We start from the raw sequence: 260,643 nt of genomic DNA, 5'->3' as shown, positions 1-260,643 counted from the left end.
AGCCCTATCTCTGCTTTAGGAGAAAATCATACGTTAAGAAAAAAATTGAACATTGAACATGGGGCTGGCTCTCAAGCCATTTCCATTTTTAGAATTAACTCTATGGTCTCCTAAAATTAAAAGAATATCAGTGTTCTGAATCTATAGCTGAGAGGTTTTGATTGATATTTCTATGTAAAACATATGGTTTTATGGAGGAAAGACAGGTCTTTAACTTAAGTGTATTTAGATTTCTGCCTCTTTTTACGGTACCTGTAATACCAATCACCACTCCACTTTTTTCAGGGTCTGCCCTGAATCTATTGAAAATCCATGTAACTGGAGAAGACAACACTATATTAATCTTTGTGCATCCATTCATTCATCTGATATCCAACAAGCATTTATTAAGCATCTACTACGTCCCAAGTTACATGTTGTTAGGACTGTAAGGATGCAAGAGATCCAGGGCCCTATCTTGGGGAGACTATAATACAACAGCACACACACACATACACTAAATGAGGATGGAATCAGTAAAAGAAGAAGAAATATAGAAGACACCACAACATGTTCACATCAGGATTAGCTAACTAGTTTAAAATTGTAAAATCAAATCCAGTAACATTTCCAAATGTAGACGTGTTCTCTGTTGAGTAGCTCAGAGGCGTATTGACTACTCAACCCGAGGAGTTGAGAGGCTTGGAGAGAATCACAGTCACACAAACCACAGCCAGACGAGCCAAACAATGGTGATCAGACGAGAAAAGGAAACAACATGTCTCTTTAAGCAAAAGATTTCGCAGGTGGCAATGAAAAGCAAACAAAAGAACAAAGATATAGAATAGCATTCCCTTTCATAAACACTGTTTACTATAATCTTACGAATTAATATAAACTCCATATGTACTTCTTGTACTAAGAAAATGCCCTGCTTTCATGGAACAAAAAGAGCAATTCCCTTTAGAGAAAGGGAATTGTTGTCACATAAAACCTATTGCCTAGCAACAAAACAGCAACTCATCACACCTTTCTCCCAGCCATAGACACACACATTTGTAAGTCATGCCCCCTGACTTAGAAATACAGGATTCTTTTAATAGGATCTGTGGTTACGGTAAATGGGTTTTAAGGTTCTAGGTTAAAACGCAAATCAGTGTGAAGTCCTGCCAATTGCTAAGAAGTTAGTCATATAGTCAGAGCCTCGGAAAAAGCCATGATATAATAAAACTGGGTTCCTTTGGGCTGGGTTCTCTTTCTTTTTCTTTTGCTATACTGAAATTTTCTCAGAAGTGTCTCTCTCTCTCTCTCTCTCTCTCTCTTGCCCCTTAGCCAGGGGCACTGGGATGGTCCTTCGTCTCTGGCTCTCACGCTCAGTGTGAAAATGGAATCATGCAACACAGCAGCTCTCTTCAGGGTCTAAATCTATTGCTGAAAACCCAAGCCCATTTCAATGTCAGATTTGTTTCATTGCCTGATGCTAAGTCAAAATGAGCAGCTCATCTCACTTTCAAATGTTGTGTATAACAGAACCAGTGGACTCGATGTTTGGGAGTGAGTTGCTTACCAACATTCTGTAGAATAGAGTGTATTCAGTGATATGACTCACAGATAAATTACTTCACCCTCATGGACCTCAAACTGGGTGTGCCGTTTGCTATAGATTGACTCAGTGCTTAACCCTTCCAGGTATGGGGAAATTCCACTCACCTTCTTTCTCCCAAAGTCTCAGATGTTTCTGAGTGGTGGCAAGGGCGTCCGTGGGAGGCACAAACTGCTGGCTTGGGAAGATGGTGGCCCTCGGGGGCCACCTCACCTGAGAGCTGGATTCATTGTTTCTATGTTCCAGCTATCAACCCGGGCATTAATTACAGGAAAACGCAAATCTCAGCAGTTTGGCAAGTAGGGGTAAACACTGGAATACCTTTCATCTCTAGCTGTGTAGGCAGTTTTACATTCAGGAAAAGTTCAATATTCCATGAGATGAAGCATGTTATCCCATCCCATTGACTGCCTTTTTGAAATAGACATTTAAAGTGTGTGTTTCTTGTCAGCATTCCAAGGTCCTAAACCTCTAATGCTAGCTGAAGGCGTGAATAGGAGGGAGGAGTCTGTATACCTGCTCTGTGTGTGCCCCATCTAAATGTTTATAAATGTTTTCTTGTGCAAATAAACGGGGACATTGCTGTGACACCAATAGGCATACATTCAGCTTCAGTCATCAGGGACTTTGTGATCTGATGATTTGTCATTTTCTTCCAATCTTTTTTCTGCTTAAGATCAGTTACAGTAGGAGTCCAATGACTTGTGATAACAACAAAGGCAAAATATTTAATCTGAGCTCTGAAATGTTGCGATAGTCTTATTACTGCTAATAGAGGGCTGATGATTTCTGCAAGAGTTTAGAAGAATCTAGAGTGACAAGCTGAAACAAGAGACTGAGAAAGAAGTTTTTTTTTTTTTTAAAGACATTCATTTTTTAGAGCAGTTTTAGATTCACAGCAAAATTGAGGGGAAAGTACAGAGATTTCCCATATGCCCCCTCACCCCCCTCACAGACTCCCCCATTGTCAACATCCCTCACCACAGTGGTACATTTGTTACAGCTGATGGACCTGCATGAACACATCACCGTTACCCAAAGTCCATAGTTTGCATTAGGGTTCATTCTTGCTGTTGTACATTTTATGGGTTTGGACAAATATATAATAACATGCATCTGCTATTATAGTATCATACAAAGTAGTTTCACTGCCCTGAAAATCCTCTGGACTCCACTTATTCATCCCTCCCTCACCCCAGTCCCTGGCAACCACTGATCTTTTTACTGTCTCCTTGGTTTGCTTTTTCCACAGTGCCGTATAGTTGAAATCATACAGCCTTTTCAGGTCGGCTTCTTTCACTTAGTAATATGCATTTAAGTTTCTTCCACATCTTTTCATGGTTTGATGGCTCATTGCTTTTTAGTGCTGAATAATATTCCACTGTCTGAATGTACCACACTTTGTCCACCACCTAGTAAAGAACATCTTGTTTGCTTCCAAGTTTTGGCAATTATGAATAAAGCTGCTATAAACGTTCATGTACAGGGCTTTGCGTGACATAAAGTTTCAACTCATTTGGGTGAATACCAAGGAGTGTGATTGCTGGATTGTATGGTAAGAGTATATTTACTTTTGTAAGAAACCACCAAACCGTCTTCCAAAGTGGTTGTATCAAAGTGAGGAATGAGCGTTCCTGTCGCTCCACACCCTTACCAGTATTTGGTGTTGTCAGTGTTTTAGATTTTGGCTATTCTAATAGGCGTGCAGTGGTATCTTCTTGTTGTTCTAATTTGCATTTTCCTGATGACAAATGATGTGGAACATCTTTTCATATGCTTATTTGCCATCTGTATATCCTCTTTTTTTTTTTTTTTACTTTTTGGAGTTTATTGAGTTTTTTTTTTTAACATCTTTATTGGAGTATAATTGCTTTACAATGGTGTGTTAGTTTCTGCTTTATAACAAAGTGAATCAGCTATACAAATACTTATATCCCCATATCTCTTCCCTCTTGCATCTCCCTCCCTCCCACCCTCCTTATCCCACCCCTCTAGGTGGTCACAAAGCACCGAGCTGATCTCCCCGTGCTATGCGGATGCTTCCCACTAGCGATGTATTTTACGTTTGGTAGTGTATATATGTCCATGCCACTCTCTCACTTTGTCCCAGCAGGTTTGGGCTGAATTTTTATTCAGGTTCTTTGTTTTCTTATTCTTGAAAGAAAGTAGTTGTAAGGAGTGAGTTAGTCTCTTCATCACCTAAACACCCAGATATGTCGCTGTGCCTCTGGACCCCATGGTGCAGTAACATTCCACCTTCCAGAACAGCCCTCATGCTGCCACAAAGGGGACTCAGAGGCTAAGGGGACAGCCTTGGAGACCCCGACTCTGTACCCTTCCTACTAGATGACCTTAGGCAAGTTAATTCACATCTCTTACACTTAGGTTTCTTTTCCATAAAAATTAAGATCATAACAGCCCTTATGTCCAGGAGTTTGTACAGACTAAATAACATTGACAGTGGTCTAGCACAGTACCCGACACGTAAGGTAAGGGCTCAGGAAATATTACCTGTTATTAATAAGAAGTGAACCATGGTATGGAATTATTAAGTGAAACTGGGCTTTAAGAATAGGAGTATTGGGCTTCCCTGGTGGCACAGTGGTTAAGAATCCACCTGCTAATGCCGGGGACACGGGTTCGAGCCCTGGTCTGGGAAGATCCCACGTGCCGTGGAACAACTAAGCCCACGAGCCACAACTACTGAGCCCACGTGCCGCATCTACTGAAGCCCATGCGCTCTAGAGCCCATGCTCCACAACAAGAGAAGCCACTACAATGAGAAGTCCGCACACCGCAACAAAGTGTAGCTCCCGTTCGCCACAACTAGAGAAAGCCCACGCGCAGCAACAAAGACTCAACACAGCCAAAAATAAAAATAAATAAATAATAAAGCAAGCTATAGTATTTGAAAAATAGTAAAGTATCAGTGAATATGGGCAAAGTCAGTACAAATTTGAGTATTATTGTGGAAATAAACTTTTTGCAAAGTTGTTTAATGTTAAGAAGCTCTTCTTATCTCTGAAAATTAATTTCCTCCTATTACACTTGGAATAGATTTCCTGTATATTTACTAAATATTCTATTTACTAAAAAATCTCTCATACATGTTTAGAGAATTTCTTTTGCAGTACGCGGGCCTCTCACTGTTGCGGCCCCTCCCGTTGCAGAGCACAGGCTCTGGATGCGCAGGCTTAGCGGCCAAGGCTCACGGGCCCAGCCGCTCCGCGGCATGTGGGATCTTCCTGGACCGGGGCACGAACCCGTGTCCCCTTCATCGGCAGGTGGACTCTCAATCACTGTGCCACCAGGGAAGCCCATGACTTGTACCCTTTTTTAAAAGTTTCTCCTACTGCTCAGTCATTGCTCAGAGAATTCAAACTGATTGAAATCTGAGCCCAGTTATAAATTAGGAAGCTTATTTGCTAAGAGAAAAAGAAATAATCATGATGAAAACCAAAGGACATCACAGATGATCTTAGGCTTTGGACTATACATACATTTAAATAATATGTGTGAAGTATGTAAAGAAGTTAGTTCAAAGTACCACGCAAATTTAGGTTTATTTTTATTGTTGCTTAGTAAATTTAAGGTCTAGAATATTTTTTAAGGGATGGGCTGGCTTTTATCCTTCAAATACCCTAGCAATGGAAGGAATATTGGCAAAATAGGATTCTTTTAAAATTAGTAATTTATTTTTCTAAGTGCTTTTCTTTCAATAAAAGCACTGATATGCATTCTAAGTATTCTTTCATAGAACCTATCAGATGTATTACTTACATATCACAGTTTAGAATTTTTAAAAGAGGGCTACAAAATGCTCTGTATGTCCTGATGATGTTTCAATGGTTGCATTATAATCCAAATTTACATTCAGGTTGATATCAGTCACAGTGATCTATAATTAGTTGAATTTTAAAGGCATTGTACTGCTCCGGATTTTTGGTGGTGATTGACAAAATACCCAACTCAAAAAGGCATAAGAAACAGAAGGGAATTTCTTAGTTCACTTAACTGAAAGATTCAGGGGGATTGGCAGAGTTGGTCCCAGGAGCTCAAACAATGTCATCCAGACCCAACCTTTCTTTCTTCTCTTAGTTGTGGTTTCTTCTGGTTTTACTTAATATTCGGCTATGCCAATGTCATAACCTAATAGTAGGAAGTCCATTTCTAAGTCTCCCAATAGTTAAAAATATAAAATAAAATAACATAACCCAGAATCGAGTCCCATTGGAGGAATTAAGGATCACATGACAGGGGACTGTGACACTGTGGACAGGGGACTCTCACCTTCTTATTGGTCATGTTTGTGTCACATGCCCAAACTTGGAGCTAAGGTTTGAGTCAGCTCACCAAACCACATGGACCAAGAATGGGGAGTGAACAGATATCCAAGGCAAGTATTGATTCTGTTACTGGAAGAAGGGGGAAAGAATGTTGGGTAGCTAAAATCAAGAAATGTCTGTGATTGGCTCAAAGAGCACTTTGTGTATCCAAGACCTCTAATTGTACTGTTTTATCATTTTCTTCTCTATTCCCTATTAGATTGTAAACTCCTTAAAAGAAGGGAACATGATTATTTGATTATGGCCACCTTTTCCCCTTTGCTCTCTACTTTGGACAATGCCTAACATTTAGCTGGTACTCATCAAGTGATTTTTGAATGAATGAATGAATGAATGAATGAATGAATAGCAATTGATACCAGCAAGAAGCATTTAAATTATTACAGCAAGTGACAGTGAGATTAGTGCTATTAAAAGGTTTACTTATTTTCAATTCATACCACTTACTGGTTCTCTTTAAGGCAAGTCTGAGCATCTTAAGTGTAGTCTGAAATTATCTAACAGTTATAAGTTATATGATTCCTTTATAGGTTGTGTACACTTAATATTCCCCAAACATAGGACAGAATTAAAGGTTGTTTTCATTATTCAGGGTCCTTTGAGATTCCATATGAATTTTAGGATTGTTTTCTATTTCTGCAAAAAATGCCACTGGTATTTTGACAGGGATTGCATTGAATCTGTAGATCACTTTGGGTAGAATGGACATTTTCACAACATTAATTCTTCTAATCCATTAACACAGAATGCCTTTTCATTTATTTGTGTCTTCTTTAAATTTTATTTTCACAATCTTTTGTAGTGTTAAGTGTACAAGTCTTTCACTTCCTTGGTTAAGTTTATTCCTAAGTATTTTATTCTTTTTGATATTATTGTAAATGGAATTGTTTTCTTAACTTCCTCTTTCAGGTTGTTCATAGTTGGTATACGAATGAAACTGATTTTTGTGTGTTGATTTTATATCTTGCAACTTTGTTGAATTTTTAAATTAGTCCTAACAGTTTTGGGGAAGGGAAATCTTTAGGGTTTTCTACATATAAGATAATGTCATCCGCAAACAGAGATAATTTTACTTCTTCATTTTTGATTTGCATGACTTTTATTTCTTTTTCTTGCCAAACTGCTCTGATTAGAACTTCCAGTACTGTGTTGAATACAAGTGGCAAGAGTGGTCATCCTTGCCTTGTTCCTGATCTTAGTGGAAAGCTTTCAGTTTTTCACTGTTGTATATACTGTTAGTTGTGAACTTTTCATATATGGCCTTTATTACAGTGAGGTGGTTTCCTTCTATTTGTAGTTTGTTGAGTATTTTTATCATGAAAGGATGTTGAATTTTGTCAAATGCTTTTTCTGCATCAATTGAGATTATCATGTAGGTTTTTTCTTCATTCTATTAATGTGATGTATTACATTAATTGATTTTGTTATGTTGAACCATTCTTGCATTCCAGGAATGAATCTCACTTGGTCATGATGTACAGTCCTTTTAATGTGCTGTTGAATTTGGTTGATAGTATTTTGTTGAGTATTTTTGCATCAATATTCATCAGGTATATGGGTCTGCAGTTTTCTTTACTTGAAGTATCTTTGTTGGGTTTTGGACTTCAGGGTAATGCTGCCCTCATAAAGTCAGGTTGAAGGTGTTCCCTCCTCTTTAATTTTTTGGAAGCGTTTGAAAAAGATTATTGTTAATTCTTCTTTAAATGTTTGATAGGATTCTTCAGGGAAGCCATCTGCTCCTGGACTTTCCTTTCTTTTTTAAATAAATTTATTTTATTTTATTTATTTTTGGCTGCATTGGGTCTTCACTGCTGCACGTGGGCTTTCTCTAGTTGCGGTGAGGAGGGGCTACTCTTCGTTGTGGTGTGCGAGCTTCTCATTGTGGTGGCTTCTCTTTGTTGCAGGGCATGAGCTCTAGGTGCGCGGGCTTCAATAGTTGTGGCGTGCGGGCTCAGCAGTTCTGGCTCGCGGGCTCTAGAGCACAGGCTCAGTAGTTGTGGCGCATGGGCTTAGTTGCTCTGCGGCATGTGGGATCTTCCTGGACCAGGGATCAAACCTGTGTCCCCTGCATTGGCAGGCGGATTCTTAACCACTGCACCAGCAGGGAAGTCCCCTGGACTTTTCTTTGTTGGAAGTGTTTTGATTACTGTTTCACCTCCGTATTAGTCACAGATCTGCTCATATTTTTAATTTCTTCATGATTCAGTCTTATTGTTTGTTTCTAGGAATGTATTTACTTATCTAAGTAGATAATCTAGCTTATCTAATTTGTTGGCATATAATTGTTCATATTAGTCTGTTATGATCCTTTTTCTTTTTGTGGCTTCAGTTATAATGTCTCCTCTTTCATTTATGATTTTTGTTATTTGAATCTTACCTTTATTTTCTTAATTAGTCTAGCTAAACTTTTTTCAATTTTGTTTGTCTTTTCAAAAACCAATTCTTAGTTGTAATTTTTTCTATTGTTTTTCCATTCTCTGTTTTGCTTATTTCTGCTAATCTTTGTTATTTCCTTCCTATTGCTAAATTTGGGTTTGGTTTGTTCTTTCTGTAGTTCCTTAAGGTGTAAAGTTAGGTTGTTGATTTGAGATCTTTCTTGTTTTTCTAATATAGGTATTTACCACTATAAACTTCCCTCTAGTATTGCTTTTGCTGCATCCCATAAGTTTTAGTATGTTGTATTTTCATTTTCAGTTCTCTCAAGATACTTTCTAACTTCCCTTGTGATTTCTTCATTGACCCATTGGATGTTCAAAAATGTGTTATTTAATTTCCACATATTTTTGAATTTTCCAGTTTTCCTTTTGCTATTGATATCTAGTTTTGTTTCATGTCAGAGGAGATACTTGGTGTGATTTGAATCTTCTTAAATTTGTTAAGATTTGTTTTGTGGCCTAGCATGTGATCTATAGTGGAGGATGTTACTTGTGCACTTGAGAAGAATGTGTATTCTGCTTCTGTTAGGTGGAGTATTCTGTCCTAACAGAATGGTGGAGTGTCTGTCTGTTAGGTCCAGTTGGTCTATAATGTTGTTCAAGTCCTCTGTTTCCTTATTGATCTTCTGTCTGGACGTTCTACCCTTTACTGAAAGTGGGATATTGAAATCTCCTACTATTATTGTGTTACTGTTTATTTCTCCCTTCAATTCTGTCAAAAATTCTGTTTGCTTCATATATTTGGGTGCTCTGATATTAGATCCTTATATGTTTATAATTTTTATATCTTCCTAGTGAATTGATCCTTTTATCCTTCTATAATGTCCTATGTACCTTGTGACAATTTTTACCTTAAATTCTACCTCTGCCCTCTTGGTTACCATTTATCTGGAATACTTTTTCCATCCTTTCATTTTCAGCCTATGTATGTCCTAAAAGCTTCAGTGAGTTTCTTATAGACAGCATAAACTTGGATCTTGTGTTTTGTTTTGTTTTGTTTTAATTTATTCAGCCACTCTGTGTCCTTTGATTGGGAAATTTAATCCATTTACATTTAAAGTAATTACTGAAAGGAATGAACTTACTATTGACATTTTATTCATTGTTTTCTGTGTGTTTTTTAAGTTATTTTGCCCCTCTTTTCTTTATTGATGCCTTATTTTGTGTTTTGTTGATTTTTTCAAGTGACATGCTTTGATTCCTTTCTCATTTTCTTTTGTGTATCTCCTAGATATTTTCTTTGTGATTAATGGAGATTACATAAAACATCTTATTGTTATAACAATCTATTTTAAACTGATAAAACTTAATCTGAATCACATACAATAATTCTACTCTTTTACATCTCTCCCCCCAATTTATTGATGTCACAAATTACATCTTTTTATATTTTGTATCCATAACATAGTTTTATAGAGTTTTTATGCTTTTATTTTTAAATTCTACAGTAGAATTAAATTGATTTATGTATCACCATTACAGTATTATATGATTTTGTATTTGTCTATGTATTTACCTTTACCAGAGAGCTTTATATTTTTATATTTTCATATGTTTTCATGTGCTGTACAAGTCATTCACTTTAAGAGGAAAGTTGTGTGTGTGTGTGTGTGTGTGTGTGTGTGTGTATTTTTTTTTAATTGGCAGTACTCAAAGTCCTGGTACTTTAGTACCTCAAGGTTTGTTTTTGTTCTTTCTTATTGCTATTGTCTTTTTAAAAAAAGTATTATGATCTTTTCCTTTAAGCCTGAATCACTTTCAAGGTGCTTTCAGTCTCTTGCTGGATTTTTTCCAGCACTTCAAGTAACTCAAACCTAGTCTCTGAACTTAGCAGAGCTAAATCCCCATCCTCATGTCTTAAGAAGACCTAACAATTAAGGGTCTCAAAGAAGTTGTTCTCTCTCCAGCCTATTTCTCTCTTTGATTGTTCAGCCCAGAATCCCATCAAAATGTAACATCTTCCAAAATCCATTTATAGTGAGCACTTGGCTGGATCATGCCTGGCGTGGTTCTCTGCAGTGGTGTGTCCTGTCTCTAAGAGCAGAGGTCCTGGAACCCTGGAGATTTTCTGCAGGGGAGCTTTATGACCTCACTTCCTAGAGTGATCCCAGACTGGACAGTCCCTCATTTAATGCACCTTGTGGAACTCAAATGGGAAACCCAACTTTCTCAAAGCTTCAAAGCAATTACATTATGCAGTTAGTGAAAGATTTACACAGTTTGAGTTACTTTTTAGTCTACTTCAGATCACAAAGTCATAAATAACAAACATAAAGGTTCAATGCTGAAAATATATTGAAATAAGTTTCTAAAAGGTGTTGTCATGCTTACCTAAAATATCACTGTAGTATCATCATTTTTTAGGTTTGAGGACCTGCCAACAGTAGTGTCCATTTTCTGGCTGCCATAAAGTTTTAGGTACTTTTTACTGCAAATTAAATGCTCTCCAGTAGTTTCTGATTAGTCGTGTGGTTTACTGGTGAAATTATTGGGCAGCTTTTGCTAATAATTATCTAGGCTTCTGAACTTAGAATTCAGCACTTTTACGACATTCTGTTACGGTTGCATAGCTCACTAGACAAGATAATTGCATGCCCTGTATTGCAGACTGCCTTACCTGGGTAAATGCAAATACAATAAATAAATAGAGAATCAGAATAGAAACTGAATGTGGCAATCAACATACAAATTAGGATCCAAGCCATGTTAGTTAGTGCTTGATTTTCTACCTCGGATCACCTGCTTACTGAAGTTTTCTCCCTTCTCTTTATCCGGCCCTGATCTCTCACACATTGGAAAAAGGACATCAGGTCCTTTTCTTATTGCCCTCAAAGGGTGTGAGCTCTTTATTCTTTGACCTCATCACATTCTGTACCTCTCACAGAGGTCCCCTGCACCTGTGCTGTGCCTTGGTTATCTGTGCGTTTCTTATTCTTGCCCTCACCAGCTATGCTGGAAGATGTAAATTTAATAATAAAACTACCCATGTTTTGCAGTGTCTCTCAGTGTTTATCACCACACAGGTCACCTGGTGCAATGATGTCTGACTCTTAGACGTGTGGTGCCTGGATGAAATCCCACCATTTTCTTCTTTCCTAAAAATCTACAACTCACTTTGGTATATCTCCTTGAAACAATTTCCTCATAAACTTCAAGGAGTTGGTGATTAGTTTTTATGGTGGAAGTATTTGTCTTGTTTAAAGTCTAAGGGAGCCATATGCCAGGTCAGGGTTTGTTCTTAAGAAAAGGAAGCCCCTTTAAACAGACGCATACAACCTCAGGTGTTAATGAAATACGGAGAGGAGAAGGGATGCTAAGTTTGATCCTGTGGCAGAGGGATGTGTCCGAGCCTTAGACATATTCTCTTTTTTTCTTATAGTAATTAATAAATTTTTCACTTTTTGTTGTAAAAATGAAAATCAAAACAAAGCAAAGCTGTGGCAGTGCTTTGTAAATGCTGATGTTACCCTGGAAATGTATCTTCAAGGGCTGGCAACAGTGGGACATAAATACTCGTGGCTGGCCTTTGAATCCTGTTCCCATTCGATAGGGCAGATTTTATCAGCCCCACTTGATAGAAGAGAAAACTGCGTTCACTGAGGTCACCCCAGCCACTCCGAGGTCTATTTCTATTTCCGACGCAGGTCTCTGATTCCCTTCTCCTTGGCTGTGCCCACTACCCACCATCTTTCTGGAGGAGAATCTCGTCTTCACAGAAATCAGGAAGGTCCCCAGAGCTGGTGGTTATGCTCTGGCTGCCATCTTTCATTCCAGCCTGAATATATGCTTTCAGAAAGATGCTTGGCTCCCCTGTCCCGTCTCCCAGGCGCTCCCCCAGTGCGAGTACACACACACACACACACACACACACACACACGGACTAGAGGATGAAGAGCAGGGTTCCCACAGAGCCAGCCAGGATTCCGTGCCATGGGGCTGGGGGCCAGAATCTCCCTGCCCTCCAAGCAGGCATGGGCCGCTGCCACATCGTCACCTCAGCAGTTCCCATGATGCCAGGAGACGGAATAGTCTCCAGGGCTTGTTGGCCACTGCTTCTCCTGCCCTCTGGAACAAATTGTCAGGTCTGCAGTCCTGCCACTTTCGTAAATAGTTATTAGAGGAAATGGTGACTAACATTTATTAATTGATCATCCGCTCTGTTCAACACACAATATTAATAATAATAATTACAATTTCCTGGGCACTCACTATATATGTGAACTGACTCTAACAAATATCACGATCACTCTAGGTATTATGGTTATTTTACAGATGAGAGAAGACAGATAGCTTAAGTATGTTGCTCAGCTTACACCAGAGGGTGAGTGACAAACCCAGGTCTGTTTCACTCCAAAACCACCAGCTGTAGGCAAGGCGCTTGGGATATTGTAAAGAATGTTGGCCTGTGTACATTTAACTACCATACCAGGTGTGATGGGTTGAATTGTTTTCCCCCAAAAGATATGTTGAAGTCCTCATCCCCAGTACCTCAGATTATAACCTTATTTGGAGATGAGGTCATTATAGATATAATCAAGGTAAGACAAGGTCAGGTTGAAGCAGAGTGAACCCTTAATCCAATATGACTGATGCTCTTTTTTTTTCAAATTTTCAATTTGTTTCAAAGTTAAACCCAAGACACACTGACTTCATAGGAAATCCACTGAGAAATGTTTTTCTAGGCTGAATGTCTGTTCCCCCTCAGTCTCCCCCAACAGAGCACGTATTGTTAATTACTTTCATTTTACAATCACTGCAGTCCCACCACTATACCAAGATCACCTAAACTGTGTGTGTGGTATTCTCAATGTTCTTAGTTATACCCTAAGTTCACTAACTGCAAAAGATTTTCTGGGATAAACTGTCACTTGAATTCTTTGGCTACTTTTGACGATGAAGTCCAAGTAACTCTTAAATGATTCTCCTTTGCAGAGGGCTGTTACTTTATAGGCATTAACAACTAGCACCTGGGGCTGTGCTGATCCCATCTGGCATCACTGGGAGACCACTTGTAGAACCAAAGAATCATCTGGTGCAAGAGCCAACTAAGTGACTCAAAACTGAAGGTTAAATTTAAAGAAAAAACTAATTTAGAGGAAAAAAAAAGGCACTCCTAGAGGAACTCATTCTAAGCAATCTATCGTTAGGCGTGTGTGTGTGTGTGTGTGTGTGTGTGTGGAAGGCACAACCAGATCAATTCAGTGCAGGCTGGTGGGTCCCAGATGACTCTCCTTTTTGGGAGACAGCGCTCTGAGGGAGCAGAATCTGGCAAATGGCCAGTAAAGAGCAACCATGGGGTTTCCCTGGTGGCGCAGTGGTTGAGAGTCCGCCTGCCGATGCAGGGGACACGGGTTCGTGCCCCGGTCCGGGAAGATTCCACATGCCGCGGAGCGGTTGGGCCCGTGAGCCATGGCCACTGAGCCTGCACGTCCGGAGCCTGTGCTCCGCAACGGGAGAGGCCACAGCAGTGAGAGGCCCGGGAACTGCAAAAAAAAAGAGCAGCCATGAAGTACTGGGGACATTGATGCTCACCCCCCCTCTGGAGTCAAACCTACAGGTTCACTTGGGTCCCACAGAGCAATGGCTGATGTTCTTATGAGAGGAAAAGAGACAGAGAAAGAAGGCAGCCACGTGTTGACGAGGCAGAGACTACAGTGAGGCAGCCACAATCCAAAGAATGCCCGGGGCCACCAGAAGCTGAAAGAAGCAAGGTAGGATGCTAGCCTACAGGTTTCTGAGGGACCACGGCCCTGCTGACACCTTGATTTCAGGCTTCTGGCCTCCAGAACAGTGAGACAATAAATTTCTGTTGTTTTAGGCCACCAAGTTTGTGACACTTTGTTATGGCAGCCCCAGGAAACCAATATACTATGCAAAATGAGGAGTGTTTTAATAGGGGTGTATAGCAAGTATTATAGGAATTTGTCTGTTCTATAGGAAAACTGACTGGGAAGGCCTGGGAAAGGAAAAAGAAAAGCTTGCTGTCTTTGCACCTGCTCTTAAAGGAGAAGTAGTCTTCAGGAAGAGAAAGTGGAGGATGGAGGGGCTGAAGAGCACGCCTGGCCAGTGGAAAGGTACAAACTCAGACCCAGAGGAAGGCACGTCTCGGATGGGCCTGTGAGAGGGAGTGAAGCAGGGGAGTGGGGATGGACGAGTGGGGTGATGCAAAGGGTTTACAGCCAGAGGGGGAGTGATGGTCAGGCTGTGTCTGCCCCCCAGCATCTGCCCAGCAGCCCTCCTCAATGAGGGGCCCAGGTTGTCCCCTCTGGGCCCAGGACCCATCTTTCCGTGAAGCACGCGTTCCTCTGCTGGACGTGACACCAAGCTAGCCTTGGTCCACCCCCCTTTCTGCCTGTTTTTATAACGGCACTGCCCTGGCCCCCAGTCTCCATCTTGCCGCACTGTCCAGCAGCTGGGTGTTCTGGGGCAGGGCCCTCCATTCATTTGCTGGTCCCCTCACAGGGACTCAAGTCCTTCCTCTGACCTGGCGAATGGGCCCTGCACCTTTCTTCAGTCTGGTTGGCTCCAGCCTGGACCTGCATCCTCCCACACTCGCAATCACCCCCCTCTGAGCCTCCGGGACACCAGCCCGCCTGGCTGTGCCCTCTGCCCTGCCGGGCCCTGCCCCTCTGGCCCCATGGATGGCCTGGTTCCAGGTGCCAGCACTTCCTGGCCGCTCCAGCGGGCTCTGCCCTGAGTGAGCCCCAAAGTTCTGTGAGCCTGACATGGTCCAAGCTGGAGCTCTGTCTGCTCTGTCAATGCTGAGCTGAAAAATCCATCATGTGGAAGCTGTCAGACAGGAGCGGGCTGCCTGATGAATGTTTGTTTTGTAAATGGACAGATAAAGGGGAAAGAATGTGAGGATTATAGTGATTGTCGGGAGAGAAGCGCTGAGCACCTCTGTGCGGCCTCGTCCCGCTTCAGGTACAGATGGCAGCAGGACAGGGGTCGAGGTGGGGCCAGGGGTCTGTGATGCGGAGGGAGAGCGAGGGCTTTGCTGCTCAACAGTCTGGCTTCGGTCCTGGCTCTGCTGGCTTCTGGCCTCTGAGCCTCAAATTCTTCCCCACGGCATCCACCTCGCAGAGGAACAGGAACAGGTGATTTGTAACGTTTGTGCTGATCTGCATCCAGGAAACGGATAGACAGGTGGTAGGATCCTCACCCCAAATTCCAGTTCCTTGGAAGTGGAATCAAACAAATAAGGCATCGTCCAGGTTCTCAAAGGGTCTGGAACACCTGGAAAAGGGGGTTACCTGGCAGGCACACAGGCTCAGGAAATAAAACAAGGCTCCAGTAATCAGGACCGGTCTAGTGTCTTGCACTAGACTGGCACTTACTAAATAAAGATGGAAACGATAGAATATCAGGACTTTCATATGATTGCATCCAACAGTTCTCAAAGTGGGGTGCCGGGACCCATAGAGGTCTCCATGACCCTTTCAGTGGGTCTGTGAAGTCAAAACTATTTTCATAGTAACAGTAAGGTCCAATTTGGCTTCTACTCTCATTCTTTTTTTTTTTTTGGCGGTACGCAGGCCTCTCACTGCTGTGGCCTCTCCCGTTGCGGAGCACAGGCTCCGGACGTGCAGGCTCAGCGGCCATGGCTCACGGGCCCAGCCGCTCCGTGGCATGTGGGATCTTCCCGAACCGGGGCACGAACCCGCGTCCCCTGCATCGGCAGGCGGACTCCCAACCACTGCGCCACCAGGGAAGCCCTACACTCTCATTCTTGCATGAGCATGCAGAGGACTTTTCCATGAGGCAACCTGACATATAATGTTGAAACGGATTGGCTGGGGCTCCTGAAATGATTGTCAGATGATGAAAAAGCACGTGCAAACTTTATTCTATTGAATCTATTCGACTGAATGCAAAGGCAGAGATGAGAACCCAGCTGTCCTCTGCCCAGCTAGCCATTAAAGAAAGTTGAAAAAAAAAAAAGAATTTTTTGGGTAATTCTATCATTCCCTTGCATATTAATAAAATGGATTATTATCAAGGAATTTAAAAAAAGATGCTTGAGAAAATAAGATCAGTTACATGAGTGACCAGATCTGGGGTGCAACATGAGAACAAGATGTAGAAGCCCAAGGCCAGCTGGACTGCTCGGACGTGTGTCGTGGTGCCCAGTCCCAAGGTGCTGGGTCCACACTGACCCTTGGGGTCACAGGGCTAGTGTGGACCAAGTGGCTCTAGCTGGGGGAGCAAAGGGCTGTAAAGGCTGGAAACTGGGCTGTGAAAATAGCAGTGGGTGTTGGGCTGGAACAGAAGAGATGTGTAAGGGTGGAATTGTCAGGGATTAGACCAGAGGTTGTGGGTGGGAAGGAGGAAAGAATGATTCAGACATTTATAACCAGTATGAGTGCCAAGCAGGCACTGAGTGCCCTCAGGGGTAACCCGACTTGTGGCCTGCCAGGCAGAGGTCTTGGAGGGGGAGCAAGGATTCTCGTACCATTCCCAGAGTGACTGGGGGCGCAGAGGCTAGGCTGCACCCCCATTTATCCACACGATGGGCAAGCCAGGCCCAGTCCTGGTCCCTTAGCAGCAAAGGTGCCCTCCTCAGGTGACACAGCTACATTCACCTTTTTAGAGGTTTGTGCTAAAAACGTTCACAACAATTGTAACTGAGTAGAAATGAAACAGCACTCTGAATTCTATAACAAAAACTTAAAATTTGTAAAGAATCCTTCACATTTAATGATCAAACAAAGACCATGATAGTAAGAGAACAAGGTTAAGATAAAATATCTAAATGGAGCAGCTCCACCTATTCTGGACGTATTCCAGCGGAGATCTTTATGAGATTCATTTGTTTATCATGGGATCTCATGAAGAGCTTTGTTGATAATGAGGGGAAATTTGCCCTATGGGCTATTAAGATACACTTACTACAAAGCCATCCTGCAGTAGGATGCAAGCACGCACAGACAGATGGAGCAGAACAGAGAACCTGTAGACCCAGGAACACAGGGGAACGTCACATGCGGTAAAGCTGACACCACAAATCAAGGGAAAAGGAAGGATGGTGAACTGAATGAGCTGGGAAAACTGCTTCTCTGTATGGAGAAAAATAAAACTGCATCCCTATTAATTCCACGAAAGGGTGGACCACACTTCCAGGGAGATTAAACACCTACATATGGAAGGTAAAACTAAAAAGCTAATAGAAGAAAATGAAGGAGAATGTTTTTCTGAAATTGGGGAAAGAAAGTGCTTCTAAAACTGAATGTTAAGAACACAAAACTATAAAGGCAAGAAAACTGATGAGTTTGGGCTTCCCTGGTGGCGCAGTGGTTGAGAGTCCGCCTGCCTGCAGGGGACACGGGTTCATGCCCGGGTCCAGGAAGATCCCACATGCCGCAGAGCGGCTGGGCCCGTGAGCCACGGCCGCTGAGCCTGCACGTCTGGAACCTGTGCTCCGCAACGTGAGAGGCCGCAACAGTGAGAGGCCCGCGTACCGCAAAAAAAAAAAAAAAAAAAGGAAAAGAAAACTGATGAGTTTGGTTAGAAAGAACACCATGGACAAAATTAATTCAGCTGATGGAGAGCATATTCGCAATGTCTAAAACTGATAGGGGATTAATAACCAGAAAACATAGGAAACTCTCGCAAACAACAAGAAACCCCAACAAAAGTAGGCAAAGGAAAGGAACAGTTTCCAAATAAGGAAATCCGAAAGGCCAGCAAACACATAGAGACGTCAGACATGTTGGTGATCAGAGGAATGCAGATTTCAACAGTACTGAGACATTTTATAGCTATCGTCATGGCACCAAATAAGTGTAGTGGGACGTGGAGATGTGAACCCCCCTGCCCTGCTGGGGGAGTGCAGGTGTGGCAATCATTCTGGGAGGTCCTTGTTCCATTTACACGTACTCAGACCTTTTGACTAGAGTGAGCATGCACCTCGGTTTGCCTGAGAGTCACGGTTTAGGCTTCTTGTCCCCATGTGATCATTAATAGTGCTGCCTTTCATTCTTCTAGACTGTCCTTGTCTGGATGATAAGTTATAAGACCATCTTCCTGGGATCCAACAAGTCCTCTTAGACATATGTGCCAGTGAAATTCTCAGGTCCATAGGGATCTGTATGCAATATTTGTGGCATCTGTGGAGGTAATTTGAATGTCCAATCTGGGAGGGGGGACAGGTGACATGCGGTGGATACACACACAAAGGATTGTGCAGGTGCAAGGAGCAAGGGTTTAGATGAACCCGCAGCAAGCTGGGTGGGTAATAAAAGCAGTGCTGAGTGGGGAAAAGTGAAGCAGAAGGAGATACACAACTTTGTATCATTTATATAAATTAAAAGTATGTGTACACAGAACAATATACATTGTGCAGAAAACACATATAAACAAAGAGATATGCATTAAACGCATAAGGATGGTGAGGAAATGGAAAATGGGAATAAAAAAGTGTAATTACAACCTAAAGACCTGGATTCCATTTTAATACGTAGAATGTTCTGTGAAAGGTCTCTGGGAGAAATATTCAGTGAGTCACCCATTGCAACATCCTGGTTGCTGCTACTTGCTAAGAACTCTTAGTGCTATGGGGAGTTGCAAAAGAAAACATCCTGGTCCATTCAATAACACTGATGGGAGAAAAATGTAGGTACCAGGCAATAAGGACAAATGTCTTCAAGTTGCCATAACCCAGTTCCTGCCTCAAATTGAAACACTTTTACTAATGGAAAGCTCCCTTTGATGTAACTAGCCGCAACATAAATATTTGGACCAAGTAAGTCTCAGCTCAAATATTTTGAGAGTTGGTACAGTATTTAGAGAGAACGGAGTCCAACTCATTATTCAGGGGCAGCTTGAGTCCTGAGTGGTGTTTTAAAAGAAGTTGCTGAAGATGCGTGTCCCTGATGGAGAAAGTGACAGAAGCAAAGAGAGAATGGAGGTGTTTTCAGGGGCAGTGGGGAAATGGGAGGGAAGGGTGCGAGGCGTGCGTGGATAGAACGGAGCCCAGGCTCTCACTCAGATATTGCGGAGATGAAAAGCATTCAGATAAAAAGCCTTGCTGTCTGACAGCACCTTGAAGTCTTTAATAAAAGGGCATTTTCATTTGTTTCAGGAGGCATAAAGAGAACAGGAGCAGGAAATTTATGGCACTGAAATGACACTTGAGGGATGATCGTTCTTTTCAACTTGCATGGAACAGACTGGGGGAGAGAGATTAGAGGCCCGTGTTGCAGCCTGAAGGCGCCCAGTAAACTGGCTCCTCTCCCCATCCCAGTTCTGAAAACCCGAGAGCTTTATTGATGATAAAGCCACTACCAGGGAATGTGGCCCAGATCTGTGAGCGAGCGGCCATTCTAAAACCAAACCACAGGATTAAACAAATGTGCCCCCTCACAGGGAGCCCTGAACCTCACAGCCCTCCCAGACAGGCCAGGCCCTGTCACATGCATGGCTTAAAGGGGCAGAGCAGTCCTCTTTGCAGGCAGGCAGACTGGACACACACACACATACACACACACACGCACACACAGAGCCAGGCTGCACGTGACCAGGTTCTTCCCTCCAAACACACCAGTCAGATCACGTGAGGCCTTCTCCATCAGAGTTACAGGGGAGCCCTACATGTCCCCCTCGTCCCTCAGAGGCAAGGAGATAGTCTGTCTTCCATGTGAAAGCAGGAAGGGGTTCCTTAGTTAAGGGGTCTTCTCGGTTGCAAGTTCTAGAAGACTACGGGCCAGGCATTGGGACAAGAGGAAGAGAACAGAGGACACCAGAGTCCTGAGCTTCAGGAGCTCAGCAGTCCTATCAGCTTCACCCCTACCCACCAGTTAGCGTGTGCCCCAATCCTAGGAAATCCAGGATGTCAACCCTGGCAAATTCCGCCCTGAGACTTAAAGTAGCTTTCTGATTGTGGGTGGACTGCCTTGCTTTTTCTTTCTTAAAAATCGTTTCAAAATGAAAGCAAGTCTCGGGAAACACGTGCCTAACGTCCCAGGCTTGCTGTTGGTGGGCCCGGGGAGAGAAACGTGTTCTAAGATGGTCAGGTGTCTTTAGAAGAAGAAAGGGGCGTGCGGTGGTGGTGACTCTGCCCTCAGCACCCACTAGGTGTTGTTCTAGGTCGTCTTTCAGAACAGGTTTCACAGCGACAGCGGTGAGCGGCCAGAGGAGTCGGCCAGTCCCGAGGGTGTGGGGCATTGCTAGTCTAGATGCAAAACACAGCCGTCTGACAAGGAAATGTGCAGAAACTGGAAGCCCCTCTCTCTTGCCCAGCGAGTGTGTGGGAGGGAGAATGGGAGGGCGGGGCTGGGCGTGCTGCTCAGGACCGTCCCCGGGAGGCAGCAGGGAGGACGGGCCTCGGCCAGGCATTCAGGGGGTTGTGTCCACCACAAACAAGGGGAACTTTTTCTCCAACATCCCTTAAGTGTACAGCCTTGAGCTGCCAGCTGTGACAATTCTCAGCACGGAAAGCGTGACCCCGAGAACTGACTCTGTGTGTGTGCGCGGGATGGAAACGTTGTGCGCCAGGGCCTGGGGCCGGCCTGTGCGTTTTCTAGAGCACACAGACACACAGAGAGCATTCCCACAAGCAGCGTCGCCGCCATGCAGGAGCTGCGTGCCTGCGGTGCCAGCGCTTTGGAGCTGAGTGGGGTATCACGGCCCCGCGTGGAACCCCTGTGAACACAGACGACAAAGCCGGCCTAGAGAGCGCAGGGGACGCACACACCCAGCCTGCAGATGTGTTTCGTCTGGCTTGCATAGTGTTTTGAAAAAAAATTTAACTCATTGCCAACATTTAAAAGTTGGGAAATTTCATATGAAAATCAGGATTTCAAGCTTTTCTTGAAAGCTAGACGTGTGACAGGGCAGGGCCCACGCTCCAGCATGGCAACAGCCGGGAGCAAACGCTGAGGGGCAGCCGGCGCACCCTGCCTGCAGCGACCACCTTCCTCCAGTCCAGCGGCTTCCCTCCTGCAGCTGAGCTGCCTGCCCTGCTGGCCTTGTGTCTGCGGCGTGGTCCGAAGCCATGTGCCACCAGTCACAGTTAATGGCAGAGTTGGCACCAGCTCCAGACTGAACAGTTGTCTTTGGACTCCACCGCCCTGCCGTCCATGCATTCCTGAATCAAATTGTTGGGGTCACTTGAGGACCCAGTCTGAAGAAGTAGCTTGGAACTGCAGATTACCCAAGTGGCACTGCCAAGTTCATAGAAATTCATGGAGAATCTGGTAAATTCCAAACAGCCAAAGGTCAAGTTTAATTAAGTGTAAGCTTCAGGGGTTTGTTTCATCTGTTTTGCTCCCCCTATAGCTAATTGCCTGACAAGGGGTAGGAGCTCAATAAATATTTGTCAAATGAAGCATGTGGTCCCTGTTTCAGCCTAAAGCATTCCTCGAGATGTTATAAAGATGAGTTCATTCCGGAGTGAGTCTCTTGCTAGTCAGTAGGATCCAGCCGGGTCAGGTAACATCTATCGTCTGCTACAGAAATTTACCCTGTTAGCAAACAGCTTTATGTTTTTTAAGTGCCAGTTTTCCAGGTTACATGTCAAATCTCTAGGATTCAGACCTCTAATACTCAGTGAGATATTGTAATCACTACAGAGAACACCCAGGGCGCCTCTGTGTTCGAGTCAGTGCAATAAATATTTACTGAGCTCCTGCTACGTGCAAAGCTCTCTTCTAGGTGCTCGAGGTACCGAGAAAGCAGAGAACGGCCCAACCTCCGAGGAGCTCCTGGCGTGAGTGGACGGCGGTGCAGACGCCCGTGGAAAAGTCTGTATCGCGCCGGGCATTCCCAGCACATTAACTGCTTTATTAAGTTAGCTTTTGACAATCAAAGAAAAGAAGAAGAAGGAAGGAGAGAAGGGAGGAAAGAAAGAGGGAAGGAAGAAGGAAGAAAAATTCATGGTGATTTTTAAATGTTTATTGTTTATATTCTGCAACCAAACACCAAAATTAAAAAATCTAATTTATTTGGGAGCTAATTTGTTTCACATAAGTGGATTTTTTTCGTATAAAACATTGAACCACGCGTAAAGGAGATATAGCAACTTCAGAAGGAGGCCTCCTCCTCTGGAGGGCTTAGTGGGTTTTAGTGTTTTTTCTTTTTAAAAAAATCTGAAAATAATGAGATAAAATATTACCAATTGTTAAATCTGGATAGTTGGTACATAGTTGTCTATTGAATTATTTTATGATGATTTACACCGATTTAAAAAATTACAAAATAATATGCTTCCCGATAGCATAGACCAGACATAAATAGACCCCTTTCCTGAGAAAACTACCCATATGAATATCAGTCAGTGGCCTGGGCTCTACTTTGTGCCCTCGGGACTCCTGAGGAATGTAAAGCTGTCTCTGGGCTACATGACCCCAGCTGGCTGTATTCTGAGTTACTGTCTGTTTTGTGTAGTTTTTCTGCCTCTTTGCTGTCAGGGTGTCTGCTTGTCCCTTGCACCCTCCCTTCTAATCTGCCGTGCCCAGAAAAGAGCTAATCAAACCTGTTAGAATCCCAACTAAAATTGGAATGAATAAACTTTAAGAGAAACCTAGAAAGTTTCTAAATAGATGGACTCTTTTTTCTAATATTTTTCCCCCCCTTCGTCTGGCTTTCAATGGTGTTTTGGACAGTTGGAATCTAGGTAAGTAAACCACTTCCATGGTTAGCAGTCCGGGAGACAGCAGTATGGTATGTTGGAAAGGAAACTAATCTGAGTAACCTGGCTTTGGTACTAACTAGCAGTGTTCATTCCTTCATTTATTTATTCAGCAAATACTTATTGAACAATTATTAGGTGCTTGTTTTAGCTGCTGAGGGCATAGCAGTGAACAAGAGAGCCAGGAGCTTCAATTCTTGTGCCAGAGACAGGAAAAAAGACACAAACAAGCAAGTCTGTAGCAGAGTGCTAAGTGCTCTCAACACAGCAGATCAGGTGAAGTGGCAGGGAATGATCTCTAAGGCAGCACTTCACACGGGGAGCTGGAAGTACTCTCAGAGGAAGTGGTGTTTGGGCAAAAAACTGGAACACTGGAAAAGGCCAGGCTGGCAGAGATGGGGGAAGAGCATTCCAGGCAGAGGGAACCTCAAGTATGAGACCCCTGAGGCAGGCACCTAGAGCGGCTGGAACACGGGGAGGATGGGACACGGAACTGGGGAAGCAGGAAGGGGCCGGGGCACACGGGGTGGTGGGTGGGGAACAAGGAAGGGGTTGGCGTTTTATTCTAAAACCCACCGGCAGGGGAGAGACTCCATCTGACGTACTCTTAAACAGGGATGTTAGGTCTGCTGGATTGGATGCACAACGGGTGGAGGATGGAGTGCGGTCAAGGGAAAGAGAGGAATTCAGGTTGACCTTTAGGGTTAGGGCCAAGGGGAAGGTTGGAAGGGGGGCAGTTTTCAAAAACTCCAGAGTACTGGAGATACCGAGTACACAGTTGTTGCTCTAGGGAAAGGTCGGGGCTGGAGATGTTATTTAAGCCTTGGAGCAGATGAGATGACCTAGGAAGGGAGTGTGCATAGATACGTGCCCAGGAATGAGCTGGGAGCCGAGTCCACAGGGAGACGGCGGCGGAGGAGGAACCGGAGAGGAGAGCCAGCTTCAGAGGGGGAACCAGGAGAAGCGGGGGAGGAGAAAACAGAAACGCTAAAAACAGAATGTTCCCAGGGAGTCCTACATGTGTCCAAGGCTGCTTAGGAGAAGGGTAAGGTGAGGCAGAGAAGCCCGGCCCCTTGATTTAGCAAGATGTAGGTCGCTGGCTATCTTGACAAGAGAAGTTTGGGTGCAGGAGTACAGACAATTTAATCTCTGTGGGGCTCTTTCCTCTGTTAAATGTGGGTATCTGAATAGGGGATGTTCAAGGTCCTGTCCACTATGTTATCATACAACATGGCTGTAAAATTTTTTTTTTAATCTCATAAGTTGATCAGAGATAAGAAAAATAATAATAAAAGAAGCTACAATCGTTGGGAGTTTATTAGTCAAACAAGTGTTGTCATTAGTACTCTTTTACATAAAAACTATTAAGGTTATTTATGCCAAATTTTTAAAAAGCCAAAGAAACAATTAAAATAGAACACCTTGTGGCCAGAGTTATTCTTAGTGGACTCAAACTATATAAGCCATACCATCAATATAGTGCCAAGAGTCTCCTAGATTCCTGTCCTGTAAAGCCTTAGAAATGATCTCTAGGCACAATGCAGAGTGGCCCCATCTCAGGCCGTCTGAGTCCTTACTCATTCTCGTGCTCTTGCACCCACTGTCCTGAATTTTCACCCAGGTTACTGAGTCCTGCAAGATAACACAAATCATCGTTTTGCCAAGGGTACTCTATTTCCCTGTTGCCTACTGACTGTTCTTTACAAGTGATGGAGGCTAGAGACTGTCGTGCTATTTGTGAGCTTTTCCTTGAGATTGGGCTGCCACCAGCATGGAGATAGGCTCCAAAGTGACCTGACAGAGGCAACCTGCAATCAGAGGGCGTGGACGCTCCGTGCAGACAGTTCTCGTCCTTGTCTGCGTCTAAAGCTTCTGAGAGGGCTGCCTTAACTCGATTTCGTGTAACCTTGCCTGAAGAACTCCAAGCAACATACCAACAAACAGCCTTTCACCTGGGCTCGTGGGTAGACGTTTGATTTCCCTCCTCTGGCTGAAAAACCAAAACCCTGAAATGAGGCACAAGTGGTTCAAGGTCAATAGCTAGTCGAAACGAGAGCAGGGAATGGTATCTAAGACTCCCGGCTCCAGGTTTCTTCACTTCCTGCCAGGGCACTGATGATCATACGTGAACAAAACCATGACTTACAAAATGGGGGAATAACTTCACCAAAGAAGGGTGAAGGGTGAGGCCAGGTAAGTAACATTTGTCAAGATCCTGCCACACCTATGTCAGTGGTTCTCCAATCTTTGGGTACATCAGGCTCACCTGGAGACTTGTTAAAAACAAGATCCCAGGGTTTCCTAGAGGGGGAATCCATGAGTGATTCTAATGCACACCTGATTCGGTATCACCGCCCTAAGCAACTTGCATAGATTCCTTGGAGTTCAGTCTTGTGTGTGTGTTGGGCGGAACGGGGTGGGGGGCAGCGGTTGCGAAGGGGCTTAGGTTCTTCTACCATCGGGTGAAAATAAATTACCCTTGAAAAATCCTTTTAAAACATTCATAAGTTTGACAGTATAAATTTTTTGTTTTTGTGGGGAGATAAAAACCTGTACAGTAGCATGTAGTATAAGATTTAATGCTTTCAGTACTGTAAGACATGAGAAATGCATATGCAAAATATGGCTGTACTATTTTATTTTTATTAGTTAATTAAGTTTATTAATATAATTTTCCAATTTCTGTAGTGACCATTCTCTTTTGTAATCATTCCTTGCCTCTCTGTATATTCTTTTTTTTATTGAAGTATAGTTGATTTACAGTATTGTGTTAGTTTCAGGTGGACAGCACAGTGATTCAGTTGCATATATATATATACCTCCTAATTTATCCCTCCCCCCACCTCCCTTTCCCCTTTGGTAACCATAAGTTTGTTTTCTATGTCTGTGAGTCTCTTTCTGTTTTAGAAATAAGTTCATTTGCATCTTTTTTTTTTAAGATTCCACATATAATATGATATTTGTCTTTCTCTGTCTGACTTACTTCACTTAGTATGATCATCTCTAGGTCCATCCATGTTGCTGCAAATGGCATTATTTCATTCTTTATGGCTTAGTAATATGCCATTATATATATATGGAATATATAGTAATATGTAGTAATATATATATATATATATATATGGCACATTTTCTTTATCCATTCATCTGTCGATGGACATTTAGGTTGCTTCCACGTCTTGGCTATTGTAAATAGTGCTACAATGAACACGGGGGTGCATGTATCTTTTAGAATTACAGTTTTCTCTGGATATATGCCCAGGAGTGGGATTGCTGGGTCATATGGTAGTTCTATTTTTAGTTTTTTAAGGAACCTCCATACTGTCCTCCATAGTGGTTGTACCAATGTACATTCCCACCAACAGTGTAGGAGGGTTCCTTTTTCTCCACACCCTCTCCAGCATTTATTATTTGTAGACTTTTTAAAAAATTGAAATATAGTTGATTTACAATGTACTATTTTAACTTATGCAGGAAAGTTATACCTAGAAGTTGCATTTGAGTTAGTTGAATGCTCACATTATACAATTCAGTGGCAGAAGAACACCATGAAATATACATTATTATCTCCAGTCTATAGATGAAGAGGTGGGAGTTCAGTCAGGTTAAGAGACTTTCCCAAAGTGACCAGCTTGTAAGTGCTGGAACCAGGACGCAAACTTAGGTCTGTATGCTTCTGAAACCTGTGATCTTTTCGTTTTTATGACACTGCCACAGGCCAGTTCATCTTTTAGCATTCCCCTGAAGGGTAAAAGTGCAGAAATGCTCCAGAAGGTCTTGGGCTACTGTTATTTCAAACATCCAGTTAAAACAATATACTATAAACTGGGTGAGATAAAAAATTAGATTACAGTCATATCCTATCAGTAGAGTTGGGGACCAAAAACAGCTAACAAGGCTCCAGGCAATGATAAGAGGTGGAGATAGAGTGTGCTAGGAATGACATATCCAACCTGAGCCTTTATCACTGTAGTTTAAATATCTTTCATAGTTTCCTTCCTCATGCAGTTCCCTTTACATTTTCACTTTAAAATAGAAAGTCAGTTTTCCAGAGGGAACAGACTTGCCCAAATAGAGAACCAAATCTCAAAAAAGGCCTCCCTACTCACCTGGACTTCTGAAATACTCCCTACTCACCTGCAGCTAGGAGGGGGTCACAGGAGACAAGGATTACCCCAGAAGTAGTCCGTCCCAATGACAGGTTAGGCATTACTAAGAGGCCAGAACGGTGCTAAACACTCTGCATACATTGTCTTATTTACTCCCTTCAAGCCCATGTAGTGGGTGCTACTAGTATCTCTATTCGACAAAGAGGGAAACTGAGTCCTAGAGTTTGGTGCTTTGCCCAAAGTCACTAGTTGCTCTCAGCACCAGGATAGAGTTGAGTGCTTACTGTGTGCCAGGCGCTGTTCTAGGCATCTTAAATGTAGTGACTCCTTAAATCCTCATAACAACCCTATGAAAAGGTGCCATAGTTATGCCACTTTACAGACGTGAAAGTGGTACATAACTCTTAACTCACCAAGGAGTTAAATAACTCACTCAACTCAGACAGGGAGTTAGTGCTGAGTCCAGGAAAGGAATTCAGGAAACTCTCTGGTCTCAACCCTTAGCCTTTCACCTTTCGGACTGCTGGGCCCCAGCCCTAGAGTTTCTGATTCCGTAGGTTTCCGGGCAGTACCTGTGAATTTCCATTTCTGCAAGTTACCAGGTGATGTTGTTACTGCTGGTCTGGGAAGCATGCTTTGAGAACCACTGCTCTAGAGCTAGCTCTCTTAATCACTGCACAACAAATCCCACTGGCCACCAAAGTCCGTGTGTGTGTGTGTGTGTGTGTGTGTGTGTGTAATTCCTCTTGAGAAGCATTTACAAAAATATATATATATATTTAAAATAATTCCTAGAATTTCTCCCTATGGAGATTTCTTTTTCAATAAGCTTTGTGCTAGTGAAACTCAGAAGAGTACACAAGTGTGTCCTTTAACCAAGAGCGTTCGGCGATGGAGCGCCTTCTAATGCTTGTGTCCTCCACCGAATCCGAGCGCGGAGGCGGCCACGTGCACGGAAACACAGCGGCCAGGTCCCAGCTTCTCAGAAGCCCGTCTCGGTCCCAGGGCAAGGACAACAAAATGACCCGACCACGGGACAGGCCGACCCCAAACGGCCCAGCACCTCCTCGGTGGCCGCCGGCCGGCTCCTCCAAGCTTATTTACATTTTCTTGCTCTTCCTCTGTCCACTACGGAACAATCTCACACTTTACATCTACCGTCGGGAGCTGAGTCGAACTCGGCGAAGTTCTTCTCCAAGGGCAAGGGGAAGGGCAGCGAAGCGGGAGAGGTCTTTACGAAAGTGGGGTGTGTGGGGGGAGGAGCGGGGGGAGGCGGAGGGCGCCCCTCCCCGGGTCTCCGCGGCCCTCGGGGGCGCCGGGCGGGCGGGTCCCGGGAAGGAGGGGAGTGCCCCCAGGCGCGGAGGCCGGCCGCAGCCATCTTGCCCGCGAGCCGCACCTCGCAGGTCAGGCGGACGGGCAAGCGAGCGAGCGGGCGGGGCGGTTAGGGGCGCCGCCCCGGGGCCCCGCCCCGCCGGCGACTCTCGGGAGCGCGGGCTGCGGGCGCACTGCACCGACAGCGGGGAGCGAAGCCGTCTTGTGCGGGAGTCGCGGGTGAGCCAGCCGCGCGGTCCGGGGTCGACGGGCTGAGGGGCCGGGCCGGGGGGTTCGCGCCGCGCGCTCCGCGGAGGGGACAGTGGCCGGAACTCGACGACAGGTGCGGCGGGGGCGGCCGGCGCGCGAGCCCAGGACCGGTGGTCCCGACGGGAGCCGGGCTCGCTCCGCCGCCGGCTCCTGGGGTCTTGGGCCGGTGGAGTCCCGACCACGCGGTTCTCCCTGCGGCCCAAACACACGGCAGGTGAAGCTGAACCTGCCCGCGTGGCCGCCCCGGTTGCTCCGCCACCTTCCTCTTTCTGCTCTGTCCCCTCGGGTCCCTCTCCCAAATGCTAGCGAAGCCCGGTCTGCTTGGGTGCGCCCCCTCCCTCCTCGCCCGGCCGGGCGGCCCTCGCCGCTCCCGGGCGGGGAGTTTTTTAAAAGTGTTTCTCAAAGGTTTGACGGTTGCGGTTTCAACCCTGGGGCAAACGGTTGCTTCACAAAGTGAAACTTGCAGTCTTACGGGCTCCAGTCTGGTTTCCCGAAAGCCCCGAGGAATACCTCGGGCGCCCCCCGCCCCGGCGCCCCCCGCCCCAGCGCCCCCCGCCCCGGTCCCCTCCCGGTCCAGCGGCCCCGTGCCCCTTCGCCGCCGGCTTCCCCGCCTGCCTGCGCGCCCTGCGCCGAAGTCCCCTCCCCCGCCGCCCAGGCTCCGCGCTCCCCGCCCCGCCCGCCCGGCCCCCTCCCCGCCCGCCCGGCCCCCTCCCCGCCCACCCGGCCCCCTCCCCGCCCACCCGGCCCCCTCCCCGCCGGGTGCCCGCCCCTCGCCCCGCGGTCCCCCGCAGCCCCTCCGCGCAGGTCCCGCCCGCCCGCCCGGCCCGCCGTAATTGCAGGTTGGGCGGTGACTCATCCCGGCGCCCGCCCGGCCGGTTCTTAAGCAGCAGCGCGGGGTGGGCGCCGAGTCTTGGGGCGGCGGCGGGAGCCGGAGGAGGGCTGCTGGGCGCTCTAAAGGGGTTTCCTCTGCCTCTAGGTCGGGAAAACCGTTTCAGCTGCTGCTGGAGAGTGTGTTTCCAGGAGACTGAGAAAGACCCATCAGGAACCGAAAATGCCGAAACCAGTAAGTAACCCAGTTTCTGGGCGGGGTCGGATGCTTCGGGCATTATTTTCAAGTGGAGTTACCTGGGCGAGGTGTTGGGGCAGTTTTTTTTGTAGAATAGAGCTCTTTTCTAAACGGACGAGAGGACAAGAGTAGTCAATTGTCTCCTCTCTTTGTTATTAGTTGGTCCTTTGTGGAACTCCTGGAGAAAACAAGATTATGATGCTTTTCTCTCTACAGTCTTGTTTGCGAGCCCCCGCCCCGCCCCGCCCCCAGTGGTTTGGGTCTTTTATAAAAATTAGAATCCCCATTTACGCGGTTTCGGTCTGTTTAAAATCTGTATTCTAATGCAACTTGGAAGTTTCCTAAAAAGAAAAGTCTAAATCGCAGGGAGAGTCAGGTGGCTTCCGACGGAGCACGCCAACTCCCTTCGAGGGTCTGGAGCCAGCTGCACCCCAGCTCTTCCTTTGGCGCTTTAAAGGGCATCCGGCAGAGAAGACGCTGTCCTTCTGGGGGCAGCTTCGTTCCAGTCCATTTTACGACAGGCCCGTGAAGCTGTGCTCTGTTAACCCGGGAATGTGCTGGTGGCAGCAGGATTCCTATCTGAAAGAGGTTTAGTAATGAATTTGAATTGCAGATGAAGGAAGGTAGCCCTGGAGTTTGATTAGGAGGCTCCTGGGCCCTCTAGTCCTGCACTGCCGCTGCACATCGTAAACGTCAGCTGACTGGAGCGCTGCTGTGCCCCCATCTCTGTCCCCCTGCATCTGATTATGTTGCCATCTCGGGTAGATTGTGGCCAGGCTGGGCTTTTATATAAGGCTTTCATTTAAGTTGTGGGAACGAGGCAGGTTCTTTGTGACCAGCGTTTCTTTTAGAGTTGTATCTGTCCTACCAGCTTTAACACAGGTGAACTGGTGGCTAGATAATTGGGGAGAAGATTTTGGAGTTTTGAATCACGGTGGAGAGAATATCTGGATTCATGAAAAATTGCAATAAAATACATGTGGGATTTATTTCTTGTTTTTCAAACGAGTTGGTTCTGTAGTCAGTGCTTATGTGTTTTTTCTACTGTTAAATTTTAGATTCTCTAAAAGGAGTTCTTTATTAATAAAGTTTTACTTTACTGTTAGGTTAAATAAATTACTATGTTAATATGCTAAAAGATTCAGAAGCCAATAGAGCTTTTGCCTAGGTTACATCATCAAGATGATTTATTCGTGATGCAGAAATTTTTTTTCCTACACAGAATTCTTCTTTTCATTTACAGTTTGCGATTGGCATGTGACGTTCAGGGTTTACAATTCCTGTGATATAAAACACCCAAGCACAACATCTTACTCAGGGCACAGTCCTGTGCTGTGTTACACAGAGCAGTGATCAGGAGATTACCTTTCCTGGTGTAGTTTTCTTTATTTCATTAAAAGAAAAGATGCAGAGTTCAGCTTTTAAAATATCACTCAGAAAAAAAGTCAGTAAACCTGTTTCCTGTCACTATTTTTCTTTCTCATAAGGATCTGTAATTTTTTCTATTCTTTTTCTGTCTTCTTTTATTTTGGTAGTAAAATTTACATTAACATACAGTTTACCATCTTAATTATTTTTAAGTTATGGTCCAGTGGCATTAAGTACATTCACATTGTTGTGCACCCATCACCACCATCCATCCCCAGAACCTTTTCATCTTTCCAAAGAGAAACTCTGTACACATTAAACACTAACTTCCCATCTCCCCCTCCCTCCAGCCCCTGGCAGCCACCCCTCTACTTTCTGTCTTTGTGAGTTGAGTCGCCTAGGTGCCTCATATAAGTGAGACTACACAGCATTTGTCCTCTTGTGGCTGGCTCATTTCACTTAGCATGATGTCCTCAAGATTCATCCATGTTGTGATGTGTGTCAGAATGCCCTTCCTTTTTAAGGCTCTCTTTTTATTTCTTAGGGCAGGTGTGTTTTCATTTGGCTTTGAAGTTCCTTTATGATGGATCAGAAACTTGGAAAATGTTCTTCCGACAAAGTGAAGATAGTTGCTGAACTGTTAAGGAAGGATGGTAGCCATCCTTAACTTGTAACATCTTTGTATGTTAGGGCCCCAATAACCAGAGTAAGATTTTGAAAGACTGTATTTTGTATAATATTTTCAATTATTTCCAGGTGGTATTGTGAGGTCCCCTTTTACGTGAGTCACAGCTGTTTTCCATAGGAAATTTCTACCTGCCTCTTTTTTGGTGGGGGAGGGTCTTGCAGATTTTGCCTTGTAAAATGAATACACTTAAGTCTTTCTCCAGGTGAATCCTATGAGGGCCACTCCAGAGATCACTAAGAGCTTACTGGCTGATAGGCACTTCTAAGGCTGTTATAGAGTATCTGGTTTTTGTTACTGTTGTTTTTTTGCTCCCTCGTAGATGTTAAAGCTGAAGCATCCAATAACAAGCTCTACAGATGTGTCCTTTGAACAAATGGTTATTGATTCCTATTAAGCCCAGATTAAGAATTTTGTTAGGTGGCTTCCCATGATGATTTTTAACAGGGTTGAAGGCAGACCATAAAGATGGCTGCGTCTGCATAGTCCCGGTTGAGTCTCCTCCAGGCCTCTTGAATTCGTCAAAGTATTGTTGATTGGTGTGTCTGAACAGAGTCAGTGGATGACTCTATTTGTAAAACAGTTATATAAATGAAATAATATTTACTTGCTGCGTTTTCTCTTAATACTGCTTCTGCGATCACCACTCGTTAAAGACATTGCACATCCACACGTTCAGTGAGCATCTGTCGCCCCGGCGCCAGGCACAGGGTATCGCACAGACGGTTGCAACAGATCTTGTCTTTGGGGAGCTTGCAGTCTGGGACCCAAGCCCAGACACAGGCAAACACTGGAATGGGAGCTGGAAAACCCGCTGGGAGCCATCCAGGAAGGAAAGAGGCTTAGGTAAAGTGTGACACAGCTGAGAGGAAAGCCACCGGTGCAGAGATGGGCAGGCAGACTGAGAGGTCTTGCTCCATCCCCCGGGGCGGCCCCCCGCCGGCACTCCAGGGCTGTGGTCCATTGCTTTTCCCAGCGGCTCTGGGCTCTACTCTTGTGTGATGAGTAGACTTTGAAGGAGGATGGTTTGAGGTCCAGAGGCACCACGCCCTCTGCCCAGCTGGCCGGTTTGGCCTGGTGTGTCCCTGTCATCTGGGGAGGGGCACGGGCTTGGTGCCCAGGGCTCTGGCTCAGGAAGCAGCCCTCCTGCCCACGGTTCGGCTGAGGGTGACCAGCGGGCTCCTTTCCCCTTCCTTCTTCCTTTCCCCCATACTCGCTTTCTTCATTGTGACAGAGAGGAGACGTGGGGTATCAGGAAGGAAAACCACTGCCGTCAAGCTTGGGAATAAAAAGGGTGTTGTGCTCAAGGCCAAGCTCTCTTAAAGCTGTTTTCTGAGAAGTTTAGCCTGAACTGCCTTTAAGTGGCACCCGTGGATGCCTTAGCTGTTCATTCCTAAACTGTCGATATGGAAACTTCTAATGTAAAAGTAAGTTTTCTCCCTTCAGTAGGAAAACTCTGAAAGTGTGTTCAAAATTCTGCCCTATGCCAAAATCTTAAGGTAGTTTCTGAGATGACCTTGTCTCTTGAGAATACGTAGCCTCTTCCACTAAATATTTTAACATGGTCAGAATTCACTGAATATCCTAATACATCCCCCCGCCCCATTGAGGAGCACACATGGGATCTGTTTTCCCCGTGCCCCTCCTTCACCGCACGCAGATGGTGAGTTAGGCAGCTAAGGTTTTCCCATGTGGCGGTAAGGAGCGCTGCCTGGGCTTAGTCATTTGTCGTCACGCTGGAAGGCACAGCGAGCGTGTCTGTACGTTCACGCGTTCATTCAGCAGACGTTTACTGCGGCTGGATGTTGAGGCTGCCGAGGTGAGCAGACACAGAAACAGTCCCTGTCGTCATGGATTTACAGTCTGGTGAGAGGAACAGACTGTAGTCGTAGAATAACTTGAATGTGTGCGATGGCGTGTGCATATGGGGAGTGCTCATCGGGGGTCAGGAACGCACCCCGACGCACGTCGTGACTGTGCTGAGCGATGTGAAGAGTGAAGGGGCGTCCTCCAGGTGAAGGAGGGAGACAGGGGACATACCCTGCAGCGAGGCAGGAAACAGCTACATGGGGGCTTAACTCGGGGAAGCGCTGAAGGGTTTTGACTGGAAGGAGGTGACCTGATCAGATCAGCCTTTTGGAAGGTCACTGCAGCTGCCGTACCCGAATCAGCAGGAGGTGCTGGGCTGTGGGAGGTGGTGGCAGCCTGGACCAGGGCCGGGCTGCGGGTGGAGAGAAGCACATGTGTCTGGGAGGTGAACTTGATAGGACTCGGTGATAGATCACCGTGCAGGGGCAGAGCGCGGTGTCGAGGCTGCCTTCTGGTGTCTGGCTTGCATAAGTGTTTGGATGGTGGTGCCATTCACTGAGATAAGGAACCTGGAAAAGGATCGGGTGTGGGAGGGGAGGTTGAGGGTTTGGTTTGTACATGTTGTTAATAAATTTGTGACTGTGATTGATGAAAGAACTCCTCACCTTCTTTCATTATTGTAACCGCTGCCCCCTGCCAGAATATATACAAATACCAGACTTATTAAACGGTAGTATTTTTAAATCCACATAGACTAAAAATGATCCAGCAGCTTTCTTATGTTCCTCCTGAGTGTACGTACACACTGTAGACACACGTAGTTCAAAGTTAGCATTAATTTACTACAGGGTTCCCACATTCGGTTACACGATTATCTGAAGACGTTAAGCTTCCTGATCCCTCACAGGACTGCTGAATCCCCATCTCTAGGGCTGGGAGGACTGGATGTCTGTGCTTTAGGTCCCCAGACGGTTCTGATGATTTCATAGGAAAAGGACAGTTTTTATATATTCCTCTCTCTCGGTGGGGTTGATGCTGGTGGTCGTGCGTGGGCAGCGAAGCCCAGTGCGGTTCCGGAGCCTCAGTCCAGGCGAAGGCTCTCATGCTCTCATGAAGGCGGGTACGCGGTCCCAGCTCCTAGCGCCACGGGTGCCCTCATTGGTGTTTGGAACGCGGCCGAGGTGGGAAAAAGGAGATGGGGCTCAGGCTCCAGAAAGACAGGACCAGCTGCGGTGCAGGAGAGGATCTCTCAGATTTGAGCTTCTGTCTGCAGGTGTCCAGCTGCTGAGTTTAATTTGGCAGTGACCAGCGAGCTGTCAAATTTTGGCTCTCTTTGTTTCTAAAGGGGAAAAAGAGGCCAACATTTCCTATTAAATGGTAGGGAACAAAGAGACCCCATTCCTTTGTCTTCTTTTCTTTCTTCTCTTAGCCTTCCGTGCCGGCCTCTCCTTTTAGTTACCATCCTAAATAATATTGTGATTTCTAACAACATTTTGAATAATTTTATTCGTACTTGCAGTTTGGGAAAGGAAAGCACCATCACTATTCTTAGTGAATTATCGTAGTTCTTTAATTTTTTTTTTAACTTAAACTTTTGTGAATCTGACCATTTGGAGATTCTTTGGATGATTCAATATGCCTCTTTCTTACAGTATTTAGACATTTCGACTCTAATCTGAAGTAGTAGAATTCAGTCTTTTTTCAAAATCAGTGAATGCATTTTGAATTATCCTCTATATTTTATTTAATTTCAGTAGTAACTACACTTGGGATTCTTCAACCACTCCAATCAGTTTTTAATTTAAACACTATACAACACTGTAAAACAATTATACTCCAATAAAGATGTTAAAATATATATATACTTATATAATTTAAACACTGTGTGTCTGCCACTATTAATTAAATATGGAATACTTACTGAAGAGACCAGAAGGTTGACATTATTTTCCTTCTAACATGCTTAGTATCTATGGCTTTTGATGTAAAGAATAAAGATTTTATTCCAGACTTCTGTAGTTTTTTTTTAAGAAAGAAAGAAAAATAAACATTGTGATGTGAGTTAGAGACTTCTGACTATAAAGTGAAGTACTTAATATATAATTAATATACATAATTTTTCTAAGTAAAAATGCAAAGAGCTGTAAAAAGAATAGTTTCATAATTAATTTATTATATTTACCTGTACTTTGGCAAGCCATTTAGTTTCTGTGAACCTCAGTTTCGTCATTTGTAAAATGGAAGTAAAAAAACAAAGTTTTTAAGTGAAAAGAACGTGAGATAAACTGAGATAGAGCTTATACCTATGAAATCCAAACAATTTATATTCAGATGCTGTAAGCTTTATTTCCTGTGTGCTCTTTTCCCCTGAAACATATTTTACAAACGTTTCAGTGCAACCTGTAGCTAAAGCTAAGGGCTTTAGTTCCTGAGTTGCTATAAACCAGGTAAAGTTTGTCAATAGATCTTCCAAGGGAAACAGCAACGTGAAACATTTGAGTTATTTAGTAAAAAGGAACACTTTATCTCCTTCTCATCCTCTATGTCTTCTGTGTCTTCTAGTTGTCAGTATTCCCTTGTAGGTCACATGGGTTCCTTCCTCATTTATTGAAGCCCTATTATATGCACTAGGTGCCAGGTCTATAAAAATAAATAGGATAGGTTTTTGCCTTGAAGGGATTCTCAGTCTAATAGGGGAGTCAGATATGTAAACAAAGAATTGCAGTGCAGTATAGTAAGTGTGGTAATAGAGATACAGAATATTGTGTACCCTAGAGAGCCAGGGAATGCCTCCCAGCTGGGTGAGATTCTTCAGGTGGGTGTTGAGGGGTGCATAGGAGTTACCCTTCTGCCTTTGGGCACTGGTGAATTCAGGCAGCAGCAGTGGTCAGTTCTGTTTTCCTTGGATTATGATTCACATTGCATTCTCCAAGACCTTTTAAACACCTATAGATAAACAGTAACGCTGTTTCAAAGGAAATGTGCATTAACATAATAATTATCTTTTTAACCTAATATACTTGAGAAAACAAACCTTAAAAGCAAAATGAAAATTTTCTGACCTTGATCCGACTTTTATTGATAAAGGATGAAACTGTAATAAACAGTGTGAGACTTTGCTTTCCATTCTGTTAAATTTGAAGTCACTTTCCACAACCTAATTTTCTTTTCTGTTTTTGCCTGAGAGATGATCAGTTTGAAACTGTCAAGACCAAAAAAATTGTCATATCAGATACTGTAAATAATTGTTTTTACTTCAGGATGGGGTAGGTAAAGGCCACATCTGGCTGTGGCCTGTTTTTGCGTGGGCCACCTGGCTAGGATTGGTTTTTTACAATTTAAAGGGATTTTTCAAAGCAACAAGAACATGCAGCCGGTGCCAAATACGGCCCCCAAAGCCTAAAATACTTACTGTCCGGCCCATTACCGGAAAGATTTGCCAACCCCTGCTTTAGGATAAAAGTAATTGTTGTTAAGCCTTTGTTACAACCTTGTATATATTTAATGACTAAGCTAATAATATTTGGAAGCGGATCCACCCCATTGGTTCCAATTTTTAAAAATTTTTTGCTAAAGTACAAAGAACCTGTTCTGTTCGTCTGCGTCCAGTGCGTCACAGGCCTGAGCCTGGACGTGTATTGTGAGTGCTGTCACCAAGGAGCAGGCATGGCTGGGGCTGAGGTCATGTTTTAAACAAGGCTGCTGTTCCGCGCGCGGGTCTTGTTTCTATGGAGAAGGTGGTAGTGTCTTGTGTCCCAGCTATTGTGTGATGACAGGTTTCTGGCGTATGCTAAAAGAAAGCAATTTGTACCTGGTGTTTGAGTTGGAAAGAGAATGTTAGATGAATGAGTTGTGTTTTTATCACTGATCGTTTAAAATTAACTATTGTCTGTGTCTGAAAGTTTGAGTGTAGATAGTTTTATAATTTGATCCCCGATTGGAAGAGCCCCTCACTGTCTACCCCTTGCTGCTTTATGTACTTCAACTTATTTCTACCCTTAACAGTGATAGATACTTGTTTCTTCGCTTTCTATCTTTCCTGGCCACAGAGTGAGAAGCCAGGTGGTTTGGGGGAGGAGAAAGCATCGTTATCTGCTTCTAGAACAAACTTTAAATGCTTTGCCTTATTGGCAGATAAATACGGGGAAGGAGGATGGGCGAGCAGGTGAACAGGCCTGCCTCTGAGTGCGCGACCTCGGGCGAGCATCCCAACCTCCCTGAGCCCTGCTTCCTCATCTGGGAGGCAGGATCCGAGGACCTGCCTGGCACAGAGGACAGAGTAAAAAGGTGGCCGACTCCACTTGTAACTACTGAATTCTAATCCGATTAAAAGCTTTCATACCTCATGATGGGCATTTTCTTTTTTCTGACTTAGACTAATGATGCAGTAGATTGGGCCTCCCCTTTCTCCTGCTCCCACATCCCTCCATAAAATTCCTTTGTCCATTCAACAAGTAGAGTACCTACTGTGCGCCAGGTTTTTTAGGCCCTGGGGATACATTAGTGCACAAAAGGGGAGCAGTACCTGCTTTCAAGACGCCCGCACTGTAGTGGAGAAGACAAATACCTGCTGTCAGGGAGTGGTGGGAGCTGAGGTCAGTTCTCATCCCGGCTTTGCCAAGAGGTACAGGTAGTTTTGTTCTTTCCACTGACTCCTGTTGCGTGAAGAGTTAAAGCCGTTGGGCAGAGTGATTTAGGAATGGGCAGAGCGACTTAGGAAGGGGCAGAGCGTGACATATTTTTGTTTGTTTTTTGGTAAATCACTCGACATTGCACCACGAGCCAAGGTGATATTTCTCCAAGGACCTGTTTTCACCTAGGTTTGGTGATAAGTATATCGTCGTTTGCCATACCTGCTTGGATTCTTCCATCATTTCTCAAGCATGTGGTTTGGTGAAATTTATACTTTTTGAATAATATTTTGCCTGTTGTACCATTATTGCATCTATAGGGTTTTTTTTTTAATAAAATAAGTCTTAGAAGGATATCCAGTCTTATTCCTTACTTTTTTTTTTGCGGTATGCGGGCCTCTCACTGTGTGGCCTCTCCTGTTGCCCTTATTCCTTACATTTTTAAAGAGAAAATTGAATCACAGATCACTTGAAAAAGCTTAGGACAAATTTTAAATTGAAACCACTTCTTTATTTGTGAAAATGTAATATGTATGTTAGCCTAGTATCCTTGTTGAGATGTTTCATTGCCTTGGTTACATAATTATGGATGTTGTTTCTTGGGCGTTCAAGTATCTGCTTACATAATACATTGCTATTTGGGCGAGACACTTAAGTGGGACTTAGATGGGGAGATAAGGTGGGGAAAACTTGATGTCTATTAAGAAACTGGCCAAACAGGGCAGTTTGGAAATATAATGGGATGACAAAGCTCCAAAGGGCATTATATGATTTGAACAAATCAACTGTAAAAAGAGAGTTTTGAGGCAATGGGGAACAGTTGAATATTGACTAAACTTTAAATATTAAGGAATAGTTTTTAATTATGTTGGCTATGATAGTGGTGTGGTGGTTTTATATATGTGTATGCTTATATATATATGTGTGTAAGCTTAAAATATATTCATATTTAAAGTCCATTAGGGCTACATACCAAAGTGTTTACAAGTGAAATGATACACAATGGTCTTAAAATGTGCCAGCAAAAAAAAAAAAAAAAAAAATGTGTTTTAAGTGGTAGAAAGAGTAACTGAGTCAAGAATGCTGGAAGAGAAGTAGCCGTGTCATAGGTGGGTGCAGAGCACGCTGCAGCTCATCGCACTGTTCTCTCTGCTTTTGTGAATGTTTCGAATTTTTCAAAATAAAAAGGTGGGGGTTTTTTTGTTTTTTTTTTTTGCGGTACGCGGGCCTCTCACTGTTTTGGCCCCTCCCGTTGTGGAGCACAGGCTCCGGATGCGCAGGCTCAGCGGCCATGGCTCACGGGCCCAGCCGCTCCGCGGCGGCATGTGGGATCTTCCCAGACCGGGGCACGAACCCGTGTCCCCTGCATCGGCAGGCTGACTCTCAACCACTGCGCCACCAGGGAAGCCCCCAAAGGTGGTTTTTTAAAAGCACATTATAGGGGTGGAAGGGAAAGATGCTGTCACTTTTCAAATCACCAAATCCATGAGTCCCTAGAGAGAGAAAGCGGGAAGGGACGCTCCTTCCCCTGGGGTCTGGGTTCCCAGGGAGCCTGCCCTGCCTGCTGCTGGGTCCCAGGGAGCAGTTCTCCATGGATCCCCGGAGCAGAACCGCAGTTCTTAGACCTTTGGTGTTCTGATCAGATGAGGGACTGATTTAATCCCACCTGGGCCCTCTCGCCCTCCACACACCTTTTATTAAAGGAGAGCTCTAGTCAGAATTGCAGTCGACTTGGAAACGCACAGAACTGTTTTTTCCCGGCTAGTTCCAATACGGCTCTGTATTCCCACGATTTTTTTTTTGATGGGGGAGGGGGTGACCCAGCTAGAAATAGGTCATTGTCTCAATAGCAGCATTCTCAAAGCTGAAAATTGGAAGTGAGCACACTCAAGTGTGGGGCATTACTTAGTGGAATTGGATGCAGCCGTTTTAAGAGATGAGTATGCAGTCTGTGCTGGGACTGGGGATGGGGGCAGGCTGTGAGGGGCTGAGACCCTGAGTAAATGCAGCAGCCCATGAGCTGCAGGGGCGAGGTGGGCGAGAGGATTACTCCCAATCAAGGAATTAGGTGCATAATTCTAATCCCACTCGGGATGTAGCATACTTGATTGGGACAGAGTACAAATTGAAGAGGTCTTTTTTTCTTTTAAACTTCATATAATTTCAGAGAGTGGTTTAAAAAAGCATATATTCAGTTGAAGTGGCTTATTCGAGCAGATTTTGTTAGCTGGCTGATTTAGCTTGGACTTTTAAAAAATAAAACTATTGGGGTCTTACTCTCTATTTTTGATAGATAGCAAAAGTAAAGACTTTTTGGTCAAGTTCAAATATATCTTATCTAAGCTCCTTATAGGAGAAATGTTCTTTAATACTGCGAAATATTACGGCACATGTGATCTTAACTAGGGGCAAAGATTTATTTCAGAAATGACGCAGGTTTAAGTATGGCTTATTTTATATGCCCTTCCCTAAAACAGCAGGTTAGCAAAGGAATTATGTTGTTTTGACACTTTCATTCTTCCATAGGCTTTCCTCCCACCAGATTAGAAAACTCTTCAGAGACTTCTAAATTTACAAAGAAAACAGTCCACTCCAGGTGGAATGAGGTTTAGTCTGTAGGCCTTTAATTTCCTATGTTTTACGAGCCTGGAATTAAAATCCATCGTACCGTGTGATAGCCCTCTTGGCCCTGTCCCTTACTTTGCATCTTTTATGGGATCCTAAGTTTGTGGATATAATTAACCTCACTTTTCAGTGAACTAAATCGGTGCTGAAATATGTATGACACACCTAGTAAAACTGAAATGACATACTACAGAATCAAGACTTCAGAAGCTTATTAGATAAAGTGACCTTGAACGATAATTTATTTTGCCTCCCTTGGGGCGGGAAGAGGAGAGAGGGATAATGATTATTTGTGTTTCTAGAAAGGAACAGTTTCTTTAGCAGAATGTAACATTCTCTGATTATGTATTTACCCCTTCCTGTGGAAAGTGGTGTCCAAGTGTCCTAGTTTAAATTTACACACAGAGTGTATGTCATTCCCCTGTGTGTAGAAGAAATCAGTTCCTACTTACAGACACTCCCCAAAAAAGATCTTAAAAATCGACAGCCAATAGGTATTAGGAATATTATTTTTACATGCCATTAGCAGGTAAGGAAATCCCCACCAGTGTTGCCCCGCAGCCCGGATTTGGAACTTGGGTGAGAATGACAGTCCTTTCATTTTGTCAGATGCTTGGAAAGCAGTTTCTTACTGCCTTCCATTTCCTCCTTCCAAAATTAGTGCCTTAGCCTGGTGAACAGTGGGGAGGGCTTAGCACAAGCTGTTTCCCAAACCCCGGTTTTACAGTAGAGGAGGGAACTGTGACCCTCTTTTTAGTGGGACTGTTCAGAAAGTTCCCTTCCAGCTCTAAGGTCATGATTTTTCTCTAGTTATATTGAGCACAGACAGGACTGGTTTGTTCACTTTTTGTATTGCTAAGCAGGCTTGGCTGACAGGAAGTGGGTCTGGGGGCAGGAAGTGGCTTACTTTCAGAGGCAAAAGGAGCTGTTTAGAAAGACTTGGGAGTTCATTTCATGTTCTCGAAATTATGCGATAGATATTAGTGGATCTGAGCTCTTCCTATCTATATCTGTCTGTATATATACTTCACATAATTTTCACCCTGGAATTTGAAAATACAAACTTTTCAATTCAAAAGTTTAAAGTCATTGACTTACATTGAAAGATACAACTTTAGGACTAACATGTAAGAGCTATACAAACATAAACAGTTTTAGTAGGTAAGGAAATCGCATGAGCCTTTCTAGGCCGCAGTTTCTCAGCCTTTAAAAGAAGGTAGTCAGACTAGGATAACTTTTTACCTCTCACCAAGCAATACCCATTTAGAGTCACCCTACGAAACAGTTACCCCGCCTCCCTTTTTAAATTATTCTGCCTAGAACATATACATGTATATAACATGAAAACAGGGTATACAGTATAACATAATGTAGATACCCGAAACAAAAGTTGTTGGGAAATTCCAAGGCCCAGCTTTCATGTCTCACTCTGCCCTGTTATTGTCCACAGCATATTAAGGACTTAGCTTTTACACTGTAAGCTTAGCCTAATGGTGGCGGAGGAGAGAGCAGCTTGGAAAAGGAGATGAGGGGTATGTAGTGTTGGTTTTCATGGTTACCTTTAAGTTATCCTCAGTACTCCTTAAAGTGGTACTGAATTCTCTGTAAAATGAAGTAAGTGCCTACCCTAGGGCGTTGCGATTCTCGGAAGACGTGAGCTAAGAAACTGCTTACAGCTATGTGGTTCATAATAGAGTCAGGTTGGCTCGTTTGACACTGAACTCTGTAGTTATGACCTTACTTTTCATTAGCGATTAGCAGCTGGGCGGACACTGATCCATGGCTGCTTTTTCACACCTGGTGGAGAAGGAGTGGGCGGGGAGGGCAGGATTGTTGGACTCCCAAAGGTCCACGACCTCGCCTGAGGCACTCGGTTGTGGTAGGTTAATTCACGTTCTTGATAGATAGCACCTACCGGGAATTTGGAGTTATTCTCATCAGCTGTGAGCCTCAGTCCACACGGCGCAGAGCTTGAATTTTCCTGCTGGGGGAGCGACCACAGCCACAGGGGCTGGAGTATCTGGAGCTCTGAGATGGACAGCGGGAGGGAGGCTGGGAGCGGCTGACACAGGCACCCCCGCTCCTTCTCGGTGACTTTCCGGACACCGTAGCCCCGGGAATAGCACCGGTCCGTGACTCCTGGGAAGTGCGGATAACAGGAACTGCGGGCCAGCACTTCGACCTCCTTAGGAGTTGTCTCGAGTGGACTCTTGTCAGCCCTAACATTCGATGGTTTTATCGTTCCTGTTACTAGGCAATAAAAGGCTGGTGTATTTATTATCCTGGTATCGTACAATTATATGAATACTTGATTAGAATATGAGTTTGTGTCTGTGCTGCCCATCTGTCTTGGTTGGCTGTGCTACAGACAGAATGATGGTGCGCGGAATTCTTACTGCACCGCCTGGCACTTTGTGTTCTGATTAATTCCGTAGACTTTTTGCAAGATTTGTGGAGCTAGATGGCCAGTTTTCTTTGGCATTTGATAATTTTTCCTAAGCCTAACAAGCCATTTTCTTCACCTTCACTCAGTTTCTTCTTTAACCTCAAAAAAGAAGACTAGGGCTTCCCTGGTGGCGCAGTGGTTGAGAGTCCGCCTGCCGATGCAGGGGACGCGGGTTCGTGCCCCGGTCCGGGAAGATCCCACATGCCGCGGAGCGGCTGGGCCCGTCAGCCGTGGCCGCTGAGCCTGCGCGTCCGGAGCCTGTGCTCCGCAACGGGAGAGGCCACAACAGTGAGAGGCCCGTGTACTGCAAAAAAAAAAAAAAAAAAAAAAAAAAAAGACTAATTTTAAAAAGTTATTATCCATTGGCGGTCGGGTTTGCCATAGCGTTATTAGTAAGATATACTGTTATTCACGCCTTCTGTAAAGGTCAGTAAACCTCAAGAAGCCTGGTGTTAAGAGCTCGAGCTTACGCATGTACCCCTGAAGTTTCTAACTTTGAGGCCAGCTTGCCTTCAGGCACCTGGTGACATGTGGATACTGCTGTTGTTGGCAGCATTTTAGAGAGACCAATGCCTCCTTCCTGACAGCAGAGTTGACGTCTGCCAGTACAGTCAGTATCAGGTTACTACGGACTTGACTCCAGTTAATGAAAGGTTGTGTTTTAAGAACCACATTTCTATTTTACTTGTCTTCTCTCTGTACAGTGTTTTAATATTTTGACATTGGTTTTTCTTTTGACCTCTCCATGCTTAAAGGAATGGTGCACAACAGGGTGTTTTCTCAGCTGCCTTTCTTGAATAGAAAGGACACTTTAAAGTGGACACACTAAAGTGTCCACTTTAGAAGTTGGACACTTCTAAAGAACTGCGTGCTTATTAGAAACTATAACGATGTAAACTATGGTCATTGGATTTTTAATGGCAACTACTTTTATAGAATTTTGTTGTTTATATAAACAGTGTTACTGGGAGCAGTGTTGCACATTTAACTAAGACGAACATTCATTTTATTTAATAGATAGAAACAAACTTATCTCTATTAGCCATTACCGTGACAGCCTGTAAAGGGTTAGTGATATGGACAGAGAAGAGCTAAAAATCAAAAATTCCATTGCCTTTGGGGCTTTCCAACTTTGCCTTCTAAATTGGCTAAATTCACAGGTCTGCATTTCTACATTAAGCTGATTAAGGTTTGCTGAGTTACTGGTAATGTTTTACGGAGGGTGGTTATTATTTGTAAATGACCACTGTGTGTCATCGCTAATGCTGTGATTTATTGAGTTGCAGTATGTTCATGAGACTGATTTTTATCTTAAAGATAAGGAGATCAGGATCCAAAGAGAGTACAAAAATTGGCATCCCTCTGTAGAGATACAGTTTCATTAAGAAAAACCTGCCTCTGCGAGTTTAGGTCTAGTACTGAACGAAAGTCTAGTAAAGGTATTTTCACATAATGGAGTATAAATAGTAGCAGTGCAGACGTTAATCTTGCCAGAAGGAGTTGTGGCCGTTTGCTTGTTCAGGATCCTAGCCTAGCCTCTTTCCCTGAGGGCAGGGTCTGTGTGGGTGTGGCCTTGCTTATGAGATGGGAGGAGCTGGAGATGGATGGGCCCATCCCAACCTCCTGAGTCAGAATCTCTGGGCCTGGGGCCCAGGAAGCTGTTTCAACAAGCTCTCCAGGTAATTCTTTTGTGTGTTCAAGTTTGAGGAGCACTGAGGGCCTGGGGAGAGTAGCATATGAGATGTGGCTGGCCATGCTTCCTGTGCACTTGCTAACAGACACCAGCCTTCATGAAGCCTGTCTGGTATTGCCGCAGTGAGCAGGGCTCTGGAGGGGTTAATGTTCATCCAAGAAAGCAAAATTCAAAGATAGTGTTCCGTTAAAAAATTTTTTTTCTGGTACTTTAATTGGGTGCTGGGCGATGACGAGTTCGGCACCAATTGGAGTTAAATGTGAAACAAGACTCAGTTTGCTGCTCAAAATTTACAAGAGCCTGGGCTCTCCCCTCTCCCCCGAGCGGGCTCCTGGTTTAAGGGAAGGGGCTGACTACAGTTCCTGCGGCTGGAATGACTGCTGGCCTCAGGGGAGCGCGAGTGTGCACCTGGAGGAGACGTGTTTCCTGCTGTGGTCACAGCGGTTTGTTTAGCAGCTGTGGCACCTTCCTGAGAACGTAGCGTATTTTTACTCACAACTTAAATGAAACAGTGAACTGAAGTTGAATTTTAGTTTTAAAAAATTAATTTTCTTTCATCTTTGTTTGCCCCTAAAATTGTTTTCTTATCAATTTGAATACCAAATTGACCATAGTCTAGTTCAAATGACTTGTTTTCTAGCTGTTTCATATTTATAATCACTAAAGTAACAGAGAAAACAGTAAGATCCTCAACCCAAATGTCCATCAGCAATGAATGTATATAGAGACAAAAGTGAGATATCCAGATAGTGGAATATAACTTGGCAGTAAAAAAAAAAAAAAAAAAAGGAATGAAGTGCTGATACGTGCTACAACCTGGATAAATCTTGAAAACATGTTAAGTGACAGGAGCAAGTCACCAAAGACCACATAGTGTATGATTCTGTTTCTATGAAATGTCCAAAATAGGGAAATCTGTGGAGACACAAAGTAGATTCTTGGTTGCCAGGGTTGGGGGGAAGGAGTTACGGGAGTGAGTGCCAGCAGGCGTGGGGTTTCTTTTTGCGGTGATGAAATGTGCTAAAATTAGATAGTGGGATTGGTTGCATAACTCTGAAGTTGCTAAAGGCCACTCAGTTGCATATTCTAAATGGGTGCATTTTATGGGATGTAAGTTACATTTCAACAAAGCTCTTGTAAAGAGTAATGACTCAATGATGAAAATCAAAATACAATGTCGTCTCAGTAATTATTCAATGAAGTGAACCAAGGTAGGAAGAAGGTTTTATAATTCATTTCAGTTGTGAGAATTTTTCCTCATCATACTCCCCTGCGTTTCTTCCCCCATTTGTGGGAGAAAGTTTACCATACTACTTCCTGTCAGAGCCTTTTGAAGTATTTGAAAGGTCTTACCCAGATATTTGAAAGCTGTAGAAGTTGCTGAAGTGGCACCTCCAGAAGAGGGCGGGAATGTTGGAAAACAGCACGGCCACTTTAAATGACCGTGAAAGGTCAAGCTCTCAGTGTAATCCTGGCAGTGCTTAGAGAGTTCTACTCAGACTAATTTTTGAGTAAATGCAGGTGTGATAATACAGGGATTAATCTGTTATCACTGAATCCACTGCCTGCAATTCAAACATTCAGATGTTACTCTTTGAATTTCCCTTTCGTGGTTTTCCTGATTCCGCGTACATAGGAAAATCACTGCAAACTTTTATTTCCCCTGCAGTGTCCTGGCTACTAAAATTACCTAAACCTGGTTAGTCTAAGAAGATGTAAAACAGCTGCTTGTCTGTAAAGTGTGTGGAAGAACTGGTCTTGAACTTTTCCCTCCTGTCTTGGTCTTTAGTATGGTGTGAATTTATTCTGTAAAAAGTGTGATGGGGGCGGGAGGTTTTCTTACACGAAGTTTAAAGTAGTTCAGGAGGAAGTAGACATTTCTCAAAGGAAAAATTGCAGGACTAGGTTTATTTACCAAAATGAGGAAAATAAGGAGTGAGATAATTTGACAGCCAAAAATTCAGCAATCGTACGTGGGTTAGAAGTAAAATACAGTATTTTATTGTCAACTCGGTATCTTTTCTACATCTCTCGGACGTTTAGAAGGCGTTTTAGACACCATTTTGAAAAAATTAAACCGAGAAGACTCAAAAATCATGTTCTTCCTAAGAGCACCGTGAAAGATACTCTGGTCCTTTGGGACATTCCATGGGGGCCTGTAGGCAGAAGAACCTGGGAGACCTAGACTGAGGCACCACCTGGGAATTTCACAACTTGCATTAATACGGCAAAGACTCTCAAAGCCTTTCAGTTAAAGAAAGAAAGAAAGAAAAAGAAATAGAGAACCTTAACCTGTGTGACCTGAAAATACTGCCTTCCCACCCCCCATGCTTTGTCCCTCTCTCTTTAAATTCAGATAATTTTGCAGAAACTACACAGCCACTGATTTGGTTGGTGTCCGAAGCCACTCCTATAATTAAGCTACAGAATGTTAGAAGATCCCTTACAGATAGAGTCATTTCCATTTTATAAAGGAGCTGGGAGTGCCTCCTTCAGACTGGGGCTAGGCCCGGAGGCGATCCTGCCCACCGCCTGCTGTCAGGCCTGTGTCCCGTGATTGCCCAGCAAAGCGGGGACGGTGGATTTATTTGATTTTAACAGGGCGAATTGTTATTGAACTTATATTTTTAAAAAAACAGCTTGGGGTTTAACACCTTTAATTCCCTTTTTTATTGGAAAAAGAGCTGTCCGTTGCATTGGAGCAATAAAACCTGTACTATCGTGTGTCTGGTTAGAGAGTTACATCCTCGTCCTTGGAAATGTGAAAACAGGTGTGAGCTTTTCCTTTGTCCATGCAAACAGCCTCCCAGCCGGCTCGTAATAGTGGCACGTAGTTACTTATTTTCTTACGAACCTTCCCATTCCCTCTGCACGTGCACAGCTCTAGCTCCGATTGCATCTCACCTTGGGCCTTTGGACTTTAGACCGAGCATTTCAGAGCTGGAAAGGACTCAGGTCATCTAACCCAGACCCTCTCTTTGCAGATCAGGGGGCTGAGGCCCCAGGGAGGAAGGCCTTCGCAGGTCACCGTGCCATGGGGCCTCAGGGCTCCCAGGCTCTCGCCCACTGTTCCAGGGATCAGTGAATCTGGCTGGTCCTCAAAATCACTTGAGTGGCTTTTAAAAAATACAGGTTCTTGGGTTGAGGCCCAGAAACTCAGGTGTTTGAGAAGCTGCTCTGGGGATTCTAATGCTTAGTCCTGAAGGACTGGGGTGTGTGACATCTATTTGAGGGCCACCTATTTAAGTCATAAGCGGCAGCGGCCCCCCCCCCCCGCCCCCCGCCAGGAGGCACTGATTGGTGCCTCGAAGGCATGCACGGTGCCGACCTGCTGGAGTGCGCTGGGAGCAGAAGGTGAAAGCTATTATGGTTCATCAGCCTGTTGATGGTAGTTTTGAGCTGAGCTAACCCATAATGAGAATAGCAAATAGAATTTTTAAAAGAGTAGATTATTAAGCAGAAGGAGATTAGGGAGTATTACAATTAGGTATTCGTCATCTTCATTAACTAAGGCAAAGGTAAGTAGGTTTATGTGTTGAATCCTGATATCAAACGAGATACGCGTTATATAGTTAAGTGGTCTGGTGCGAATACCTGTGAAACACCAGTCATTATATTCATGAAAAAAAAATGCCTGGTGTTTTGCTTAAATTTAAGAAGCTTTACTGGCTAGTTTCATTAGTTCTTGTTTTAGAAATAAAACGAAATTCATTGCTATTTTTGTTCTTAGGCATTTGTCTCTTGCATATACTGATATTTCAGTAATAGATCAGAAACCTACCTCTCTTATTGAAATGAAAACTCCTACTAAGCGGGCTACTATCAGAGGCAAAAAAGATTTTTCTGCTGAATATGGTCAGTGTGAAAAACACACAAATACTCATTAAAAACCTCATTTTCCTCAAGGGGTTCAGACACCTTCAATACCAAGTTTTGTGTCTAGGATACATTATCTTACTCTAAAATGCTGACCCAGTATATAGCTGTTTAAAGAAAAACCTTGTTATTTTAAATCCGTAGAGTGCTATGTAACTCTCATACTGAAACTTACGAATTTCCATTATAAATAGTGGAGTACGATTATGTCTGGTCCCTTTTAGATTCTAACATTTTGGAAACTCTAACTACAGCTTTGTGCCATAGCTTCAAAAGGAGTAGCATTTGGAGGAGAGACATGAATTACTAAATTATCATCTACACCAACCACATGGTTCTCTGTGTGTACGTAATGGATTGGGGTACGTGGGCAGAATTAAACTTTTATCACCACTGCCCCCACCAAACAGAGCAGAACGTTAGAAAGGGTTTCAGTATTTTGACCAGCCTGGCATAAACATTGCCCTTTTGGTGGGTAGATTTTAAATGGCTAACTGCATACTGTACACACCTGTACCGCACATTACTATGTGATTTTGCTGCCTTCAGAGAATATTGCCTTTGAGAAAAGTGTGTGATCTAGGGGGAAATACGAAGACAATAAAAATTGCAAACCATGTGCTTTTCTCCAGCCTTTGCACGTGGTTTGGGTTTGTGTGGTGATACGTTTTACCCTGGACCTCCAGCTTTTCGTGGGACCACTCTCACATTTATCATGCATAACCATATCATCCCACTTTATTTCTGTGGCACCACTGCAAACACGAGTGCTAGCTTTTTCCAAGTACACACTGAGTTCCCTAAAAACAATTGAGGGGCTTCCCTGGTGGCGCAGTGGTTGAGAATCTGCCTGCCAATGCAGGGGACACGGGTTCGAGCCCTGGTCTGGGAGGCTCCCACATGCTGCGGAGCAACTAGGCCCGTGAGCCACAACTGCTGAGCCTGCGCATCTGGAGGCTGTGCTCTGCAACAAGAGAGGCCGCGATAGTGAGAGGCCCGCGCGCCGCGATGAAGAGTGGCTCCCGCTTGCCGCAACTAGAGAAAGCCCTCGCACAGAAACGAAGACCCAACACAGCAAAAATAAATAAATAATACCACATATTGTAAAAAAAAACAAAACAGAACAAAACAAAAAAACCCAGTTGATTACCAAGGAAACCTAACAGGATAATAAAAAGGAGAGTTGGGATTTAGGTATGTTTCCTTAATATCGCCAAAGCCTGATTTCTTCTAAAGCCCCTGGATAAGTGGACCAAAACATGAATATAAACGGTCCTGTCGTCTGAGTAAATGTTCCATCTTAAACGTTGATGGAAGTTTATGCTGTATCTCAGTACATTATTACAGATCTATAAAGTTTAAAAGAATCTTAATAGTCTTTCTAAACATGGACCAGCTTAACATGCTGCTGATTTAGGCAGTGCCGTGCTGCGATCCTCAGGGTAGGAGCATCCCCTGTATCCAGAGGGCATTTTGGGGTGCGTGTGTGTGTTGGGGGGTACTTTTAGAGGACTGGGGATGCCTGGTGTTTAGTGGGTGGGCTCGGGGATGCTAAACATCCTGCAGTCCTTGAGGTAGTCTCGCAGAAGGAACACTCGTGCTGGCCCGGAACAGCATTTCACCCCCGACCCCATGAGAGACACGAGTAGGGTGACGACTAGCCAAGGGACACGCGCCTAGTCCTTCAGGGCAGCTTGGCTGGAGATCATTAACCTGCTGTTCATTCGAGTGTTTAGCTTTCACGAGTTCTCCCGTCTCATCCTTGGTCTCAAGATTGTAGACCATGCGCTGTAAATGAAATACACATATATTGATTAAAATTACCTTGCTTTTGTAATTTGAGGGGGTGTCTGAAAATGAACATTTTGGTGCCTCCCCAGATCAGAGCTGGGCGTTGCTCTTTCCCACGGGGCTGGTGGGCATAGCGGAGGGGAAGGCTGTCTGCCTCCCGGCACTGGTCCCAGCCGTGCCTGTGACTGCAGCCCCTGATCGCTGGCTTGCTTTTGTTTGCGGCCATACACCAGACTGCAGGATTGCCTGGGTGTTGCAGCTCAGGGAAGGGAGTCCCTGGAAAGACCAGAGCAAGTGAAGCTTGGCGGAATGTCTCACTGGAGCTGCTGATGGTCATTTTTTTTTTTTTTTTTTTTTTGTTTATTTTTGGCTGTGTTGGGTCTTTGTTGCTGCACGCGGGCTTTTCTGTAGTTGCGGCGAGCGAGGGCTACTCTTCGTTGCGGTGCGTGGCCTTTTTTCATTGCGGTGGCTTCTCATTGCGGAGCACGGGCTTCGGTAGTTGGCGGCACGTGGGCTCAGTAGTTGTGGCTCTCAGACTCTAGAGCGCAGGCTCAGTAGTTGTGGCACATGGGCTTAGTTGCTCCATGGCATATGGGATCTTCCCGGACCAGGGCTCTAACCTGTGTCCCCTGCATTGGCAGGCGGATTCTTAACCAATGCGCCACCAGGGAAGCCCTGATGGTCATTTTAAGTGCCTGTGATGGGAGGTGCAGTTTTTGTGGGTTGCGCAGACCTTCCCAATCCACTTAATTTTTAAGAAAGTTCACTTTCTACATACTACTGGCTTGTTACATCTAATCTCAGCAAAAGTATTCATTTTGCGGGTTCTTTGCTTTTTCAAAGAGTTGTGTGAACTTTGAGTCAAATATGAACCAGCTCAGAACCTTAAAATAGTTTTTTTCTAAATTCCTGTTAACGAGTTTGCAAAATGGTTAAAAATAGTGTGACGATCACTTTTTTATGTTAATTATTAGCATTGGTTTCCAGAGGTGACGTTTTTTTCTTGGTCCTCAAATTTAGAGGTGATTGAGATGTAGGAGTTAGAGTCTGAAATCTCCTACGCGTGAACCTCTGGTCTCTTATATGCATCTTAACCAGGGTAGTGGCATTCGGTACACACTGTTCGGTGGTTCAGTTTCTGAATCAGTAGGTAACAGAGAAAGAAGAGCGTATCTGAGGCCCAGCATTTGTCAGCCCCACGTCCCTCCACTTCAGTTTCGAGTGTGACATTCATTGTGGGCTTATGAGTGTAATTTAATTTGGAGCTGCGTTTGTTACAGAACATTTGACTTTGGGGCTGCTTTCACATCCCTCTCATGTGCCCTTGGAACCGTAATTGAGAGAGACTTGCTTTGTGACAGCCGTTTTGTGATTTCTTTAAATTATCGCTGGCAGGAAAAGGAAGAAACTTAGGTTTTTATATTTTAATAAACTTGAAGAATCCAAAATGTGCCTAGTCTTCTCAGTAAACTTCAGTTCTTTAATTTGTAGACTTGTGATTGGAGAGGAAACGTTTATTAAAATCTGGAAAATCATGCCTGACTTCTCTATATGTTATATCAGTCAGAAAACCTTGAAGGCAGGCTGTATGTGTGTCAAAGTATCTCTCAATCATCACAGTCTTGAGTGTTAGGGGAAAAATGATTTGTAAAGACTAATTTTTGTTCAACTTAGACAGAGTCTTAAGTATCCAGCCAAGGCATGACACACATTCGGAACTCACCACTTTTTAGTTCTTATATCAGGAAGCTAAATAATACATTTAGGGGACGTCCCTGGTGGTCCAGTGGTTAAGAATATGCCTTCCAATGTAGGGGACACGGGTTCAATCCCTGGTTGGGGAACTAAGATCCCACATGCTGCGGGGCAACTAAGCCCACGTGCCACAGCTGCTGAGCACGCGAGCCACAACTAGAGAGAGAAGCCCGCACGCCGCAACAAAAGATCCTGCATGCTGCAAGGAAGATCCTGTGTGGCCGCAGCTAAGACCCGACGCAGCCAAAAATTAACTAATTAAATAAATAAATATTTTTTAAAAATAATAAATACAGTCAGTCAGTCTGTGTCCTCGTTACATTTCTGTCCGTGTTAGGACGAATTTGGAATATATGTCTATCCAGCTATTTATATATTTCACGTGAAAAATGGTGAGAAGCAAGCATTTCTTAATGTTGAGCATTATAGTTGCTGTGTTATTTTCCTTTGGGACCGTGATATAAGGTAGCTAGATTTGCATGTTTTTCATATGCTAGCAAATTCTGGGTTTTTTCAAGCGATAAATTGGAAAATGACCTTGAAATAAATTGCCTTAAACCACAGTATGGCACTATTAGGGACATTTTTTCAGGCCTTCCCATCACTACCACCTTGTGACCTTACTATTGCTAGTAATGCTTCCATGTTCCCACTGTCTTCATAATTACCTTTTCAAATTACTACATAGTATTCTGTCCTCCCCGATGTGCCTGTGACCATTTCGCCGTTTCTCTCTTCACTGTCGAGGTGGTTTCTGAAGTTGCTGGCAGCATTCTGGTGCACAGACCCTCCTCTGTCCTCTCCTGTCACTTACAGACTTGGTGTGAATGCCCAGAGGCGGCTTCACTTAGCTGTCATAGGGCCAAAATGTGAGACGGTGTATGGAAAATATGTTGACAGTTATCAAAGTATTTTGTAGAAAAACAGCTTAGACCGAAGCGTGAAGGTGCTTTATTAAAGCCACGAGGGCACACATTTGGATCCAGACTGCATGCGTAGGCACAGAGCTGGGGGGTGGGTGTGGTGTGTGTTTTGGGGTTGGGGGTGTGTGTCTGTGTGTGGTGACAGGTATGAGAATGGGTGTGGAGGAGGGACATACTCTCACCACGTTGCTCAGGACCGTTGAGTTCAGGTGGGACACTCGGAGATTATTAAAAACACCCGGTTAAGTGTAATGTGTTCCATTCTGTTTTCTAGATCAACGTCCGAGTTACCACCATGGACGCGGAGCTGGAGTTCGCCATCCAGCCAAATACAACAGGAAAACAGCTTTTCGATCAGGTTGGTTTCTGTGAACTTGAGAGAGCGGGTTCCCAGGTAGAAAAAAGTGTCTGCCGCATCGGAATCACTTTGCCGAGCATATTTACTACCTTGGTTGGCTGCTAGCTTCTCGCTGTGGAGTAGACCGTTTTTTTACCCCCTGCCAGCGGGGTTCAGCCGTCGTAAACACTGTCCCCGGGCTGGCCCCTGTTCGCAGTCCCGAGGAGAAGGGGCGCTGTGCAGTCTTCACGAGCCGGAGCCTCACCCGAGAGCTCTGGCTGCCGCCTCTCCCGCTGGGGTCTCCACGGTCCCCCTGGCCGTTTCTTGCCATCTGGTTCGCGGCCGGGGTGCAGTGGAGGACAGCGTGGGGCCAGGCGGCCTCTCCCCAGCACCCCCTGCAGCCGCAGAGTCCTGAGCCCCTCGGGGGTCAGCACACACCCTTCCCTCCAGCCAGGTAACAGCCCAGCCGCGCTCCTGCCCCTCTCTTCGTGAAAGCTGAAGGGGACGCAGAGTTTTAATAAGCGCGGTGCACCACCATGAGGGCCGTGATAAGCCTTCCATGAAACGGTTCCAAGCTTTAGACAGAGCGAGAGCTACCTTTCTGGGCTTTGTGAATCCTGCTCTGGGACTGAGGACCCAGTAGGGCGCCGGGGCAGGGTGTGCGTTCACAGGCACCTGCACCGTCGGCGGCCTCCCTGAGAGGCCCCGCCGGTCGGCCAAGCCATGCTCTGCATCCCAGCACCAAACTGGAAACAGGAGCGGAGTCCTGGCAAGTGTAGAAAGTATAGGTGACTCACCCTGGGCCTGATGGGATCTCCCTTTCATCCCCAAAGTCAGCACCCAGCAGGTTAATTTCTCCAAGCCAGTGAGCAGGGCCTGGGGGCTCACACCTCCAGGGGGAGGGGTCGAATGCAGCCTCCGCTCTCCCTGTGCTGTGATTTTGAGGCCATTCCCTGGCCGTGCCTCACGGATGACGATAAAGACATTTAACTGCCTGGGGCGGGACTGGACTTGGGGTGGAAATCTAAGGGTTTCTCCTGAAAGAAAATCCTGGGCACCGTATGGGGGCAGCGGTGAGAGCACGGACGGGGAGGAAGCCAGGGGCTCGGGTCAGCCCTGCCTGCAGCTAGCGCGTCCCTCAGTCACCAGAGTTAGTGTTGGAACTTTTTTCAGTATTGTGTGTTCCTGTTGTGAAATACTGTGTAATCTGAGGACTTGAGGCTGGAGCGGACCCGTGGAACCGCTCACGGAACCGCTTGTGGGTCAGCGGAACATGACTCGGTCTGTGTTAGAACTGTGGACGCAGAGGCCTGGCAGGAAAGGCCGTCTCCACAGCCTTGCACCTCGCCCAGTTGCACCTCGCTCTTTGAATATCCACTTGTTTATCCCTCCGACGTGGTACGGTGAGGCGGGGATGCTCAGGCCTCATCGGCACAGGTGGGCCGGGCGCCCCTCCTCCCCTCCGCCACGCTGGGCGTGTTTCCTCCTGAACGAACATCCAGGAGGGGCTGCGGGCTGCACGGGGCTCTGCGTCCTTTCTCTGCTGCTCCACCTGATGCGCTTCTAGGTCTCGGAAGCTCATTCACGGGCCCAGCTGCCAGTCACTGAAATGTGGTCCTCAACTGGCATCGGTTGAAGGAGACTTGGAAGGTAGTTAGTCTGTCCGATTCCCTCCCACCCCCTCTGTCACTTGAGCCTCCTCAGCAGTAACTGTCCCCCAGCCCCTGTCCCAGTGCTGTTGCTTCGTCTGTGACTAGATTCTAGCCCAGGGCTCCGAGGTGATGGAGGCCCTCACAGAGACCATCGTGGAGGCCTGGCAGGGCCATGGTGCTTTCCCACTACTGCAGCTGCCGACGTGCTGAGAAAGGAGTTCCTGCCACGCGACTCTCTGCTCACTGTTTTCGTCACCAGAAAGTATCAGTAGTAGTTTCCAGCTGTCGCTTGAGACTGAGTTAAGTAGACACATCCCTGCCTTTTCCTTTCCCAAAACGTGCCATTTAAAACACCACAGAGGGACTGCCCTGGTGGCACAGTGGTTAAGAATCCAGCTGCCAATGCAGGGGACACAAGTTCAAGCCCTGGTCAGGGAAGGTCCCACATGCCACAGAGCAGCTAAGCCCGTGCTCCACAACTACTGAGCCTGCGCTCTAGAGCCCGCGAGCCGCAACTACTGAGCCCACGTGCCACAACCACTGAAGCATGTGTGCCACAACTACTGAGCCTGCGCTCTAGAGCCCGCGAGCCGCAACTACGGAGCCCGAGTGCCACAGGTACTGAAGTCCGCGCGCCTAGAGCCCGTGCTCCACAACAAGAGAAGCCACCGCAGTGAGAAGCCCGCACAGCGCCACGAAGAGCAGCCCCCACTCGCCGCAACTAGAGAAAGCCCGTGCGCAGCAACGAAGACCCAACGCAGCCAAAAATTTAAATACATAAATAAATAAATAAAATAATAAAAATAAAACACCACAGTGGCATAGATAAAGGAATGGACCCCACACCCGTTCAGATTTGGCTTGCGTGCTGTGTATCGGCTTTAGGTTAAGGTAGGGACATTGGAGAGAACAGTGATTGTGTTTTTCTAGGAATGCTGGGTTTCCCTCGCAGAGAGGACCGACAGGTCAGTTTTTAGAATGGACTGCAGAAAGGAAGGTTGTTTACTTCTGTTTTGTTGTTTTGGGGGAGCCGTAGGGAGAGAAGTAGGGCTTTGAAACACGCTGAGGACAGTTGTCCTGGAAGTAGACGGAAGAGTCATACGTAAAGATGGGTGGCAGATCAGGGAACCCAGGGACAGGCTTCCACCGAGAGAGTGAGGGACCCGGGTCAGGTCCATGGCTCCAGAGTCTGATCGGCTCCGTGAAGGGGGACCGGCCACATCGGAGCAGATGGAGAAGAGGAGTCTGAAGATCAGCGAGGGTCTGACAGGCACGGGGCAGGGAAGTCAAGTGGACAGGAAATGGTTTCACGCTGGTCAGACCCAGGCTAAGGCTGCAGCTGGGTGGATGGAGTGGAAGGAGAGGTAGAGTGGCTTCTGTACATGGGGCTTTCTTGTGCCGCTTTGGACAGCCCGCAGAGGAAGGCGAGGCAGGTTTCGTATCCAGATGTTGAGATGGAGGTTTAGGAAACTAGCAGGATTGGGTATAGAAAACCTGGTCTTTCAGTCAGCTTCCTCTGTACTTGGCTACCACGAAAAGCAGAACTGGGGCTTCACCAGACTTGCGGGGAGAGCGCTGGTAAGAGTCAAAACTGCCCTCCTGTCGCTTCGTGATGAGGACTCTCGGGTCTAGTCCCTCCTCGCCTTTTTTGGGTGAGCGAAGGGAGTGAATGAGCAGGTCATTCCCTGGCCTGTAGTAAACGGAGACTCGGGGGCTCCGCGAGCATCTGGCCCCGCAGCCGCGGCCAGTGCAGAAACAGGCTCAAGGCAGACTTCGGTGTTTCAGTTTTTATTGTAAGTGCTCCAGATACCTGATTTTCATTTCTAGTGTGTACATCCCTCTTTCCCTTTAAATATGATAGAAGCCATATATTTGAAGAATAGTAACCTTTTTTTAAAAGGCTTAACATTATATGTCATGGAATTTAAAACTATGCGGCCAAGTTTTGACAGTATTCAACAAGTGTCCACGGCAAGTTGCTTTTTGACTTCAAGACACAAGAGTAACCATCGTGGGGCTGTCAGTGTAATGGACCACAGGAGACTTTTGTCCTAGTACTGGAGAGAATTTTAAAAACGTGAAACGCACTGTGACCTAGGGCTGAATTCCACCTTCCTGTATCAGAATTTCACGTTTATGGTGGTTGAAAGTGCTCGTCGCCCCTTGGCATGCGTGAAGCTGAGCACTCCCCCTCTTCCCTGGAAGCTTGTTGCCCGCTGCCTCCTATGCCTTTCCGGGACCGCTGCTGCCCTGATCCCACTGAGCGGAGGCCTGGCCAGCTGCCGAGGAGCAGAGACGGGCAGCCAGGGGAGGCTCTGCTTCACATTGGTGTCTTTCAGCCCCTTTTTCATGTGGGCTCCCCGACAGGTACAGTCACACCTGTGACACACACACACTTTTACCGGTGGGTGTACCTGGGTTACAGCCCATTCCCTGTGGCCCGCCTAGCTGTCTTTACTCAGAAACGCATAATGGAGGACAGAGGAGTAGGGGTGACATTTTTTAAGATTTAAAGTTAACCCTAAATCTGCTCAAATTTATATTAAAAGTAAATGGTTCAGGGACTTCCCTGGCGGTCCAGTGGTTAGGACTTGGTGCTTTCACTGCAGGGGGCCTGGGTTCAGTCCCTGGTCAGGGAGCTAAGATTCCACAAGCTGCACAGTGGGGCCAAAAAAAAAGAAAAGTAAATGGTTCATGTCTGTTAGTAACAGACAGTGTAGCGGAGGCCTGCCCGTGGTGTCTAAGCTGGCGCCTCGCTCTCCTGGCAGCTCTGCTGCACCATGTAATGGTGGCAGCCCAGGGCCACTGCCATCCGGAGAGCTCCTCATGACTGTTTTCCACCCCCCCCCCCGTCTCTTTCACACAGGTGGTTAAGACCATCGGCCTTCGGGAAGTGTGGTACTTTGGCCTCCAGTATGTAGATAATAAAGGATTTCCTACCTGGTTGAAACTTGATAAAAAAGTAAGTCATGTTAACTATTTACAGGCTGTTAATTGGGTTTGGTCTACTCTGTTGACATTGAAACTCTGTCTTTTGTTTTGTGTTCCTTTCTATTTGTGTAAAAGTTTTTAAAGACAGAGAGGTTGCAGGTTTCCAGTAAATGGAGGTAGTTGCTGGAAATGAGATCCTGGCATTTCTCCTTAATGCTCCTTTATTGGAGTGTGTGATGCTTAATTGCTCAGCTTTTAGTTGACCTTAGCTTTTGTTGTTTTTTTTTTTTTCCAATGAGATTGTTAATCTTATAAACCATGAATCATCCAGTGTTTTGTAAGAATCTGTTATTGCTCTGTTTGAACCTGTGATAAGGGTTTCAACTCCAAAGACTGGATAATTCCATTAACAATTACAAAGAAAAGCAGTAAGCTAAATGTGTTTTCTCCAGACAGTTTCTCTCTTTTCTCCAACTCCTGCTTTCCCTCCCATATTACCGGACCCATCAGGAGGGTGATTGGAGGCATGGAAGGGGGTAGGGGGGCGTGAGGAATTACTGGGCGTGAGCTTATGGTCCAGGGCTGGCCTGGCCATGTGGACAGAGGCCAGATTCGCGGGTCACTCAGGCAGTCCCCTGGAGTTGATAGCATCGCCCCCAGAAAACCAAGGCTGGGGCTGGGGCTAGTGTGAGGGTGTAACAGGACTCTCACTGGCCTTCTGTCTTCCATGCTAAAAAGGTGACTTTCAGAACAAACATTATCTTCTGAAAACTGGCCTGAAGGACGCTTTTGAGTCAGTGGTTAAAACCTGTGTTGGGAAGGCAGGTCTTTGTCTTTCGAACTTGCAGTGAGGGTTTGGCCTCTGCCGCCCAGGTGTCCGCCCAGGAGGTCAGAAAGGAGAACCCTCTGCAGTTCAAGTTCCGGGCCAAGTTCTACCCCGAAGACGTGTCCGAGGAGCTCATCCAGGACATCACCCAGAAGCTTTTCTTCCTGCAAGTGAAGGAGGGGATTCTCAGCGATGAGATTTACTGCCCGCCCGAGACGGCGGTGCTCCTGGGCTCCTACGCTGTGCAGGCCAAGTTCGGGGACTACGGCAAGGAGCTGCACAAGTCCGGGTACCTTGGCTCCGAGCGGCTGATCCCCCAAAGGTGAGCCGGCGGGGGCCGGGCCCGCGTGCGAGCATCGTGTCAGGAGGGTCGGGAGGCAGAAGGGCTTTGTGGAGGGCGAGTGTTCTGCAGGCTGGGGACTCTGTCTGCAGTCACGGGCCGGCCTTCCGCAGGCCCTGCCACCCCTCGGTGGACCCTGGAGTGGCCTCTGCGACAGAGGGACTCAGCAGGGGAGGGGGCCCTCCTCACAGGAGCCGCAGGTGCCAGAGCGGAACCGTCTTAGCTCTCCCTGGTGTATATGGTAAACCGGCCCCTGTTCAATCTTTTTATGTACTGGCGGTCACATAAATTACCTCTTTTGGAAGGAGAGGCCACTTAAAATAAAACACCTTTTAAAAGTGTTTCCAGCAAGACTGGGTTTGTCTCATTCCAGGCTCTAAATCGTCCAGGCTGTTAATTGTCGTAAATAGAAATGCCGCATCTTAGGAAGTAGATGGTTTTATTAGAAAGAACAGTCAGGGTCTGTGTGAGGGTGCTCAGTGGCCGGTCGCACGCTGCTCCCAGCCCTCTGGGGTGACGGCTCTGTGCCCTCTTCCTTTGCGATCCAGAGTCATGGACCAGCACAAGCTCACCAGGGACCAGTGGGAGGACCGGATCCAGGTGTGGCACACCGAGCACCGCGGGATGCTCAAGTGAGTGCTGGGCTGGGAGCCGGTCTTCTTTGCAGGGGACTCGCTCGGAGCCGTGCCTAGAGGGGCAGGGAAGGTAAGGGGCTGCCGGTGGGGCTTCTTCCCAAACGAAGCCAGCTGTTCCTCCCCACCACCACCAGGGCGGAAGTGGTTTAGTTTACACCTTCAGTCCCTCCAGCCTTCTCCCCTCCTTGTTTCAGAGGAAAGAAAAGCTTGTGTCTGAAACTCTTCATTTTAGTCAAGGGGGCCGGAGCATTGCTCGCAGCCCACCAGGCATTTTCTTTTCCCTGTCACAGAGGTGCTGATTCGTTCATCGTCCATAAGGTGGTTGCCTTCAAAAGGTTGTAAATGTAAAAAAAAAAAAGATCCCAAGTGAGAAACACTTGCTAATAAAGAAGCACCAGCGAGGTGTGGAGAGGGCCGGAGTGGGACATGCGGCTGGTGAGAACGAAGCTGTCCTAGAATCCTCCTCTCGGGCACTGGCAGCAGCTCTCGGCATGATGTCCCATCCTCAGAAGTTCATTTGCAGTTTGGGCCTCAGAGACTTTGTGTCCTTAGAGTTTCCTGCCTGACCCGAGCATCTTCTGTGGAGGGAAATAACTCAAAACCCAAGCAGTGGCCCCAAGTGAGGCAGACGGTGGGCTCCCTGAAGCACCGTGTGGGCCACAGAGAGAGAGAGAGGTCGTGCCCGGTGATAGAATTTCCAAGGGAAGCCCTCTGTGTCCAGAGTGGGCAGCACGAGCCAGTTTGGTTCTTTCCTGACACGTGACGTACGCCCGTGGTCAGTGTCCAGGATGGCTGGGCGCCCACTTGGGGCACAGGCCGGCAGAGGGACAGCGACGGAGGCACCTGGCTGTCAGCCCGTCCTCCGTGATGCACTACGTTTCAGATCCTGGTGGCAGTGTAACTGTCGAGCGCGGGGCGCACGCTAACGACGATGCCAATGTTTGTTCTCCCCACCCAGAGACAGTGCTATGTTGGAGTATCTGAAGATTGCCCAGGACCTGGAAATGTATGGGATCAACTATTTTGAGATAAAAAATAAGAAAGGAACAGACCTTTGGCTTGGAGTTGATGCCCTTGGACTAAATATTTATGAGAAAGATGATAAGTGAGTTGAACTTTATATTTTCTTTAGTTGGTGGGGTATCAGGCCTGGAAACCATGGAGAAAATGGCAAATGTGCATATGGGTTCTTTTCAGAGTATTTATCTAGCAACTTACTGGCCCAGTGTCTGACGCTTAAGAGCTTTGCGACTGTGACGTAGCCATGTCGGAGGTCGGTTCAGAGGTGTGCGTTATTTCTCTCTTAGCCTGTTCATTATTAGCACGTGTAGCACGTGCCGAGGGGCCCAGCAGTGGGACCACACCGGTCCGTGACCTCATGGACTTTGGAGCTTGTGAAAGAACAAGAGCTGCAGGAAGCCATCTCCCGCCCCTTCCTGTGAGGCCGCCCCAGCTGCCTGTAGGTACCAGCACGCCCATAGCCACCAGCCAGCAGTGCTGGGCGGCTTGAGGTGTGTGCTGATCCGACCCAGAATATTTATGGTGCTATCAGGGACCTTGAGACTCTGCACACAGTAGGCTTTCTGTGTGGACAGTCTAGCTAAATCCTCTGAACTTGCAGGAGGTACCCGATTGCCTCAGTGTGTTAGTTGGTGGAGTGGGCCCTGCTGCAGTTCAGTGCAGGCAGGCTGGCCTCCCCCCCGGCTTCCTTTGCCCATTCCTGTGGTTACCAGTTCTGCGCAGATGCCTTTTTCCTGCCAAGGGGCTAGACACACACACACACACACACACACACACACACAAATCATTCTGATTCGGCGAGGACAAGTTTTCCGCGGCGGTTCCCTGTTCCTTGGGCTTGGAGTGGCAGCTCACCTGTCTCACCTGCTCTCGGCTCCCCCAGGCCCCAGGTTCCCACCCCTACCCTGACGTTCTTGAGGGCAGCAGCGCCGCTTCTGACACACGATAACCTGTACAGGGTCCACCATAATCCCGGCCACAGGCGCGCTGGCCAGGACCCACAGTCCAGACCCATTTCCCCTGGGGTGGGGACCGGTGCCTGGCGTTCCAGCCCCTCCACCGCGTGCCCAGAGTGGGTGGAGGAGAGCGTCTCCGCCGGGAGGCGCGGTGCCAGTCGGACGAATCCAGTTACACTTAGGACGTGGCGTGCTTAGCAGAGGGTCGCAGGGACTCGCCTGAGGACCCCGAGGTGAGTTACTGGGGACTCTTGGTTTGCTCCTTCCCCGGTGTGCTAGATCCAGTGCTGTGGACAGGCAGAAACAGTCTGCATAAGTCAGGGACTCGGGAAACCAGCCCTAGTTCTTGTGGAAGCCCCTGAGCTGGAGGGCGGGAGCTGGTCAGCAGGGAGCACCGCGGCCTCGTGGGAATATACATGGGAAACCGCCTTCCTGAATGAGCAGATCTTGTGACGTAGGCCAAGGCCAGGGCTTCCGAACAGGTTTTTCAAGCTGCCAGATAGAGCCAGAGGCAGGGACCTGCTATCGACTTGTGACTTCCCTCACCCACGCAAATCCCGTTTCCTCCGAGTGAAACTCTGAGCAGCTTGGCTCTTCCAGTCCTGCCTCCGCTCTCCTCCCATCCCCCAGCTTAGCTGAGAAACGGGCAACCTCTCAAAAGGGTCTTCTCCCCAAAGAAAAAAGTCTCTTGGGGTCCCTTTTTCATTGTATGTATAACAGTCAAGTTGGGAGCATGTAGGACACGAAGGATTTGTCTTCCTTTCTGTAAACCCTTAGATCTGAAGAGGAGAGAACATCGAGAGGGAGGAATTAGGCAGCTTCCCCGCACACTGCTGTCAGCGTGGGACAGAAAAAGTTGAGATTAGCTGTGTTATAACCCTACCCGGCATCCTCAGGCCACAACAAAAACTAGAGGAGCTGATCCTGCCCCAAATTCTTCAGTGCTTTGCAAGCACACTTCTCCCCCAGCTTCGTCCCTCCCAGGGCTCACTCCCCTAGTCCTTCCGTCCATAGGAGTTTCTGAATGTGCCACGGGCCCAGGGCTCCAGCAGGGAGGATTCTGGGAAAGGGCTGTAGACCAGGAGGGGGCGAAATGAAGGCCAAGTGTCTTTTCCCTTACATTCCTTACCCGGGGTTGTAAATCATGCATTCTGATTTACATTTCTATTTTATTGGCATTAGACATGATGTTTCAACCATTTAAGTACATTATTTTTTTCCAGTTTCTAAAATTATGCTCACAGGCAGATTTCTTTGGCGGGCGCAGGGGGAGGTTACGTCTTTGTGCCTTACCGTCAGTGGCTTACCTGTATCACAAAGGAGAGCAGAAAGCGATTCTCTGGATCTGTGTGTGCTTTAACAAATATGTCGGATCACAGCTGTCAGACCATCCTCTCCTTTCTGTCTTTGGTACCCTAACTTGAACGCGGAACAGACAGAATTTTTGAATAACTTAGTTTCTTACAGAAGTTTGCCGCTGCGAGGACTCCGGTTAGACCACCTCTGGGGGAAGTTTAGAAGCCCAGCTCAGACTGGCCGAGAAGAGAGGCTGGACACGTGCAGGGAGGGCCTGAGGAGAAGCCATGGTGGCTTCTAAGTGTGGCTGGGTGGGCGGCAGGAAGGGCGGCTGTGGGGAGAGTTTTCTGACGGGCCTGCCCTGCAGAGGGTGGGAGCGGGAGCGGAGGCCCAGGACCCCCCCCCCCCCTTAAGCGCCTTTTCTTCCATGTGGAAGTGTGGGAAGAGCTTCAGCCGCTGTTGTTTATCTCCGTTATCGCTGCCGCTGCCTGGGGTGGGGGGGCGCCTGGCAGCTGTTCTCTGTTCTTCCCCCTCCGTGAGGCGCGCCGTGATCTGCAGCCCATCCCCCCACCCCAGACCTTTCTAAACTCTTCAGTGAAAACTTTCAAAACACTGCAAAATGAAAAGCATTTCACAGTGAAGCCCACGGCCACGAGCAGCCTCCCATTAGCATGTCGCCACGGGCCTTGTCACGCCCCTCCCCGTCCTCATTTCACGACCCTCCGCCCCGCCGGCTGCCCCCACGTTGCAGGCATCGGTATACTTCCCCCAAAATGCATACTGTTCGCTAGAGCTCAGTATGTTTTGATTTTCTTTTGATGTAAAATTTAATTATAACGAAATGCACAATTCTGAGTGTTCCTTTGCTGACGTTAGACACACGCCTGTGAAATCCAGACTCCTATCGAGAGGTGGAGCATCGTCCTCACTCTGCCGCGCATTTTGAATGTAAATGTTTTAACCCTTCGTTTTCAAATCATTTCAGACTTTAAAAAGTTTCCAAAAATAGTAGGTACAAAGAATTCCCATGTGCCCTTCAGCAGCTTCCCCAGATGTCAACACCTTAACATAAACACAGTCCAGGTAGCAGAGTCAGGATGGCCACCTTGATACGTGATGCCGTTAACGGTCTTATCAGTTGTCCACCAGTGTCCCTTTCCTGCCCCAGGATCTGCCTGGAATCCCACCTACATTTAGTTGTCACACTCCCCAGTCTCCTCCCATCTGGGACAGTCCCAAAGTCTGTCTGTCTGTCTAGCACAGCCTTGACACTTGTGAAGAGCACTGACCATTGACTCTTTAGAAAATCCCTCACCTTGGATCAGTCTCATACCTTCCCATGATAAGATCTGAGGTTGTGCTTTGGGCGTGAATCTGACAGAAGTGCTGTCGCACCCTTGCAGGCAGCGTGTGGTGTCGGAATATCCTGCTTCTGGTGTTGACTGATCTCGGGTCAAGGTGGCATTGGCCAGGCTTCTCTGCAAAGTTACTCACCTCCCCTTCGTAATTGACAAGTGTATTTAGGGGAGAGTCTTTGAAACTATGTGAATATCCTGTTTCTTAAACTTTCATCTATTAATTCTGCATCCATTGATGAGACTTGCATGAAACAGTTATTGTAATATTTGAGAAATGGTGATTTTTAAAAAAAAATCATTCTATTTACACATATTAATGGAATTCTACTATAAGGAACCAATTTCTCCATTTATTGTTTAGTTACTTATGTTAATATGTGTTTTCTTCTATGGGCCATAATCTATACTGTTATTTTGTAGCTAACATCGTTTGAGATTTGCTTTGCGGAGCCCCTTTGAGTTGGCTCCTGGGCCCTCCTGACCCCATTATTTTCAAGGCACTTCTTACATACTGGTACCTCCAGATGCTCCAGCCCTGGAATCAGCTGTTTCTCCAAAGAGCTCTGGTCCCCAATCTTTCGAGAATTACACTTTTAAAATTTGTGACTTATAAATCCTTTAGAAATCTTCTCTGTGGGTCCTTCTCTGTTTGTGTCCTCTAAGTGAACTCAAAAAAAAAAAAAGAGAGAAAGAAATCCTTGTAAGACTTTAATCTTCCAACTGTGGTCAAGAATAAAAGGAGGTTCTTTAACTTAGGGGTGAGTCATAATTTTCATGTTTAGTCCTCATCTTTTGATACTGCAGTCCTGCTTATGGGGCTATAAATTGTTATACGACGTTTCAGAGTCTTAAAAAAAGACAAACTTTGCAGGTACAGCAGAAAGAAGAAGCTGGAAGCTGTGGTGACAGGATGCCCAACCCTTGAGAGAAAGATGTCTGTCTAGCCTGAAGGTCCAAGTTTTCTGGGTTAGAAACTATTTTGAGAGACTCGTATAAAACTAGGAGACAGAGAACAGATCGTTGCGTTGGAAGCCCGGCCCACAGTGCTGACTGCATGGCTGAGAGCTGGGCAGCTGCTGGTTCCTGGCTCTTCTGCTCTTCCCAGCACGTTGGCCTTGTGTTTTGGAGGAAAGTGTTCTGAAGCAACAAGTGCCTACCCGATGTCTCTCTTTTACGGCCTTTCCACGTAAGGATAGAGGTTACGTCCATGGCAGGACCAGGTGACATCCTGAGTTCCTTTCCAGTGCTCAGACACCTATATACAAAATTACTTCTTCGAACGATATATATGTGTGTGTGTGTGTATACATATATATATCTCCCATATACAGTGGGAGATAAAATAACTGAACAAACTCCCTGCATGCTTTTTTGAGTGCTGTGAAGCATGTTAACCAGACGTATTTCAACGGGCATTGGTGATCCTATAGGACAAAACTAAAAAAAGGATGTGTATCAAAAAGATTGGACACTTAGAACCACAGCCTGGCCAGTGCCCTGACTGTTGGGTCCCAGAAGCCTGTCGGGCTTAGGTGCCCACTCCCGGCCTTCAGAGGCCACGCCCACTGCCTTGACCTGGCTTGTGTTGTCGTAACAGGACCTACATTGCCCATCAGTTTTTATTTAAACCTGTCGGTAGGCAGTAGAGTCCTTCCCACTCCTGCTGTTTTCTAAATGGGAAGTTTCTATGGCTCATGGCAAGGACCGTTTTTCATGGCAGCATCTCTGAAAGGTTGCTTGAGGATCTGTCATTCCTTCTGGAATGGCATCCATGGTAAATGTGTTGAAAGAATAGGGTGGAGGAGATGAAGAAGAGGGTGGAAATTATGAGGTAAGTAGAGCAATGTGGTCTTGAAGTCATCCCATAAGCTTTCCCAGAAATGCTAATTAAAAATCCGGAGTTTCGGCCAGTAGTGGACGAGTAGTGATTAAGTAGGGCAGTAGTGGGGCTACTGTTAGGGTGTGTGATCTGAGAGCTCTCTTGGAACTTGGAGGATGACATGGGAAGGTGTCTGACCAGCCAGGAGAGCATGCATCACCAAGATGAGAACTAGAGGGGCAGAATCCGTATACCAAGCCCTCAGCTCATCAAGAAGATACAACAATTGTGAATATACGTGCACCCAACATTAGAGCACCTAATATATTAAGCAAATGCTAACAGTTTTCTGAAGGGAGAAACAGACAACAATACGGTAAGGAAACCTTGCACTTGAACCATACCCAGCCCTTTCCTTTTCCACTGGTGAATAGCTGCCCTGGGTATAGCATGTATAGGAAACATAAGGTGTGGTCTTTGCCATGAGACTGCTCACCTGCCTGGTTTTCAAAGAGCTAAATAATAACGCAGTAATTTAAATAACACAGGAATCGTTTGTGTAGCATAAGGGACTGCACGTTGGTTGAGAGCGGAAAGGCGGCTGAAAGGGAGAGTGAGCTGCCCTGATGGTGCACGTCTGGGAGTGGTGGGGGAGGGAGGAGGGAGGCCCTTCCATGCGAGGGGCGGCAGTGAACCCTGTGTTGAAAGGGTGGGCTGAACCAGGCAGCTGGGTCTAGGTTAGAAGGCTGTTGGATGCGAAGTTAAGGACTGTGGATTTCATCCTGTAGAAACCAGGGGTGGGGTATTGGGGCGGCAGTGTTGACATTTTTCAGGAGGGGAATGGATTGACCGAAAGGGGCATTAATCAGACAAGCAGACTGGAAGTAGGGTTCTGTAGGCAACAGAAGGAACTCGGTTGGTTAGGCTGCTGGCATGTGAGAGGCGGGATTAGGGTGGTGATGTGGGAATGAATTGCAAAAGATGGTCATGAGAGATACTTCAAACGAAGGATGAAAGGATGTGCCTGGTTAGGAATCAAAGTTGACCTCAAGATTACAAGCCGGGGTGACTGGACGTAGTAACTGAGAAAGACGAATGCCAATGGGAGCATATCAAGGCTTCCTAGAGCTTGACCCTCACTGACACCCACCTGTCAGCTAACCTAGCACAGGTAGCAACTATTCAGTTATGATGTACACTACATAATATGATTCTTGGGCTAGCTTTGTACTTTTTAAAATTAAACCAAAAGAAATTAAGAGATTTACAAACCTTTCTTAGCCAATCCAAGTACACATCTAACTCTCCCACCTTTTTTTTTTAACCTTAGGTTGACCCCAAAGATTGGCTTCCCATGGAGTGAAATCAGGAACATCTCTTTCAATGACAAAAAGTTTGTCATTAAGCCCATCGACAAGAAGGCTCCTGTAAGTTCATAACAGTTACAGGTTACTGTTTTTCATCTTGCAGCCAAATAACGTTTCCAAGATAAAGGTCAGATTTCTCTGTGTGACAAGGAGCCAGTGATACTCAGAATTACCTGTGTGTGTGTGGGCGGGGGGAAGAAGTCCCAGTAGGTTACATGGAGGGTTAAGGTCCCCTTGGGCCCTGCCACTGGGCATTGCAGTAGGAGGTTATGGTGGAACCCAGCGGTCCGTCAGAAGCCAGCTGACTCTTGTCATCTAAGTTTCCAAATGGTCTTCATTCCTTATGAAGAAAAGGGCAGTTCTGAGTCATCGACCTTTGCTAAATGATAAGCATTTCACAAAGCGCTGCATTTCTGGGCTTGTGAAATGTTCATATTCGTGTGGAAAACCAGCCTGCCTCCAGGCAGTGGGCCTGGGGTGGGGTGCTCACGGCAGCATTGCCCTGGTACCCCCTGGAGCACGCACTGTGATGGTCAAGCCTCGGGGCCGGGCTTTGACTTGGTGAGCTGTCCTTGCAACTTACCCACGTTAGGATACGTCAGACTTGCTGGCCCCCGCGTCCCCCCCACCTCCTGGTACGGACTGTGCCTTGTTTTTCTCTGACTGCCCTGTGCCCCCGCAGGTGGTCTTCACACTGGCACCTTCACATCGGTGCTGATGTGGGAAACGGCCCCTCACAAAGAAGAGCCTGTTGGGCAGTCATCCTGGGAGGACTTAGCTAGAAAAGGAACGTCATATCCTAGAATTTGAATACCGATTGTTAACTAATAGCTGTAAAGACCCCGGTACATTGTGGAAATTATGTAAACTTTCAGCTGAGTTTGCTCAAAAGATTAAGACAATACATAAGGTAGAGTGGTGGAATGGGTGAGGAGTTTGTTTTTTGGTTTTTTTTGAGAAGACATGGAGGAATTTTTTTTTTAATTAATTTTGGCTGCGCTGGGTCTTCATTGCTGCACACAGGCTTCCTCTAGTTGTGGTGAGCGGGGGCTACTCTTCTTTGCGGTGCACAGTCTTCTCACTGCGGTGGCTTCTCTTGTTGAGGAGCACGGGCTCTAGGCGCGTGGGCTTCAGTAGTTGTGGCTCGCGGGCTCTATAGAGCGCAGGCTCAGTAGTTGTGGCGCACGGGCTTAGTTGCTCCGCAGCATGTGGGATCTTCCCGGACCAGGGCTCGAACCCGTGTCCCCTGCATCGGCAGGCGAATTCTTAACCACTGCGCCACCAGGGAAGCCCAGGAATTTGTTTTCTAATTGGAAATCTGTTCTTTAAAAAACTGCCACTTGAAGAAATTCTCTTATGCTTCTTGGAGCCTGTCGTGAATTTTACCAGAATTACAGTTCGGAAGGAACTTGGTGTCTCATGTAATTTGGTTCCTTAGTTACAGTGTTCGGCTCAGAGAGGCACGTCTGGGAGCCCTCCAGGGCTTGGGCACCGCATGGTGACGGTTAACGCTCAGCTCAGGGGACAGCGTGTGGCATTGCTGTCCAGCTGCTCCTCCCACGAGGGGTTAGTCCCGAGTAAGGGAAAACCAGAGGTCTGGACGCTGTGTGTAGAAGTATTGTCTTCACTGAAAGACACTTTCCCTGTTCCTGCTGTTCGCAAACTCATGACTCCTGCTCCATGGGCAGTTGCACAGCTCTTTTAAATTAACAAGCGTTTAATACAGGCTCTCGGGCTCCATGGTAACAGGTCACATTAGCATGCAGCACCGTGAACCGAGGGTCGTGGTGTTTGTTGCCAGTGTTACGTGGCAGTGAGATGGGGCAGTCAGAGCGAGAAGAGCCTGCGATCCTATGTAGGCTACTGTCTGTTCACGAGACGTTACTGATCGTTCAGAACATTTTTTGAGAAGTGACAGAAGCAGGAATTCTGGGTAGACTGTTTAAGAGTTAAGTTGTATGGTTTTTTCAAATTTGGTTTAAGTTTAGCTTCCGAAAAGCTGGAGAATATTGTACAATCACAAGCTCCCAGGCAAAGGCAGTTGCGATACATCTGGTTGAAGTAGCCGAGTATACTTTTGCTATAATCTGGTTTTATGTGAAGCCATCACTTGAAAGGCGAAAAAGGGAGAGAGAAACATTTGCTGGTCACATGCCGCGTGTCAGGCGCGATACTAGGATGGTGTGCACGGAGCAGGACAGGTCCCGCCCCGTGAGGTGTACACGCCAGTGAAGAGATGGGTGAAGACAAACAAAACGAGTAACGTGCTTTCTGGCAGAGAATTTAACAGTGCAGCTGTACCGAGTGACAGATCGGGGGACGCAGATGAGAGGTGGAGTGGGCGATGGCTTCAGGTGGGTGGGTCTGGGGGGCCTCACGGAGGAGGCGTCCTCTGCTTGGGTGCCTTATGGTGGGGGCTGGCTGGGGGGACGGGTCCCTTGGGGCCCCCACACCTCCCAGGGCTGTTCTGCGCAGCCGCAGGCAGGCTTAGCGCCTGGGGCGGTAGAACACCGCATGTCCAAGTTCACGCCTTTACGTAGAAGACAGAAAAGGAGACCCGAAAGGTCGCGTCACCACTCCGGCGGAGGGATTCCTGAGCTTGCGTGGAGGGCGGTCCCCTGGGCAAAGCCCCCGGCTGAGCGCAGGCCCCGCTCCTCAGCCAGGCAGCTTCCGCCCCCGGCCACGCGGGTGCCGCGGTTCGGGGCCGTGATTTTGACTCTTGTGCTGTTCAGTGCCTGCCTGGCTGGCTCACGGGGCCGAGACAGCTGGCTCCCCTTGAGAATGGGCCTTTTGTTCCTGCCCCACGGGAGAGGCGGAAGGATGGAGACCTGCACGTGACAGCAGCGGGCCCTGCCCAGCCTGCGCAGAGGGCAGCCCCGAGGCTCCCGTGTTCACCCGACAGCTCGCCAGGGCTTCCCTGCTTCCTCCTCCGTGTCCCTGGGGACTTGGGTTCACTTTCCTCATGCCTGGTTTCAGTTTTTAGGACGTCGTTCTCTGCCAGCTAAGATGGCCTCCTGCCCCAGGTCTCATCAGGAGGCCTGGGCTGGAGACGTGGATTTAGAAATCTCTAAATAAAAGTTTCTAGTTTTTGTTTTTAACTTGAAGTCAGGAACTGGCCTTCTTCAAAGGCGGCATGCGAGGGATCCTCCACCTCCCGCGAAGCCATGGATGCTCTCACCGTCTCTGGTGTTCACAGGCCCTGTCTTCGGGCAACCGGATGCTGGGGGGAGTGTCACCTGCAGTTCTGACCCTTGATATTTTTTAAGTGACATTTTTCTGAAGAGGAGTTCGTGCTAATTAGAGTTTCTTTACAAATACTTAGGAACCACAGTCAAGACCCATTTGGGTAGCATGGCTGTGCAGCCGTAACAAGAGATTATTTTCTCTTTGTGTAATAGGAGACAGGTGGGTAATAAAAATACCCGCTTCTCCCAGCTCCGCAGACACCTCCTTGGGAAACCCGATGACTTAATAACAAGTGTGTGAAACCCCAAGGAGAGCCCCCCTCCGCCCAGGAGGTCCGTGGGCTCTCAGGCTTGACATTACTCTCTCCCTAGCATTTTTGGACAGGTGTGCCAGACTGAGGCACTAAGCAGGCCCTTCCTGGGCCTGTTGCTCAGCTCGCCCGGCGTGTTCCTGTAGGTTTTGGAAGTCGCTCTGGGACACGCGGCACCGCTTCTTGGCCTCAGCCACCCTCTCCCTGTTGTAGTGGTCGGCATCTGGATGCTGAGGGCCCTGTGCCTCAGAAGAGAAGGGAAAGTAGGAAGAGGAAGCAGATGCGCCTTTTCCAATATTTTTTTTTTTTTTTTGGCCGTACGCGGGCCTCTCACTGTTGTGGCCTCTCCCGTTGCGGAGCACAGGCCCCGGACGCGCAGGCTCAGCGGCCACGGCTCACGGGCCCAGCCGCTCCGCGGCATGTGGTATCTTCCCGGACCGGGGCACGAACCCGCGTCCCCTGCATCGGCAGGTGGACTCTCAACCACTGCGCCACCAGGGAAGCCCTCCAGTAGCTTTTAGCAAGAGTTTCTAAACTATACTGCCCCTCTGTCGCCTCTGTTAATTACAGGGGTAATCAGGAGCTAGGAAACAAGACCCTGTGTCATCCGTGTCCCGGACTCGTGTGGTCACAAGTCATGAAGCTCTTGGACGCTGTGATTTTGTTCTTGTTTTTAAGAAGGCTTTCCAGGGCTTCCCTGGTGGCGCAGTGGTTGAGAGTCCGCCTGCCGATGCAGGGGACGCGGGTTCGTGCCCCGGTCCGGGAGGATCCCACATGCCGCGGAGCGGCTGGGCCCGTGAGCCGTGGCCGCTGAGCCTGCGCGTCCGAAGCCTGTGCCCCGCAGCAGGAGAGGCCACAGCAGTGAGAGGCCCGCGTACCGCCAAAAAAAAAAAAAAAAAAAAGGCATCTTTCCAGTAGCGGTTTTGTGAGGCGGCTTTCGTTGTGCCGGACGCCTTTCTAGGTCCTTGTGAGCGGTTTCCGCTTTAATCCTCGCAAGACCGTTGTCGTGCAGCTGACGGTGCCGAGGCTCAGGGTGATGGAGCAACTTGCCAGTACCGTGGGGTCAGAGGCCACAGTGCTGCTTGAACTGTCAGTCACCAGCAGATACTTGTTCCCTGGGCACACTGGTCTGGTCCTGGGAACGTAGAGATGAATGAACGTGGCCCAGCTCTCCAGGGAGCTGACCATCTAGTGGGGGGAGAGAGAGCGGAACAAGCCAGCGGGGTAAGGCTCCAGCAGCACCGTGGCTGACCTGTCCATCAGGTGCAGGGGGCACAGAAGTGACAGCCATGGAGGAGGAGAGATCTCGTGGAAGTGCTCTGGCCTCGGGTGTGTGGGATTGGACGTGACATGCCAAGTAGGAGGGACTGTGTGCGGACGTGCTCACGGTGTGAAAGAGTGCAGTTTAGGTGAACAAGGGGTGGGTCAGGGCCGGAAGGCCTTCACTTGCGCCAGGCCAGGGCGTTTGCGCCTGGTCCTGGAGCTGACGGGTTGGCATCAAAGTTCCGCCGGTGACCCTAGCGGTGCGCTGGTAGCAGCGTGGGAGGCGAAAGGTTGAGACGGAGGAGACGGAAGCTCAGTGAAGTAGGAGAGGCTGTGCTGTGCGGGCAGGAATCGGGGACGGACAGGGCTGTGGGGCTGGAGAGGCCAGACGAGGATGTTAGCCTGAAGGCCAGGGGGAGCTGGGCCCGGAGCAGCTTTGTGGTCCAGCCGTGGGGTTCAGCGCGCACACCCCCTCTGCTTGTCCTGCGGGACGTGCGCCCCGCGGCACCAGGAACATCTCTCTGTCATTCGGGGTCAGTGGCTTTACCTTGAACCCCCTTTCTGGCCCCTACTCTCTGCTACGTTTGTCCTTTTCGAAGAGGCATCCAGAAGTGGGTGAAGTCGGGTTTGGAAGAAGAAAGCCAAAGGAAGGCGTTCCCCTTGTCGCAGTCTGCCCTGTTCCCTTCTGCAGGACTTCGTGTTCTATGCCCCCCGCCTGCGAATTAACAAGCGGATCCTGCAGCTGTGCATGGGGAACCACGAGCTGTACATGCGCCGCAGGAAGCCCGACACCATCGAGGTGCAGCAGATGAAGGCCCAGGCCCGGGAGGAGAAGCAGCAGAAGCAGCTGGAGCGGTGAGCAGGGGCGGGCGGTGGCAGGAGGGCCGGTCGGGGCGTGTTCTCCCGGGCACGGGGACTGGCAGCCGTGTCTGCGCTGCTCCCCACAGAAGGGCCGGCGGATCACAGTCTGCAGGGCCGCGGCTCAGCCCTCAGAGCTGCCTCGCTGTGGGCAGGGCAGAGCCCGAGCCCGAGGTGGAGAGCAGTCAGGGCACCTGGGGTCAGTGCTGTCACCAGCGTCCTCTGCTGGACGGAGGGGCCCGGGGCCTGGACTAGGCGCTGGGGACAGCCGGTAACCGAGACGCAGCTGCCCCTCACGTGCCTGGGCTGGGATGACCAGGCCGCTGTGCGGAGTCTGAGCCTCCTGTGCCGCCGCTGATTCCCCTCCCGGAAACAGGCAGCAGCTGGAAACCGAGAAGAAAAGGAGAGAAACCGTGGAGAGAGAGAAAGAGCAGATGGTGCGTGAGAAGGAAGAGCTGATGCTCAGGCTCCAGGACTACGCGGAGAAGACCAGGAAAGCGGAGAAAGGTGGGCGGGGCCTCCGCCCCGGTGGGCTGGGACGGTCGGTCGGCACACACCAACCGCACACACCAACCGGGAGGGAACCCCGTCCCAAGGATACACATCCCGGTTAAGCACATACCCGAAGTAGAGACTTGCAGGAGAGACGTGATAAAACGGTCGTTTGGATTAGGAAATAATTCTGTATTTTATTAACACCTGTGTGGGTTCTGTGCTGAATGCTTTATGCACAGTAATCCTTTGAATTGCCCCCAGGCCTGTGAGGGGAGGGCTGAATTATCCCCCGTTTCTGACGAGGATGTTAAGGTTCCGTGAGATAGAACGCTTGGCCCGCGGTCACGGAGCTGTGCTGCATCTCCCCCGCTGTAACGCTTGGCCCGCGGTCACGGAGCTGTGCTGCCCCTCCCCCGCTATAAGCTGGCAAGCGGTGCAGATGCCGAGTTTCTGGGGAGAGCAGCGCAACGCGAGGGTGCGGCCAGGGCCTGGCCGGGGGAGGGCAGTTTTCCCACTGTGAGCGTTCCCTTCAGTGTCCCGGGGAGAAGCGGTCCCGGCACCGTGTAACTCGGTCCACCGCTTTGCAGCGTTGGTGTGTTCACGCTCGTGTCCCACCCGGTCCCTTCTGGGTGGGAATTCGGGGCAAGACTGCAGGGTCCCTGGCAGGAGCCTTGAGCAGCTCTGGTTCTGCGCTGTGTCTAGAGCTCTCGGACCAGATCCAGCGAGCCCTGAAGCTGGAGGAGGAGAGGAAGCGGGCGCAGGAGGAGTCCGAGCGCCTGGAGGCCGAGCGCCTGGCCGCGCTGCACGCCAAGGACGAGCTGGAGAGGCAGGCGGCGGATCAGATCAAGAGCCAGGAGCAGCTGGTAGGGGGCGCGGCCTCACGGTGCTCAGTTACAGAGAGGCCGCCTCTGGGGATTGAAAAAGTGACACCCGCCTTATAATAATTGGTATTGGGGCTGTAAGGTGACCTGCCTGAGGGTGTAGGGTGGCCCGTGGGGAGGGGCCCTGCGGTGGTTGGCCCTCGGGCAGCGGGTGGAAACCGCTGGACGGGGATGCGGCGCCATGTACCAAACTCCGTGACCCCCCGCTCGCGAGTGGCGCCTGCCGAGCGCGTCCCGGAAGTCACCTCGGCCCCGGCTCCGTCCCCAGGCCACGGAACTCGCCGAGTACACTGCCAAGATCGCCCTCCTGGAGGAGGCGCGGCGGCGCAAGGAGGACGAGGTGGAGGAGTGGCAGCTCCGGGTGAGCGCTGGCGAGGACGCGGTGGGGGGGGGGGCAGCAGGGGAACGAGAGCCACTTGCTCATCGTGCTCTGGCAGCCCCCTGTGTGGGATTACGCGGGTGCCCCCAGCCGCCGGGCCGTGGTCGCTGCGCGGAGCCCTCCTGCCGCTCCCAGCGCCGGTCCACGCGTGGGAAGACCTGGATCCTGGGGGTCTCCAGGCTCTGCCGGGCCGGCGGCCTCGCCTCTGAGGCTCGGTTTCCTTGCAGATCGGGACGAGCAATACCCGACTCGTAAGGACCCCCAGGGGTTTAGTCAGTTTTCGCTGTCATAGTGAGAACCGCGTTGGTTTCGGCGTCAGGGGCGCCTGTCTCCATCTGGGAGCCCCCTTGCGTACCGGGATCGTGCTGTGGGTCGGGTTCAGAGTGTAGACCACGGCCAGGCCGTGGGGCTCCTCTCCCTTCCCCAGCTCTTTCCAACGCTTCCCCCTCCACGGTGGTCCCTTCTGGGGGATGGCCGGCACCTCCCCCTCATGGGTCTGTGTCACCCCCGCCCCATCCCCCTACTCCAGCTGTGTGCAGAACACTTCAGTCCTTAGGTTTTCGGAGAAAGTTGCTCCTTATAAAGTGTTAAATGAGGAACCGGTTACAAAACGGGTACAAGCTAAGCGCGTCTCGGGGTCAGGATGGTGACGAGGTGGGTGGGGTTGAGTGTGCGGACCCCCAGGAGTTGCTGGAAGGACTACTGGGTGGCAGGTAAGAAGGGCTTGAGCTGGGGGCTGGCAGGCCGGGAGGGGCTTGATAGCAGCGCCCGTGCAGGGGAAGAACAAACGGAACACCAGCGTGCTGGAGTGCTCCTCAGTGGCTGGAGGGTTTTGCTTCTTTAACAGTTGTTTCAAAAGTATATGCAGTGAACATATACAAGGACTACAGACATAGAGAAGTTTTAGTACTCAGAAAAATGTCAAGACCTGGTGTGACAGTTTCTCTTGGTGCCGTGGGCACAGTTGATAACCTGCTCAGGGGATCCGGGTCCGCAGACCTGGAGGAGGCTGCACAGACCAGGGCCACCTGCTCAGCCACATTCCTGGCGCCTCAGCTCTGTGCTGCTTCAGGCCACGCCACGCGCATCTCCAGCCCCCAGGAGAAGGGAGTGGGGGGAGGGAGCGGAATCCTTCTTCTCTTAGCACGGACGGTGGCCACCTTGTAGAGCAAAGGCGGCTCTTAAGAAAATGGTCCAAACACGAGGTTCCCCGTGAAAGGTTCGCAGCTGTCCCTTAATCTGCTTTCAAAGGCCAAAGAAGCCCAGGATGACCTGGTAAAGACCAAGGAGGAGCTGCACCTGGTGATGACCGCGCCCCCGCCGCCTCCGCCCCCAGTGTACGAGCCCGTTAACTACCATGTCCAGGAGAACCCGCAGGAGGAGGGCACGGAGTACCCCGGCTACAGCGCCGAGCTGTCCAGTGAGGGCATCCTGGACGACCGCAACGAGGAGAAGCGCGTTACCGAGGCCGAGAAGAACGAGCGCGTGCAGCGGCAGCTGCGGGTGAGCGGGATGCGGGCCGGGCCCACTCTCCCCACGGAGGGCGGGGGGGCGCTCTGTGTGGGGCCTCGGGCTGACCGAGGCTGCTTCGCGTTGCAGACTCTGACCAGCGAGCTGTCCCAGGCCAGAGACGAGAACAAGCGGACCCACAATGACATCATCCACAACGAGAACATGAGGCAAGGCCGGGACAAGTACAAGACGCTGCGTCAGATCCGCCAGGGCAACACCAAGCAGCGCATCGACGAGTTCGAGGCCATGTGAGGGGCGCCGCCGCCCGGGCTCGGCGGAGCGAGGGCCGCCGGCCGACTCTAGCGCGTACTTGTACTGATCGTTCTCCAGACCTACAGCCCTCGTCGTCCTCCGGGCCCTTTAAAAAGAGAGTAGTTACGGGAATGTTCTAGGGCTGGGAGTTTATTTTTCCCCAACTGTATCATAGTGCCAAACAGGCCTGATTTTTATTTTTATTATTATCATTGAATCACTTCCTGTTTTATGCTTGGAGCAGGGCTGAATCAGTTAAGATGCCTGTAATGTCTGAATAACTAACTCCGTGCTGGCATGTGTGATGCGAGATTCCATGTAATTCAGGCCACATCGTGGCTTATATTCTGTGCCATACTCTTTTCTATTTGAAATTAGCTGACATTGATCTTCTCGATTTCTATGAAGGACGCATCTTTGTATATTTGGTTTTTGAAGGATGAACTTTTTGAAGAGTCTGAAGTACTCTCTCTCACACACACTCGCACACACGCTTTCCTTCCTCCAGGCCTTCAGTTCAGTTGATGAAATCCTGTGATCACTCGATCACTCAGGATAAACAATGCAGGAGACTGTATTCTTGGATCATTTTTTTTTCTTTTTTTTTTGCTTAACAGCTAGAGGGCTACGTTGTTGGACTTACACACCTAAATAATCAGCTGTAGAGTGCAGTATTTATATGTAAGTGATGAGATGGGTTCGTAACATTAGTTTAAAAAAGGGAAAGTTTCATTCTGTATATTTTGTTACCTTTTACAGAATAAAAATTACGTATTAAAAACCATGTAACCATAGCACTTAATCTGACGTGGCCTGAGGGCAGCAGTGAGGCTCATTAACCGTTGTAGTCTCATCGGGGAACACGGCTTTTTACTTTTAAGCGTTGCTTGTGCATGTAATCGACTGCGCGCAATTTGAATTTTCTATCAGAGCTGCTTGTTTGGAAAATGACTCGCAGGCTGTTCTGATAATTCGGACTCCAGCCGTGAGGGCCCTTCTGACCCGGTCAGCATCTCGGTCCCTCCACAAGCACAACCTGTTCCGACCTCCTTCCCCTCCCGACCACGTCCTTGAAAAGGCGGCAGGTGTCCGCACTCGCTCGGTGCCGCTTCTGCTCACTCGCATCCTGCCTTTCCACGCTCTGCTCGGTCCTCTTCCTTTCAGGTGTCCTGAACCCAAAGGCCTGCGGGATGCGGCGGCAGGCGTCTCTGGGCAGGTGCTGCCGGAGCAGCCCTTCTCGGACTCAGCGCCCGCGCAGCCTGGCAGCCGCGCTGTGTGGGGCTGGGCAGCCCTCGGGTGACCTTAGCGCCGACCCACCGGAAACGGGCATCCCTCAGCACCCTGTGGGGACGGCTGACCTCCTCCAGAAACGGTTTTCCACGGCAGAATGGTAGGAATTGACTACCCACCACGTTCTTCTTTTCCCTTTGAAACGCACATAACAAGGTCATAATTTTTGCTATTTGATAAGCACACAGGGAGACCAGGGTAACTGTTGAACATTTATTGAAATCGGGTCATTTTCCACATCTCTCAAAGCACAGATAACCAACCTGAGACCTAACTAATGTAGCATCGATAATGGTTCCGACTAAATACACACAGGAATGTGGAAGAACGTCTCAGCGGCAGGACGGCTGTAGACGGGGAGAGCTCACACTCCCCAAGGGCCCTTCGCCACCCTCCACCCCCGTACCCGCGCGCCCAGCCCCGCAGCCGACCATCAGGCCCCGGCACCTGAAACCCCGCTGCGCCCGGAGTCTCCGGTCAGTGCAGGGTGAGGGTCATGTCTGTCCACAGGTTGGGGCTGGAGAGCACTTTCTGCCACTGGAGCTTTGATCGTGAGCACGAGTCTGCTCCGCCCGCTGGCTCTTCCTCTGTGTGAGCGGAGGGACAGATTAGTGATGGCGGCCAGGGGACACTCACCGTCCTTTCGCAGTTTTAAAAAGGACCAGCAGCAGAGTATACAGTAACTTTTCACCAGAACTTAAGACCATATTAAAATGTGCCCCGCCAGTAAGGAGAGGAGTTCCTTAGAGGAAAGGGTGTTCTTTGGACAGTGTTCCTTTTTAAACAAATTGTAATTTAACAGCCACTCTCGTTTCTCTTCAGTGGCCTCGGAGGCTCTGGGAATGTGTGCGGGTGTTTTGGTTGTGACAGTGTTTGGGGGGCCCTGCTCCCCCCCCCATGAAAAGCCAGCAGCACTTCTGCTGAGCGACACTGAAAAGCGTCACCCTCTAGTCCCTCTATTAATGAAATACTTTTCTGAATTGCCAGTTGTTTGGGTTAAGAAGATATTCTCCTTAAGAAAATAATCCTTTTATGATTGACTGCCAAAAACAAAAGCAAATACTGTACCCAGCCCATTTTGAGACCTTGAATTTTTGTTTCTTTAGCAGAGCTAAATCTCATTTAAATCGTTGAAATGCTTTGCTGTATTACCCCTCAGTTGTAAAGTAAAAGCTAGAACTAAGTAATTTCCATTTATGATGGGTTAGGCAGTTTCACAGCCAGTAAAGTCACCTGCCATCATGGAAACACTTTTTCTTTTAATGGTATCCATGTAGGTAGGACAGTGACTAAGGATCACCGATGCAGCTTGGGCCTTATAAATATCTCAGACTTACTGGAACCAAGCCTGGCGCCTCCCAGCAAGCGGTCTTTCACGCCGAAGGTGGCCTGGTCCCAAACGGTTAATTCCAGGGTGGATTGCCTCAGCTGAGAAGGGGTGACCCCTTTGAAAACGAAGGAGTACTTCCACTGGGGACAGGCTTGCTTCTTCAGGACGGGGGACTTCAGTCTCAACCTCTGCTGGTCTGGCAGAGTGAGACAGCTGCACGAGGAAATAGATTCAAACCCTGTAAGCTCCGCCCACCACACGGCCCCCTCTCTCTGTTGGCACCTGCTCATCAGTGAGCCTAAGTGCTCAGAGAAGCGCTAAACCCACTGCAGGACAAAAGTTGTGAGCAAGGAACAAGAAGGAATTTTGAGATTTGGCTACGTGACCTCTCACACTAGGATGTTCCAAATTCCTCTTAGAGCTGAATTCTGTCCCGAGTACTCTGTTAAGGGGACTTCGGGACTCGAGGCCACGTGGCCCTTGTCTTAATCCGCCTCCTTGGTGTGACGACCACCAGGCCACAGCGAGGCTCGTTAGACCTGCTACCCAGGGACCAGGGCTCTGCACACACGTTATCTCCTTTAACCCTGCTCTCAGGAAAATAAATGCAGAAGGGCTAAGGCACTTGCTCAAGGCCGTACAGATAAGTGGAAGGAAGGCTTAGGATATGAACTCAGTTCTGTGTGGATGAGGTAAGCCATCATTTTTCCATTATTGTCACTGACTGGGGATTTAGCAATTCTATATACTTATTAATGGTGTTTGCTTTACTTTTGGAGACACCATTACACCCGAAGTGAATAAGAATGAAGCACGCAGAGTCATCCGTCTTACTGTTAATCCAAGAGGAGATGTTAAGCTAAAGAAATATTTAGCAACCACACTGCTTTCCGCTTGCTCTCCACTCAGTCCCTAGGGCTGATTTACTGATGTCACAAGGACTGACAAGATTTGGGTTTAGTTTACAATGTGGTATTCCAAGCCAGCCTCAGCACTCCCAAGTCCCACGAATTCTTGGAAACTTGTCTTTAACACGCATTATGTCAGATTTTCACAGGAAAGCTAAAGTAAGTTTAAAATGGCTGACACGTTTTGGTGTTCCCTTACAGAGACTATGCCATATGTGTGATAGATCATCAATAAATCATATTTGATTAAATGTAATACTTACCCCTTAACAAATGAGTTTAAGGTACCATCTGAGCGCACAGGTAAATTCTTGGCTCCCAGCACTACCACACAGAGCTGACCGTTACGTGATGGCTCATCTCCCGTCCCTGGAAGGAAAGCTGGCATTCACCGTCAGCACTACTTCTGCGGCCCGTGATGGCACCACCCCAGACTGGCAGCTTAACCAGAGGGTGGGTTGCAGCCCTCAGATCCCGAGAGCTCGCGGGCAGAGGAGCACGTGCACCACTGCACGGGCAGCATGGCGGCAGCGGGGAAGGACTTAAAATCCAGGGAACCGGAAGCTGCCGAGAGTAACGAGGGACCAAGGAGAGGAGGCGGCAGGGGCGTGAGCCAGCTGTGGCCAGCGGGTTGGGGAAGAGACCTCTGCTAACGGGCTGCCGCAGACCACGGGGTGTGTGCTGCTGGCCTGCTGGGGCCCTGTGAGCCCGGCAGCAGAACCCCCTCTTCTGGCAGACAGGAAGTCATGAGTCACTTCGTGGAACTGCCCCTCCCCCCGTCTTCACTCTCCACCCTCGTCTTTTCCACGTGCCCCACGTTATGAGTCGGTGACATCTCCTGAAGCTCCTTGAGGACCCTGATCCTGCCATGCAGCCGCTGCTCACGTGGCCCAGGAGCAGGAAGCCAGTCACTCGGAGCCTTGCAGGCGCCTGAACCTGGAGTTGGGGACGAACTCCCGGCCGTCACGCAGGCGGTCAGTCTGCGAGGGGGGCCCCAGCGGGACTGTTGGCCCAGGCAGGCCAGGCGAGCCGGCCCCCTGGGAGGAAAGCCTCGGGGCAGGTGTCCTAGGAGCCCGTAAAGCAGGAACCGCGGGCCTGGCTTTGGTCACTCCTTTCCCTTCCGAGCTGAGGCTTCCAGAGAACCCGCCTCCCGGGCTGGGCTTCGCGGGTTGGGTGGGAGTTATTGGAGCACGTGGGATCGGGGGCGACGGGAGGAAACGCTGGGAAACTGCCCAGGCTCTGAGGACAGTGACAGACAAACGTTTGTGGGGCTGGAGGCCACCCACCTTGAGCCTCCTGGAGCTTTCCTGGCCCTGCAGGGAGGGCCAGTTTGGCCCGGACCACAAGTTCTCCGTTATTCGTGGGGACGCTGTCTTCGTCTTTCTCTGCCTGTGGGAAGAGAGGATTCCCCAGAGCCAGAATCTCCTGGGCTTCTCTCACTGCCTCAGTTCTGTCCACGAGCGTCCCCTTCCAACCTCCCCCTGCCAAGCCTCTGCGGGCCTGGGGGAGCCCCAGGTGGTGTGGGCACACCTGTGGCAGGGCTGAGCTTCTTTCCGTTTGGGGGCGTTTCACTCCTACCCTCACCAACCCCAGCTCTGCCACCCCGGCAGACGCAGCCCACCAGAGGCAAATGAGCCGAGGAAGCAGGGGGGCCCCGAGGCCCTGGCACGTCCCCATGGGATTGGCCTTAAGGAAGCCTGAGCACAACCCGAAGCTGAACAAGTCAAACAAGCCCACATCGACTCCACCCAGGTTAGTAAAGGTTCGAGCTACCCGTCCGTGCCAGGGACTGCGGCAGACACGGGAAACCACGGGGTCCGGGGCTCGGTGCCCCCGGCGAGGGGCTCCCCCGGCTGCTGAGTCGGCCCCGCCCACCCCAGAACCCACACTGAGGACGCAGGTGGCTTCTCTGGTCGCAAGCGATTTCTGCCAGAAAGTGAGCGAAGGAAGGGCTTGGAGAGGGTGACTGTGACCCCATCAACATTTCACCTAGCGGGGTGAGGGTGGGACGCTGGGAAGCGTCTAGATTCGTCCGGTCCCACCGGCAGGGAGCAGCAGGCTCCCCCCTCAGCATCCCCATGGTTCCCTCCTGTCAGGGCCGAAGGGGCAGGCCCGTGAGTGGACCCCCCGCCCCGATCCGGCGTGGGCTGTCACTAACTATTAGCTGGGATTAGGAGGGACACCTTTCAGTCTGGTGATTTCTGTTCCTCGCCTGCTTATCCAAAGGTGACCAGCCTTGGTGGCAGCCTGCCTCGACCCGAGTAAGGGATCCTGTGGGGAGAAGGCGGGAAGGGCCCCTCGAGTACAGGGGAGACCACATCTGGCACGGAAAATCAGGAAAGCCTTCATGGAGGAGGTGGGATTTAAGGACCCTTGGGCAGACCTTAGACCTGCAGAAAGAATATCCAAGCGGATATTCCCAAGTGGAGTTCTGAAGACGGACTCGGGTTATGAGAAGAGGAAGCGCAGGGCACCGGAGAGGGTGTGTGCGGGCTCACAGACCCCACCGAGAAAAGAGACAGGAGGCCCCGGGCTTAACCCTGTAGAAATCGGAGATGCTTCTCAGGAGGGGCATCGTGAATCAGAGCCTGCCTGGCTTGGGAGAGGAAAACAGGTAAGATGGCACCGGGGACCCTCGTAAAGACTCAGCCTCGCTGCCAGGCTTTCACTGGTGGAACTGCACATCCTACTGCCATTTCTAAGAAGCAGGTGGCAGAGCCCACATTTTCTCCCCCTTCACAATCTCACATCTTGGATCTTGGCACAGAAATGCATAAAGCAAAAAAAAAAAAAAAAAAAAAAAGAAATGCACAAAGCAGCCGCCCCAAGAAGCGCTACCCTTTCCCCCCTGTCTCTCCCTCTCACCTGCGTGGCCACCAGCCAGCTCTGCTCTCCCAGCCTATCCGACACGGAACCCCTGGCCCTGCCTTCCTGAGGGCACTGGGTCCAGTCATTCTCACCCGTTACCGTTTGGGGGACGCTGCTTGGTTGGGAGTGAAGATACAATACACGAGAGCCTGCAGTCTGAGGCGGGTCCCACCAGCTGGCCCCAGGTGTAGACTTTGGCCCAAGAAGGTCAAGACCTCCCCAGCTGGCAGTAAGTGACCCTGAATGCTGGGAAGCGCGTGGACCCACCAGGCCGGGTCCCCGCTGATGTCGGGGCCACACTGAGGGTGGGACTATTTGGGACCTTGAACAAACCTGAGCAGGTAAGAGTCCCTCAGCCCAACCCACCCCCCCCCCCCCGCCCCAGCTGTGAGCCTCTGCTGCCCGGAAGCTCCTACTGCAGAGCCACAGGCTGGCAGGTGTGCACTGGGTCCTGGGTCCCAGGCTCCCCAGGTGGGTTTTCTCTCCTTGGATCCCCTTTGAAAAGTGGGTTTGGTTCTCGTGGTGGGATGGGGGTAGGGGCTGCCCAGACATCACCCAAAGCAGATATCACCTTGGCCTGGAGCGGATACCAGCGGGCAGACTGGGTCGTGCGGTCCTCAAAGTCCCACGTGGCCAGAGGGATGATCACTTCTCCAAGAAACACCCTCCGGGCGAGTGTGCCCAGGTGCCACACAGACACCTGCAGCTGCCGGGTCGCCAGCTGGGAAGGCTCCACCTGGTACTGCGGAGGGGGAACAGAGATGGTCAACCTGGGCACCTGAGCCACAGCTCCCAGGCCCACAGCTCCCAGGCTCACAGCACCCAGGCCACAGCTCCCAGACGATTTTTAGTCTCTCCCCCTAAATTCCATGCCCATTTCCAACTCTGCCCCTTGTTCCATACTCTATCTTTAAACTCTAAATTAATCTAGTTATTTCCTTCATGGCTACATGCCCCATTAGTCAAGTCCAGGCCGACAGTGCACCGTGCTGTCTGCTCCCTCTCAGAACGAGCTACTTTGCGGAGGAAAGTTGACCGTCCCTGCAGGTCTGCCCTCCTTGGGGCAGCTGCGTGGTCTCTGCACGCTGGGCAGCCCTCCTCAACTCCCTTGGAAACACAGGCCTACTTCTCTTTGGGTCCTGACTACTTCCTTTGGTTGACTGAATCTGCGTTTTAAAATTAGACCTAGAGGCTTCCCTGGTGGTGCAGTGGTTAAGAACCCTCCTGCCAATGCAGGCGACATGGGTTTGAGCCCTGGGTCAGGAAGATCCCACATGCCGTGGCGCAGCTAAACCTGTGCCCCACAACTACTGAGCTTGCGCTCTAGAGCCCGCAAGCCACAACTACTGAGCCCACGTGCCACAACTACTGAGCCCGTGTGCCACAACTACTGAAGCCCATGCGCCTAGAGCTCGTGCTCCGCAGCAAGAGAAGCCACCGCAACGAGAAGCCCATGCACTGCAATGAAGAGTAGCCCCTGCTCGCTGCAACTAGAGAAAGCCCGCGCACAGCAACAAAGACCTAATGCAGCCAAAAATAATAAAATTAATTTAAAAAAATGTAAAAATACCATAAAATAAGACCTATTTTCCATTGCCTGTTAGGTCCACAAGGCCGTGCCAGCAGACCCTGGATTGCTAGCTTCCACGGGGTACCAAGTGTAACCAATGCCAGAGAACAAGGATAAGGCGACGGCCAGCGTCACCCAGACCTGGTGTCTTGTTTCATCCTTCCCAGGCCCCCCACTGAGTGGTCTTCAGGGGGAGTGCCAGCACCCCTTGGAGTGCAGAAAGTCTCCCCCCAGGAGTGTTCTACTTAGAAAACTTGGAGGATCAATTTCTAGATCCTCAACTTTCACATGCACTTTTCTCAAAACTGGTGAAGACAGTTCTCACACCTGGTATCTTACTCCTGTGCCCTGCCCCAGGGGTGCAGCCTCAGGGGGAGTTCTGTTAATGATTGCTCAGCTTCTTCATCTTCCCATCTTTTCCATCTTACACATACTTCTATGAAGGCTAAGCCTGGGTCTGTGTTGAGATGTTCTACATTTAGAATGAAGACACTGATTCTTTTCAATGCATCTGGAAAGTTCTTCACGATATTCACAATATACTAGATAAAACCGATGGATAACAAATTATAGGTGATTCCTTTGAGATTCTGGGTGCATTTTAAATAAGGTAGTTAAAACTTTAAAAATCAAAGTATATAATGAAGTATTTAAAATAGTCAATCCTCATCTTTGTCTCGTTTCATAAAATAGGAAGTATTTGTCTGCCTCTGTTTAGTATGAAACACCTTAAACCTGTGATGAGTAATTTTATATATCAGCTTACACCTTTGAGGGGGTACAGAGCTTTTCAAAACTCTGTCAGCAGGTACATGAGCAAAACCACATGAAGACTAGTGTCCAGTAATTCACTACCAGAGTGTCCCAGACAAGCAGCGCCTTAGGCCCTGCCCACACTTGCTGAGTCACAATCTGCTTTACATAGAAAATCCCTTGAGGAGTCCTTGTGAACGTCAATTTTGTGAAGGAGTGCTAGCCCATCGTGGGTCACAGCTGTACTTTTAAGTACTCTCTAAGCCTCAGTTTCCCTACTGCTAAGTGAGGATTCTAACACCTGGCTCAGAGGGTATATAAAGTACTTGGCCACAGCAGGCGCATGGAGAACAATGGCTATTTTCATGTCTCGAACAGGACTCTTGGGGCAGCCACCCGGACGGCCCCTGGTTGGGAGTTCACAAATGCTATCTGCCAAGGAAGGCAAACAAAAGTCCTCTCCTTCCTCAGGCTTGACACATGGGATCCCCGGGCTACCCAGCTGTGCCTCTGGACTATTCTTCCACCTCCCACACCCACCTGCCATCTGCACTCGCCAGACATCACCTCCAATTTTCCATCCTGAATCCCAGCAGGAGGCACTGCCTCCCTGATCTCTGCCCTAAACCACAAGTCACATTTCTTAGCACCAAAGAAAATGAAAACCCAAACAATTCCTCTAGGCTTTTTTTTTCATAAAATGACTAGTTTTTCATAAAATAAGAAATCTAGGTATACCAGACGTTATCTTCATAAAAGTACTTCTTCATCATAATAACTCAGCAGTTTCACTTACGGGGTCCCTTACTCGATACCTCTCTGATAGTCATAAAAATTCAACAGGACAAACCAATTTTAGAAATTGAGAGGCAGGCAGTTTCTTTTCTACCATTTTCTCGCAAATCATTAATCAAAGGCCATTCTCAAGTCCAGCAGACTCCGCAGTTTCTCTGTACAAAGGCTGATATCTTCTATCTTCTACCACTTGCCACTGACTGACAGGGCCCTGCAGAAACGTTTAAGTGTCTGCACTTACATTTAACTGACTCGAGAGTTTAGAAGAACCATCCGCTGGACTCTGGCCCCAGGGGCCCATCCCGGGATGGGGAGACTCAGCACATGAATATTTGTCCAGCAAGTACCTTCAAGGTCTCCTGAAAGGTCGGCTCCACCGTGTTCTTTTGGACTCCAGTCTTGCGTTTTCCCTGGGAGGATCTTTCGGGCAGCAGATAGGTCTTTACATACCTAGTGGCCAAACACAGACAGGACAGGGTGAAAAGCTCAGCGTCAGGGGCGGACAAAGGGTTCAGGAGGAGAATCACACGTCAGCGTTTTCTTTACCCTGCTTCCCGCTGCATTTGGGGTTGACAGAAAGGGCTTAGTGGCCGCCACTCAGTGAACAATGACAGTGCTGGGTGCACAGCCCCTGGCTTACACAGTCTCTGGCTGTGGTCCTCGGGAATGTTCCTGGGGGTGTGAAGCTCCCTGCTTTCCTCATGCCCTACTCCTGGAATCCATCACCTGTCACTGGGTAACCACCAGGGAACCAGAGGCTCCCAGGGCTCTGTGGGTGGCAGATGTCTAACCTACCTGGATGCCGAGGCTGTGTGCCAGCTTATCCTCCCTCCACGTACCTCCCCAACCCTCAAGAAAAAAAAGTTGAAATGGAAAGTGTATGTCTCACACTTTGGTTTTCCTTGTGTGGCCTCAGACACTGCGTCCTGCCTGCTGAGGACCGGTGTTCCCGAGCCCTGTCCCTGGGTCTGGAGACCACGCCAGCAGAGGAAGCCTGACCAAGGCCAGCGCCGCACTGCCCCCTGCCCACTCCATGAAGCTCCGTCCCAGGCCGGTCCCTCCACTCAGGTCCCAAGACTGCCCTTCCTGGCTCTTCCAGCAGCTTTACTGATGCAGTGACACCACTTGCCCAGGTCCTGTACCCACAGGCTAGAAACAGGCTCAACTTTCTCAAAGCAATAAAGAGCAGGAACCCTCCCTCGACCTGGGTTCCCCCTGGAGCCCCAGTCTCAGGCCTCTTCCCCGCTTTCAGCAAACTTCTTGGAAAAGTACTCCAGGCTCATGGTCACCAATACCTCACTGTTCGTTGACTCTTAAATTGTTGATCATTACGAGACCCCTCACACACGTTAAACAGGAGATATAAAATATACCTGTATAGCTTAAAGCATTACAATAAAATACACACCCATGTATCTAGTCCTTAAGTCCTCTATTTCCTTTCTTATCCTCTGTCTGGATGTCCTATCCGTTACTGAGAGCGGAGTATTGACATTTCCAACTATTACTGTAGAACTATTTCTCCCTTCAATTCCGTCAGGTGTTGCTTCTTGTCTCTTGATGGTCTGTCATTAGGTACACAGACATTTGTAATTGTTACATCATCTTGCTGTACTGAACCTATTAATACAGAATGCCTTTATCTTTTCTAAGCTTGTCTGACTTAAAGCCGATTTTGCCTGATACTGGTACAGCCACCTTGCTCACTCTTGGTTACCATCTGCATGGAATATCTTCCACTTGTGTCTTTGGACCTCAAGTGAGTCTCTTGTAGATGGCGTATAGTTGGATCTCATGTTTTTAGCCATTCTGCCAATTTCTGTCTTTTGACTGGAGAGTCAAGTTCATTTGTATTTAAATTACTGATAAGAAGTACTTCTGTCATTTGCTGTTTCTTTTGCCTTATAGCTTTTCTGTCCCTCACTTTCTGCCTTACTTTTTTTTTTTTTTTTTGCAGTACGCAGGCCTCTCACTGTTGTGGCCTCTCCCGTTGCGGAGCACAGGCTCCAGACGCACAGGCTCAGCGGCCATGGCTCACGGGCCCAGCCGCTCTGCGGCATGTGGGATCTTCCCGGACCGGGGCACGAACCCGCATCCCCTGCATTGGCAGGCGGACTCTCGACCACTGCGCCACCAGGGAAGCCCTTATACTGTATTCTTTTGTGTTTAGTTGATTTTCTGTGGTGAAGTGTTTAAATTCCTTTCTCATTTCTTTTGTTTTGGTTTTTGTTCTATAGCTGTTTTCTCTGTGGTTACCAAGGGGATTACATTTAATATCCTAAAGTTATAACACTCTAATTTGAATTTATACCAACTTAACCTCAGTAACATACAAGAGCTCTACTCCTTCTCAGCTCCATCCTCACCTCTTTCCACTGCTGATGTCACAAAAATACATCTGTATACATGTGTGACCAAAAACACAAAGTAAGAATTCTTTTAAATGCATTAGTCTCTTAAATTATCTCGAAAACAAAGCGTGGAGTTACAAACCAAAATGACAATAAGAGACCAATAACCTTTTAAAATGTCCGAAGTCATATAAAAAACAAAAAGTGGAATTACTTACCACTGTTACAATAATACTTGCTTTTATAATTGCTAGTAATATTTGCTTTTATTGAGATCTTTATCTTTTCATATGTCTTAAGTTACCATCTAGTGTCATTTCATGCACTCTCTCACCTTTTGTTTAGCTGAGGATGTTGTAATTTCTCCCTCACTTTTGAAGAACAGTTGTGCTGTGTTTGTTTTTCCTTTTAGCACCTTGAATATATTGACCCACTGCCTTCTGGCCTCTAAAGTTTCTGATGGGAATCTGCTGATAATCTTATTGAGGATCCCTAGTACATGACGATTCACTTTCTTGCTGCTTTCAAGATTCTTTGTCTTTGTCTTTCAAATGTTGGTTTATGATGTGTCTCAGTGTGGGTGTCTTTGAGTTCATCATACTTGGAGTTCAAAGAGCTTCTTTGATGTTTATATTCATGTCTTTCAGCAAATTGGGGTAGTTTTCAGCCATTATTCCTTCGAGTATTCTCTCTGCCCCTTGCTGTCTCTCTTCTCCTTCTGGGACATATGTTGCTTATGTTGGTCCACTTAATGGTGTCCAGAAGGTCCTTTAGGTTCTGTTTGCTTTTCTTTAATCTTTTTTCTTTCTGTTCCTCAGACTCAGTAATTTCCTTCATCCTATCTTCAAGTTCACCTATTCTTTTGTTTTTAAATTAATTTATTTTTGGCTGTGTTGGTCTTCGTTGCTGCGCATGGGCTTTTCTCTAGTTGTGGTGAGTGGGGGCTACTCTTCATTGCAGTGTGAGGGCTTCTCATCACGGTGGCTTCTCTTGTTGCAGAGCACAGGCTCTAGGCGCACAGGCCTCAGTAGTTGTGGCACACAGGCTTAGTTGCTCCACGGCATGTGGGATCTTCCCGGACCAGGGCTCGAACCCGTGTCCCCTGCATTGGCAGGTGGATTCTTAACCACTGCACCACCAGGGAAGCCCACCTATTCTTTCTTTTACCTGCTCATACCTACCTTTGAATCCCTCTAGTAAATATTTTGTTGTTTAAGGTTTTCAATCTCTTTATTGATATTTCTGTTTTGTTCATACATCATTTTCTTGATTTTCTCCACATCTTTCATTAGTTCTTTGAGCATCCTTAAAACAGTTGTTTTCAAGTCTTTGTCTATTAAACCTACCATCAGATCTCTTTCAGGGACAGTTTCTGTTGATTTATTTTTTCCCTTTGAATGAACCATACTTTCCTGTTTCTTTATATGCCTTGTGATTTTTTTTTGTTGAACGCTGGACAACAGTGTCTAATAATATGTTAACTCTGGAAATCAGATTCTCCCCCTTCCCCAGGGTTTGCTGTTTTTTGTTATTGGTTTTTAAATTGGGTTTTTCAATTGGGTTTTTCATAAATTTATTGATGCAGACTGTCTCTGTGCCAAGGATCAGCCTGAAGTGTAAAATTAAGATCTTCTCAGATCTTTTCTGAACCTGAACCTTTCCCTGGGCATGTGTGGTCACTTTAAAATTTTCCTTGTATATACAGTTACTCTTGAATGTCCTGGTCTTTAGTATCCAGTTCCCAAGAAGGGGAAAAAGAGAAAAATGCAGAAGGGAGACAAATAAGGGCACTGGCCCTTTAAATACTTTGTAAATCACTTCAGCCCAAGCAGGAGGGGATTGCAACAATGGGGGGAGGTGAAACAACAATGGCTGCCTGCCGGTTTTTTTTCTACCTCTGCAATAAGAACCAGCAATCAGAGAACAGGTCCCTGATATTTGGAAGACAGGATCCTTTGCCCATCTGGCTCCTACAAGCTGTGTTCAAGCTGGTCTAGGAACATATGCACAGCTGTCCGCCAAGGGGTTGGGCATAGGGGGGATGGGTAGTTAACACTGCGCTAAGAGCTGGAATTGACTGACATTAATCTCAATTTACCATCCAACACTTCCCCTAGGAAGCTGAAAGCCTTCAAAAGACTCCAGAATTCCAAAACAGTTCCATCAGACAGATTCTGCCAGTGCAGCTGTCTACAGGGGCAGATGGATTCCTGAGGCCTCCTACTCTGCCATCTTTCAGAATCCTCTCTTGACCATGTGTTTCCTTTACAAAGTATTGAGTTTTGTTCTAGCAGGCATTTCACTTACTGGAAACTCAGTTTGATCCTAACAAGGATTGATTTTGCTTAGTTAGGGTGGGTTAGAGAAGCCCTAATACTAAGCTTTTCTTTCCTGGGGTCCACTCAATGCCCCACTCCACTTTGACTGGTCAGAACGCCAATCTTGGGACTTCTCTGGTGGCACAGTGGTTAAGAATCCACCTGCCAATGCAGGGGACATGGGTTCGACCCCTGGTCTGGGAAGATCCCACATGTCACGGAGCAACTAAGCCCGTGCACCACAACTACTGAGCCCTCATGCTACAACTACTGAAGCCCGCGTGCCTAGAGCCCATAGTCCACAACAAGAGAAGCCACTGCAGTGAGAAGCCCATACACCACGAAGAGTAGCCCCACTCGCCCCAACTAGAGAAAGCCTGCATGCAGCAATGAAGACCCAACACAGCCAAAAATAAAATTAAAAAAAAAAAAAAAAACACACCAATCTTTCCCAGCACCGTGCAACTCCCAGATTTTTCATTCCACTTACCACCCTCCAGTAGCTCCCCTCTGACAGACCTCATGAAATCTTGTCCTGTATCTGAACAGCTTAGTATTTGGCCAAAGCCTCAAGGGATCCCTATGTGGATTTTAGGTCTACTTCTCTATGCACTTCCCACCTCACCTGCTTAAGAATAATATTTGTTGAATGTTTATTACGTTCTCAACACTGTTCTGAAGACTTACTGCAGGCTAGTTCAGGGAAACACCACAACAATGCTTTGAAGGAGGTGATAACATAACCTCCATGTTACAGTGAGGACGTCAAGATATGGAGAGGTTGAATAACTTATCAGAGGTCAAACCCTGTAGAGAATTATGGGAGAGACCCAACATGCTTGGAAGGTCAAGGATTGAATAAATGGAGCTGATGGGATTGGAAATGAGTCTGAAGAATGGACAGGATTGCAATTTCCACTTATGGGAGTAGCACAGGAGAAACAGTCTCAGAACAAACATGAGAAAAGCCTCGTATTTGGTAAAAGTCAGGGGATCGTTTTGGAACAGTGACTATTCCAATTTCTCCAGAGCAGAAGGTACAGATAGGGGAATAAAAGACGACTAGAAATATAGGAGGAATCTGTTATGGAGAGCCATAGGTGCTATAGTGATGCACCTAATTTGTCTGGCACTGAGGAGCTACTGAAGATTGCAGAGCAGAGGAGAGTTTGATTGGACCAACAATCCATTCCTTTCGCCTACCTGGTCCTGAAAACAGTGTGCTAAAAACGTTCCATGGTGGGGGAAAAAAAGAAAAAAAAGGCCAAAATGTGGTCTGTACCTTAAACCATGCACAGAAAATCAATTCCAGCTCTAATATGAAAGGATCTAAGTGGGAAAAAACTCTAATAGAAGAAAACAGAGAAGAATGTATTTATAACCTTCAGGTGGAATTCTCCTACAGGCTCAAACAGCAGACATTTTAAAGGAAAAGAAGGATCAATTGGACATTAAATTCTTTATAAGAAAAGTCATCATAAACAATGTCAGAAAACAAGTAAAGCTAAGAGAAGACATGTGCAATATGTAGAACCAATGGAGAACTGTCTTGAAAATGGATTTTTAAAAAGCCAAACTCCTGGGCTTCCCTGGTGGCGCAGTGGTTGAGAGTCCGCCTGCTGATGCAGGGGACACGGGTTCGTGCCCCGGTCCGGGAGGGTCCCACATGCCGTGGATGAGCCATGGCCGCTGAGCCTGCACGTCCGGAGGCTGTGCTCCGCGATGGGAGAGGCCACAACAGTGAGAGGCCCGCGTACCGCAAAAAAAAAAAAAAAAGCCAAACTCCTGTAAATAAATTCTTAAATGACAAACAATTCGATAGAAAATTGGATAAAAGATATGAAATGGGGAGTTCATAGAAGGGGAGTGTATCTTAAGTGATTAATTCATATACATAAGGTTGCTCATCTTTGTTATTAATCAGTGAGATGCGTGTTAAAATAATGAGACATTTCATATCTACCGACTGGAAAAAAATTAATCTCTTTATGGATTGTGTGAGACAGGATTTTATTTTTCCTACACAGAAAATCAAATTTCCCAGCACCATTTATTGAAGTCCACCTTTTCTGCATTGATTATTAGTAGCCTCTCAATCATTTAAGTTCCCATGTATGCTAAGATCTGTATTTGGACTTTTGATTCTGCTCTACTGACCTCCTTGTCTATCCTTGCATCCATAACACGTTGTTGGAATTACTAAGCTTTTTTCTTTTTTAAAATTTTATTTATTTATTTATTTTTGGCTGTGTTGGGTCTTCCCTGCCACGCGTGGGCTTTCTCTAGTTGCGGTGACTGGGGGCTACTCTTCGTTGTGGTGCGTGGGCTTCTCATTGCAGTGGCTTCTCTCATTGTGGAGCACAGGCTCTAGGCGTGCGGGCTTCAGTAGTTGTGGCACGCAGGCTCAGTAGTTGTGGCTCACGGGCTCTAGAGCACAGGCTCAGTAGTTGTGGCGCACGGGCTTAGTTGCTCCGCGGCATGTGGGATCTTCCCGGGCCAGGGATCAAACCCATGTCCCCTGCATTGGCAGGTGGATTCTCAACCACTGTGCCACTGGGGAAACCCTGAATTACTAAGCTTTATGATAATTCTTAACATGTCCTTTTGTTTTTATTTATATATATTTTTACAATTACCTTGGTTATTCTTGGACTTTCATTTTTCCATATGAACTTTAGAATCAATATGTCTATTATTATATGCCAAAACTTAGACAAAGAAACTTACGGATTGCACTTTTTCTTCTTTTCCTCCCCATAGGCAAGGTTCTTACAGGCCTTGATGCATATTTCTAAAGAACGAGTTCTGAAGCAGTAGCGAATGGCAAGTTCTATCTCTCCAGTGACATTTGCGTTGTCAAAATTGCCCATCTCTGTACAAGTGCTGTTAATGCTAATTAAACTTCCCTGAAATCAAGAATGACAGATATAATGTTACTTCACAGTTAATCAATTTTTTTGCAGTTCTGGTTTCAAGATAGCAAATAAATCAAAATTTATACAGAGCATGCGTCCTGACTCATGGTAAGTTAATAACACACCAGCCAGCTTGTACTTTGCAAAGTAAGTTGCCACATACTCTGTCTTAAGGAGACGAGGAGTCCTCAGAAGGGCCTGTCTTGCCCAGATGTGGTGTTTGCCTAGCAGTACGGGTTGCGCAGTCTCATTCTTGAACACAGACCACTTGGGAAGCAGCGGACTGTCTCCCGTGCAGTTCTGCAAAGCTAAATCTCCAAGGGCGGATAATAACCCCACGGCAGGAGGAGCCCTGGGGAGAGCAGCGCGGTGCCGGGGGCCGAATGACCGGGATCAGAGGCTGCTGGACTCAGAGTCCAAGTGGGAAAATCAGTCCTGTTCTCACTGGGTTATGGTGAGGCGTACATGGACGAGAGTACGTACAATATGCAAAGACAACAATAGATTGTGTTTAAATTTTTAATGGGTCCCCAGAATGACCAACAGAACTACCACCGTAAGTTAGGGCACCCTAAGCTGAGGTGATGTGGAGAAGTAGCGCAAGTGACAGAACCAACCACCTCATCACTGTTAAATTTGCTTAGGAATTTGCCACCCTGTGCATGCAACCAATCTCAGTGACGACTCCATAGACAGAGGGAACCCCATGTGATTCCCACCTTCCCAACTGGTTCCTCGACACCGTAAAACATCCTGGAAACAAGCTAAGAAGAAAGCCGCGAGTCTCTCTCACTAGAGAGAGATCAAAACAAAACCAACAACTTAGAGGGCCCTGAACCTGAACTAGCTCATGCCAAGAACCCAACCACTTTCACCACACCCAGTCACTGGCCCTGAAAAATGTTATCCACCAACAACACCCATGCAACTGTTGGGAGGGGAAACAGTTTTTAAGTTTCACACACCCGGAAAGGCGTGGGGTGGTGAGATCGCACGAAAAGAGTGCAGACAGAAGGTGATGGGGAGGGAGGCTTGGCAAGAGGTGTGAGCTGCTTAAGAAAAGCTGAAGGTAGGTGTTAAAAGTTCTGATAAGTAACCTGCACTCATCACGGGACTCCACCCCAGGCTACGTCAGACTAAACGGTACTACGCCAACTCTTCTGCCAAGAACAAGTAGAAAACTGAATTGAACGACAAGCAGTTTGAAGGCACTGTAGAGCTACCGGGACAGCCAGGGTGCCAGGGTCCACAATACTAAAGAGGCGTGCAGTCAGGTGAGCCTGACATCCTGGCTGTGTTTCCCTCTGAGGCATCTGTTGGTAGGTTAGCAGTACAGGCGGAAAGGCTGTGAGGCTCCGGAGCTGGGCACAGTGACCAACCCAAGTGCTGGGGGCTGTGAAGAAGTACAGAACTTGAGGAGAAAAGGGAGACACACTAGGTGAGAGTGATGCTCAAGGCTGCTTTTCCCCCTCAAGGTCTTTGCTGAGTTGGAAGCCGATGCTAAGAGGCTGAGTAGTTTAAAAACACCTTCGGAAGTTTCACCTTACTAGAGAGAAGAAACTGGAGTTCAGGCCCACCACAGAGGAGGGGCCTGGTAAATGTCCAGACCCTCGGCTGGGACCCCTCAAAGGCTTTCCTCCTGGGAGTCCGAGTGCCCTGGAAGCAGACCAGTCCTCCTAGAGGCTGAAACTCAGCTCTGAATGAGCTCAGTACCGGATGGGCAAAGACTCCTGGCCTCCATCCTGGTGGTGCGCTGGAGCAAAAGCAAGTATCCCTGAAGGACGGTCACATCCATCTCTCCCATTCGGCTGGAGCTCGAGGACAGCAGGGACCCTGCACGTTTCTGCCCTCTATCAAATCTCCAGCGCCAGCTCAGGGCCTGGCTCATGGTAAATCCTGAAGAAACATTTATGAAATGAATAAAGAAAGCGCATGAAGTATTTTCATTTAAAAAGTTGTCTCTGGGGCTTCCCTGGTGGCGCAGGGGTTGAGAGTCCGCCTGCCGATGCAGGAGACACAGGTTAGTGCCCCGGTCCGGGAAGATCCCACATGCCGCAGAGCGGCTGGGCCCGTGAGCCATGGCCGCTGAGCCTGCACGTCCGGAGCCTGTGCTCCGCAACGGGAGAGGCCACGGCAGTGAGAGGCCCGCGTACCACAAAAAAAAAAAAGAAAAAAAATTGTCTCTGTAAATATTATGGCATGATGTGTTGTGTCCTTGTCCTGAAGGAGCAGTAGACTTGAGGTAAGAAGACTCGGGTGATAGTCCTGACCCTGGATGACTTTAGTTACATCCCTTAACTGCAGATTCCAAAGGGAAAATATTTTAAAATAAAACTACATGGGGACATCCCTGGTGGTCCAGTGGTTAAGACTCCGCACTGCCAATGCAGGGGATCCGGGTTAGACCCCTGGTCTGGGAACTAAGTCCCACATGCTGTGTGGCTCAGCCTAAAGATTTTTAAAAAAACAAAAACAAAAAAAGCAAAAAAACCTATATGTAGGCACATCATAATAAAATTGCTGAGAATCCAGGACAAAGAGAGAAAGCTTAAAAGCAAAGGCAAAAAAGCTATGTTAACTTCCATGGAAGAAACAGTAAGTGCAGGAGAGGGTGGGGTGCAAGCATTGCTGGGGAGACCGGCATCTTCTGTTTGGGTGGGGAAGGAGAGTCGTGTGGGTGCAGACTCGAAGAGGTTAATTTCGGTATCAGGAGGATTAGGGAATTCCAGGCTTGCTCTTTTTTTTTTTTTTTTTAAGAAGTGGGAAGGGAGGTTTATTTGTTAAGAATGAGGAAGAAAGGTGGGGAGAAGTTTTGAAAAGAGGTTTAAAACGACCGAAGAAGGTGTGAAAATGATTGTTTTGAGAGCAGAAACCTGAGTCGCCCAAAGAAACACATCAGGATGGCTGGCACTGTGCGTGCATTTGGAGCTGGTGACACAACAGGGCAGACCTAATCCCATGCACTCATACTGGGCATTAGGTCTGCCCTACTGTGTGCACAGCTGTTCAGGTGCAGGCACAGAGAAGGTGCACAGCTGGCTCATCTAGCTTGGCGTCCAGAATTAGAAAGCATCCAGGAAGCACTAAAAGTACTCATCCTTCATTTTATAAGATAAGCAGAGGTCAAGACAGGTTGAGAACACATTCATAGTAGGGGACATTAACACCCCACTTTCACCAATGGACAGATCATCCAAAATGAAAATAAATAAACACAAGCTTTAAATGATACATTAAACATGATGGACTTAACTGATATTTATAGGACATTCCATCCAAAAACAACAGAATACATGTTCTTCTCAAGTGCTCATGGAACATTCTCCAGGATAGAGCATATCTTGGGTCACAAATCAAGCCTTAGTAAATTTAAGAAAATTGAAATCGTATCAAGTATCTTTTCCAACCACAATGCTATGAGACTAGATATCAATTACAGGAAAAAAATTGTAAAAAATACAAATACATGGAGGCTAAACAATACACTACTTAATAACCAAGAGATCACTGAAGAAATGAAAGAGGAAATGAAAAAATACCTAGAAACAAATGACAATGAAAACATGACGACCCAAAACCTATGGGATGCAGTAAAAGCAGTTCTAAGAGGGAGGTTTACAGCAATACAATCCTACCTCAAGAAACAAGAAACATCTCAAATAAACAACCTAACCTTACACACCTAAAGCAATTAGAGAAAGAAGAACAAAAAACCCAAAGTTAGCAGAAGGAAAGAAATCATAAAGATCAGATCAGAAATAAAAGAAATGAAGGAAACAATAGCAAAGATCAATAAAACTAAAAGCTGGTTCTTTGAGAAGATAAACAAAATTGATAAACTATTAGCCAGACTCATCAGGTAAAAAAGGGAGAAGACTCAGATCAACAGGACTAGAAATGAAAAACGAGAAGTAACAACTGACATTGCAGACATACAAAGGATCACTGGAGATTACTAGAAGCAACTCTATGCCAATAAAATGGGACAACCTGGAAGAAATGGACACATTCTTTGAAAAGCACAACGTTCTGAGACTGAACCGGGAAGAAACAGAAAATATAAACAGACCAATCACAAGCACTTAAATGGGGACTGTGATTAAAAATCTTCCAACAAACAAAAGCCCAGGACCAGATGGCTTCACAGGCGAATTCTATCAAACATTTTGAGAAGAGCTAACACCTATCCTTCTCAAACTCTTCCAAAATATAGCAGAGGGAGGAACACTCCCAAACTCATTCTACGAGGCCACCATCACCCTGATACCAAAACCACACAAAGATGTCACAAAGAAATATCAGGCCAATATCACTGATGAACATAGAAGCAAAACCCCTCAACAAAATACTAGCAAACTGAATGAACCAGCACATTAAAAGGATCATACACCCTGATCAAGTGGGGTTTATCCCAGGAATGCAAGGATTCTTCAATATACACAAATCAATCAATGTGATACACCATATTAACAAACTGAAGGGGAAAAACCATATGATCATCTCAATAGATGCAGAAAAGGCTTTTGACAAAATTCAACACCCATTTATGATAAAAACCCTCCAGAAAGTAGGCATAGAGGGAACTTAACATAATAAAGGCCATATATGACAAACCCACAGCCAACACTGTTCTCAATGGTGAAAAACTGAAACCATTTCCACTAAGATCAGGAACAAGACAAGGTTGCCCACTCTCACCACTATTATTCAACATAGTTTTGGAAGTTTTAGCCACAGCAATCAGAGAAAAAAAAGAAATAAAAGGAATCCAAATTGGAAAAGAAGTAAAGCTGTCACTGTTTGCAGATGACATGATACTATACACAGAGAATCCTAAAGATGCCACCAGAAAACTACTAGAGCTAATCAATGAATTTGGTAAAGTAGCAGGATACAAAATTAATACACAGAAATCTCTTGCATTCCTATACACTAATGATGAAAAATCTGAAAGAGAAATTAAGGAAACACTCCCATTTACCATTGTAACAAAAAGAATAAAATACCTAGGAATAAACCTTCCTAAGGAGACAAAAGAGCTGTATGCAGAAAATTATAAGACACTGATGAAAGAAATTAAAGATGATACAAACAGATGGAGAGATATACAATGTTCTTGGATTGGAAGAATCAACACTGTGAAAATGACTATACTACCCAAAGCAATCTACACATTCAGTGCAATCCCTATCAAACTACCAATGGCATTTTTCACAGAACTAAAACAAAAAAATTTCACAATTTGTATGGAAACACAAAAGACTCTGAATAGCCAAAGCAATTTTGAGAAAGAAAAACGGAGCTGGAGGAATCAGGCTCCCAGGCTTCAGACTGTACTGCAAAGCTACAGTAATCAAGACAGTATAGTATTGGCATAAAAACAGAAATATAGATCAATGGAACAGGACAGAAAGCCCAGAGATAAACCCACACACATATGGTCACCCTATTTTTGATAAAGGAGGCAGAATATACAATGGAGAAAAGACAGCCTCTTCAATAAGTGGTGCTGGGAAAACTGGAGAGCTACATGTAAAAGAATGAAATTAGAACAGTCCCCAACACCACACACAAAAAAATAAACTCAAAATGGATTAAAGACCTAAATGTAAGGCCAGACACTATCAAACTCTTAGAGGAAAACATAGGCAGAACACTCTATGACATAAATCACAGCAAGATCCTTTTGGACCCACCCCCTAGAGAAATGGAAATAAAAACAAAAATAAACAAATGGGACCTAATGAAACTTAAAAGCTTTTGCACAGCATGGAAACCATAAACAAGACAAAAAGACAACCCTCAGAATGGGAGAAAATATTTGCAAATGAAGCAACTGACAAAGGACTAATCTCCAAAATTTACAAGCAGCTCATGCAGCTCAATATCAAAAAAAAAAAAAAACCCAATCCAAAAATGGGCAGAAGACCTAAACAGACATTTCTCCAAAGAAGATATACAGACTGCCAACAAACACATGAAAGAATGCTCAACATCACTAATCATTAGAGAAATTCAAATCAAAACTACAATGAGGCATCACCTCACACCAGTCAGAATGGCCATCATTTAAAAATCTACAAACAATAAATGCTGGAGAGGGTGTGGAGAAAAGGGAGCCCTCTTGCACTGTTGGTGGGAATGTAAATTGATACAGCCACTATGGAGAACAGTATGGAGGTTCCTTAAAAAACTAAAAATAGAACTACCATATGACCCAGCAATCCCACTACTGGGCATATACCTGAGAAAACCATAATTCAAAGAGTCATGTACCACAACGTTCACTGCAGCTCTACTTACAACAGCCAGCACATGGAAGCAACCTAAGCGTCCATCGACAGATGAATGGATAAAGAAGATGTGGCACATATATACAATGGAATATTACTCAGCTATAAAAAGAAATGAAATTGAGTTATTTGTAGTGAGGTGGATGGACCGAGAGTCTGTCATACAGAGTGAAGTAAGTCCGAAAGAGAAAAACAAATACCGTATGTTAACACATATATATGGAATAAAAAAAAAAAAAAAAAAAAAGGCTATGAAGAACCTAGGGGCAGGACAGGATAATGACACAGATGTAGAGAATGGACTTGAGGACACGGGGAGGGGGAAGGGTAAGCTGTAATAAAGTGAGAGAGTAGCATCGATTAATATATACTACCAAATGTAAAATAGATAGCTAGTGGGAAGCAGCCTCATAGCACAGGGAGATCAGCTCGGTGCTTTGTGACCACCTAGAGGGATGGGATAGGGAGGGCGGGAGGGAGACGCAAGAGCGAGGAGATATGGGGATATATGTATATGTGTAGCTGATTCACTCTGTTATAAAGCAGAAACTAACACACCATTGTAAAGCAATTAGACTCCAATAAAGATGTTTAAAAAAAAAACAAAAAACGTTGAGACCCACCCAAAAACTGCAGGGCAAATCAGAAGTAGAGCTGGAAGTGGGCCTTTGTTCTTATCCCTTGGGCCATCAACTAATGGTAGTGTCTCCGAGTAATTCAACTGAGTATCTGCTTGGCCAGGGAAAGTGCAGCCTCAGATAATGAGAGGACTGCAGAGCACGTCCTTTGGTCTACCGCATTCCCTCAGAGATAAGTTAGGACTTCACCACCACTGCCCTGGGACGGTTTTTTCTGCTTCTATTTTCCCTGTAGACAGAGCAGAATCTTCAAGCAAGCTGAACCTTTGAGCAGCAAATGGGGTTAATCAAGAGGTCCCAGCCCAGGAGAACAACTAAGAACTCAGCCTGACTTTTATTAGAGCCATGGGCTCTGTCTGGTTGTGAAAGAAAAGTAAATCTGAGCAAAAGCGAAGGAGAACTACTTTAGTCAGGCAGGGAGCATTCAGTGACTTTCTCTGAAGGTCACGAGTTATCTATTATAACCGTAAGCAAGGCCTGATGCCCTTTGATTTTACACAAGCAGAAATCAAGGAAAGTCAACTGAAACCACAGCTATACTAAAAATACATAAATAAATCTTGATCCACAAGAGCACGCGGAGAGCATTACTGCAGGGAGGTCAGATGGCCGCTGTTTATCAACGTTTACGCACAATACATAAATGTTTTTGAAACCTCAAAGTTCTTTGATAATTGCAATATTGTTTTCAAACAAACATGGTCGAACCTTAAATATTACAGCATTCAGATGATGTTTTCGAGAGATAGACCTCTAAGAGGTCACTTCAATATAACTGTCTATTATTTACTCTGGTTTTCGTTAATAAAAAATAGATTAATATGAGTATATAGCTAAATACAATACTCTTTTTTAAAAAGTCACCACAACCAGAGATGTTCAGAAATACTAAAGGAAAGTGGAAGTTTCCAAAACCCCAATGAGTGCTGTGAGCAGGGGCAGTGAACGCTTTGAGCCGCTCCCCACTTAGTAGTGACCCAAATGCCGTATCTCAAATCGATGTTTAAGAGAAACAACTAGGGAGTTGGATTGTTACTTCAAAGATTAAAAACCCTTCCATCATCCAAGCTCCTGCCCATCCACGTGCAAGGAACTCCGATGTGTATGCCCGGCATGTGATCACTTCACCAGTCACCGTGTCTTCACTGCCAGGGAAAATGCCAACTGCATGGAAACATGGATATAAATGCATTCCTTTTTAGATTTTTTAAAACACAGAAGTGAAGGCAAAATGGAAACTCAGACAGGAACTCTAATGATTCTTCCCCCCCCAGGGAATTGCTAAAAATTTACCACTCTACCAAGTTCTAGCTCCTAATGACTGGAGGGTTTTTTTTTGTTTTTTTGTATGTCTTTTTTTTAAAAAAACACGAATTGGGGTTTTTCTTCTCATAAACATTACATGTTTATGGAGAAGATACAGAAAATACAGATAAGACCAAAAAATATTTAATAAAAAAGCATAAGCCCACCATTCTCAACCTCTTGGTGTAATCCTTTCAGTTGTTTTACCGTGTCTACAGTATAATCATTTTGTTTTTATAAATATGGGCTACTATATACTATTTTGTAACTTGATATCTTTGTTTATCAATTTCCACATTAATATTCTTTAACCACGTATTTTTAATAGTTGCAAGGTATTCCTCTGAATAAATGTACCATAATCTATTTAACCATTGCCCTATTTTAGACATTTTTGGCTATTTTCAATGTTTCAAAATTTAAGAAGATTATAAACAATGCTGTCTTTGACATCCACATATACACAGTTCTGGCAACGTTCATGATGATTCTTAAAGAATATTTCCTGTAACTAAAATATCTGGATTAAAGAGAACATGCATTTTAAAGCCTTTGATGTACATCGCTGGTTGCCCTCCAGTTCACCCCAGCAGTTCACATGAACACCTGCCTCTCCCACGTGCTGCCCAGCAGTAAGCTGTGCCACTTTTTTTGTCTTAAGATTTTTTTTTTTTTGACGTGGGCCATTTTTTTTTTTAAGTCTTTATTGAATTTGTTATAGTATTTCTTCTGTTTTCTGTTTTGGTTTTTTGGCCATGGGGCATGTGGGATCTTAGTTTCCCGACCAGGGATCGAACCTGCACCCCCTGCATTGGAAGGCGAAGTCTTAACCACTGGACCGCCAAGGAAGTTCCTGTGTCACTTTTTAAATTTGCTAAAATGGTCCCCAAATAGCACTTGCTTTCATTTCGTACTGATTTAACTACTCAGGAAGTTGAGTGTTTCCCCTATTTATTGCCCATCTGTATTCCTACTTTTGTAATAAGCAGAGACTTAATAAGCTTTTTCTAGCCTCAACTTCCTGTTTCTCAGAGAATATAAGTGTCTCTCAGAAGAGAAGGCAACATCTCTGGGCAAGAAACAAAACCTATTTGCTTTGTGGGAGTTTAGTTTCCTTAAACAAACACTGCTTCAGACTAAGGGGAACAGGTTCGGATTGAATATGTAATAATTCAATCTCATGGTGATAAATGTTCAGGGCACAAATCAGAGAAGAGTTTAGAAGAAAGGGAGTTGAGAGAGCCGGGTTGAATTTGCACTGTAGTTTGGAGGTACTTCCCTAAGAAACAGTCTGAGTAAGATGCATACACTCGCCACATCCTCTTACCCGAGCATCCTTCCCGACGACTCTGAAAGATCTTCTAGGTGTGGATCAGCCCCAAGTGAGCAGAGCTGAACCAGGGTGTGGGGGGCAGTTTAAGAGTTCAACAACTCCCCTGGGATAAGACAGAAGACCTGGGCTTTGACTCACAGTCAGAGTTCTGCAGTGACTGCGTGACCTTAGCAAGTTACGTAGCCTCCATGAGCCTCAGTTTTCCCGTTTGCAAAATGAGATAATAGCATTTATTATTATCCCATTTCCATGGACAAGATCGTTGTGAGAATGATCGGGAGGCGAAGCTCCTAGCTCTGCAGTTAGCACACAGTAGGCTTTCAATAATAGCTGTGATAGGAATGAATCCAACCATGTCACAAATATTTATTGAGTGCCACTGAAGTGTCAGGCACCGCGCTGGGCACCTGGGTATTACAACAAATGATAAACCACAGGTAAGCTAATTATATAGCTGTAGAAGGTGATAAGAATGAACAGAGAGCAGGTGAAGGCAAGGCGGGCAGGGCAGGGGGTAGACCTCCTGAGAAGGTGACTTTGGAGCAAAGACTTGAAGGGAGGGAGCTTGGTGCCTGGGAGAGGGAACCACCCCAGGAATGCCCGGGGCAGGCATGAGTCTGGCTGTTCTAGGACCAGTGCCGCTGAGCGGAATGAGCAAGGGGGCAGGTGTGGACGGTGTGCAGCTCGTGCAGGGCCCCGTGGAGCACCGTGGGGCGGATCCTAGCCCATGTCCCTGCCGCTGCATTGGTTTCTGGGCCTTGAAGGAGCTTAGAGGCCAGTCTAGCGGACTGTGGACAGTTTGGGCTCCCTGGGAAGGAGGGTTTAGCCTCATCCTCCCGGATCAGCCTTATAAAGGCTCAAGCTAGCTGGAGTCTTTGGAGCCCGTATGTTACCTGGGGTGGAAGCAAACCTTTCCATGGATCTCAGAGAGGCTCCCAGAGGCCACTCCTATGCTTCGCCTGTCTGTACCCACCACGGGGTTCAACCCTAGGACAGAATGTTCTGGAGCCGCCCTTGCTTACTCCCCCCTCGGGGAAGCATTTCCTCAGTGCTTTCACCTTTCTCAACTATTCTCCACTATAAACACCGAGGAAGGTGCTGAGTCATCCTCCAACACCAGCGCTCCGAGACACCACCCCAGACTCTCATGACCTCAGGGCATCCAAGAAGCGGAGGGTAACTCCGTCTGGCTCTGCTAGGACCGCTGTGCTGTGCGACCAGGACAGGAGGCTGCCCTCAGCACGAGTTGGGAAGGGCTCACAAGAGGGGCTGTGTGAACTGAACAGCTACTGCCTTGGACAGCACAGTCCTAGGCTGTTCAAGAATCCTTAACGAACACCATACTCTACTCGGGTTTGAAATTGCCAGGGCTCAACCTGTGTGTTTCTGAAACCTCACCGTGCATATGAATCTCCTAGGGCTCTTGTTAAATTGTAGGTTCGGACTCCAGCAGGCCGGGGGTAAGGCTGGAGATCCGGGTTTCTGACAAGCGCCCGGGTGGCGCCAGCGCTGCTGGGTCGCACATTGTGGGTAGTGAGTGTGCAGAGCAGGGGTCTTCACGGAGGCAGGACCACCCACAGGAGACAGGGGCTGGAGCCCGCAGATGGGCTGGAGCTGCTGGCATTTAGTGGATTGAATCAAGGATGTCAGCTATTCTTCAAGGTCTAGCCTGCTTCTGCCGTGACTTCTGAATACCCGACCGGACACTCGTGGAGATTGGGGAAGTCTGTCTGATGTGCACACCATGTTCCACTAAAACGCAACAACCCCAAGGAACAGAAAGGTTAAAGTACTAGCTCTGGACCACACTCCTTGCCACTAAAGGAGCTGCAAGGTGAACCAAGACGTTGGTCTCTAGAAGCTGAGTTCTTAACCACTGTATTTCGCCACGGAATATGAGCATCGTTTGATTCCCAAGGCAATGCAGTGAGATGAACAACTCTTCAGACTTCCCTGGCGGTCCAGGGGTTAAGGCTCCGTGCTTCTGATGCAGGGGGCGCCGGTTCGATCCCTGGTTGGGGAACTAAGACCCCACATGCTGTGCGGTATTGCCAAAAAAAAAAAGAACAACTTTGATACCATCTCCTTGATGAGGACTCTGAGGTCTAGGGAGTCTTTATGATTGTTTAAGATCACTGAATAAGTCAAAGACCCATGACTGTAACTGAAGCCACACGGCCCCTCACCCAAGGCTCCATCTAACATATCAAGCACATATCACATGTTTAGGCACAGAGTAAACATTCATTCAATGTTTCTGAATAATGAATAAAGTAATAAAAAGGCCTGCCTATGAACAGACACTACATTTAAAACACCACAAAGCAATCTGAAAAAAAAGAGGAAGCAAAGTTGGAGGAGTTTACTCAACTTCAAGACTTCCTACAAAGCAACAGTAATCATGTCAGTGTGGCCTTGGCATAAGGACAAAGAGATCATTGGAGCACGATAGAGAACCTAGGAAAACATCCACATTTATATGGTCATTTGATTTTTAACAAAGACACCAAAGTCAATGGAAAAATGAGTCTTTTTTTTTTTTTTTAAATGGTGCTGGAGGGGACTTGCCCGGTGGTCCAGTGGTTAAGATTCTGCACTTCCACTGCAGGGGGGTGCAGGTTCGATCCCTGGTTGGGGAACTAAGATCCCACATGCCACGAGACGTGGCCAAAATAAATAATAAATGGTGCTGGAATAACTGTGTATTCATATGGGGAAAAATGAACCTCAGTCTGTACCTTACACCTTTCACAAAAAGGAATGAGCTGGAGCACGGACCACACATAAAAGCTAAGCTTTTATAAAGCTTCTAGAAGAAAACATAGGAGAATATATCTCCATGACTTATGGGTAGATAAGACAGAGAAGTAACCATGAAAGAAAAATCTGACGAATCAGACTTCATCAAAACTAAACACTTCTCATCCAAAGACACCACCACTTATTATTAATTACTCTCTGTATGAATGAAAACGTTCACAATAAGATGTAAAAAAGAAAACCACCATCAGAGTACAGCAAGGCTTTTCCCAGCTCTCAAGCTAAATAAAATATCACCTCTGTGCTCTATGTTACGCTCCAGTTTATCCCACAAGACAACACGGCACTCGTGTCGCCTAACAATCCAAGTTGACGTCATGGCAACAACCACACATCGCGTGTCAAGGATATCAGACAAGACTCACGTGTCTCAAGCCTCCTGAGAATAAAGTGTTGGGCGCTGGACTGAATGAGATACCCTCTTGCTTCAAAACAGGGCTAGTAGGGCATTTGGGACTCTCTTGATTAAGAGGATTCAAAATATCCGGTGCGCTGACCTTCTGAAAAAGAAAACAGAATTAGCATAGTACAGCCTGCATCCCAGTTTGAGTTCGTTCAAATGTGATGACTTCAGCGAGCACGGCCTGCATGTCACTAATATGCAAACTTCCGGGTGCTGAGTAAGAGGCCACACTTCCGTTTGGATAAATGCCTACACACACGGGGCCCCAAGACAGACATCACCAAGCTTTGGGACATTCATGAACAGTGATGGGTGGGTTACTTATGGATTAGTACAAGTCTTAAAGAAACTGATGTCCACATTTGACCTTATTAATGATGCAGGCATTTAATCACATGAAATATAGTATTCAGCCTGACAGCCTCTAATGTGCTCATAAAAAAAAGGAAAAAAATCAAAATACGTCTCTAAATTTTATAAAAATTTTTTTTAATAGTTGGTACTTACATAACACGTACATCTTGTGCTTTCTGATATGGTAGCCACTAGCCACATGGGGCTATTTAAATTCCAATCAGTTAAAATCAAATAAAATAAATTCAACTCCTTGGTTACAATAGACACATTTCAAGTGCTCAGTAACCACATGTGGCAGTGGCAGGAAAGTTCTGTCGGACAGTGCTAGTACAGAGCAGGGAGGTAAACCTCGTCCTGGTCGAAAAGACAAAGTTTCCAAATCAAGACTTTAGGTTTTGACACTGGGTTGGAAGTAGAACTTGGAAATAAAAACAGCTGCACTATGGTCATAATTTTCAGGAATAAAAAGCTAAGACTATTACAGAACAAATGAAAGACATGATTACCTCTAGATTATTTTCATGCTCTCGATTCCCAGAACTCAACTCAATTCTATTAGACATTTGTTAAGCAACACTCTATTCAATGTGCCGCTGCTCTACATCCTGGGAGTGGGAAGAAGCTGGCGGGGGGGCGGGAGGGAGGAGAAGATGCCTCTCTGCCCTCCACAGGCTCACTAGTCATCAGAAATACACACCATTAAAATGGAAGTATGAGCCACGTCAACGGGAAAGAGTGGGAGGCCTTATGCAGAAGAGGCACCTGGGATGGTCTTCAGTGGGAGTGTGACCTGAGTGGGTGTCAAGGGCTGGCTGGGGAAAGACCCAAAGGTAAGGCATCCCGAGTGGAGGGGCTGTCATGATGGTCAGGTATGGAGCATGTTCCTAGACCTGCTAGAGGCCAAAGCAACTGCAGAGACGCAAGAGGCCTGGCAGAGACTCGGACGCGAGATCACACACGCACAGTGATGCGTGATGTCGTCCAGAGGACAGGTAGCTCGGGGACACTAAAGCGTGGGCACAGGGGAGGAGACATAGGGCTGGAGGAGCCGGAGATCCAAAGGGAGGATTTCAGAAATGAAGGTGTTAGAAAAGGTTTTTCGTATAGTTCAAAAGCCCGTGCGCTACACCTACTGAAGTCTGCGCACCTAGAGCCCGTGCTCCGCAACAAGAGAAGCCACCGCAATGAGAAGCCTGTGCACCACCACAAACAGTGTCCCCCGCTCGCTGCAACTAGAGAAAGCCCGTGCCCAGCAACGAAGACCCAACACAGCCAAACATAAATACATTTAAAAAGTATTAAAAAAAAAAAAAAAAGATGTACTCTTCATACTCCAACCCTATAATTATTTAGCATTTACAGATCATGCCATGATTACTGAGTACGTTATAAACATTTGGCTAAATTTCTCTTTGAAACAGCCATATCCTCAAGTGGGGAGAAAGAATGGCTACAAAGTCATGAGCATGTCCTGCCAAGAGTGTAGTGGTGAAGTGGACACACACTGGACAGAGGGTCTACACAGTGGAGGCTCTCTAGCCACGGCCCCCCCAGTTCGTCCTCACTTCTACCCTTGAGCACCACCAGCCCTTCAGAGAACCCTGCACTCGTCTGGCAGGCCCGGGAGGGTGATACCACAGATGCCCCGTTACGTCAGCTCCAGAGCGGCAGGAGCTACGCCTACAGGTACTTGGAATGCCCCAGCGTGTGGCACATGACGCCAGAAGTGGGAACCGTGCCAGTTTGCAAACGTTGCTGGCATCTCCTGGCAGGCATTACAGGAATGGTCCCTGGAGCAGGCTCCACCTGGCCCTGCCACCCTGACCACGTTCCCTCTGGGTCATCTCTCGGCCCCAGAATCCTCATCTTTAATGGGACAGTAACAGCACAGACCTCACAGGGTTCTTTAAGGATTAAAAAAGTTAATTTTTTCTCCTATGTGGGGCGTATAATGAAGAGGTTAAGAGTTTAGAATCGTACAAACCTGGGTTCTGTTCCTAGCTCCACCTTTTACAAGCTATTGCTACGAGACAAGGTGGGTAACCTCTCACTAAAACTCAGGTTCTAGATCTTTACCGTGGGAGTAACAATATCTTTCTCAGGAATTTTGTAAGTATGAAACGTAATAAAGTAGGTGACAAACGCTCCATCGTGCCCAGAACACGGTGCCGCCTAAACGCACACTGACCCTCTCCTCCATCCATTGATTCAGGGACAGCAGGTAGGGCGGTGGAGACGACAGGAACTCACACTTGTCTGCACCTAAGGGTGTCAAAGACCTTCCGTATACACATCACGCACTCTCCAAGCCCTGCTCTTACAGTGAGGTCCGAGGACCGCGGCGGCACTGCCTGCTCACCGGCGAGTGCCTTAGAAACACACCTGAGATCCTGCATCTCACGCCCATCCCAGATCCACCGACTCGGAATCTGTATTTCCACAAGATCCCCAAGTGACTCACATACGCGTTAAAGTGGAGAATCTCTGCTCCAGAGTTCCCCCTCCAAACTAAGACTGCCCACCATTTCTGGTTATGTCACCAGGTCCATGTGACAATCTCCTTAAGCCTCAGTAAGTGTAAACAGGGTCGCGTTCACTACCCACCCTCGAGGGGTGCTGTGAGGGTAAAAAGAGAGCCCAGGTAAAGCTTTTAGCAAGAGCCTGGCACATAGTAACAAGTGCTGGTAATTTAGGTTTATATTTAGATAACTTAGGTAGCAGTTTAGCTGCTATGTTATCTCAGGGCATCTTTACAAGATCACTGTGCTGCTCTGGGCAGAACAGGTATTATCACCTGCATTCCCTGGGGGGAGGGGGTATTCGGAGGCTCAGGGAGTTGAAGTGATGTGATGGGGATGGAGGCTGGATTTAGCATCTTGAGAGCATGTGGAAGTCCCAGCAGGAGAGTAAGGCTGTGCTCACCCGCTTGCCTACATAACAGTCTGTCTGGGGACATCCTGAATAGAGCCCACTGCTGCAGAGAAGGGCACTTGTCCTGTCCAGCTAACCAAAGCTGTCACATCAACCCTGAAAACAGCCAGGTGGTGGCACCTGCCACAGCCAGGTCACCTCAGCCGGACTAGAACCCAGGTTTTCTGACCCTAAAGTCCGCTTCCCCTCACACTCCAGTGCATCTGCCTCTGGCTCGGTCAATCCTGGTGGAAAGAGTAATCCTTTCCCTAAAGGCCTTTATTAGGTGAGATCTCTTACAGTTTAGGTACGTGGAGAGTCTCCCTCACGATCACACCTGAACGTGCAGCGTTTATGGTTTCAATATCAATCAGAGATCGGGACAGATTTTAACCAGAGGTTATTGGAAGCAGGACATAGGACAGAACGAGTGTATCCACAGACCAGGAATAACTGGGCACACTGCAGGCCTGCCTTTGCCTTTCGTGTGGCCTTGCAGCCAGCAGGGAGCTTCGGGGGTCACATGGAAGCCCCGGGGGCTTGGAAAGAGATGGAAGCCTTTCCCTGTTCTGAACCACTTTCCAAATTCAATGAAACTGAATTGTAACCCTCATTTGGCCTGTACCCGCACCCCAGCCAATGGACGGGTTTATAAGTACGTTTTTCAGACTGCTCGCTGGTTAACTACGAAGTAAAAGGATGAAGAAACCTATGGAGAAAACGGGCAGAAGGGTGATCTTGGGGCGGCCGGAGGCCTGGGATACCCTGGTGGTGACGTTGACCGCGGTGTCGGACTGGCTTCTCCTCTCCGACCGGCCCTCACACCGCCTGGGACCCACAGCTGGGCGTTGCTTGTCAGAGGTCATGTCGTTCTGCGACTTGGAGAGTTCTAGAAAATCAATACAAGGATGACAGGTGGGAGCACGCAGCTTTGCCAGGACCTGTGGGAACCCTCCTCTGGGATTCCTGCACCCCGAGCTCTGGGGCCAGGAGGAGAGTCCCCAACACCGCGCTGGACCCGGGGCACCTGCACAGGACTGAGGGGCTGGATCCTGAACGTGGGTGACTGTGTGTCCCCACATCTCTGCAGGCGGAGCCACCATCAGGGTGGGGTTCACGGGCGACCTCCCGACCCAGGTTACTCTGCATTCAGGGCACACGTCCCGAGTGTCCGGCTGTCCAAATGCAAAGAAGGCAGCCGAACAAACGAGCTGTTTTTTTTTTTTTTTACAAAGATTGTATAACTAGATACCACATCTTGAGATGAAAGCAAGACTTGGGGTATCCTTATAACCATTTCGGGAAGCAAACCCTGAAAAGATGACTTAAAATTTATTTTTTGCAGTATAATAGTCTAGAATAAAGATGAGTGAAGGGAAGAGGAAGGACCCACACACAGTGAGAGCCTCTCAAAGGTGAATGCGTCCTTTAAAAAGAGCTTCCTTTTCCCATGAGATCCTTGTCTCTATCTTGAAACTACCTTTAGAGTAGCGCCGTCCAACAGGGAGATAATACAGCTCACATATGTCATTTTAAATATTCTAGTAACCTCACTTTAAAAACTAAAAAGAAACAGGTAAAATTAATTTTAATACTATATTTCATTTAATGCAAAATATCCAATGTATTGTGAAAATATATAATCGATAGTAAAATTATTAATGAAAAATTTCACTCTTTTTTCGATACTAAGTTTCCGGAATTCAATGTGTATTTCACTCCGGCCCCATTTCAAGAGCCACGTGTGGTTAGAGGTTACCATATAGGAGAGTGCAACTCCAGAGCACGCCTCTGTCTTCTGATCCACCATGAATCCTCAGGCTTTGCTATTTATTAGGTATCTCCTGCATGCACTGAGCAGGGGTAAGGCTGTGGATCATCTCTTTTCTCTAGAGGAGATCCTGCACATGCCCCGCCAAAGCGCCCGGGTATTCACCTTTTCCCCCAAGATGTGTCAGAGCCCCTCCTCTCCGAGAGCAGTGCCAACCACACTGTTCTCAAGTCTACTGTCTGGAATCTTTGGGGCATCCTTCTACACCAGGCAGCTAGAAAGGTCCCAACACACACCAGCCCCTCAGAGCTGTCGCTGATGCAAATACAGGTGGAGAGGAGGAGGGGCGAAGGGCCCAGGGCTGTGGCTTTCCCCAGGAGCCAGAGACAGAGAGTGGTCCTTCCCCAGCCAAGGTCACCGGCCAGGCCTTGGCCAGTGGGAATGGCTGGCCTGGACGGTGGTAGAAGAACCCCTGGAGAAGCATCCACTTACTTTTCATGTGGGTGGTGACAGACAGAAACAAATTTTCCACAGACTTATTAAATCCTTTAAACTGACCAAGTTCCTGGAACTAAAAGAGAGACAGAAGGAGAGAGAATGAGAGTTATGTCTGATGACCTGTCTCCCCTGGCAGCCTCCAGGCCGCCAACCCCCAAACCCAGGCACGTGTGGGCGAGGGTGGGTGTGCGTTCTCGGGTTGTGTGCGGACGTGCGTGTGTGTCTGGGGCAGAGGGCACTGTCCTCTCTTTACTCAGCTTCTCTCCTCTGAGTTTTGACACCTGCATTAAAGGCAGGGGCATCACCGTGGGGTTGTTGACAAGACAGCAACTACCTCATAGAAATAACAGCTGACACTTCATGGGCTCGAAGACTGTACCACGTAAATTCCTGCTTCTTTAGCCTCCTCCTCTTAGGACCCCACCCCAGCTCTGCACAGAAGGGACGCCAATACAGGCAGTATGCACGTGACACAAGGGCTGAGGGTGGTACCAGGGACAAGGTAAGCAGACTGGAGCCAATGGTTAGCTCCACCTCCCACAACAGAAGAGAGAAGCAAAAGGAAGAGAAACAACATAAATGGGATCCCTCCCCTGTACGAGTCTCATCCACCCACCCACCCACCCACCCACCCATCCACCCACCCACCCATCCACCCACCCATCCACCCACCCATCCACCCACCCACCCATCCATCCACCCATCCATCCACCCACCCACCCCAGGAATATGTCTTGAGCACATCTGTGCTTGAGTAACTTCAGAGCACTTAAAATCTCTCTCTAGGAGAAAGTAGAGCAGAATTTTGAAGGTCACTCCGGGGTCTCAGTTTGAATTTGAAAAAAGAATATATATTCTCTCTCTCTCACCAGCAGACAGGTATATCCTCCTTTGTTCAGATATAGTTACTCCCCTTAATACACAGAGTAATAACAATGAAAATAATCAAGACCATGTGTTTCTATGGCACTTTACAGTTTCCAAGTACCAGCAGAGACGTTATTTTGTTAATTTCTCACACCACCCACGGGGGGTGAACCAGACGAGAAGAATTATTTCCACCTCCCAGGTGGAAGCCCAGGTAAGTCCCCCATGATCACACAGCTAACTTCCTTGGACGGAAACAGTCCTGGTCTTCTTTATGTTAGCGCCTACAAACCCTCAAAGACACACACGCACATTTCCACAGATACTCCCAGGCCTGCGAATCACACACCTGTGCATCAACCTGTATTTCCCTTTCTGCCCCCAGAGACCCCTGACCCGTGGCAGCCCATCCAGAACCCCACGCTCAAGGGCACAGTTAGGGGAGAGGACCAACAAAATGACAAGAGTAAAAAGATGGGGATGCAGGGTGCAGGCGAGGACATGGGGTACAGGCAGCACATGCGTCCACTGACAGTGCGGGGGACGGGGGGATGGTCCCATGGCCCCCAGAGCGTGATGGAAGCGCAGACACCAGGCAGGGCCCAGCACTCCCCAGCCTCCGATCGGGGCCCCCATTCTCTCGCCTTATGACCCACTCCAGCCATGGCTGGATCCCTTTGCCGTGAGGCTCAAGCTTGCAGGTTCCCCCTCTCCTCCTCTACTTCTCTCGCATTTCCCCTTCCCAGGAGGCACACAGAACAGGCACGTTACCCTGCCAGGGCCGCCGCCGCACTGGCTTTCACTGAGAGGGGGTGGAGAAGAAGGAACCACGGAAATTTTGCTGCCGAGGAAAAATACAAGGGTAAGAAAGGAGATGTGAGTCTTAAAATACTAGTCTTAGAAATACACAACATTTGTATTTATCCTATAATTCAAGTTCTCTGCCTTTTTTTTTTTTAAACACTGCCTCACTTTTCAGAAGAGGGGTCAGCAGCCTGCCTGGATCTGCTCTGCACAGGGCCTGATTCCCTGGGGGCTGGAATGTGGGAAATGGGCATCATGTGGTCTAAGGTCTGGGCGTTGCACTCCATCTGTGTGTTGCAAAATAGCTGGGGTGCTCGGGACCGGCTCTGTGGCCTGTGGCTGCTCTGGAATCCGGGCTCCACACGTGTGTGCCGTGTGGACTTGAGCGTCCTCTCAGTGGACACCATGCAGCAGAATGCCCCAAATGTCACGGATGTAAAAACTGACCATAAGAGCAATTAGAAGTTTGTGCTAGAAGTTTGTGCTAAAAGAAGTGGGGGTGGGGGTGGGGGGATGGAGTAAAAAAATGAAAAAGTCCTGAGATTGGAAAATCTCACCATGAGCAAGAAAAAAGCTGCTGGTGGAGAGCTTCCAGTAATACTTTAATAAATTCAGCACAGTCAGGTGTGTGAATTACTGCTATAGCTTCAGGATGGCTGGGCGTTCAGTAAAGTTACTGTGTCTCAGGCCAATATTCAAATCCACCAATGTTTATTCCACAAATGTCTCCAAGGTGTCAAGCACTGGGCAAGATGTTGGCAACATGAATGATTCATAAAGGCAAATGCTTGGTTTAGAATCTCACTGGACGTGCCATCAAAAACGATATTTAGTTTGCTTACAAGATTTCAGAATTCAAGAAACAAAATGTTTTGTGAGAAAATCCTACGCTAGCTCCTTCTAGCTTTTCATAAGAATCTGGAAACATCTCTGAATCTTTCTCAGGCACTTTATCATCTTTTTAAAAAAAGTTACATTCCAAAGCAGTGACATGTGAAAGTCAAGAGATCTGTAAGTTCTTTCAGCACGTCCTTAGTGCTCTAGCCCGAGGGCCCAGGACGGCCTGTCCTTTGACAACACTCACCTCAGCTTCTGATAAGATTTCAAGAGCTTTGCTCCAGCTGTCTCGTGCTTGCCTGGAAGAGATAACAATAAAGGTCATTTATTACTAAGAATATAACTTAGATGATGCAGATACAGGACGCAATAAATTAAAATTATTTTTCTAATATCACATCTTGTGATTAAAAAGTAAGACACCATTTTGGGGTGACAGAGATGCTCTAAAATCAGACTGTAGTGATGCATAACTCCATACTCCATAACTTTCATCAAAAATCATGAAATTGTACATTCAAATAGGTGAATTTTGTGTTATATAAATTATGTTCCACTAAAGCTGCTGTTATATACACACACACACACACACACACACACAGAGTAAGAGACCATACTTGCTGGAAATGACCGCTTTTATTGAAAGTTGATGCTGGATTAGATTTTTAAATTCTGGATAATTTGAAAACCAGTTCATGCTTCTAAGCTTCCATTTGTCCTTCGGAAACATTTCATAACGGAATGACTACATTCCTTTAAACATTCTTTGTTATGGAGATTAATTCAATCTTTTAAAAAATGTAATCTACTTATTTCTAGTTATAGAGGCTAATAAGTTCCTAAATAAGACTCCATCTGATAATAGTACTCTTTTTGTTTCAAGGAAAGGGGATTTTATGATGTATTAAGACCCCCAAAATAGAATTCTCCAAGTCCGCAGTTCTGTGAACACAATGTTTCCTGGCCCAATGCAAGGGAAGAGGTCAGCCCACTGCCACCCCGACCCCAGCTGGAGGCCAGAAGTGGATTCTGCTGCTCTGGGAAGTTCCCTAGAGGCTCCACAATGCCCAACACAGCTGAGGACCGCCAGACCTGCCATCCTAGGAGGTCAGTGGAGCTCCCGTCTTGTGTGTTCGGAAGGCTTTAATCCATCCCAAAGAAAGACAGGTATTCATGTCTTCTCCATAAGATAGGAGGAAGGGCGGGGATAATAAGACAATCAGGAATTACAGGGAGGCCTTTGGGAGGAGGGCATATGGCTCTGATATCAAGTGGAAAACCTTAAAGCTGGGGACAGCTAACCCCTCAGCTGACCTTGAGCTGACCGCCACCCCGTCAGGGGTCCTAAATTAGGGGGCTCAGGGAGCACATCGGCCCTGAAATCCTATCTCAGATTTTGAGTCCACCTGCCCGTGTGCATTTTTCTGGGGTTCACAATGGTGGTCACCAAATTCTAACAGGAGTCTCTGAGCCATGTCCCTGCCCCACCACAAAATAATTCTTTAAGAACAAAAAAGGCCTCACCCAAAGGCTGAGTGCTCAGCTAGCAGAACCAGCTAGTAATGGGTGAAATCCCATATCTGCGGGACCCACAGGAAAGAAGAGAGCCAGGCCAGAAGCAAAAAGACAGCCACCCTAAGTGCACTGGAGTTTCGAAAGCAGAGAAAAACAAGGCAAAGAGAAAGGAGAGAGAGAGAGACGCCGTTCGTCCAGCCTGTCCTGGGTGAAAATGCAGAATCCAGGGGACGGGGCACTGGCCAGCGGTGGGCTGTGTCACAGCTCAGGTGCTGCCGGCCCCTCCCCACTGCCCTGCCACCTCAGCCCCTCGTCCTCTCGACCCTGGACTGTTGTGGTCGCTTCCCAGAGGCACAGCCACCAGCTACAGCCCCTCCCTCCAAGCTGATGCTCTCTCCTCCGCTTACAGTCCCCCAGTGGCTCCCTACTGCCTTCGCGGAGGTCCCAGCCCCACTGGCATCCCTGGGCCTCCAGCCCGTTCTCCACTTACCCCGCCCCACCTCCCCAGGCTAATTGCCCTTCTACCTCAGGCCCGTACCTCCCTCCTAAACCCCAGCTTAGGCCCTGTCGCATTTCTAAATACCCGTCCTGAGCCCCAGGAGGCCCGGCCCACGCGCAGGTCTCTGCTGCCCCCTGCTGGCTGCACCGGGCCGCACCGCCAGATGGCAAACATTCTAGGCTCTATACCTTCTCTGTCCCATGCCCTCAACGTTGCACTTGGGACAGCAGCCACAGACAATGTTAAAGAGTGGGGGCGTGTCTGTGTTCTGATAGTGGACATAGAAATTTGAATTTCCTGTGTTTTGTGTGTCACAAATATTATTCTTTTGACCATTAAAAAATGTAAAACCCGTTCTTAGCTCATGGAAAGTACGAAAACAGGCAGAAGGATAGGTTTGGGCCGTGGGACCTAGTTTGCCCCACGTCCTTGCTGCTCCACGTGTGGATGGCAGCCCTCGGCAGGGCACCGGCGGGGAGCTTGTGAGCAATGCAGAGTCCCAGGCCAACCCTAGCCCTGCAGGGTGGGCCTCTGCTCGCGGAAGGTTGAGGAGTGCCACCCTGTGGCTCTGTCCCTGTTTATTGCCATTTTGATTTTTTTCCCCCTTCTGTTCCTCAGCCATTTCTTACCAGAGGCTTCCTTAAAAAGCACTAAATATTTACTTAACATTTTTTTTTAATGCATGTAACTACTATGAGGAAATGCTCGTGGAAAGACGCCCCCCCTTCCCCCAAGGTCTCCTGACAGGCAGGCTGGGGCCCTGCTCTGGCTGCCTCGTTAGGCCTCACAGGGAGCAGCTGTGGGTCAGGGCCCCCAGGATCCTAGGCTTTGGGGCACGTTCAGGGAGGCGCAGTGGCATTTATTAGAAGCTAACTGTCCGCCAGGGGCTGTGCGGGGCACTCTGCATGCATTTGCTCCGTGGTTCGTCACCAGGTGTCATCCCAATTCTGTAAGTGAAAACCGAGGCTCGCAGGTATTGTGCAACGGGTCCTGGGCTCAGCTCTCCCTGCTGCCACCCACCCTCCGGAGCACACACGACGTCCTGTCCTCTGCTAGCAACTCACAGCCCAAGTGGCTACAAAAGAAACTTTGACCGGCATAAGAAAGCTGCTTAGGGTTGAGCTGTGTCCTCTATGAAAAGATATGTTGAAGCCCTACCCACAGGCAACTGTGAATGTGACCTTATTTCGAGACAGAGCCTTTGCAGATCAAGTGCAGGTGAGGACATTAGGGCAGGTCCTGAGCCAATAGGACTGGTGTCCTTGTAAAAAGGGAAAATTTGGACACAGAGGCAGACAGGCACAGAGGAAAGGTAAGGAGGCGATGGCGGTGTCACGACAGAGACAGAGACTGGAGTGGTGTCCACAAGCCAAGGAACACCAAGGGTCGCTGGGAACCGACAGGAGCTGGAAGAGGCAGCGAGAGATTCTCCCCGAGGGCCCGCAGAGGAAGCATGGTCCCTCTGACAACTTGACTTTGGACTTCCAGCCTCCAGAACTGTGAGACAATACGTCTCTGCTGTTCAAAGCCACCCAGTTTGCACTTTGTTACAGCAGCCGGGGAAAACTACTACAGAGGTCCCCGTGTGATTCGGTCCCTACCGACCTGCCCAGTGCCACCTGCTGCCACCCCCGTCCCATTTGCAGGTCCAGCTGAAGCTGCACTTTCCTGATGCCCCACACCCACGAGACTGCACCTCTTCCACACCACTTGCTCTGTCCTTCTAGTGGTTTATTCTCCAGATTCTGGGCCTGTCCTCACCAGGCTGGCCTCCTCATGGGTGCCACGCACACTTGCTTTGAAATTCCTCTGACCGCACTGCAATCACTGGCATATGTCTGTCTCCCCCACTAGATGGTGACAACTTTGAGGACACGGGCCTTGTCGTATGTATCTCAGTGTCCCCAGCACCCAGCAGAGGGCTTGCCATGCAGAGGTGGTTACAATAAATGACAACAATAGAAACCAACGCTATTTTAACAATAAGCGTGACATCATTTAATAAGCCGTACCAAATATGTATGAAACAAGGTCATCATTTTTTCACCACTTGGCCTAATTTCATCCATTTGTTCACATTAATTGCATGTAATACACATGGGCTCTTTACAGAGTTAAGGATAACGGGACACAACCTCTGCTCATAAGCAGGAGCTTATGATGCTGTAAGCAACCCCATGAACCGCAGGACGGAGCAGAGGCTTCTCGATCAAAAACCAACCTGCAACTGCCACAAGCACATCCGTGGCATCATTATACATCTAAGTATTACTGTACATACTGTATCTACTTCTCCATCTAAAAACAGTAGGGATAAGGCAACATACTTCAGGTGTTCATAAAAAGTCCTCTAGAATGGATGCCCATCTTGAGCCAGGCTCCAGTGTGACACTGGCCGAGAACTCCAGTTGCCTACCAGCCAGCACCCTGGGCCTCAGGTCCTGCCACAGATGCCATGCCCTGTCACCCCGACACTTCTCTCTGGGGTGACGTGGCTCCCAGGAAAGAGGGCACAGGGCAGACTCCCTGGAATGCTCCAGTGCAACTCTGTCAACCAGCCACATCACGTGGTCATAGGTGACTGCGGGATCTCACATCCTGAAGCGTGGGATCTGTGTAGCTTAGTCTTTTTCCAAGACATGGTCGTTAACTTCCCCTCCTACACTGTAAGGCCCCACAGAAGCCCTTCACCACGTAAAGTCACGGACACCCAGAGAGCCATGTCAGACAGCTGTGGAGCAAACAGACAGGGCCAACAAACGGAAGGGTGGCCTGGCCCAGAGCCGCCTCTCTGCTGGGGCCCATGGAGCGGGAGAGAAGCATCCTTCATAAGAAACCATACCGTGCAGTTCCAGGTGTGACCCAAAGCAAAGCGCAGGTAGGTCTACCCACACAGAGCCTCCCTGGGAACTATACAAATACACTCCTTCATCAAAGATGCTTTGTCCACCCCTAAGAGTTGGTTGTAATATATGGGTTTTGTTAGAACAACACATTTTGCTGCATCTTCCAGGAACAATCATCACAGCAAACACACAAACCTAGGATGTCTATGATGCGAACAGTAGCCCCTCAGATGTGGCTCCCTTGTACAGTGCCCAACCTGTCCAACTGTATACGACAGTCCTGAGGGTTGGCCCACACTGGAGCTTAAGTACCCTCCAAATGCTAGAAAAAGGTGACTAAAACCAGAGGTTCGGTGTGTGTGTTGGCGGAGGGGGGGGCGGTATTGGACAATTATCTGTTTCAGGACTTTTTTCTTTCATAGGAAAGAAAAGGTCTCTAGGACAATAAAGTTTTAAACCAACCTTTGGCTCACTTACGCAAAGTGGAAAAATCTCTCCAAAAAATTGACCTAAAAAATCCCTCAGAATGTGAAGAATCTTGATATCCTGTCATAAATGGTTTCAGAGCTGGATTCCAGAGCCTTTTTAGGTATATTTTAGCCCTTATGGAAGTTTCAGCTTAAATAGCACTGGGGCCAAGACACCATTCCAGGATGAAAGGAGATACAGTGCACAACTGTGAGTCAGCCACCAACGCCTTCCAGAAGAACTGAAATTATTAATAGATTTATAATCCTGTTGGCAGAAAGTGTATCTCATCCAGTGCCCTTCTGCCACTAGACATTACTCTTCTGCTTAGCTGCAAGAAAGAAAAATAATTTTTTCCTTTAATTAAGCTCCCTGTATTCTATCAGCAGAAATTCTGGATGGCTTCTGTGTTAATAATCATCCTCAAGATATGGGCAGTATCTCTTCCACAAAGAGACACTTAAGGTTGAAGGTAACTGGCCCAGGCATGGTGTGAACCTGTGGATAACTGGGTATAAACTGCTTTTCCATGGCCTTTAATTTTCTCTAAAGATTGAACGTGGGTTTTAAGAGTTCTCTATCCTAAAGATTCTAGATATTAATCCCTTATCAGATATGCAATTTCCAAATATTTTCTCCCATTTCATGGGTTGACTTTTTCTGTTGATAATATCCTTTGATGCACAAAAGTTTTTCATTTTGATGAAGTCTAGTTTATCTATTTCTTTTTTCTGTTGCCTGTGCCTTTCGTATCATATCTGAGAAATCACTGTCCTTTCAGACTTCAGACAATACTACAAAGCTACAGTAGTCAAAACAGCATGAAATTAGCACAAAAACAGACATATGGATCAATGGAACAGAATAGAGAGCCTGGAAATAAACCCACACACCTACAGTCAATTAATCTTTGATAAAGGTGGCAAGAATATACAATGGAGAAAAGACAGTCTCTTCAGCAAGTGGTGTTGGGAAAGTTGGACAGTCACATGTGAATCAACAAAGTTAGAACACTCCCTCACACCATACACAAAAATAAACTCAAAATGGCTTAAAAAGACTTACATATAAGACATGACACACAACAGAATTCCTAGAAGAGAACATAGGTAAATATTCTGACATAAGTCATAGCAATGTTTTCTTAGGTCAGTCTCCTAAGGCAATAGAAATAAAAGCAAAAATAAGCAAATGGGACCTTGTCAAACTTGGTTTTTGCACAGCAAGGGAAGCCATAAAGAAAAGACAACCTACAAACTGGGAGAAAATATTCACAAATGATGAGACTGACAAGGGCTTAGTTTCCAAAATATATCAACAGTTCATACAACAATATCAAAAAAAACAATCCAATGAAAAAATGGGCAGAAGACCTAAACAGACGTTTTTCCAAAGAAGATACATAAATGGGCAATAGGCATGTGAAAAAGTGCTCAACATCACTAATTATTAGAGAAATATAAATCAAAACTACAATGAGGTACCACATCACACTGGTCAGAATGGCCATCATCAAAAAGTCTACAAATAATAAATGCTGGAAAGGGTGTGGAGAAAAGGGAACCCTCTTGCACTGTTGGTGGGAATGTAAATTGATACAGCCACTATGGAGAACAGTATGGAGCTTCCTTAAAAAACTAAAAATAGAATTACCATATGACCCAGCAATCCCACTACTGGGCATATATCCAGAAAAAACGCTAATTCAAAAAGATACATGCATCCCAATGTTCATAGCAGCACTATTCACAATAGCCAAGACGTGGAAACAACCTAAGCGTCCATCAGCAGACAAACAGGTAAAGAAGATGCGGTACATGTATACAATGGAGTATTACTCAGCCATTAAAAAAGAATGAAATAATGTCATTTGTAGCAATGTGGATGGACCTAGAGATTATCATACTAAGCGAAGTAAGTCAGACAGAGAAAATGAATAACATATGTTATCACCTATACGTGGAATCTTTTTTCTCAATTACAAATGACCTTATTGTCAAAACAGAAACAGATTCACAGACATAGAAAACGTATGGTTACCAAAGGGGAAAGGGGGGTAGGGAGGGATAAACTAGGAGTTTGGGATTAACAGATACACACTACTATATATAAAATAGATAAACAACAAGGACCTACTGTACAGCACAAGTATATTCAATATCTTATGATAACCTATAATGGAAAATAATTTGAAAAGAATTATATATATGAATATATATGAAACTGAATCACTTTGCTGTACACCTGAAACTAACACAACATTGTAAATCAACTATACTTCAATTAAGAAAAAAAAATCATTGTCAAACCAATGTCTTCTTCCCCCGTTTTAAGAGTTTTACAGTTTTAGGTCTTATTTTTAGGTCTTTGATCCTTTGAGTTAACTTCTGTTTACGGTGTTAGGTAAGAGTCTAACTTCATTCTTTTACACATACACATCCAGTTTTCCCAGCACCCTTTATTGAAAAGGCTGTCCTTTCCCCATTGAATGACATTGGCACCCTTGTCAAAAATCACGTGACTATACAACACAGGGAATATAGCCAACATTTTATAATAACTATAAATGGAGTATAACCTTTGAAAATTGTCAATCACTATGTTGTACACCTGTAACTTATATAATATTGTACATCAACTATACTTCGATTAAAAAAAAAGTCAACCGTATGCACAAGAGTTTTGTTCTGGGATCTCTATTCTATTCCACTGGTCTACATGTCTGCCCTTAAGCCAGGGCCTCACTCTTTGGATTACTGTGGCTTTGTAGTAAGTTCTGAAATCAGGAAGTATGAGTCTTCCAGCTTTCTTCTTCTTTTTCAAGAAACAAACAAAACAACCCAATTCAAATATGGGCAAAGACTTGAAGATACATTTCTCCAAAGAAGACACAGAAATGGCCCAATAAGCAGACGAAAAGATATTAAACATCACTAATCATTAGGGAAATGTAAATCAAAACCACAATGATATAGCCACTATGGAAAAACAGTATGGAGGTTCCTCAGTTTATTTCTTTAAAAACTGAACTACTACATGATCCAGCAATCCCACTTCTGGGTACATATCCAAAGGAGATGAAATTACTACTTTAAGGAGACATCTGCAGTCCCATGTTCATTGCAGCATTATTCACAATAGCCAAGACATGGAAACAGTCTAAGTAACCATCAACAGATAAATGAATAAAGAAAATGTGGCATACACACAAACACACACACACAGGATGAAATATTATTCAGCCATAAAAAAGGAAATCCTGATATTTGCAACAACATGGAAAGACCCTGATAGCACTAAGCTAAGTGAAATAAGTCAGAGAAAGACAAGTATCACATGATGTCAATTATATGTGGAATCTAAAATCACTGAACTTGTAGAAACGGAGGAGAATGGTGGTTGCCAAGAGCTGAGGGTTGGGGGAAATGGGGAGATGTTGGTCAAAGGCTACCAACTTTCACTTATAAGATGAGTTCTGGGGATCTAATGTATAGTGACCATGGTGACTATAGTTAACAATACTACGTGTACACTTGAAAGGTGCTTTGAGTAGAGCATTAATGTTCTCACCATGACAACAACAAAATGGTACTTATGTGAAGTGAAGGATGTGTTAACAAACTTTATGGTGGTAAACATTTGAGATATATACATATATATACATATATATACACACACACACATATATATATATATATACATAAATCATCAAGAAATGAAAAGAATCCATACACAGAACTGAATAAATGTCAGGCTTGCAGATACCCAATAAAGGCAGACTGAATGCCTAAAACAACCACCACAATTAGATATCACCTCATACCCATTACAATGGCTCTTAAACAACAACAACAATAAAAAAGAGAAAACAAGTGTTAGCACAGATATGGAGAAATTGGAACCCTTGTGAATTTCTAGTAGGAACATAAAATGGGGCAGCCACTATGGAAAAACAAAATGGCAGTTCCTCAGAAAATTAAACACAGAATTACCATTTGATCCAGCAATTCCAATTCTGGGTAAAAACACAAAAGAAGTGAAAGCAGGGACTTGAACAGATATTTCAATGTTCATAGAAGCATTATTCATAATAGCCAAAAGGTAGAAGCAACCCAAGTGTCCACTGATACATGAATGGATAAACAAAATGTGGGATATACACCCAATGAAATATCATTCAGTCTTGCAAAGGAATAAAATCCTGATATATGCTAGAACATGGATAAAACCTGAAGACATGCTAAGTGAAATAAGGACAAATATATTATGATTCCACTTATATGAGCTACTTAGAGTAATCAAAATCATAGAGACAGAAAGTAGAAGGGTGGTTGTCAGAGGCTGCAAGAGGGGGGCAGAAGGGATGGAGGAGTTGTTTAATGGGTACAGAGGTGCAGTTTTGCAAGACGAAAACGTTCTAGAGATAGATGGTGGTAGTGGTTAAAAAACAATGAAAAGTTACTAATGCTACTGAACTGTACACTTAGAAATAGTTAAAATCATAAATTTTATATTATGTATATTTTACAACAATAAAAAAATGAACCTGGAGTTCTTCAATTTAAAATGATGTCTTGGATAGCCTCATCCACCAGAGGGCAGACAGCAGAAGCAAGAAGAACTACAATCGTGCAGCCTGTGGAACAAAAACCACATTCACAGAAAGATAGACAAAATGAAAAGGCAGAGGGCTATGTACCAGATGAAGGAACAAGATAAAACCCCAGAAAAACAACTTAATGAAGTGGAGATAGGCAACCTTCCAGAAAAAGAATTCAGAATGATGATAGTGAAGATGATCCAGGACCTCGGAAAAAGAATGGAGGCAAAGATAAAGACGATGCAAGAAATGTTTAACAAAGACCTAGAAGAATTAAAGAACAAACAAACAGAGATGAAAAATATAATAACTGAAATGAAAACTACACTAGAAGGAATCAATAGCAGAATAACTGAGGCAGAAGAATGGATAAGTGACCTGGAAGACAGAATGGTGGTATTCACTGCTGCGGAACAGAATAAAGAAAAAAGAATGAAAAGAAATGAAGACAGCCTAAGAGACGTCTGGGACAACATTAGACGCAACAACATTCACATTATAGGGGTCCCAGAAGGACAAGAGAGAGAGAAAGGACCAAAGAAAATATTTGAAGAGATTATAGTCGAAAACTTCCCTAACACGGGAAAAGAAATAGCCACCCAAGTCCAGGAAGCACAGAGAGTCCCATACAGGATAAACCCAAAGGAGAAACATGCCGAGACACATAGTAATCAAACTGGCAGAAATTAAAGACAAAGAAAAATTATTGAAAGCAGCAAGGGAAAAACAACAAATAACATACAAGGGAACTCCCATAAGGTTAACAGCTGATTTCTCAGCAGAAACTCTACAAGCCAGAAGGGAGTGGCATGATATACTTAAAGTGATGAAAGGGAAAAACCTACAACCAAGATTACTCTACCTGGCAAGGATCTCATTCAGATTCAATGAAGAAATCAAAAGCTTTACAGACAAGCAAAAGCTAAGAGAAGTCAGCACCACCAAACCAGCTCTACAACAAATGCTAAAGGAACTTCTCTAAGTGGGAAACACAAGAGAAGAAAAGGACCTACAAAAACAAACCCAAAACAGGGAACTTCCCTGGTGGCGCAGTTGATAAGACTCCACGCTCCCAATGCAGGGGGCCCAGGTTCAATCCCTGGTCAGGGAACTAGATCCCACATGCATGCCGCAACTAAGAGTTCACATGCTGCAACTAAGGAGACCTGGAGCCGCAACTAAGGAGCCTGCCTGCTGCAGCTAAGACCTGGCGCAACCAAATAAATAATTAAATAAATATTTTAAAAACCAAAACAATTAAGAAAATGGTCACAGGAACATACATACCAATAATTACCTTAAACATGAATGGATTAAATGTTCCAACCAAAAGACATAGGCTTGCAGAATGGATATAAAAACAAGACCCACATATATGCTGTCTACAAGAGACCCAATTCGGACCTAGGGACACATAGAGACAAAGTAAGGGGATGGACCATGCAAATGGAAATCAAAAGAAAGCTGGAGTAGCAATACTCGTATCAGATAGACTAGACTCTAAAGAATGTTATAAGAGACAAGGAAGGACACTACATAATGATTAAGGGATCAATCAAAGAAGAAGATATAACAATTTTAAATATATATGCACCCAACATAGGAGCACCTCAATACATAAGGCAACTGCTAACAGGTTTAAAAGAGGAAATCGACAGTAACACAATAATAGGGGGGCACTTTAACACCTCACGTGTCACCAATGGACAGATCATCCAAAATGAAAATAAATAAGGAAACAGAAGCTTTAAATGACACAATAGACCAGATAGATTTAATTGACATTTATAGGACATTCCATCCAAAAACAGCAGATTACACTTTCTTCTCAAGTGCGCACGGAACATTCTCCAGGATGGATCACATCTTGGGTCACAAATCAAGCCTCAGTAAATTTAAGAAAGCTGAAATCATATCAAGCATCTTTTCTGACCACAACACTATGAGATTAGAAATGAATTACAGGGGAAAAAACGTAAAAAACACAAACACATGGAGGCTAAACAATACATTACTAAATAACCAAGAGATCACTGAAGAAATCAAAGAGGAAATAAAAAAATACCTAGAGACAAGTGACAATGAAAACACGATGATCCAAAACCTATGGGATGCAGCAAAAGCAGTTCTAAGAGGGAAGTTTATAGCTACACAAGCCTACCTCAAGAAACAAGAAAAATCTCAGATAAACAACCTAATGCTACACCTAAAGGAACTAGAGAAAGAAGAACAAACAAAACCCAAAGTTAGCAGGAGGAAAGAAATCATAAAGATCAGACCAGAAATAACTGAAATAGAAACAAAGAATAGCAAAGATCAATAAAACTAAAAGCTGGTTCTTTGAGAAGATAAAACAAAATTGATAAACCATTAGCCAGACTCATCAAGAGGGAGAGGACTCAAATCAATAAAATTAGAAATGAAAAGGGAGGAATTACAACAGACACCGCAGAAATACAAAACATCCTAAGACACTACTACAAGCAACTGTATGCCAATAAAATGGACAACCTGGAAGAAATGGACAAATTCTTAGAAAGGTATAACCTTCCAAGACTGAAGCAGGAAGAAACAGAAAACATGAACAGACCAATCACAAGTAATGAAACTGAAACTGTGATTAAAAATCTTCCAACAAACAAAAGTCCAGGACCAGATGGTTTCACAGGTGAATTCTATCAAACATTTAGAGAAGAGCTAACAGCCATCCTTCTCAAACTCTTCCAAAAAATTGCAGAAGAAGGAACACTCCCAAACTCATTCTATGAGGCCACCATCACCCTGATACCAAAACCAGACAAAGATACTACAAAAAAAGAAAATTACAGACTAATATCACTGATGAATATAGATGCAAAAACCCTCAACAAAATACTAGCAAACAGAATCCAACAACACATTAAAGGGATCATATACCATGATCAAGTGGGGTTTATTTCACTGACACAAGGATTCTTCAATATATGCAAATCGGTCAATGTGATACACCATATTAACAAATTGAAGAATAAAACCCATATGATCATCTCAATAGATGCAGAGAAAGCTTTTGACAAAATTCAACACCCATTTATGATCAAAACTCTCCAGAAAGTGGGCATAGAGGGAACCTACCTCAACATAATAAAGGCCATATATGACAAACCCACAGCAAACATCATTCTCAATGGTGAAAAGCTGTAAGCATTTCCTCTAAGATCAAGGACAAGACAAGGATGTCCACTCTCACCACTATTATTCAACATAGTTTTGGAAGTTCTAGCCACAGCAATCAGAGAAGAAAAAGAAATAAAAGGAATACAAATTGGAAAAGAAGAAGTAAAACTGTCATTCTTTGCAGATGACATGATACTATATATAGAGAATCCTAAAGATGCCACCACAAAACTACTAGAGCTAATCAATGAATTTGGTAAAGTAGCAGGATACAAAATTAATGCACAGAAATCTCTTGCATTCCTATACACTAATGGTGAAAAATCTGAAAGAGAAATTAAGGAAACACTCCCATTTACCACTGCAACAAAAAGAATAAAATACCTAGGAATAAACCTACCTAGGGAGACAAAAGACCTGTATGCAGAAAACTATAAGACACTGATGAAACAAATTAAAGATGATACCAAAAGATGGGGAGATAAACCATGTTCTTGGATTGGAAGAATATTGTGAAAATGACTACACTACCCAAAGCAATCTACAAATTCAATGCAATCCCTATCAAATTACCAACGGCATTTTTTACAGAACTAGAACAAAAAATCTTAAAATTTGTATGGAGACACAAAAGACCCCGAATAGCCAAAGCAGTCTTGAGGGAAAAAAACAGAGCTGGAGGAATCAGACTCCCTGACTTCAGACTATACTACAAAGCTACAGTAATCAAGACAATATGGTACTGGCACAAAAACAGAAACATAGATCAATGGAGTAAGATAGAAACCCCAGAGATAAACCCACGCACCTATGGTCAACTAATCTATGACAAAGGAGGCAAGGACACACAATGGAGAAAAGACAGTCTCTTCAATAAGTGGTGCTGGGAAAACTGGACAGCTACATGTAAAGAATGAAATTAGAACACTCCCTAACACCATACACAAAAATAAACTCAAAATGGATTCGAGACCTAAACATAAGACCAGACACTATAAAACTCTTAGAGGAAAACATAGGAAGAACACTCTTTGACATAAATCACAGCAAGATCTTTTTTGATCCACCTACTAGAGTAATGGAAATAAAAACAAAAATAAACAAATGGGACCTAAGGAAATTTAAAAGCTTTTGCACAGCAAAGGAAACCATAAACAAGACGAAAAGACAACCCTCAGAATGGGAGAAAATATTTGCAAATCAATCAACGGACAAAGGATTAATCTCCAAAATATATAAACAGCTCATGCAGCTCAATATTAAGAAAACAAATAACCCCATCCAAAACTGGGCAGAATATCTAAACAGACATTTCTCCAAAGACGACATGCAGATGGCCAAGAAGCACATGAAAAGCTGCTCAACATCACTAATCATTAGAGAAATGCAAATCAAAACTACAATGAGGTACCACCTCACACCGGTTAGAATGGGCATCATCAGAAAATCTACAGACAACAAATGCTGGAGAGGGTGTGGAGAAAAGGGAACCCTCTGGCACTGTTGGTGGGAATGTAAACTGATACAGCCACTATGGAGAACAGTATGGAGGTTCCTTAAAAAACTAAAAATAGAATTACCATATGACCCAGCAATCCCACTACTAGGCATATACCCAGAGAAAACCGTAATTCAAAAAGACACATGCACCCCAATGTTCACTGCAGCACTATTTACAATAGCCAGGTCATGGAAGCAACCTAAATGCCCATCGACAGACGAACGGATAAAGAAGATGTGGTACATATATACAATGGAATATTACTCAGCCATAAAAAGGAACGAAATTGGGTCATTTGTTGAGACGTGGATGGATCTAGAGACTGTCATACAGAGTGAAGTAAGTCAGAAAGAGAAAAACAAATATCATATATTAACGCATATATGTGGAACCTAGAAAAATGGTACAGATGAACCGGTTTGCAGGGCAGAAATTGAGACACAGATGTAGAGAAGAAACGTATGGACACCAAGGAGGTAAAGCCACGGCGGGGTGGTGGTGGTGGTGTGATGAATTGGGCGATTGGGATTGACATGTATACACTGATGTGTATAAAATTGATGACTAATAAGAACCTGCTGTATAAAAAAATTAAAAAAAACCGTTGTCTATCAGCTTCAGAATAAAGACTAAATACCTAAAAAAAATAAAATAAAATGATTTCTTGTTTAAGTGTATGTGTGTCTGGTCTTTTAAAAAATGTATTCATATAAATAGTTTACTGTCCAATTGTCAAGATACTCCCTGGGAACTACCCTAGTCAGTATTTTAGTCTAAACATGTAAGCATATGAATTCTGAATTCAGAAATCGTATTCAACTATTTCACCTTGGTTTCCCATTCTGTTCATTTAACTAGGAAAAGTGACGGAGAGCAAGTTGGTCTTGACAATTCAAGACCAAAGACGTGGGCTGCCTAGACGGTCTCATTATCAAGGGGTAGTGGACAGAGCATGGGGGATGGCGGGAGGGGCAGAGACAGAGAAATGCTCCTGGTAGGAGCACTGCGGCTCAGAAGGCAGCAGGGAAGCCCTAGTCTCCTGGCAAATATTTGAAATACAAAAAATATGTATCTGGGGTGAATCGATAGTTTCCAAGAAACTTGGACAGTCTAAACAATTCAACTTTTGAGTTGCTGCTATGGACAAAGTCAAAGGCATCACGAGACCAAAGATGACCAAACTCAAGAACCTGCCTCCAGAAGATTATCACCTAGAAACACTGGTTGAAAATAAAGTTCGAAGGTCAAGGTCTTACTTCACTGCATTAACCATAATCTGACTTGATAGTTTCTGTTCTAACCAGTTTAAATGGTCCAGTCTAAACATCCATCAGGGACGTGACAAGCAATCCAATCAGCTGGGAAAATCGCTTCTTCTGAAAATCATTTCACCACGCTCTCTTCTGGGTACCTATTTTGTCTTTTCCTCCTAAAGAGAGTAGTGAGAAGAAAATATTCAACCGAGTAAGACGCCACATTTTCTTTAAAATAAGACAAAAGCATATGCAAAATTTTATACCTGGAAATAAACATGATTTCATAAAGACACCCTCTCATGCACGTAAGCACTAGCACTGCATTTGTAACTTACAGAAAGCTTGTGCCTGAATCATTTTTGTAGAATCCTCTAAATTGCGGGGGAAGTGCTTTTCTGAGCCAATAAGTAGAGACGCGATAAAGGCAGAGCCTTGTGATAGAGTCGCTACATACATACTGGTGCCCACTTCTTTTAATTCACAAACCTGAGTGTTTCAGGCACACACAGCCAGTCAGATGCCGTCATGATGGCCCTGCGGTCAGATGGACTATATCCAAGAATAAAACTCTGAAAAGTCACACGAAGAACTGAATCACATTCACCACTGAGAAGGGGAGAGAAAAGTTATTTCCCTTCATAATTATTAGGCATAGTATCATCCTGGTTAGTTATATAGTAGGTCCCCAAGACCATTAACAGAGGCTCTGTCTAAAGTGAAGCCTTCCTACATGATTTCCCCAGTTATCGACAAGAGCAAAAACCACAATATATTGTTTATATATCACATTTGATCATTTTTAAACTTGAAAAGTACTAGTATTAAAAGTATTAGTGCCATGACCTTTCTGCTTTTAAACTCAAATATCAAGTCATAAGATGCCACGGTTGTAAAAATGTCTCTTTTTAAAGAATAAAGTAAACACATGTACCTGTACAGCAAGGAGCCGGAAGAGGGCACTCTCTTTATATGCTTAGCAGATGCCAAAAGAGGAAGTAAAGATGGGTTTCAGTCTGTTTTCTAGTTATTAGTGATATCGAAAAGTTCCATCACAATTGTTCATTAAATTTGCTACTTTACCAGCACCTCTCAAACTTAAAGAGCATAAGAAGAATTACCTGGGGACTTGTTAAATATAGTCGGACCCTGTGTCCACGGGATCTACATCTGTATTCAACCAACCTCGGTGGAAAACTTTCAAAAAACAAAAATTGCAGAAAGCTCCAAAAAGCAAAACTTGAATTTGTGGCACACTGGAGACTATTTACATAGTATTTACAGCTATTTACATCGTATTTACATTGTATTAGGTATTATAAGGAATCTAAAGATGCTTTAAAGTATACGGGAGGATGTAGACAGGTTATATGAAAATACTACACCATTGCATATAAGGGACTTGAGCATCCTCAGATTTTGGTACCCAAGGGGTACTGGACCCAAACCACGTGGATATCAAGGGATGTCTGAACATACTCTTGGGTCCCACCTGGTCCCACTGAATCACAACTTTGAATTTAATATGAAAGAGCCCTCAGCTGATCCTCGAGCAGGGGCCTCAGAAGCGGCAGTAAAACCCTCTGCAGGGAGATTCCCAAATGCCTGAGAGTGGAGGGGGAGGTAACAGTACCAGAAGGGCAGGGAGCTGCCTAAAGACGCCCTGGATGCCCTTGAAAATCTGTGCATTTTGATCACTCTGATATACCACAGATGAAATGCAGCTATGGCATAGAAGGAGTTAAGACAACAAAACTAAATATTAAATTACAAGATCTTAGAGGGAAAAAAAAGCCAGTCTATAATCAGAAAAAAAAATTTTAAGGAGAGCAAAATATTTAAATACTTTTCATATCATCTCCCTGCAAAAATGGAGAACTGGGGCTCATTGTTTGGTTTTAAATCTTTTTAATGGTTGGAAGATTAGCAAAACAAACTACCACAATTAATACCTATTCTTCTTCACTGGATTATTACTTACACCTTATCTATTTTCGAGGGAAATTTGGGGAGCATTTATCTTAAATGGCACATATCCAATAGGACCATTAAAAGAGATAAGTAGAAGCATAAAAGGAGGAAATTGGGTGACAGAGGGCATACTGATTCCTGGAATTACTTCAACTGGACATTAAATTTAGCTGTAGGTTTCTGGATGCCCAAAAGGAAAAGAACTCTAAGTTTTCGTTCTTAGGCGCCTAGTCAGTGCCACCACTGGCAATGGGTACTACTACATATAGCAACACCTTTTATCTCTGAACAGCTCTATCCTTGCTTCATTCATTCACTTACTCATTTGCTCATAGCCTCAAAGAATTCAAAATCTGGGTGTGTCATCCATGTGGTCAACCCCGCCACCCCGCCAGAGCTCAGGGCTGGGGTACAAGGTGAGCGGTACCTTGAAGCTGTGCAAATCAATGGCCCTGAGTTACAAGCCAATGGGGAAGGGACTGATTATAGAACAAATTGTACTGAGAAAACTGATGCTTGGGAGAATAAAGTAAAATTAGATCCGGCCTCCTGATGCATTGTGAAGAGTTGAACGTAAATAAAACATAGAAATTAGAAGTAAATATGGATATCCAACCGATGGCAGGATAAGGAAGGAGTCTTTAAGCATAAAAGAAAGAAATTATACAGGAAAAGGTAGATGTGACTATCAACAAGGGAAAAAAAAACTCTGTCAGAAAACATAAAGGTACATATTCAACTTACAAGACCAAAGAGGGCAAACACCCTTAATATGAAGAACTACAGAAGGTCAAAAAGGTGGAAAATATTCAACCCCATTAGTCATGGCAAGAATTTAAACAGCAAGCAACTATTCTGGATGACAAATGTGGTTTTACCAGACGACAAAGATGCTGTTGTTTATTTTTAAGGATAGTTCCTACTGGTGAGAAGAAGGGTACACCCTTCCTGGAGGCAATGTGCCAAACCTTTCATCTTGTCCTTCTGCTTCTGGAAGTATTCAGAGACATGACAAGGATTTATCTACCAGCATGTTCACTGCACTTTTATTTATTATTTTAATAATATTATAAGCTCCCAAAAATGTAACAACAAAACGTGAAATTCCAACTTTACAACAATAGCAATTTGGTTACATAAATGCTGTCACATTCCAACGATGGAATGAGATGCAGTCACCAGAAATCATATAGTAAATGACATTTAAGGATATGAAGAAAATGTTCTTTGTAAATTACTAGATGAAGAAATATCAGTATAAAAGTCTATGTACCATTTGATCCCAATTTTGTAAACACATTAGCTCAACTCATGAAATTGCCTCTATTCAATTTTTTTTTACCTAAAAATATCAATTCCTTACGGCTTAGTCTAAATGCTTTTTTAAATGTGTGTGTAGAGTCATCCATATACATATATGGATACATATATTCACCAAATAACAGAAATGACATGCCCCAACTATAAACAGTTCTCAGGGTGACGTCACCATATTTTCAATATGCTTATGCTTTTCTTCAGTTTTTTTTTAAATGAATGTATATTAGGTTTACATTCAGAACAGAATCACAAATATAACTTGAAATCATGTTCAAGAAGACAGGATGTAATGGGGGCCAGAGTGTGGTGAGGGGGCCGCTCTCGGACCCGAGCCTGCCAGTGTCGGGTGAATGAGCGCACATTTCCCCGAGGGGAGTCTGGCAAAACACGTCAAGCCTCTCAAGTTTTCACATGTCTGACCACTCATTCTCCTAAGAATCTGTCCAAAGGAAATGAACAGAGATGCCAAGATACCTGTACAGGCTGTTCACTGCAGAATTATCTACAGTATGATAATTTGAATACAGCGATACACTCACAGACAAGAGGGAACAAGTTAATAAACGGTAGTACATCCATCTGATACATGTTATGTAGTCATGAATGTATGTTGGAAGGTCTTAATAGCATGAGGACATGTTTATGCTAAGCTGAATTTTAAAAGCAAGACAAAAACCTATATATACTCTGATCACAAACACACTTTAAAAATTGCTAAGTCTGGGGACTTCCCTGGTGGCGCAGTGGTTAAGAATCTGCCTGCCAATGCAGGGGACACGGGTTCAATCCCTGGTCCGGGAAGATCCCACGTGCCGCAGAGCAACTAAGCCCGTGCACCACAACTACTGAGCCTGCACTCTAGAACCCACGAGCCACAACTACTGAGCCCTTGTACCACAACTACTGAAGCCCGTGCACCTACAGCCCGTCCTCTGCAACGAGAAAGCATCGCAATGAGAAGCCTGCACACCGCAACAAAGAGTAGCCCCCACTTGCCGCAACTAGAGACAGCCCGTGCGCAGCAACGAAGAACCAACACAGCCAAAAATAAATAATTTTTTTTTAAAAATTGCTAAGTCTCTATGTGCACCCACATGGACAGGATCACCTAGAAAGAGGGCCAGGGGAGTGTGTGTGTGTGGTGCACGTGTGTGCAATTAACAGTGGTTTTGTTTGGGGTTTTTTTTTTGTCTGTGCGCGTGACGTGTGGGATCTTAGTTCCCCCACCAGGGATCAAACCCACGTCCCCTGCAGTGGAAGCGTGGAGTCATAACTACTGGACCTCCAGGGAGGTCCCTAACTAACAGTAGTTTTAACCAGCGGTGGGATTTTTATTGCCTGTCTATTGTTCTGCATTTCCCAAATATTCTGCAATGAATAGGCATTACTTCTATAATCAGAAAATAACTTATTTTAAAAGAGAAAAGAAATCTCCCCCCTCACAGAGGATGGAGTATGGGGAAGCAGGTGGAGTCATGGAGATGAGCCAGGGGCTACAGCACTGAAGTGGGAATGAAGGGCCAGAGGAAGATTGAAGGGACGGGGGCAGGACAAATGGCAGCATCTGCTGACTCACTGGACGTGGCCTGGGGAGGAAGAAGGAGGAGTGAAGAAGGATTCCGAGGTCCCAGGCTCGGGATAGGGAATACAGGATGCGGCAGCCAGCCTCCTCAAGGGCCCCAGTGAGTCCTCCCTCCTGATATCCACACCCTTGTGAATAGAGCTGACCTACAGGATACAGCAGAAGTGACAGGGTGTGACTTCTGATGCTAGGCCATAAGGACACTACCGATGGAGACAGAAAATAGAAAGTAGGATCGTGGTTACAAGGGGCTTTGCAAGGGGAGACCGTGGGATGATAAATTCTGAAGATGGACAGTAGTGATGGTTGCAGAACAAGTGCATGTACTTAACACCATTGAACTATAGTTAAAAACGGTTAAAATAGTAAATTTCATATCACGTATAAATTTCACAATAAAAAAATTTTTTAATATGAAGATGGATCGCAGAGCTCTGCCTTGGTCTGTCTTCGGTCACTTGCCCTGCGGGAAGCCAGTCGCCATGTCGTGAGGGCCCTCAAACTGCCCCGTGGAGAGGTCTAGGCGTGGAGGAAACGAAGCCCCCTGCTAACAGCAGCATTAACTAGCCAGGTACACGCGTCCTGAGCCCCCAGAAGGCAGATCCCCCAACCCCAGGCAAGCCTTCAGCCGGGGACAGAAACCATATAAAATGATAATGTTAACTGTTTTAAGCCACTAAGTTGGGGAGGAATTTTTAACCCAGCAATAGGTAACTAATGCCTAGAAAGAGGCACAAATCTGAGCTGTCTCGTCCCCTTTCCTGGTTTAAGCCACCATCGCATTTTCCTAGCTTCCACTTAGGAGGCAGAAGGCTGGAAAGAGCCGTGTTCACACCATTACGACGAACACACTAGGGAATACGCAGAATCACACTTTTTCTCAAACACATCAGAGCACGAGGTGGCAGCTGGCTGCCTATTAGGGCCCAGCAGGGAGTGGGAAAGGGAGCCGGGGGTCAGGGAGTGGGGAGGGGCCTGACCCTTCCTCTTCACCAGCGGCCCTGGCGGTGTACTGCTGCCTGCAGTCACCATCTCTGTGCTCCCTCGCTGGTCTCCTTTTGTCTTTCCAGTCCTCCAACAATACCTGTTGAACCTATTCCCTAAACTAAATTCCGTTTCTTCCAATCTGCGTGGTTTCTGTTTTCCTACCTGGCCCTCAACTTGATAGAGCACCCAAACTCAGTTCAATCTCTTTTGGGGACAGAGATAAGTGTGACAGAGTTTCCGCCTGTCCAGGTAAACCTGCAGCGTCCTAGCCTGGACCACCTCTGCTGACTCATCTCCTCCCCACCTCCCCCCACCTGCGGTCTGGTGCACAGTCCTACTTGTGACCCCCAACATGGCACTTTTCTTCATCTCGCCACGCCTTCCGAGCCCAACTCTACTAAAATCGGACAATAGGAAAACGAGGCACCTCAGCATTTGAGGAAGCATTGAAGAGAAGGAAGGAGTCGTTTTTCTTTGGTTTGTTTTATACCTTGGGAATAGACAACAAAAATTTAAAAGGATGATTTATGCTTAAGCTGACTTTCATTCCTCTAATTTTTTTCCTCACTGATGTTTTCACTCTGGTGGAAAGTCACTGGACAAGAACGAGAAACCCGGGAAGTCAGTCTCATTTTTTTCCTCCTCCCCTTCCTGTCACCAGGATAACCTACTTCTTCCTCTCACTCAGAAGAGGAAGAGTGCTGGACACACGCACGTGCACACACGTATTCTGGCCTGCAAATCAATTTCCCATCTGAAGTAATGATACCGAAACTTACAATGTATTAAAAAAATTCTGGGATGTCTTCAGTGAGGTGGTTTGAGAGATAACAGAAACTTCACTTCCTACAGACTTTTTATGAACTAGGACTAGATGTAAAAAATGAGAATCTATCTACCGCCTGAAGAAAACCCTAGCCTCCCAACTGAAAAGTATTTTCAAGAATCAAAACAATAAAAGGTATAGGAAGACTCCAGACTGCCACGGCTTGCTTAGGTGATGCAATGGATATAGGCTGATGGCCCCAAGGGAGCAAACACTGCTCGGAAGATGAAAAAAATCTTAGATATCTCAATGGTTTGTGCTCTGCTCCAAAAGGCCTCCATACATAAATATATAGCTATAGTTATGCAGTATACCTGGGATATGAAACTTTCATGGACTGGTAATATTTAGGGAAAAAAAGTGTTAACAAGGCTGTTTGGGAACTAGAGAGAGAACACTAGAGAAAAAAGGATTGAGAAACACAGGTCTAGATAAAAGTCATACACGCTGCAGTTTTTTTTCTGGGCTTGAGCACTCCCATCAGTATTATATATTCCTCCAGATTTCTAATCAACTCTGCAGAATCATCACTTTTTCTTGAGTAAGAAGAGTCAGGAATGTAATCCAGGGGAGAATTTACCGCCGACTAAATCTCGGTGCACAGTGCTTTTATGAAAGCTGATTGTCAACACCCAGATGAATGGCTTCCTTTACGTGCCAACACACACTTTGGTTGAGGCTAAATAGCTTATTTCTCCACCTCAAACTGTTACTATTCCCCCCCACCAGAAAAAAAAAGTGTTTCCAGGGCTTCCCTGGTGGCGCAGTGGTTGGGAGTCCGTCTGCCGGTGCAGGGGACACGGGTTCGTGTCCCAGTCCGGGAGGATCCCACGTGCCGCGGAGCGGCTGGGCCCGTGAGCCATGGCCTCTGGGCCTGTGTGCGTCCGGAGCCTGTGCTCCGCGACGGGAGGGGCCACAACAGTGAGAGGTCCAGGCTCCCCTGTGTGCAGTCCCCACGGTGACACATCAGAGACGGGTGCCACCTGTGTTACCACCGTGGACAGATGGGGTGTACAGAGCCATGCTGCCTCTGCTCTATTCTGATGACACGTGTGTGCGCCTTTGCCTGATAAGTTACCCTCTTATCTGCACAGCTCACTTGCTGTGACGTGACACTTCAGTAACCAAAGCGTGACCCGTTTTCTCCATGGCCTTGAGTCCCAGTTACTAATCACACCATTACGTCAACTTTGCAAGTACTTTACAAGACATCCGGGTACACGAACCAAATACACACCTCCACTCACATAATCACATGTGCTCACTTCATGGTCACCGATATCTGCTAAATTCTAACGCAGTCCACTCACTGTGGCCTTCAGTTATTCATTCAATCATTTTGATCAAGGTTTGGGGCTAATAAGATTTTAAAAGCAGTTTCTGCTTGTGGAGAGAAAGAGAAGCGCACAAATAATGATATAATATGAGGCATTTCAACAATGATGGAAGAGATGTATTTACAAACTGGTGTTTCGGAAGAGGGAGACATCACCCCCAGAAGCAGAAGTCAGGGAAACTTCATGGAAAACAGGTGGATTTCAGCAGGGTTAGGGGTGGGGTAAGTGCGGGGACAGAGGGAAACCCCACAAGCGAAGGTGGTAAACCGCATGCGCTGAGGGGCAGAGGCAGGAAAGTTTAGACAAAAGGAACAGGAGGGCTGACCGGACAGAAGCCCATACACCACGTCTTGTTAAGTTTTTCATGTTCAAAATCTTAACAGCAAATGTTTTTAAACTGGGAATACGTCATTTTTCTTTAGTAAACGTTTTGAGAGCATTTACCTTCAGTTGGAAATTTCTTGGCTCGTTCCTCAAAGAACCATTCTCCAGTTTTTATTTTCACGTTTCTGAAAAGCAAGCAGAAAGGAAGCCTCAGAAGGAGATGTGGGTGGTGCCGTATTTGGCTCATACAAGATAGGGAGGTATCATCATAACACTAGTCTGGCAAAGGACCTGAGTTCAAATTCCTGGCCCAGATCCCTAACTATACAGATTTCCCATAGAGATTAAGTGATCTGACTAGAAAGCGCAAATCTGAAAAAGAATATATATAATACATTATATATACATAAACTGAATCACTTTGCTGTACACCTGAAATGAATACAACATTGTAAATCAACTATACTTCAATGAGAAATAAAAGTAAAATAAAAAGATAAATTTTTTTAAAAAGCAGCAAAGCTGGAGTATCAACTTGGGTACATTTTACCCTGCATGTCAATGTAATGTAACAATAAACATACAAGGAGAAACAAAGCTGCCATCAAAATGATCAATTTATCATGTTCATGGTGGGGAGTAACGGCATGAAGGAAAACCAACAAAGAAATTCGGTGCTGTCTATCTAGCTAAGAAAGAGATCATCCTTAGTTAGGCTAAGCTGAGGTTCGTTTGAGCTAACTACAACATTTACCAAGAACCAACAGAGCAGATTCACCTGAGAAGTTTCCTGGGAGCACCTGAAATCTGGGATATGGGATCAAAGGGCTTCACTGGAGATTTGGGGACCACTTGAGAGACAGGGGCCGTGACCTCTCGTTGGGAAGCCGGTCTGACAGCGGCTCCCTGGGCATCTCTACATCCCCTCCCATCCTCCTCATAGGCACAGCCGCATGGGAGCACCTTGTACGGTCACCGGTTGAAACTCAAGCCCCAAAGCCTGTTTTACTCTTGATGGTTTCCAAGTTTCTAAAGAAACCACCCTCAACCTCAAAGAGCCTCAGAAAGGTAGAATTGTCAATAGCCTTATCAGGACATAAAAAGTTAAACACACAGATACTATAAATTATTCACACCATTAACATAATGTGCCATAAAGCTTGTCAATCCCTAGGTCCTGCAAATTTAAGAAAAATGAAAACTTCAAATTCTCTTCTGTAAGTACTTACTGAAATACACTCTCCCTTAGGTTCTTTCAGGCTATGTACGATCTCAAATGGATTTTAAGTTAATGCTTACAAATGCAGTAAATTCACAAATACACTGCAATCTACTTTGTACCCTATCTTTCTCTCTGGAGCTTTAGTTGTCAGAAGACATCAACCAAGCCCCTCCCCTTCATCCTGTTAACTATCCCCAATGCTTAGTGACCAGAACAAGGAAAACATACGCAGAGCATTTACAGATTTTGGCAACACAAGTTTGATAATCAGTCACTATCATTAAGAGCCAAAGATGTATCACAGCTGCGTGTTTTATATATCATGAGAGAGACGGGAAACTTTTCATCTGTAAAATCAGAAACTCAGGTATCTAATGCACTAAATCGACACAAAACCCATGAAGGAGAACTCAGCATCTCAACGGAAGTTTTCCCCTCTGGTACTTGAAGACAAGCAGAGGATCAAAACCCAGGGAAAGTTCACAGAGATTAAAGGGGGGCGGGGGGTGCGTTCACGCTCCTTTGAATTGCCATACCCACAACTGCTCTATTTCTGAGGACGCTTCCTCCATCCTTATACAGCGGGACAAAGTCTAAGGGGACCGTAGGGGAGGAAAATCAAATGTGGAAACAAGGAGGCCTCCAGCTGATAAACAAACGTCACTTCCTGATGTTTATTTTCCTGGGGGTGGTGACCCTTCCAGCTCATCTACTCTCTCACACTCTCCAGCCCATTACCTGTGACCAAAAGCATTTACGTATGAGACAGGTGCTGGGGGCAGGGCGTGGCCTCAGACTGGACCCGAGAGAGATCAGAACTAAGAGTTAAGCAGCAAATCAAACCATGAACTTACAGTCAGCTGAGCTATAGCCAGACACAGGCCACCACTGAGGAGTAATCACACCTGTAGATGCACAATCACGAAAAAGGAAGAGCAGGTAAGGGGACAGAGGAGAGGAAGGTGAGAACGCCCGAATAAACATTTTATTTTTATTACATTTTACAACATTTTATTACAAAGTCCTCTTCTAGCCCTGGTCTCAGACCTATATGAGAAGCAGATAAAGTAGATTATTAGTATCTCCTAGGGCTAGTCATCTAACGTTACCATCTAATCATCTAACTGAACCTCAACGGATTACTTGTGAAATTCAAGCAGAACCTTCCTCGGCGGGGACAGATTTGAACACAAACCCACAGGTCTCTTAGGCTTACCTGTGACTACAGAATGGAAGGATAAGAGTACCACAGGCCTGAACCATACGACGACAAGTACTTCTTGCATTTGAGGCTGTTTCCTTTGAGAACTAGATTGGAGCTGGATCTCCATAAACACTTCTGCAGAATCAGCTGTTTCATAAGCATTTATTCCCTAACGGTTTTCATAAGGGCTCCCAGTCCACACACATCCCAAGTGTTATAAGAAGGACCATTTATGACTGTTACCGTCTAAGACAGAGGTGAGCAGATCTTGCAGTGTCTCTGTCCTCATTAGGGCCAGCACAGGGTAGCATGACTCACAGTAACCAAAGGAAACATTGATTATTTCTCTCCCCCGCCCCACCGATGACTCAAGCAGAATTTGGCTATGAAAGCTTCTTGGAACATTTTCTGAACCCAGCAACAGGTTAATGGTTTTATATTTCTCCCACAGAATCATGACTTGTTTCTTCAAAACTTTTTCAGTCAATTGATAAATCCATCTCAGAAAGCAAAATCCAAGGATGGTGAAGGGAGCAAGAGATCTAGAGTTCCATGTCTGACTTTCCATGAACTCTGCGTGAGGAAAACGGTAACTAGAAACGCCAAGCACACGGAACACCGACAGCTCCTGAGAAACGGCTGGAGGCTCCAGCATCCATTTTCATAGCCTTGAACTCGGCTAATGCTGTCATTTCATTAGCAAAAGGGAAATAACTGTTGAAAAGCACTTCGCAAATTCTAGCACGCAAACGTTCAATGATACGATGAATGGAGGACCCTAATAGAAAGATCTTCAAGAGTCTGACCCCATTTCTATCGCAAGCAGTTGAGCCAAAGAGGCCTGCTGGAATGCACTTTTACTCTGCATTCAAATTACCAGCATCTGCAGGTGGGTAAGCTGTCACGTCCAAAGCACCTGCTTTATGCTCCGAGAAGAGCCAGCGTCATGTCCCTAGAATTCCTTAATGTATTTCTGCCACTCAATGCACAAGAGGTAGCACATCTGTCCGCATGTCAGGACTCTCTGAATGCCTTAAAGACACACATCTCCCAGGCAGATCTGTGCTCTAACCAGTGCCCTGATGGCAAGGAAGCCTCAAGAAAACCCTTGGTGGCTTATCAGACAAGCTATAAAAACACCAAAAGAAGTGGCCAAATATTGTAAAACTAAGATCAACCTGATTTCTTTGCACCGGCTTGTCCAACCGCTTGGTAATTCCCAGCTAAAGTGGTCCTATGCACCCATACAGTTGAAAATTTTTTTTACTTCAAATAATCTTATGCCTAAGGCGGTTTTTAGTTACAAAGCAAAATAATGAGGTTTTTTTTTCCCTCCATCAGCTAGCTCAGTTGATCTGATTTCAATGTTCTTACAGGAAAAAAGACTGATCATTGTGATTAAACCCTGGGTAACCAGGAGTCAGAATCAAGATGAAGATAAACGATTTTAACCAAGCAGCTACCATCACTTCTTGCAAAACATGAATAACTCTACTTAACTGCAGAGAGAAGGCAGGTTCCCCACCCCCACCCCCGCGTCATATTCAGTGCTGTATCCACAGCCACGAGCACAGCCAAGGGACACGGTGGGGCTGGTGACTACATGTGGGTTGACGAATGAATATCCCCACCTCTGACGAATGAATATCCCCACCTCTGAGAATTGAAGGGATAAGGTGGGACCGACATAGGTGGAGCCCTGGTGGTACCGAGGCATGATGTGCATCACGCCCTCTCAACGTGTAGGGGCAGGAATCACAAACTCAGGCACCAAGAAGGCGCTCTAAATGAAGAGAGTGGCTAAGGGATGAAACGAGAGAGAGGGGTGGGCACTGTCGTGAGCTGCAGAACCCATGCCCCGTTTTAAGGCATTACAATGATAAATACAGACATGGGGCAGGCCAACACAACAAGGCCTGTGGGCTGCCTGCAGCCTGTTGGCCATGAGTTTGTGATTCCTGGTTTGTTACATCAGATAATTAGTCAATGAAAGAAATACCAATTCTACTGCAGCTGGACGGAGCTGCACTTGTTAAAGCCTCAAACAGAAATCGAGTTAGACGTTGTGCATCACCCCGTCCTCCCCACAGATCTAAGAAGGGACTCCACCACCACCGACAGGTCACGAGACCAGAGACAAGGAGCGTGTACCCTGCTGGCAAACCCTGAACCTGGATGTCTGAAGACAACGCAGAGCCTCTGACAAAAGGCCACGGGCAGGAGAAACAGAGTCCTGCAGACCAGGAGCGGCTACTCAAGGTGCATCACTGCAGGAACCAGGGAAAGTTTCAGAAAGCAGTTGTCTTCAAAAGCATTTAAAAACCGCCTCCATGAAGGGCTTCCCTGATGGCGCAGTGGTTGAGAGTCCGCCTGCCAATGCAGGGGACACGGGTTCGTGCCCCGGTCCGGGAAGATCCCACATGCCGCAGAGCGGCTGGGCCCGTGAGCCATGGCCACTGAGCCTGCGCGTCCGGAGCCTGTGCTCTGCAACGGGAGAGGCCACAATAGTGAGAGGCCCGCGTACCACAAAAAAAAAAAAAAAAAAAAAGAAAGAAAAAATAACCGCCTCCATGAAAAGGAAAGAAAGACATAAGTAAAACCCAGGCTGAAATGAAGAGACAACAGACTAAAAGAAGAGTTACAAAACGAACAATGCAAACGCAGAACAAGCTGTTTTACCAACAGGAAAGAGCAGAATGGAGAGTCTGGAAAGTTGAATCAGTTATGCTTTCACAGAACATGAGAGAAAAAGATATTAAATATTGAAGGAGAAAATAATACAAATGTAGGATAGAGAACAAGGCCAACCTAAGTTATTCCCGAAGAAGCCAGGGCAAGTGGCATAGAAGAATAATTAGACCGGACTGAAGAAAATGTTACTGAGTCAAAAAGTAAGCAAACTCCCACCTCACACCCATTAGCGGCTACCATTAAAACAAACAAACAAACAAACAGAAAATAACAAGTGTTGACAAGGATGTGAAGAAACTGGAACCCTTGTGCACTGTTGGTGAGAATGTAAAATGGCACAGCTGCTGTGGGAAACAACACGGCGGATCTGAGAAAATTAAACATAGAAATACTATGTGAGCCAGCAATTCCACTTCTGGGTATGTATCTGAAAGAACAGAAAGCAGGGTCTCAAAGAGATGTTTGTACACCCATGTTCACAGCAGCATTATTCACAGAGCCAAAGGGTAGAAGCAACCCAAGCACCCATCAGCAGATGAAACGGGCCAACAAAATGGGATACATACATGCCAAGAAATGTGATGCAGCCTTAAAAAGGGAGGAATATCTGCAAGACGCTACAGCACGAATGAACCTGGAAAGCAGGATACTTAGTGAAATGAGCCACTCACAGAAAGACAAACACTGTATGATTCCACCTATGTGGGGGACCTAGAGTAGCCAAATTCACAGAGACAGAAAGTAGGATGGGGGCTGCAGGGGCTTGGGGGGGGAAGGGAGAAATAGGGAGAAATGTTTAACGGTTACAGAGTTTCAGTCTTGCAAGATGAAAAAGCCTGGAAACGGATGGCGTGTTACCTAGCCGAGTTGGTTTGCCCGTCGCGCAGCAAGCCGAAACGCCGGGACGCTGAGGTTGGCAGCAAACAGCGCAGACACAGGGAACAGACCTCAGATCCACCTCCTGGAAGGCAAGGGGCTCGAGGCATTTATGGGATGAAGTAACTAAGAAGCAGGGCGGTCTGAGCGTGGGGAGCGTGGGGAAAGGTGATTGGAAAAAGGTGGGTCATTGCCCTTCTGCGCAGTAACTAGGCTACAGGTCTATGCACGTGGGAAGATGGAGGAGCTCAGCACGACCTGAGGGTGGAGTTTTCTGCCCTCTGACTTCAAAAGGTCACTGCCCGGACGCTTGCGCATGCCCAGTTGGAGGGTTGGGCCAGTCTTAACCAGTTCAGCTCAAACGAGGCGCAGCTGACTCCAAGTTCCTGGAAAACAACTCTGGCAAACATCTCACTGTTTAGGACAATAACGGAGGGCATGTGAGTCTCGTAGATGACCCTGATGAGTGGAGGCCGGTGAAATGGATTTGACTAACGATTACCCATGGTTTCAAATGTATTTAATGCCACTAAACTGCACACTTGCAATGGCTAAGATGCTGAATTTTAGGTTATGTGTATTTTGCCACAGTAAAAGGTAATTTTTAAAAAAACAAAACAAGCAAATCCAAGAGACAGGCAGCTCAAAGGAACTTTCCTTATTCCATAAAAATCAGTGTGGAGAGACTCAGACCCAGGCATGTACTGGAAACTGTTTTCAATTACAAGGATCCAGCAAAAAACCAATATGCTTCTAGTACATAAAATCCAGGTGATCAATAAAGAAATAAAAATAAAGCTAGTCTCCAACGTCTCTGTCACATTATATTCCAAAAGACAACGATTTTGAGATGAAAAGTTGGGACTTGAGCTTTAAAAGCCAGTGAAGTCCTCACTCATGAGAAAAGGCTACCGAAGGCATCCTCAGATAGGTTTAGGACACATGCCACCCACGTGCTCTTCTAGGAAGAAAAAATCTTTGAAGAGACACTTCAGTTCACTGAAAATGAATCAGAATAAAGGACCTGCAAATTGGGGAATCATGGTCTCAAACATACCTGCATTCATGAAACAGTGCAGCAGTGGAATCATCTAAAATCGGTAAATCCACCCATGACTTCTATTCGGCACTAGAATGCGCTCTTGGTCTGATCTATGGGCATGGGTCTGTTATTGTAGAAATTCCTGTGAACACATGACTGGAAAGGACGTACAAGCCTGTCTGGTATCCCTACGTCCCCAGTATCCTTAACTCTCGCCGACATTTCAGCCCAGAGTTTTAACCAAGGCAGCACATCACCACCACGCTGAGTGCCAGACTGAGAAAATGGCCTCCTGGCACTGACCTTCCTGCAGGGCGAAAAGTTTCAGCTGAACTGAGTGAGCTGACAACTTTGAGTATGAACTCAAGGGTATGGAAAGCTTACTCATCTCAAAAAGGCTTTAAAAGCAAGACCTGCCATGACTAATCAAGTGCTGACCACAGAAGAAATTTCAACTTCAACACCAACAATAAAAATGATACTCAAACTACTGTGTAAACATTCCCTTCAGTAAGCACAAAATAAGCTTTTCAAAAATAAACTTTTACAAAAAGTATCCCCCAGGACTTCCCTGGTGGCGCAGTGGTTGGGAGTCCGCCTGCCGATGCAGGGGACGCGGGTTCGTGCCCCGGTCCGGGAGGATCCCACATGCCGCGGAGCGGCTGGGCCCGTGAGCCATGGCCGCTGAGCCTGCGCGTCCGGAGCCTGTGCTCCGCAACGGGAGAGGCCGCAACAGTGAGAGGCCCGCGTACCGCAAAAAAAAAAAGTATCCCATAAATTTCCATTTTTAACTATATGTTTGGTAACATAAGGCTTCAAAGGCTGTTATGTAATCCTTACTCTCATTTGGCCAACGGATGAGAAGAATATCACGATCCTTTACGTAATCAGCTGTCCCGTTCCCACGGAAAGCAGTGCAGCTACACCACGCGAAGCGACCAAGCTTCTCGTGAGAACTAAAACAGATGCCATCTCCAAATCAGAACGAAGAAGAAAAAACTGTATTTCAAACAAAAAAAGGCTTCTTCTCTGTGAAATTAATCTTAGTGGCTAACCTTTTGAAAATTTATGGCTAACCTCTTGAAAATTTAGAAATGTACAGCTATGTGAAATATTTTACTCAGTATATTTAACTTGTCCATGTACTCTTTCATGTGAAACAAATTAACACAGTTCCTATCGACAGTGCTAAAAATCAGATTAGAAAAAAGAAGAAATCAAGTTTTGAAACAAAGAGAAGCAGTAGAAAAATGTCCCTTTAACCTTGGCACCAAGCTAAAATCCTTCCTTGGCCAAATCTGTTAAACCATACCTGGCATTCAATTTCTTTTCAGTCTTTTATAGAGTTATACCTTTTCCTCCTCACTTGAAGGGCAGAAGGATTTACAATCATGATTTGGAATTATTCCATTCTCATACATTAGTTATTTGCCTTGTGGATATAAAGTGGTGATTCGGTGTTTTACCGAAACATGGGATTATGAAAATACTGGGAGCATCAGTCTGAAATTTGAAAGATTACATTTTCCAAATTCTAGGAATCTGACTCTGTCTTCTTTCCTCCCAAATCACGCCTCTTTTGATGGCTCCTGCTAAGGATAACACACGGCCCCCATCACTGGAAGCAACTTTCAACCAACCTTCCCTTCTAAGTCCTTTCCGACTTGCCTTTGTTTACCTAGTTCTTTCTGTTGCTTCTCTTTTACTCTCTATTTCCTTTGGTTCTTCCAGTTAAGCCTGAAGAGCTATCAGTTTTGCTAGTCCACAGAACTGTTTTTCAATTTTCCCTCTTTCATCCCCTATGACCAAGTTCAATCACCCCTTTGTTGAACTCTCCCTCACATTCCCCATCTCTGTTGCCGCCTGCCTCATCCCTTCACACCTCGTTCACTGAAAAGACTTTCACCTGCTTCATTCACCTTCATCTTCCCCTCCTGAGTCTGTCCTGCAGAATGCAGGCAGACTTTCACCTGGCTTTCTTCTGGCAAAGTGCGTATGCTCACACCCCATTTCCTGCAGCCTCCAATCCGAACTCTTCCGAGTGGCTTTTAAGACCCCGTTCCTCCGGGCGAGTCTCCCAGAAGGCAGAAGAGAGAGGAGATCAAGAAGGGATGGGATAGATTAGGAGTTTGGGATTAACAGATATACACTACGATATATCAAAGAGATAAAACAACAAGGACCTTAGAAATTTAAAAAGAGAGAGAAAGAATCATTTCTTTGATATATATTCTTCCAGATAATTTTGTTTATGTATCTTTTTTAAAATGAAAGAAAAGTGTACCACAAGGTTTGATAAGCTGCTCTTGAAATTCACAACAGCTGGTATGCATCTCTGTTAACAGAGCATCACATTGTTAATGACTGTAATATTCTACTTGATTGTATGTGTTCATTTTTACCATTAAAAATAATTTTGGATCACTCACAGTGATTTAAATTTAAAACAAAAAGAAGAGACGGGACTCTGGAGACCTGGTTCTAGGCTTACTGACCGCATGGCCTTGGGCTCCCTTGTGTCTCTAAGCCTCCGTTTCTTCCCCTATAAAATTGGGATAATGGTGGTAGCTGTCACGTAAGATTGTTTGAAGATTTAAATAAAACATTTGGTGTCAAGAAATGCTTAACACAGCCTCCCACACGGTGAGTGGTCCACACTCATGCCCACGACGTTCCCTCTCCCGGACAATGTCTGTCTCCCTCTCTAATCCCGACCCGCTTGCAGAAATGCTCCCACCTGGGTGCTCTGGGAAGTCACCTTGAGCCAGTTCAGCCCTCCCTCGCCTCTCCCTCCTCTGAGCTCCTGGGGTCCTCAGCAGAAAACCTGCTCAGAAGGCAGAAACCTCAGGTGTCTCCTGGACCCTCAACACAAGCCCAAGGCCAGCACTGGTCACAGGACTTTGGCACTGACTGCAGCAATCTGTACATTGGTTTTGCTTTTTTAAATTGCTACCCTAGAGCTTCTTCTTTCTTGATTTTAAAACCTATTTTCTCTCCTGTTCCCACAGCAAGTCCACTTCTTGAGGAATGGGTCTCAGGCTGAGGAAGAAGCAGGGAGAGGAAAATGATAGGGTCAAAAACCTGTCCAGGACCCAGTTCAGTTGTGACTATCGTCTACCCTCAAGTTTTCCCAAGGCTTTTCTTTGGTTTGGCCCCAGGATTGGAAGGCAGCCCAGCGTGGACAAAACTAGAGAGAGAGAGAGCAGAGAGCTTCGAAGAAAGTAGGCGGGGAGGGGGGGAGTTGGGTTATAAATTACTTAGCTCTCTCCCCAAGCGATTTCCTATGTCAGTTCACTCAGAGCAACGCAGTCATCTTGGATATTTTGACAAACATCCTTATTTCAACATAAGGAAGCTGGGGTTTCAGAAATCACGCTTCATGAGCTTAGAGCGGTAAAGTTACAATGCCCCGGGCATGGTGCCCTCCAGGGCAGAGACTTCAGCAGGGCCAGCTTCCTGGGAGGTTGCCTCAGCCCCTGTCCTATAACCCTGTGGCTTATAGTTAACCACTAGATGAAGAAAAAGTGCTGAAGAATTTAATACCTTACGACACAGTGTTTATCCTTAGTGTTTATCGACCAAATATATATGGTTGACTGGAGGTCTTAGGACCTTTCCTCCTCTCTCAAGAGCCCAGACCTGCTTGAGCCCAAGTGCAGGCCAGGCGGCTCACAGGAAATCTTGGTCTTTCCCTCTCAAGCTGAGAAAAGCCTGCAGGGCATCGGCTTCACAAACTGAGGAAACGGGAGATGTGTGGAGATAACTCTGACCACGTGGGAGTGACCTGGTGTGCTGCGTCAGAGCGGGGGAGCTTAGGAACAAGGAAATCTGGTTGAACAACCTGCCTTCGAATGACTGACTGAAATACATTAAGCCTTGCAAAGGGATGGGAAATTTAAGGAGATTAATATCAGGATATGCCCATAGACACAATCCTTCCGATTTAGGGGGAGAGAAAACCCAGCTGCTGTGCCTACACTGTGTAAGCACCTCTCACAGTCTTAGCCCCCGGGGCACTCACGCGTCTACAGCAATATTTACAAGTTGTTTTCAAATCTCAGTCTCTGATTCCTCTCCTAGATTCACACCAGACGAACATATCTACCTCTCATAAGTTCTGTGATGTCCTTGTGCACGCTACCCCACGAGAGGCAGAAACACTCCCCGTGTTTCCAAGGGATTGGCGACCAGCCTGCTCGTGCTTCGAACGGTGTGAGATCAAGCCACAAATATTCTTTATCATTTTCAAAAATGCCAATTCCATGTTTAAAATATTTTAAAACCTCACAACATCAAAAGATTAGAATGTAGATTCCCGCTATCACTAATAGAAAGCGTACCCATTTCTTTAGTAGAGCATCCAATACAGGTCAGCTTGCCTCCTTCAAAAAGGCCTTAATAAAGCTGCACAGGACACTCTAATATTCTCTGTGTTACAATTCACTCCACTTTTCCTCAAAGAGATAAATTAAGCTCTAAGAAAACTAACAAAATGAACGTTAAGAAATTGAAAGGAATCTTAGCTCCTACGTTAACTGATCCCCAGCCATTACAAACAAACTTCTGTAAATTAAAAAAAAAAACAAAAAAACTTTTTTCATATAACAAAACGCACTTTTGAATTACAATAGCTTCCACTTCTAGAAAGGCAGCTCCATATTAAGCACTCGGCAAACATTTCCCGATTAAGTTTGAGGAGCGACAGCCGTCTTTGTCAACAGTTTGTCCTGGACCATCTCTGAGGCTCCCCGACCCATCCTCACCTGTCCTCAAAGCACACGGTGCACTTCCAGGCGCGGGTCATCCTCAGGAACACTCGGCACTTGGCACACACGCGGTGGCTGCAGCCCTGGCACACGGCCCCCCGGTTCAGCAGGAGCCCCAGGGCCTGCCGGCAGCGGGCACAGGACTTCTCTTTGTACTCCTGGCTCCCGCTCTTCGAGCCTTTCCACCTGAGATGCTGCAAGTGTGTCTTCAGTTTCCTGTGGTCCAGAGAGTTAAATGATAAGAAGCGATTGAGTGGAAGGACAGATGCCAGCCAAATTCCTACATGGCAAGGGCCCCAACAGCACCACCCATGGCGAGAAAGAAGGGGCTTTGGCATCCAGCACCCCCGGGTTCCAACACGGCTGTGTGAACCGGGATCTCTTGCGACGTCTCGGAGCAGAGGCTCAGAGGTTTTCTCGGCTGTGCAAGCCTTACCTCCCAGGGTTGCTGTGAGGATTAAATGGCAAAGCATAAACACTATGGCTGGCTAGGTTCATCCCTCTGTGCCCAAAGGGCATTATAACAGCAAGCAAGGACAGTTGAAAGAAGAGGAAAAATGCAGAAAATGGCATCAATTCTAAAATGCAAGGCAGGGAATGACCTATAAATATACAGTATACATGCCTGGTATTGTCTTAAGTTCCCCAATAAAGTTATTTAGCTGATGCTATGCTTTTTTTTAATGGAATAAATTTTTAAAAAAATTTTATTGGAGTAAAATTCCTTTACAATGTTGTGTTTAGTTTCTGCTGTACAATGAAGTGAATAAGCTATTTGTGTACCTATATCCCCCTCCCTCTTGAACCTCCCGCCCTGCCTTTCTCCCGCATCTAGGTCATCACAGAGCACCAAGCTGAGCTCCCTCGATGCTATGCTTTTGCTACTGTTTTTTATGGGTGGTCAGTTACTTTCAGTCCCTATTTCCCCAGGACAATAGCCCTAGTACAAAGGGACATTACATTGGACCCCAGAAGGTATCATTAGCCAGAATACTCTTCTATGAAATGTCTCTGTTACTTACTTTTATTATTTTTTTTAATTTTTTATTTATTTATTTTTATTTTTTATTTTTTTTGGCGGTACTCTGGCCTCTCACTGTTGTGGCCTCTACCGTTCCGGAGCACAGGCTCCGGACGCACAGGCTCAGCAGCCATGGCTCACGGGCCTAGCCGCTCCGCGGCATGTGGGATCCTCCCAGACCAGGGCACGAACCCGTGTCCCCTGCATTGGCAGGCGGACTCTCAACCACTGCGCCACCAGGGAAGCCCTACTTTTATTATTTTTTAAATTTTTATTGGAGTATAGTTGATTTACTGTTACTTACTTTTTTTTTTTAATGCTTGCTCTCATGTCCTTTCTTTTTTTTAAAATCTATTTGTTTATTTTTTGGCTGCGTTGGGTCTTCGTTGCTGTGCGCAGGCTTTCTCTAGTTGTGGCGAGCGGGGCCTACTCTTCGCAGTGCGCAGGCTTCTCATTGCGGTGGCTTCTCTTGTTGTGGAGCACAGGCTCTAGGCACATGGGCTTCAGTAGTTGTGGCTCGTGGGCTCTAGAGCACAGGCTCAGTCGTTGTGGTGCACGGGCTTAGTTGCTCCGCGGCATGTGGGATCTTCCCGGACCAGGGATTGAACCCATGTCCCCTGCGTTGGCAGGCAGATTCTTAACTGTGCCACCAGGGAAGCCCTACTGTTACTTACTTTTAGAAAAGAGAAGCTAACCCCAAGAAACAAGCTTACATCCAACTTTCAGGATTTGCTCTAGAATCAGTACCCTTTGTAACAAACCTTTTACCACAGTATCCATGTTACTTTGTTGATATTCAGAACGATGCTTCTAAATCACCGTAGGATCTTGAATCATCAAAGAAAAATCTATTTTGTCCAGTGTATGTTTTTAGTGGAATAAAGTATAAGTACACTTAGAGAGCTTTGGGATAACAGAGGAGGGTAGAAAAAGAGCATTGTACCTTCTAGTTAACCAGAAATTTTCTCTCCTTCCTCAGACATTTGGTGGTCCAAAGTTTTATTTTATATGTTTATTTTTCCTGGCAGACTCTGAAGGAGTTCTGCCATTAAAAACAAAGCAAAACCAAAAAGCCTATCCCATTTACTTATCCTCTAGACCTCACACTCTCCATAGACATCGATCGATAAACAAAGCATCACCATATTAAAGATGGATCTTGACAGCTAACCACGGACACCGCCCAGCCCTGCTTTGTTAAGTGTTAAACTAATGTCCAACAGCCCGCGGAGCTCAGAGAGAGGAAAGAGGCTCTCTGTTGACAGATCAGTCGGAGAGCAGGCTGGGCAGGTTTCCCCTTCCCTCAAAGCCGGCTGGGAAGCAAAAGAGAGCAAAGAAAAGGACAGGAATGGATTCCAGCAGCTTTGCTGTTTCTATGCTGCTTTCTTTGTGCCTTCGGTTACCACCAAAAATAATTTAGGAAAACCCTTAGCCGGAGGTCTTTCCCTTGAAGAGCGTATGAGAAGCCTGAAAGCTTCCCTTGAATTATTCCTGCCAAGTAGGCAAATGGACAAGCTGACAGACAGCAAACTTATCACAAAAAAAGGCATTATTTTAAAGGAAAAACAAAAGGCATTCTTTCCCTTACCATCCCCGAAGCTTAGTGACACAGCAAAGGTTACCTCCCCCTATAGCCCTTCATTCCGACTCTTGTCAGACAAGAAGCTGAGTAGGCAGCAAGCAGCAATACGCCAGGTAGAAGCAGCTTCCAAGCAGAAAAAGCCAAAAAAACGAAAGAATCCCACCCACTAAATGACAGCATACCGTATCCTTTCCTCCTCGATGTTTCGAACCTCCCGGTCCCGGTACAGGACCTGGAGGATCACCTCGCGTTCTGATTCCCAGAGGGACTTCAGGCTGACTTCTTGGGCCATTTCTGTCTCTTCTTAGACCCACGCTGAGGTTCTACTCCATGGCCTTGCGCTCCTGTCCCGTGGATGAGCTCAGAGAGTCCAGTGAGAGCCCCACGTGCTTTTGAAAGCAATCCCTCTCCTATTTCATTGGCAGCTGTGTTGCTTGTGGCTCTTTTTTTTCTTTCTTTTTAACTGTGTCACACTCCTCAGGAGAAGGAAGTTCCAAGGGGCCGTCCCTCGGTTGGGATGGTCGCTCCCAGAGCCTCATGCCACCTGGGGAGCCTTTTCCCTGGGTCCTGCCGCAGCCTCTGATATCCGACTAAGTCAAAAGCATATCTTTTTTTCTGAGGTTTTGCCAGAGATTGTTATAAATTATGCAGGGCCCCCTGCAGATAATTTCTGCAAAGCAGAAGTAATCCCCAATCTGAGGGAATTTACGAAGAGCAGTGAGAAGCGTATCAACGACTTACAGAAGTCAACCTTCCCCTTCATATGTTTACAGGTAGCAGTAATGATGGTTAAAAGCCCAGCCAGTTCAATACCTGTAGAAAAGACAATAAAAATGGCATCATTTTTCCTGGCTGATGTACCTATACTGCAGCATGAGTCCAGAAGAGACAAAATGCTCTACACAGACAGATCTTTGCATTTTCTGCCATGATGATAACGTAAGATTTTAAATTTTATTAAATTGGCCTTCTCGTGTTTCTAAAAGCCTCAAACTTACACACTTGAATTTTTCTAATATGAATTCTGTATCTTGAGTGATTAGAGGCATATAGGTCAATCTTTAACGTACATCATCCTAATTGAAAGTACATTAGAACAACCACGTTCTCAACTGCTAACTGTAATTTTTACAGTTAACTTCAAGACTCAAAAAAAAACTGTTTAATCAACTAAGGATGTATAAAGGGATATCACCACAACCTCAATCTACCCATTATCTATGGTCTTTAATGGTCTTCAGTGGCTGCCTTATGCCCGGGGTCTTGTTTCTGGTTAATGCTAGTTGCCAGGTTCTGCATACATTCCTCCTACTTTCTTTTGCCATCAGTGACATTGGACACACATCACCTTCAATCTGTTCTTCCCCCCAACCAAGAGGATGGCATTGAATTGATAAAGCACTGGAGAGAGGCATGTCAGTGAAAAGCAGAAAATGCAGCTCTAATTGATGCACTTTCTAGAATGCCATTTTGTTATCAAATCTACATGAATTCCTTAGTAATAAGACTTCCTTTCAATTCTTTAGAAGCTAAACTCCCTTTGTTCGGCTGCAACAGAAATGCACATTATATTAATTTATGATTCATAGCAAATCAATGAAAGAGAAGTTAATAGAACCCTAAGGAATCATTTCTTTAAGCACAGATTCTTAATCTTTGGTCATCTGGTGAAGCTTCTGTATTTAAGTGCATAAAATAAAATACATTATTACAAAGGAAATCGATGATACTGAAATTTTTAAAGATTATAACATAGCAATAGATGAGTCCATTGATGCATGAAATCTAGCAGTGCTCTAACAGCTAATTTCAGAGTAGTGATGATTGTAAACAATGTTTTCAGATATCTGCAACATACAATGTGGCATAAAAATATCTGTGATTTCTATTTGTGGCAGTCACCAGTCCTGCTAGTTCTACTGTGGTTCAGTGCCTATACTCATAATTGCAGGAAATGCTAAATTTTAGTTACGGGTTAATGAAAACAATGATGTAAAATTTTTTCATGTCCAAGGTCATGGACCTACAGGCTAAGGACCCCTGGCTTAAGGGATTCTCTATCTGTCAGTTTCTCTATTGTAGGATAAAGTTAAAATATGTGGCCCACCCAAATTGCAGAGGTTGCATGAGAAGTAGGAAAGCCCAGGGCTGCCAGGAGACGCTCCTGGCCTCTGGTCTCCAGCCAAGCAGTCCCAAGTGCCTGCTCCCAAAAGGTGTCCTATGTAGACGGTGGGAAAATGACAGGGACAGACAGGGACAAGGACTTGGGGCTCCAGCCCCACCAGAGTCAAAGCCACATCCCTCCTTGGGCCCGCGTTTCCAGATGAATAGACGGAGCTCCCCAAGGCTCTGAGTCTCTGGGAAAGAGGAAAGTGCTGGGGCTTCCCTGGTGGCGCAGTGGTTGAGAGTCCGCCTGCCGATGCAGGGGACACGGGTTCGTGCCCCGGTCTGGGAAGATCCCACATGCCATGGGGCGGCTGGGCCCGTGAGCCATGGCCACTGAGCCTGCGCATCCAGTGCCTGTGCTCCGCAACGGGAGAGGCCACAACAGTGAGAGGCCCGCGTACCACACAAAAAAAGAGGAGAGTGCTGGGAAACAGCGTGTAATCAAGTGCTAAGTGGTAAAGTGCAAACTAGCCACCGTGTCACCAACGTCATGAGCCTATTTCTTCTAAACACGCCCTCGGTTCTTCCTGCTTTTTTCTTATTTTAACCTATTAACCATACTACTAGGCCAAGTACTATCCTGTTTGTCTGATTCTCAAGTGTTTTAAATGAAGATTTTTGCAGTTGTTTCAAAACATGTGATCTGTGCACTGAGCTTTCTCTCCATGTGGCCTTTGGACTCTGCTGTCCAGCAGAAGCAGCGCAGCCCTGGGCTGGAAGAGAGTGCTCCTGCAGTACTCAGTGTTCACTCCTTCAGGGGGAAAGGCCCTACCCATTCCAGAAATGCAGGATTCGGTTACTTAAAAACACTACTGCTCTCTACCAAACGTATGCCTGTGGCTTCAGAGAGCCATCTGCAGGGAGGAGTGGGCGCTCTTCCTCCCCCTAGTGGCCATCCACTGCTATTTACAGAAAAGTGAAATTGAGTTCGTTTCCAGCATCCAGCCATCATCCATTCATTAAATGTTGATAAAGCACCCACGTGCCAGGCACTGTTCAGGTGCTTAGGATACAGGACTTAATGACTGGTAATTTATACTCTATCCTACTCTTCACAAGAAGATGATGTAGCTCACAATAAAAGCACAGAGAGGACGATTAAAGTCAGAGAAACAGCAACCAGAGCGAAAAGGGGCCGACAATTTCTACCAGGAACCTGCAGTGGAACAGTCACTGTACTTGAGCATTAGCTGTATCTCTGACCTTCCTAGCAACCAAGGCAAAACAAAACAGAACGAAACAAAACCCCAAATCAAAGTGGTGTACATAGTTCTGATAAATCGAAAGAAAACAAGGGCATTCTTGAGGTGTAAAGGGCATGGACCAAAAAGGCAATCAATTATCTGAGCAGTGGTTTGGCAGAAGATGCAAAACTGTGCTTCACGTATCATCATTATATTGATTTCAGATTAACTAAGGATAGAGCACCAGATTATAGTTCATTGAAAGCCTTTCAAATACACAGCAAAACATGGTGCTTTCTGGTGTTCCAAGTTGATACAGGGATAAAGCTTAGACGAAGCATCACCCCAGGATCATTCATTTCAAGATTTAACAGAAAGCCTAGGAGGGTGTTTTCTCCTAGGTCTGGGTGTGCCGTGTTTCTCTCTCTGAGTTTTTATTCTCGACTTTGAGAGATTTTGACTCTGGTTTCTATAAACCTTCAGTCATCCAAGCACGTGGTTGATAACTACCATGAGTAAATCCTTCTTTTTTTTTTTTAGGTTTTTAAATTTTAATTAATTTTTGGCTGTGTTGGGTCTTTGTTGCTGCGTGCAGGCTTTCTCTAGCTGCGGTGAGCAGGGGTTAATCTTGGGGGCCGTGCGCGGGCTTCTCATTGCACAGGCTTCTCTTGTTGCAGAGCGCCGGCTCTAGGCGCGCGGACTTCAGTAGTTGCGGCACATGGGTTCAGTAGTTGTGGCTCGTGGGCTCTAGAGCGCAGGCTCAGTAGTTGTGGCGCACGGGCATAGTTGCTCCGCAGCATGTGGGATCGTCCCAGACCAGGGATCAAACCCGTGTCCCCTGCATTGGCAGGCGGATTCTTAACCACTGCGCCACCAGGGAAGTCCCTATTATTGTTTTGAAATGTACTTTTTTCCTTTAACTTGGAGGACCTGTGTCCAGATCCTCTCTACACAAGGGTGACTTTTTGAACTGATGCAATCAGTACCGCATAGAGCATCACCCCAGGATCATTCATTTCAAGTTTTAACAGAAACTTAGGAGGATGTTTTCTCTTTGGTTACCAGGGTCCTCCTAGTATCCCAACTGGCTTGGTGGCTTAGACATTTCACACGTTTGAGCCACAGGTGCTTCATCTTATTTGGATTTGTTCAGGCTTTTTCAGTAGGGGCAGTACCATGCTTCCCTCTAGATATTTGTGGGGTGCTTTTGGTTGTCACAGTGACAAAGAGTTACCTTGCATTCCCATACAAATGTTGGCTATCTTACCAGATAATTCAACTAGGAAAGAAGTATAATTTTCTGATAATAGAATTTAACTCATAGAAACACAAAGTATATTTTGCAGAGTTTTCACATACTCTGAGTTTTCCAGAATGCAACTATTGTGTAAATTGAAGAAAGACTGTACTTGGTTGCATTTAGAACTTTAACAAAAATTGTTTATCATTTCAGAGAGTTGCATCGCCAAGGGCAGCATGGCTTGTAGCATTTGAATCACTAATGCCTTAATACTGGTAATGGTCTGCATTTGTAGATGTTCTAGTCAATGTGATTCTATGTATGCGAACATTTGACAACTTCACTGTGTCTTCTAATGTAGTTTACATATATGAGTACATATTATATTCTTATAATTTACTGCCCCTTTATTTCTCCTTTTATAACAGTAATGATGCATTATTGTTGTTGTTGTTATTGGTGTAGGTAAATTATATTGTACATGAATTCCAATTCCAGATAGCAAAAGGTGAACTACAAAATATTTCCTATAAAGGGTGAGCATTGGGTCCTTGGGGTTTAAGAACCACTGAACTAGAGAATCCAATGATTTCTCAGGTCACTTACAAATTAAACTGTGTATATCATTCTCTTGTTCATTTTTCAACATATTTTTGGGTTTTAGGAGAATGGGGTGGGGAAATTAGAGGACTGGTCAGTTGTTTTTATTGTTTTAAGCTGTGTTGGGGTTTTAGTTTGATTGTAAATTTGCTTATGCAATTCCAGGTCTGATTTCCAGGTTCTGAGAGCTCAGAGTTTCTCTTTCAACAGCAATCATCCAAGTTATTTCAACGGCATCTTTTCAGTCCTCTTGAACAGAATCTGGAGTTCTTTCTGCACTTTATCCCTGGTAGGCTGGCATTTGAATTCCTCTAAGTTTTACATCAACAGCCAAATTGGAGATTTTACTCTGTAATCCACCTGTCAAATCACTCAAACCCAATTCACTAAAACTAATCTTCGCCTATAGTCTATTTATCCAAGACAAGGTGCCCCAGACTTATGGCAATGATTTACTTATTTTTTTAAAACTATTTATTTATTTATTTTTAGTGAACTTTTTCCTAGTCAAGAGAGGTTTCTAGGGTGGCAGATGGAGCTAATTAGCCAGCAGCATGCACCCATGGTAAATACCAAGAAAGTAACAGAGAAGTCCATCCACCTGGCGGCCTTAGCAAGCTAAGGTCCATCTTTACAGATTCCATTTCTGGTCACCGACGCTAGTAGGAAACTAGAAGCCACCCTGGATTCTTTTTCATATTCTTCAAAACATGGATAAAACAAATAGACTTCTCTGTTGGATGCTTTGATCTCTCTGATGTTTTTGAGTCAAAAAATGGAGATTGTAAAAGAATTCTATGAGATCTATTAAAATCAGTTGGCGTGTTCCTTGCCTTATGCTGGGATGAGGGAGCAAGGTGTGAGCATGGCATCTGTAACACAAAGTGGGTAACAGGAGCAACTGATGGGGTCCAGAACTGGCTGTGTCCATTAGCCTGCAGCCGACCAGTGGGAACAGGAGTGACAGCACTGAATGGATGGTGAGTAAGAAGGAGACTGGTGACCGGAGAGGACAGGAAAATCTTCATGGCTGAGCCCGGGAGAAGAAAAGGAGCTGGTCTGAGGAAGGAGAGGAACATCTCTAGGGTGAGGGACAGTCCACTGAGCAAGGATGAGGTGGGAATATGTCACTCCTCCCCCAGGAAAGGAGCTGAGGGTCTCCACCGCCTACACGTGAGTTCTAAACTACGAAACGGCCTTTCTCACCCTCGCTGATCTGGCCTCCTCCCTACTCCTCCATCCTTAATTCCCACAGAATGCTGCAATGCTCCCAAATTAGACACATCTGAGACTGCTCCCTGAACACATCATGCGCTTTTCTTTTTCCATGCGTTCACTCCTGCTCTTGCCTCTCCCTACCAAAATCTAATTTCCTCGGAGGCGGTGAGGGGAACAGTCCACAAAGCAGGATTTGGAGCCTCACTGGGCGAGTGAGTAGCTCTGCTCTGCCCCTTACTGACTGCTGAGATGCTGGGCAAGTTACCTAAGCCCCTTGGGATTTAATTTCCTTGCCCATAAAGTAGAGAGAATGACAACACCCACTTCCTAGAGTTGCTCTGAGGATTAAATGTGCTGTTACCCGTAAAGTACTTAGATCACAGTGGTGAGCATATAATAAGCCGTTGACAAATGTTAACTGTGGTAGTAGTAATAGTACCATCATCGTCATTATTATTATTAATCTTTCAAGGTCCAGATTAATTGCTAACTAATTCAGGAACTTTCTCCTTATTTACAAGCACAGTAAATTGCTTCTTCATTATGACCCCGTTTTCCTTTGTGTATTTCTCTATCATGACTCGGACTTCTTTCTGTCTGATTCAAGTGTCCTTCTAGTGGTCCCATTGGTTTTTAGTGACCCCTCATCACCCAGCAAATAGGTCCTTAATGTTTCGCTGGGGTTGAGAAACCCAGTGAATATTGTAACATGCGGGTTTACTTGCCAAAGCAGGAAGCACGAATTCGAGTAGAGCAGGAAGGAAGGACAGTCAGGTGAGCAAACAACACTCATCTCAGAAAGCTCCAGGCTTCAGACATCTGGAAAGCATCGGGAAATCTGAGTCATTTCAAATCTGAGAAGCACACTAAAAGGTATTTTAGTTTAATGATCTCATGCAGAAATTTACAATCTCATAGCTTGAATAATGAAATCTCCCAGATCCGGTTTTTCTATGATAATATTTAGTCACTCTCTCACGCACCCAACAAATTCTTAAATTGTGTTTTTGTCCCAAGAACTGGAATCAGGCTCTGTCCTCACCCACATGGAGCCGAGTCTAGCCCCCAACCTCCTTTCTCAATTGCATTTTTGTACATTTGAAACGGTGGCTGCCTTTTGTTTTACAGTATCCCATCTACCAGTCTAATTTTATCTAACAATTAAAAAATAAATAAAACCTACACCAAAGCACCACTTTGAAGGAAAAAGTCTCCCAGAGCCACCTGGAGAAGCACTTCACAGCAAACCATCCCATCTCAGCATAGGTTTGGGTGTCAGACAACATGGGATCAAACCCCAATTCTGGAATCATCTGGGTACAGCCCTAGAGCAACAGCTGGAACAAAGCAAGCAGCACTCAGAACTCGTCCTCTCTGCTCCCCCTCTGCCCCTTCAGGAAGGCCCCAAAGCAGGACTCAAGCCATTTCTCTGGGACCGATAGGGACTGAGACAGCAGGGACCCCTCCTAAACCCAGCACAGTGTTTCAGTCCGCGTATTTCCGTCTTGCCGGTAGCCGGTCGTGCTGTGTCCCAGTGGAACTTTGCATCCAGACCAACGCGGTTTGGTGATTAGTGCATTGATCCACAGCGCTGATTTCATTGGTCCTTGTGTGTGCCAGGCATGTGCCACGGATTGAGGATATGAAATAAGTAGGAGCCAGTCTCTGCGTTCAAAAAGCTCGCACTCCAGCCAGAAAATGGACATGCGAACGAATAAGTTACGACATGGTAGGATGAGTATAAACACATAAGGATCTACAGAGGAGGCCGCTCAGAGGAAGGCGTGATTCACTGCATATGGAGAGAGCAGAAATGGATGGGGGGCAGGGGAGGGGGCACGGAAAGAGTCCCAGGGGAGAAACGTGTGGGACCCCTTTTGCCAGGGGAAAGGAACATCCAAACGTGTCTGTTTTAAAAATTTTTTTGGCCGAGCGGCTTGTGGGATCTCAGTTCCCCGACCAGGGATCGAACCCGCGTCCCCTGAAGTGGAAACGCGGAGTCTTAACCACTGGACCTCCAGGGAAGTCGCTAAACACGTGTGAGTTTTGAAACCACGCTTGCTTGCTTTCCTCAGCCTAACAGCCAAGATTGACTTCGGCTTTTTAGATCTGATGAGGGGGAAAAGTACAAGAAACGTGAAACTGAGGGCGAGAAGAGAAAAGGAGAACAGGAAAGGAAACGCTCTTTATCTGCAGGCCGTCCCCACGTCCTTTCATCTAAATATCTATCACCTCTGAGCAGCTGGTCATCACATCAAAGGAACGAAAGCACCACCCCCTGCCTGTGATGGAGGGAAATGCGGCAGATCAGGCGACATGCCTGACATGCCTGCGTGTGAACACGACTGTCATCGCCACCCAGACTTTCAAGGCAAACTAGAGACCGTGCCCAAGGCTGAAAGTCACAGCCGAGCGAGGCTCACAGCCCCCGTCGCTTCAGAGACCGCACCCTCCGCTGCTGTGTTTCACCACAGCTGTTTCCTTGAGAAGCTGCAGCTTTTTCCGAAGGCAGCCACAATACTTTCTGCCTCGAATGCAGGGGAAAAGTTGAGGGACTACGCAGACCTTGCAGCTTCACCTGAAAATGTCATCTCTTTTTTGCACATGGACTTTCCTTACGGACGCCTGGAACAGCCGCAAGGACCACCAGTCCGTCCTCCTAAGGAAGGACCGGAACGCAAGGCGGCTCTTGTGTCTGTGGTTCCAGCTCAAGCTGGCCTCGTACTCACAGGCTTGATGGGCTCCTTTTTGCAAAGGTGAGACAACTCGCCTGTGTGTCCCTCAGGAACTGTGACGTGGAAAGAGAGACAAGCCTTTGCAAATTCTTCGTCTCTCTGGTCACTGAACCAGAGGTGGGTTTTCCAGGAAGCCGGTGACCTTGGGCTTCTCGCCCCTTCATTTGCAATTCCTGATCTTGTATTTGTTTTCTTAAAGTCTCCAGACATCATAAAAGCTTCAGGTCCCTCAAAACTCTGTCCTTAATATATGACGTTGTGTGTCCGTGGGTTTAAGCCTAGAAAACTTGACACCTACAAGAGACAGGAGAAGGCGGAAAGGGTGCCCCTTCTGGAAGGTTCCTGCATTCACTGTGGAGTCTATCCTTTCTCATTCACACAGACATCTTGCCACCAAAAATAACCCCCAAATGCCTTTTTAGAATCAAAGTTAAACACTGAAATAGAAATCCATGATATTTCAGGCTTAAACTTGACCTTTTCTCATGGAAAGGTAAAAAGATGAGAATTAATATTATCATATTGTTACATACAGGAGGTACTACTCATAATTATTGCTACACTTTTTTTGTACCAACCGCTACTGTTTATTGACATTTGGCACTTACTCTGGACCAGAGAGTTTGACAAGTTCTCTACACACACCATCTCAGTCCTCGTTGCAACCTTATGATGAAAGGATATCCATTTTACAGACGAGGAGAGCGAGGCTTGCAGCAATTAAGTAATTTACCTAAAGTCACACTCTAATCTGGGTCTGTTTAACTCCAAAGTCTTATGCTTTGTTTAGACAGGAAAGTTAAGAACATAGAATCTTCTACTATCTTGGCTAAATAATCTTTTTCTATACCAATTCTAACGTCTCAGTAGATACTTAATATCTAACATGCATTTTCTTCTCATAATCTCTCCTCTTGTCAGGAAATTCTGTTTGGGGGTTAAGGAGGCTGAATTGCAAGACATTTAAATTAGACCCCGGCTAACTTAATTTTCTTAATTTTAAAATTACATTTATGTTCCACCTCCAAACTAAAGATTATGGGGGATCAAAAAATTGGAATCTGTGAAGTTGATTCAGAGCCAAACAATAATAAACTGTATGTATAAGAATTTACAAACCAAAAAGGAAATCAAACAACACTCTCTACCCCCACAGAAAAAATTCACACCATATAGCTTTCAAGTAGTGTTCTTTGTTTAGTTTTTTAACTAACTCTAAAGTATTCCTCCTTTCCATTCAAATCATTCTTATCCTACATTTAAAATGTATGCTATTCAATAAAATTACAAGTTATCCTCTGTCTGATATATCATTCCTTTTATTTCCTACATTTTCAAAGCCATTAGTTTAAGAGAAGTTATATAAACCGTAATCTCTATCCACCCCACCCTTAAAACAAGCTGCCCGAAGGGCTGGACTCAGGTGCTCAGCCTACCTTTGCCTCAGCTTCAAGAGAGGAGACCAGGGGAGCTCGTTCTGGAGAAGGAAGTCAATTTTTCTTCATGCTAGAACAATTGACGTATTTCTCTTTCCTTCCTGTCAGGCAGGCGGGCCCTGAGTGCCTCTGTGGCTACTAACCCCCATTCGCCAAGGACCCCGGGGCAAAGCCACCTGAAACCACACCCAGGCGCTCTTGTACGCCAACAGTGTATGTTTTTTGGTGGAGGAAAGACCACACTGATGCTACTGCAATGTTTCACCCAGACCAAAGAAACCCCCAAAGAGACTAGAGGCTTCAATTAGTCAAACGTTCCCACGTTTGCAAGGGGTTTCTCCATTGACCTCAAGTGTAAATGACTAATGTAATGACATCTCAAAGACAGCTGTTAACTCAAGAGTTGATTTATAACAAGACTGGCACGGACTTTTGGGGGGTAAATTTCACGGAAGTATAGCGTACATACGGAATATGATAGAAATCATAAGCACAGCTTGATAAATTCTCCCAAAGTGAACGCACCCCTATGAAGAAACAAAACTTAAACAGCATCTCGGGAGCCCCTCATAGGCCTTCCAGTTACACCTTTCCCCCCCAAAGGTAACGACTAGCCTGACCTTTAACATCATTCATTAGTCCTCCCGATTTTGCACTTTGTGTAAATGGAATCATACGATATTAACAATTTTTTGGCCTGGCTTCCGTTGTTCAGCGTGTTTATGAGATTCATACTATTACATGTAGTTATAGTTTGTTCATTCTCATCGCGGTGCTGTATTTCATTGTATGAACAGATTAAAACATTTGTTTATGGTACTGTTGATGGACATTTGTGCTATTTATAATTTGGGGCTGTTATGAATAGTGTTGCTACAAACGCTTGGGTGAATATTTGCATACGTGTCTGCTGGTTATGTGTCCGGGAGTGGAATTGCTAGTCACAGGTTAGGTGTACGTCCAACCTTAGCAAATGTTGCCACACGGTCTTCCAAAGCTGTCGAACTAATTTATATCCTCTACTGGCAACAAGTTCTGGGGGCTCCACATCCTCCCAAACACTTGATATTGTCTGCCTTTCTTATTTTATCCATTCTGGTGGGTGTACAGTGGTATCACATTATGGTTTCAATTTTCATTTCCCTGATGTATAGAGTAGCTGAGCAATTTGGCATCTTTTTATATGTTTATTGATCATTTGGATATCTGCTTTGGTGTAGGACCTGTTCATGTCTTTTGCCTGTTTTGCTATTGGGTTATCTTTCTGTTATTGATTTGTAGAAGTTCTTTATATATTCAGGATATGAGTCCTTTGTCAGATATTTATATCACAGATATCTTCTCCCTCTCTGTGGACTTGTCTTTTTTTCCCCCTTAACGGTCTCTTTTGAGGATCTCAGACTCACTCTCGAGGGTGAACTAGTATAAACTCTAATTGAGAGACTATGATTCAGGCGAGTCAGTTGATGACCAAGATTAAGGTATGCTGTGTGGCCTTGGGAATCACTAGATCTCTCCAAATACTCCTGGGCCTCGGCTTCCTCAGCTGTGAGATTCACTTTGATCATCCCTTCGGCTCTTCGGTTCTGAGATCTCATTCTTCTGTGGCCTAAGGATGCCCACCTGAGATGGGGAAATTCCATCAGGTGAGGAGCAGGGGTGGGGCAGGAGGATTAACATGACAGGAGGGAAGAGTGAATTAAGAGGGCTGGCTTTCAAGGGCTTCCGTGGTGGCGCAGTGGTTGGGAGTCCGCCTGACGATGCAGGGGATACGGGTTCGTGCCCCGGTCTGGGAAGGTCCCACATGCCACAGAGCGGCTGGGCCCGTGAGCCATGGCCGCTGAGCCTGCGCGTCCACAGCCTGTGCTCTGCAACGGAAGTAGGCCACAACAGCGAGAGGCCCGTGTATCGCAAAAAAAAAAACAAAAAAGAGGGCCGGCTTTGGGGTGAGACAGACCTGAGTCACCTTGAGCAAACCACTTGGCCCCTCTGAGCTTGTTTCCCGGGGAGGGTCACAGGCTTCTCTCTTAGATTACAGTTCATTCAACACATTCACAAATATTTATTGTGCACCTACTATGTCAGGCACTGTCACTGTGATCGTGGTCTAGGACCCATGGCCTAAGAAGATCCTTAATAAGTAACAAGCGCTGTTTCCTTAGGAGTAGTGCTACTATAATTATTGTGCACCTACTACGTCAGGCACTGTCACTGTGATCGTGGTCTAGGACCCATGGCCTAAGAAGATCCTTAATAAGTAACAAGCGCTGTTTCCTTAGGAGCAGTGCTACTATATTTATTGTGCACCTACTACGTCAGGCACTGTCACTGTGATCATGGTCTAGGACCCATGGCCTAAGAAGATCCTTCATGCGTCACAAGCGCTGTTTCCTTAGCAGTCATGCTACTATTTTGCAGCATAAGATAGTAAGTGGATCCATTTAGGAGTATTTGGAAGAAAATGTTTTTAGAACGAGGGTATCCTAGACTAATTATTTCCAAAGTAGGTGTATTACTTTGCCAAGGCTGCTGCAACAAATACCACAGACTGTGTGGCTTAAACAATGGAAATTTATTTTCTCACAATTCTGGAGTCTAGAAGTTCAAGATCAAGGTATTTCCAGGATTGGTTTTCTCCGGAGGCCTTGCTCCTTGGCCTGTTGATGGCTATCTTATCTCTATGTCTTCACTTGATTTCTCTGTGCCTTTCTGTGTCCTATTCCCTTCTTATAAGGACATCAGTCGTATTGGATTAGGTCCACCCTAAGGACCCCATTTTAACCTAATTACCTATTTTAAGACCCTAAATAGGTCTCTAAATACACCTATTTCCAAATATAGAAGGTCACATTCGAAGCACTTGGGGTTAAGGCTTCAACATATGAATCTGGGGAGAGACACGATTCAGCCCATAACAGTAGGATATACTAAGAAAACATTAGAACTTCTTTTTATATTTATTTTCAAAAAGATAAAACTTAAACTTTATTAATATTAAATAAATGGATTTGTAGTTTAACATATCACAGTTGAAATAAACATACTTTTGAGTTACCCACTCAAAAATTATTCATGCTACATGGGCACGATTACAGAAGTTTGGAGACCACTGACCTAAGGCCTCAGGCTACAGTGGACAGCAGGGGAGAGCTGGCAAAGATAGAAGGTACCTGGGTGTTGAAACTGAATGGGTAGAAATAGATCACATCTGAAACTGAAGTGAGGTGACACAGGGCTGGCCTGGGGATTAGACCAGAGTAGCAGTGGAAGGGGAGAGTGGTCAGGTTGATGAATGGGCGGGAGTCAGGCAAAGACAGCGTGAACATGGTATCAATAAATCACCAAGGGAAGCCTTCAGAATGCTGTGTGTGGCAGCTTGTAGCATTCTTCCCCCATAAGTGTGCCTGCCCTATAAACCCAGGTCAGCCGAGAGACTTGCTCTGGACGAAGAAGTGTGTGCACTTATGAGCGGCACCTTCCAGCCAGCACTGGGGCCACTGTCCCCTCCCCCTTCCCTCTCCCTCACTGACTTTGGAGTAAGCCTGCTCCATCAGCCTGGTCCCAGCCGATGCGTGGAGAACACACCGGGCAGAGCCACAGCAGACCCTTGATGGTCATGTAGCGTGAGTGACAAATACACATTTGTTGTTGTCAACCACCAAGAGTCTAGGGTCATTGGTTTCTTCAGCTAACCTAGCCTATGCTGACTGATGTAGTGTGTGTGTTTTTTTCATATACACAGAACTGATAAACTATTTAATAACTACCACAGTATGAAATGATTGGTCAGAAGAAATGCCCGCTGGTGGCCCTGCTATGCCCCGAATTATCCTTTAGTTGTTGGATCTTGGGATGAGGTCCCAGGGAAAGGGCAGGGGTGGGCAGGACTGGAAGGAAGAGGGAGCCTAAGGGTTCAGAGCAACAGCCATTCCCAGTTGGTACAGAGGTATTTCAGTCCCACTGTGCCCGTGCTTCCCAGCTGACAGCAGACCTAAATATAGGCACTTCTTAGCCAATCTCGTTAGCATGTACTTCTCAGCACAGGATTCTCACTTTACATCTGTGTCAGCCTCCCCATTACAACGTTACATTCCTCACACTTGAGTGTTTTCCAATCGCCATCATCACCATCGGCATCTTCCTCCTCCTCATCATTAGTGACTCAGCCTGACTCCACGGTACATCTCAGTAACACTCCTAGGCACAGGGAGAGGAAGGAAAACGCGAATATCCCCAGGACTGGATTTGGATGGCAAACGGCTGCAGAGCATAGACAGCACTGGGAGACCCAACTGTGGCCGTGGATATCACTTGTTGAGGTGACAGGGCTATGGTTATTTGGCCCACACTCGCTAAATAAGGCATTGACAACAGCAATCCTTATTTCTAAGGAGTGTATTTAAGAGACTCGACTCGAAGAAAGAAAGCACACAACATCTGCCAACTTATGGCTAAGCCCCAAACTGAAAAGCAAATGCAAGATCCACTCCACTTACTTGCTGCACAGAAACCTAAACGTTATCCTAAAATATGGCTAAATACGGGAGATTCATGAGCAGCTCTGGGTCAGCGTGTTTATACTCCAGGACTTCTCATGGACATTCGTTCTTCGCAGAGTCGGGGTGCTGGAATGGCAGCTAGTCAACGGCCAAATGCCATAGTGATTTTAAATTCCTTAGCCCTGCAGAGTGCACATCAATCGGGCAGAAGACAACCCCTGCACTGCATTTTTCCAAGCACTACAACATCACTGAGCCTAGAGAGTTCAAATCCTCCCATTGACAGAAATAAGTTTTTCCATCAAGGCCGTGTCCTAGTCAACTCTGTAGCTTCCACTACAGCTCAGAGGCTGCAGCAAAGTGAGTGTCACTGTCATGTGTGTTGAATAAGTGAACAAATAGTTCTGAAGATAAACAGACCAACTTATCCATTTCTGGGGCAGACTCAATATAACTATGGCATGTATTATGATCATTTAATGAATGTTCTTTGATAGTTAAAATTGGAGAGTGGTACCCAATGCAGATAAGCTAAAGTCATGTAAAATTTTTTAAAATTCACATTTACATGTTTTCTGTTGATTTATGCCCATGCTGGTGATTTTCAGTCACAGTGTAACTTAAGATCTAAGCATTACTAATGCACTATCCCAGCAGCCATTCAGGACACTCATTTGAATTAGGAAATTCTTAAAAGGTTATGGAACAATTTAGAAAAGATGTCCAAAACCTCACTCAGAATTGTTCCCTCTTGCTTTGCACATAATTCTAACACACTTAGCTAGTGGGCCTCCGGGGCCACCCTAGGAGAGCAGAAGAAAATTAGAAGAGGGTGAAAAGGCCCCTGATTGGCTCAGGAGTGTGGTGCTGCTGAGGGGCTGGAACTGGGGTCAAGTGATGGAGAAGGACACCTGATAAGGGATCTTGGGATCTTAGGTGAAGCTGGGAATGTGAGGAAGACAAAACAAAGAAATGCCAGACTTAGAATCCCATGTAGACTGAGGCTTGAGGCTGAAACACTGGAACAGGTGAATCGAAGCCAGATAACAGGAAGGGAACAAAGCTCAAAAGGTAGAGTTCAGAATCTGAGAAGCAGAAACCAGGTGTGAGAGGGCAGCTGGTTCCCACCCAGCAGGTCCCCTTGCTCAAGCCAGGTGTCCGGGGCAGGGCAGCCTTGTGTCTTTCACCCTCTCCCCCTCCCCCTTTCCCAGGAGGCAGGCGATTGCCTCTTCCTCCACTCCCAGTTCTCTGCAACTGGGTATGAGGCAGAACTAATGTGTAGGGAAATCATTCATTCAGTAAGTTTTAATTGTGCACCTACCATGCGCCAGGTACAATGGAAGGGGCAGGGGACACATTAGTGAATAAAACGGATTCTGCCAGCATGGAACTCAGATTCTATAGCACAGAAACAAGGGTTGCAGATGAACTGAATGTGGGCTCTGCAGCTTAATTCTACCAAGTCTCAGGGTCCTGTGGTCAGCCCTTCCTGGAAGGATGGGAAGTGGGTTTTAGCTATTGGTCTTTAGAGAGGTAAGAAGTGACAGATTGACTTTGAGGGTGTGGTAAAAACAACAGAAAAAGTAGCCCCCAAAGTCAAAGGTTTTAGCCTCAGATCGCATGCAAGCAAGCAGGTACATATATCCCAGCCCTTCCTGGAGAGCGCCATACCAGTGCCCAGCGCCATTACTAATTTTTTTTTTTTTTTTTTTTTTGCGGTACGCGGGCCTCTTGTGGCCTCTCCCGTTGCGGAGCACAGGCTCCGGACGCGCAGGCTCAGCGGCCATGGCTCACGGGCCCAGCCGCTCCGTGGCATGTGGGATCCTTCCGGACCGGGGCACGACCCCGTGTCTCCTGCATCGACAGGCGGACTCTCAACCACTAGCGCCACCAGGGAAGCCCCCGTTACTAATTTTTACAAAGACCTTTGTAGACAAGTTAAGTGTATGTCTAGGTCATTCTGGTTAAGGCAGCCAGAAAGTGTGCAGCATCTTACAATGTTTTCCACCCCCCAATTTTTTTTTTTAATGGTGACTGTAGGAAAAAAAAAAAATCTCATTTATATGGAAAACTTACCTCCCCAAAGGAAGGTTTCGTTCACAGCTAAAGTTTCCTAACCCTGGATCCCTAAGGGGACTGCAAACAATATCTCAGACAGCCCATCATGTTCATAAATCACTTTACAGTTTGTTACTAGGTGTCCAAACTCGCTTGAACGTTCAAATTAACCCACACAGTACGAACCGGAGAAAGGGGCCAGGACGACTCTTCCCCTCCCGAACTGGCTTTGTCCATTTGTTTTGTTTTCGTTGCTGAGGTGTAGGGAGCTGCCGGGATTCCCTGGCGGGTTCCCGCGGAAACCGTCGGCTCCGGCAGCACGGGAGAAGAGGCGAACCCCCAACGGCCGCCGGGCTGGTCGGAGTTGTACTGGCAACTGGGTCAGGGCGGGAGTGGGCGGGGGCCCTAGAGGAGGGCGGGGCCAGGAGCGAGGGGCGGGGCCTGAGTGCGCCTGCGCAGTGCGCTCCACTCAGGGAGGCGGAGGCGAGGCGCCGAAGGGAAGATGGAAGACTACCAGGCTACCGAGGAGGTAACCGCTGGGTTGGCGACGGGACGGGTGGAGGCCGGGAGTTCCGGGTGCGGGTGGGCGGCGGCAGCCAGGGGCTTGTGCGGGCACCCGGGCCGCGTCTAGACGTGGGCAGCGGCCGTCCCCAGCGCAGGCTGACGGCACCGACGCCCTGCCGAGCGCTTCGCGGTGACCCGCCGCCGGGCCGGCTCAGGGCGTCGTCGCCCTGCCCGGGGCGGGGCTCGGGGGGCGGGGCGTGGAGGGGGCTCCGCAGCCCTGGGAAGCCTTCTGCCGGCGGCACTCCCGGGAGACCCCCCGCCGCGCCGCTCGCCTCCCCTGCGCCCCCGGCCCGCCACGCCCCCGACCCCGAGAGAGCGCCGCCACTCGCTCTGTTTATTCCGTGATTCAGACCCCCGCCCGCGGGTGGGGAAGACTGAAGGCCGCCCCTTGTGTGTCGCTGATGCACGCGAGACTCCAGAGTGACCCGCATGTACAGTCACGTCTCTCAAGTCCCTTCAGTCAAGGATTGGATCCTCTGGCTGTGGGCAAAAAGCAGACGTGCCCAGTAGGAGAAGCTGCCTGTCTTCGTCTCCACACCTGTTCTTCGGTGCTGCGCGCAGCGCCCACCGAGGCCACCGTCACTCCCATTTCATTTGAGTTTCAGACGACAGTAAGATAGCTTTTATCTGTGGGGGGAGAAGAGTCATCTCTTACTGCCCCAGCGAAGAAGCAGGGGAGCGCATGCAGTTATTTACCAAGCAGACGACATTCGCTGTAATGACGTGCGCCGTTTCATGGCTTTCCTTCTTCCTTCAAGCTTACGAGCATTCACATTCAGGGAATAAAGCTGATGGGTGCTCCTCTTATAGAATAGCTGCCCATTTTTCTTCTCACTAAATAATTCTTGTTGAAATACAAATAAATGGAGTCCTATTTATTATGCAGCCTGTCAAAAATAACAGGTTCTTTTACCATTTTTGAAATTTAGTCTAAGCAGGAATGTTCTGAGGGAAATACATATATATATATATGGCTTAAGGACTGACCTTAAGAGTTTCCGTTTTTATCTCATTTCCGAACTAGCACAAACCGTCTATGGCAGTGTCGTCATCAGTGTCTGAATGCTGGCAGCAATCAAGTGAATAATTAGGAGAAGTCATAGGTCAGGAGCAGGGAGTCAAGGGAAGACCCCTGTAAACTGTGCGCTGATCTAATGTTGCAAAATGGCTTGTATTATAGGAACATTGAGTAACTTTTAAGAAAGGAAATGGCAGCATAGAGGAAGCCCTTAATACTGGCATTTTAATCCTCTGCACTCTAATTCTGGCTCTCACCAATGAGGTGGCTAAGTGACTTCATTATTTCAGATCTCAACTGCATATCTGAGAAATGAAAGGGCCCAACAGAGTGATCTGTGTTTTACACAAGATAAAGCCCTGGGAGGTTGAGACCATGACTCTCTTCTTTCTAGGAGGCCCGCTTTGGGCGTTTACTAATCCACCCCACTCCTCCTAACAGCCTCTGCATATCCTCTAACTTCATGTAGATACCTGGATCTTTGTATGAATAACTCTACTCTCTGTTCCTTGTTCGACTTTCCTGTAGAAACTGAAACTGCCCAGTGGATTCTGTACAACTGCTGTACTTTCCACGAAAAGTCCATTGAAATGCCCCTCACCCTTTTTCATATTTTAACCACATGGAAAGTTATACAGGGACTTTCCTGTATGGTTTAGGATCACTGAAGTCTCTTGGAAAGATCCTTTAAACTTCGAGAAATAATTTACTCTAGGGTACTGCAGATTTTCATTAACTGGGTGAGTTGGCTTTGTCTCCCAGTATGACTTCTGGGTACAGCGGGTGGGCTTCAGGCAGTCAGCTCTTGATCCTCCTGGGAAGAAAGGGGCATTGCTAGCACAGGGCCACAGTGGTCAGCAGCCCGGCAGGGAGGAAAACGCCCTGCTGAACTCTCTGCCTTTATTGCACCGGGATGCACATGGACTGAGGGCCTGGGGCTGCCCTCTGGAAAGCATCTGCAAAGCTCCGGAAATAAGGTTCCCAGGATTCAGAGGGAACCTTGTACCCATTCAGATGTACCATATGTAAAAAGAAAGAAAAAAGAAAGCCATTTATATAAACTCCTGGCACTAGATTCCTGCTGAGAGCCCACCTCCCAGCTCACCTCGGCACACTGGCGGGGAATGGCTGTGCCAGCAGCTAGCTGTACAGTCCTGAAGTAGGACGGCACTGAGAAAGAAGATACCAACAGAAAATAGTAAAATCATGGTGTATCTTACCACAAATAGTGGCTAAAAACAAACCCCCAAAACCAAAACGTCTTAAGTTTCAAGCCTCCTAACAAGTTTACATCAGGGAAAGAGTCAGTTAATTTATATAAAAGTCAAGTAACTCATTAAACTTCTATAGTAATCATCCTAGCGGCCAGCTGAAATGGATGGAGAGATTGAATTTTAGTTTAAGGTGAAGTCGGTCTTTTGGGTCATGGCATGATTAAAACAGAAACAAACCAAAAAACCTTTAAATTGTATACATGTGTCCTACGTCTCCTGACTGCCTCTCATTAGCTCTGTGATCCTCAGAGAGCTACTTAATGTTTTCCTCAGTAAAATGAACAGCCTGGTTAGATTATTTCTAAGGTCTTCATTTCTAAATCATGTTCATTACCTAAATTTGCATTCATCAGTGCAGTGGAAAAGGATCGTTTAAATCAATCAAACTTAACTAATTTTCTTCCTTACAGACTGCTTTTGTTGTTGATGAAGTGAGCAACATTGTAAAAGAGGTAAGAGGAGAAATGCTCCCTTTTTCAATGTTTGATTAATGGCTTATATGAGTGAAAATAATGTGTTTTAAATACTGTCTTGGAATTGTTTCAACTGAGCCTGTGTGTTTTGGCATTTCAAATAACAGTTTTTACTTCAATGAATATCTGGATAAGAACTCTCCCTTGGGGCTTCCCTGGTGGCGCAGTGGTTGAGAGTCCGCCTGCCGATGCAGGGGACACGGGTTCGTGCCCCGGTCTGGGAAGATCCCGCATGCCGCGGAGCGGCTGGGCCTGTGAGCCATGGCCGCTGAGCCTGCGCGTCCGGAGCCTGTGCTACGCAACGGGAGAGGCCGCAACAGTGAGAAGCTCGCGTACCGCAAAAAACAAAACCAAAACCAAACAAAACAAACAAGAATGCTCCCATATTATGTAAATGATATATTTTAAATGAGACAGGACATTTTATATACTAGCATTATTACTGAATGTTACTAAGGCTTGATTCTATAACCTTTTAGCATCAAAGACTCATGGTAATAATCACATTGGAAAATGTAAATGTGCATTCCCTGTGTGGTAACTGCCATGGTATGTGGTGCTTTGAGGGATTAACCCACCTAGTGAGTTCAGAGCTGGAATCTGAGAAAATGGGAGGAGTGTTAACTCAGTGAAAAGAGGGGGACAGATATTCCAGGCAGTGGACAAGTGCAAAGGCCCTGTGGTAAGGAGTGTGCGTGGTGTTTGAGGGATTGGAGGGAGGTGGGTGTGGCTGGACCAGTGCTGAGCATGGGGCAGCCTGGGGCAGGAAGGAGGCCAGAAACGTTTTCCTAGTCAGCTTCCCTCCCTGGGTACACTGAGCACATAATGAAGCCAGGGGCTAAAAGACGGTTATTAGATGATCTAAGTTTGCCAATACCATTTGAGGTTATATATGTGATTTGGAATTGACTCCAATGCAAATTATCATTAATGCAAGTTATTGACTAATGGCAGAGTGATAAAGAACCACACCCTATTTTTGTGAACACCATTAAAAAGCAAAATGATTTTGTTCTGCTGTATGTATTATTCCACATCAGGCATGATTTTCTACTTGCTTTCAGGATCTATAACAGTTTGCTTGTCATTGTTTTTCTTTCTTTTTTAAAAATTTACTCATTTAAAAAATTTTTTTATGTTTGGCTGCGTTGGGTCTTCATTACTGCGTGCGGGCTTTCTCTAGTTGCGGCGAGCGGGGGCTGCTCTTTGTTGCAGTGCACGGGCTTCTCATTGTGGTGGCTTCTCTTGTTGCGGAGCACAGGTTCTAGGCGTGCAGGCTTCAGTAGTTGTGGCTCGCCAGCTCTAGAGCCGCAGGCTCAGTAGTTGTGGCGCACGGGCTTTGTTGCTCCACGGCATGTGGGATCTTCCCGGACCAGGGATTGAACCCGTGTCCCCTGCATTGGCAGGCAAATTCTTAACCACTGTGCCACCAGGGAAGTCCTTGTAGTTTTTTGAAAAAAAAAAAAAAAAAGTGTTTCTTAGGAGCATGGTAGGGAGCAGGAAGATGGGTGAATTTCACTAGAACTCAGACATGGAGCTGGCTCATCGTGAAGCCTCCTTGGGCCTTGCTTGTTTTCTTCACTGTCTTTGACTTGGTTCCCAGGCAGCAAGTACCATTGCAAGTAGACCTTCCCAGTCTCCCTGGAAGCATAAAGTTACAGTGTGGTGTTACTTTCAGCTTTTTTTTGCCACTAGGCAAAAGGTTAATTCTGTACTCAGCTATTTTAAGGATTGGGTAGTAGTAAATTTGGATGGGTACAAAATTAGCGGAGGGTTTTCCTCCCTCCCTGAAAAACAGTGAATTCCAAAGCATGTGTGGAGAGACTTGCCGGAGTGAGAGGTTTAGCTCGAGTGCAGCCCCTACTTCTTTGGGGACACCCAGAGCTATCACCACCCTGGTCCCAGGTTCAGCTCTCAGCTGGGGAGGGAGCAGGACACGGCAGAGGGTGCGGAAGAGCTGTGCCAGTTTGTGGGGGCAGCAGCCCGCTCAGGTCCCAGGATGACTAGGAATTTCCAGCGCTAGAATATGGCGTGACTGTAGGTCGCTTTTGTTCCTCAAAACCAAGGTCTCTGGGCTAGGCCCCAGGCCGTAGACCCCAGTCTGTCACCATTGTATACAACTCAGGGACTTTTTCTCTCCATGTCTGAGGACAGAACTTAGCCCTCACTGAATGTTATTATTTTAGGTCGTAAGTGTCATAAAAACTCAGTTTTCTGGTTTCCAGCACAAGTTAGAAAAGGAGTAGAAAAGAAAGCTGCTTAGAGGCAGGCACACAGGCACCAGCGTAAAAGGCCCAGAGAACCGTAAAATGGGACTATCCTTATTACCAGCTGGACCAAGAGTTGGGGCCAGGGACCGTGTGTATTCCTGAATACCCTCTGAAGCACACAGGGTGAACCCATCCAGAATACAGCACAGAAAACGAGACAAGGAATTTCATAATAAAGAAAAAATTCATCACAAACTAAGTTTTGGAATAGATAGAGGAGTTCTTTAGTTTTCTGAAAAATGTACTTTTGTGGTAACATTCCCAGAAGATGCTGGGTAAAGGAAGTATTTGTAAATATCAATACATGATTATTTGGATAGGTTTGTACATTGTCAGTTGTACAACCGACAAAAGATTCCTCTATCTCTGGTGTACTTTTAAGAAAGAAATAGGCAAAGGAAGATATTTTCTAGCCTCAGTAGGGAGAAAACGTGTTCCTTATCTCCAGACGGTAACCACAACAGCAAACATTAAATTCAGTCAAAATGTTTAAAAAACTTGACAGATCAGATGCTATATAATTACTTTTTTTTTTTTTATTTGTTTGGCTGCACTGGGCCTTTTTTTTTTTTTTTTTTTGCGGTACGCGGGCCTCTCACTGTTGTGGCCTCTCCCTTTGCGGAGCACAGGCTCCAGACGCGCAGGCTCAGCGGCCATGGCTCACGGGCCCAGCCGCTCCGCGGCATGTGGGATCTTCCTGGACCGGGGCACGAACCCACGTCCCCTGCAACGGTAGGCAGACTCTCAACCACTGCGCCACCAGGGAAGCCCTGCACTGGGTCTTAGTTCCAGCATGCAGGATCTTCGTTGTGGCATGCGGACTGTTTAGTTGGCGGCATGCGGGATCTAGTTCCCCGAGCAGGGATCGAACCCAGGCCCCCTGCATTGGAAACGCACAGTGTTAGCCACTGGACCACCAGGGAAGTCCCATATAATTACATATTTTTAAAACTGAATATAAAGCATTCAAATGAAATACAACACTGTTAGAACTAAAGGTACATTTGCAAAGGAGTCCTCGTGTTTACAAATAAGCTTATTTACACTTTATGCAAATTGTATTTCAGCAGTTCTTAGGGTGCAGTACTAACTGTGCTAACCTCAGGAGTGGCTGGAAGGTGTTTGGTGTGTTCTGCTAACAGTGACCAGCTGTGCTCTGTCTTCCAGGCCATAGAAAGTGCCATCGGTGGCAACGCCTATCAGCACAGCAAAGTGAATCAGTGGACCACAAACGTAGTGGAGCAAACCTTAAGCCAACTCACCAAGCTGGGGAAACCGTTTAAATACATTGGTAATGAATTTTTGCCTCTTGTTTATATTGGTGGTGGTTCTTTAAATACTGATCAGAGGCGAGTCTGTGTCAGGAGAGCAGCGTGGCCTGAGCTCAGAGGAGGTTCCTGGTAGGAGCAGGTCACTCGGCTTGTGCACGTAACCACCCACCTGGCCTGTGGGGCTGCGGGAACGCAGGGACGTACCAGCATTTCAGATCTGATGCTTTTAGAACAAGCCTGTGGTGATCTGTTGATGTCCTAGGACCTGGCACTCTACCCCTAGAATTTTTATCATGAACATCAGCCACGTGATCTGTATATATATAATGAAAGTGGACAAAAGGGAATTTGTGTTGCCAAGTATATTTCTCTAATAAAAGTCTGTTTTTATCGAAGTGACCTGTGTAATCATGCAGAAGAACGGAGCGGGACTGCACACGGCAAGTTCCTGCTTCTGGGACAGCTCTACTGATGGTACGTACGGTTTTCATTCCGTTCGTGAAGGCTTGTCACGGGCATTTCCCTGAAGGCTCTGCAGTGCCTGGACCCTGCTGAGATCTAGATTATTCAAAGCGTTGTTTTATGAAATATGTGCTTGGATGTTTCCTGTCTTTGAATGCATGTCTATTAGAGTCACCTTTTAAAACATTTGATAGAAGAGAGACTGGCCAGCCTTCTTTTTTGGCCACAAAGAGTTAAGTACACGATCGTGAGAACTCGGAAGGCCCCCTTTCTTCCCAGTTTTCTGTCCTAACCCGCCTCCTTCCTCCCGCAGGGAGCTGCACAGTGCGATGGGAGAACAAGACCATGTACTGCATTGTCAGCGCCTTTGGACTGTCCATTTGACCGCCCTGTCCAGCCTGTGATCTTTCTCCTTTTGTCCCAACATTTCTCTTCCATCTTCTAACCACCAGCCATCTAGTAGTCAGTGATCACCTGTCTCACTCTCTTTAAGTGTGTTTTTGTGGCGCTCTCAAAATGTAGAGAAAAAAACCAAATAACCACACTGTTCTGTGACCTGCACACCCTAAGTCAGAGGAGTCATCACCGAAGGTAGTCAGGAGCCTGTCCTGCCACTTGTCTTAACTTTGAATGTTTCTTTTCAAAGGTGCTAAAAGCCGAAATCTGCTAGTGTGAAACTTTCTCTACTCTCTGAAATGATTCAAATACACTAATTTTCCATACTTTGTACTTTTGTTAGAATAATAAATTATTCCAGTTTAAAGTGTGTGTTTTCGTCATAGTCTAAATAGTATCACAAATGAATTCTCCATATTTAGTTAGTGGCTTTAGAATCTATAAAACTGTAAAAAACAGAAGAAGTTGCAGTTCAGCTCTGGTCCTCGCCAGTACAGCGATTTGCTGATCCACTCGTGGGACCAAGATCCTGACCGCTTTGCTGTGTTCTGGTTGGAATTCTCCCCTTGGGCATCAAATCCTTCCCTCAAGGGCTTCTCTCCTGGAGCTTAAGGGGTGGCAAGTGGGCAAGCTGGTCTTTTCTGATAGCTGGAGAGCTCTGACTCACACTGTTGGCCCAAATCTGCAACACTACAGCCTCTACTCCTGTGTTTTCTTTTTCAGTAGCAATCACAACAGAAATGTTTGTTTTAGTACCTTACGGCTTACACAATGCTTTCACGATTATTCATTTTGTGTCCACAACAGTTAGACCGTTATTTATGAATCAGAAAAGGTGTCTGGAGGTTTTCTGACTGATTTAAAGTCATATCCAAGTAAGTGGGGAGGTGGGCCCCAAAACCGGTGAAGCTCACCTTTGGGGCTCGTGCCTGGGCCACGTTAACATGGCAATAAAGACAGACACACCTCCGCGTCCACCTGCTGAAATGAAAAAACCCTGCTCTTGTCCCTAAAGCAGCAATGCCTGAATGATCAAGTTAACTCCACATGCAAAGAGCAAACAAATCAATGTACATAAATAAGGATCAAATATTAAAAATTTATTAACATCTACCAGAAAGGTAGTCTCTTAGTAAAAGGCGAAAGATTTATACGATCTGAAGAGAAACCAGAGTATAGAAAGGTAGTCTCTTAATGAAGCCATTCCCGAAGTGTAAATTTGCCATAAATAAACATTTATTCACTCTGATTGACTAAAATGATCATTCTGTGATCACGTACTACTGTACTCACGGACAGTTCCAAGGTCTAATACACAGCTTCATCTTTCCTTTTGAGCTTAAGGTTTAGAGTTGTTTTATTTTACAGGTATTTACAGTCTCTGTAAAAAGGCAGAGTTTTCAGTAGCAGAAAATCCTGTGTTTCACAGTCTGGTATTACAGTTCCCAGTATACCTAAAACATGTCAAATCAAGATGAACAGGGTAACAAGATGTCACAGACTAAAGCAACTTCCCTTTGGCCTGCGGAAAAGATTTGTACCTTTGTTTTTCAAAAGTCTAACCTCTAAGGCAACTGGTTTTTAAAACCCTCAAAATACATAAATGTACTTAAATGTTCTAAGTCTAGTCTTCACTAGATGTCCCTTTTAATCATCCCTTCTATGAGCCTCTGTGTTTTTCCCTGTGAAAAGGATTCCAGGAAATAAGTTACTGACCACATTATAATCTACTGAACGTAACTGTACCTTCAGTAAATAGCTCATGGAATTCTTGAGGCTGGTGATGTCTGTATTGTAACCTGACCATTTAATGGGTTGGGTTTACATAATGTATCTAAACTTTTATTGCAATCTGTAATTATTTACAGGAACAATCTTACAAACCTTGAATATATTTTATATGTCCTCTTCTTTAGCCTTTCAAATGGGGCTTAAGAGAGAGAAAACTGCATCACTCACTGCTTTAATGATTTAATAATAAATCAAGCAGACCTTTATCCACATGGATAATGAAGCTCTCCCTAGGGAAACTGTGAAATGCCTATGGTCATCTTCCAGGTTCCCTAGACTGGACCAGTATAAAAATTATCCCAAAGATGATGTTATTCAAGCCGTTACCATGGAAGAACTAAAGTCAGCCCTTTATAATTTAAGTTCGCAAAACTTTGATACCCTCCAAGACCAAAAAATAATCATAGTAATTTTCTTGCTACTGTCTAAAGTTTCTGGCAGACTTTGGTGTTTTAACCTAATACCTATGGCACATATAATACACACTAAATGCTATATATTTTAAGCAAATTTTTACATGTAAGATGTAATATGTTGACACATGATACCAGAGAAGAGAAACTGAAAATGCATGACTTAATAAAGAACCGTTTCCCACTTAAGTACTTTCTTTTGTAACTTTTCCTCGTTTCCAACTTAGTTACAAAAAGTAAATAAATACTCCCGTATTTTTCATTTCACTGATTTGACGCCAGTAAGAATCAAAGGATGAAGGTATCAGTCATCAGTTAACAACTACACTGTAGGATGAGGATAAGTTTTCAAATGTACCTAATGTGTCCAGCTAAATGCCTCAAACACTGTACATCTACTGATACATAACAGCATTCCAAATTATGGACAATTATTTTATAATGATTAAAACTTGTAAACTATATCATACTAGGATACATGAATCAGCACAAGTAAGTTTTCATCAATTTACATAAAATTACTTAGTCTTAATAGAAGTTGTAAAATCTGGTAACAGAAAATTTCTTCAATACCTCTGAATACACAGAATCAAAAAAAATTAATCACATCCTTGCAGCAAATGTAAAAAACCATGTGAACTTGAATTACCCTTGCAATAATACAATTGTTTTAATTCAGACTTTCTTATTTACAAGGTTTTAAAAACAAATATAAATGGAATCCATAGTAAAGGTGCATTATCATTAAAGTTTCAATTAAAAAGAAAGATATGAAGTCATAATGAATAGTCTCTCATGAACCTCTCTAAGGTCCCAGCACTACCTCAAGTGGAATATAACTTGTAGCCCTGAATGGTAACTGGAGAGTTAATGTATACATGGAGGAAGTGCGGGGGCTGTTTGCAGAGCAGAACAATCACGTCCCATACCTCTGTGTCTGCCAAGATGGCATCAATCAGGATGTCTGCAATGATCACAGGTAAACCATTCAAGAGAGAGATTACTATGCATGCCAAATGAAAAGCAGAGGAGGTATCTCTACCTCCTATAATTAGTCTTTGACAAAAAGGAACTGGAACTCTCCAGGGCCTTCTACGATGCCACAGATACGGCAGCTCCAGACGGCTCTTACACAGAGCAATTCATCTGTTTACCTGACGACCATGCGAGACACACAGGGCCGGAATGATTCCCAACAAGTTACCTTCTCCCCAGAGATGTTCCTCCGTAAGCCACCTAAAATGTTTTACCTTCTTTCGTCTAGTTTCCAGATGTGAAGCTGAAGAACTTTTTGGCAATAACGAATCTGTAGTAGAGTATACCAATCGCTTGTTTAACTTTTATTAAAAAAAAACAAAACAAATAGAGCTCTACAAGGCATCATCTTTGACACAGTTGCAGAAACTCCTGCTTACTGGAATTGTAATGGATACCCTCCTCCCCATGAATATGAATGATGTCTCTATGCACAGGGACATCATGCATATTCATGATGTAACGCTCACACGCATTACTCACGTGTGCACACAGGCCCTTAGAAAACTCTGGCAACAAGACCCTTCCCATGGGAGCTGACAACCTGTCAATCATCTTACCCTTTCCTTACGAGCCTTATCAAACGCTCCTCAGAACTCCAAGACACCAGCTCTGCTTTGGTGGCAGTGAAGGGCTAGGACCTGCCCACCCTCCTCCCTTTCCCCAAAGAGCCATTACACATGTACACATTTCACACAGCAACCGACACAAGTTACCCATCGCTTGAGATGCGTGATCTTCCAGAGCACAGGCCACTCGGTGGGGAAGGACTGCCCTCGTGGGGCAGCCACAGAAATAGGCTTCCCTTTGGGTTTAAAGGGTCAAAAGTTGGTACCACGGGGCAGGGAAGAAAGGAAGGGAGCAGAGGAACACCCCCATGCTGTGGACCTTATTCCTAAGGGCTTTCCAGGAACTTGAAATGAGTAAATTTTCTTTTTAAGTACATAATTCTCTCTACTAAAAACAGCAGTAACTTCTTTCTCACTGGAAACAGCCACCCCTCATATGAAATCTTTGAAACATGATCTGGCGGCTGAAACTTTTCGTCAGAGCTCTCTTCCCAAATCAGTGCAGTCAGTCTAACAGTAAATTTGGCCCAATGTTTAAATTTGTCCTCAGTTTTGGTTTCCCTTTCAAAAATATGTAAACAAATAAGGATCAGGAAATCTCTGCTTGTAAGAGAGGTCTGCGTTCAGGCAGGTACAGGGCAGGCCAGGAAGCAGGCACGGGGGCTCAGTCACTCTCAGACCCCTCCTTGTACTGGGCCCGGATGGCCTGGCCGTTCTGCAGGGGCATCTCTTCATAGTCGCTCCTGTTACAAGAGAGGCCTCTGATACCATTCGGCTTTCGACAGCACTGGGTTTATTCTCCTCTTCACACTGACCCGCCGTCCTAACAAGAGCCCGTTTCCTAGCCTCGCTCTCTCCACTTCTGTCACCAGCTGATTCCTCCCACCCCTCCGGCCCCACCCATCACCAGGGTGTCTGTTCTTCCAGAAAGAACTGCTCTTCCTGTGGTCACCACTCACTCAGGTGTCCAGCAGGAAGGGCCACTACCCACCTAAGCCTGAGTAACGTGACAACAGAAAACCAGGGGATCACATGACTCTCCCAGGTGAAAGAGACCGATGATACCTCTGAAATCGTCTGAGAATGGTCACCAGCCTCTCCGGTAAACACGCGAAAGCAGGCTGAGCGCTCGCCCCGGGGCAGCCTTCGGCGGAGGTGGGGACTTACCCGTATATCACATCGTCGTCCGAGTCGTTGAGCATGGAGAAGGCGGGATTGTCCTTCAGCTGGGACTCTGAAAACCAACAAGCATTTTAACGTCACTAGCCCAGAGAGGCAGGATGCTGTTCTAGAAGAAGGGTGGGAGTCAGAAAGGGCTGGATTCCAATCCCCGCTTCCCCGTTCACCGCCTGCGCCTGCGTGAGCCGGACAGGTCGTTCTGTTCCCCGGGGGGCGCCGCGGGAAGACTGAGCGGGAGCCTGGGGGGAAGGGCCGCCCGGAGCAGCCAGCGGGCGGGCTCCCCGCACCCCAGGGTCCCGCAGGTCCTCACTGGGAGCAGGGCCGGGAGACCTGGTCTGCCTGCCGCGCCTGCCCGCCCCGGGCCTGCGCACAGCTGCTGGTCCACAGCCCGTCAGCCGTCACCTCCGCCTGGACCCTCTGTGCACGTGCTGAGAGCCCCCCCATGGGCAGCCAGGTGGCCCTGCCGCCCCGGCCCCAGGGAGTTCTCATTCTCCTCACCCCGGGGCAAGAGGGCTGTTTTGGTTTGGTTCTTTTGGGAGGTGGGGCGGGGTGTGCGTCTGGCTTTCTTTTGAAGGTCACGGCACTCATTTCCAACAGACTTTATTTCGCGGGGCTGACGGACACGCTCGTGTCAGGACCCACGGACACACTCCGTTCCTGCATCTTGGGCTGTAAGGACACAGCACCTGCTGGGCTCCCCCTGCGGCTCAGGGCTCACCATCCGAGCCCGCCTGGTCTCTCCGCTAAAGAGGGAGCCGGGGAGGTGGGGCCGGAGCTGCTGCCCAAGCTCCCTGGTCAGCGACCCTGGCCGGCGGCTTACCGTACAGGGCGTTCTTCGAGGGCGAATACACAAAGGCCAAAGTGTAGAGGTAAAAGTTCAGCAGGCCGTAGAAAGATAAGAATTCAGCTGGTGACACTGGTCAAGGGAAGCAGCAGAGCTGGGACACCGTCTATTTGGACACGTCAGCCGGCCCCCTCCCCCAACCGTGAGTGACTGCTGGGCATCAGCCAGGACCCCGGGGGCCACACCCAGACATCGGGCACCACAGGGCAGGCCCACGGCCGGAGGGTACAATGCCTTTTCAGGGGCACCCGGAAACCACAGGTGAGCCGTGCCCTCTCCTCTCCATGGAAGCCTCTGGAGGTGGCAGGACCTGATGAGAGCAAGTCGCAGGCAAAGGGCAGGAAGGTGAGTCAAGAATAAAAGGAAGAACTGGATCCAGACTCTCAAACTAGTCCTTTTTAATCTTTTCTGGATTACACACCCCTCTGAGAATCTGATAAAAGCACTGTGTGAAATTCAGTCACAAAATCGTGACAAATCATGCATTGATTCTAAGGATGTAAGTAAGAGAAGAGGGATGAACCCCAAGGTTCCCCTGATGGATGCCATCACTGAAAGCGGGAGTGGGAGGCACACACTTGACCCGATTATGCATCCAAACGAGGAGCCTACTGCCAAGGCAGCGGGGCCTCAGGGACTCGAAGGAGGTCCCGCTGCTCACAAGCCCTCCCTGGAGACACAGGTGTCAACTGCAGCTGGACGCATCTGGGACTTGGTAAGGGATGCCATCTGGGGAGAGAGGACCCTCGAATCAGGCCTCGGCCTCTCCCCAGTGCCCTGCAGGGAGAGGTGGGCAGCCCTGGCCTGACCCGAGGCTTGGATGGTGAGTGGACCCGCTGCAGTCCCTGCCCCCCAGAGAGGAGAGGGGGGCGTGGAGGGTGGGGGCAGGCGCTGGGGCCCCTGGGCCTCTCATTCACACGGACCGGGGAAGAGGGCCCCAGGGCATGCCTCTTCCTGACTTTCACAGGCCTGCAACGCTACCCACCCCACCGGGGTGTGTGCCTGATGCCCGACGTCTTCCCACGAAAGGATATAATTCTGGTAGTGAGTTGACAGTTCAGCTACAAAGTTGTCTTGTAATACTTGTGCTCCGAACCTTAAATAAAGGATGACGATGCTGAAAGAGAAGGGGGGTGGACAGTACATAAAAACATACCAAGAAACAGCACTGGCTGCATATAACTTGCCACATTCACTGTCTAGTCACGATTTTATCTGCATGGAGACTCGTACACGTGCACACGGCCCCTCCACTGGGCTCCTGGTCTCAGATCCAGGGACGAGGTCAGCAGAGGCCGACACAGCCCTCGTTGCAGCCTCGAGTCCAGGTCCCCCGGCATGTGCTCCCCCTCTGCTCTTACTCAGTTTGTGCCGTCTGGACCATCTCCTCCAACAGACCACCAGCCCCCGGGGAACAGTCTGCCCGTCTTGTCCTCTTCCCCCCGCCGGGCAGTGGTTCACATACCTGTCCGACACCTGCCCACCAACGCATGTGCCGACAGAGGGTTCTGGTACTGGGGAGCCCACTTCCCCTCCCTGGGGTCCAGTCTCCACTCCAGCCAGACAGTTTAATAAAATGTGAACCAGGTCCCTTCACCTCCTGGCTTAAAACCTTGCGAAGGGTTCCCACCACTGAGAATGGAACCGAGACTCCTCACCACGGCCTGCGAGGCGACCTGACCTCCCAGTGGCCACCCTCCCTCGCGTCCTCACGCCCTGCGACGCCGCTGTCCCTGAGCCCAGGCTTCAGGGTCCTACTTCAGGCCCCAGGCCCCCTGCTCAGAGAGCCGTCCCCCACAAGCCTCAGTACAGCAGCCATGGCCCTCCTGCCATCGTCCATCCCTCTGCTTTCATTACGGCGTTTAGGCTATTTTTAAATTTTTTATCACTGCCCTCCCCCACTGGACTATAAACGCCATGACAGAGAGGAACCTGTCTGCCCAGTTACCAGTGGAGGCACTTCCTGGGTATCTGCTGCATGAATGAATCCCCTTGAAACTCAGACGAAGGAAGATCCCAAAAGGATAACAACTTCTAGACAGACGTACAGAGGTCACCACAAGGAGACAGCAGCTCCCAGCCCGTGGACTGGGGCAGCCTGAGGGCGAGGCTGTGTGAGGGGATGTGAGGGCTGCTGATGTGTAAAAGGAGGTGAGGGTGTGCACGAGAGGCTGCACCAAGGGCAGCAGAGAGACTGAGTAACAACACGTGAACCTCTGTTTTCAGGTGAATTTAGATGCTGAATAAAACCAAGCTCGTTTTGAAGACCAGGCCAAGTTCACATGCTTTGGTGAGGGATGCACACAACTCCTGCAGGGGCGGGTGAATGAACCCAGATGCCTCCAGGATCCGCCATCCAACAAGGCTGGGACCCTAGCGCAGTGGTGGAAAGCCGGCCACTCGGAGCCCGGAATGGCTCCCACCAGGGAGAGGGCTTGAGAGCCACTTATTTGCCATCCAAACAACCGAGAAAGAAATGCAGGTAACTAGATGTTATTCCCCGTCGGGATTTTGATTTTAGGAGAAAGCGACAAACCAGAAACAAGCAAGCAATTATCTGGAATTCATTCAAAGAGCCGGCTTTCTGCGCTCCCTCAGGCCGGCCCGCGGACCCGGGAGAGTCCTCGGCACCTGCTCTGCTGCATGGCATCTCCTGCCCGCTTCCCTCGAGCAGCAGCGTGTGTGCTTCAATGATGCCCGCCTACAGTCCTGTCTTTGGGGGAGCAAAAGGACCCCAGGTGCCAAGCACGTCACCCAGGATTCTAACTCTCTGACTTGTCTCTACTGCATCTGCTGCCTTCCAGGGCACATGTCAGAGCAAGGGGGGAGCCCGAGCAGCGCTGGGCCGCGGGCTTCGCCAAGCTCTTCTCTCCCCTGGCGCGAACAACAGAACGTGCTCCCTCAGCCACCACACGCTCAGGGCCCTGCCGGGGGAGGAGGCCTCAGACCAGAGGACACAGCTGGCTAGAAGCACCCTAAAATTAACCCCATAAAACGGGAGAAAGACATTCATGACGGTAAAATAAAAACCCACATTTTGCTTCTTTTAAGAAATAAAGTCTTCTTACCTGATGACAAGCACTACAAAAGTCAATGCTGTCAAAAATTTCAACCTGAGATCTGAAAAAGAAGTAAATACTCCCATTAAATCACCAAATTGGAATTAAATTCCACGGATCCCAGAGATCTTAAAAATAAAGCCAGACCTTCTGAACAAAACCCTTCTTCCCTCTGGACTTTAAACCTGTCAGTACCTGAAGCCCAGGAGAAATGCTGTCTCACCTCCCCGGAGGCCAGGAGGGTCTCCCAGCGAGGCCGTGGCTACTATTATTTGCTTGTGACAGATTGCGGGAAAGGATCCTATGACATCAGGTGACTTGTCCCAATTCAAGGACGAGGAAAACCACCCCTGCCACTTTGTAAGGTGCGATTCCAGAAGGATCCAGGCAGCTCCAACAGCCACACTGGCACCTGGGGCCCCAGCTGGCTTCCACCCCACAGGCCTCCCTCCAGCGTTGGCCTGAAGCACTGTCCAAATGGCCCCGAGTCACCCCTGCAGCCCTGGGCTCCCTGGGGCTGAAGGCGCTGCTCCAGCCCCTGGGTCTGCCCTCCGGGTCAGGCCGTCATTCCCCGCAGCCCGTGCCAACGCAGGCAGCCCTGCACCAGGGGGGTCTGAGACCAGCGCTTACCTACATAAGGCATGTGACGCAGCTCGGAGCAGGCCCGCACGATCAGGAACAAAAGGTATAAGATGTACATGGCGGCCACCACCATGAAGAAAACCTTCATTCCCTGGAGCGAAACCAGACGGGCACTTGAATGACAACAGGGTCTCGGTGTTGCTTCTCCCTCCGATAGCATAAGCAGGAAAGCCAGAGCTTTCTAAGTGGGACCCGGAGCCCTGAAGGCCACAGCCTAGAGCAACACAAGAGCACGCTGCTGCCGCTCTGACTGTCCTCATCCCGGCTCAACCTTTCTGTGAGCGCAGGTGGCCAGCTCACCCCGGGAGGACACCCCGGCCCCTGCTCGTCAGACGAGCAAACGCCTCCATGACACACGGAAAGTTCCGAGCGTGGGGCCTGGAACGTAGGAGGTGCTCAATAAACGGCAGTGGCTCCTCTTTGTCCCTCCCCGGGGTGAGGGCCTGGCTCCCTGCCCCGCCTAGGAAGACAGTGCTATGTGTCCAAGAAAGCATCCAGGCCTGGGTCTCAATTTTTCTGGACCTTGGTTTTCTTTTCTGGGAAATGAGGGGTTGAACTAGATCACCTAGAAGACAATGGGTCTAAACCACACATGAGCTTTTTATGGACCTTGCCATATAACCAGTTGGCAAGTTTGTATCAACAGCACAATTTAAGTTACAAAATTCAGTGACTTTTTATGACAGCAGTTAAAAAAAAAATTCCTCTGGATTCATTAACAATCCTTACCTGAAAATTTCCTGTGTCAACTCGATACTGGTACATCGGATCATGTAATTCATTAATTCTAGAAATATGATGTTATAAAAAAATAGGTTAATAATTAGTTTACTTTTTATTTTATACTTTCTCTCACTTGGCTTTTTAAAAAACTTACTAACATACACTACCTGCTGACCAACGGTAAAAGATTTTTAAAAAGTAATCCTCCATTTATGAGAAATCCCAAATTACCTATTGAAAATACACAGAACACTGCTAACCTTACTGTCCACAGTCAACAGTATTGTGAAGCACAGTATTTATCATTAAGAAAATCCCTATACTAGTTCTCTCTCCATTTTAAGAGCTGTTTTCCAGGCACCTTTTCAACGGCATGTATGGGCACCAGGAAATAGATGAGCACACAAAGAAAGCAATAGAAGTAAACATAAACTTCTAGGAAGCGCGTTTCAAAATGACACTGGGCTGCTGAGACGACAGGGAAGAGGGAAGCGGGGACATGTGCTGAGTCCTATCATTGCTGTGTCAGGTGCCCACATCATACCCCTGAGATGGGACTAGTTTCTGCAGAAAATCCTACTTGGGTGAATCAGGTTGTTACTACGTTAGGCTTCTGCGGTGGTGCCATTTTACAGACGGACAAAAATACTAAAGATCAACCCTGGGAGCTGGTATAAGGATGGGGAGGTTTAAAGACACAAGCCAAAGGAGAAACTTAAAACCTCTGGGGACACTGGCGAGCCAGGAGCCGACCTGAGCGTCATTCCTACAAATGAAGTCTCTGCCTCTCCGAAGGAGAAATCTGAAAAGACGTGGTCTTTTTCGTTTTCCACCTTAGACTAGAAGAATCGTGTCCATCTCTATATGCCATTCAAGCAGAAATGAACCCTCAGTTTAAGTCACACTAACAAATCATGAAACACGGGGTGACAGATTCCCTTCTGGGTGAGTTCACAAAACACAGTCAACTTTGGGTCTGTCCACCTTGTTCAATGCTTTCCAAGACTGAAGTTTCACACATAATAAAGTTACTCACGTCTGCCATATTCCGAGGGTAACACAGGCCAACCACAATAGTCCAACAGTGAAGCATTTGGGCAAATAGAAAGTCAAGCACTTCCTTTCTCCCTTAAAAAAAAAAAAAAAAAAAAAAAAAAGGAATAGAGAAGTTAGAAATTCTAGCAAACTATTACCCCCTCACAGACCACAACGGATCATAGATAACTCCCATCATTTCCACACAGCACACACTCTTCTGTTGACTATGAGGCTGAAGACAGGTTCCCAAGGGCAAGTTCACCCTAAGGTTATCACCAGAGTCTGGAACAGAAGGACTGAGTCCCCCACTCCCTCCGGAAGCGCTGACGGCTCACCTGCACCCGGATTCCATGGTACACGCACAGCCAGAAGAGCAGCAGGGCGCACAGGAACACAGACTGGAAGAGGTCGTCCAGCATCCCCGGGAACCAGCTGTTCACCAGGAAGGAGAGGGGGAAGAACGGGTCTGCAAGGCAAAAGGCAGACAGGCCTGGGAAGGCAGACTTGCCAGCACCCGGCAGGGCACCCGGCCCCGTGTGAGGGCAGAACTCATGATCGCTTTCCCCCCGGCCAGAGCCATGGGGAAGCTAGCGAACTAATGGCTGTCTTGTTTTTCAAAACACCGAAAAGCCAAAGAACAGATTGCTCCAGGAATAAGTACTGAGCGCCGTCTGCTCGCGCCAGCCGCTCCTCCCCGCAGGCCTGGGAGTCCTGGCGCTGCAGCTCTGGAAGCAGATGCTTTCTGGAGCAGGGCACGAGAAGCAGACAGCACTGCTGCCACCCCCAGCCAAGTCCCAAGACGGTGTCTGCGGCCCTTCTGGGTTTTAACCTCCAGGCAGGGGGAAAGCTGCAGGCACCGCCGCGTCCTGGAGCAATGTCCCTCGGGCCACAGGGCGCTACCACCTGTTCCTTCAGGGGCCCCCAGGCCACCCCCAGGACGCCTTTCAGCTTTCAACGTTAAAGGGGAAAGCGCCGAAGTAAAAATGGCACCTACCGTTGTAAAGTAGCAGTAGAGGCAGGAGAATGGACATCCACTTCTGCTCGATGCCCCAGTCTCGCATGGAAAATTTCCGGAGGGAGTGAGCAAACAGGCACTGTGAACCAGACCAGGCCCCCAGTCACCGTCTTTGCTCACCCCGCCGAGCATCACCTTACGTCTGTCTTCCTAAATCAAAGGTCTCAGTGCCAGCCAAGACCTGATGAGCCAACCCCTTGCTGAACCGACCCTGAGACCACCAGTGACAACTGGGAGAAGACGGTGAATTGCTGCAAAGGAGCCTCGATAAGACGGTCATGGCTGTTCTCACAGGGGCAGGAGGTGATGAGGAATATAATGGCCATAACCCCCCTGGCCCCCCAGCCTCCTTCTGGGCAGGCTGTTTCTATCAGGCCGGCTCCCACTGAGCCGCAGGGAAGGACCTCCCCGGGCACAGGCCACAGGCTCCCAGAGGTGCGACTTTCACAGATGACGCCAGCTTCTAGGGAGGCACCAGGGCTCCCAGAGGAAAAACCAAGGAATGAGGCTTATAGACAACCACGGTCAGACAATGTGCTTCTTTTCAAACACCTCCCTCAGGGGCAGTGGCCCATGGGAGAGGTTTCTTTAAACTCTAAAACATCATACAATTTGTGATTTTTAAGCCTGGAGTCGTTTTGTTTTTTTCTGCAGTCTAACATAAGCCAATAATTTCCCAAGCAGTTTGGACTTCCTGGGCTGATGGACCATTTCCCCCAGTCTGTCTGTCAGAATCAGGCCCATTTCTCTTGTTTGAGAACATGGGGCCCTGGGTACCAGTTCTCTGGGCCCCAGAGTACGGCAGCAGAATCCCAGGCAACAGAAATCCTTCAAGGAACAGCAAGGATTTCTGACCAAATATAAACAGCGGTTTTCCGCTTTCCTTTAGTGAGTTCACCAGGGGAGGCCCTGGCCATCCCAGCTCTCAGGGTACTCTGTGGCCGTGTCCTGCCTTCCAGCCACACCCAGATCACCACCGTCTGGCACTTCCCTCACACGTCCCCTGTGAGCCCGTGTCCTTCTGTATACAGCTAGTCTGCGAAGCAACAAGTTCCTTGGGGGGCAACTGGAGCGGCCACCACTGCTAAGAACGGACGTCCTAAACGTCACTCCCTCCGCGTCAGCACAGGGCAGGCCGCTGACGGGGGCAGGATACCACCCTCCAGGCACACTTCCTTTTCCTCCAATTTATAACTTCCCACCTTCACTGGCTGGGCCTCTGTGGGGACTGCCTGTACTCTGTGGGTTATCACCCCCCAAAGACACGGTGCACCAGTGGACAGAGACCTCAGATCCCAAATGAGCCGAAAGCCTGCACGTCCAAAGCCCCTCATCTGCACTCTCCTGAAAAAGCCCAAAGACTGAAAGGTCTGGTCCACTTTTCCAAATGTAAAAGCCCAAGAACGTGCTGTACCTGCACTCAGAGAAGGTCATTCAAACGAGGCAGAATCCCTCCACACAGGTTAAACGGCACTTCTCACCGCACCCTCATGAGAATTCACTTACAAGTCAGTGACCTGTAATTACCGTGGCGCTACGCAGTGCTTACTTATTAAAGATGCCCCAGCGTTCTTGCAGCACAGCACCCCAGAAGAAATACAGGACATTTAGTACCATCAGGTCGGCCCACTGGATGGAGTGTCTCAGAGTTCAGGTAAACCTCCCGCACTCTAATAACCATAATTTATGAACTAACTCTGCCCGTGTTTGGATTCTGACACAATCTGCTAGGTGAACGGTACTTACAGTGACAATGAAGGTAAGCACCACAAAGACGAATCGGAACCAAATTTCCAAGTGGGAAAATGCAGGGTCGTAAGTCTTCCACTAAAATGGAAAGCAGGAAAACAATTTGAAAAAAATTCATCTAAAAGGAAGTACACGACATTATTTATTTATTTTTATATGGTGTGCCCATACAATGGAATACTATTTTTTTTTTTAAATGTCTTCTATTTATTTTTGGCGGTGCTGGGCCTTCACTGCTGCATGCGGGCTTTCTCTAGCTGCGGCGAGCGGGGGCTACTGTTTGTTGAGGTGCGCAGGCTTCTCACTGCGGTGGCTTCTCTTGTTGCGGAGCACGGGCTCTAGGCGCGTGGGCTTCAGTAGCTGTGGCTCGCGGGCTCTAGAACGCAGGCTCAGTAGTTGTGGTGCACGGGCTTAGTTGCTCCGTGGCATGTGGGTCTTCCTGGACCAGGGCTCGAACCCCTGTCCCCTGCATTGGCAGGCGGATTCTTAACCACTGCGCCACCAGGGAAGTCCCCACCACATTATTAATAATAGTTATCTCTAAATGTGAGACTACAGGTAGTTTAAAATGTTCTCTTACACTTTCTTACATGTTCTAAAACTTTAACACTTAGTACATTTTATTTTTATATTAAAGAACACACACCTTGTACCAAGAGTTGAAAATAGCTTTAAATGGTGGCATACTAATGATGAATCTGGCAGATAAATTATTCTATAATAATAGTAATAGCATTTGGCTTTTAAATCTCATGTCAAAGATCAATGCTGTCAATCTCTTTATTAGAAAAAGCCATGCTTTCCATGAAAAGAAACAGATTTTTAAACAACGCAAAAATGTAAGTATGATGTTCTAAAAAAGACTGAGCGAAACGTATAGATATGAATCTGAGACAAAAACAAATACTGTGGAATTATGGTTGTCAGTTCTTGTGCTGAGTAGTCTCACCCATACCAAGTGCATGGCTAACAGAGCGAGGATGAGGCCCCACGTGCTGACAGCTGGTGGAAGGCAGCCCTTCCCACCTCAGTTACCAGCCAGATTCATCACCAGACCCCAGGACATGGCACTGCACTGGGCTAGGGAGCCCCATCATTTTAATGCAGTGAATTAAAATCATCCGAGCAATTTAAAAATTGTAACAGATAGAGCAACAGATAGAGTTAAAGACACCAGATTCACCTTATTTGCCTCAAACATTAAATGTATATACACACACACACACAAAGACACTGGACACGAGGCAATGAAGGGCCATAATCTCTAGCTGATGGGGGACAGGTGCACCCTCTGGTCACCCCAAGCCCTGGGGGAACCCGAGTAGAGCCCAGTGGTCTCTGAGTCGCAAACACACCGCTGTGAGTGCAGGGACACAGCTCACTGGCTGTGACTCACAGGACAGAGCACTAACAGAGGTACAGAGCAAGCTCCGGCCATCTGCCAAAGGTCGCCCTCCCCACGTCTTCACCTGAATACTGATCGCATGACAGTGAGTAAAGCACCCAAGGCCAGGGGAAAATCCCTAAAAGGATCACTAGCACTCACTGAAGGCCAGTAACAGTAAGAAAAATGCACAATCAGAGGGATATTGTAGAGCGTGCTCCAAGCACTTTTATCTCAGTGGTGGGGAAAAATTAGCCTTCGACTCAATGCTGCTTCGGTCCCACCCAGCAAAGTTTAAAATCAAGGCCTGAAAAGCACAAACTGTTTCCAAGTAACGTTACCACATCCTAGAACAGAGCTCAAGGATATTTATCAGAACACAAAACTCTAGCAATCAATAATGTCTGACATTGAATCAAAAATACCAGATGTGTAAAGAAAGCAAGAAAATATGAAACATGGTAAGAAAAAAACTAATCAATCAAAACTGACCCAGAAATCGCAGACGACAGAATTAGTAGATAAGGACATCAAGAAGCTACAGGAGAGTTTGCATACGTGAAGCAGAGACCTGGAGGGTGATCAACAGCAGATTAGACATCACAGAGGGTATAAACATGAAGACAGCGAAAGAATCCATTTAAAATGCAACAGAGAGAAAAATGAACAGGGCATCAGTAAGCGGTGGGACAACTTCAGGTGGCCTAGTGGATGTATATTTGGAGTCCTCAAATTTCTACTGGCGGGAAGAAGGCAGGAGGATAGAGAAAATATTTGTAGAAATATCGGCCAAATTTTTCCCAAATTTGTTGAAAATTATAAACTCACAAATCCAGGAAGCTCAATGTACCCTAAGTACAAGAAATAGGAAGAAAAGTATACCAAGGAACCCCACAATCAAACTGCTTAAATAGGTAAAAGAGAAAAATCCTAAAAGTGGCGGGAGGGGGCTGGAGGGGAGGACAACTGTTACAGAGGACAAAGACAGGATGATAGATTTCTTGTCAACAAATGCAAACCAGAAGACCAATGTTTTCAAAGTATTGTAAATCAAAACCACAATGCAATACCACTAACATACCTATTAGAACAGCCAAAACTAAGACTGCCCTACCGAGTGTTGACGAGATGAGGATGTGAAGCAGCTGGGACCCTCACACGCCGCTGATGGGAATGTGAGACAATGCAGCCACCTTGAACCCAGTCTGTCAACGTCCCAAACAGTTAAACAGACCCCTGACACATGACTCAGCATCCCATTCCTAGGTATTTACCCAAGGGAAGTGAAAGCACATGTGTCCATATAAAGGTTTGTACACAGAAGTTCACAGCAGTTTTATTTATAACAGCCCCAAACTGGAAACAATCCAAATATCCATGAGCAGGTGAGTGGATAAACTAACTGTGCTATATCCACACAGGGAGTGTCCCGCAGCAACACAAAGGAATGAACTACTGATACACCCAACATCATTCATCAGGCTCAAAGTAATTATACTGAGTGCAAGAACCCAAACATATTGTATGATTCCATTTACATAAAATTCTAAAAAATACAAATGAATTTGTAATGCAAGCAGAACTATTAACAATTGATGTTAATGGGAAAGTGGAAATCATAGTAATTAAGATCATATGGGGCTTCCCTGGTGGCGCAGTGGTTGAGAGTCCGCCTGCCGATGCAGGGGACACGGGTTCGTGCCCCGGTCCGGGAAGATCCCGCATGCCGTGGAGCGGCTGGGCCCATGGGCCATGGCCGCTGGGCCTGCGCGTCCGGAGCCTGGGCTCCCCAATGGGAGAGGCCACAGCAGTGAGGGGCCCGCGTACCGCAAAAAAAAAAAAAAAAAAAAAGATCATATGAATTGTGAAGTCAGAGATTCGGATTTACTTAATCTCAGATTTCTCCTCCATAAAATAGCTACTTTGAAGAATTATCATAACAATCATAACATTTAAATAAGAGGATGAACATAAAAAGTTTAGTGCAGTGCCTGGCAAAGAGCAAATATTCAGTAAATAATAGCTGCTATTATAAATCCCAAACACCACAGCTATTATGATTATTGCTATACTGTTTACATTTTACAACAGTATCATTTACAAAACGATCACAGTAGTGATTATGAGCAAATGATGGGGGGAATGTTGATGTGAACATAATATTCAAAAAGAAAAAAGTATAATACGTATCTTAGTTATAGATTTTAAGGCATGATCAAGAAGAGAAAAAAGAAGTGTTACCATCAAGAAAAGACTCACAAAATATGTTTAAAGTAACAGTGAAGAAAGTACGTATTTTTTTTACCCTCAAGGGACTGTAACTCTTAAGAAAGAAAATAACCATGGACTCCCCAGAAGGAGGGGGGATCAGTCTTAGGATTCTGTCAGAGGAGCACAAAATAATCAACTCGCTCACTTCAAAAATTAGCACTAGAAAACAATGCTTTACTCAATAAATAAATAGCTAAACCTAAAACATGCATTTTACAGGGTTGGCCAAAGAGTCTGTTCGGGTTTTTCCGTAACATCCTACGGAAAAACCCGAACGAACTTTTGGGCCAGCCCAATAGTTCTAAAATGTGAGTTCACAGGGGGAAAGGAGGAGAAAGATGAGGAGCTGGGGTGAAGAAGGAAGACAGTGTTAAACCCCGGCTTCCCCAATTGGATCCTGGGCTGGGATGTGCCGCACGGTGGGTGCTCAATACACTGTGATGCTGGGGCCAGTCTTCCTTGCTCCTGTGGCCCTTCCCCTGCCCTTTCTGCTGTAGGGAAACCACTGCCACACAGGAGCTCCCTCCAGGAGGCTGCCCTTGCCGGCAGCTGCTAAACAGAAGCACCTGTGTCCCGCCGAGGCCAGAGCGGCCTCACAGCTCCATCTGGCGTTCACTGGTGCCAAGGGTTTGAAAAGTCCTTCTTTTCCCTAAAGTGAGCCCGAGAAGAAGACGTGAAGCTCAGAGGACAGGGCCCCAGCCCCTCCGCTACAGACAGCATAGACAGCAGCCCTCCAGTAGCTGTGGGTCCAGTGATGCTGGGGCCAGGAGGGCAACGGTCCACAGGGATCCTGTCAAGCAGTGGTCAGTGCCTGTGCCCTAACAGGAGAGCGGTCACTGAATGGACCCAAGTCTATGGGTTTAAATATAAGTCTTTTAGTCAATATATTATGCATTTCCGCTGCACCAATTTACGCTTTCACTGGCAGGGTATGAGAACTCTGGTAGTTCCACATCCTTGCCAACTTTGACATTTTTTTGCCTTTTTCACTTTAGCCATTCTGGTGGGTGTGTAATAGTATCACTAAGATACTCTAAAGATGTATTCATTATACTTCGTTTGCTTCCAAAAAGGAATGAAGGTAGTTTATAATAAAAATCCCGACTAGACAGAAACCATTTTAAAGGATTTTTCAAAGGTAAAACAGTAAAGAAAGAGGATAATTATATCAGCAACCCATGCCAGGATGCTAGTAATTACTACAATTCAGCATAAAACATCTTTTGGAGATCTGTAGCAGCTAATACCAAAAGAGAAATGTGAGGAGCTATACAGCTTTCATTCTCTAATAAAAGGAGTTAAAACAAATGGTCAAAGGAATTCTGTTTGAAGGTTTAGATGAGAGCTCACAGCATAATGGATATTGCCTTCAACAGCAATTTTATAAAAGATATAGAAACACTTTGCATAAGATTCTCTAATGGCTTAATGCATCTCTAGACAAGCTGTAGGTATAATGTGAACTTGGGACTCTCTCAGGTAGCTCTGAACTTCTCGGAGTGAATGGCTGGACTGTATCTTAGACTTCCTCTTCAAATACCAGTTGCTTTTTTTTAAAAACAAATAATTTTCCCTCCTGATTATAAATATAATTAATAAAAGCTCATTATTAAAAATAGAGGGGAGGGCTTCCCTGGTGGTGCAGTGGTTGAGAGTCCGCCTGCCGATGCAGGGGACACGGGTTCGTGCCCCGGTCCGGGAAGATCCCACGTGCCGCAGAGCGGTCGGGCCCGTGAGCCATGGCCGCTGAGCCTGTGCATCTGGAGCCTGTGCTCCGCAACGGGAGAGGCCACAACAGTGAGAGGCCCGCGTACCGCAAAAAAAAAAAAAAAAAAAAAAAATAGAGGGGAAAAAAAGAAAATAAACATTAACCCCACCACCCAGAGATGGTCTTCAGTTTTCTAAAATACAAAATTTTAATTAATACTTTTAATTCATGTACTTTTCTTTTTTAAAAAAGAAATCAGTATGTGGTTTGTGCTATCTATCCTACTTTGTGACCAGTTTATTATTTTAACAGGTACAGAAGAACTAATTTATTTATTTAACCAGAACATTCCTGCTGAAATACACATTTCTCCCAACTTCCTGCTATGAGGAACATGTTTGAACGTAAATCTTTGTGGACATTTTTAATTATTTCTTTAGAATAAACTCCTAGAAGTAGAACTACTAGGTCAAAAAGAACATACACATATAGGCTTTGATACATTGCCAAACTGGCCCCCAAAGTTCAACCAATTTACACCCCATTAACCTGTATGAGAACTTGTGTCCTTACATTTCACCAATGCTAGATGTGATTCTTGTTGGTGTTTGGACTATTTGCCAGTTTGGTAGGCTTTAAAAAAAAAGACATTCCTTCTTGTATTCTCTAATGTTTTGGTTTGCATTTCAAAGGTCTGTCGGCCATTTGAATTTCTTATTTGGTGAAATGCTATGCTGTTATTCTTCAATTACAAACCTAACTGTTGCCAGGCCCTCTGCTGTTACTGGGAATACAGAAATGTACCAAAAATGGAGAAAAATCTTAGGTGACATCCCTCACAAACCCCGAGGGTCCTACGTCTCAGCTTTGAGGGTGCTGAGGAGAGCTATCAAAACAAAGCCTGACTGTTGGCATCATTCAAGGAGAGCTGCTCTGACGGCAACTTCCTCACTGAGCCCTAAGATGAGATCGCATGGCCTGCCTCCGACCAGCAAGGGCGGAATGACATGAACCAGGTTTATCTGAAACATGTATCAAATTATTTAGGAATAAGTTTAAGAGGAAATGTAAACAGATACAAAAGATGGAAGGAGAGAACCACAATCAAAAACAAACAAAACAGTGGCCCAAGCCCACATCATAGGGCTGGGGCGAGGTAAACCCCATGGGGAAAGCTGCTGAGCACTTTGATAAAAGGCTTGTAGGGGATGACGTTCCTATAAAGACGACAGAAAGGAAAGATTCCCTCGCGGGAAAAACGTGGTGCTCTTTTCTTTCCGCATTCTCCAATCAGAAGGATGCGAAATAGCAAAGTCTAAAGCACAGATGTTATCACACAATGAGTCCAAAGAGTGCCTGAGCTCACGGCATCTGTCTGAGGCCCCATCTGGGTTCAACCTCTGCATCGTGAACCTGAGGACACGGGCAGAACGCTAATCAGATCTTCTGAAGACAAAGTTTGAGGAAAGCATTCGCACAATAAGGAACAGAATCCAGATTCAAACTCAAAGATCCGAAGAGACTGGGGAGGAGCTAAAAGCACTAAGAAGAAACTCAGGAGCAGAGTGTCACGTCTCAGTAGCATCTGAACTGTGAGAAACCCACCGCAGGAGCCAGGAATGAAGGAGACTAGGCTGAACAGCAGAGTAAGTCCGCAGGGTCCGACAGGTGATGCAGCTTCTAGAGGAGCTGGCACCTGGGGGCCCGCCTGCTCCCTCCCCAGGGGGGCACGCCTCTCGGCCAGGCTGACTCGGGGCCATGGGGAGGAAACCTGGAGTCTGAGGTATCCAGAAGCCACACCCCTGGGGCTTTGTGAAGGAAAAGGAAAGACCTCAGAGACAGCCATCTTCGAACACCTGCGGAGCGATCCGGCAGATAAAGAATAAACAAACTCGATTTGGGTAGTCTAGAGACAGGACGTGCAGAAAAGTAGCAAGACTGTAGCAACGGCTACCGTTTGTCAAGCACACACAACGAGCAGGCGCTGGGCATGACCCCAAGCCCAGCCGACCTCCAGAGGCCTCCCAGGAAACAGAGAAAATCGCAGAGGTGGGAGTGCCCGTAAGGGTGCAGGAGGGCTCCCACACATCACAACCTCTCAGCAAAGGGGACCCCTTTGTCCAAATAAAAACCTGTGTATAAACGTTCATAGCAGCGTTATTCACAACAGCCCCAAAATGGAAACAACCCAAATGCCCATCCACCGATGAATGGATACACAAAAGGCAGCACACACGTACAATGAAATATTATTTGGCAAAAGAGGAATGAAGTGCCGTTACCAGCAAAGCACAGATGAACTGTGAAAACACCGCTTAGTGAAAGAAGTCATTCACAAAAGAGCACAAAGTATATGATTCCATTCATATGAAATGTCCACTACAGGCAAATCCATACAGAGAGAAGGCAGATTAGTGATTGCCAGGGGCTGGGGGAGGGAGAAATGAGAAGCGACTACTAATAGACTTCTTTTATGGCGTGTGAATTACATCTCAAGCATAATTTTAAAAAGGGACCCACTGGCACCTCCCTTTAATAGTCACAGCTGTATGAGGTAGCTATTTTATGATAAGGAAACAGAGGTACAACAGTGTCAAACTGTAAATGGTGGTGCTGGGATCTGAACCCAGCTCTTCTGGCGGATCTAACACCCGTGTCCCTAGTCACCCTGATGATTATCCTGACTCCCAACAAGCGGCAGGAACAAGGAGGCTGATTTCAGCCGGACACGAGACAGGAAAGTGAGAGCAGGGACCCTTCACCAAGAGGTCTGGCAGGGTCTGAAGACCACTCACAGGCCTGGAGAAGGGGGTCCTGCCTTCCTTGGAGGGTACACCTGGCAACTTCTCCATTACCTCCCAGCTGGAAGGCTACTCTCTCTCCTAAACCTCAGAACACCATGGTTTTCCAATTCCATGCTGTTTCTTGAAGCAACTGTGGTCCCATATACGTAAGAAACTGTGGTTTTTTTCTACAGTTTTTAGAACTGTACATGTCTTCCACTGTCCAAAATAACATGATTTCGATGCTGTGATTTATCTCAGTCATTCCACAAAGAATGGAAGCTAAACAAATGAGCCACGGAAACGCCATGGTCAGCTGGTATACTTACGGTGAAGTTCATTTCCTTGATGCGTTCCTTCAGGTGTTTGAATCCCACAGTCACTGTATATTGAGTGTAATTCAAGTAGCTGAGGTGAGCCACAATAATTTCTGCACATTTCTGCAAAGGCACAAGGAAGATTTGTGTCCTTAAAGCAAGCAAGACTCAGTCTTGAACCAACTGACCCACGAAGTAACACATTCCAACAACAGATGATCCAAGAGATCATCTCCAGGGAACTTGCCAGAAGCTCAGAAAAATTCAGATGCCAGCCAAAACCAGCTCTTAGAAAGCAAGAACCAAATGGATATATTTAGAAACAAATAATACACGGTCTACAATCGTTAGAACCTTTCTACTTCACGGACCAGTCAAATGCACTCACCCCTGCACATGTGAGGGTCCTCGTCCGATTGTGAACTTTATTATGAATGAACATGGTGGTCCCGTCCTGAGCTACACCATCGACCTTAACAGTCATGGTGAAGTTTGTCTGAATAGCTGTTTCTACAAAAGAAAGAAATCCAGTGTTAAGAGACCACGAGAGGCCGTCACACCTGCAGAAGTGCCTGCCTGGCTGTGTGTCGGCCCAGGAAGGTTCTGTGACGCATCAGCCTCCCCACATCTGCCAAGCTCACACTTACCAGCCAAGTCCAGCCCTTCCATGAACTTGTTTCTCACCCACCCCCAAGTTTCATTTCACAAAAGGACAAATATTTCATGGCTAATAAAGTTTTATTTTTTAATTTCCCATATAAAATTTAATTGAACTTCATACCAAAATAAAAACAGGTTTCTTATTTTTTCTGATTATATAATTCATTGTTTTTCTGATTATATGCTCATTGCTTAAAAATATCAAAGACCAAATATATAAAGATGGTATTAAACACGTATAATCCCACAACCAGAGAAACTATAATTTCACGTTTGTGTCCATCCTTCCAGACTGTTTTCTAGACACACAAATATATACTGATATCAAATTTATTTATGCTTTTTAAAATGTTATAAAAAGAGGTTAATTTTTTTGTAATATGCATTTTTTTCACTTAATTTACTGCAGTCATTGGGTTATCTTTTCAAATTCTTTCAACCAAAGTGCTTCCTCTAAATCACAGTATATAGAAAACGACGTGGACCATCTTCTCGGTTCTCAGGGAGGGTGCTTGACAGGGTCGCCCTAGGTGGACAGAGCGAGGTCATTATAAACTGTGAGTGCTCTGGGCAGGGGTTCTCAGTCAGCACCAGGCTATTTTGAGGTCAGATAATTCGTTACTGTTTGGAATTTGTCCTGTCATTGTAGCATGTTTAGCAGCATCTCTGGCCTCCACCCACTGGATACTGACAGCACTCCCTGCTCCCCAGTTGTGACAGCCCTGCCACAAGGTCTCCAGACACTGCCAAGTGTCCCTGCGGGACAGAACCATTGCCTTAGGACACCAGGACTTAATTCTCTCCCAGAAGCCCACTGGCAAAGGCTGCTGCTACAGCACCCACACCGTGCAGCCACGGAGCTAGGCTTCACGGGTATCCCGAAGGATGACTGGTACCCCTGAGGGCCGACGGGAGCTCCCTGAGCCATGATGGGTACTCCTCGAGCGCTGCAGCGTGACTTTCCCTGGAGGACGTTTAAGGGGCTCCCAACTTGCTGGTATTAAAAAGAATAATCACCACGTTATAATCCATCCTTGAGCACTTGTTGAAAGATTTTAAAGCTCTTTAAACCTTTCAGATATGGTGCTCTGTACAAATAAAAGTCATTCTAAAATGTCAGGCTTCATACCTTTTGAATGCTCCAACTCGACAACACATGTCAGCCATAGTTGCTGATTATATGTAGACAGCGGGTTTGAAAGTATTTGAACTGGCTTTAGCTGAGGCAAAAAGACAAAGAAGTTAAAAAATCCATGTGCTCTCTTCAGTTGAGTCTACCCACTGTCTCACCTTAACATACAAAATCTACATTTACACAAAAGGTTGGAGTGTTAGCTCTGAAACAGAAACAGGTAGTTTTCCTTTAGTCAATGTAAGTAAAATTCTGCCTTTCAACAAAATCAAGGGCTAACTTTCCGCTGCAATTCACTCGTCTCTCATGAAAACTTCTGAAGCGGTTCTAGCCTTGGGACAATACACCTGCCTAAGTACCAAGAGAAGGCCATCTTGGAGAAAAAAATTAAAGTGCATAAGATGACACCTATAATAAGATAATAAAGGACACCAGCAAATATTTTCATATTCACAAGAATCATTCTTTTTTAGTAACAATATGCCAGACATGTCACTGACATCTGTCATTTTCAGCTTTAACGGCCCTAGAGAGAAAAATTAGAGGGGTACCACATTGCCCGTGACGTTTCTGCAGTGTCTGCTGAAAAACACAATACCGGTGCCTGACAGCAAGGGACACAGAAGAAGTTGCCTGAGGAGCCCGATCCTAGCTCCAAAGACAAGCATTATTTGAACGTAAATGGGTAGTTTTTGTGCTTTAATGCTTCTGGCAGATCTCAGTGAAACTCCCTGTGCCCGGAGACTTGCCCCAAAGCCACTAAGACAATGCAACCAACTGGAGGATGATCTATAACCTTTCAGAAGTGAGGACCACCTTTTGGAAGCGAGTCAGTTCCGGGGGACGGCTGCTATTTTCAGTGTCAAAAAAGGACTAACCTCCTGAGATGGAAATTTTAAAAGACCAATATGGTCAGGAAACCCTATTGGCAGCACCTCTTCAAACAGATCCTCAATCTGAGAGTTAAAGAAAATAAAGAAATGCCAAAAAAAAAAAAAAAAAGGGATGATAGGCCAAACAAGGGTCCGAAAGGTAAGTTTTCGGACATTTTTCTCCTTTTGCTTTTTTGAGAATTGGCGGTGGAAACCTAGCAGGGAGCTGGGAGAATGAAGACGGGGGTGGGGTGGGGTGGGGTATTGGGTCAAATAATCAGATTTAAGCCGCACACCTTACAAGGCAGTGAGAATGTGGGACGACTGCTTTCAGTTTATAGATGAAGATACTTCGATATCAGAAAAAGAAAAGGCTTAGTTGTTTGGGCTCTCAAAAACGTTAGCATTTATTAAAGAAACCCAAAATTTTCCAATTGGAAGGATCTGTTTTCCTCTAAAGATGGTGAAGAATGAAGGCACATTTTATTTTTTAAAAAAGAAAAGAAACAGGATCTTTCATTTAAACTGAGTTCATGCAAGAAATACCAAACAATCATTGGAAAAAAACTGTTACCGTTAGAAACCTGACAAAAATACCACTTCTTAACTTAGGCAAATATAATAAAAAAAGAGGCAGAAACCTAAGTGAGCATCGTTAGAATTTATAATCTAATAAGTCTTGCGCACAGGAGGAATCAGGAGGACTTAACCAGCCTTTGGAAATGAACTGCTCCTCCCTAAGAGGTAACATCACCATCCTTTCTCAGCACTGAGGGAACTATTACAGCAGAAAAGGTAATTTTAGGAAACAAGGACCCAGAGGCCCGCAGCTGACGGTAGAATGAGAAATGTGTGTTGCCCAAGAAGCAAGCTGCCGGGCAAGGGGGATGGGTTTGACCTTAATGACCCTTTAAGCAGGACCATTTCTTAGTGACCCTTAGACCCAGTCTTACCTCTTTGCTATTATTTAGTGAAAAATTAGCTGCAGAAGTCTGGATCACTTTGGGTCCTAAAGTGTAACAGGGAAAGAAAAAAGCAGGTTATAACTATATTGATAATTAATGCTGACTTTTTTCAAATGCCAAGAAAGACTCATATATTATACAGAGGCAGTCTTTTTCCTGGTCTATCTTTAAGGTATTTTATATATATATATATATATATATATATATATATATATATACACGCACATACATAAACACACACACATATACGTGTAAAACATACAAACATAGGAACACAGGCACACAGTACCCACTCTGCTGCACGTGCTGACCGCCCAACACAGGTAAACACAACATGACCCCATGCAACGCATACGATGTCCATGGGGCTCTATGTGTGCAGACCCCCTCCCTTGCTCTCTGGGAAGGCTCTCTGGAGGGCGTGGATCCAAGAAAGCATTAACGACACAGACACTATCTATATATATTTTGTATAAAGATTTCTGCTAAAAAAATTAAGACACATTTATCCATTCATACAATTAATCCAATCTTCCAAATTATTAAGTTGAGGATATTAAAAAAAAAAGTATATATACTAACAATATACTCAAGGCTTTTCCCAAAATAACATAAACAAGCTTCATAGAATCTTATACTGTAATACTTCAGAGCTTTGGCCTTAAAAGAAGTAGTCAAAGGAAACACTGTGAACCTGATTTCATTTACGACTGGGTTTGTCCTGAAGCAAAACCCTCACAGCTTCTGATGCCGGTGTTCCGGCTGCCTCCGTGGCCACGCCCAGCCTGTTGCCAACCACCCTCCACTTGGAGGAGGAGATACCTGAGTACAAACCTCAACCAGTGCAGGAGCATGTCTCTGGGGCACATTCTGGCAGGCTGAGCAGAGATGTCACTGCGTAGGAAGGAGGCGTGCACCCACAGAGAGGCTTCTTTTTTTTTTTTAAATAAATTTATTTATTTACTTTTGGCTGCGTTGGGTCTTCGTTGCTGTGCACAGGCTTTCTCTAGTTGTGGTGAGAGGGGGCTACTCCTCACTGCGGTGTGTGGGCTTCTCATTGCGGTGGCTTCTCTTGCTGTGGAGCACAGGCTCTAGGCACATGGGCTTCAGTAGTTGTGGCACGCAGGCTCAGGAGTTGTGGCTCACAGGTTCTAGAGCACAGGCTCAGTAGTTGTGGCGCACGGGCTTAGTTGCTCTGCGGTATGTGGGAACTTCCTGGACGGGGCTCGAACCCATGTCCCCTGCATTGGCAGGTGGATTCTTAACCACTGCACCACCAGGGAAGTCCCAGAAAGGCTTATTTCCAACGGATTCACAATCGGAGTGCACTCCTGTTCCAGGAAGTAAGGCAGCCTGGCTTCTCAGGAAGAACTAAGAACTGGGAGTCAGGAAAGTCTAGACTTGAGTCTCAGCTAACAGGCTTTCTGGACCTCATTTCCTCGTCTGCAAAACGAGGTGACTGACCCAGTGGTCCCTTGGGCCCTCTGAACTCTGAAATCCTAACAACCTTACTATAGAGAGTAACTAGGAGCAGAGGACTTGTGTGTCTACTCGACTGGGCCACACGGTGCCCAGATAACTGGCTAAACATTACTCTGGGTGCGTCTGTGAGGGTGTTGCTGGAAGAGACTACCTCTTGAATCAGTAGACTAAGTAAAGCAGACTGCCCTCCCAATGTGGGTGGGCCTCATCCAAATCACTGAAGGCTTGAACAGAGCAAAAGGCTGAGTAAGGGAGAATCTGCTCTCTTCCTCGGGGCTCTTGGTCTTCAAGCTGGTACATGAGTCTTCACCTGTCTTCAGACGCAGGAACACTTTCACCATCGGCTTTCCTGGGTCTCCAGCTTGCCGACTGCAAACCATGCAGCTTCTCGGCCTCCACAATCATGTGAGACACTTCCTTATAATAAAATCTCTCTCTCTCATCCGCCCCCCCCCCATCTCTCTCTCTGTATCTCCTATCGGTTCAGTTTCTCTGGAGAACCCAGACTAACACAGATTTTGGTACCAAGAGTGGTTCTAGAGGAACAGCATGTTAAGGGTGTGTATTCTATACTGGTTCTGGGGTTTCTGGAATTGGTTCTCTGATCTGATTAAAGATGCTAATGACTATATGTTCAGTAGTAAAGAGAGCACTGATAGTTCATGAACATATGCAAAACAGTTCCATTAGATACTCCTAATCAACCACTTACTAAGAGAAGCAAGGAGGTAAATGACTCTGTTTACTATACTTTAGAACATTCTTGGAAAACTAACAAATGTAATGAGGCTTGCTGGTTGCTCCTAATGTCACTGGACAAAGTGGTGAAAGAAAAGGATGAGCTCAGGGATTTGAATTCCCACCTCAAGTGCCACACCCACGATCTGAAAGCTTCTATGTGTGCCCTGAAGGAGACCCTTATTTCCTATGGCCACAGTGCTGAGACTGCTGAAAATCAAACCGGAATCTCATCCAGCAACTGGCTGAACTACACCCCTGCACTCCCAGCCTCGCAGGGTGTCTCGATGCTAAAGTGACTGCACTGACTGGGAGAGAAGGGATCCTGTTCCGGGGACGCGCAGGAAGATCCTGATGAAGCTGGGAACGCTGAGCTGCTAAATTCTCACGAGTCCTTTCCCAGGGGAAGTTCTCCCCATTCCCGGTGGAAGTGGCCTTCCCACCTCCTTCTGTGGGATTAGCCCCGCTTCGCCTAAGGAACACCAATGGCCTCCACTGAGGCAGCTGCCGTGCAGGACGATGCTAATCCTCCCAGGACCCGCCCCCCACCCCTCTTCATCTCCAGACCTATAACTAGACTCACATCCCAGCAGACCCAGAGGTGAGGCACGTGACCCATGAGGACATGTGCTACACTCCAAAAGAACTACTTGAGTCTTCTGAGTTACACAGACAGAAGCCCAGGGAACACGTATGGGATAATGGTGGAAGGAACATAAAGTGGTCTCAGGCCAAACGTACGGATGTGGGTTCTCTAAAAAGAGATTCTGCACTGAAAGTTGTAGCTCAGGTAGTCAGAAAGGACTCTAACAGTCTGACTGGGTGGTTGGCTAAAACGTGGACCAAAAGGTGGTTCCCAGTGAGTGAATTAGAAACGCTGCATCTGCCCAGGTTTAACGCAGAGGAGGGGAATCAGAGGCTTAGGGAGCTGGATTGCTAGGGTGGCTCTGTCATTTAAGACCTACTGGGAGATTCCAGAAGACATACCTTTCATCACTACTGTGAGAAATAAATTTGTGAGGGGAGACCCAAGCATCCTTAAAGAGTTCTATGACTGCCCTTCTCTGCAGGCCAGGCCTTACGATGGGAACTACAGTCCCTGAGTTGGGAAAACAGCATGCAGTGGGAATAAGTGGATCCCAGCAGTGACGGGGCCGTGTAAGATGAGGCGGGTGAGCTCACGTAATGGGCGGCAGAGGCACAGCAGCCGTCAGAAGAGCCCAGTCCCTGCAGACCTACGGCGTTAGCTAGCTGCTCATGGGGTCCCTAGAAGTGAAAGACACAGGAAGCCTACCAAATCATCACTTGATCTGTGTAAGCAGGAGAGTTCTAGGTCAACTGAACAACAGCCTAACCTGTATCATAAAAACAGAGAATGACAACGCATCAGTACTTTCCAGATTTGAGCCAGTTTACAGACCCAAAGGTCCTTGAACAAAGGGAAGGTTGGGTCCCCTTAAGAAAGAACGCCAGTACACTGCCGAGCGTTTATACTGTTAAATCATTCGCCCAAAGAAACCTATAGCCTTTTACCAGGACAAACGCATCAAGGGAAAAAGATCAGATGTTTTCAGAACTACTGGACACTGACTCTGAACTGACACTAATTTCAGGAGATCCGAAATATCACTGTGGTCTACCGTAGTAGGGACCTATGGAGCCCAGATGATCAGTGGGGTTTTAGCTCAGGTATGTGTCACCATGGGCGCAGTGGGTCCCCAAACCCGTCCTATGGTTAATTCCCCAGTTCCAGGATGCATAATTTGAATCGAAATACTCAGCAGCTGTCAGAACGCCACACTGGTTCCCTGACTTGTGGAGTGAGGGCTATTATGGTGGAAAAAGCACTAGAACTGCCTCTACCTATGAAAATACTAAACCGAAACAATATCGCATTCCTGGAGGGACTGCAGACATAAGTGCTACCATCAAGGGCTTGAAAGATGCCCACCAATCCCCATTCAACTCACCCATTTGGCCTGTGCAGGAGCTTAGCCAGGTGGTGATTCCAATTGAGGCTGCTGTACCAGATGGGGTTCCACTGCTTGAGCAAATCCACACATCCTCTGGTGCCTGAGATGCAGCTACCGATCAGGCAAACGCCTCTCTCTCCGTCCCTGACAGTAAGGCCCACCAGAAGCAGTTTGCTTCCCGCCGTCGAGGCCAGCACTACTCCTTCACTGCGCTACCTCAAGCTGTATCAACTCTCCAGCCCCATGTCACAATTTAGCTCACAGAGATCTCGATCATCTTTCCCTTCCACACGCCATCACACTGGCCCATTACACTGAGGAGCTCATGCTGACTGGACCTACTGAGCAAAACGTAGCAGCTACCCTGCACTTACTGGTAAAACATTTGGCGTCAGAGGGTGGGAAATAAATCCAATTAAGATGCATGTGCCTTCTACCTCAGTGAAATTGCTAGGGGTCCAGTGGTGAGAGCCATGTCGAGAGATCCCTTCTGAGGTGAGAGATAAGTTGCTGTATCTGGTCCCTCCTACAACCAAAACGGAGATACAACGCCTAGTGGGCCCCTTTTGGATTTCGGAGGCAACGTGCTCCTAATCTGGGTGTGACACTCTGGCCTATCTACCTAGTGACCCGAAAAGCTGACGGTTTTCAGTGGGGCCCAGAACAAGAGGAGGCTCCTCACGGGTCAGGCCGCCATGGGAGCTGTTCTCCGCTCGGGTCACGTGATCCAGCAGATCCAGCGGCGCCTGAAGCACCAACGGCAGAAAGGGATGCTGTTTGGAGCCTCTGGTGGATGAATCTCAGTGCACGCCCTTAGGGTTATGGAGCGAAGCCCTGCCATCCTCCACAGACAACCACTCTCCTTTTGAGAAACAGCTCTTGGCCTGAAACAGACTGAATGCTTAACCACGGACCAACAAGTCACCATGTGACCTGAGCTGCCCATCAGGACCTGGGTGTTACCTGATCCATCAGCCACAAAGCCGGGCGTGCACAGCAGCACTCCACCATCGAATGGAAGCGGTACATACGTGATCCGCCCGAGCAGGCCCTTGGAAGGCTCAAGTCACACGAGGAAGTGGCCAAATGCCGCGGCCCCCACTCCCGCAACACTGCCTTCTCCTCCCAGCCCGCACCTACGGCCCCACGGGGAGCTCCCCGCGATGAGCGCCGGGGAAGAGAAGACGCCCGATGTGCGGACACCACCCCCCAGTGGACAGCTGCAGAGCCACAGCCCCTCCCTGGACACCCCTGAAGGACAAGGTGACGGAAATCCCCGCAGTGGGCAGAACCTGGAGCACCGCACCTGGCTGCTCACGCTGCTTGGAAGGAGAAATGGCCTGATGTGCAACTGTTTACCGGTTCTTGGGCTGTGGCCACTGGTTTGCTGGATAGTCAGATACTCCGAAGGAAAGTGATTGGAAAACTGGTGACAAAGAAATCTGGGGAAAAGGTATATGGCCTGACCTCTACGAATGGGCAAAAAAAGTGAAGATGTTTGTGTCCCACGTGAATGCTTGCCGAAGGGTGACCTCATCAAAGGGTGACCTCAGCAAAGGGTGACCTCAGCAGAAGAGGATCTTAGTCGTCACGTGGAGAGAATGATCCATTCTGTGGATCGGTATCCACCCGTCATCGCCCAGTGGGCTCGTGAACAAAGGGGCCACGGCGACAGGGATGGAGGTGACACATGGGCTGGGCAACGTGGACGTCACGCACCAAGGCCGACCTGGCTACGGCCACCGCTGAGTGCCCAACCTGCCAGCAGCAGAGATCAGCACTGAGCCCGACATCACACCCTTCCCCGCGGCCATCAGCCAGCGACCCGGCGGCAGGCTGATCACACTGGACCACTTCCATCGTGGAAGGGGGCAGTGTCCTGTCCTGACTGCAACAGACACTCTGGGTATGGATTTGGTGTCCAGTTACGTGGAGCCAATTCTCCCATAGCCGGTATACACAGGTCCAGGAATCAAGGGGTGGAAACGGGCATGGCACCACTATTACCCCGGGGGACCCACTAGCAAAATTTTTGCTTGCTGTTCCCACAGCCCGACGCTCTGCTGGCCTAGAGGTCTTAGTTCCACAGGGAGGAATGCTCCCACCTGGAGACACTGAACTGGAATTAACACTGCCACCCGGCTACCGTGGGCTCCTCATGCCTCGGAATCGACAGGCAAAGCAGGGAGTTCCTGCGTGGGCCGGGGTGACTGACCCTGACCACCACGGGGGAAGTGCACCCCTACTCCACACTGGAGGCAGGGAGGAGTACATCTAAGGAGATCGCCTAGGGCATCTCTCAGTATTACCAGGCCCTGGGATTAAGGTCAATGGAGAACTACAACAACCTAATTCAGGCAGGAATACTAATGGCCCAGACTCTTCAGGAGTTAAGGGTTGGGTCATCCCACCAGGTAAAGAACCACGACCAACTGAGGTGCTTGCTGAAGGCAAATGAAATGTGGAACAGGTCATGGAATAAGGTAGTTATAAATAGCAGCTATGAACACCTGACTAGTTACAGACACAAGGACTTTAACTGTCATGAATATTTCCTCCTTACTTTGTCATGAGTATGTTTGTGTGCATAAATACATATACTAAGAAAACACCTTTGTTTTCTTCCCTCTCTTATTCCCTTATCAAGTAACAGAAGCTGTATTATTGACTTTATATCACAGTATTTAAGTTACAGGATACGAAGAAGAGTAAGCATCACTCAAGGACCCTACCTGCTCTCCTGCGGAAGGGGTAGCGAGTTTGGGGTTATATGCAGGGTAGTCGCTATCATGTCAGAAGGAACAATGACCTTGTTATTGTCTTTATTTGGAGATCAGGTATGGTTTAAGGAGATGTGCATGGATGCCAAGTTGACAGGGGGTGGACCTGTGAGGTTTATGCGCCATGGTGTGCCCAGGTATCTGGTTAAACATTATTCTAATTGTGCACTGAGGGTTTCTGGATGAGATGAACATTTGAATGGGTAGCTGAGTAAAGCAGGCTTCCCTCCCCAGTGTGGGTAGGCCTCAGCCAATTCACTGAAGGCCTGAATACGGCAAAAAGGCTGAGTGAGCGAGGAAGAATTTGCTCTCCTTCCCTGGCTGTCTTCAAGCTGGGACGTCAGCCTCCCGCGTTTGGATGGACTTGGGCTCAGACTGGAACCAACGCCACTGGCGATCCCGGGTCTCCAGCTTGCTGAATGCACATCTGGGGACTTCTCAGCGTCCATAACCACGTGAGCCGATTCCTTACAATAAAACTATATACCTGAATCTATATAAACAGATCTGGTTCTGTTCCATATATATATATTGGTCTGTTTCTCTGCAGAACCTGCTAACGCTAGAGCTCTACAGAAGGAAACGGATATGGAAATCCTAACATGGTCTTTTTCATCTCAGCCTTGGTGCAACACTTTTCATTTCTGCAAGAGTGGAGAAGATTTCATATAATCACGGATGTTGGTGCTTAAGGAAACAAGAGTGGGCTGAAGTGCTGTGAGACTGGAGACCCAGGAGAATACTAACACCTCCCCTACCAATCTTGAAGGACAGTTGTGAAAATCAAGTAAGATAACCGAGGTGACTCATGTAACTGGGATTCCTTGGTGAATTCACGGGGAGAACAAGAAGAGGCTGGACACAACCGCTGTTGTCACCACCCTCATCTTCATCAGCAGGCCGCAAATGGCACCTAAATAACCACCCTCTCCCCCAGCTTGCTCAGCCCATTCACCACCTAAGCTTCAGTTCAGGTCAAGAAACCGCCTCTGGGACAGGTTAAGCCCAACTGTCATTCACACTTTAACGTTAAGTGCTGTAGTTAAATAAACTACCCTCACTGAAAAAGGTATTTAGGGGGACAGGAGGAACAGCCTCAGCAGGCTCCTGGTCTCCTACCCCTGGACTGAAGAGACCTGGGTTTCTGGAAACCTGACTTAGGTTCTCCGTTTCCCATCTCTGTGAAAGGGGGCTGGACTGGATGATTTCAGAGGCATTTTCGAAGCTCAGATGGTGATGGGTGGCTCTTCCCCTCAAACAGCACCTGCAGGCTCCCTCCTGCTCCAGGTGTCGCCACAGCAGCCTCTCGGCTCCTCAGGGGCCTTCCCCGCCCCTGCTCACCACTATCTCACTCCCTCCCCAGAATCTGCTGTACGGCCCGGCTCCCTAATCAGCCAGCACGTTCTGGATTCCTCAGCACCCAGGCAGGTCCTGGAACCCAACAGACTCTGCCAACACAGGGTACATGGTCAAGGCCGCCTGGCACTGCCAAGCTGAGTGTAGGCCCTGGCTGCTGTGCAGCGCATGACCAGAGTCACCCCTCCGTGCGCCACCCTCCATGATGGGGCCGTTAGGGGGTGAGAGCAAGTGGGTACAGCTGGGCCGGGCTGAATGGCACTGCACCAAGGTAACCATAAATGATAAGATGGTCAAAAACTGTTCCTCACCTCAGGGAACACTCCCAAAGTCATTCTATGAAGACACCACCACCCTGATACCAAAACCGGACAAAGACATCACCAAAAAAGAAAATTACACGCCAATATCTTTGATGAATATAGATGCAAAAATTCTCAACAAAATATTAGCAAACCAAATCCAACAACATATAAAAAAGATCATACACCATGACCAAGTGAGATTCATCCCAGGGTAACAAGGACGGTTCAACATACACAAATCAATCAATGTGATACTCCACACCAACAAAAGACAAAAACCACATGATCATCTCAACAGATGCAGAAAAAGCATTTGATAAAATTCAACATTCATTCATGATAAAAACTCTTATCAAAGTGGGTAAAGAGGGAACCTAACTCAACATAATAAAAGTTATTTATGACAAACCCACAGCCAACATAATACTCAAGAGTGAACAGCTGAAAGCCTTCCCGCTAAAATCTGGAGCAAGACAAGGATGCCCACTCTCACCACCTCTATTCAACAGAGTACTGGAAGTCCTAGCCACAGCAACTGGACAAGAAAAAGAAATAAAGCGTATCCAAATTGGAAGGGAAGAGGTAAAACTGTCATTATATGCAGATAACATAATGCTATTTATAGAAAACCCCAAAGAATCCATGCAAAAACTATTAGAACTGATAAATGAATTCAGCAAGGTAGCAGGATACAAGATTAACATACAGAAATTGGTTGCATTTATTTATACTAACAATAAAATATCAGAAAGGGAAAGTAAAAAAAAAAAATCCCTTTTAAAATCACATCAAAAAAAATAAAATACAGGATTTCCCTGGTGGCGCAGTGGTTAAGAATCCGCCTGCCAATACAGGGGACACGGGTTCGATCCCTGCTCCAGGAAGATCCGACATGCTGTGGAGCAACTAAGCCCATGCGCCTCAACTACAGAGCCAGCACTCTAGAGCCCTCGAGCCACAGCTACTGAGCCCGCGTGCCACAACTACTGAAGTCCGCACGCCTAGAGCCCCTGCTCTGCAACAAGAGAAGCCACCCCAATGAGAAGCCCGCACACCATAACGAAGAGTGGCCCCCGCTCGTCACAACTAGAGAAAGCCCACGTGCAGCAACGAAGACCCAATGCAGCCAAAAATAAAATAAAAATTAATTAATTAATTAATTAAAAAATACTCAGGAATAAACCTGACCAAGGAGGTAAAAGACTTGTACCCTGAGAGCTATAAACACTGATAAAGGAAACTGAAGATGATTTAAAGAAATGGAAAAATATCCCATGTTCTTGGATTAGGAGAATTAATATTGTTAACATGGCCATACTACTCAAAGCAATCTACTGATTTAATACCATCCCTATCAAATTACCCATAACATTTTTCACAGAACTAGGACAAATAATCCTAAAATTTACATGGAACCATAAAAGACCCAGAATTGCCAAAGCAATCCTGAGGGAAAAGAAGAAAGCTGGTGGCATAACCCTCCCAGACGTCAGACAATACTATAAAGCTACAGTAATCAAAACAGCATGGTGTTGGCATAAAAACAGACATATGGATCAATGGGACAGAATAAAGAGCCCAAAAATAAACCCATACACCTATGGTCAATTAATCTTTGACAAGGGAGGCAAGTACATACAATGGAGAAAAGACAGTCTATTCAGCAAGCAAGTGGTGCTGGGAAAATTGGACAGCTGCATGTAAATCAATAAAGTTAGAACACACCCTCAAACCATACACAAAAATAAACTCAAAATGCCTTAAAGACTTAAATGTAAGACATGACACCATAAAACTCCTAGAAGAGAATATAGGCAAAACATTCTCTGACATAAATCGTAGCAATGTTTTCTTAGGTCAGTCTCCCAAGGCAATAGAAATAAAATCAAATATAAACAAATGGGACCTAATTAAAGTTATAAGCTTTTGCACAGCAAAGGAAACCATAAACAAAATGAAAAGACAACCTATGAACCAGGAGAAAATATTTGCAAATTATGTGACTGACAAGGTCTTAATTTCCAAAATATACAAACAGTTCATACAACTCAATAACAACAACAACAAAACCCAATCAATAAATGGGCACAAGACTTAAATAGACATTTCTCCAAAGAAGACATAGAGATGGCCAATAGGCACATGAAAAGATGCTCAACATTGCTAATTATTAGAGAAATGAACATCAAAACTACAGTTATGTGGGGCTTCCCTGGTGGCGCAGTGGTTGAGAATCTGCCTGCCAATGCAGGGGACAGGGGTTCGAGCCCTGGTCTGGGAAGATTCCACATACCATGGAGCAACTAGGCCCGTGAGCCACAACTACTGAGCCTGCGCGTCTGGAGCCTGTGCTCCGCAACAAGAGAGGCCGCGACAGTGAGAGGCCCACGCACCACGATGAAGAGTGGCCCCTGCTCGCCGCAACTAGAGAAAGCCCTCGCACAGAAACGAAGACCCAACACACCCAAAAATAAATAAATAAATTTATAAAAAACAAACAAACAAAAAAACTACAGTGATGTACCACTTCACACCAATCAGAATGGCCAACATTTAAAAAATCCACAAATAACAAATGCTGGAGAGGGTGTGGAGAAAAGGGAACCTACACTGTTGGTGGGAATGTAAATTGGTGCAGCCACTATGGAGAACAGTACTGAGGTTTCTCAAAAACTAAAAACAGAGTTGTCCTATGATCCAGCAATCCCACTCCTATGCTTACGTCCGGACAACACTCTAATTCAAAAAGACACACGCACCCCTATGTTCACTGCAGCACTGTTTACAATAGCCAAGACATGGAAACAACCTAAGTGTCCAATGACAGACGAATGGATAAAGAAGATGTGGAACATACATACAGTGGAATACTACTCGGCCCTAAAAAGAATGAAATAATGCCATTTGCAGCTACATGGATGGGCCTAGAGCTTATCATACTAAATGAAGCCAGAAAGAGAAAGACAACGACCATATGCTATCACTTATATGTGGAATCTAACATATAACACAAATGAATAAACTTACTTAAAAAACAGAAATGGTCGCAGACATAGAGAACAGACTTGTGGTTGCCAAGGTGGAGAGGAGGCGTGAGAGGGTTGGATTGGGAGTTTGGGATTAGCAGATGCAAACTATTACATATAAAATGGATAAACAACAAAGTCCTACTATACAGCACAGGGAGCTATATTCAGTATCCTGTAATAAACCATAATGGAGAAGAATATGAAAAAGAATATATAATATGTATAACTGAATCACTTTGCTGTACAGCGGAAACTAACACAACATTGTACATCAACTTCACTTCAATTAAAGAAACAAATGGAAAACTGCTGCTCACCTCTGATCCCGACGAAGACGGTCAGGCCGAAACAGATGAAGAAGACGACGAACACGAGGACGAAGTGGCGCTTGGAGAGCGTGTACAGCCGCATGGGCGCCAGCCTGCGGGGAGAAGCCGGGGTGAGGGGCGGCAGGGCGAGGGCCTCCCCAGCCTGCGAGCCCTCGCCTAAGAGGAGGACCTATTCTCAATCCAGGTGACTCGGCTGACAAAACCACCTAAATAGCCTCAGTGACCACTGCTGGGGTGGGGGCCATTCCAGTATGTTCTGGGCCTGGCACCCCGTGCCGCAGGGGGCCAGGCAAACCCCACCCTTGTGGCAGGAGAAGGCGCTTAAAAGCCCACTTGGGGCACGTTCGCCAGGCCACAGAGCAGGGCTGAACCCCTCCACACCCCCGTTTTCAGCAGCTAGAGCAGAGTCCAGGCGCAGGGAGGACCCTAACTCCTCACACGCAGATGCCACAGTCAAGCCCAGACTGGGGGTTCCAGGAGCCCCGGAATCGTATGTCCTAGCCGATCTCCCCGCCAGCCCCCAGCTTTGTGTTTCCTGTCCAGGGCTCCCCCCCTCACTGGCCTCACCCATCGTGGTGAAGCTCAGCCTGGCCTTCACTTGGGGTCTGCTTTTTGATGCAACTCAGCAAGCTGCCGCGGTTTTCTGCGAGTGACACCCACATGAAAGCGATTCAGAGGATGCGTCCTAACACCCTAGCGTCGGCTCCCTCCTATTCATCCCTACTTCTTTCTTTGGTCAGAAGAAAATGGTGGTGGGGTAGGTCTCACTTCTCTTTTAGAACTCCCTACACCAGGAGCCGGGAAACAAAAGGGAAGTCTGGGAAGGACAGACATAAACGCTGGAGAGTGGCAGGTCCTCAATGCCGCCCCTACAGGCAGCCCCAGACAGGCTGGAACGCAGGTGCAGGCCCAGCTCCGATTCCCCCGAGACAAAGGGGAGGCCGGTCCCCGACCCTGTAGCCCTCTGAGGAGACCCAGAACCCCGAAAGATGAGAGCCAGGGGCGTGTTCTGTCTTGCTTTGCTCCCGATGTCCTCTTCCATGCCCAGCACTTCCTGGTCTGGGGAGCTGAGCGGGCAGGAGGAATTTCTCGTGCCTGCCTCTCGGGAAGGTGACAACTGCCCCCCACCGGGAGGGGGAGAATCGGGCTCTGAACCGGAAAGGGAGGGAAGGCTGTTTGCTCTTGCGGTATCAAGTTCACGGCCGTGTGCACATGCACACCCTCTCCCTTACACGGCCAAGGCAGCCGTCCCGAGCTGGAAACTAGCTGGGCGGCATCCCAGGGCAAAGGTGGCCCTAAGTCTCTCTGACGTGGCTTTGCTGACACTGAGTCAGCGCTCTCCTGCCAGGCCCAGGTGAGTGAACTTTCAGATCGGCATCCCCATGCTTCACTGGGTGACGGGACCAGCGAAGAAATAAAGGAACCAGTGTTTTCCCCTGTGGGACTCAGGTCTGAAGGCTGGACCACCAATGACCCCGCTGTGTGTAGGGAGCAAGAGCTCGTGAATTAAGTGGCCTGATCCCAACTCAGATTTTGGACCCTAAAGATCCTAAGAGGCCCGAAAGCCTTACGCCATTAGAGCCAGAAATCACGTCAGGGAGGAAGTCCGGCTCCTTGGATTTGCACACAGGGAGCCCGAGGTCTAGAGACGGCAGGACTCTTGCCCAAGATGCCACAGCTCTGCCCTTGGCGGTCCCGGCGCTGCGGGAAGAAGGCTCTGGGAAGCAGGACGGAAGCGAGCGGACCCCGCCCCCCACCCCACGAGGGCCTCTGTGGAAGCCGGGTGGAGTGCAGGGCTGGCACGAGGAAGGGCTCCTGTGTCCCTTCCCTGTCCCCTCCTCCCCCTCCCATGAGAGGCCTCAGCACACCCTGAAGAGGGAAGACTTCCTCGTAGCTGCGCATCTCCACATGGAGCAACGGCGCATGAAGCTAAACGGACTGGATGCTGGGGACGTGCAAACACGGTCAGGTGTGAACAGCACTGCCCCGATGCCGACCTGAGCGCTGACAAACGTGCCACGGGTTCTGGACACCGACACGAGGGGAAGCCCCGTGAAGGGTGTGCAGAAACACTCGGTACTGTCTTGGCCACTCTTCTGTAAATCGAAAGTTGTTTTAAAAAATTACACAAAGTCATTCACGGCCCCCCTCCCCCGTGCTGCTCTCGGGGTGACCCTGGGGCTCTGAGGTGCACCAAGGGCTCCCCAGCAGAGGTGAAAGCACAGAACGGAGGGCTTGGAAGCAGAGGAAAACAGAATAAGCAAAGTTATATCTAAAATTTGATTTTTAAAACATTATCAACAAAACGCATTATCAATGATTTACTATAAAAGCCCAGCTACTCAGCAGGTGAGAAGGAGCGCTGAAGAAAGAGGGTTCAGAAAGACGACGGCACAAGGTCAAACGCCCGCAGCACACGGACCACGCTGGGTATTTTTCCAGTTTTCTCCTCGGGAACTCAATAAAGGTCTGTCGTTTACCCTTCCTTAAAACTTCCACTTCAATCCAATTTATGAGATACGTCCCTGCTTCGGCAATCAAGCCTCACCCAGCAGGACAAAAAAAGACACGGAGGCAGCAAAACAAGCCCCCGCGTGAGCAGATGTCACGGCACAAGCAGCCCCGCTGACCAGGGCTCGCTGGGGACAGGGTGGGCATGGGCCTCGTTTCCCTCCGTCCCCGTCTCCCGAGCGGCAGGACACCGCCTCAGGCAGCCTCACGTCGGGGGGACGCTGCAGCCCCGGTGTCCCGGGCCGGGGACCCGCGCCCAGACTGCAGGACCCAGCTGGCGACGCCTCCGTCTCCACCGGCCTGCTCACGACGCGTCACCAGAAGCTCCGAAGCAGTTCGCCGAGAACCCAGAGGCTCCCGGCACCTCGGGGACCGCACGTGATTCCCGACAAACCACAGGCCCACACGGCTGAGCACAGTCCCCAGAACTCCTGGGCGCCGTCCTGAGGGCTGCAGAAGCCGCGGTGGCGAAGAGTCACGGAGAGCAGCCCGGGCCGCCCCCGTGGGCCTCGCCCGGCCCCTCACGCTCGCCGCCTGCCTCCTGGCTTCCTGCCCCGACGCCGCACCCGGCGGCTCCTCTGCCTGCTGCCCATCCCCGCCGCCTGCTGGACAGCCCAGCCAACGTGAAGCAGCCCACAGCCAGGCGTGTCCCCGTGAGCAGACAGCCCTCACGCCCTGTGATCGGCCGCCAGCCGGAGGAGCGCCTCTGCTCAGAGGCCAGACGGCGACGCGGAAAACAGACGCGGCCGAGCACCCAGCGGGCTCCGAGCCACCCTAATCTCCTCCTCTACAGTCGCCCACCCCCTTCTGGGAACTCTCCAGCCCAGAGTCAGGACCCCACGCGGACCCTCCAACACCCGTGGACCTCCTGCTTCCTCGTTAATGGTCCTTCCGCCTCCAGGACCATCCCCAGCGTCCTGCCTGCCCCGACCCCACTCAAAACTCGTGGCTCCCAAGACACTTTCCCTTAGGAGTCCTACATCCCATCACGGTCAATAGGTTTAAGACTGAACCCATTAAAAAACAAAATAACATAAACGAAAAACCTGCTTCCACTGCCCATTTCTGGCCTCTCCCCTTTCTCCATCCCCACCTCCAGAAACCCTGGAGTCACCTCCGACGTCCGCCTCTCATTCATCCCACACAGCCAGCCCGGAAGAGGTGACGCCTCTCTTCTCTGCACCCCCAGCACACCACTCCCGCAGTCCAGGCCCTCATCGCCTCCCACTCAGCCCCTGCAGCCGCCTTCCAGGTGCGCCTTCCTGTGCGGGTATTACGGCGCTGTTAACATGCTACCCCGACACAGAGAGCGACTCGACTGAGTTTAAATGCCTTCCTATGGCCTTCGAGGCCCCCAAATCCGCCCCTAAATTCCCACCGTCCTGTATGTACCCTGCGAGAATCACTACCTCCTTAGTCACCACAGCTGCCTTCTCAGGTAGGGACTACTAACAGCCCCATCTCACAGATGAGAAAGCTGAGGCTCAGCAAGGTAGGTGACCTGCCCTAGATCTCAAAGCAGAGGCTGCATTCAAACACATGCGTCAAACTCCAGGGCTTAGGGCTTAAATTCTATAAAGCTTCCCACCGTGGTCAAGCCTGAGTCCAGACTAGCCCATTCAGGTACTGCTCTTCTGATCTGAAATGCTCTTTTTCCCTACCAAACTATCCAAATCAGACCCAGCATTCATGGCTCACCTGTGTGTCCCACCTTCTCCATGAAGCTTTCCCTCGCTTCTCCACCTCTCATGGCTGCCCAGGCCTTTAAACCACTACAACATGTGTGGCCTGCACTACATAGCTGAGTGCTTGAAAATAAAGCATCAATCTACCCACATGGACACCAGACAGACACATGGTGCGCATTCAGAAAACATCTATTCGACTCAACTTTTATTAGTTTTCTCCAAAGTGTTCATGTAGTTCCCTCAAATTGGTGGTGAGATGCCAGGGAGCAGGGAAAGGGCTCCCCATTTCCCCATGCAACCTGGCCAGGTCAAGCACAGCTGCCGATGCAATCTTCTACCTAGATAACCACGGCAGGAAGACTTCCTACAAAACCCTGCCAGTTCAGGATCAGTGTCTCTCTTTTTCTTCTCTTGATGGGTCCCATACATCAGTCTTCCTCTCCAGGTCCATGGATCTTTCCACACTCAGGCATCTAAAACACACTCAAAAATTCTGGTCTCTTTGGAGCCCCCATGCCCTTGGAAGACCTTTCAAATGCAATGGAACAGATTGTCGCCTTGGCACCAGCTTGTACTCTTTAGGTTCCTGCTAAATTCATCTCAATTTTCATGGATAATTTACAATATCACAGACATATTTCTTAGAGAAACTAAAAATACATTTCTTGGAAAGCCAACGCCCAAAATTGCAGCTTTAATCCAAATCACCGTAAGCCCTGCCTTCCCTCCATGATGCATATTCATAACCACTTTCAAGAGACCGCTTCCAAAGAAGGTGAATCTTTGAAGACATCAATTCCCATGAGAGAATGGCTGGAAAACTTACTCTGTAGGGCTCTCCACAGGCGAGCACCATCTTCACCTTACTGGAGCTCCTTGGCATGATGCTACTCTAGGCCTCTCTTCTCTACTCTCACTCCCCAGGTGACCTCATCCTGTTTCAGGCTTTAGAGACAATGCACATGCGAGCAATTCCACATCCGTATCTCAGCCCAGCTGGACTCTGGACTTACATGAAAAGCCTACTTGACAGCTCCACTTGGATATCTGGTAGGCATCTCAAGTGTGATGCATCGAAAACCAGACCCCTGACCTCCCACTGAGGTCACACCCTTGTTCAGACGCCCTTTCCTTCACCGGCCAGCGGGAAAGCCTGTGTCCCCATTAGGGCCATCAAGCACTCCCGACAGGCCACAGCCAACACTCCTTTTCCCACTAAGCACTTCTCCCTCCCACGCAGGTCTCAGAGGAGTTAATAAAGCAGCACTAGAAAGAAACTGTAGGGGAGGCAAGCACTCGATGAGCCTCTTTATGGGCCTGGAGCAGAGACCATGAAATGGACAGAACTCGGGTGAGCAGAGAAGGCGAGAAAATGCCTCGAGGTGCGTCTCTAAGCGATGTGGAGAGCAGGATGGGAGGAAACCAGCACCACAACCTCTGCCTTTGACGGAGCCCCTGGGGCCAACCAGCATGCGGCCAGGCAGGAGAAAACAGCACCGGGAGCTGCAGGGGTCTCAGAATCACGTTGTGTGTTTTTTTGTTTTGTTTTTTTTGAAAACCAAAGCAAGCACTGATACATATTCAATCTGAAGACTTCTTTCCCAGAAAAATGCCATCATGGATCTTGTCCAAGTTTGACGCATCTTTATGACACCACAGAATTACATATTCTGTCTCAGCCCCTCAAGTCACGGTGCAGCAGGCAGGTAAGACTGAAACTGCTTCGGGATTACAAATTTTGCTGTTTGCTCACCTCATACCCAGATTTCCCACTTTAGAGTTAAAAAATTAGAGTCTGGGCAGTGGAAAGGGATTTTTGATCTCTCAGTCTGTTCTCAAGTTTTAGTTAGGATTTTATTTTTCTCACAATCTGTATAAAAAGCATTTGTCTCCCGGGGCCCAGAGCACTGGCCTGGTGCCCGTCAGGCTGGGTTCAAATCCTGGCTCCCCCACTTCCCTGGGCAACCAGGTAACTTCTCAGGATGTCAGCATCCTCGTTTGCAAACCAGAGACAGGCAGAATGACACCCACAGGACCAGTGGGAGCACAGATGAAAAATGAAACACTTAGAACAGTGTAGTAAGCACAGAGGAAGAACTCAATCGTGTCAGTTATTAACAGTAATGGTTGTGCTTTTCCCCTGCCCCCCCCTTTTTTTTTAATCTCAGTTTTCATCCAACCGATATCCCTGATGATCCACTATGTAAAATGTCCCCTCCTCTGGTTCAGAACCCAACCAACTGCAGGAAAGGGCAGGAGGGCTCAGTGTTCCCTATGCACCTACTTGGTACCCAGCCAGGTGCTTCCCTGTGAGGCAGGTGTCATCAGCCCATTTTATATATGGGAAAATAGAGGCTGGGGAAAGTATACACCCGCTGAGGTCCTGGTCAGCAGGAGACAGAGGTGGGATTTGAATCCACAGGGTCAGGGGTGGAAAGGAGGCCCACCACTCCCTCACTCTTTGGCCCCCTCACCAAACTTTCCTTTTTAAATAACCCACCATTTAGTGGGGTTTGAGAGGGAGAAACTCTGAGAAGAAGAACAGAATAGGAATTCTGAAATTTCAATCAACCAGCTTGAATATATCACAGAAAAATTATCTTTAGTTATTCAAAAAAGCCATTATACAAACATTCAAGGCCCAACGACCTCAAAAAGTATTTTAATGAACGATGTTCTAAGCTCCTCAAGGAACCAAGAATTCATGTGTATTCTTGCCAGGCCGCAAGCCCAGTGACTCACAGCCAGGAGCGCGTTGGTCAGGTCATCAAATACCCTTCCCACGGCAAACAGAACAAAGAAGCCGGCCACATACTGGGCAGCGCGGCCCGGTGGTTAAGAACTTGGGCTCTGGAGGCTGACTGCCTGGGCTGGAAGGCCCCTGCACCACTGACCAGCGGGGTGTCCTGGGGAGAACAACATCACCTCCCGGGGCCTCTGGTTCCTGAACTGTAAAATTCAGGAAACTGAGGGACCCCACCACCGAGGGCTGCTGTGACAACGAAGCGAGTTATGACAAGGGAGCCTTGCTAACACTCAGTCAGGGCCAGCTGTTACTGAGGCAGGGGAGTATATCGACCTCAAGACTGTGGGCCCTAGAGCCCACTCCCGGGCTTCCATCCTCTGTGACTTACTAGCCATGACCTGGAGAAATGCACTTGACTTCTCTGCACCCCTGTTTTCTCATCTGTAACACTGGGATAAGAGAAACTTCTTCATGGGAAGGGTGGTTATGAGGCTTACGTGAAACGACATACGTGAAGTGCCGCAGCAGTACCTGGTACACGGTAAACGCCATGTCATCTTTCATTAGCTTTAGAGATCCTTCTGGCTCAGAAAAAAAATTACCCGAAGGGACGCAATCCTAAACAACTCTATGGCTGCAGGAACAGGATTCTGACCCAGCTCTGCTGTCTCCTCAAGCACCAGGACAGTCAGAAGGCCTGGGCCACAGCAACCACAGCTGGACTCCACTGTGCTCATTTGTGCCACCCCTTCGCTGCTGCAGAAAAGAAATCTAAGTAACACACTTCTGCACTTAAATGCACCCAGGATGACGGAGACATGTAAAACACACTCTTTCAAAACTGGCTGTAAATGCCAATCAAGACACACACAAGAGGCAACCTGATTGAAGTTTGCAGAGAAATGCTAGCTAAGAGCAAAGAAACAAATGAACCTGAGAAATCTCGGCCACGCGGGGCCCACGCCGGAACCGCTCAAACAGGTGTTCCTGTTAGTCACACTTAGCAACTGATTGAGACACGCCCTACCCCATCCTCCCCCCACCCCTCACCCCCACCGGAACTCTCGGCGCTCTTGCTTCCCTGGCATCATCAGAAAAGGAATGGAGTTTGCAGGAAACTTAAGCATAAAGTTTTTAGAACTGGGAACTCTTTTTTTCTGACTGGTTTTGGTGGCAATCTCTCCTGCCCTCTTGAAAAGAATAGGCTGGGCTGCACCTGAACAGGGAGGTCAGTGCAACAGGCCTGCGTGAATCCCCCGGCCCCTAGGCGCGCTCCTGCAGGCCCCTCTATCCTCTTCCAATCTCCCCCAGCCCGTTCCTTCTCCTGGCTTCTCTTCCCGCTCCTGTCACTTCTCACCTTTGTCGCCACGGGCCTCCTTGTCACATCTGCCAACAAGAGCACTTTGACCCTACGAGGCGCTGAAGTCCCGCACACGCTTCAGATTTTCAGGCTTTTTTTTTTTTTTTTTTGGTAGGATGTTTATTGGCTGCCAAAGACTTTTTGTGACTTGCAGGTCCCTGCCGTTCTGAGTGCTGGACGATGGTCGCTGGCTGACCTCCAGAGAAGCACACCCCTGGCCCCTTGCTCAACAGGAGAGCATCTGCATGGCCTACCCTCCGCGGGGGGAGCAACTCGAAGGCTCCACTCAAGTCCTTCATTCAAACTGTGGTTTTACAGCTCCTCCGTTAGTTACTGGCTCAGCCTGGTCTACTTGGCTGTTAGGTAACAGAGCACAGGGCTCCCGCAGGAGACACGGACTGCAGTCAGCTACCACCCATACGGCTTCAAACTCTGCCTCTCCACGTCCTAGGGAGATCACGCCACCACATGCCACCCCAGCTGCCGTGCAGTGCGGGCCCAAGGAGACTCGGTATGCGAGGACCTCCTAAACATGCTACGTTGTCACTCCGCCACAAGGTCACAATTTCACGCAGTATTCCCAGCAGTGCTATTCACATATACCACAAAGGAATGGCGCCCCCGGAGATGAAAGAGGCAGTACTGCTAGCCTATCTCCGTCTAGGGTTTAATTAAAAGACAGACCTCTGAAACACCCATCTGGGACTGACATTTTGTGCAAGTCAGCTTTCCTATGTTGTGTTAAAGTGATCAAGTCAGAAACTTCTACAGAAGCAGGAGGAAAAACCTTTCCTTCCACCACACGTGTTTGCATTCAGGCAACACACTCAGATCTTGCCGTCTGGTATGTCCACAGTCAGAGAAATCAGCAGGGGTCCACTGCAAACCTCTAAAACCTCAAATGCACAGAGAAACTCACACAGTCCCACCTTAGGGCCACCTTCAATTGTGGGAACCTGCCCGCCAAACCTGCTCCACGCTGCAGAGGCTCCGGGCAACCCTTCTCTCCACATTTGGAACTCAAGTGCTAAACTTCTTTTTAATTCTCTCTCCTCCTTTTCCGCGTGTCCCCTGAGGGGCACCCAGGTGACTCTGTTGCATCAAAAGCAAGCTTTAGGGATGGCGTCCATGGGGCCCTGGACAGGTTTTTCCTCATTAAAACCCCTGAACTTCACAGAAATAATAGGTCCGAAGTCAGCATATTGTAAAACTCATAAACCTCGGTATCCCCGAGATCTAAAGAGGCTGCAGCAGGCTCCCAACGTGGCAAAATCATCAAAAAGCCAATGGAGAGCGCCTCTCTCTACCTGGCGCTGGGCTCCATCACAAAAAGCAGTAGGGCGCCCAGGGCGCTTTTCACAAGAGGTGACGAACAGGGCCACTGCCCGGGGCACGGGGTCACCACTTTCCCAGCGGGGAGGCCGGGCGGGGGCTCCCGGAAGGACCAGCCACTCCTCAGCCATCTCCTTGGAGCTGCCCTGGGGAAGGACGGGGGTCACCCGGCTCTCCGGGAACGAGCAGGGCCAGTGCTGGCCTCGCAGGGCCTTCCCGAGATGCGCTCGGGCCAAGGCCCGCCCTGGATCCCTGACCCCGTCTCCGCTACTAACTCCGGCCGGGCCGGCAGGCCCGTGGAGGGGCCCCTGAGCCGAGTCACCCCCACGAAGCCCCGGCTGCGCCCCGAGCTCCACGTGGGCGGGGGGACCCGCGGCAGGGCTCCCGGGAGCGGGACGCGGGAGCCCCAAGTCCGGGCCCGGGCGCCCGGGGGACCCCTGCCCCGCACCCCCTCACGCGCCGACCGGGCCTGAACTCACGGTTCCATCGCGGGGCCCCGGCCCTCGGCGCCGGGCGGGCTCGGGGCACAGCAGCCGCGGCAGCCGCAGCCGGAGCCAGAGCCGGAGTGACGGCGGGCCGGGAGCAGCCGGCTCCCTGCAACTCGTCAGAGCCCGACGCTCGGCCGCGGTCACGTGCGCGGAAGCGGCTCGCGCGGCGGGGGGGAGGGGCCGGGGGAGGGGGCGCCGGCAGGGCTGGCGGGGCTTTGAGGCCGCGGGCAGCGCCCCAGCGGCGCGTCCACCTCCCCTGCGCCCCGGGAGCGCCGAGGCCGCCCTGGGAGGGGGGGTGGTCAGACTAGGGTTCACAAGAGAACGAATGAAGGACCTGACTCTCACTCTTTGTCCCTAGCCGAGGGGACAGCACGTCAATTCACTCACCCTCCTCCATCAGGGCATGAGAAAGGCCGTGGGAGTCCATGAATGTCCTGCCGTCGTCTGAAAGGCCCCTTGGTGTCTGCATTTTTCTGGGGGGAGGATCTATACGTTTTCATATTCCCAAAGAGGTTTGTGACCCCAAAGATGTTAAAAGCCAGGGCAAACCTCTGACACCCCCAGGTGATGACGACAGGAGAGCCTTCCCAGCTCTTTCCGGTAGCTTCTCCCGCAAACCTTTTCTGAATTACAGCTACCATAGCGTGCAGATTTTCCGTCCGCTATGCAAGCGCTGGCCCTCAGGAAGGATGTGGGGTGGAGGCAGGGCAAAGCAGCAGCCCGAATCCTAAGAATGACAAAAGACTATTTCTCGAGTTTTTTTTCACACACTCTGGAGTGGGGAGGAGAGGGTGTTTCCTGACAAGACCAGGGAACACAAACTGGGAACAGGGGACAGCAGCATCTAAAGGGGCAGCTGCCACTCTGCACTTTGAGAGCGCCTGACTTCAAACACGACTTTTCGTGTGATATCGTTCCGATTCTAAAATGTTCAAAACTAATTCAAAAAAGATTTCAAACTCTGAGGGTGAAAGCAAACACATTTGCTGGCGGCATTTGCCCAGAGGCAGCCGGTTTTTACCACCCGACTGAAGCAGGATTATCTGGTATAGAAATGCCTGCTCTGAGGACTGTGCCAGCCACCTCGCCTCCCTGAGACATCCCCACAGAGCCCTTGCTGTTTTCCGATGACTCCAGGCTTTAAAAGAGGTGACATCTTTGAGGCCCAAACTGCCTCCTGGTGACTTCTCCAGGAAGTTGGTCCTCCCTTGAGCTGCGGCCCAGCATCACTTTTATCCTCAGTTATTTGTTCTTCCAGCATTAACTGAGCTCTCAGTGTGGCCGGCCGCCTCTCAGCTCTAGAAACACAAGGTGAATACCCGGGCAAGTCCCTGATCTCCTGGGACTGACCTTCTAGTGGAGGACACAGCCAGCGAATGAAGAATAACCAAATAATTACACAGTCATCACTGTGATGGGAAAGGAAACGGAAGGGTGCTGTGAGGTGTCTGTGACCAAGGGAGGGGACCCATGTATTCTGGGGCTCCGAGGAAGCTGGCCTGACCATCATCCATCCCTCACAGGACACTCCTCCACATTCACCTCCAGGCTCCCCTCCTCTGAGCACGCTGCTGTGTGGCAAGCTGCCTCGTTAAGCTCAGAAGGGAACATGTATCAGGGGAGGCCTGTATCAGCCTGAGAGTGAGTTCGTCCTTTGGCAGCTTCAACCCGTTGGGCCCATTATTCCATTCTCAGGTCGTCCCCTCAGCTGTCCACTCAGGTTCATGCTCTCCAGTGAGGATAACCGGCAACTGCTGAGCACCTGCAAAGCCTAAGGCCTGAGCCAATGAATTCTCTTAACAACTTGATGAGTTATCAGTGGTCATCGTCCTCATTTATAGCTAGGAAACTGAGGCCTTAAGACGTTACCTGATTCTCTCAGGAGCTACTGATAAGAACCCAGCATGACCTGACCCCAGTGTAGGACCTCCAATGTTGGTGTATCATGCACTGATGAATGTGACAGGGATACAGAGACCAGCTGAGGTCGGATGCAAATGGGCCGCCAGCTGTAGTCTCTCTAACCACAGAGACACTCAGATGCTAATGGACCACCATCTGTAGTCTCTAACCACAGAGACACTCAGATTCTAATGGACCACCATCTGTAGTCTCTAACCACAGAGACACTCAGCCCACATTTACCAACTTTGTTCTTATTTTAAAACCTTCTAAAACACAGTTATGCTATGATCAAGATGTTAGAAATAAGATTGGCCTGACACCACCTATTCTTAGAAAAACGCTGCTCGTATCTAATGTTCACTTCATTTTCTAAGGGCCAACAAACCATCCTTTTAAATAATTTCCTTCTAGAACAGGACCAAAGTCAAGCCCACCAGTCTGCAGCTTGCTGACTTCCACTCACAGCTGTTTTTCAGAGTTGACCGCAACAACTCAAGACGCCCATCTGCAAATGCTGCGATACCCTAGGAAATCAGCTGTCTGTTCCAAGAGACGTGAACTCACTTCCCAATTCAGCAACTGACATTCGTCTAGCATTTTGTAAATACACTCTCGTGATTTCCTTGCCTATCTTATTAATAATAATCAGTAATGGCTAACACTGAGGACTCATGCTCCAGCTGAGCACTGAGTTAAGAAACAGAAACAGCTTATTCCAGTTCCCCCAGCCTACTGTCTTACCTGGGGCTGCCACAACAAAATGCAGAGCGAGCGGCTTATGCAATAGAAGTCCATTTCCTCACAGTTCTAGAGGCTAAAAGTCCAAGATCCAGGTTCTGGCCAATTTAGTTTCTGGTGAGGGCTCTCTTCCTGGCTTGCAGACAGCCACCCTCCTGCTGTGTCCTCACCGGGCCTTGCCCTGGTGTGTGCTGGAGGGAAGAGAAAGAGCACGAGCTCTCTCCTGTCTATTCTTACAAGGACATAACCCTATCAGATCAGGGCCCACACTTATGATCTCATTGAACCGTAATTACTTCCTTGCTCCTAATACAGCCACGCTGGGGGTTACAACTTCAACATATGAACTTTGAGGGGATACAAACATTTGTTCCATAACCCTCCTAAGTGGAAGATTTCTTGAAAAGAAAAACTGACGTACATAGTACAGTGAATATGGAAGAATTCAGTGTCAGCAACTCGAATTGCCTACTCTTTCTTCCAAGGCAGGAAAATCTCAGTCTTGACATTCCCTTAAGCATGATGACAGTTGATGACGGTTCATGTTAGCAACACCTCTTGGCCTGTGGTTTTTTTTTTTTTTTTTTTTTTTTGCGGTACGCGGGCCTCTCACTGTTGTGGCCTCTTCCGCTGCGGAGCACAGGCTCCGGACGCGCAGGCTCAGCGGCCATGGCTCACGGGCCCAGCCACTCCGCGGCATGTGGGATCTTCCCGGACCGGGGCACGAACCCGTGTCCGCTGCATTGGCAGGCGGACTCTCAACCACTGCACCACCAGGGAAGCCCCGGCCTGTGGTTTTGACAGCTCCTGGACAGTCATGTGCTGCTGACTCATCTTCCCTGCAATAAGCAGAGGTACTTCCGTGAGCGGCTCAGTTCTCTCCCCATGCTGCCTTCCCAGGACCGCCACACCCCCATCATTTGAAGGAGGGCTCGCGCCTTCCCAGCCCACTTGTTGCATCACACGTGGGAACTTACTTCTCATTGTCTTATCTGCTCCTAAGAACTGATCATTAGAAGCAAGGGTCTACAGCAATCCCACTACTGGGCATATACCCAGAGAAAACCATAATTCAAAAAGACACATGCACCCACATGCACAGCACTATTTACAGCAGCCAGGTCATGGAAGCCACCTAAATGCCCATTGACAGACAAATGGATAAAGAAGACGTGGTACATATATACAATGGAATATTACTCAGCCATAAAAAGGAACAAAACTGGGTCATTTGTAGAGCCGTGGATGAATCTAGAGACTGTCATTCCCAGTGAAGTAAGTCAGAAAGAGAAAACAAATATTGTATATTAACACATATATGTGGAACCTAGAAAAATGGTACAGATGAACCGGTTTGCAGGGCAGAAATTGAGACACAGATGTGGAGGACAAACGTATGGACACCAAGGGGGGAAAGCGGCGGGGCCGTGGTGGGGAGTGGGGTGAGCTGGGAGATTGGGATTGACATATATACACTAATATGTATAAAATGGATAACTAATGAGAACCTGCTGTATAAAAAAGTAAATAAAATTCAAAACATAAATAAATGGCAAAAAAAAAAAAAAAGAAGCAAGGGTCTAACTCTTATTGGTTCAAATGCTTTCTCTTGCTTATCAAGTTCACAGAAGTTCTGCCCAGCACTTATTGACAATATAAGGCTATTGCTTTGGCTTTCTTATCATTGTACTTGTTCCCATTATTTATTGTTGCATGACAAACTGCCCTGACATGTAGTAACTGTTGTAGTTATCTACTGCCACATAACAGATTACCCCGGGACTTTGTGGCTTGAAACAGCACTTATTATCTCTCGGTTTCTGGGGGTCGGGAATCTGGATGCAGCCTAACTGGGTGCTTCGGCTCAGGCTCACTCACAGGCTGCGGTCAAGGTGTCAGCCAGGGCTGAAGTGTCCTCAAGGCTCAGCTGGGGAAGGATCTGCCTCCAGGCTCACATCATGGTCATTGGCAGCATCTGGAGGTCACACACAGTTCCTTGCCACGTGAGGCAGCGTACAACATGGCAGCTTTGCTTCCTCTGAGTGAGCATGTGAGAAGAACCAGAGAGAGTGAGAGCTCAATGGAAGTCAGTCCTTTGTCACCTAACCTCACAAGCAAGATCCCCTCACTTTTGCTCTATCCTCTCCTTTGGAAGCAGATCACAGGTCCGCCCCACACTCAAGGGCTGGGGATCATGTAAGGGTGTGAATACCAGGACGTGGGGGTCAGTGGGAGCCATTGTAGACGGCTTGAAACAGCAGTTGGTTACCTCTCGTGGTCTGTGTGTTGACTGAGCTCAGCTGGGCAGTTCTTGCTGGGGGTCTCTCTCGAGAATGCAGTCAGATGACATCTGGGGCTGCAGTCCCGTGAAGGCTCAACTGTGTGGGACATCCAGAATGGCGTCTCCACTCTGGTGGAGGCACGTCTGGTGCTTCAGCTGGGATGGCTGGAAAGCTGGGGGCTGGCCAGACAGTCTTCCCTCCATGTGGCTCCTCCACGTGGCTAGTTTGGGCCTCCTCACAATCTCAGGGGAGTCGGACTTCACACACGGTAGCTGGTTTCTCCTGGGACAGATGCTCTAAGACACCTAAGCAGAAGCTGCAGGGCTGCAATGATCTACCCTCAGGCGTCATTCAGCATCTCTACCACCACATTCTACTGGTAAAAAGAGAGCCAGAGCCAGCCCAGATCCAAGAGCAAAGGACAACAAAGGAGCATGAATCCTGGGAGGAGGGGCTCTTTGGGATACCATCTTTGGAGACTCGCTACCACAGTCCTGAAGTCCACAAACGAACATGTTTGTTTCATCTCTTTTCTTCATCTCCAAAGGTAAGATAACTATGCACAGAACTTTTGGAGTCACTTTTAAGTTTCCTACTGTGCTAAAGAGTTTACATTTATATTATCTCATTCTATCCTCTAAGCAACCATTAAAACAAACACGCTCTTTTCCCTCGGTACCTGTTGGTACTTGCAATAGTGAAGACTAGGGAGTCTGCCGGTGCCCAGCCCTGCTGTCTCACACACAGCTCAGCACAGCCCTTACTCAGGGCCCCCGGGTGCTCCTATTCACCAGGAATTAGTGTCTGTATACCACACCCTTCTCTGCCTCTGGTCGTTTGAGAGTTTCAAGCCTCCATCCCAATTTGTTAAAGTGAAACGTGTCTTTTGCTCTCGACCTCTGGGCAGTGCCGTCCCACCACCATCTCCTGTGACTTCACTCTTTTGACCTTCATTTGTCCTCAGCTTTCCAGGGCCTGGCCCCCAGCCTGGTACAGGAAGAAAACCGACACGTTGACTGAACAAATGACCCCACTGGATTTGTGAGATGACTGGTAAAACACCAGTGTGTTTTCTAATAGTTTAGAGAATGGGGTGCACCTTCCCATGGAAGGAAAGGGAAGGGGGTTACAGGGCAGTGAATGTATCCCTTGGAGGCGGATGTCTTCCGGCTTGAACAAATTGCTGGTCCTGGTTTTCCTGAGACTTTCCCGGGTTTAGTACTGAAAGTCGCCTGTCTGGGGACCCCTGAGTCCCAGGCAACCCAGGACAGTTGGTCACCCTACTTCTGGCCCATATTTTTTTCTGAATTACTGGGCAATTGTCTTAAGGTTTAAAGAATGTCTTGGCTTGGATCCCTCAAAAACAGACGCTGAGGACAAAGTTTCCATGTTAACTTTATGGGGAGCAGGTTCAACCTCTGGGAAACAAGGAGGGGAGAGAATGAAGGGCGGCAGGGACACGGGAGGGTAAATTCAGGGAAGCGCAAGCTGCCCACAGCTTCCCGACCGACACAGCTGGTTGCTCGGTCTTCCAGGATAGCTCGAGAGGGACAGACAGACACTACCAGGGTAGCTCTGGAAAGGCAGACAGAAACTACCATGTCGGGAAGGAACCTGTTGGCTCTGTCCTGCCATCCGTCTCCCACGGGTCAGAGTCTGACCTACACACACGGGTTATGTTCTGGGCCCCCGCAGGTGGCCACCGGGGAGCCAGGGCCCGTGGGCACCAGTCCAGTCAGTGTGGGATGAACCAGCCTCCCTGCCAGTCAGCTCCCAGGGCTCCCTAGTCTGTGCGGCGGTGGAGGAGGCATAGGGCTGGGAACCACGTGAGCGTTCACAGGATGGCTCAGGTGAGTAAGCGAGGTACGGGGCCACAGCGGGGGTGGGATGGGTGGATATTGGGCAGGGCCTGGCAGCTCTGAGGACCTGTCAACAGGATCCAGTATGAAGAGGTGGCGAAGGCCGAAATCGCTGTCACAGATATTGGGGAAACGAGCAGCCTGGGAAAACCTAGCAGGATTGGGGGGCTTTGTTGAGGCCCCAGCTAAGGCCCACCACCTCAATTTTTTTTTTGGCCACTTCTAGATGCAGGCGGAATCTTAGTTCCCCAACCAGGGATTGAACCCGTGCCCCCTGCAGTGGAAGTGCGGAGTCTTAACCACTGGACCACCAGGGCAGTACCCCGTGATCTCATGTTAACGGTGACTTCCCTTAATGCCTGCCCGGTAGAGGTTTCCTCCTGCAACTGAGCAGTGTAAGCACAGAGAAGAGATTTTGGTATTGATCCAAGACTGGGGGCTCCCAGGCAGCTGAGACAAAAGGACCAAGAAGCAAAGTAGTTTAGGACAATGGGCCTCAAAATTTGCTGAAGTCAAGATCACTTGGGGGAGCTTTAAAAAGTCCTAGTGCCCAGGCATCGGTCATTTTTAAGGCTCTCTAAAAGATCCCAATGTACAGCAAATTTGATAACCAGGGGTTTGGGGCATTGGGAAGAGAGATTAAAACGATGGATCTATGCTGAATTAGTTTCAGCTCCTTCTTGGGATCCAGTTTCATTTTTGCTCTTTGGTTTTGTAAATTATCTCTGTATCTTTGTAATAAATTCCTTCCTTTTGGCTGAAATTAATACTTGTAACCAATAATATTAAACGCTACAGTAGCATATCTCTATAAAGTGACAATTAATGCCTCTCAGTGTCCCTGACATTGCTCTCAACAAGGAGAACTGCAGCCAAGTTATCATTCTTATTTCAGCAAGGAATGGTATTTGAGTTTGCATGTCACCCTGAACAAGCTGAAGATGGCCCACTGTTGGGAGAGTGCCCGGTCTCGAGCCCTGGATCATTCACCCCTGGGCGATAGGCACGCTTGTCCTTTCCAAATTGACTTTTAAGTAGTCTTTGTTGGCCTGAATCTGAAATTGAGGGCTCTCTTCACTCAAGAGCATGGGGTTACACCTCAGGAACACTGCCGTCATCATGCTGGATAGATCAACCAGGGTAGACTGTAATCGTCTTCACGTAGAAACAGAATCCCATTTTCAGGTCCTCAGGGACTCGATGGTTAGATTTCAACATGACTTTGTTAGCTGTACTGCCCCACAAACAAATACAGCTAATGGGCGCTCCCCCAGCCATGTGGCTGAATTAAGAGGAACTGAAAGTGCACAGCGGTCCCGGGTTGCAGCAGCATTGTTTCCAGGTTTGCTTTGGTCCCATCATTCCCCAGGAGACAGAGCGGGCGGGCAATGCCCCACTCACCCACGTTCCCCCGATTCTGGGCGCAGCACACTTGGGGGGCCTGGCTCACCCCAGAAAGCCAGGCTTCCAGCAGGGAGCCACCCACCACCCAAGCCATGTCCTACACACCAAACCAAGCTGCTCAAATAAGGGCCACGATTGCAAGGCAGGGTAGATGCTGAGTGAGCAGCCCCAGGCACGCGTGGGGCCACCCAGATGCAGGTCGGGGGTCACTGGGCTACAGAAATCCTCTGCTTTGCCTTTGAATATACAGAACAAGGGGGTTTATCCTGACTTCCTAGGTGTGGCCTAAACCACACAGCTCAAGTCGATATGGAGCAGTCGAGGGAGAGGGATGTGGCAGGAACGCTGGTATGGAAAAGTCCAAGTGGGCGTGGCAGTGCCCTGCAGTCCCGCCTGGGCAACCCCGAGCCTAAAGCAGTGGCTGCCGAAAATCCCGCCTCCTGGTGCGTTTCCCTTAAGAGACGTGCCAGAGAGAAGAGCATCCCCAGGTGAAAGGCAGACCATTCACACATTTCTTTCACTGCTGTTTAGGTTCCATTTAGTTATTTTTTCTTAAGTTATGGGAGCAGGTAAGGTATTAACAAGAGATTTCATTTCAGGATAGGGAAGGAACTGCTACAAAATAGTTGCTATTAAAGAAAGGGCCTTGAGGGTGTTTGACTTGTGGGGATTCTCCCTTGAGAACCACGGCCCAAAGGCCACGGGGCTGTCTTTATTGAATGCAGAGGGGGGACAGGACTAGGGAAAGAGAATGAGCGTGCTGGAAGAAGGAGGGAGAAGCATTCCAGAGTGGAGAGGCGCAAGCGTGTGTGTGCCCCAGTCACCTCTGCTGCTGACCCCGGCCGTGACACACCAGCTCACGCACACGCGACTCCCAGTGGACAGCACATCTACAGAGCCTGGGGTCCTGCCTTCTCTGGCTCGACCTGGAGTCTCTCCTGGCAGACTGGTCACTTGCAGGCCATCTCTCACTTCTAGGGTGACGAGCTGGCTCGATTTTCCTGGGACTGAGGGGTTTCCCAGGACATTGGACTTTCAGTGCTAAAGCCAGGACAATTTGGTCTCCCTACCTCTAACCCAACAGCTCCTGGGCTGGCTGGGTTCCTCCCATACCACTTCAGACCCACAGTTGTCTTGGTTTTAGAGCTGGGAGGAATCTGAGATGATTCCACAAGATGCACAGACCTGATTCCAAGATGGCAGCAATGGACCCAAGTCAGGATTCCATCCTCCTGACTGTTGTTCATCAAACATTCCCCTGCTCGTTTAGAAAGTATTTGCAGAGAGGAACCTAAATCCACAGCCCTCTGTCAATCGTGCCCCTCGCAAAAGACTCGGAAGTCCTAACCCCCAGTGCCTGTGAAGGTGGCCTTTTCTGGAAATAGGGTCTTTGCAGAACGATCAAGTTAAGATGAGGTCAGAGTGGGCCCTGGTCCAACATGGCTGGTGTCCTTATAATGAAGGGAAATTTGGATGCGAGGCAGCCATGCATAGAAGGAAGACGATGTGAAGACAGACAGCCATCTATGAGCCAAGGGACATGCGGGGCCACCAGAATCCAGTAGAAAGGCCTGGAACAGGTCCTCCCTCACAGCCCTCAGAAGAAACAAACCTGCCGGCATCTTGATATCAGAATTCTGGCCTCCAGAACTGTGAGACCATGAATGTCTGCTGTTTAAGCCCCCCAGTCTGTGGTATTTTGTCACGGTGGCCCTGGAAGCTAATCCAGAGCCCCAGCTTTCGTATGTCAGGGACAAGGCATGCTTCACGCTTTGCATGTCCTGCCCAGCTTGGAGGCCTGTTCTCGTCTGGCAACTGATGCTCTTACTGCTGTAAGAGCTGAGTCATCACTGCAGCCGGAGAAAGACGGGGGCCCCAGAGAATAGCTGGGGTGCTTACACCCGCTCTGCTCCCTAGGAAGTGAATATCTTTCTCTTTTCTTCTTGGTTCAGAGCAAGATGTAGCATTAAAGAAAAAAGAACAAAACAACTCTGTTGCGTGGGCCATAGCTCGGCTCACATTAAGAAGATACACATAAAAATAATGAAGCTGGGGTGAACCACCAGGAAGAGCTCTGATAAGCATACAGCACCTCCGTTGCTGAATTCCAGAGGCAGTACGAATACAGGCAGCCAGTTGAAGGCATTTTGAATTTCCCTGAAGCCCAGAGCTGTGCCACCTGGACACACCAAGTGATGAATGAACAAAGCACCATGAAATGGCACTGGTGGGTATTGTGGGTCCAAGGAGGCTACCACTCCCCTGGGGAGTGTGTTTCAAGCCTGGGCCTAATTATACCTTCATCATGCCTCAGTGATGGGGACACAGTAGACAAAGGTTCAGCAGAGAAGTGCCAGCTAAGAAAGTGAGAAGTAAGGGACGTGGTGCACACACAGCACAGGGATAAGGCTGCACACCACCCAGCAAGCTGCCCCTCTCTCAGGCCTCCTGGGGTTGTACTCAAAGCACCTGATGGAAACCTGTACTCTGTAGAAAGGAATCATTTTTCCAGCATTAAAGGAAAGGGTGCTTAGCCCTGCAGCTAAGAAGGTACCCTTATGAGTTTGGAAAGCCATAACCAAGGTGCAGAGCCTAAGGGTGAGGGACAAAATGGCTGGCAGTGATATGATAGTGGGAGACGTCGCCCAGGGCTGGCTAGGGAGAGACGGGTTGGTGCAGCTGTGTCGGGATCCCCTCGCTGGGACACAGCCCCAGGGCCGTCATGCATTAGGTGTCAGCCAGGATCCTGGTGATGCTTAAAAGCAGAGCATCAGTGCAGTGTTTACCAGACAAACTGCCCGACCCATCTCTTAGTTTTAATGTTTTAATTGGCATTTCCCTGTTTCCAGAGTTGGAGCATTTCTTCATATGCCTTCTGGGTTTCCTAATCCGTACACTCTCTGTTCTGATGTTCTGCCCATTTTTGGATATTCTGCCATGTCGTGGTGGTGGTGGCGTAGCATTTCTTAATATATTCTAGGAGTTCCAGGGACTTCCCTGGTAGCCAGTGGTTAAGACTCCATGCTCCTAATGCAGGGGGCCCGGGTTCGATCCCTGCTCAGGGGACTAGATCCCTCATGCCGCAACTAAGATCCCACATGCTGCAACTAAAGATCCCGCACGCCGCAACTAGAGATCCCACATGCTACAACTAAGACCTGGCGCAGCCAAATAAATAAATAAATATTTTTATAAATAACTAACAAACTAAGTAAATAGTGGCTCCATATAAAAAATAGACCTTGAGAAAGAGAAATTAAAAAAAACAATCCCATTTATTATTGCATCAAAAAGAATAAAATACCTAGGAATAAACCGTTCTAAGAAGGCAAAAGACCTGTACTCTGAAAAGTATAAGACATTGATGAAAGAAATCGAAGATGACACAAACAGATGGAGAGATATACCATGCTCTTGGATTGGAAGAATCAATATTGTCAAAATGACTATATTACCCAAGGCAATCTACAGATTCAATCCAGTCCCTATCAAATTACCAATGGCATTTTTCACAGAACTAGAACAAAAAATCTTAAAATTTGCATGGAGACACAAAAGACCCTGAATAGCCAAAGCAATCTTGAGAAAGAAAAACGGAGCTGGAGGAATCAGGCTCCTTGACTGCATTAACTAAATATTTTCTAATGTAGTTTAATAATTTTCCACTATATTTTTTTAGTTAATTTCCTATGTTATATTGAGTGGTTGCTCTAGGGCAACCAATGCCCAGCAGGTTCTTCTCAGTTATACTGGGAGCTCACATGGGACTCTTCAGTTCATAATTTCTACCTTTAAAAACTAGGGCAAAATATGGCTGCTTGTAATTAGTGGAACCTCTTCTGTTTGCTCATTCATGTTTTTCATGCAGCAGTTATCAGTTGAGCACCTACTATGAGATGGACTTTGTATCAGGTGCTCATAACACAGAGATGGGTAAGATGTGGTCCTGCCTTCATGGCGTTTGCAAGGCCCTGGGAGAGGTAGATGATGAAAGGTGATCCCAATATGGTGGGTATGAGCTGCTACAGAATGCTGGACGAATATAAGAAGTGGAAACTGCCCAGACTGGACCGGGCAATGGGGTAGGGAGAGACTACAATGAAAGGAGGTGCAGGTTGTCTACTGCTCAAAGACACCAGCCAAGGGGCCAGGTGAAACCCAGCTTATACAACCAAAATGGACTTGAGACCGTGTCAGCCTGCAGCGTAAGAGTCATAATGAGAGGCTTTAGGAAGGAGATTGCACCTGAGTTTGGCCTTAAGGGATAAGCAGAAGTGATCCAACCATAGGAGAAGAAGGGCAGAGTGATAATAAAGAGCTAAGGTAGAACACAAGCCTGCTCCCAATTTAAATGGGAGGGATTTGGAAAGCCTGTGATTCAGTACCATCAGACATCGGGGCATCTGTCAAAATGCAGATTCCTAGGACACATATTTTTACTGACTAATTCAGAATCCCTGGGGGGTAGGACCAAGGAATCCTCATTTATTTAACAAGTTCCATGGTAGCTCTTATACACATTAAAGTTTGAGAGCCCCTGACCTAACCTAACACCTTAGAATTCAGCTTCATGCTGCCTTTGCTGTTATACTGACCCTGGGTTGCCCTAATAAGACTCCTCATACATTTTTTTTTCAGACTAAGTTCTCAAAATGGGGCTTCTACCTTATTCCTTTTTCTTTCCCACCTTTGGATCCAGCTCTAATAACTGGAATTTTGTTTTATTCTCTTCGCTTGAGACCCTGACTTGGAAACCTTCTAGTAGCCCCAGGCCTTTGTAAATGGAGGTAGAAAGTCAAAAGCTTTCCAACTCAAAATGTGGTCCACAGACAGGCAGCACTGGCATCACCTGAGAGCTTGTTGGAAATGCAGAATCTCAGCCCAGAGCCTGAATCAGAATCTGCACTGAACAAGGCCCCTGGGTACGTCCTAGTTGGAAGAATGAAAGAAGATAATACAGGTTTTGTTCATGTCAGCCCTCTCTTCTATGAAGACTGGAGTCCTTTCTTTGAGACTCAGCCCAGGAGGGTGAGAACCATCGGGAATGCAGGCCTCCTGCCTTTGCTGCTGCCAGACACACCATGGGGCCTCCAAACCCAACCTTTTCCTGGTCGTCAGCCTGTGGTCTCTCCCATGCTCCACAGAAGCTGCCCTCTGACCACTGGACTGGACTTTCTATCAGCACCCAGCAGTTCTAATTCCACACCTCAGTCCCCCCTACTCCCCCAGCATACCCAAGCTGACCACAACTGAATGTTCCATCCTAAGAATCAGTGCTCTGTTGGGGGCTGTATAGATCTTTTTTTTCTGAGTAATTTGAAATCTGAAATCGTCTACCACAGTGGTTAGAGACAAGGACCGTGAGGACATACAGACTTGAGCTTGAATTCTGGCCATAAGAAGTAACCTTGGGGCTCCCCGGTGGTGCAGTGGTTGAGAGTCCGCCTGCCGATGCAGGGGACACGGGTTCGTGCCCCAGTCTGGGAGGATCCCACATGCCGCGGAGCGGCTGGGCCCGTGAGCCATGGCTGCTGAGCCCGCGTGTCCGGAGCCTCTGCTCCGCCGCAAGGGGAGAGGCCACAGCAGTGAGAGGCCCGCCTACCGCAAAAAAAAAAAAAAAAGTAACCTTGGACAAGTTACTTGGTCTTCTAGACCTAACGGGGTTGTTGGGAAAATTATATAAGATGATACATATAACCTCTTAGCCCAGGGCTTGATACATAGTGAGTCTACAATAGCAGGGTAGCAATTTTAATATCTGACAATATATAGTTCAAGGGACAAAGAAGGGCACTGTAGACTAGCAAAAGGGACAACAGGGCAAGAAGAGATGTCCATTATAAACATATATGTACCCAACAATACAGCCTCAAAATATATCATCCTCTGGTTGTGGGATTAGAGGAACAGCTAATGAGATGATGACAGACTCAAGATTAGAAATGATGTCCAAAGGCTGAAGGGGGGAGAAAACGGTGAATGCAGTCTTGGGCCATGTGAATAGAAACACCATGTCTGGATCAGGGAGGCATAATACTCCTATTTCTGTGCAGGGCAGACCATCACTCAGAGGGACCAGCTCTGGATGCCATGCATTAAGTGCGGCTGTGACAAACCAGGATATTACTTCCCCCTCCCAGTCCACAATCCCTTTCTTATGGTAACATCATCTCCTTTTTAAAAGAATTAATTAATTTATTTATTTATTTTTGGCTGCACTGGGTCTTCGTTGCTGCACGCGGGCTTTCTCTAGCTGCGGCGAGCAGGGGCTACTCTTCGTTGTGGTGCGTGGGCTTCTCGTTGCAGTGGCTTCTCTTGTTGCGGAGCACGGGCTCTAGGCACACAGACTTCTGTAGTTGTGGCAAGCAGGCTCAGTAGTTGTGGCGCGCGGATTTAGTTGCTCCACGGCATGTGGGATCTTCCTGGACCAGGTCTCAAACACGTGTCCCCTGCATTGGCAGGTGGATTCTTAACCACTGCGCCACCAGGGAAGTCCCGTTTAGTGCTGTTAATCATAGTGCCATGGCCTTGGGGAAAAGTAGGGTCCATTCTGAGCTCAAACAGTAAACAGAGACTCTGCCTAAGAAGCTTTGAGGGGTTTCTCTGGTGGCACAGTAGTTGGGAGTCCGCCTGCCAATGCAGGGGATACGGGTTTGAGCCCTGGTTCGGGAAGATCCCACCTGCCACAGAGCAACTAAGCCCGTGCACCACAACTACTGAGCCTGCGCTCTAGAGCCCGTGAGCCACAACTAGTGAAGCCCGTGCGCCTAGAGCCCGTGCTCCACAACAAGAGAAGCCACTGAGATGAGAAGTCCGCACACCGCAACAAAGATTAGCCCCCGCTCACCGCAACTAGAGAAAGCCCACGGGCAGCAACGAAGACCCAACGCAGCCAAAAATAAATAAATTTATAAAAAATAAAATTAAAAAAAAAGCTCTGAGATCGTGTAGAGGACAAGGTGCAAGAGGTGAACATGAGAGAAGGGCATCTCTGGAGCCCCTGGAGGGACAAAAGAGCTCTAAAAGACAGTCCCAGATCCAGGGGGCAAATCCTTCAGGATCACACAGTGAGGGCCTGAAAGGGGCCACTGGATTTGATGCTTCGAGGTCACCAGGGACCTGGGCAAGGGCAGTGCCAGGACGGGTGTGGCGCCTTCCAGGGTTTCCAGGCAGATCAAGGAAGAGACAGGACCACAAGGTGGCAGTGCTGCACAACAAGCTTTGTCGGGTGACACTTGGACAGGTTGAACGCAGGGAGGTCCCTCTCAGCACGAGGACCCTCCTCCCCCAGACAGCAGTCAGGGCCACGACTCAGAGGAGGAGAGGGCAGGGAACCCCCAGAGGAGAGGGGGATCAGAGAGGGGGCTTGTGTGTCCGGGTGGTGTCGCTCAGCAGCAGGGTGGGGAGACGAGGTCAGACGGCTCCCAAGGGGAACCATGATTCAGGGTCTTTTTATAGCCACAGGGTTTGTCATACCAATGCCTATATCTATGACTAGCAGATGTTGGTGCAGTTTCACAGGTGTGCAAAGCAGGGACTCTGAATGGCTAAAAATATGCTTCTTTGGGCTATATTTAAAATAATTGTGAGAATTTGAGTTGGGTGCCAGTGGGAGGGAGTTAGGCATCTTCTATGAAATAAGTGAAAAAGCAAACAACATGGGAGCCAACGTTCTGGGGCCATTTTTAACCCATTTATAAAAAAACACGGTGGGTGGGGACAGAAGGCAGACCAACATATGTTGGAGAAGAAGACATGGTTGCTTCCAAAGGAGGCTGGGCTGAGGCAAGTCTGTTTGTTTAAGCAGATGGGAAGGAGTCAGAGTGGAGGGGAAGGCAGACCTGAGCATGATGGGGGATAACTGACGGAGGAAGACCCTAGAGCAGGGAGAGGAGAGCCTGGGGAAGAGCAGCAGTCGTGGGGATGGAGTGCTGGTCGGGGGGGTTGCATGGAGACATGTGGGAGGTGCCCGGGGGTAGCTGACCTGCCCTGGCGTCTGCCACTGGCCCCTCACACATGTGTTTGCTCAGGTCTGTGGCCCGTGGCCCACCTGGGGCCTGCATCTTGTCCCAGATAGAAAACAATAGTGCCAGACTCCACCACTGAGCCAGATTTGTACCCAATCCTAAGTTCTCAAGCATGTAAGCTTAATGAAATGATTTTTCTATCTTTGAAATGATGGAGACAGAGAAGCTTTTTTTTTTTTTTTTTTTTTTTTTTGCCGACACACTGTGTGGCTTGTGGGATCTTAGTTCCCCAACCAGGGACTGAACCAATGCCCTTGGCCATGAAAGCACGAAGTCTTAACCACTGGACCGGTGGGGAATTCCCCAGAGAAGCTGGTTCTAATAACACAGTCTCATCAGGGACACTTATTATTTCCTCCCATCAAAAAAGAAACAAAAGACAGAGAGAGACATCAATGCTCAATAGTCACAGAGTTGCTCCAGGAAGCTGAAAACAAGGAGAAAGTCAGCCCGCTGAAACATTAACATTCACATCAGTACCAATGGGACAGGGCGGAGACACGCAAGTTTGCCTTAAATAGAAAAAGAATGGTTCTCAGACCTTTAAACCTGACTGCAACCCGCCCAGATGTATTAATTCAACAAGGAAGGTTGGTCAGCCTAGGAGCATGGCAAAGGGAGAATTAGCCAACGTAACGGTTGACAGCGGCCACTGAGTTTGTGTAGGGGAGAGGGCGCCTCGACTACCAACTCCCAATACTCCTGTCCGATGGCAAGTCCGTCCCATTGAGGAGATGGGTGCGCCAGGCTCTCTCAGCCTGATGCCCATAAGCCTTCCGCTCACGCACATGGGTTCTCCATCCCGGCTGAGAATCAGCCCAGGCCAATTAAGTCAGCATCCTTGATGGTGGGGCCTGGGCCTCTGTATCTTTAAAAGCTCCCCCAGATGATTCTGATGTGCGGCCAGCATCGAGAAGCCCTGATCTGACGGGTTCCCCTGGCTCTGACTCCATGCCCACCATTGCCTGTGTTCTCATGGGTCTGCATCGGCCCGTTAAACCGGCATTCTGATTCTGCACGTTAATCCAGAGCTTGGTTAATGGGAAGGCTTCACTGAGAGCTGGTTTTCTCTCAATGTGCTGGCGAAATTAAGCCAGCAGGACTGAGGGTGAATCCACTGACGTGACGAAATGTTGCTTCCAGAAGCCTCGTGGGTGAGGACACCCTGGGGCATCATCTCACTGGCCAAGAAAACTCAAGTCCAACTTGCTCGCTCCTATGTTTTACACAGATAAAGTAATAACCCAAGAAACAAAGGATGGATCCTCAAAATGGCCAAACACAAATTCTCTGAGAGCTGAGCTCTAACGGATCACGTCTATTATCCTTCATGTTTCTTTAGCCCTTTATCCTTCATGCCATGGACATAGTTGATTGCCTACCCAGCATCCATTCCCCACATCTTCTTCTGAACAGAACCCCAGTTGGGTCTGGCTGTTTACCCCTCCTCCCTTGAAGACCTATGCCTTAGGCGAGCTGGCTCCCCCGCAGCTCCCGGGGCACTGTGATTTGCTTAAGTCCAATGCCATCCTCTTTGCCAGCTTGTGTTCAAGAAAGGACAAGCGGCCCGATCTAGTCAATGAGACACAGGAGCTGGTGTTGTTCAAAGCTTTCTAAAGAAGCATAACACACACACAGCAAAGTACACGTCGTGTGTACAGCTTGCTAACTGTTCACAGACAGTATCCCTGTGTAGCCACCACCGGAAATCCCTCTTCTACCCCCTTTCAGTCACTGTCCCCTCAAGGAAAACCACTATCCTGATTTCCAACAGTGTAGAGCCATTTTACCCGTTTCATACTTCTTTATGTAAATGGAATCACACAGTGTGTATTCTTTGTTTCTGGCCTCTTTTGCTTGCATTAGGTGTGAGATTCGCTCCTGTGTGTAGTTGTTAGTCGTTTACTTTTATTGTTGTATCCTACTCCATTATGGAACAAGCCAAATGTATCCATTCTACTGTTGATGAGTATTTGGCTGCCTTCCAGTTCAGGAGTATTACAAATTGCACTGCTATGAACATTTTAGTGCATGTCTGTTGACAGACATGTGTACGCATGTCTGTAGGGTACATACCTAAGAGGAGTTGCTGGGCCAAAAAGTATGTGTATGTGCAATGTTAGTAGATACTGAAAACTGTTTTCCACGGTGATTGTACTAATTTACCCCCGTCTGCTGTGCGGGAAAGTTCCATGTCCTTGTTAACACATGTCTGTCTTCACTGGTACCATTTGGTGGGGATATAGAAGAGATTCTAGGAGTTTTGCTGTGGGCTTCAAGTTGATCCTCCTCGTTTAGAGAGCTGTAGAAAGCCAGCCAGTTCTCCCCGTGAATGTGAGTGAGAAGCAATAACCCAAAGGATTACTAGGGGCCAAGTGCAGCCAGTTGCTACCAAGTAAAAAAAGAAAGGACTTGGTGACATCATTGAGCTGCTGGATCAACAGCTCAATCCTCTTCCTTATTGTTTAGGCCGGTTGCTTTGGTTTTTCCATTATCTGTATTGGAAAGCATCTGTAGTGTCACCTTCAAAAAGCACTTGAGTCTCACAACAGCCTTGCTTCATTTCTCTGATGAACCAATCCTCAGTGAGATTCAATAGTGTTGGGATTCCAGATGCCCAGCTTCCTGTTTTATCACCCACACTGTGCATTGACCCCTCTCCTAGCAGGCAGTACAACTGTCATCTCCCATTTTGTGAAAACGACTGTGAGCCCTTTGACAACACGGCTGCCGTTTTTCAGTGATACCAAGTTATGTAGCTAAGATGCAGATAGACAGACCACCTAACGGAGGGGGCAACCATCTTTTGAAAACAGAGCATTACCATCTGTCTCCTTTCTACGCCCTGTTGTGAGGAAACTGTCAGCTACACGAAGTGAATCCCTGGTCTTCCAGGGAAGAATGGACTGGCGACTTTTAGTCATAAATCACTAATGAGGAAATGAAGATGGTGAGGAGAGCAGAAGCAAAAATTATAGTAGCAAGAGCATCTTCCAGCCAGACAGACGCAGGGGCTGTGACTATAAGCTTCCCGACTTAGAAACCCAAGAGTGTTTCACCTAGGTTTGTAAAGGTCCAGTCCACTAATATAGACGTTCAATGGAGCAGTGGAACATAGTTCAGTGACCTGAAACATCTCCTCACTATAAAACAGTCTTTGTGATTCAGCCTAACCGCTCTGCTGACCGACACACAAGATTGTGAAGCACTCTGCAGTTAACCTATTCTCAGGCCAGGGGAAGGGGGCAGAAATCAACACGGTTCCCTTCCATCCAGAGTGAATTCATGGTCTTCAAGATCCAACTCAACGAATGAAGTTGCTCCTGGAGCAAAGATTCAACGCTTGAGTGGGACGCGGGCAACCAAACCGTTCGTGTCACTTCCCCACTTAAACCCTCTGATGGCTTCACTTTGGAATTCTAATGAAACCCATACTCCTTAGTGTTCAAGGTGCTATGTGACTTGGCCCTGCCTCTCTCTGACCACTGTGCTCCAAACATGCTGGTCTTCTGCCTGTTCCTTGAACATACCATGTTATTATGGCCTCTAGGGGCTTTGCACTTACTCTTCCTCTTCTGGAACTTTCCTCCCCAGATCATTGTCTAGTGGGCAACTCATTCTTCCCCTCTCAAATATGACCTTCTCAAAAGGCCTTCCTTGACCACCTTCTCTGAAGTAGCACCCCATCACTCTATCACGTCACCTGGTTTATTATCTTGCTAGCACTCATTGCGATATGTACTCACTTGTTAATTACCTATAAGCCCCATGACATCAGGGACCCGTACTGTCAGATCTCCTAGGGGGCTAGATTAGATAGATTGTGAAAAAAGCCACTCCATGTGATCTTGAGATTACATGTTTTAACATGGGCTTTCCCACTCAGTAATTTTATGACAAATACATTGGTCAGCAGTATGTTGTTGATTAGCCCCTGGGGAGCCATTAGGCTTCTGAAAAAAATCTGATGATAAGCGTGATACAGGTTCTTCTGAACGTGCACACACATAGGACTTTTAGTCCAGTGTGGATTGTACAAAATGACTACTACCACTTCAAAGATAGCTGTGCAATACACCTGCCATCCTTACGCACAGGGTGAGTGAATCGTCACTAGAACCCTCACCTTGAACAAACCTTCCGGTTCAAGCTTCCCATTTGACTGATGAGAAAGCTTGAAGTGCAGAGTTAGCAATGAAGTTTCTCAGGGTCACAGAGCTAGTTAGTAACAAAGTCAATCTAGGCTCCAGTGTCCAGACTCCTGCAGGGTCCTTTCATCACACCGCAACACAGCTGGTAAGTCCAGCCGTTGGCAATGGGCACACTTTCCCATCAGAACAGCAAAGCGCAGGGGGGAAGCTGCGGGTGCCCTGCCCGCAGGCAAGGGACTGCAGGTCCTCACAGCTCTCCCTCTGGCTGCAGGAGAGGGAGACAGAGAGGAACGAAGACAAGCCCAAACCAACAGCTCCTGGGGGTGCTGACACACGGCTTCTCCCAGCATCTTCACCTTGGTGCCGCTCAGCCCTAAGGCCATCTGCCCCCAGTCCTCAGCAGCAGCCCAGCCTCAGAGATTTCCACCGAAGCCCAGGGGCCTGAGTACCTCAGGGGAGAGGCCAAGGCCCTCGCTGCCCACTTTCGAGGGCGACTGGTGTCTCCGCAAACCAGGTCTCAGCAAGGCCTGAGCAAAGAGCGCAGCGCGGTAGGTATGGGGGGTGAGGGTGGAGGGGGTAACAGGAAGGGAAGGGAGAGAGAGGGAGGAGCAAAGCAGGGACTAAAGCCCCGCGGGTCCCTGTCTCAGGATTTGAGAACCTCGGCTCAGCTTTCCAGGGAACGGAAAACAGCTCTTCGCCTCGGCTCCCTGGATCTGTCCTTGACCCCCCGCGTGCGAGCCAGAGCGCAGCAGCCAAGCCCCGCCGGCCTGCCGCCCCCTCCCCGCCCCTCCCCGGGGCTCCGCGCCCGCCGGGAGGAGAGGGCAGCCGAGGGCAGGACCCCGCCAGGAGCGCAGGCCGGGAGCGCAGGCCGGGCCGGGCCGAGCGCGGCGTGGGCGGGGCTGCTTTCCAAAGCCAGGCTCTGCCGCCCCCCCCCCGCCCCGCCCCTACCTGTAGTAGCGGTCATCTCTGAAAGGTGTGAGGTCCTCCTTCAGCTCCCGGTACGCCTCCTGGAGCCGCTTGCACAGGTGCTTGAGCTCGCTGCAGAGCGGGGGCTCGAAGGCAGGGTACTCGGCGTCCATGCCCGCGCCGCGCCCGCCAGAGCCGGACGCCGCCGTCCTCGCGAGCCCCGGCGTCCCCTTCTCCCGCCGCTCCGCCCTTTGTATCGCTTCCTTCGCACCCTCTCTCTTGCCAGCTGCGGGGATCGGGGCTGCCGGCGGGGCGGGACCGAGGGGGAGGTGGGAGGGGGCGCGGAGGAAGGGGGCGCCCGGCGCGCTCAGGGCGCCAGCGCTACGACGCTGGGAGGCGGCCCCAGGGAGGGTGGGGATGGAGGTCCCCGCCCCACCGAGGGGGGCCTGAGGAGGGGAGGGCGCCGCGCCCATCAGCCACCGCCCAGCGAGGGGGGAGAAGGAGAGGCCGGGCTGGGGGTAGCGGAGCCCAGCACAAGGTCGTCTGCAGCCCAGGACAAAAATGCAAAGGGCCGCCCTTGCTACTGCTCCTGTTGGGAAAGGGAAGAAACTGGACAGGGGGACAGAAAGGAAAATGGGGCTTGGGGGCGGACCTAGAGCCCTCTCAATGGGAAGGTCAAAGGCTGGCGCGGGGTCTCGCGTTCAGCACCACGGACAGCTCCCGGAATGCTTTCCCTTCTTCCTGGGTTCCCCTTTACCTGATGCAAAAACATTTTAAACGACACCCATTACGGTTATGCCTTAATGAATATCTTTTAATGATAAAGAAATGTGTCCAAATGAGATGCCTTTTCCCATACGTTCTAAAGCCACCAAAAATAAAAAATAAAGTCTGGGCAAAGGCCTCTACAAACAAAGCTCAACACTAGTGTGTCAAATGAAACTCACAAATCAACACGTCCTCCGTGGGACTACTTACCCAAAGATGGTGTCATCTCCTCTTGTGAATTTCCCCAATAACAGGTGGAGAAACGGTTGTTCCAGATAATGTCACTGTGCTTCCTTATGAATTCAGGACAGGTTTCCATGTGAGGTTGGTTGTGTATGCAGTAGAGGAGCCTTTACAAATATACGTTTCGGGGGTCCAACTTACCCTATTGAATCTAAATTATAGAATATGGTTCCCAGGAATCTGTATTTTTCAAAGCTCCTCAGGTGAGTCTAATGATCACTCACGTTTAGATAGTCCCAGAATTCCTGTATTTCCTGCTACTTTTACCTATGTTCTAATTTCACACACTCTTCCTTGCTCTTTATCATCATGTTTTATTTCCTCCCTCCCTTTGCATTTTGGAACAACTTTTTTGTCGGCTGGCCAAGCTGTCCACTCAGGTCTTGCAAATATTCCCCTAACTTCTGATCATCCTGCACTGCGCACAGTTAGGTTTTAGTCCTAATTCAATAACGTGAGCATTGTATTTAACCATCTCAGGAGGACAAAGAATGGAGCTAAGACGAGATCTGTCAGGAAACACACATGCAGATTTGTTTTCTGTAATGTGGTAGAGCTTATGACCAGCATATGCCATATTTCAATTATTTTATGACTGGCTACAGAGAGCTCATCACTAGAGGAAATACTAACTAACCTCAGAGATATCCCAGAGCACTTAAAAATTCTCCAGGAATCCTCCTCTAGCTTCTCCAGCCTAAGCTTCGCCCCCCACCCCGACTTTGAACTACTGTAGCCCCTAGAGGACAATGCAAGTCTTCTGGCTCTAGCACCGTGGGGTACTCATCTACCTCGTTACTTCTTTTACCACAAAGAGCTGGAAATGCTAGATAAAATAGCACACATACGCAGGTGCGTGTACATATGTAACAACTGCGTGTCACACACACTTGAGCCAGGTGGTATACTGTAATTACTTTTCCTCTTCTGTACACTTCCTCTAGAATTAACAATTATATTTTACTGCTTAGTTTTCTATGTACTGACTTTTATTTCAACCTCAGGTCCCCCACCAATTGTCTAATTAATTCCCCTCTTAAGCTATTCAGGCACAAGATGCATTCTATCAGTTTCATCTTTGCAAAATCTCGTCTTGGCCTTCTGACCAGCCGTGAACTGGTTGTCCTATGCCTGGTGCACAGCTGTCATCTAAGCCATCTCTATACCATCAACCTGGGGATTCTCTCCCCTCTGTTCTTTGGATCCAATGTCTCTCTCTTTATTGGAGGAACATATCTTCTAGAAGACATCTGAGAAAGGAGCCATGGAATGCAATTTTTTGAGGTCTTAAATGTAGAAAAATGTCATTCGTTTACCCTTACACTTTCTTGATAGTGTAGCTAGGGACAGAACTCTAGGTTGGAAATAATTTTCCCTCTAAATTTTGAAGGCATTTCTCCACTGTCTCTTAGATTCCAATGTTTCTTCTGAGAAGTCTGAAGCCATGAGAAATCCTGATCTTTTTATGTGTATATTTTTTCTCTCTGAAAGCATATGGAAGCTTCATTTTGTCCATAGTATCATGACATTTCAAGATTCTGTGGGGCTGTTCTTATCCATTGGACTGGACTTTCAGAGCGACTTTTCCCGCTAGCAATGCAAGTGCTTCAGTTTGGGGAAATTTTCCTTGATAATGTTCTTCCCTCTGTTTTCTTTATTCTTTCTTTCTGAACTCCTATTAGTTGGAAGTGGTCATGCCAAACTGTTCCTCTAATTTCTTTACCAGTTTTCATTTCTTTTTCTGTTTATTCTGCTTTTCTTCAACATTGTATTCCAGTCTTTCTGTTAAGATTTTTGTTTCTATCAATACTATGATTCTTTTAATTTCTAAGAGCTTTGATTAGTTCACTGAATATTACTTCTTAAAGAACATCCTATTCTTGTTTCACGGATGCAAGGTTTTCCCTCCCTCCCTCTACTCTCCTCCCTCCTCCGCTTCCCCTTCTTCTTCTTTCTTCTCCTTCTCCTTCTTCTTCTTATCTTTCTCTCTCTCTCCCTCCTTCTCTCTCAATATTAATGATAGTTTAAAAATATGTCCTTCCCCTCTTATAATCCACTTTCTCCAAGTTGCTCTTTACTCCTTGGTTGTGTCTCTATCTTTCATATTAGAAGTTTTCTTCAGATGCCCAGTGATTTGGCTTAAGGCTTCCATTTAAGAGTGGAACACTAACATGTTTGGAAGCTGTGTGTGTGTATTTATGGAGGGAGGGGGCTTTGCTGTACATAATATGGCTGAGCTATATTTCCTTGACGAACTACTGATGTCAATATGGTTAGGTCTTTCCTCTGAGATTGGAATCCGAAGGGCACCCTTTTGTACCATGACTGCACAACTTCTCCCACCAAGGAACACAATCCATTTCCTCTTACCTTGAATCTGGGCTGGTTCTGTAATTTGCTTGGACAAGTAAAATGAGTTGGAAGTTACACTGAATGTCTTCTGGCTGTAGGCTCAAGAAGTGCTGTACCTTCTGTTTTCAGCCTCTTGAAAGCCAGCCTGTGTACGCCAGTCTGAGCTTTCCTGCTGGAGAGAACCTGTGGAGAGAGACCTAGAAGATGTGAACTACAGAGAGAAGAACCGAGATGCTCCTGCTAACAGCCAGCACCAGCTGCCAAACGTGTGAGCAAGGCCATCTTGAACGTTCCAGCCCCAGCCCAGCTCTCAACTCAAGGCAGCCACATGAGTAACACCAACGATCAACATACGGAGCAGAAGAAACGCCCACCTGAGCCCAGACAGAATCATGACAAAATCACGATACGCTGATGTTTTGAGATGGTTCATCTTGCCACAACAGAAAACTAACACAATCCATCCCGTTTTGTAGAGAAGGATTCTTTCATTTCTTACTGGAAGGTGAAGGTCTGGTTGCCAGTATCCTGGGAGCAGAATGGAGGAGGAAGGATGGGAAGGGTCCTTATGCATTTAACGTTCATATTTACTTCATCCCCCTCGTTTTGGCAATCAGTTGCTGTGCTGCAAAATCAGTGGCTTAAAATAAGTCGCATATTTACTCACAATATTGCAATTTGAGCAAAGCTTAGCAAAGACAGTCTGTGCTTGTTCCATATGACATCAGCCAGCGTGGCTCCTCCAGCTGGAGGATCCAGTTCCATGATGGCTCACTCACATGGCTGGCCATCTGATGCTGGGAGCTCAGCTGAGCTGCTGGCAAAGGGCCTGACTCTCTTCCATGTAGGTCTCTCCGTGAAGCTGCTTGGGCTTCCTCACAGTATGGCAGTAGGTTCTCAGAAGGAGATGGTGTAGGCAGACAGGCCTTCTTAATGGCAGTGCCTGGGAGTCCCAGGACAGCACTTTCTTTGTATCCTACGGGTTGAAGCAGTAGAGACCCAGCCCAGATTAATGGAATTAACAGGACTCAACCTCTTGATGGGAGCTGCTTCATGCCCATATAGGGAGGAGGGGAACTGTTTGGGGCTATCTTTGAAGGTTAGTTTCTATACCCCTGTTTTCAACACAGTTTCCCGGCCTGTGATTTTTGCCCAGTATGTCCCAGTCCAGATACCCTCAATTTCATAGTCTCTAGGGAATCAACCTCTAGCTTCCCACCAATGTTGGGGAATGGAAGTTGCCTACTGGCACAGAGTGGAGATAGATTCGGGAATTTAACTGCTTACCAGACATTCAATCTATCTTCCTGTTTTTTTTTTAAATTGAGGTATAACATACATAACATTATGCAATTTTAAGTGTATACATTATCCAACTTTTACATATATATTCATCCATGTAACCACTATGAACATGAAGATGCAGGACATTTCCCACCCCCCAGAAGGCTCTGTCTTGTCTTTTCCCTGCCACTTCCTCTCCCAGTGGTAACCACTATTCTGGCTTCTATCATTATAAATATATTTTGCCTACTTTTGAATATTATATAGAATCATACAGTATGCATTCTTCTGTTTGACTTTTGTTAGGTGAATATTATGTTGTATTTTTTTTTTTTTTTTGCGGTACGCGGGCCTCTCACTGCTGTGGCCTCTCCCATTGCGGAGCACAGGCTCCGGACGCGCAGGCTCAGCGGCCATGGCTCACGGGCCCAGCCGCTCGGTGGCATGTGGGATCTTCCCGGACCGGGGCACGAACCCGTGTCCCCTGCATCGGCAGGTGGACTCTCAACCACTGCGCCACCAGGGAAGCCCTATGTTGTATTTTTAAGTGTTGTTTCATGCAGTGTTTTGGTTTATTTGTTTTTTCTACACAGAATGCCAGTGTATAGATAGAGCGTAATTTATCCGTTTTTGGTTATTCAGATTATGAACTTTCTTGTATTTTTTTGGGAGGGGCATAAGCACTCATTTTACTTGGGTTTATACCTAGTGAAATCATTGGGTTATAGACTCCACATATATTTGGCTTTAGTAGATACGGTCAAACTGTTTTCCAAAGTGACTGTGGCATTTTACATTCCCACCAACAGTGTGCAGGAGTTCCAGTTGCACCGTGTCCTTACTACTCTCGATTTCGAGATTTTTACTTGTAGCCATTCTAGTGGTCTGTAGTGATCCATCATGATTTTTGCCCCATCTTCACTCTTTTTTTTTTTTTTTTGGCTGCGTTGGGTCTTTGTTGCTGCACGCGGGCTTTCTCTAGTTGCCGCGAGCGGGGGCTACCCTTCGTTGCGGTGTGCGGGCTTCTCATTGCAGTGGCTTCTCTTGTTGTGGAACACGGGCTCTAGGCTCTCGGGCTCAGCAGCTGTGGCTCACGGGCTCTAGAGCGCAGGCTAAGTAGTTGTGACGCACGAGCTTAGTTGCTCCGTGGCATGTGGGATCTTCCTGGACCAGGGCTCGAACCCATGTCCCCTGCATTGGCAGGCAGAGTCCTAACCACTGTGCCATCAGGGAAGCCCCTTCACTCTCACTTCTAAAGATGGTGATTCTGCCGCTGGTTCCCAAAATGCTTGAGGAATCTACGGTGCAGATTGGGTTGTTTTCTGGCTTTCCTCATTGCAGGCTAAGTATATAAGGCTTTCCATATCTGCTCATTTGCTTCATGATTTGCAAAATTTTGTTGTTATTATCTTCTCCCCCATTCTTCCTGTCCTTGAGGGTGTATTAATTTTTTTTAAAAATCCCTTTACTGTTGTTTTAGTGGAGTTTCAGGGGTTTTGTGGGGTTTTAGCAAAAGTATGTTCAATCCTCCACCTTCATTTTTTGGACCACGTCTTATTAACAATGTTATGCTGGTGCTCAGCTCAGATAGGTACTTAATACATGTTTGTTGAATGCCCTCAAATTATCCCTTCTACACTTCCACTTGTTAAAAGGACCATTATCTTATTGTGAGGCTCTTATGCAACTGCAAGAAAGCAAGAATGTTCATTCAATTGCGGCTAAGAGCACAGGTTCTAATCAGAAAGATGAGTGACTCTACCACTTTTTTAGCAATGTGAGTTTGGGCTGAATACTTAATATCTCTAAGTTTTGGTCCCTTTCATGCGTACAAAAAGGATGATAATGCAGGCTGCCTCATGAGTTTGTGGGAAAGATTATGTAGAGCACTTAATACACGCCTGGTCCACAGTAAATTCTCATTAATGGGTTAACTCCCCTGGAGCATTTACATATTTCCTCCCCCCAAGAGTACTGATATCCATTCTTTCTCATTATAGAAACTTATATAACAAACAGCTTAGCTAAGAAAATGAAAATCATCCATATATTCACCACTGACAATCACTGTAAACATTTTAAAATACTTCTCTTACAATATGTGTAATACATTAAATTACTGCCCAAGTCCCGTTAGTGATTGCCCCAGTATTCAATTTTTTTTTTTTTTTTTTTTTTTGCCAAGCCATGCGGCTCGCGGGATCTTGGTTCCTGGACCTGGGCCCTCAGTGAAAGCACAGAGTCCTCACCACTGGACCGCCAGGGAATTCCCCCAATGTTCAATTTTTAAAGATCAAGATGTTAATGAGATTTTGAAAAGGTCTGAAGCCAGCAACTTTTTATACCTTTTCTAAGTGAAATACATTGTTCATTTACATGAAATTTGACTGAATATACAGTTTTGTAAATCTTTGTTTTTGATGCCTCTTTAAAAGGTATTGGTAGCAAAAGAGGAGAAATACCCCTTAAAGTTAATCCTTTGCATCCCTGTCTTTTGAAATATGAAACCATGAGACCTCAGAGCGAACTGCATTTCATACAGGGTTCCTTATGCTTACTGGCTTATTTGCGGATTAGATTTTAAAGGGCATTGTTTCTTCTGAGAACATAAGAGACTCTGCAAAGAATCATCAAATCAAAAATACGCTTCAGATCATTTTCATCCTCTGAGTGAAATACAATAAAGGAAAGCCATAAGAAAATCTAACTAGACGATGAGATGAGGAGTACTATAAATACGGTCGGTATAATGTTATTATTGCTCAGTCACAAACAGCAACACGCAATTCTTTCTCTGCTCCTCAAAGAAACCACACAGCAAATTTCTTGTTTTCCTGGCTCTTAGTTGAGATATTCCCTGGATACACTGTTAATGGTAGTGTTTTTTTAATTTTTAAAATTTATTTATTTTTGGCTGTGTTGGGTCTTCGTTGCTGCACGCGGGCTTTCTCTAGTTGCGGCTAGTGGTGGCTTCTCTGGTTGTGGAGCACGGGCTCTAGGAGCGCGGGCTTCAGTAGTTGTGGCTCGCAGGCTCCAGAGCGCAGGCTCAGTAGTTGTGGCGCACGGGCCTAGTTGCTCCGCGGCATGTGGGATCTTCCTGGACCAGGGCTCAAACCCATGTCCCCTGCATTGGCAGGAGGATTCTTAACCAATGTGCCACCAGGGAAGCCCCAATGGTAGTTTTACGACCAACAACTATCATAATAGACCCATTTCATATTGTGTGCTAGACACTGTGATAAGCATGTGATGGCACTGTCTCACTCAGTTATCTCAACAGTTTTATGAGGTGGTGCATTAGGTTCTCCAAAGAAATAGAAACAACAGGAACCAACAGAATATATGTATTTATTATGAGGAATTGGCTCATGTGATTATGGAAGCTGAGAACTCCCACAACTGCCTTTTGCAAGCTGGAGACCTGGGAAAGCTGCTGGTGTAATTCCAGTCCAAGTCCAAAGGCCTAAGAACCAGGAAAGCCTATGGTGCAAGTCCCAGTCTGAGGACCACAGAAGATGAGAGGCCCCAGCTCAAACAGTGAGGCAGATAAAAAGTGGGTGAATTTCTTCTTCCTCTGACTTTTGTCCTATTCAGGCCCTCAGTGGGTTGGATGATACCCACCCACGTTGGGAAGGGGGCAATTTAGTTTACTGAGTTCACCAATTCAAGGACTAATCTCGTCCAGAAACATTCTCATAGACACACTCAGAAATAATGTTTGATCTGGGCACCCGATGGCCAGTCAACTTGACACATAAAATTAACTGTCATAGGTGGCTACTATTATTATTGACATTTTGAAGTAACCGAAGCTTAGAGGGATTGAGTATCTGCTCATAATTCCACAGCAAGTAACAGGAACTGTATTTGATCCCAGATGTGTCTGACTGCAGAGATCTCACTTTTACTCAATACGTGGTACAGCCTCTACTGAGGCACCCCACTGAAGACCAGTTGTATTTGGAGAATGAGCTACTGCAGCTCCATTAAGAAACAGCTCTGATTCCCTGATTTCACATAGCATCATCACACAACCCATTGAAGATACACCCTATATTTAAGGACAAGTGAGGCTAAAATGTTTAGAGTCCTGTTACAGTTGTGATAGTAATAATCATGCATACATATGCCTCTGCCAATCTCATGCCAGTGCCTCCCACTGACCAAACAAACCTGACAGGAAGCCAGGGATCAAGGCTGCTGAGTGATGCAGTCCATCAGCGTCAGTCTCCTGGCACTCAGAACTGGACAGAGAAAGCACAGGATCTGGGGAGGAGAGCAAAGAGAGAGTCACTAGCACACACTGCTCATAGACTTTTCCTCTGAGGTCAGTGAATGCTTGATGGTAGAGAGTAAATATGACTTACAAGAATAAAATCCAGCCCCAGGACTAGCTTTGGCTCAGAGGGAAGGTCGGTAGCTGATCCAGGACAGCACTGAGAGGTCATAGGACAGCTATTGTTCCATTTCTTGAATGTTTCTGGTTTTTATGTTAATTAAAATCTGTTCTTATCTTTGTCTTTTTTAAAAATTTCTGTTATGTTTCCAATGTCCGAAGATGTATATTTTGCTAATTTTCCGTTTTTGTTCTTATGTAAAAATAAGCATTTAAGGCTACAAATGTAACTCCAAGGACCGTTTTCATGGCATTTCATTTCGATTCATTATCATACAGTCCTTCTCTAGTCTCTGGATCACTTAGAATGCATTTCAAAATTTCAAGTATCTGGACAATTTTGTCTCTTTATATTGACTTATACCTTAAGTGCATTGTGTTCTAGAAACATAGTCTATATGGTACTGATTCTTTGAATTTTGTTGATACTTGCTTTATGGTCTCCTATGTGATCAATTTTTATAAATGTTCCACTTTTGTTTCAAAAGATTTTGTATGCTCTAGTTGTTGGGTGCCAAGTTTTACTTATGTCCGTGAGCTTAGGCTTTTGAGTGTTAGATCCATCTACAGTGAAAAGAACTATGTTGTAAGCTCCCACCACATTGGTGGATTTGTCAATGAATCACTGTAGTTCCATCAATTTTTGCTTTATATATTTCTTGGGGCTATTTAAAAACTTTCATTATGGAAATTTTCACACATACTAAAAAAAGTCTAGTTGAATGAATTCCCTTACTCACTCCCCATCCACGTATCCATCATCTCTCGCCCAGCCTGAGTTACCAGTGCCCTTCTTGTTTTATCCAGTCTCCCTACCATTTTTGCTGTTGGGATATATTAAAGCAAATCCCTAATACAACGTTTTCACTTCAGTATTTTTCTCTCATAAGGACTTACAACATATAAACAAAGTGTGTTGCACCTACGAGGAAAGAATTGCTTGACCCTAGTGAGCTGAACCTACATGGTTTTCAGGTTTTCGTTTGGGAAGCCGACCCCTTCTCTAGTTCAGTCTTTCCTGGTAAACAGAGTCAAGGTGAGGCAGCGGCAGTGATGTCCTGTATTCAGTGGCTGCTCAGTGTTTGTGGCAACTACTTACCCACTGAGATCTTTAGGAATGGTCTTGGGAAGTCTGGCTTGCTCAACAGCTAGCAATCCTCAAGGGTAACATACTTTGGAAAGGCCCCAAAGTCTTAATATTATCCTTGCCCTTTTCCTGTCATGCTGAGCACTTGGTAGAGGCTAAGCAGGGCTCTTGGCAGTTTTGGGAAACGGGAGTACTAGGGTGAAAGAGCTGACTCTTTCAAATGCTACCTTTAGGCAAATCAGGCTTGCAGCCAAACTTTTCAATTTACACTGGAATTTTGCTGGATGAGAATTTTGCTTGTAATGAGTGGTCTCACAGATGGGTCTTAGATGAGTCCTGTTTATTACAGAGATTTTACGTATACTGAGCACCCACCCTGTTCCAGGTACTTTACAAGGCACTGGGCACTCTCATGGGGTCCGCAGTGTAGACAGAACATGAACTGTTATATATTCATCCTAACCCACGTGTGAGTACAATGGGACATGTGCTCTGAAGGAACTTAACAAAATACTTGATCTAGAATGGAGCAAGGGAAGGCTTCACTGCAAACATGGTCTTGAAAGAGCTCTGAAGGGTGAGCTGAGTTAAAGGGGAAGCTGGGCGGATAAGGGAAGGTGTGGCAGGCAGTGAGATGAGCTTGGGCAAGGTCCAGCGTGGTGAGAAGCGTGCAGAGAGGAACTGGGCTCTGGAACACAGAGCTGAGGCTGGAAGAGTAGTCAGAAGCAGGTAAGGGGTTTGGTTTTTATCCTAATGATAAGGATGGTGATGCAACGTTCCGAGCACTTCACATTGCTAACTCATGTAATCCTCAAAACTACCCTGTCCAGTGGGCACTATATTATCTTCTTTCTGCAGGTGGGAAAACAGATCCAGAGCTGCTGTGTCATCTTGCCCTAAGTTACCCAGCTAGTGGGCAACACACCCAAGCAGGCTGGATCTAGAGGTGATGCCTCTCACCACCACGCTTGACCACTGTTAGGGGATTTTAAGCTCAGAAATGATATAAAAACAGGGATTAAAAAAAAATCACCCTGGTTACTGAGTTGAGAGTGGTCCAGGGGAAGAAGAAGCCAGAAGACCAGTTAGGAGGCTCCAGAAGTCTAGGTGGAAGGTCACGAGGGCTTCAACAGGGTCGAGGCTGCAGAGGTGGAGTAGTGGGAGGGCTCCAGAGCCCTGGGAGGAGAGCTGGATGGGACCTGGCGGTATACCATCGTGGGAGCAGGAAGAGAGGAGTGCACCAGGCTGGCTGCACAGCTGGGAGCCCTTCTACCGGGTTCCAGAACACTAAGGCCTTGAGTGGAGAGGATGCACTGACCTGGGAGAGGAGGGAGTCAGCAGAGTCTCGCTGGGACCATACACTCTGTGAGGCAGGGCTGGGCTTATTTTATTCGCCCTGGGATTTCCTGTCTCAACAGGAATCATGGTGGCTGGCACGTAGTAGGCACTTCATTAATATGTGCTGAATTAATGGAAAAATTAAAAAAATCTATGTCTTGAACCCACCAGCTGAATAACTTCTGGTGAAGCACTTAGCCTCCTTGGATTCAACAACCCCTACATTGCCATGTGACCTGAGGCCGGGCTTGCTCTGTATTCTGAAAAACAACGCACACAAGTGACATGATGGAGTCGGCTCGTACTGCCACGTGACGGTTCTATTTTCAGGAATCTTGAGACCTTATTGTTAAACCCAGTCATTTATTAAACATTAAGTTGCTACTTACTGCGCATTTCCTTCTAACTCCACGTTCGATGACATGTTGGTTGCTTGAAATTGGCTCTGGTGGGAATATTTACACCATGAAAATCAGCAAAAAGCCATAAATCAGGAACTTGGTTTTGTTTATTGCTTCAAGTGTAAGCTCTAGACTTAAGAAAGTCAGAGACAATGTTGATAATGCAGTTTCACTTGAAAAATGTATCATGTCAGTAGCCATTACACTGTGAATAGCACCAAAAAATTGAGGAAATTTTCTTCCAGTATTCAGAAATTATGATCCGATTTATCACAGAAATTGCTCATGTCATTAATGTCTGGGTAAAGTTCTGGCGATGCACTGAACACACATCTTTGTTGTTTCACGTCTGTCTTGCTCATAAATGTAAATGAAGGCATCAACCAGCATTCATGTCCGAACTACACTCGTTTGTCAGCTGTCATCACTGGTTGGCTATGGATACAAGCGTTTGGCAAAAATCAACAGAAGCATTCCGTGAGACGCAAATGGCTCCACGGAATTATACTAGAGCATTGTACATTTTATTATTTGTGATTGTGTGCTATGCATTCTTTATATCACGGCAATTTATAATGCTTATGTAGGTATATTTATGCATGCAGGATTCTGCTTGTGTCCGGAGAGCTGGCTGTTAAACATTTGCTAGCAGGTCACTGCACTCAACCCTGAGCTGAAAGTACTCTTCTCTGAGAGAGGGTATCTCGAAGGAGACAAGGCCCAAGCACCAGAGGACCTGCAGGGGCAGAGGGGGAGATAACCCTGTTCGTCCAGCAGCGGGACACGGGCAGGCTGGATGATTTCAAAAGGAGTATGGAAAAGTCGGGGT

General features: G+C 46.9%; 4 protein-coding genes across 20 annotated transcripts; 2 read left to right on the top strand and 2 right to left on the bottom strand.

Moving 5' to 3' along the window:
* The first annotated feature begins 28,526 nt into the window (after nucleotides 1-28,526).
* On the top strand, nucleotides 28,527-83,355 carry EZR (ezrin). 3 transcript variants are annotated; one of them, XM_089922206.1, is made up of 14 exons: nucleotides 28,529-28,649; nucleotides 29,656-29,742; nucleotides 53,622-53,705; nucleotides 58,203-58,298; nucleotides 59,141-59,415; nucleotides 59,982-60,065; nucleotides 61,027-61,173; nucleotides 67,848-67,944; nucleotides 73,335-73,498; nucleotides 73,878-74,008; nucleotides 74,699-74,859; nucleotides 75,146-75,238; nucleotides 76,508-76,759; nucleotides 76,856-83,355. In XM_089922206.1, exons 2-14 carry the CDS (start codon nucleotides 29,731-29,733, stop codon nucleotides 77,018-77,020), a joined length of 1,761 nt encoding a protein of 586 aa, XP_089778332.1. In that variant the 5' UTR covers nucleotides 28,529-28,649; nucleotides 29,656-29,730; the 3' UTR covers nucleotides 77,021-83,355. The 3 variants fall into 3 exon arrangements, with proteins under 3 accessions (XP_089778333.1, XP_089778332.1, XP_089778335.1); XM_089922209.1 differs by lacking the exon at nucleotides 28,529-28,649 and adding an exon at nucleotides 28,766-28,893; XM_089922207.1 differs by lacking the exon at nucleotides 59,982-60,065 and having other exon boundaries at nucleotides 28,527-28,649.
* On the bottom strand, nucleotides 77,212-171,421 carry SYTL3 (synaptotagmin like 3). Of its 8 annotated transcripts, none has more exons than XM_089922211.1 (16): nucleotides 170,866-171,421; nucleotides 153,726-154,356; nucleotides 150,938-151,156; nucleotides 139,260-139,324; nucleotides 115,202-115,253; nucleotides 114,085-114,154; nucleotides 112,441-112,519; nucleotides 110,942-111,066; nucleotides 106,873-107,007; nucleotides 93,931-94,109; nucleotides 86,882-86,984; nucleotides 83,988-84,158; nucleotides 81,835-81,937; nucleotides 80,812-80,929; nucleotides 79,648-79,853; nucleotides 77,212-78,897 (listed from the first exon to the last, which is right to left on the bottom strand). In XM_089922211.1, the coding sequence occupies exons 2-16, from the start codon at nucleotides 153,833-153,835 to the stop codon at nucleotides 78,788-78,790; spliced, it is 1,845 nt and encodes a 614-aa protein (XP_089778337.1). In that variant the 5' UTR covers nucleotides 153,836-154,356; nucleotides 170,866-171,421; the 3' UTR covers nucleotides 77,212-78,787. The 8 variants fall into 8 exon arrangements, with proteins under 8 accessions (XP_089778337.1, XP_022416113.2, XP_022416122.2 ...); XM_022560405.2 differs by lacking the exon at nucleotides 170,866-171,421 and adding an exon at nucleotides 164,123-164,171; XM_022560414.3 differs by lacking the exon at nucleotides 170,866-171,421 and adding an exon at nucleotides 162,681-163,065.
* Nucleotides 171,104-181,974, top strand: DYNLT1 (dynein light chain Tctex-type 1). Of its 3 annotated transcripts, XM_089922220.1 has the most exons (6): nucleotides 171,145-171,208; nucleotides 171,594-171,854; nucleotides 173,946-173,987; nucleotides 177,446-177,569; nucleotides 177,946-178,023; nucleotides 178,325-181,974. In XM_089922220.1, the coding sequence occupies exons 1-6, from the start codon at nucleotides 171,182-171,184 to the stop codon at nucleotides 178,393-178,395; spliced, it is 603 nt and encodes a 200-aa protein (XP_089778346.1). In that variant the 5' UTR covers nucleotides 171,145-171,181; the 3' UTR covers nucleotides 178,396-181,974. The 3 variants fall into 3 exon arrangements, with proteins under 3 accessions (XP_022416101.1, XP_022416093.1, XP_089778346.1); XM_022560385.3 differs by lacking the exon at nucleotides 171,594-171,854 and having other exon boundaries at nucleotides 171,126-171,208; XM_022560393.2 differs by lacking the exons at nucleotides 171,594-171,854; nucleotides 178,325-181,974 and having other exon boundaries at nucleotides 171,104-171,208; nucleotides 177,966-178,021.
* On the bottom strand, nucleotides 174,304-227,079 carry TMEM181 (transmembrane protein 181). 6 transcript variants are annotated; one of them, XM_089922218.1, is made up of 17 exons: nucleotides 217,116-217,748; nucleotides 216,537-216,640; nucleotides 204,545-204,600; nucleotides 202,717-202,807; nucleotides 201,316-201,437; nucleotides 200,940-201,050; nucleotides 192,462-192,542; nucleotides 190,695-190,794; nucleotides 190,036-190,190; nucleotides 189,699-189,790; nucleotides 188,669-188,726; nucleotides 187,928-188,030; nucleotides 187,307-187,358; nucleotides 185,273-185,355; nucleotides 184,215-184,304; nucleotides 183,383-183,449; nucleotides 174,304-175,649 (listed from the first exon to the last, which is right to left on the bottom strand). In XM_089922218.1, the coding sequence occupies exons 1-17, from the start codon at nucleotides 217,208-217,210 to the stop codon at nucleotides 175,487-175,489; spliced, it is 1,623 nt and encodes a 540-aa protein (XP_089778344.1). In that variant the 5' UTR covers nucleotides 217,211-217,748; the 3' UTR covers nucleotides 174,304-175,486. The 6 variants fall into 6 exon arrangements, with proteins under 6 accessions (XP_089778344.1, XP_089778345.1, XP_030616121.2 ...); XM_089922219.1 differs by lacking the exon at nucleotides 217,116-217,748 and adding an exon at nucleotides 226,665-226,825 and having other exon boundaries at nucleotides 174,307-175,649; XM_030760261.2 differs by lacking the exon at nucleotides 217,116-217,748 and having other exon boundaries at nucleotides 174,309-175,649; nucleotides 190,036-190,166.
* Between the last annotated feature and the right edge of the window lie 33,564 nt (nucleotides 227,080-260,643).

Source organism: Delphinapterus leucas, chromosome 12, assembly GCF_059928025.1.
Source record: "Delphinapterus leucas isolate spDelLeu-1000000601 "Yukka" chromosome 12, BTC_Dleu_Yukka2, whole genome shotgun sequence".
NCBI classification, from domain to species: Eukaryota; Metazoa; Chordata; class Mammalia; order Artiodactyla; family Monodontidae; genus Delphinapterus; species Delphinapterus leucas.
This window is presented reverse-complemented; position numbering and strand designations above follow the sequence as displayed.

What these genes read in the sequence shown, in the direction of transcription:
- EZR (XM_089922206.1), top strand. An exon ending in GAAAACAGCTTTTCGATCAG is followed by an intron (nt 53,706 to 58,202) that starts GTTGGTTTCTGT and finishes TCTTTCACACAG; the next exon opens with GTGGTTAAGACCATCGGCCT. An exon ending in GACCAGGAAAGCGGAGAAAG is followed by an intron (nt 74,009 to 74,698) that starts GTGGGCGGGGCC and finishes CGCTGTGTCTAG; the next exon opens with AGCTCTCGGACCAGATCCAG.
- SYTL3 (XM_089922211.1), bottom strand. Translation starts at nt 153,835, where the DNA reads ATGGCCCAAGAAGTCAGCCTGAAGTCCCTCTGGGAATCAGAACGCGAG. An exon ending in GCGGCGGCGGCCCTGGCAGG is followed by an intron (nt 112,520 to 114,084) that starts GTAACGTGCCTG and finishes TCTCTCTTTTAG; the next exon opens with TTCCAGGAACTTGGTCAGTT. An exon ending in TGTCACCACCCACATGAAAA is followed by an intron (nt 111,067 to 112,440) that starts GTAAGTGGATGC and finishes TTGATTTTCTAG; the next exon opens with AACTCTCCAAGTCGCAGAAC.
- DYNLT1 (XM_089922220.1), top strand. Translation starts at nt 171,182, where the DNA reads ATGGAAGACTACCAGGCTACCGAGGAG. An exon ending in CATTTGAGTTTCAGACGACA is followed by an intron (nt 171,855 to 173,945) that starts GTAAGATAGCTT and finishes TCTTCCTTACAG; the next exon opens with ACTGCTTTTGTTGTTGATGA. An exon ending in CTGGGACAGCTCTACTGATG is followed by an intron (nt 178,024 to 178,324) that starts GTACGTACGGTT and finishes TTCCTCCCGCAG; the next exon opens with GGAGCTGCACAGTGCGATGG.
- TMEM181 (XM_089922218.1), bottom strand. Translation starts at nt 217,210, where the DNA reads ATGTGGGTGTCACTCGCAGAAAACCGCGGCAGCTTGCTGAGTTGCATC. An exon ending in ACCCTCGGAATATGGCAGAC is followed by an intron (nt 188,727 to 189,698) that starts GTGAGTAACTTT and finishes TCATATTTCTAG; the next exon opens with AATTAATGAATTACATGATC. An exon ending in GTCAACTCACTACCAGAATT is followed by an intron (nt 184,305 to 185,272) that starts ATATCCTTTCGT and finishes GACCAGTGTCAC; the next exon opens with CAGCTGAATTCTTATCTTTC.